Source organism: Pseudorasbora parva, chromosome 12 (genome assembly GCF_024679245.1).
Source record: "Pseudorasbora parva isolate DD20220531a chromosome 12, ASM2467924v1, whole genome shotgun sequence".
Lineage (NCBI taxonomy): Eukaryota > Metazoa > Chordata > Actinopteri > Cypriniformes > Gobionidae > Pseudorasbora > Pseudorasbora parva.
In genome coordinates, this window is record NC_090183.1 from 26,558,295 (window position 1) to 26,796,662 (window position 238,368).

Sequence of the window (238,368 nt, forward strand, 5' to 3'; positions counted from 1 at the left end):
CCATTTAGCAATCCAAGCCTTCCAGCATTTATTAACTTGATTTTGTAATATCGATCTAGCTTACTGAAGTGTGACACAAGGGTTGTAGAGCTAACACACAAGAATGACCGGAAGAAGCGGAAGCGACGACTGTGGCATTATAAAAGTTCTGCTCATCTCACATTAGCAATCGCATTAGCGACCTCATTCAGCTCCACAATGTTCAGGCCTGCTCTGCTTCATACTACAGTAACGTTAATAATCTCATCCATGAACATGATTTCTGCCTGAGTCCCATCCTGGTTCTTTTCCACCGGCTGTAGCGGTTAAGACGACAACTCTGAAGATTCCACACTCAATCTCACCATCATCAAGCTGCGCCCTTGTTTTGAATAGGTGACCTCTTGTGGTGAAAAACTACATAGTGTACCTTTAATTCATAGTTCACACTTACATCAAATTAAACAGAGTAAAGATTATGCGTATTTGGCGTGCTGTCCGGGGGAGGGCTCCGGGCTCCATCCCCCCAATTGATTCGATTGATTAGCTTAATGTGCTCCACTCGTGTTTAATTATCTGACGTGCTCCTCCCGGAATTTGTTAATAAAACATAACATATTGCATTTGACCTCATAAAAATTTTTTATGACTTGTTGAGACTAATTTACACAATCATGAGGTTCTGCATGAGTGCTTTCTATTTTCAAGAATTCCTTTTTGATTTTCAATATGCAGAACAAATTTTTTTTTTTACATCAAAAGGAACAGAAACAAACACCGTTAAAGAGGTGTATAGAACTCATAGTATGTATAAATGGTACGTTTAATGTATTTTTAAATAAATTAATTGGACAATGCATATGTTTTGCATTAATGCTTTATAACATTCTGATAATGACTGTTCAGAAAATTCATTATGTAACTTTTTGTGTGCAATGAAGAAAATAGTTTAATAAAAAGTAGTTGTTTATAACTATTCTCTTTTGTTTCTTTGTATTCAGGATCAGGATTCTGGTGGGGCCACTCCGCTTCATCTCGCTGCACGGTTCGGGAGGGTGGAAGCTGTCCACTGGCTGTTATCTTATGGCGATGGAACAGAAGTAGAAACAAACTGCGGTGCTCTTCCTGCCCACTATGCTGCAGCAAAGGGTGACCTCACCTGTTTAAAGCTGCTGATTGGTCAAGCTCCAGGGTACAGTGTTACACCTCACACACATACTAATGATAGAGATAAATCTCATGTGGCAGAGGTGGATAAAAAGAAGCATGTGACGAACAGAACAGTTTTGGTTCACTAGTCTTGTAGGTCACACGTTTTGAGTTCTTTGAGTACTATTGTCTTTTTAAAAACAGATCCAATTTCAGACTTTTTGTAAATACAGCTTAACATTTATCTCAAGTAGATTTCAAGTACATTTTTGGTACATTATGTTGATTGGATTGCAAAAAAGCAGCAGCAACCTATTATCATTTCTTTATATGATTACGGTCTGGTTTCACAGACAGGGCTTAGATGAAGTCATGGTTTGCCTTAGTTCAATTGGGACATTAGTTTTTATAAATGTGCCTTATAAAAAACATTGTGCATCTTGAGACAAAACAATGGTTTTCGTAGCTCAAATATGAATTTAAACCTTGTTTGTGAAACCGGGATATATTTATTATACTTTATTTATTTATTTATTTATTTATTTATTTATTTATTTATTTATTTATTTATTTATTTATTTATTTATTTATTTAATTCCATTCATTCATTCATTCATTCATTCATTCATTCATTCATTCATGTATTTATTTATTTATTTATTTATAATTGCTATTTTTATAATTCATATGTTTTATTCATATTTTTATTTATAAATAATTATAAAGGTTTTCAGATTATTGGAGTATGTTTTCCAAGACGATTAATATTACATTTACAAGTATTTACAAATCCTCAAACTATTAGTTTATAGACAGTTAATTAATAGTTTATAAACCGTAGTAATACATTAATGGATTATATACAGATATTGAGTTCTTCATTCATTGACACTGTAATTAAATTATTAAATTATATTATTAAATTAAATTATTATTGTTCAGTTAATTCAAAGAGTTAGAAAATGCCTTGTTACTTATTAAATAGTACTCACTTTAGATTAGTTAACGAAATAACAATGTTGGTTTAAAGCACTTAATTAATGAGATTTTCCGTAACATAATCTAAAGTGAGAACTATTTGTGGTTAACAAATTGCAAAGCATTATCTAAATCTTAACATATGAGCTAATTAACCAATAACACTTTAATTACATTGACAATGAAGAACTCACTATTTGTATATAGTCTTTTAATGTATTAACTACAGTTTATTAACTATTAAGTAAGGGATAATGTACATCCAGCTGGTTGTCGCAGAATAAACCCCTTCAGAGTGACTGATCCTGTCAGGCAATAACAACTGGCTGGATGTACATTATCCCACTTATTACACGGCTACTTGTCTCAAGTACATACGACAAAATATTGTCTTGAGTTTAAATATTTTCTTAGCTCTTCCTCAAAAAACCGTTCCAAACTGCTTTAAGCCTTTATCTATTGCTGAAAACATTTGTTTTGACCATATATGTTGAAATTAATAAAGGCCTTCTGAAGCGAATCTATGCATTTGTGTAACAAAAATATCCATATTTAAACCTTTATAGCGTTCCGGCTGATCACCTTTCACTGTCTTCCATTGTAACCCGTTCAGTCACAGATGGCGCCAGACAGTCAACAACAGCGGAGTGACACGTTAAGCATATAAGTAGTACTGGTCAAGATAACTCGTACCCGGATGAGTGGTGTGTTGTTCACTTTGGCGGTTGTTATCTGGAAATAAACAATGTTGCCACAGTTACTTTGAAAAAGTAATCTGATTACTGATTACTCCTTTAAAAAGCAACTTAGTTACTTTACAGATTACTTGATTTTAAAAGTAACTAAGTAAGATTACATGTTACTTTATTAGTTACATTCAGCAGTTGCCGACAGCACAGAAATGACAACTGTTTTTGCCAACACTGACTTTATTGGAAGTGCATTTTTAACAGTAACGTCAACAATGTATCTCCTGACATTTTAAGTTGAAATTAAAAAAATAAGTCCTGAAAAAATACTTGAGACGCAAGAAGAAAGCGCAATTTTATGTATTTATTTTTTACTAAGGAAAATGACTAAAATAGTAACTCACAGTGACTTGGATAAGTTACTTTAGTCTGATTACTGGTTTGGCAATAGTAATGCGTTAGATTACTTGTTACTGGAAAAAAGTAGTCAGATTAGAGTTACACGTTACTAAGTAACTAAATTACTGGCATCACTGGGAATAACATACCGCTGGCATCACTAGGAATAACATACCGCTGGAACGCGTGATCAACAAGTCAGGATCAAGCATTCCGCAGAGCTGTGCAATAATTTTTCACATTTAATTCAATGTGTAACTTGCCATTTCTTTGTAATTAATTGTGAAATTTACTAGCGATTTCACAGTGAAATTTGTTTCTACACAAATGTTGTGTGTGTGTGTGTGTGTGTGTGTGTGTGTGTGTGTGTGTGTGTGTGTGTGTGTGTGTGTGTGTGTGTGTGTGTGTGTGTGTGTGTGTGTGTGTGTGTGTGTGTGTGTGTGTGTGTGTGTGTGTGTGTGTGTGTGTGTGTGTGTGTGTGTGTGTGTGTGTGTGTGTGTGTGTACTAAATTAGACTTATGAATTCTTGTGAAAGTTATAATTCTGGTTATTCTGTCTTGTCCAGACCAAACTAGCTTTTGTCGAAACCACAGGACAATAAAAACAAAAACTGTATACAACCTATCATGTTATTCATCCATGTGTTTGGAAATCTGAGTATCATGCTCTGCTCAGGTGGTGAAACGGGAATTAAACATGTGACATGGAAGAATGACACGTCCTGATCTACTCAGCAGAATGAGGTCACACATAATGCACCCCTGATACCAAAGTAACTCGAAGGTGCTTCGTCAGTCTCATTTAGCTAGATATGGTTTCGAAGGCGATAATTGCTCAAACAACCAAAATGGAATTTTTTACATGCAAACTTGGTTTTCCTCTGTTTGTTCATTACTAGCCCGTTGTCCATTTGTGCTTAATGATAAGTGATGGAGGAAGAGAAACTGAGCTGAAATGATCCAGGGATCCCCAAACTAATTAAGTTCCGACCCCCAAGTTGATTGTTATCTTGCATTCTTTTCTCCCTTTTTCTCATGCATGTATAGATACTTGGTGCGTTGATCACTACTGATACACAGTGACATGGTCAGGACAAAATAGAAGCATTTTTGTGTATAGGATAAGGTAAACTTAACATATACAGCCAGGGTAATGCATATATTAGCCTCAGGGGTTAGAAAATCCCATATGAGAAGCCGTGAGCTGGTGTATAATGGATGTACCCCGTCGGTCACATGTCACAACATACTGGTGGTGAACTGTCTGAACTGCTTCTCACTGTTACTGAACCCAAAGTCCTGAGCGCTTTGTATAATAAGCAATGCAACTTCCAAATAGATGTGAATGTACATGCTTAGTGAATAGGACAACATTTTATTTATATGTTTATTTATTGGTTTAAATCAAGTTCCAAATTTCTTGATAGCGAGTCAATTGCTTCTGAAAGAGTGAAACCTTGTTTGTGAAACCGGAATATATTTATTATACTTTATTTATTTATTTATTTATTTAAAATAAAAGTGAAAGAGGTGTATTTTCTAAATGGCTTTAGGTGTTCTGCTGTTCTGGTGAAGGTTGAGAGTTTCTTCCATGGGGTGTGTGTGAAGGTTGTAAAATGACCTTGTACCACTCTGTGATGGTTAAACAGGCATTTGCTCATTGACTTACTGCAGGGTCAATTCAGGACACAACACTAACATTCCAAATTTTAGTAAATATAAATTTCCAAGATTTTTTTATTTTATTTCTTTTTTAAATGTGTTACTTTTATTTTGTAAGGCTACATTACATTGCCAGTAAAACATTAATAATGTTACAAAAGATTGTTATGTATCAAAAAAATGCTGTGCTTTCAAACTCTTTTCATTAAAGAAATCAAAAAAAAAAAAAAAAAAAAAAGGATTTATGTAGTATACCCAAAAATGTTAAAGGAATAGTTCACCCATAAATGAAAATTATATCAATAATTATTCACCCTCATGTTGTCACAGGACTTGCGTTCATATTTGAAACACAAATGAAATTTGATGAAATCTGATTTTATTAATCAACAAATCAGTTGTGGTAAAAAGAAACTCAAGCATGTTTGCTTATGTTCAAGAACCAATGAGGTTCAATCTCGTGTTACGCAGCACGTTTGAGCTTCCAAAAAAACAACGAGGTTCATTCTTGTTTTATGCAGCACGTTTGAGCTTCTGCAAGAACCAATGAGGTTCATTCTTGTGTAATGCAGCACGTTTGAGCTTCCACAAGAACCAATGAGGTTCATTCTCGTGTTACGCAGCACGTTTGAGCTTTCACAAGAACCAATGAGGTTCATTCTCGTGTTACGCAGCACGTTTGAGCTTTTGCAAGAACCAATGAGGTTCATTCTCGTGTTACGCAGCACGTTTGAGCTTTTGCAAGAACCAATGAGGTTCATTCTCATTTTACGCAGCACGTTTGAGCTTCCAAAAAAACAACGAAGTTCATTCTTGTTTTATGCAGCACGTTTGAGCTTCTGCAAGAACCATTGAGGTTCATTCTCTTGTGACGCAGCACGTTTTAGCTTAACGTGATCTTTAAACTAAAGCTATAAAGTGATCGAGTCTCTTCATAAAATTTGGACTAATCACTCAATTCATTTGGATTATTTTTACGATATCTTTATGAACTTTGTGAAGTGTCAAAGTTTTAGTTACGTAGCTGTTAATAGAGAGGTCAGAGAGCTTTTCAGATTTCAGATTTCAAAAAGATCTTCATGAAGATGAATGAAAGTCTTGTGGGTATGGAACAACATTTTATCCTATTCAACTATCCCTTTGAACAGTAAAAAATTATAAATATAAAACAGAAAGTAGTATATTTAGTAAGACATGTATCTTGAGCACTAAATAAGCAGATTCATCACCAAACACTGAAGTAATGATACTGAAATTTTTTCAAGGGATATTTATAAATGTCTCATTCAAATGTAATTTTAAAATAAAATTACACAAAAAATGGTTAATATAAGTTGTAATAATATTTCATGATATTACTGTTGCTACTGTATTTCGATCAAATAAATGCAGCCTTGGTGAGTAGAGACTTCTTTCAAAAACACTGTTTGCTAAAAAAAACGCTATTCTGAAAGAAAAACTAAATACTCCAGAGGGAACCTATGGTGAGTTATCATTCTGAGTTGGCCTACAAATTTGTTATGACTGAACAGCTCTATTGAACTTTGCATTTGAGTGATTAATATCCAGACTGTAATTGTTTTAACAGTGGTAGACATTAAATTCCTTCGCTCTATTTACCCTTAGCTTTAATAGTTGATTCACCAGAACACATAGAGATTTCCTTTGCACATGCTTGAATCCTGATTAAATCCAATGAGTGAATCTCAGGTCGTCGGCAACACAGGTCGAGATGACCAGTGACACAGAGGTGGATTGAAGGAGGAATGAATGTCATCCATTGATTAAGACACAGGAATATCAATAGTGGAGAGAGATTTTACCCAGAAATATCTTTTAGTGTGAGATTCACATCAGCCCTTAAAAACCCACTTGAAATATCGAATTATGCTTTGAATGAACATTTAAATTGACCTCTTTTCAGGTCTGTTAATCGACAGACTAATATGGGTGCCACGCCGCTGTACCTGGCCTGCCAGGAGGGACATCTGCATGTTGTGGAGTATCTTGTGAGAGACTGTGGAGCTGACGCACATCTAAGAGCCCAAGATGGCATGACGCCACTGCATGCTGCAGCTCACATGGGCCACCATGTACTGGTGGTATGGCTGGTGGGTTATACATTTACCTACACACATATACGCTTTGATATCATGTTGTAGTAAAGATCTACTACAAATGTACAATACTTGTTTGGTCTTTTGCAGGCGTCCTTCACAGACGTCAGTCTGTCTAGTCAAGATAATGAAGGGGCGACAGTTTTACACTTTGCTGCCAGTGGGGGGCATCATCGCATCTTGGAGACATTGTTACAGATGGGATCAAAGGTCAAGAAGGATTACTGGGGTGGCACTCCTCTTCATGATGCAGCAGAGAATGGGGAGATAGAGGTATATTTAAATTAGGGTATTGTGTATTGTGTGGTGTCTAAAATAGAACTGATGTTAATTACGCATTTTAAATTTGAATTACAGTTATAACATTGCTCTGTATGTATTAGTTATTAATTGTAATATTTTTCCAGTGCTGTCGAATCCTCCTGGGTCACCAGATCAGCCCAAAGGAAAGAGACATAGATGGATTTACGGCTGCTGATCTGGCTGAATACAACGGCCACTTTGAGTGTGCCAGATACCTTCGCTCTGTGGAGAGAAATGTAAGGGTTATTTCTTACTTCTGTTAATCAGATTAATCAGGTTTAGGAATTATTGTTTCAAATGTCTTTCTAAATCTGCATTATGCACACATGAGACACTGGCATTATTTGAAATTTCATGCTGCTCGTTTTAATTGTGGAAACACTGATATCAGTGACAAATCATGGATGGATGGATGAATGGATGAATGAATGAATGAATGGAATAGAAATGGATAGAAATGTCCATTGTCATTTCTACTGAACAAATATACGGTGTAAATTAATGTGGATGTATTTTCAGTTATTTATATAAAATATATTAATAATTGCACAATGAATCCTATTCTACTGAGTTTTTATCTGACTTAATTTGTTAAAACAAAAGGTATTCAAGTACCAATACAAAGAATATATACACTACCCTAAAGGATTATTAGGAACACCATACTAATATTGTGTTTCGCCTTCAGAACTGCCTTAATTCTACATGGCATTGATTCAACAAGGTGCTGAAAGCGTTCTTTAGAAATGTTGGCCCATATTGATAGGATAACGTCTTGCAGCTGATGGAGATTTGTGGGATGCACATCCAGGGCACGAAGCTCCCATTCCACCACAGCCCAAAGATGCTCTATTGGGTTGAGATCTGGTGACTATGGGGGCCATTTTAGTACAGGGAACTCACTGTCATGTTCAAGAAACCAATTTAAAAATTATTCAAGCTTTGTGACATGGTGCATTATCCTGCTGGAAGAAGCTATCAGAGAATGGGTACATGGTGGTCATAAAGAGATGAACATGGTCAGAAACAATGCCGTGGCATTTAAACGATGCCCGATTGGCACTAAGGGGCCTAAAGTGTGCCAAGAAAACATTCCCCACACCATTACACCACCACCACCAGCCTGCACAGTGGTAACAAGGCATGATGGATCCATGTTCTCATTCTGTTTATGCCAAATTCTGACTCTACAATCTGAATGTCTCAACAGAAATCGAGACTCATCAGACCAGGCAAAATTTTTCCAGTCTTCAACTGTCCAATTTTGGTGAGCTCAAGCAAATTTGAGCCTCTTTTTCCTATTTTTAGTGGAGATGAGTGGTACCCGGTGGGGTTTTCTGCTGTTGTAGCCCATCCACCTCAAGGTTGTGGATATTGCGGCTTCACAAATGCTTTGCTGCATACCTCGGTTTTAACGAGTGGTTATTTCAGTCAAAGTTGCTCTTCTATCAGCTTGAATCAGTCGGCCCATTCTCCTCTGACCTCTAGCATCAACAAGGCATTTTCGTCCACAGGACTGCCGCATACTGGATGTTTTTTCCTTTTCACACCATTCTTTGTAAACCCTAGAAATAGTTGTGAGTGAAAATCCACACTGCAAATGCTACGCTCAAAATTGCTTAAATCACCTTTCTTTCCCATTCTGAAATTCATGTTGGAGTTCAGGATAATTGGATTAATGAGATAATGTTCTTAATAATCCTTTAGTTGAGTGTATATGGTATATGCTATATGGTATATGTATATGCTATATGGTATATATATATATATATATATACGCACACACAGTTGCAAGAAAAAAAAAGTGCAGGAAATGTGAATAATTTTAACAAAATTAAAGAGATCATACTAAATGTTTTGCTTTTTATTTAGTACTGTCCTGAATAAGACATTTTACATAAAAAATGTTTAAATATAGTCCACAATTTATAAAAATGTCCCTGTTCAAAAAGTTTATGAATCTTTGATTCTTAATACTGTGTGTCATTCCCTGGATGATCCACAGCTTTTTTTTTTGTTTGTTTTTGTGATGGTTGTTCATGAGCCTTGTTTGTCCTGATCAGTTAAACTGCCCAATGTTCTTCAGAAAAATCCTCCGGTCCTGCACATTCTTCAGGTTTCCAGCATCTTTTGAATATTTGAACTCTCTCCAGCAGTGACTGTACGATTTTAAGATCCATCTTTTCACACTGAGAAAAATGTATGGACTCAAACACAACTATTTAAAAAAAAAAAAAAATACCTTCAAACATTCACTGATGCTCCAGAAGGAAACACGATGCATTAAGAGCCGGGTGTTAAAACTTTTGAACAGGATGAAGATGTCCACATTTTTTTTTATTTTGTTAAAATATTTTTTTTATTGAATTTTTTTAATATGGAACTTAAATTCATACAGTCATTGCTGGAGAGAGTTCTAAATATTAAAAAGATGCTGGAAAACTAAATGTGCAGGACCTGGAGGACTTTTTCTCAAGAACATTGGGCAGTTTAACTGATCAGGACAAACAAGGGAGTCAAGAACAACCACCACAAAAAAAAAAAAACAGCAGTGGATCATCCAGGGAATGACACACAGTATTAAGAATCAATGATTCATACATTTTTAAACAGGCTCGATATTTCAAATTCAAGATTTTTTTTTGTCTTGTGGACTATATGTAAAAAAAATATGTAAAATATCTTATTCAGGACAGCAATAAACAAAAAATAACATGCATTTTGTATTATCCTTCTTATTTAGTTAAAATCGTTCCCATTTTCACAGATTCTGCAAGCAGTTCACATACTTTTTCTTGCAACTGTATGTATTGCAGATGTCATGCTTCAGAGGATTAGAGATCTTTCATAAAGTGACATAAACTCAAAATGCAAAAGGATCATTAATTTAATTTGCCTTGTAAGGTCAGTTTGTTTTTTTGCATTGAGATTTTCTGATTTGTTCTGACTGACATATCCAATCACATCAAGAGTGTCTGTGAAAATAACTTTTGAGGTGTCATGTAGCGCCCACTTTCTAAGAAGAGGCTTTTGTGTCCGGTGTGCCTCAATGGCCTTTCAGCCTTCTTGTTTCACGGTGTAAATAAGATGCTGCTCAATTTAAGTCATAAATATTTCAACGGTGAACATAGTAGTGCTGTTGGGGCGGGCACAACGACTGAACCATATAGGAAAATAAATTAATTCCACATTTAGAGCACAAAGTTGATGGATCAGTCTATGGGGTATTCTGCTGTTCTGGTGATTTACTGTACTGTATCTCACAACTGTGCATTCTTTCTTTTCGGGGTTGAAAATGTCCATCTGCGTTAATGGTCGGTAGAAATAGCAGCTGTTTTTGCTGTTCCCATTCAAGTTTTTGTCTTGGATTTCCTCCAACATACCTTGCTTAGCTGATAAAACACGTTTAACGAGCTAATACTGAATGTTTGAGCTAAAATCCATATGAAAATTTTTAGAGAAGCTGAATATTAATTTTCGTTAGGTAAACATGTTGTATAGGGTATAGGCCATAAATTTATGTTATGTAAACCTCTATGGATTATATTGGTTACTCAGCTGTTGAACTGTAAGAATATAACTGACAAATGTATGACAATACAAGCTGATTTTCATGGAAGATTAGCTAGTTGAACCTACAAAAAAAACAAAAAACTTTTCATTCTTTTTCTTCTTACCATTTTCCAAGTTGGACTGGAGCTATAACGCAAGCTCTTTATTATAAATGTGAATGTTTAATATGAATTGTACTATAAGTATAAAAACAAAACAAAAACAAATCCATTTCTTAGACTTGAAGCCATGAAATGTGACCAGGTTAAAAATGAATTAAAGCCAATTAAGAATTCAATTAAGTTTCATTAAATTTTAATTACGGTATCTGAGATTTCACAGAATTAATGATATTGTCTCCAATCACCTTGCTCACACTCTTCCATAGCTCTAATGCAGAAATATAAGCTCCCTGTCAACATGGGCATGAATAAATCAGCAATTAATTGCTGCTACATCGATGTGAGGCTTGAGCCGCCACTAGACGTCAAAAATTAAGTTGACCTGTCCCAACAATAGAGATCTAATTAGTAAAGGGAGGCTGTTGAAGCATCAGATGCTGCAGTCTCTTCACGTGCTGGGGGTGTATCAGTTACCTTCTCACCAGCCGCCTAGCTCAGGTAGAGGGCCGGGGGCTGAGCTGGTTATGGGATCCACAGGGTTGGGTTTCAGGGTTTTTACCATTCTAATGCTTGGAAAGAGATACTTGATCTATCAAATCGGTTGGAGAACAGGATGTTTGTTGGCTTAAAATGTGCATCTGATTGTTTTTTCCTGTCACTCTCCTTCCACTGTAACCAAGGGTAACACATCTGTTCAAGCAGGTTCATCTGTTTTAAAAGACATAATTTTTGCAAAATAAAAACTTATATACAGTTTAACCAATATACTCTACTATTGAAAAGCTAAGGACCTATTAAAAAGATCACATGTTGCAGTAAAGACATTTAAAATATTCATCATAGAATATTGAATAGAATGTATCATTTACATTTTCCACAGAAATATTAAGCAGTGCAACTACAGGTCCTTCTAAAAAAATAGCATATGTGATAAAAGTTTTTAATAAAAATGTAATTTTCATATATTTTAGATTCATTTCACTCCAACTGAAATATTTTAGGTCTTTTATGGTGTTAATACTGATGATTTTGGCATGCAGCTCATGAAAACTCAAAATTTCTATCTAAAAAAAAATAGCAGATTTCATCTGACCAATAAAAGAAAAGAGTTTTTAATACAAAAAATTCAACCTTCAAATAATTATGTTCAGTTATGCACTCAATACTTGGTCGGGAATCCTTTTGCAGAAATGACTGCTTCAATGCGGCGTGGCATGGAGGCGATAAGCCTGTGGCACTGCTGAGGTGTTATGGAGGCCCAGGATGCTTCGATAGCGGCCTTAAGCTCATCCAGAGCGTTGGGTCTTGCGTCTCTCAACTTTCTCTTCACAATATCCCACAGATTCTCTATGGGGTTCAGGTCAGGAGAGTTGGCAGGCCAATTGAGCACAGTAATGCCATGGTCAGTAAATCATTTACCATTGGTTTTGGCACTCTGAGCAGGTGCCAGGTCATGCTAAAAAACGAAATCTTCATCTCCATAAAGCTTTTCAGCAGATGGAAGCATGAAGTGCTCCAAAATCTCCTGATAGCTGCATTGACCCTGCCCTTGATAAAACACAGTAGACCAACACCAGCAGCTGACATGGCACCCCAGACCATCACTGACTGTGGGTACTTGACACTGGACTTTAGGCATTTTGGCATTTCCTTCTCCCCAGTCTTCCTTCAGACTCTGGCACCTTGATTTCCGAATGACATGCAACATTTGCTTTCATCCGAAAAAAAAGTACTTTGGACCACTGAGCAACAGTCCAGTGCTGCTTCTCTGTAGCCCAAAAGTGGCTTGACCTGGGGAATGCGGCACCTGTAGCCCATTTCCTGCACACGCCTGTGCACGGAGGCTCTGGATGTTTCTACTCCAGACTCAGTCCACTGCTTCCGCAGGTCCCCCAAGGTCTGGAATCGGTCACCTCTTCTCGTTGTGCAGCGTTTTTTGCCACACTTTTTCCTTCCCACAGACTTCCCACTGAGGTGCCTTGATACAGCACTCTGGGAACAGCCTATTCGTTCAAAAATGTCTTTCTGTGTCTTACCCTCTCGCTTGAGGGTGTCAATGATGGCCTTCTGGACAGCAGTCAGTTCGGCAGTCTTACCCATGATTGCGGTTTTGAGTAATGAACCAAGCTGGGGTTTTTTAAAAGCCTCAGGAATCTTTTGCAGGTGTTTAGAGTTAATTTGTTGATTCAGATGATTAGGTTAATAGCTCGTTTAGAGAACCTTTTCATGATATGCTAATTTTTTTAGATACTTTTGAGAAACCTGAAATATTTTAGTTGGTGTGGAATAAATCTAAAATATATGAAAGTTTAATTTTTATCATTACATTATGGAAAATAATGAACTTTTATCACATATGCTATTTTTTGTGAAGGACCTGTATTTTCAACATAATAATAAGAAATGGTAGTAACACTTGTGCTATAAGGTTTCAGTAGTTTCAGTAGCTGGGTTGTTTTAACCCAATGTTGGGTCAAGTATGGACAAACCCAGCAATTGGGTTGTTTTAACCCTGCGGTTGGGTTAAATATTTGCTTAAGACAACCCAATTGCTGGGTTAAAACAACCCAATTGCTGGGTTAGTCCATATTTGACCCAACATTGGGTTGTTTTTTACCCAGAATCTTTTAGTGTGTATGCATGCATAAAGTATGTTTTTGGCATAAATCAGCAGATGAAAGTGTGTGTGTGAGACTGCTGATGTCTAACATCCCATAATAAATGTATAAGTAGGTGTCATTCCAAAGTGACAAGAGCAACAATGAGCAGAAAAAACAGCACAGCACACTAAAACTATGAGTAAAGTTAGTAGAAAAACTTTAAGTTGGCTTGAAAAAGCCTACACTCTAAAAAATGCTGGGTTGTTTTAACCTAATGTTGGGTCAAATATGGACTAACGCAGCGATTGGGTTGTTTTAACCCTGCAGTTGGGTTAAATATTTGCTTAAGACAACCCAATCGCTGGGTTAAAACAACCCAGTTGCTGGGTTAGTCCATATTTGACCCAGCATTGGGTTGTTTTTTATCCAGAATTTTTTAGAGTGTAACTAACATTCATAATTCTACAGTATTTATTAATCCTAATTTCAACATTTACTAATACATTGTTAAAATCAAAAGTATACAAAAGTATAACATTAGTTATTGCACGGTGAATGTCACAAACAAGCAATGAACAGCTGGACTTTTATAACATTAACACAGATGAATAAATACTGTAACAAATGTATTGCTCATTGTAAGTTAGGCTTCGAAGGGCTTCAGAGGCTCAGCGGAATCCCAGACGAGGAATAGGATCGTATCTAGTGAAACCATTGGTAATTAAATATATATATATATATTTTTAATTAATATTCATTTTAACCTAAATTGCTCATCTTGTGCTGCTTTATGGCTTGCCAGTCACAATAGACGTAGGCAGAAATCTGCCTCAGTGTTTACAAAGCGTACATGCAAAGACGTCCTTTAGTAACAACACAAAAAATCCATTTGAATGTTTGTTTTCTTCGTCTCTCTCGCTGACTGCGTGCATGCCTCGTCTCTTTGGGGAGGTGTTTACTCATAGACAGTAAAAGAAATGGACTGAGCGATCCCATTGACGTCAACGGCGAAATAATGAAGTCAACCTAGGGGCACTCACTTCCTGATGGCTGAGCGAACTGCGCAGGCTCAGACTGAGCTTGACGACGTAGATGTGACGCGAGCCTCCTGTCTGACAGCTGTAGGTCTTCTAGTAGTTGTGGAAAGTGAAAGCTGAATCACGTTGTTTAAATATTTTAGACCTGCGTCTCCTCAGGTCTATACGGTAATTTCTCAACTGTGCGACAGAGTCACGTTGGTTATGACGCAATCGTTAGCCTATTTTTACAAAAAACAGCTTCTGTGGGGCGATAGTGTAAGATACAAGGTAAAGGAGCCTTTTATGCATTGTTGTGTTTCTTTAGAAATAAACAATGGACAAATGGAGTCTTTAAACGTCTCAGATGTAAAGTTAGTCACTGTCAAAGTGACTCAAAAATGAATGGGAGTCAATGGGATGCTAATTGCAGGTGATGGCTTGGTTAGCAATGGCAGCCCCTAGGGGTGGAACGCTTTCTGAGCGCTAGATTACCCCCTTTTGTTTACTCGATGCGCAGACTGAGGCATGATGAAACGTCATGCTCGACCAGATTCGCCTGGAACTCGTGCCTCTTTGGTTGCGGAGCAGCACGCAAAGTTACAAAATTTGACGTCCACACCGGCAAGCGAAATGGGGTCTCACGCACTCCGCGTTGACGTAATTTTTGCCTCTCGCACCCTCGTGCTCACGCGGATGCATAAACAAGCTAACATTACACTGAAGCTGGCTTTGTGTGCTAAAAAGTTCCTGTAGAGATAGCAATATGCATTCTCCTTTTTTGCCAAATACATGAAAAGTATGTTATCGGTGTCTTCTCTTACTGTTTCAAAATCTCACCTAGCTTGGTCAGTAAATAATATATATAAATAATGTTCTTAGCGTGTTTATGGCAGGCTGGAACGTCGCTTCCTGACGCATAATGAGCTCAAGAGTTGAGAATCTGAAAAGATTGAGATGTAATCTTAACTTTTTATATAGGTTGCAGCATCCAGGATAAGCACAAGTACCACTTAGATAAACAATACAACACACAAGTCTTCCCTCTCTGTTGTATGTATAAAAAAAAACACTCATGTCATTATGTGACAGGAAGATCGTGCTGCACACTGCCCTGAATGCACTCAGGACCGTTTGCCCAAGCTGTGGTTTACAGGTAATAATGTTGTAGATGATGTTCAGTTTCTTGCACAGACCGATCGTTTCGCTTCAAAAGGCCTCCTTATGAATCGTCAGGAGCCACAGGTATTAATTTTGTTTTGCTTGGATATATTTTTGTGACCCTCGAAGTGACGTAACCATTGTCCTTGCATTTTATGAATCACCAAGGAGCACGATCAGTTAAAAATCTTCTTTAATGTTCTACTGAAGAAAAAAGACACCTACATATTTAATTTCCTGAGGATGAGAAGATTAACAGCAAATTTTCATTTTTGGGTGACCTATCCCTTTAAAGCACTCGAGTAGTGGCATCACAGGAATACGTTTGTTATATTTAGTTATAATTTGTTTTGATGATGAAATATGTTGACATAGAAAACAGTTATTTTATATTGTAATAATATTTCACAATTTTACTGATTTTACTGTATTTTTAATCGAATAAATGCAGCCTTAGTGAGCGTAATATTTTTTACCAACCCCAAACTGATATCATAATGAAAAACAAACAAACAGAAAAAACAAATAAATAAAATGATATCTACCCCTACAGACCCTCATAAGTCAAGGTCAACGAACTTCTTTATATGAAATAATTTGACTTTATTTACGACAAGGCAATGTTAGTCCAGGTTGTAAAATGCCATGTGACTCCTGAAAAACTCCTGAAAAGATTTAAAAACAAAAAACAAAATAAATAAAATAAAATGTATACATCTTGTGTGTATACTCACATGAATGAATTCACTGTTTAAGGAAAATATGTTATTACTTTTTACTTGACATTTTAGAGTTTTTAAATGGAACCTTTTATTGATTTTCTCTAAACCCCATGAAACCTGCAGGAATACAAAAAGTAAATGTCTAAGAACTTGGCATGTTGTTTAAACCAGACAAAAACATTTGCTTTTCTTTATCATGGACACTCTCTTAGGTAACACTTTACTTGAAGGGGTGTGCATAAGACTGACATGACACCTTCATAATCATGACAAGACACGTGTCATGAATATGAAGGAGTTTTTATGCATGTTTATGACAACTGTCATTAAGTGTCATTCGCTTAATTATGTCATTTTTAATGCAATGATGACATTTCGGAGTTGTCTTTGTTATGACAACTTGACATAAACCAATACATCATAACCTGTCAGTGTCTTTGTCATGACAACTTGACATTACCAAGACAACATAACCTGTCATAAACATGACATAACAGATTATCAAATTTAAGAAACTTACTTAGCTTATAGGGTTAACCTTCAACTGTCATGTGGTTGGTTTTGATGTTGACTGAGGCCATTATAATATCATAAATTTTTTTCAGTGGCAAAAGTTTAATTTGTCATTAAAATGTAATTAGTTGTTAATACACTGTCAAATAATTTTTTAATAACAGCATCATTAATATTTTTCAGGTCACAATGTTTTATTTTATTTTATTTTATTTTTAGTTTCCTCCACCAGCTTCAACAGAAGGTTAGATAATAGACAATTTCAAATGTCTTAAAAATATGAAAAGGAGTTAGAGAAATAAAATCAATCATTTAATTTTTAAGACCTGTCCTCTCACAGAATTGACTCTTAAAAACACAAGGCATGAATTTATACACAGGTGACCAGCACCAATTAACGCAAAAAGGGGAAAACACGTACACAAATAATGGCCATTACACAAAATAAACATATATATATATATATATATCAACATCATATACACACATAAACAAACACAGAAAATAACACTTTGTCAAATGACTTCACTTTATAAATTATCTTCCGATGTATAAAAATAAGAGAAATAGTCTTTAGAGCCCCACCCCAGGCTGAACAAGGAATGGATGCGGCTAGAGCCTAGGCCGGAACATTATATATAGGGCCAACGTTTCCGCCCGAACCCCTTTTGACGGTGCACCAGGACACGAGACTCCACCATAACAAACGGAATGGTAAGAATAAACTCAAACTATTCGTTAAAGAGTGAGCGAAAGTTTAAATAAAGTATATTAAACCCAAAATAACGTTGTTGTGAATTGTTTTTACTTGTTCATTGTTTTACTGCAAACTAAATTGACATTAAACACCTAAACAAACTAACCTGACTGAGGCTCTGTCAACAACTGTTACAGCGTACACATAACCAGTGGTGCCACCATAGACATCATCATATAGGTGTATATGTCTATGACACTCTATCATTTTGAGTTATATTAATAGTTTTTAATGACTCTGTACGATTTCCTCTATGATGCCATATTTCAGGTCAAGCTAAATATTGATGACACTGTTATAAAATAATTTGACAGAGTATTGACACTTAATGAAATGTTAATGACAAATTCAACTTGTACCACTGTAGTTCAGGTCAAGAAATATATTCATGACAATGTTTTGAAATAATTTGACACAGTATTGACACTTAATGACATGTTAATGACAAATTCAACTTGTACCACTGTAGTTTAGGTCAAGAAATATATTCATGACAATGTTATAAAATAATTTGACAGAGTATTGACACTTAATGACATGTAAATGACAAATTAAATTTATAAAAAAATCATGACATTATAATAGCCTAATGACAGCCAATGTCAAAACCAACCACATGACAGTTTAATAATAATAATAATAATAATAGATTTTATTTATAACGCACTTTTCATTCCGAAGAATCTCAAAGTGCAACAAAGGGAAAAAATAACAATACATGAATAACAAGTAAAAATTACATCTCAACATCATGCTGGACGCTGATGACGCTAGCCTGGTGCAAACTTCAGCCACCATGCAGTTCAAGCCCGAGGGAGACCACCAGTGAGCAGCCGACACCCAGAAGAGAGAGCAGCCGCAGCGAGCAACATCAAATGTCCTTCAAACCAAAACCAACCACAAATTCAAACAAAAACAGAAGAGAAGCGGTGAAAAAACGGCAAACAATGTCCTCTCAGTGGCTGCCAGCAATCAGCAACAGTCCCAATAGTAGCTCTGTTAGACTAGTCACAAACATAAGAAAATAAAATAAAATCTAAATTTAATAGTAAAGTTAACATGATTTGTGGGTGGAGAAGCGGCGAACAGACAACGCCAGCGTCCTCTCCCCCACGTTGCCTAGCAACTAATGTAATGTAAACCCAAAAAGCTAAGTAGTTTCTTAAATTTGATAATTAATCTGCTATGTCATTTCATGTCTGTTTATGACAGGTTATGTTGTCTTGGTAATGTCAAGTTGTCATGACAAAGACACTGACAGGTTATGATGTATTGGTTTATGTCAAGTTGTCATAACAAAGACAACTCCGAAATGTCATCATTGCATTAAAAATGACATAATTAAGCGAATGACACTTAATGACAGTTGTCATAAACATGCATAAAAACTCCTTCATATTCATGACACGTGTCATGTCATGATTATGAAGGTGTCATGTCAGTCTTATGCACACCCCTTCAAGTAAAGTGTTACCCTCTCTTATATTTCATAGACCCCAAAATGGTTCCCAGGCCTCCCTCTGGAAATGACTCTGTATGGTCCATATCAGCATTATTTCTCCTGGTCCGCTTACAGTATTGTAAGTTGCAATGTACTTCACAAGGTTTTATTCCACCTCAGAGTGCTCAGGACAGGCCATCTCATTTCCTAACGGTGCCTGTAATGGATTGTTTGGGCTGCTGGCCAGAGAGTTGCGTGCATGGTATTTCCTCATGTTTTGGTTTCATCCCAAAGAGGTCACCCTCCCTGAGCACGGCCCTCCGCTCAAAGTGTGAGTGCCTTCTCTGAGACAGCTGCAATCAAATAAACAGATCAAGGGTTTATTTTACAACACGCATGTATGCTTTCCTCCCATCCTATTCGGGCAGGGAATTAAGAGGCCAGCTGTATTAAATGTGTCTCTTCTGGTTTATTTCAGTACAACAACAAAAATTGTTCTAGATTGGGAAATGTTCTTAGTGTGATGTTCAGTGCAGCTCTGCGGTTTGTTTATTGCAGGTGCTTTCAAGCATTATAAAAATGTTTAGAGCGTTTGGATCAGCAGGAAGCCTTTATAGAAATGCCAGTGCTAAACGGCCACTAGGGGGTGATAAGGGAGCTATTATTTATGAGCTTACCCCCATGAGAAGGATCTTTCAACGTGTTTCTCATCAAAAGTTCAGTCATATCTCAAGAATGCTCTGATTGCTTTGACCTTTACTAGTCCGCTACACACGGAACAGCGTGTTTACCACTTAACTGAGAATGTGCACACACATAAACCTTGGTACATGCTTTTGGTGCACCTGCAGATTCAGTGTTTGCTATAAGAAAGCTTCTTTTCATAATTTCCTTCAGTTTTTGTCCTCAATGGTTGTTCTCAAGTCGTTTTGCTTTGGGAAGCAGTTTGTACATTGCAGATGTGCATCAACTGCCCCCAATACAGTACCATTTTTGTTTGTCCTCTGTAAAATCAAACACTGAAATATATTAATATCAGCATGAACTTTACACAAGTTGTTAATGCGTTTCACATAAGGACTTTGCATCTTGAATTCTTGTATTTTCATAAGCTCTGTATTTAATGTAGAATTTACTCGGCCATTAATGAATGCGCACAGAATGAACACTTTCTCTGGCAATTTTGCATCTGTCATCTTGCCATTGTTCTTTTTGACTTATGTTATTTTGACATACTAATGTTCTTGGCACTTATAACACTTAACATGCATGTTTATGGACTTTGAATCTAATGGCTTCTCAGCTCCTGTGGCCTTATGGGATAGTGAATTGTCCATTGGTTTCACACTCAGTAGATGCAGAAGGTCATCTGGTTATTGTTACCTACTATATCATATTCGAACATTTTCCTTATTTGACTTGCTGTTTTTTTGCATATTGTATGATTGCAAAGTAGCCTATATTTGGATGTAGGGCATGGTCTATTTTTACTAGCTTATGCCAACTCAAAAAATGTATTTGCTAAAAATGTGTTAGCAAAATAGCCTAGTTTAGGTTTAGGGTAACCCTAACATAAACCTAACCTTGACAAATCGCCTTTGATATCAACAACAAAATCTAAATCTGAAACATGATTTATTTCTGCTAAATACTATAGTATTTTACTGTGAGCAGTTATACTTACTGTATTTTTATAGGGTTAATTCTATTATATTATCACCATTGAAATTTCTAAAAAGCACATGGGTCAATGGCATATTTTTAAGGAACAGTCCACTGTTTTTAGAAAAAAAAAACACACCTTATTACTTCTTGTGGCCTATGTATTCACAACGAGTACAAATAGCGATGCAGATTAACACTAGGCGTTTTCCTAGGCAGATATTGAAGTGGGACTATGGGGAAGCACAGGCGAAGCACTGCTACTTGGGAGCAGAGATATCACGTCTGTCCTCTGGCTGTTGAGCTATGGCAATGTGTTGTGTGATCTCTCCGCCCAAGAAGCAAAACAATGCATGGACTAAGACAAATGCATTTGCCCACATATCTAAATGTAGGAAAGAAGTTGAATAAGCCCTATTTCTAAAAACAGTGTTCCTTTAAAATATTTTTTAAAACTCTGGTTTCAAAAACGTGCCCAATTCTTAAAAATCTACTCTTTGTATTTGTATTCCACATCATAAAAGCATGCAAATTGAACTGACTTTGCGTTTTCATAAAATGCTTATCTGACTTGTACTTGACACATAGCCTAGAAATCTAGACGCACCCTAGCGGCAACAAATTTAATTTGCCCGCAAGTGTGGTCTAGCAACTCTCAATTCCTATCTAATCTGTATTCCTCAGAATCTGGACGGCCCAATCACATCGTGTATAGAGTCGGCAGGCGGGCCATAATGACGACGGCCGAGTTGCGTTTGCGTGCTTCTAGTAACACAGAAACTGGCGAATGGCGGCGGTCTTTCGAATCAGCTCTGCCCGCGCCTCCGGAAGATTTGGAGTTAAGCTTTCCTCTGAGAAAAGAACAAAGAGCGGCACTGAAGTCATTCTTAAAAAGGGAACATGTGTTCGGAGTTTAGCCGACCGGATACGGCGAATGTTTAATCAGTCAGCGAGCTCCCCTTCACCGTCGTTGCTCCGGTTGGTGTAGCGCTATCCTATCGCGTGCAGAGGGAGTTTGAAAGACAACCGTTTATCCCGCCCCTCGGATTGAGCCCTGTCTATGGTGAGTTTCCAGACCAAACATCTTGATGTGGGTCTGGTTTGTCAGGCTACTTGACACATGGGCTGCGTCTGAAATCACATACTCTCTTGAGGAGGTACTTATATTTAAAAAAAGTAATGACTCCATGACTGCTATAAAAAGTATGTCCTATGTAGTATGAATATAATCTGGATGTACTGCATTTGTCGTGTTGGCATTATCATATGACAGCGTCACTTATGTTGCTTCACTGCCATTCACAAATCCTCTCCCGTGGTCTCAGGGGATAGTAAAGGGTCCATCATGCACAATTTAGATTCTTGCTGGAAGTAGTAGGTCATCTCTGTACTTTTTGCTCTTTTATGAATACTGTGGTTTGGCCTAGTATATACCGGTAGTAGGGAAGTTTGCAATTTCGGATGCAGTCACAGGTCAGTATACAGTCTGCCGGGGTCCTTTTTATAATATAATTTCCTGTTTTGTTTTAAGGGGTTTTATATGCATGTTTTTCATGTTGGTTGGACCACATGACCTTTTTAGCTCCCTTTGACTTTGATTTGGTGCACTTTTTTATATTTAAAACAGTGAAGCAGGTTTGTCAAAATATTTAACTTCATTAAAAAAAAAATCTAAGCAATATTAAGAAAAGATCATACCACGCTACTAAAGGTTTGCTTTTCAAGAAATGCATTCTTTAAAGGGGTGGTTCCGTGTTTTTTTTCTAGGCTTGGTTGTGTTTATGGGGCGCAGTATAACATAATACTTTTGAATACTTTTAAAAAGTAATAAGTTTTAATACTTTTTTTTTTTTACCACCGTATATTTTTCTTATATTTTAACTTTAATTCACACCGCTGTCTCCACTGTCGTTTGAACGGCTCGTTTGCTTCCTGCTTCTATAAAGCCCATCCCTCTGAAAAACGCAATGGTCTTAGATTGGTTAGATGGCCAAATGTAGTTTCCTGTATTTTTATTGGCTGAAAAGCCACACCCCTTACCATTACGGGTAGAAGTCACATCTGGGGCAGTGTTTATGTTCATAGGGTTAATGTTAAGGGTTTATGATGTCACTAACCCAGGTAGAAGCTTGTTGTAGTCCAAACTGGCATAACTTTAAAAGACAATATATTTGCATTGAACTTTTACACACTAAGTAAAGTTAAAAAAAATTGAAATTGCATGCAACGACCCCTTTAAAATTAAGCCTTTTTTATATTGCACTATGATATCAGGGCCATTGTATCACCCTGTCACTCTTGAATCTATAATGAATATTGAATTTGAATTCAGAAAATGTATTTTATTCTTGAATGCAATAATATGTAGGAAACCTGTATGTCATGCTGATTTTTATGACGCTTGAGTTAACTGACCTGAGTGCATTGTCATCTATTTTTCCAGGGCATACATTATTAAGCATATAATGGAAATGTTCTCCTCATGCAAAGCCTTTTTCATTGATTAGTGTTGATGTGTGAAAGGCCACGTCCCCAGTTTAATGCTATGGCAGAGCCCAAAAAACAACAACAATACCGGAATGAAAGAGATACAGTGTAGTGTCTCTGTCCGTTTCTTCTGATTTGACGGTCTCCTGCTTTCTTCCCGCTTGTGCCTATTGGTTTGTTCATTAGTGGCATTGCCGGCTACCCAATCCACTGTCTAAATTATTAAGTGCATTCTCCTATCAGAGTTTATTGTTTATTGTCCGTTGGGCCATGGCCAGTTGTTAGGATGGTGTGGATGGAGTCAAGACATCTCGGGGTTTGGTGTTCACACCGTGTGTCACTCTCTAGTGACATCGAGTGATTAGGCGCTGTCCGCAAGGATATCAGCTACAATTAAGAGGACGCTAGTTTGTAAGTAACTATTGTGTTTTCGTACATGTTGTTTATAATGCAACATGTACGTGGGTTTCTGTTTTGAACAATGCATGATTATTTTTGAATTCCAGACATATCTTTGCATGAATGGCTGTATTTGAGGACATGGTTTGTCTCCAAACCTTTGTAATGTGGCAAAATTGTTTTCAATTGATATGATCTAAATATTCTCATAATGCTGTTTTTTAATCACAGCATGGTTATTGTTCATTTTGTAGTTTTATCATCTTTCATTTAATTAAATATATTGTATTGTCTTTATTGTGCTTGTGTAACTTTTACAGTTTAGGGCTTTTAAACAATTTGAATAATTTTTTTTTAAAAATAATAATAATTGGTTGAAGAGTCACGCTGTAGATGTTTATTATTCACTAGTTCTAGTGTAAATTATTAGTGGTACATCTATATAACAATTCTGGCTGCTACAATAAGTATTTATTAGACTACTTTGTCAAAGTAAAAATTTCCCCAAACTTTCCCCCCAAAAATTCCCAGAATTGAGAATTAAAGCATCGCAACAATTTAATGTATAGTATGTAAAATGTGTGTTCAGGAGATTACATTTCAAAGTACAATTTAATAAATTATTACTATTTTTAAAGATAAACTTAGCATTAAATGTAAATGCCTGTAGGCAATATGGTACCAGTGCATTGTACACTCTTAGTATTACTATTTACAGTATGCTTGATTGAATTTGTATTTTAGCTTTAAACTGCAAAGCATGACAACTTGAGTTAACAGTTTACCTGAGCTTGCTTGCTTTCTCTTTGTAGTAACAGAATTCTATGTAAAACAGCTAACATAGAAAGAATGCATCTTCAGCTCATTCTTCATCCTTTCTCCATTTTAACATAAACTTTACAGCACACAGGATTTGCTGCTGTAGACACTTTAGACGGTTTTCACTCAGTCCTCTAAATTCAAGAACTGTCAAACATGTTCATCAGGTGTTTTAACTGAAGGTGTAAATGTGATTTAACATAGAATGTATTGCTTATGTGTCAACACAAGTGTGTGGTCTTGGATTCCTTTAGCAAGCAGAGATATATGTGGAGGGTTTAACCCTACACTGTAAAAAATCCTGTCGTCTATACAAAACACAATTAGCAGCTGCGGTGGCCAGAATAATATTTTTTTTAAATACAGTAAAAATGTAAACATATTTACAGAACAGTCTGTATATTTTACGGTATAAAATATATAGTTAAAAAAAAAAAGTAAATTCAACAATGCACTCTGCTACTAAAATCTGTTTTGTACCGTTAACATATACTGACAACCACTATAATCATGCAGGTGGTAAAAGAGAAAGCCACATGAATAATCATGAATAAGTTCATCACAAGTAGCTTTTCCACAGGAAGTACTAGTATGACTGAGTAATGCAAGAAACATTCATTAAACAAAAGATTCAATGTAAAACCCAAATGTGCATAGCTGATAACAAAAACTATTAAGAAACATGATTATTTAAATAAAAAACCTGTCCGTTTACAGTATGACTGTAAATTATGCATTGATTTGTTATTTTTTATTCTAAAAACTGTACAATCAACAGCATTTTACTGTAAAATTACATGAAATGCCCAGTTAGATCTTTTACACATTTTTCCTGTATATAGTACAGAAACCCGTAACCCGTGTTTTTACGCTCTCTGACATAGCCCACAAAACAACAATGGCAGCCCCTACGGATGCGGTGTTTATGAAAGTCAATGTAAAATAAAAGGTACAACAGCTTCTCTTGTCTTATGCGCCGTTTTTCTTCCTTTGTTTTCTCTTAAAATAAGCAAAGAGCAAGTACCTTTGGCGAAGGAAATGATTGTAAATAAATGAGCATAAGCCCCGTACGGTCTGCCATGCTTTGTTTACATCTAGCTATCATAATTCCTCACACTCAGGCAGTTTGGCGTGACTTAGCCTGGAACGCTACACTGTAAAAAATGAAAACAGAAAGTGTACTGGTAATTTTCTGCCAGTACATTATCCAGTAATTTTACAGAAATTTCCGTTAACCCTTAAAACACAAAGTAATGCAATGTGTAAATCAAAATACAAGTAAAACACCTGTAAAAAAAAAAAAAACAATACGGAAAATTCTTTCATATTTTTACAGTACATTGTGCCATATATTTACTGACTTTTTTTTTTTACAATGTACAAAGTCATGATTTGTGGTTTGAAGTCATAACTTACAGGCTCAAAAACCTGCCTGAAACGCAGCTTTACTATTAACATTCTATAGATAGATAGATAGATAGATAGATAGATAGATAGATAGATAGATAGATAGATAGATAGATAGATAGATAGATAGATAGATAGATAGATAGATAGATAGATAGATAGATAGATAGATAGATAGATAGATAGATAGATAGATAGATAGATAGATAGATAGATAGATAGATATTTTATATATATATATATATATATATATATATATATATATATATATATATATATATATATATATATATATATATGAGTGTTGTTTTAACTGTAAAATATTGTAAAAATGCTATATATAGATAGATTTTTACAATATTTTACAGTTAAAACAACACTCATTTTTTAATTTCATGTATTAGAACAGAACATTGAGAAATATTCCAATATTCCATTCTTTCTATTTGTTTAATTTTTTTATACAAATAGAATTTTTATCTTAACTATTTTTTTTTATCTTTGAGTATTCCACCCTCCCTAGTAACTGTCCAAAGCAACCAGTGGAAAGACCCTAAATTGCTTTTACGCTGGATTTCCAATATCTTACAACCAAATAGGATCTGTGGGTTTGGTGATTTTGCTGTAGTCTCACTCGCTCGATCAGCGTTTGTGTGACTCATGAGGCAGAGGAGAGGACGGGAGGACCGTGTTTCTCCAGCATCCACTGCCTATAAGCCACAGAATAGGATAGCTGATGGAAACCAAATGTGCTATGGTGTCCACTGGCTTTGATTAAACCTTCACGCAGAGACAGATGCGTCCTGATCGTGAGTGAGGAACTGAACTGCTGCTCAAAGGTCATGAAGGAAAGAGATTCCACTTCGCTAATGTAGTTTTGCCCCATATACCCACATTACCCCTCCCAAAGTGTATCTATTTATGAATTGTGCAACTTCTGGGAAATGTATTCCTGCCTTTGCCCAAGCCGTGTCACAGCACATTTCGTGCTGTTTGGACATCAAAGTGCCGTGCCAGAGGAAATTGGGAGGACCACCTTGCAGAGACAAAGCAAAATAGCATGCTGCGGCATATCAGTGTTCCCTTTGATGCTCCGTGCCTGTGTGTGTTTTACAGCGAGCCCTTTGAGAGCCACATTTGATATGCATTCTGCATGGAGTCCATTAGGATATTACAGTTTCATCAGTGGTGATCTAAATGTTTCCATATACTCTGCATTTTCCCTCTGGTAAAGTGGGATCTAGATGTTGGGCTCAGGTACAACTATTTTGCCCCCCAGCTAGGGCCCCTCTTACTGTAATGCTCACGTATAGCTATGCGGACCACAGCCATGCACAAAAGTCAGACCACAAATAGCTGTTTTTCATGTGTATGATTGGGATTTTCTTCTGTGCAATGTATCAGATTACAATAATTGGGCTTTTATTCCATTTCCTTACAGGTTTACGTGAAATAATGTTTTGATGGCACATTACCTGAATTCATAAACATTATATGATTTAAGTATTGTATTGTATTGTATTGCAGCTCTGTCCAGCTGCACAGCCTCTGGAAGAGAACTGTCCTATAGAGGAAGAGCTCAGAGAAAAAACAGCGGTGTCCCGGCAACTTAGCTCTGATTATTACAGACAGATCACTAATACACACAATAACATGGACAGTCTTAAGGTGAGCCTTGTAAGTGATGAATGATGAATGACAAAGCATGCCATTAGTTCTCTTCTAAAATTCAGTGAGCTGTTTCTCTGCTTAATTCCTACATGGGTAGCTGCCTCCTAAGGTAGCGGTTTAACCACGTAGCATCTCTTAAATGACTGATTTCAAAGGCTATACATTGAATCAACCAAACAAACAGAAAAAACATGTCTGTCAATTGATTTCAATGTAGTTTGACATAGCATGTTGCTAAGCTTTAAAATACACATTGCACAGAAATATTTAGTAAAATCCATCGATATAATAAAATCAATAACTTGTTTTGATACATTTCTGTACGGAAATGTATTGAATGATACTTTAGAATGTAACTTAAAGGGTTAGTTCACCCAAAAATGAAAATTATTTAATTAATTATTCACCCTCATGTCGTCGGACACCCGTAACACCTTCGTCCATCTTTGGAACACAAATGAAGATATTTTTGTTGAAAGCTGATGGCTGAGAAGGGCTTCAGATAGCAGATTCTCAGCCATCGGCTTTCAACAAAAAAATCTTCATTTTGTGTTCTGAAGATGAACAAAGGTGTTACGGTTGTCCAACAACATGAGGGTGAGTAATTAATTAAATAATTTTCATTTTTGGGTGAACTAACCCTTTAAACTGTCTCTATGGGCAGCTCACTAGACTTTGGAACAGAGCAATTATTTTCATGTTATTTTGCCTTTAATCAGAAAAGTGTGCTTTAAGGCATTAGTATCTGGCTGTAGTATCAACATTCAATTGAGTGCCTTTCCCTTTCTTTTCACCAGCACCCTGAGACAGAAGATTCGCCTCAAGCTCGTTACCCTGTTCCACCTCTTTCACCTCCTCCACCCCCTTCCATCGCAACTCCCTCGGTCACCTCACCTCCTTCTTCTGTCCCACATGGGAACATTTTACACAATGTCCATATGGCCACTACAGGTAAGAAAGCCCTAAGGGGACTGTTTAATACCACTAGTGCTTTTCTGAAAGTGTATGTTCTGCAATCCTGAGAGAATTTTGTGGGCATTGCTGTCACCATTGACTCATCCTTCCTTAATTTCACTTGATGACTTAATTCCAGTACAATGAGTAATGGTAATCAGCCTATGTGGATATGATCAGAACATAACTGGAAACAGATGAGAGTAACAAATGATGTTCTTGTTCTGATTGTTATTGCAGTGGTGAAGAACCTTAGCTCCACTGTGCCTGTGAATAAGCCAGCACCAGAGAAAGGGAAATTGCTAATGGGAGAAATGAAACTGGGAAATATGAAATCTATTGCCAGCCTTAAAAAATCTGGATTAACTGCAGATTTGTCCGTTTCGGTGAGTACATTTACAATACACAAAGTCCAAAGGCCAATTACACTGCAACAACAGAGGCAGACCAATGGCAACAGTCACCAGATTAGAACATGTCACTTCTCAGATGTTCCAAAACCGACAAACACTGATTCAGCATGTTCAGTCGGCAAAAAATAATCTCAGACAGACTCTTACAGGATAACCCAACAAAATATCTGTTGCCGTTTTGTCTGTGCAGTGGCCTTGAAGGGTTAGTTCACCCAAAAATGAAAATTATTTCATTAATCACTCACCCTCATGTCGTTGGACACCCGTAAGACCTTTGTTCATCTTCGGAACACAAATGAAGATATTTTTGTTGAAAGCTGATGGCTGAGAAAGGCTTCAAAAAGGCCTCCATTGGCATTCAGTACATTCCCACTGACCCACTCACAAGACCCATAAAAGGCACTAAAGACTTCGTTACAAAGTCCATCTCATTACAGTGGCTGTACAATAATTTGACCAAGTAACGAGAATAGTTTTTGTGCGCAAAAATAAATAAAAATAATGACTTAATCTGCCAAGATATTGTCTTCCGTGTAGGTCTCGGACGTAAGCTCGCCTGGAATTGACGCAATAACGGCGCTCCTCCTCTTCCGGGTCATGTATTCGCTATAATTCGAACGGCGGATCTGCGTCATATTCTCGCGCATGCGTCGAGTTCACGTCAATAACTTAGTGGATAAAGTTGTTATTTTGATTTTTGTGCACACAATAACTATTTTCGTCGCGTTGTAAAATTATTGTACAGCCACTGTTGTGAGATGGACTTTGTAATGTCGTCTTTAGTGCCTTTTATAGGTCTTGTGAGTGGGTCAGTGGGAATGTACTGAATGCTAATGGAGGTCTTTTTGAAGCCTTTCTCAGCCATCAGCTTTCAACAAAAGTATCTTCATTTGTGTTCCGAAGATGAACAAAGGTGTTACGGGTGTCCAACGACATGAGAGTGAGTAATTAATGCAATAATTTTCATTTTTGGGTAAACTTACCCTTTAAGGCTGTGTTCGCATTAGCAAAACACTGTTGTCAGTCCTTTATTATAATGCTAGTTACATGACATTTCCAGTAGTTAAGTAACATGACGTCACATTTCCAGATTCAAAGGCTCCATGAGATCCCAAAAACAAACACAAACAGTGCCTATAGACATTGACAGCACGCTGTAGTACTCCCAAAATATCATGGTCCTAACCCTTATTGCCATATGGAAATGGCCAGACAGTGATTCATCTCTTATGAATCCTTAAATATTGGTTTTCGAAATGCTTTGAGCCCGGAGGCTGTAGTGTACAAGTTTTTAAAAGGTTAACCTAAAGGTGTGCTCTAATTGAATAGTGCTTATAAATGACTGTTGAGATAGTATTCTCAATCGAATCAGAGTATAGGCACTGTATTTGGCACTTCAACACTAATAAATGTACCACGATTTAACAAACTGAATGATCACCCTTACATTTTAAGGACATACAACTGCATTTACTTGAGAACAGAACCACACTGAACACCTAGGGCCAGGTTTACTAACAGCTCGTGCCAGCACAAACCTTCTTTTGCCATTAAAAACAGGATTTACTAAATAAGTAGTGAAAAAATAGTTCTGAAAAGGTGTGGACAGGGTTATTTTTGCACCTGACCTTATTGCATATGCATTTGTAGGATTTTCCCTTTCAGCTGCAAAATCTATGGGAGCAGAGTATTTAAAGGAATCATGCGAGAGGATTAACTACGGTTTGCGCTCATCAATGTTCTTTAATTTGCATGTTGTCAGTAGATCACATCCAGAACTTTCCATTTCCATTGGTGCTTTTATGGGAATGCGCTCTCCCGCTGATTTGCCCTGGTTAGTAAATCTGGCCCTTAGTTGTTTAGTGAAAAAGCCTCTTTACACTGGACACAATTGGCTTGCATTTTTTTATATCCAAGATCCAGAGGTTTTAAATTTAGCTGTTGTCATCCACTGGAGTCGTTTAGATTAGTCACAAATGCCGTACTCTAGTCTCTACACTCAAAGCAAGATTTGCTGCATGAACTCGCGCCTCGGACTGGACCCTTTTATATTGTATAATTTGAGATTTTTTTTCTGGCATCCTGGAAGTCACAAAGTCAGCATATTGCGAAGTTAACTGCACAATACTCTAATAAACATAAAAATACTGTACACTGCACCATTGTTCAATTAAAAATAAATAGATGTAACTTTTATATTGATTATAAAGCAGTGTGTGAACAGATTACTTCAAGAGTTGTCTATTATTTTACAGAAAGGAACTGAATTTATTAAGTTTTTAGTTTCATATTAGTGCTGTGTTTGCCTTTTATGTACTAGACAGTTTAAGGGCACCACTATAGTACGTACCAATGCATTATTGTTTTGCCTTTTCTTTTTAGAATAAAATGGTTGTATTACCGACAGAGGAGGCTAATTTGTCTGATATTGATTACCTGGTACCCATGCATGATGAGAAGGGCAGACCTATAGCAGAATGGAAGAGACAGGTGATGGTACGACAGCTACAGGCCAGATTATTTGACCAGGAAACCCAGAGGATGAAGGTGAGCTACAAATAGTGCATTAAATGCCTTCAAAGCTTACATTTGAGATGATGTTCTGACTGCAACTTTCTGCAGGTTGGATTTTAACTGGATGTATTTTGTCTTATAAAACAGGAGAATGGTAATAGATTTACAAAGATGGAAAGTTGGCGGTTCTCCCAGGCTCACAATGCCATCCTGGGTCCATTTGGAGAACTTCTGACAGAGGATGACCTCATTTATCTAGAGAAGCAAATTAAGAGTGTCTCAATGCATAAGAACTGTGAGGGCTATGAAATGGAGCTCGCTCATCTGGCTGAAGAACTTCGAAACATTCTCCCGGCGCCCATAGTCAACATCACAGTCAACACCCAGTACAAGAACTCTACACCGACTCCCTTACCCGTTTGGTGCAACCGTATTTCAGGCATTGTGAAGAGTATGTCGCTGCTTATGACCAACCTAACAGACCATCCCAACTGCAAAATGCCAAACACAGAGCTTGTGAATGTCTTCTCTCAGACTTCTGAGAGGCAAGCCTCCAACAGAGGCAGGAGGGAGAAGATAGAAGACGAGATACACCAGTTTGGGGTTTCTGTGAGGAACCTGAAGTCCAACTTTGAGAATCAGAATGAATCCTCATTGGAGGATTCAAGGAGGACGGAATCATTGGGTGAACAAAAGCAAGAACTAGTAGAGAGGGGTTTGAATGAGGTATCTCAAAAACAGGAACAAATACCAGAGATTGACCAGAGTGATGATTCAGCGTTCGACTATTTAATCAGTGATACCATGGAAAGTACAACCCTGCGAAAAGAACGTATTGTGGTCTTGTTCCTTGGTCACTGGAAGAAGTCAGCTTATACTGTAACCGTGAGAAACGCTCAGAGGAAGCAAAGCGTTGATTCGCTGGATATGTCTAAGAAGCCGAAGTGTGAACGCAAAGCTAGCTTGGATATCTCTCAGAAGAGGACCATGGAAAATGGCAAACTGGGACACTTTTTCAAGCAGAGGAGTGGCATCAATAAGATGATTGGGAACTGGAGGAGCATGATCTCATTTGTACCGTCACGGCAGATCCGGAGACTCAACCGGCAGCAGGCAATTTACTCACCTGAGCAGTTCCTCCCCCGTGTGGATGGATCTCCTGTCGACTACGACACGCTGACACTCGACCTCTTCATGCTCGGCTACTTTCATATACTGGAGTTGGATTTGCCAGCAGATGAGAGAAAAATGAGACACCTGCTGTGCTTTGAAGTGTTTGACCATGTGGGGCGTTTCACCTGGGAAACTGTCCGGGATTTTCACAAGGCTGTAATTCAGGACATTGAGGCTGGAAACCGGGAATGGAAGGATGGATTTGAGGACATTAAGGTTAAGTTCTTTGGAGATGGATCAGGCCAACCAGAGCTTGAACAATTAGAGCAGACCGCAACGGTTGAGAAGAGACCTGTGCCTAAAGTCATCGTACAGACGCCCACCCCAGATGAGGGCGATGTCCTGAAAAATAATGCAGATATTAGTAGTCTGACTAATGATGAAATTTGCAAATATATTGACCGTAGTTTTGCTTTCTGGAAAGAAAAGGAGGCTGAGATATTTGATTTTGAGGAATGACAATAAGCCTTTTGGGGGGAGGGGGGATGTACATATAGATTTCTTAGAATCTTTAAGTATGTCTATTTATTTGTTTTGGATTTGATGTAGAATTGGTACCAATATTTATACAGTTGTGACAGTAAAGGCATACTTTTGCCATTTATTCTCCAATTTTCCAGGAGTGCAAGACGGAAGACTGCCATTGCTATTGACATTGCTATTCTTTGTCAGAATTTTTTGATTTAAATAATAATTTCATTGATTTTTGTTACTCCTTAATTGAGAATCTGACATTAAGAGAGATAGTGCTTTATTTTGCACCAGTATTGGAGACTGCTTACTCGAATGATTAAATAAACGATCTTCTGACTGTTTACTATTGGACAGAGTGTTGTGTGTATCTCTTTAAGAGCAGCTGGGAGCTTAAGTCTACTATTTAGACTCTGAGTATAGCCCCCCAGAATGACTGGCCTAAAAATAGCAATGTGAAAGACAAGCATGCGGTCCCAGTGACTCTGCAGAAGACAACGTGTCCCCCATTTCAGACAGCAGCAACAAAATAGACTGCCTTCTAAACAAGTGCTGTGAATAATGAATGATTTCTGCTTTCATTCGCAGGCAGGTACGTTTAATTCAGTGTATTTTTTTTTTGTCTCAAAGTTTTGTATAGTTCAAGTACTGTCAGTTAATACTTCGGACAACATACTTTGTATTTTAAGTAAATGGACCTAAACATTTGAAGTGTACGTAATTTCAAAGAAATGTTTTAACCGTTATATCTATTGCACATTATAGAAAATAATAAAATGTGTATATATAAATTTTTTTGTGGTACTTTTCAATTTATAAATTTTGTTCGGATTAAAGCAACATCATAAATGCAGATTAAGCTATTACGTCATTAGATTTGTTCAGTTCTTCGTAATCATAAACAACATTCATATTGGAACCATTTTTTTCTTGTTTTAACATCCTTGTTTCGCCAGTGACTATATTTTGTGTGCAAACTCTATAACATGCAAAGAAATTATTCTGTAATGATAGTAAGTTTAAATCTGTTAGTGCCTATCAGTATATTGTCTTTGGCAAGAATCTGTTAATTTGACTTATATTGATGCACTAACATGACTTCATTCTCTTTAAATTTGTTTCTGAAATGTTCTGTCCATTTAGTCCATTTAGTCCATTTGCAGTCCATTTCTGTTACCAAGCAGAAAGACTGAAAATTTGTCCTCAGGTCATAGGAGGCTCCACACTGCTATGATAATGAATGTCGCAATCGATTTCATCTGACTGATTATACCCATTTGTCTTGTCCGATGTAGGTAAACACTGAAAACATCTGTTGGTTGGCCCTGAATGCATTAAGGCCATAGGTCAGAGTCTCGTCATGGTGCGTAATGTAGACGACCTAGACTTCTGCCTCTCTTCCCATCCGCAGAGCATCTTAGAGGGCCTGCGTTCCCTCTGTTCTCAACCCAAACTTGTGGATGTCACCTTGAGCGCTGGGGGACGGGATTTCCCCTGTCACCGGTCGATCCTTGCACTCTGCAGTCATTACTTCCGTTCCATGTTCTCAGGAGATTTCGTGGAGAGCATTGCTGCCCGTGTCGAGCTTCAAGATGTAGATCCGAATGTATTGTCAACACTTTTGGACTTTGCTTATACAGGGAAACTCACCATCAACAAAAACAATGTAGAGGGACTCATCTGCACGTCCAGCCAGCTCCAGTTCCACACTGTCCGAACTGTATGTAGCCGATATTTGCAGCACCAGATAGATGCCACAAACTGCTTGGGAATCCATGAGTTTGGAGAGATCCATGGATGTCCTGAAGTGGTTGCCAAAGCTTGGGGTTTCCTTCTTGAAAACTTTGAGGCGGTGCAACAAAACGAGGAGTTTTTGCTGCTGGAGAAAGACAGGCTAGTGGCCTGCCTTAAGGATGAGGATCTGCACATAAGAGATGACCGGTCCTGTGCCAAGGCAGTTTTGGCCTGGGTCGGGCATTGCAGAGAAAATCGGATCTGCCACCTGAGAGAATTGTTGAGCTTGACTAAGCTTTCCCTCCTCCCGGAGTCCTATCTCACTGAGAACTTGCTTAAAGAGGCATTGGTGCAGAACTCGCTAGAATCCAAAGAGTTGGTGGAGAGAATATGTAAAGAGGTCAGACAAATCGATTTTATTGAGGTTTCTTAAACATCAATAAAATGTTAGTAGATGTAGTAGTAGATGTTCAAATCTACACAATGTAGATGTTCAAATCTACTAAATGCATTTTGTGTTGTTTTCTTCTTCAGAAACGAGAAATGACAGGAGGCTTGTCAGAGCAGAGAGTCGCTCAGAATGCCCTCAACCTACAGGAGGTTTTATTTGTGATGGGTGGGCGCTCGCTGGATGACTCGGAGGATGAAGATGAGGATGAAGATGAAGACAACGATAGAAGGTTGCACCCCAGAAATTGTGGTTTCTACAACCCAAAGCTTGGTAAGAAATTCTTCAGCTGACACATCAAATCCATTAGGGAGAATTACAGTAATGTGGAACACTTCAGATCTGATGTACTACCAGTCAAATCTGAATACACTTAAAGTGGTTATTCAGCATTCCCTTTTATCAAAACTGTAGGTAAACTACACAACACCTATACTTTGAGCAGAGGAAAAAAGCTGAAGTATGGTCTGTAGTTTTCACAAAAGACATAGAGCTGTCAAAAGCAAAAAGGACTGGAAAAAATAAACTGGTAGCATGGAGAAAGAGTACACATTGTTCCTTTACATATAATTTTTCTAGAAATCTTTTCTTCTACAAGATTATAATTAAATACTTGAAAATAGTTTTGGAGACAATTTGCTCATGTATGAATTTCTTTGCAATACTAAAATTTACATTTTTAAAAAGGTAAGTTGAATCATTTAGGAATAAGCAGTCAACAAACATGGGAATCCTTCATCCCAGGATGCTTCACCTCTTGATGCTGGTTGAAAGAATTTCATATTGTTTGATGACCTTGCTCCTATTCTATTGTTAAAAGCAGTAATAATAAAAAAGAGGATGTCCTGTACTGTATATCTAAACTTTTAACTGCCAGCTAATACTACACCCTTAAAAATAAAGGCGCCAGGAAGAACCAAAAATTGGGTTTCACAGTGATGCCATAGAAGAACCATTTTTGGTTCCCCAAAGAACCGTTTTGTGAAAGGTTCTTTAAAGAACCATTTATTTCTAATAATTTTATAGTCTAAAGAACTTCTTTGCACCACAAAGAACCTTTTGTGCAATGAAAAGGTTCTTTGGATATTAAAGATTCTTCATGGAACCATACACCCTGCCGAAGAACCATTTAAGAAACTTTATTTTTAAGAGTGTAGCTGGTTGTCATATTATGAGATCTCATTTACCCTATTTCATGCTATATATTATATACACTTGAATTTTAAGGAATATTTTTTAAGTATATTTTATTTTATTTCCCCTATAGGGCAGTGGTTTCAGCTACCTGATTTCCCCAACTACAATAAATGGGGTTATTCTGTCGTCTCTTTGAACAGTAATGTGTATGTCACAGGTGAGCCAAACTCTTTACATAAGATAAATGTAACTGATGCTAAAAGCTGTAATTCCCATATCAACCTGGAAACAAATGTTTTCTTCACAATATTTATAGTAGTATGCATAATTTCCTGATTGGTTGCTTTGGTCTGTTTGCCTCAAAACAAGGAAAGAAAAAGTGAAGAAAAGAGCAAATAAAAAGAGCAGAATACAACTTCTTTTTGTACAAAGAGAAAACAATCCACAGATTTCAGGGTATTTATAGAGCCTGTGCCCTTTGGGAAAGGATCAGTAAGATTTATAGTTTTATTACACACATGAATGGAACGTCATCTCCAATGAGGATTTGGAGATGCTGAGATAAAACAGTCCCGTGTCTTATAGACAATCCTGCTAAGACTCACATAAGACCTGAAACCACTTTAGAAATGTGGGGACTAGAGCACAAAGAAGCAGAACATTAACTTTTGGGATGGCCTGGGATACTTAGGGTATTATCGCCTAATGTTGCATGGTCAACAAACTTTCCAGTTGAGCTGAGAGGCTAAGCTTTTATGTGAATTTACACGAAATGGAGAAAAAAGGTCCATTTACAAGATTTTTATAACCTTCAGGAGGATCAAGAGGGTCTCAGTCCAACACCTGGTCCACCACAGAGACCTGGAAGTTCATCACTCGTGAGGGGAAGTGGGTCACAGTCGCCCCAATGTTGCGGCCCAGGACTAACCACTCTTCTGCAACTCTCAATGGAGAGGTTTATGTTATTGGTGGTAAGAAAACAAATCAGTTTTCAACTGGATGCTTTAGACAAAGGTTTTTAAGTAGAGTTCCCTGCAAAACTGGTAATTAAGTAACACAAGACATTGCATTGTATTTTCATTGACAGGAACTACAATGGATTTTGTCGAAGTTGAACATTATGACCCATACAGTAATTGCTGGGCTCTCACGGCGCCAGCACTGAAGTATGTGACTAACTTTGCAGCCACATCGTGTGAAGGAAAGCTGTACCTCATTGGTTCTTGTGCTGTTAAATATAATGCCCTAACTATGCAGTGCTACAACCCTGTCATAGGTAAGAGACAACATATGTCAATGTGGTTAGGATGTAGCTATTTAACGGTTATTAATAGACACCACACGTATCAGTAACCACATCCGTCATATTAGAGCCTCTAATTTCTTATTAAGAACAGTTTTGGAACTAGTAATTCAGAATAATTTTATGAGACACTTTGCAAGACAGAGTGTAAATTACAATGTTATTCACTCATGGGAGCCCTGCCAACATTGAACCAAAGTTCAATACTGTGTAGTTATACTTTTGTAAATAAGGTTTCTCTTCTTCAACAGATTGCTGGTGTATCATCTGCTCTCCATTCATTCCTAAATACCTCTCTTCTCCCCGCTCTGTCTCTATGGATGGAGTCATTTACCTTGTAGCAGATAACACCAAAAAAGTATATTTGTATGACCCAGAGGGTAATATGTGGGAAAAAGTGAGTTTTATATGATACTTTGTTTTATTTTATTTTTACAGAAAATCAAGCACATGAAGTTAGCCGAACCCTCATGTACTTTTTTACGTTTGGAATTTGTCTTCCCAGATTCAGTTTCTGCACACTCTTCATGAGAATGGAGATTTGGTGGTGCTAGGCAGGCAATTGTATGTGACTGGAGGGCACTGGAAGGGCATGGAGGGGGATTACAGTGTAGAAGTGGAAGTATACAACCGTGCCTCCAACACTTGGAAGGTGGAGAGCTTTCTTCCCAGACTCTGGACCTACAGTGGCAGCTGCTCCATCTTTCTGGACACTTCCCAGTGGACTGAATTATTTCCTGAGGAGACTTAATATCTATCATGTCCCCTGAATCCCGACTTAAAGGGATAGTTCACTCAAAGAGGAAAATTCTGTCAATATTTATTGTCTCACCATCAAATTGTTCCAAACCTGTATGAGTTTATCTCTTTCTTCTGAAGAAGATATTTAGAAGAATATGGGTAACCACGGTAGCCACTGACTGGTTACCCATTCTTTAATATTATATATAATAAGGTAATAAACCCATATTACCTTATTTTGTTTAAAGGGAAAAACTCATACAGGTTTGGAAAAAATTGAGGGCGAGTAAATAATGACAGAATTAATTTTTTAGGGTGAACTATAGGCCTACCTTCAAACTTTGGTGCAAAATGTCCCCTTTTCTTAGCATACACTTTTAGAAAATAAGAATTACATAATCAGTTTATAACATCATAATATAATGTGAAGCCACTATCGTTTATTTTACTCTAAAGATAAAATCAATGTTTGTTTTTATTTGTGTAAAATTGTGTATATTGAATTTTGCATATTTGATAAGGGGTATGTTTTTTTCTGCCTTGTGTGGTTAGTTTTTCTTTGCGTTCATGTGGCCAATAAAACTCTTTTAATTGCCTTTAGTTTGAGCATTTTTACCAGTTGTATCACATGCTACTTATTTTTTTCCTGTAATATGTAGGCCTACATTTCTCATTTGATTAGGGGCCAAGCACCGAAGGTGCGGAGGCACCTATTGAAATCGTTAGTGTTCCTATTATTATTATTCTGCTTCTTCTTCTTCTTCTTCTTCTTCTTCCGCCATAGGAGTCTCTGGCAGCCCATAGAACCGTATGGTAAAAAGTTGTGAAATTTGGCACACTCATAGAGGCCAGTCTGAGCTGTCACTATAGCAAATTTGGTGCCTCTAACTCAATCCCTCTAGCGCCACCACCTGTCCAAAGTTTCACTCATATTTATGCTTATAACTTTTGACCCCTAAGGGCTAGAAACAAAATTCTTTTTTCATCGGATTCCTTGGCTCAAGCCGATTCGATTTCACCCTATGATGTCATTTTCCGGTATGCAAATTTTCCCGCCATTTTGAATTTTCTGAAAAACCTACTTTTTCAAACTCCTCCTAGGCCGTTGCTCCGATTTTCACGAAAATTGAAACAGATCATCTTCAGAGCATGTTGACAAAAAGTTATGGAATTCAAGTTGATTCGTCCAATCGTTTTCAATAAACGCACAAACAAATTTTACGTGGAGGTTGCAAAAACACACTAAAGGCTATATCTCCGCAACGCTTTATCGTATTCAAACCAACCTTGGTACATGTCATCACAAGCATGACTTGAAGCAACATGCAGCGTTTCGGCGCAGCGCCACCTACCTGTCCGGAGATACGAAAAATGCCTATTTTGGCTTATAACTTCTGAACCGTTTATCCAAAAATCATAAAATTGGTCTCATTAGATTCAGGGCGTCATGCCGAGTCGACTGATATCCAATTTTACCATGTCGGCCATTTTGGATGTCGGCCATTTTGAATTATGTGCAAAAATGCTGTATTTTATGAACGCATGAACAGATTGTTATGAAACTTGGTATGGGTCATCACCACGATGCCCTGAAGTAGCCTGAGAAGTTTCGAAACAGCGCCACCTAGTGGAGAATTTTTTTTTTCAAACGCTTATAACTTTGGGTGTGGTTGACATATTTTGATGGGAGTGTGTTTTTTGGTCTCCTGAATCCTTGCCGACTCCAACGATACCAGACTTGCCAGGTTTCGGCATATGGTTTGCGCAGAGTTGTAATTTAGTGCTTAAAAAACATTTGCTGATATCTTCGAAACCGCTAGTCCGATCGAGACGAAACCAGCCTCAGAAGTTCGGAAACATAGGTCGATAGCTATACGCTAATGCCCAAATCTCAAAATATTGATAGTAAGGGGTAGTAAAATCCAATCAAAGTCAGGTGTCAGTCATTTTTTACGTGTTTTTTCATATAAATGTCTATAACTCCAAAACAAAATGAAATATTTTCACCAAACTTGACACACATATGTATGGGCTCACTACGAGGACACATAAAAAAATTGGTGGGATTGTGCCTCTTGGTGGCGCTATAATAAAACAAAACATGAAATTCCCATTGACTTCAATGCAGTATTACGGTTTAAAATGCTAATGCTATAATTTAAGAATGCACTAGTGTATCGTTACAAAACTCGGTATGTGTCTTCCGCTCTATGTCCCGAAGATATTCAAAAAGTTTCGGGGCAGCGCCACCTTGTGGTCAAAAGTTGTAATAAAATGTACAAAAATGCTAATAACTTTTGATTAAATTAGCCTATTGTAATGAGACTGGTCATAATACATTCATTGGCTCATGCCGAGAAGATAGATACCAATTTTGCCATATTTTGCAAACATATCTGTGCTCCATCTTGTTATTTGTTAAAAATCTACTTTTTCAAACTCATCCTAGACCGTTTGTCCGATTTTCACCAAAATTGATCCGTATCGTCTTCAGACCATGCTGACAAATACTTATGGATTTCGGATTGATAGACAAAACAGTTTTCATATACCACTGCAACAGAGTTGAGCCATGATGCAAAAATTACTCTTGAGGCTGTATCTCTGCAATGCTTTGACATATTGACACCAAACTTTGCATGTGTCATTGTCATCTCAATCTGACTAAACCACATCAGTTTCGTAACAGTGACACCTATTGGTCGAAAGTGATAAACCATTAAACCATTATTATTGACTGTATTTAAAATTTGACTGCTATTTTGCCTAAAATCAACTTAATAGGTCCTTAATGGCTCATTGTTGCAGTTGGCTTGAGACTTCCAGCCATGCTGGCATGTCTTGTCTTCTTCTTTGCGCTTGGCCCCGATAATGGCTGCTTGTTCTGCTTCTTCTTCTTCTTCTTCTTCTTCTTCTTCTTCTTCTTTTTCTTCTTCCGCCATAGGAGTCTCTGGCAGCCCATAGAACCGTATGGTAAAAAGTTGTGAAATTTGGCACACTCATAGAGGCCAGTCTGAGCTGTCACTATAGCAAATTTGGTGCCTCTAACTCAATCCCTCTAGCGCCACCACCTGTCCAAAGTTTCACTCATATTTATGCTTATAACTTTTGACCCCTAAGGGCTAGAAACAAAATTCTTTTTTCATCGGATTCCTTGGCTCAAGCCGATTCGATTTCACCCTATGATGTCATTTTCCGGTATGCAAATTTTCCCGCCATTTTGAATTTTCTGAAAAACCTACTTTTTCGAACTCCTCCTAGGCCGTTGCTCCGATTTTCACGAAAATTGAAACAGATCATCTTCAGAGCATGTTGACAAAAAGTTATGGAATTCAAGTTGATTCGTCCAATCGTTTTCAATAAACGCACAAACAAATTTTACGTGGAGGTTGCAAAAACACACTAAAGGCTATATCTCCGCAACGCTTTATCGTATTCAAACCAACCTTGGTACATGTCATCACAAGCATGACTTGAAGCAACATGCAGCGTTTCGGCGCAGCGCCACCTACCTGTCCGGAGATACGAAAAATGCCTATTTTGGCTTATAACTTCTGAACCGTTTATCCAAAAATCATAAAATTGGTCTCATTAGATTCAGGGCGTCATGCCGAGTCGACTGATATCCAATTTTACCATGTCGGCCATTTTGGATGTCGGCCATTTTGAATTATGTGCAAAAATGCTGTATTTTATGAACGCATGAACAGATTGTTATGAAACTTGGTATGGGTCATCACCACGATGCCCTGAAGTAGCCTGAGAAGTTTCGAAACAGCGCCACCTAGTGGAGAATTTTTTTTTTCAAACGCTTATAACTTTGGGTGTGGTTGACATATTTTGATGGGAGTGTGTTTTTTGGTCTCCTGAATCCTTGCCGACTCCAACGATACCAGACTTGCCAGGTTTCGGCATATGGTTTGCGCAGAGTTGTAATTTAGTGCTTAAAAAACATTTGCTGATATCTTCGAAACCGCTAGTCCGATCGAGACGAAACCAGCCTCAGAAGTTCGGAAACATAGGTCGATAGCTATACGCTAATGCCCAAATCTCAAAATATTGATAGTAAGGGGTAGTAAAATCCAATCAAAGTCAGGTGTCAGTCATTTTTTACGTGTTTTTTCATATAAATGTCTATAACTCCAAAACAAAATGAAATATTTTCACCAAACTTGACACACATATGTATGGGCTCACTACGAGGACACATAAAAAAATTGGTGGGATTGTGCCTCTTGGTGGCGCTATAATAAAACAAAACATGAAATTCCCATTGACTTCAATGCAGTATTACGGTTTAAAATGCTAATGCTATAATTTAAGAATGCACTAGTGTATCATTACAAAACTCGGTATGTGTCTTCCGCTCTATGTCCCGAAGATATTCAAAAAGTTTCGGGGCAGCGCCACCTTGTGGTCAAAAGTTGTAATAAAATGTACAAAAATGCTAATAACTTTTGATTAAATTAGCCTATTGTAATGAGACTGGTCATAATACATTCATTGGCTCATGCCGAGAAGATAGATACCAATTTTGCCATATTTTGCAAACATATCTGTGCTCCATCTTGTTATTTGTTAAAAATCTACTTTTTCAAACTCATCCTAGACCGTTTGTCCGATTTTCACCAAAATTGATCCGTATCGTCTTCAGACCATGCTGACAAATACTTATGGATTTCGGATTGATAGACAAAACAGTTTTCATATACCACTGCAACAGAGTTGAGCCATGATGCAAAAATTACTCTTGAGGCTGTATCTCTGCAATGCTTTGACATATTGACACCAAACTTTGCATGTGTCATTGTCATCTCAATCTGACTAAACCACATCAGTTTCGTAACAGTGACACCTATTGGTCGAAAGTGATAAACCATTAAACCATTATTATTGACTGTATTTAAAATTTGACTGCTATTTTGCCTAAAATCAACTTAATAGGTCCTTAATGGCTCATTGTTGCAGTTGGCTTGAGACTTCCAGCCATGCTGGCATGTCTTGTCTTCTTCTTTGCGCTTGGCCCCGATAATGGCTGCTTGCAGCTATATTTCTGATTGTTATCGTTTCTTTTGACTGCATTTATTTTCTAAAAATGGTGTTTAATCAGATTTCTTTTTTCTTTTTTTTCATATAATGTTTATTACAAAACCGTGCTGTTTAAAACCCGTGTTAGTTATCATCATCTCAAATGTATTTAAAAAAAAAAAGTTTCAACAGTGACTGGAATAACCAGTGTTGTATTTGTTCAGCCTTGACCTGCTGCGTTTGTAACTATGGAAGCCGGAAAGCTTGCGTTCTTATTCTCTTGACAACACGCTAGAGCGTTCGGTTTCCCTGACAACCATAGGCACCCACCTCGAGCTTGCGCTGTGATTGCAACTTTTACGCTTTTGGCTTCATACTAACACCACATAGTTTGCTTTTAATTTGCTTATGCGCGTTATTAAAGCATTTATATTGAAGTGCAAAGCACTCTGTAGCCTTTATTCCTATTGAGCAAAACTTTTAAGAGTTTATTAGCTTACATAGCAACTTGCTAAACCCAGTTTGAGCGTATAAAGGCACTCTCAAGTCTCATCAATTGGAAGGGGGAAAACGTAACGTTAGCTGTTCTGTTATTAAAGTGCATTTGGATCTTCAACAGTTTCCAGATGAGTTGTGAAGGGGATCAAGGACTGGAAGCTGTGATTCAGGTGCGTGTTTTCCAGCAGGAAAGCTGATATTCACCAGCTGTAACTTAAATAGGTTATTGCACCTATTCAAAACAGCATGTGTGAATGAAAGGGGAGAGAGCTTGATTTAATATTAACGAGCCTTGCAATGTTTCAACAAATTAAGGTCGATCAGTGGGGTCAGTTTCAGGTTCTTCTGTGAAACTTGAGGACAGGTGACTCATTTCCTTGTGCTGTTGTGATAACACATTGAAACAGATACAGACTTGACGAACTAGTTGCAATAATAAAATAATACATAACGGTTTATTAACAAACATCAAAGCTTTTTGAGGTTTTTAGATCTGCAGTAAGCCTAGGTCATCTAGTAGTGTGTGAGCCTCTCTCCTTGCACTAATATTGATAATGCAGAAGCTGGAGGAGTCACTGCTTAACCCAGATAGCAGTGCCGAGGAGAAAACTTACACTGTGCGAGGGGATGAGGAGTCCAACAACACGCCAGTTCCTGCCCGCATCCGTGAGATCATCACCAGAAACCTGGCTGATACACCCACAGGTACTCTACACTCTCAATGAGCTCATTGATGACAGGTCTGCTGGAGTATCAAGGTATAATTAGAACATGTATATCCTATCATTTCCTGCCATGTTATCCTCTGGTGCTGTATCAGGCGAGAGCAGCGAGCTGGAGGAGAGCCGGTTGCCGAAGGATCTGCCTTCTCAGATGTGCACAGACAGAGACCAGCTGCTCAACAGGCAGGCTGCTCTCACTAGCCGGGTAGGAGCGCATGCACAAACCTCACATATATGCCATTGGGTTTCTCTCTGGACTTTCAGTTCTTCTGGAAATCTGACTGATAAGCCATTAATGCATAGAGAAGCACACTTGATCACCTGGTGGTGAATCACTGTGTATTATGGACTGCATAAGACACATTTTGTATGTTCTTCTCAGCATTGCCCTAATAAAATGGCACAAGTATCTACCTTATTTATATTTTAAGAGCCATTTTTAACTTCTGGCGTCAGTCTATTATGCTACTTCATATTCCAGACTGATGTTATTTATCATATTTTATTTTTTTATTGTTAAAATCATTAACATAATGGTTTGTTTTAAACATTTTACCGTTTGCTCCTTATTCTAGTTTTACTTTATTGTAGTTGTTTACCTATCCACCTTTAAAATTAGCCTACTGCTTTTTAAATTATGCTTGGCACTTCCGATTTGGGGAACTTCCACACAAAATGACTGAAACATATCATTTCAAATAATAGGGTTGCGCTACAAATAATGCTCCATTTTTATCAGTCAGGAAAATAATGTAGGACTTGGTATTTGAATGTGATCGGCAAACACAAACAAAAATAAACTAGCAAAATAAATGTGGCTAATAAAATACGAAGAGCCCCCAATTTCATGTTACGCCAGTCTAGGGGAAAAGGGTAGCCTGACGTGGCCACACTCAATTCTAGTCAGAATATGAGTCTGATACTGCTCCATTGGGCTGTTGGAGGGTTTTATTGTGAAAACTTGGCAACCCTGTCTGCACGCGCGCTGGAATAAACAATCTTTGGTGGTGTTGTAAAAATTTTTTTAAGGATACACAGTTACTTACCAACATGGTCAACATTTCAGAGAGACATAGTGAATGAATGCATATACAAACAAGCTCTCCGTTTAAGATTTGAACAAATTCAATCCAAGGCCTTTGACGTGGATGATTACGTTAACTGTTTATCATCTGTCCATCACTGTCTAAAGTCCGCCCTGATGATTTCATTGGTCCGAACAGTTTCTGGTCGGGCATAATTACTCCTCTAGTGATCAAGTCCAGACCGAACTGCCCAAGCTCAAATGTTGTGGGCGGGGCTAAGTTTGGCTGAAAGACTCTGAAAAAAATCCAGTAAATTTGAACAATCCGTCTTCCGTTGATTGACTTAACTTGGGACTTTTGATTCAGGAACTGACAGGGCCAAAATAACAAGCAAAACTTTCTTGTTTTTAAACCCCTTTCCTAAACCCTAGCTCAAAAAAGAAAAGAAAAAATACAAACAAACCTAACTCCCTAACCAAAAACAGAAATCAAACAGTTTACAATAAACAAAAGTGCTTTCAGTCTTACCCTACTTTCCCAAATACTCAGTATTTACAATACAACCAGATAAACAAAACTGAAAAGATCCGTCCAAATCAGCATCAGAAAACGACATCGCCATTGACCAACTGAAACCATGGTCTAAAGTTAATGGCGTAATTTTTGTTTTGTTTGTTATTTAAAGAGCGCGTTAGTAACAGTGACCAGTGATATATAAAGTACTAGAGACCCGGTCTTGAGTAAAAGTACAAGTGCTCTATCAAAAAAGTGTATTGAGTAGAAGTTGATGTCCTCTTTAAGCACCACACTTAAGGAAAAGTACAAAAGGATTCAAAAAATGTTGTACTTAAGATTTGCAAGTAGTTTATTTAAAAATGTACTACTCAAGTACTGAAAATAAAAGTACTAGTATTGTGTTATGTAGTTATTAAAAAAAGAAGTCAAAAGTTTGAACATTATATTTCATTACCAAAAAGTTTATTTTGACTAATAGTCTAATTTTCTACCATATACTTTGAATAAAATGAACAGCTAGCTAGCAACTTGCTTAGCACTTTTTTCTGTTTTCACCTCACTCCAGTCGACACTAGGCTAAATAATTTTTAAGGTAACTTTTCTACACATTGTCATATAAATAACTTGAAAATACTGTAGTTCATTAAGATTAAATCTTACTAACCACTCTTACTAAAAACAAATATAAGCACACTTATATTCTTATTTCAAGAGGTGTTCTGAAATGATTTGTTTGTAACACTTTACAATATGGTTTGATTAGTTAACATTACATAGTTAATGTAGTAGACGAATAACTAACATTAACTAACCATGATCAATACATTTGTTAGTGTATTTATTAATCTTTGTTAATCTATAGTTAATGAAAATACAGCTTTTTATTGTTTGTATGTTACTTCACTGTGCGCATTAACTACTGTATGTAAACAAATAGAGAGCAATTTGAGCAATTTGAAGACAGTGCTCGTGTTGTTAGATGGTGAATACTCTCTCTCGCACGCTCTCTCTCTCATATGCGCCCTGACAAGCGCAGCAGTTATTCTATTCTACATCACTCACCAAACAAATAAGGCTTTGGCGGCTAAAAAAAAAGGCAGAACGAGAGCACGCGCAGAATAGCTTGATTCGCTCAATGATGTGCCACCTTCATCAAACCTGCCATCTACCGTTCTGGCAGTGGTAATGTGGGTTTGGAATGGAATGATTCGTAGCATTTTTATAAATGTAAATTATAAATCTTCTCTTCCGCGTTTGTTTTCAAACCTCAAATAAAGATTCAAACGGTTATGAATCAGCAGATTGATTCGTGATTAGTATCGCCAATGTCACGTGATTTCAGCAGTTTGCCAGTTTGACAAATCTTTATTTGAGGAACACGGAAGAGAAGACAATGCTGAATAAAGTCGTATTTTTTTGTTATTTTTGGACCAAAATGTATTGTTGAAGCTTCAAAAGAGTCTAACTAACCAACTGATGTCACATATGGACTACTTTGATGATGTTTTAGCTTCTGGACATGGACAGCAAGTGGGCATACACTTATATTCAAAGGAAAGAAAGGCCTCGGACTAAATCTAAAATATCTTAAACTGTGTTCTGAGGAGGAACAGAGGTCTTACAGGTGTGGAACGACATTGGGGTGAGTCATTAATAAAAGAAAGACATTTTTGGGTGAACTAACCATAGATATGTGTAGTGGCCCATAGAAACAGTCACTAATGAGGTATCTACTTATACATATCTATGGAACTAACCCTTTAATGACATACATTTCAGTTTTGGGTGAACTAACCCTTTAAAGGGTTACTTCAGCGATTAGCATATTGCTTTCTATAGCCCTGTTTCCACCACAGGAACTTTACCCAGGAACCAGGAACTTTGGGTGGTACTTGGTGTGTTTAGACCGCAGGAACCAGGGTCTAAATGAAGTTCCGGGTAAATATTTCCCCCTCCAAACGGCCCTGCTCGCGAGGTAGTACTTTTTCAAAGTTCAGGAACTTTCGAGGGCGGGACATGGGCGCTGAACATGCTGATTGGTTTAGCTCACGCAGCATTTTATTTCAACCAGCATTTTTAAAAGTCTTTTGCGAGGTTCCGTCTACGTTCAGTAAATATCAGTCTTGCTCTCTGTCTGATGGCGCGAGTTCGTCTCAGCCATCTCACGTGCAATGTCCGTAATAGCTGATAATAATAGACATTGTCATTTCAAATCTAGCTTTACAAGCTTTCTGAATATGCTGCATGCTGCTGAATCTGCATAAGTGCTCTTTTCTGTCGTTGTTAATTACCTCTTAGTAAACCTACATAACCAGCAAAAGCAGCACAGCTTGAATCTCTTCCATACTTGTTATTAATTTTTTTACAGTCTATATTTTTCACCATGTAAACGACCTGACCGATTACTTTTAAGTGTGCATCCTTACATGACGTGACAGCGCGCGCCGCGCTCATGTTGACAAGACAGGAAAGTTAATTTTTCTGTGGGGTAAACTTTTTATTTCGTAAGTTATGATACGCTGATGTTACAGCGTATATTGCCCGGGGCAGTTTTTACTTTAACTGCGCCTGACAGAAGATTTTTTTTTTTTTCTGAGATGATTATTACATTTTACAACAAATAAATAGCTTTTTATATAATACTGTATTAGTCCTGTTGGCCGTTAAGAGTTGCTATGGCTACAGTTAACACATTCCAGCGGCTGGAGAAAACAGCGTTGACATTTTTGATGCAGTAGACAAACTGTATGTGACAAAATGATTGTGATTGAAAGTCATCACATGTAAACACGATTGGTTTAGATAACATCTCATGTAAACAGTCCACTAAATCTTTCAATCGGTACACACAAAAATGATTTCTGTCCGTCACTGACTTGGAGGAGCAGTCACGCGCAGTCCTACATCACCGGACTAATTTGCGTAATCTTCACGGAACTTTATCGCGGTGGAAACGCAGACAGTTGCAGGTCTGGGGGGGAGAAAAGTTCCTGCAAAAAAGTTCCTGGTACAAAATGTTCTGGGTAATTTTGGTGGAAACCCTGGAGTATATTCGTGCTCCATCCCCCTTAGAAGAAAGATTTATGCATTTTATTTATGGAAAAATTAAGATATTTGCGTCATTGGTAAAAATTTTGGCCAGAGGCTAAAGACTACAGCCAGCAGAGGGAGCTATTTAATATAACCGCGAACCGTGCATCACTAACGCATGCACGCACGCACTTGCCTCACTGCAGAGTCAGACAAAACAGCATGATCAAAACTTCCAGAGTGAACAACGCACATCAAGAAAGTAATGTTATTTCACTATTTAAGATTCACCAGCCTGCCAGCAGGCTTATGTTTTGTTAGCCCATCTGGAAAACACATAAGTTAGCCCTGGGACGTTGGGCTTTGCGAGCCCTGGACCGTACATGTCCGAGTCTGATCACCAATAACACCTCAAATAAAGGATTCTCCAGCCTGTGACAGCATGGAAGTTATGTTCAGTTAGACACGAACACATAATCAATAGATATCAAATGATCTGTAACTTAAAGAAATACTATCGCATATTTTTTTTTAAATGACTCACATAAGTTTGTTGCTTCATTCATTCATGTAATCTCATCCTGTTTGCAAATCCAGTCTCTTGTTTACAAATGAATCCGCAGTGAAATTAAGGAACAAACGTGCACTGTATTACCCACGTGAGCTGGATATTCAATACAAAAAAAGTTCAACCACACCTTCCTAATATTAGAATCCAAAGGAAGCTTTTAGCACACGCCGACATCACGGGTAACCACATTCTGAGATCTCCCGTTTGCTGGGCTTGCTGTCAATAAAAGCTTTTATTTGACTAATAAGGAAGTTTTCAGCTCTGAAACTTACAGGATATGCTTATATCACAATGAACTTTTATACATCAAAGGCTTAATGAAAAGTTGATTTCTCAGTTCATGACCCCTTTAAAATAGGGCCCAATATCTCTCTCTGTAGAGGAAGTGATGATGGGCCTTTTAAAGTACTGTACACAAACATAGCATCAATAAGCCTGCAGGAACCAATCAGATGAGGTTCCTAAAGACACACACAGACACTCACAAAACAACAGATATATAACAAAACAAACCATAGGGTCGTAACGGTCTCACAAAGATATCTGTGACAAAAGTTCTTTTCTGTCCACTAGCTGAATTGTGTTCTTCCTTTCTCCGTTTTCTTTGTATTCCGCTGTATTCAAATTTAATACATTTTCCCTCAAAATCTTCACACGCATTTCTTTCAAGGTTTTTCACACGAGACTTTAAAATGTGGTTTTCTCCTTTTCAAATTCTCATCCCTATCAGCATTGTTTACTGTCAAAATGAGCACTTTGAAATATCCATCAATGTTCCAGTTAAAGAAAGAGCTTTTTTGATTAATGCAACTTATGTATTACTATAATAATAATAATAATAATAATAATAATAATAATAATAATAATAATAATTCATTACATTTATATAGAGCTTTTCTAGGCACACAAAGCGATTTACATAGAAGAGGGAATCTCCTCAAGCACCACCAGTGTGCAGCATCCACCTGGTTGATGCGACGGCAGCCATATTGCGGCAGAACTCTTACCACACATCAGCTGATTGGTGGAGAGGAGACCGAGTGATAAAGCCAATCAGGATATGGGTAGTACTATAGAGTAATATTGTCCATAATATTGCTGCTTCAAGACTCATCTGAGCTTTTGGGGTTATTCATGGTCTGCTGATAGTAATGTGTTATTACTTTTACACTTTTAAGTTTTCTTTTGATGTCTAATGGTTGATGGGTGAGGAGAACTCAGTTTTTGCAAATTATTATTAATTCTATATTCATAGAGCGAACTTAAGCAAGTGTATTGGCAGTCACTGATTGTTTACAGATTAACGGAAGTTGCTCCTATAATTCGCACAAAAGCATTATGAGGCTTAGGAAAAGGTGGATAGCGACTAATGAATAGGAAGTCCCTAAATTCGCAAGAAATAGCTTAAATTCCACGTACAAAAAAAAAGAAAGAAAGATGGATAACACTGTTCTATGATCTCATAACCTTCATTATTCACGGTTTCTCTCCTTTTCCCAGTCCTCCCTTGTCTATCAATCTTGTCAACCCCGCCCAAGTGCATTCCCAGAGGTGCATCAGAAATCAAACCGAAAACAACCCGATATTGATGGGAATGTGATCTTGTCCTCTGGCAGTATGGTGAATATCTCTAACACACAGTGCCTAATAAAAAACATAAGCCTCCATCTGGTGTAAGCATGTGATTGATGCAAAGTTTCTGAGACCTGCACATTTGCCTCCTTGTTTAGAAGTCAAAACATGCCGTTATAATGTAGATTATTGCCTTGAAACTCTCTCTAGGCTTTGCATAATGGGCACTAAGGGATTGTCGATCAGTAACCTGGTGGCAGGGGTTTCATGCACTCTGAACTAATGCAGTCGTGGTCCAGGAAAAGATTTTAAGTGAGTGTTTCCCTCCATCCAGCAGTTTTTAAGGGATTGAAAACAGAGGAGGGACCATCACTAATAACGTGAGAGGTTGATGGAGCACCTTTGGCCCCTGTTCCTATTTTCCTTAATTTTTTCTGCACATGTTGGTGGATAGACAGATGTGTGTGTAGGGAAGAGATCAAGAGAGGGAGTTACAGAGGCTCTTTGACAGAGAAAGAGGGAGCCACATGGCTTTGAAATGGAATATGTGCACAGCAAACATCAGAGCCGCAGTGCTCTTTCCAAGAGGGAAAACCCGTTTGGAGTTTTCGATAAACAAACGGTGGTAAAGGGCCATGTGAAAATCAACTGTGTCACATGGAACAAAATATATTTATTTCTGCTTTAAGCCGGACTTTGGCTTTGAAAAATGGAATGAGCACCCTAGCGTTTGTGAAGGGCTGATGTAAACTGAGCCGTAGTTTATTCTGCATCTACATTTCATTACATGAAGTGGCATCAAAGTGGCAGCTCTCTGAGGTCAACATTTTAGTATAAGAAATAAACACAATTAAGTTTCTCAAGGTTTTTTTGTTGTTGTTGTAGAGATTGGGGTGCACTTCATGAAGACCCTTTTGAATGGCAAACCCTAATTTTAGTTTAGTTTAATTAATTGGCATGACTGTTTCTGTTTTGGCAAAGAATGAACGAAAGAGTAAAATCTTTAAAAAAAAAAAAAAAAACATTCACATAAAGAACATAAATAAGATTGTAGAAAAGTTCCCTTTCACTTTCTTAAGTTTACAGCATCACTTTGGCTTGGCCACTGTCTTTCTCCACCAACCTTGCTGTTTGGGCGAAATAAAAAGGTCATTGGCCTTCTCTCATGGGACTGTAAAAGAAAAAGCTCATTTTTCATAGTACACAAAGCTGCCATTTGTGATAACAGTGCACTCTTTTTGCTGGGCCAGTTTAATGAATGCCAACTGTGCATATTGGCAGTTGAGCCTATTTTAAGATATGAGCTATAAATAAAACTTAATTAGTCTGGTTGGTATAAATAGTCTTTTTTAATCCACACATTTATATTTTTGGAGAAGAAAGGCCTATGTCACATGAACCCTAGGAGTCTCTCTCTCTCTCTCTCTCTCTCTCTCTCTCTCTCTCTCTCTCTCTCTCTCTCTCTCTCTCTCTCTCTCTCTCTCTCTCTCTCTCTCTCTCTCTCTCTCTCTCTCTCTCTCTCTCTCTCTCTCTCTCTCTCTCTCTCTCTCAAAACTCTCCTTTGGGAATGTGCTGACATTGTCAAATGACACCAGACATATGGATGTAAACTTTAAGATGTTATGGTAACATATCACAGTAACTATACACTGGGTGCCAGTATATTAACATGAGGTAATGAATCCAACATCCAAAGTCTATATTCAGCCTCAATCTGTCTTGATGTGGGAATGACATATTCTGGTGGAGTGTGATCTATTTAATCTGTCATTCTTAATTGAAGCATCTGTCATTATGTTTTCTGTGTGCGTACCACAAAGAGTGTGTTAGAACATGGATAAAGGCCTGTTCCCATCAAGAATGATAACTATAACAATATTTGTGTCTACACCAACGCACGATATTGTTCTGTTTATTATGAGCGCAAGCTACTTTTTAAGGGCAGTATATATATGTGCAATTCATTTGGTTTCATTTAGTCAAATTATTATGTAATTAACAGCCCTAATATAAATTCAATTTATGTTATATATTTTTTTATTTTTAACCACCAAATGATCTTGCAGAGTAGATCTGAGGCCAGCGTAGCTGCGAAACTGCTTAAAGAATGATACCTAACCATGCTCAAGATGGTTTTCCTACACTGTGTTGATTTGATTTAGACCTTAGGCTGTAAATCACAGAATTAAATTTAAATGGATTAATGTGTGCTAGTTTTTACTGTTAACCTCTTGGTTTATCCAGTTTATCTGACTCAGAATCTCTGCTAAAGTAGGTGATGAAATGAGAATTTATCTCTTTTTATCTCTTTAGAGTGTGTGGGTGTGTTGGTCGGTTAACTTTAGTTGTCCTTTGAGATGTTTCTGGTTCTTTAGTCTGGCAAATACCTTAAAGAAGTTGAGATGAAGTGACTTTAGTGGCTCTGATCTGGAAACGTTCCCTCTCTGTCTCTGCTGGGGAGGGTCCCAGCGCCGTTGTGGCGCAATAGACCCGCTGTGGCAGATCTTACGACACTAGTTAATTGAAAAGGAGCAGCAAACCCCATAAAGTCCTTCTCATGGCTCTCGGGACAGCTTGAGAGTGGCCTCCTAAACAAAAGTGGGAATGGAAATATTTGGGCAGGGAGCTAGGTTTTGCTCTTGAAAGCACACCTCTGTCTCTCGGTAAAATCGCAGCAATCTCTTGTGACCCTTGAAAATTACCCCTGAACCGGGATAAACCTTGACCCAGTTTGAAAAGCTGCATCGTCTCAGGAGGACGAAGAAAATGTTGATGTGAACTTTGACCTTTCTGTGTTGATATTGGATAACTTCCAGCTTGCAGTTTCTCAGGCACTGGGGCCATGTGTATTTGTGTGGGAGTGTGTACGTTTGTATGTGTGGGTGTGTGTCAGGGAATTGCGTGGGTATATGTTTTACAGCTTCAAGGCAGTTTTTGGACCAGGATAGTGTGAGACAGTCTCCCTGTGTGTTTTTGTAGGAGTTACCCAAATGTAGAGTTAGATGTATGATAAAACAGAAATGTTAACCTAATGGAACACTGTAGAAAAACAACAATCATCGGGCCACAAGCTTTTAAGCAGAGAGATAAATCACCAAACAAGTGAAAAAAAGGGTTTGTAGCTAAAACGTGATGCTATTTGTCAGAAAACCTTTCTCAATTGATCCAGACTTGCAGACTAGTTGGAGACTTTTTGACAAAGAGCATGGCAGCTTCCAACCTCTGCGTTTTTGACCTAATCCCCACTCCTATTTTCTTTAAAGGTCTTGTCAAACATGATTGCCACTGATATGCTTGTTTTGTTAGAGTGAAAATGGTGCAGTGTCTTTGGCTCAATTTTTAGAGTTTGTTTTTTCGCCTACATTAAGCTGCTAAGCCTAGCAGTGGCCGCAAGTGGAGCTGAGCCAATGAGGTTGGATCTGTCAGCTGTCTGTGAGTCGTAAAAATGATTGACGCTCCAGAGAATCATTCCTCAAAGTACGGATCATCCCAAAGTCCTCACTACATTTAATTAAGTGTCCTTTATCTTTTTCCATATTTCTTTCTCTTTTCCCTGTTTGACTGTTTTTTTTCCATCATCATCATCTTCTTCTTCTTTGACTGTGGGAACAGAAGAGCAAACTTCCTAGAAAGTATTTTAACATTTGCTTGCCATTTAATTAAGGCTTGACAATCAGCATAGTTGTACCTAAATAGCTATTGTTCCAAACGGAATAATTCAATCAAAAATGAAAATTATGTAATTTACTCATCCATTGTGTTTTGCAAATCTATATGTGTTTCTTCTAAAGAACACAAAAAAGTATTGGTTGCTCTTTTCCGTGAAATTAAAATGAATGAGTACTGGAACTTTTCAAGCTATTAAAAATAATGCAAAATTAGAAGTGTCACAAAAGTGTTCCAAAAAGGACAAATTACACTATATCCCTGTTCTGCATCCGAAATCATGATTTCATTCTATATCAAAAAAGTATGGTATAGAATGAATATTGCGAAACACTTTGGGGAACACACTATTAACTACGACTTTTGCCTCAATAAACTCCTAATTACTGCTTATTAATAGTTAATAAGGTAGTTTTTATAGCATCTAAAGGCCATTACATACTCCACAAGAATAGACAAAAAGTTCTCAGTCCTCAAAGGTTTGGGAGTTCTCGCAGCTCGTTCTCAACACATCATTTGAGCAGAACTTTTTTCTTGTGGGTGTCCGAGACCTATTGTGAATGGTCGGAAATTTAAATTGTTACTTCGGTGATTTAGCATATGGGTTTGTATCAGTAGAATCCCAGGAGTATATTCAAATGATTGTGCTTCCCCTCCCTTCATATCCCCCTGAGACGAGAGATTTATGCATTTTATTTCTGGAAAAAAAATCCTCAGATGACGCAAATATCATCATTTTGCGTCATCGGAGGATTTTTTTTGGCCAGAGGCTAAAGACTACAGCCAGGGGAATGCGCTATTTCCGCAAGTTTTCAACCCGTCTATGGGGGGTGGGATTGCACTTACAGCCCTCAGCTCGGCCAGCTGCGGGAATTCATGTAAATGGAGCGGTGCAGAGCAAAGTGAGTGTTTCAACTTTTCAAATTAATTCTTATGAAAGTTAAGCTTCCAAAGGCATGAATGGAAAACGCGCCAGACTGAACGCTGGCTGTGAATGTATGCAGCGGCCACACTTGCCTCAGCTCTTGTGAAGAATGTAATTTGACTCCTGCGTTTGTGCCGTGACACTCGTTTGGGTTACTCACATTATATTGAACAGACACACTCAGTTTTAATTGTAGTTTCTATTCTCTAACTGAACTGATTGTATAAAAATGAACGCAGTGGGCAAGTGATCCAGTGATCCTGTAGCGGTGGCTTTGGGAGTGCGAAGCAAATTAATTCTAGGAGTTGTTGTCTTTCATCCCCATAATGAGACAAAAAAATTCTGTCTTTTCTCAGTTTAGAAGGGACCAAATTGAAAAATAATTTCACATTTCTACTACATTAATGACCCAGTTTAAATACAAAGACATTATGCTAAATTACTGAAGTAACCCTTTATGGTGGCGGGGTTAATGCGGGGTTAGAAACGAAAGGTTCAACACCTGCTTTTCTCGTGAAGTATGGAATGCCCTGGCCATAACGAACATTGTTCATGCCACCTCGAGAAAACAAACAAATGTACCAAGTATGTACCAAGCGTAAGTTTAGTTATTGGGTATGATTAAGAGATGTAGAATAAGGCCATGCAATAATATGTGCTTTATAAGTACTAATAAACAGCCAATATCCTAGTAATATGCATGCTTATAAGCAAACAGTTAATAGCGAGAATTGAACCCTAATAAAAAAAAAAGTTTTACCAAATACTGTAGTATGAATGACATGCGGACATACAACACCCACCTTTCCTAAATCCCCTCCCATGGCCTCACGGGGTAGTAATTTGTTCATCAAATGCACACTTTAGAATCTCAGTGGAAGTATTAGGTCATCTGAGGAATTTTTGTCTACTGTTTTTCGAATGCTATGTATTCAGACATACTAATCTATTGGCGTACTGTTTTCCGCATACTGTAAATAGCAGGGAAGAATTCATTTTTTGGACGCAGCACAGGTCTTTAGCAACCCTTTGATAGCTTTTTCATGAAATAGATCCAAATTGAATTTGTGTATTGACTTGTACCCTAACTCCTCTTATATTAATGAGAAAAGGAATAAAGTCTCTTCTGAGATCTTTTCAATGAATCAGTTTATTAATTCATAAAACCAGTGCATATTTGTTTAGAAACTGATTCAATTCTCAAGTTCAACTGCAATTCAACCTACCAATGATCCAGTTGTAGCATTTAACTGCTCTTTGAACTTCCTTTTCAGTCTGTTGGCTAAACAAAGCTGTCATATGGCAGAGTACTTGTAATATAGTGCACAAGTCATATGGATCACTGTTGATAATTTGATGGTATGTTTGCATGCTTGAATATTTCAGTCAATATGGAAAAGAACAACTGGCAAACTCCAAAGATTTTCTCCATTTGTGTGGGAGAAAAAGAAAAAATCATATGGTTCTGGAATGACATGAAGGTAAATAAATAAATAAGATGATATCTATATGAGAATGAGATCTATTTAAGAGATTTATTGCTTTAAAAATAAATAAGAGATCTTTTAAGAGATCTATTGCTTTAAAGATCTTTAGTTGTGATTGTGTCACGCAGCAGTTTAGTTTTTCAGTGGGAACAGACATCGTTCCTGGTTAGGATGCCCACTTTTTTTATTAGCGCCCCATTCACGTGGCTTGTTTTCTTCTTTAAGTTTATAGTTTAATTTTGAAATTACAATGTGCATATGTTTTATACTTGTTCACTTGTATGTTTACGTCCCTTGCTGTTGAAGTTGATTGTAATCCCAAGCTCAATTGATGCAATATTGCGAATGTGAACATGTGTTTGTGTTTGTATTTCGCGTGTGGATACTGCCTGGGTCCCGTTTTTACCTCCCAGTAGGTCTTCTCCACAGCAGCTGTGACTGTGGTCAAACAGTGCTCCATGGTGATAGTTGTTGGTTTGTGCCTGGGGGCTGCAGTGGGGTCTCTGAGCCGGGGAGCTTCACAGCTCTCTGATTCCTGGCCAGCATTGTGTAATCACTCACAGTGGCGCTGCAAAAACAGCTTTCACAATCAGCTGGATGTCTCTCAGCGGGCCAGCACTCCAGCAGGGACCAGGAGAAGGGCATATTAGTAGAAAGAGGACAGGAAGGCACAAGGGACCGGTGTGTTGTGTTTATATGTTTGAGTTTGTATGGATGTTTGTGCAGGCATTAGTGAATTTGCACGTGTGTGAGATAGATAGAACTGAACTTAGCATGAGTAAGTGTGCTTAGGTGTGTGCGTGTGAGCGCGTGTATATATACGCAGAGGAACTGTACGTCCGCTCCAGCTGTGTTTAGGAATCTGACAGATTATTCACTACATTAATTCCCTTTATTAAGCCTCTGGGTCCAGGCCAAGCCAGTGAGAAGCGCTCACAACCGTAACCCTCTCCATGCCACAGGACTTGACTAACTTTATGAGTGATATTCGGGAGCAAGTCATTTTTTCCCCACTGTTTTTGTGCTCTGGAATTTGTCCACAGATGTATAGTTATGTGCTTGAGTGTATATAATTTACTGTATGTGTATTTCCTTGTGTCTCATGTATTTGTGTGCAGTATGTGCAGGTGTGATTCACCCACATCTGCTATACGCTACTCTGTAGTTCGTTTGTTTTCCTCATTAAAAAGTTTATTACATTAAACTTAAAATGGAACATAAACAAACGAATCACGGCTGAATGCTAATATAAAAAAAATACACATTTGATAACATATCCATAAATAATGGAAAGAAAAATCTGTACATCCATGCTAATAAGTATCATAAAGTCAAACATGCCAAACATCAGTGCGACATAATCCAAGCATTCTTGAATCTGGCAACTGCTGTTTTATTTGTTTGAATAGTAGATAAATGAGTGTCATCGGCAAGCATGGTCTTTCAGCCCGTAAACACAATTGCACCCTTCAAAATTACTTACTCACCATCATGTTTCTGGGGACACATAAGTATCATGTTTTGTGTTCCACAGAAGAAAGTTATACAGGTTATAATCTTATAAAGAAAGTCATAAAGAACAACATGAGGGTGAGTAAATAATGATGTGAGTAAACTCATCAGAATAGGGACAGTTCACCCATATTTAAAGGGTACAGTCCCTGACAAAAGTCTTGTCGCTTATCTATTTTCTAGAAATACCTGAGATTAACCTGACTTTTAATTAATTAATTGGTGTTAGAAATAGCTCATATGAAAAGCTAAAACCCTTCCAAATGATGTTTAATGCACTGAAATAAATAATTTTCACAGAAAAAATATTTATCATTTAATCAAGACAGAAAGGTCAAATTTTGGCAAGACAAAAGTTTTGTCGCCTATACAGAAATTGAACAAATTTACTGCAAATACAAAAATATGTCAGCAAATTAAGTTGTGGTGCTGTGAGATTCAAATTTAATATCTTGTATAACTTCCATGAGCTTGAAGGACTGCATCCATGCGGTTTGGCAAGGATTCATACAATTTATTGATGAAGTCATCAGGAATAGCTAAGAAAGCAGTCTTGCATGCCTCCCAGAGTTCATCAATATTCTTTGGTTTCGTCTTCCATGCGTCCTCTTTCATCCTACCCCACATATGCTCAATGATGTTCATGTCAGGTGACTGGGCTGGCCAATCCTGGAGCATCTTGATCTTCTTCGCCTTGAGGAACTTTGATGTGGAGATGGAAGTATGCGATGGAGCACCGTCCTGCTGCAGAATTTGGCCTCTTTTATGGTTGGGAATATAAGAGGTAGCTAAGATTTCTTGGTATTTTAGACTATTAATGTTAGCAGGCTGTGGGCCTTGGCAAATGCCACACGGTTTTTCAATTGTCTTTTGTTTAGTGCTGGCTTTCGGGCACTGATTCGACCATGGAGGCCATTTCGAGACAGAATCCGACAAACTGTTCTGGTTGACACAGGGACTTCAGGTGACCAGGTCTCGTGGAGCTCTGCTGCAGTGGAAAATGGGCTGGCCTTGGATTTTCGAGCCAACAAACGGTCCTCTCGAGCAGTTGTCTTAAGGGGTCTGCCTGACCTGGGCTTGTCAAAAACGTCTCCAGTCTCTTCAAATCTTTTTTTTTTATCCTCTGTACTTGACGCTGAGACACATTGAAGGTGTCTGCCACATCAGCAGTGGATCTGGTCTTCAGCCTCATGATAATCAAAACTTTAGTCTCAGGGTGAATCTTAGGCATGTTTGCAGAGGTCTAGTTGCAGTTGATGTGAAGGTCTAGCGTACTGGGGTTCTTTTTATACACACTTGAGACCTAATTGATCCATTATTAGTCACAGGTGAAGCTCATATGACAAGGTGACAAGACTTATGTCTTTGCAAAAATTGACTCAATGGGCTTTACCAAGCTGTGAATATTAGAATACTTTTTGAAAGTTTATTTGTACACAAGCGACAAGACTTTTTTCAGGGACTGTACATAATACACACAGTTTCTGACAATCTTATGTCAATCTTGAGTACTTATAGAGTAGCATTGCATCCTTCATATCTCTGAAGAGTCTTTAGTTTTATCATATGTATAAAAGACAGATACGTTGTACCGATTCTTTCCGAAAACAGCCAAGCTTGTGCAGGCGTGAGTCATAAGCGCACACATACAATACATCATGGCATTATCATTTCAGATAACTTATGATTCACTATACGTTCATGTTGTATACATTATATGCACTTACGTTCCAATTGCCAACAAAACACAGACATTTGATGCGGTTTCAAACAAACACACTTGCAGAACTCTGTTGCTGCTCCGGAAAAACAAACTGCATCCATTGTTTCCTTAACGATTATTTGGGAAGCTGAGCAAGATTATCTTTCCTACTCAACCAAAAACACACTTCTTTAGTGACATTGTTGATTTCATGGTCTAAAACAAACTGACAGCACTGCCCACAGCTTCTGTAACCCAAACGGAGATTGTTGATGGGCGCGCTCTTGCTCTCGCTCTGGTTGATGTGTGCACGGGCTCATCCAGGAGACGTGTCCATACAAGCAATTCTGGCCTTTATGAAGTCATACAGGGCCTTACAAACAAAAAAACTTTTATTTGGCACAGAAATACTAATTTTATTAAATTTTGGCCATGTTTAACATGAGAATCCAACTCTTTAACAGTGTAAATAAGTCAGAATACATGAAATAACATTAGAACCCCCTTTAAAGGGATACAAACCAAGTATTACCAAATATAACCAGTTAAACCAAATACCAGTTAAACCAAAAATAACAATTCTGTCATCATTTTGTTTTACCGTTATGTCTGTTGAACACATACGTCTCTTATTTTATGTTTTACAGAAGAAAGTAGGTCTTTCTGGTTTTGAATGATGTTATTATTGAATTTTCATTTTCAAATAACTTTCCAAACTTGTGAGTGCTTTAACCTTTAATCAATTTAAAGCAAATATAAGTAGCCCAAATCTTGTAAACCGACAAGCTGGAGGACTGAAAGCCGATTTATACTACTGTGTCGAACATAGCTTATGGCGTAGCCTGATGCACACTTCTACAAAAATGTAACAAAGCGTCAATTCTACATGGGCTGCAAGCACTGTGATTGGTCTGCTAAAACCCCTCCCTCAAATCAAAAAATAATCTGCGATAGCGTCGCATTTCCTCATATGCATTTTCAGCTTGCATATTATAAATGATCTGTTCTTCGATATTTAACAGCTCAAACTGCAACAAAAGTCGCTGTATATTTTCTGCCATCACCTCTGCTGCTTCTCAGACAAATGAGACCCTGTCCCGAAAGTCCCCTTGTGGACTTACAATGGCTGCTGTATACTCGTGTCCGTTAGGTCCATGAAAATCATAAGACTCGTAGGAAGACTCCAAGTGTTTAGGGTGCCATTTGGGACAAGGTCGTACACAACAAGCTGCTTCTTCTTCGGCTTTTGTCTTGATACTGTGGGTTACACCATCAACATGCCCATGCACACTGCCTACTAGCGGTCTGCATGTATTATTGCACATCAACGTGGACAACAACGCAAAAGTATAAATGAAAACCAATGCTTATAGCCCTTAGAAGTATAAATCAGCCTTGACAAAAATATTTGCATAGCATTTGCTTATGAATCACTAATTGTTGCACTGGTCTATAAAAATTGTTTTAACAATCCTCCTACCCCAAATAAGAAAATGTGTGAATGTTTTGATGTTCATTAAGAGTGGCTGACAGAATCCATTTTAGTGAATATTCTATGCAACGTTGCAACTCCAGGAAGCTTGATGGAAAATGAACATGATTCTAAATATGTTTTCTCTCATATTAGAGGATCAATCCACTCTTATGACCACATGGAGGGAGAAGCCGAATATTCTTGGCCCTTGTGCAAAGAGCTTTCAGTAGCCTTGAAAATGTTCTCTCGTTGGCAGATGAATCAAAGTGCTGCCGTTCCTTGATGTATTGTGAAATATTTATCAAACGAGACAATACAAGGAGTGGCACAAATCATAAATATTAAGTAATATAAAAAATGTTAACGCAAAACACATTTTAGAGAGGGCAGCGCGGGGCCTCTCTCTCCATAAAAAAAGATCCGGGGAATAGATATATTAAAAAACATGTGGCAATACAAACCGTGCATCCGGTATTTTGCAATATGTTGCATGTTGATCATTATTGTAAAATGTCAGTAGGTGACCTTAAATGAAAGACGAGCATTGAGGATGGGGCCCCTTCTACATTAGTGAGACTCAGAGGCCGTTCTGAATGGCTGTTCTGCTGAGGGCTGCCTTGGTCTACTTCTCTCTAACACAGATGTCATTCTAAAACATAAGTGAGGAGTTAACCGTTCTTGAAGAACTAGTGTGAGTAAATCTAAAAATGCTAAATCTCAGTGTTTACTCACCATAAAAGTTCTATACTGTTCTTTTTTCTCTGGGCCACAAAAGAACCTCATACTGTTTTTTTTCCAATCATCAGCAGTTTAGTGACTCTCTGTCAATCTCAAAAAAGGAAAAAGCATGATGAAATCGGTCCAAATGACTTTCTGAAGCCATAGATTCAAGGTTCCTCAAGCCGTACAATAGTTTTGAGTGAGGACACTTAAAATAAAATAAAATATGGTACCCATGGTGCAGATTAGAAGTCAGTGACTTCAAACATCACTGGTTTTCCTGAGTCTTGTCACCAAACTTCACCGTCAATAAATGTGTATGGGCACAATATTTGATTTGAGAGCAGTGTTAGGGGATGATTATCATGGAATAACAGCATACATTTAAGTCTCTTCTTTACATAAAGTGGTATGTTGTTGTATGGCTACTGAAGACTTGGAATATATTCCTTTTTGGAACTTGACAAGTGTGGTCAATATAAAACTGTCTTTTACAAAACTATTTGGAAACAGTCATTATTTTTGCTAATCTGTTTGGCGCCGCTATAGTGATGCAGAAATGACTCACTTGTCTGTATACATGGGTCACTGACTCGAAAACGCTTTCAAGAATGTGGGAATAATTCATTCACTAAACTCGGATGTGTGTTGTAACATGAAATATTATCGTCTTGTTTATTGAACTTTTGTGTAAAATCAGTATCACATCTGCCACTATGTTAATATTCAGGATCTTCTTGAATATCTTGTTCATGTGATATAGCTTAAAGGGATAGTTCACCCAAAAATGAAAATTCAGCCATCATTTACTCCGTCGAATTGTTCCAAACCTGTATGAATTTCTTTGTTCTGCTGAACACAAAAGAAGATATTTGGAAGAATGTTTGTGTAACCAAGCAGAGAGAACAACCATTGACTACCATAGAATTGTTTCCCCTAATATGGTAGTCAATGGTTGCTCTCTCTGCTTGGTTACACAAACATTCTTCCAAGTATCTTCTTCTGTGTTCAGCAGAACAAAGAAATTGTGTTCTGAAAAGAAAAGAAAAGAAAAGAAAAGAAAAGAAAAGAAAAGAAAAGAAAAGAAAAGAAAAGAGAAAAAACTAAGCAAAATAAAGAGATTCCCCTTGTTTACAGTAGGGACACTGTTCTAATGCACAGTGGTTGTTGATGAATGGATCTGTTAGTGTGTGGTGTGCTGTCTTGGTCACATCGCGGCACTACCCACTATAGGAACAAGACTGTTAAAACTTTTTTTGGGGGGGGGGTCTTGTTTGTGGTCTCATTTTCTGGAAGTCAGTTGTAGTTGTTTCTCTTTTGTTCTGTTCTTGTTTCCCTTTTCTTGGCCTTCTGACACTAAGATGGTGTTTTTGTCCTCCGAATACTGAGTTTTTTCAAAAATGTTTTCCCAAGTGGATACATTTGAAAACGCCGCTTTCTAATTGTAGTGTGGACAATGACGCATGTTTAGCCGTGACGCATATTAAACCGATTGATATGTATGTTTACCTTTTTCTCAGACTTGAGAGTTTATATTTCACAATTCTGACTTTGTCTTTAACACATGTATAACTTTATTACACACAACTGTGTTTTATAAAGTCAGAATTGTACGATTTAAACTCGCAATTCTGGGAAGTCTTTTTTTCCCCTCAGATTTGGACTTTATAAATCGCAATTGTGAGTTTGTCACAATTCCATGAAAATAAGTCATAATTGGGAGATGTGTTTGTATCTTGCAATTCTGGCTTTATAACATGTATTTGCGAATTTATATTCCAGAACTGTGAGATGTTAACTCTATGTCAACACAATTGTGAGATAAAAAAGTTGCAATATTTTAAAATGTTTTATTCTGTGGCGGAAACAATCTTCCATGCAGTTCTGCAAAGATGACAGATAATTTACTTGCAATGGTTGTTCTGCGGCAAAACATGAGCAGTTGTGTTTTAGACCAAACATATAATGGTGACTGAATGCTTCAGGACACATCAGTGAATAGTGAGATATTTAAAGTAAAATGCCAGAAGAATAGGGTGAGAACTTTATTGTGTCTGTTCCATTGGTATCATCTCAGTGAGCTTTTATGAGGTTTTAAGCATGCATAGTAAGGTGGATGCAAAACATTTGCCACCCCAGGCTTGGCTCTGGTCCATGGGGAGAGTGCTGTCACAGGTGTCTAGAGGCCACTCAGCTTTTGAAGTGTATGTATGTAAGTGATGCATTTTCAAACATGGGTGTTAGCCACATGCTTTTGTTCAGATTAAAGTTTTATACAATGTACTTTCATCAAAGGTAATTTTTAAATTCTTCAGAGCAAAATCCTCAGTGTTAAATTAAAACTGCTCAGTGTTCAAAACGCTTGAAATGCTATTGTGGACAGAGAGCGTTTTGAAATGAAACCGCTATTTTTTTCAAATGTATCTGGATTAATGTAAACATAGCCTCTGTTTGTTGTCAACAGCTGTATTCAATAAAGGTCAATCATCACTTAATTAATCACTTAATTATCTAATTTACTCCAACACTGCTTCAGTGTTATTTTAACACTGTAGTATGGAGTGGACACATATGAACACTGAGCAGTGTTATTTTAACACTGAGGATTGTGCTCTGAAGAATTTTAAAGGTCCCGTTCTTTGCGATTCCATCTTTCAAACTTTAGTTAGTGTGAAATGTTGCTGTTGGAGCATAAATAATACCTGTAAAATTATAAAGCTCAAAGTTCAATGCCAAGTGAGATATTTTATTTAACAGAGGTTCCCTTTCAAAGCCTACAGCGACCGGCCGGTTTGGACTACATCCCTGCACTTCCTTGCTTGAATGACATCACTAGAACCGTTTGTTGACTAACCCTCTGCCCACAAGAACACGCAAAATAGGGGGCGTGGTCTTGTTGCTCTCCCACGTGGAGAAGAGCGCACATTGAGCGCTTGCATCTCCCAGTTATGGTAAGAGGCGGGACCTTTCCGGGCAAAGTGCGCTAAGCTGCTGTCCAATCACAACACAGGAAGCGCTGGCCCAATCAGAACTCGTTACGTATTTCTGAAGGAGGGACTTCATAGAACAAGGAAATCATCAGGCCGTTTTTAGCATAGATATCCATAATAAGGACTAGATATCTTACGGCGGAGTCACCATCGGCATCACCGGCGGCCATCTTGTCACAGGCAAGCTTTCTGTTGGGCTCTGTGGAATCTGATGTAAGATGAGTGATCTGTACGAACATAAATACTCTTATCTCGCTGAAATCTTGACGGATTTACAAATGGTTTGGTTTCTTACAAACGTTATTAACATGGCTACAAATCTGGATGCTTTAACACGTTGAAATTGCAGCTTTTCGTTTCGATAAACGACTTAATCGTGCAGCTTGTGTGTCACGGCTAACTTACATGCACGTTATCAAGGCTGAGACCACAATCGAGCTGTTCAATTATATAGGTTTTATAAACCTATAACAAAAAACAAAATGACAAAAAAAAATGAATAACAAGTAAAAATATAGAATACTACAAACAATCAACCAACACAGAAAACAACAGAAACAGAGCTGATGGTGAACAGAAACAGAGCTGATGGTGAACAGAAACAGAGCTGATGGTGAACAGAAAACAGCTGATGGTGGAAGTCTCTGTTAGCTCCGCAGCACACTGTGGTCCACTCCATGTTTCAGATTTCTCCCAGCGGCAGTGTCTCGATGACATCGTTGAGGCACGACAGCTGAAGACCAGATGATGGGTCTTCATGACGATTCAAACGATGGGGATCGCCGCAGCACCATGCAGGAGGCAGAACATTTTTCCGGGTACTTCTGTGGACACACCGGGGTCGGCGCAGAAGTCCAAGCCGCTCCACGGCCGCAATGCAGGACGGAACAGCGGCGCAGCCGAGAAGCGGAACATCCCAACATCATGCCGGATGACGATGGCCCGGATGACGCTAGCCCGGTGCAAACTTCAGCCACCATGCAGCTCAAGCCCAAGGGAGACCACCAGTGAGCGGCGAGAAACATCAAATGTCCTCCAAACCAGAACCAACCGCAGCAATTCAAACATAAACATTAGAGAAGCGGTTTAAAACGGTGAAACAACGAACAACGTCCTCTCAGTGGCTGCCAGCAATCAGCAACAGTCCCAATTGTAGCTCTGACTGTTAGACTAGTCACAAACATAAGGAAATAAAATAAAATCTAAATCTAATAGTACATTAACATGATTTGTGGGTGGAGAAGCGGCGAACAGACAACGCCAGCGTCCTCTCCCCCACGTTGCCTAGCAACTGAATCCTATATATATAGAGAGCTAGCTCTGGAAAAAAAATTCAGAGCTGTATATGTGTATAAATATATATAATTTCTCATGTTGCCATTCGGTACACAGTTTTAGTAGCCTATATATTGATTTAACATAAATACCATCTCTGACATTTATAACAAACGAAACAGTTTGAAAATCGGTTGAAAATTGAGCAAGTTATGGTTATTTAAAAGTACATGCACCATTAAAACACACTGTTACGAGTGAGCGAGCTGCCTGTGACAAGATGGCCGCAAGTTGTGGAAGGCGACCTCTATTGGCCAACAGCGTGCACGAGACATCTAGCCTTTATTATGGATATCTATGGTTTTTAGGACAGAGAAAACAGCGCTGTACAGATAAGTAAATTGTGTGAAAAATACTGTTTTTTTACACGCGAAAGATGAACTCATGTTATATTGCACACTGTAAACACAATCAAAGCTTCGAAAACACGCGAAGAATGGGAACTTTAAAATTACCTTTGCTGAAAGTACATTGTATAAAACTTTGGTCTGAACAAAACCATGAGGCTTACACCCATGTTTGAAAATACATAATTTATACATACACTGCATAGCCTCTAGACATGTGACAGTGTTCTCCCCATGGACCAGAGCCAAGCCTGTGGCGGCAGATTGGCTGCAACACGAGAGAGGGACCAGCTCTTGAATTTAATACCATCATAATGCTGGGCTTGTTTAGTGCCGCTGGCAAGAAGGATCCAATATCGACACATGTCATTGCATCATCCATCAGCCCTGTTTCAAAAACCTCCTGTCTCTTTGATGCTGCTTGTAAACTTTAATTCAGTAGCATATCTGTGGTGATTTTTTTAACATGTGATGGTTCCTCTTAAAATGGATTGGAGAAGTTGGTTCTGGACAGCATTAAGAGGCAGGTTGATTCCATTCTCGATGTTTTTAAGAAAAATATGTTTTGTGAAAGGCAAGATGCTGCATAGCATATGCAGGATACCAAATACACCAAATCAATCAATGTTATAACCATGTGTTAATATGAAAATCGAATTAAGATTCTCACTTTCTAAAAAATTTAATCTGAAACAACCGCATTGATTTTGAGTATTTTAACGAGTGTCTTAATCATATGCTAGCCTGTTTCTGCTTGAATAAATGTGTAATTGCAATTTTATATTTCAAAATTGTGTCTTTAATTCTCATAATTCCAACTTTATATCTAATAAATAATTTGTGGCTTTGACTTTCCTTCTTATAACTGCAGTTGCGTCCCAAGTGACACACTATGCCTTTATACACTATGTAATCAACCATATAGTGTATGAATTTGATATGGTTATTTTGTCATTGAACAGTGCGATAGTGCCTCCCCCTCTGCTAAAGCAGCAATGGTCGAGTACAAGTGTCCAACATTCCACCCTTCATTTTTTTGTTTAATTGAGTGCATTATCCGAGTATTTAAAGTGCACTTTTTCGTTTTGGTATTTTCAGTGTAAACCATAGACTGTAAAAAAGATGGACGATGCACCTTCTCCCTCTTCCACTGTAGAAAAGGGAAGCCACCAATGTCCCATTATAGCACTGACCATACCCGTCAACATTTGGGTATCAAAATCTGTGAGGAGGGGGGGTGGGGGGTGGTTTGCACTTCATACCTTATGAATTATATATAGATTAATCCTTATTAAAGGTACTGAAGTTATTTAGTCAAGAGCAGAACATAATTAGTGCGCAATTACTTTTGTTCTTTACATTGTCATTTTAAGTGGTTACTTTAAAAGATCTTCCGCTGTCGCGCATGATGCGCATGTGAGATGCTGAAGTCACAGTTACAAAACGCGTGACTGTCCCCCGCCCTGCTCCTCTTCAGAAAATTAAATTCGCTGTCCCAATGATCATGGTATTTACACGAGGGTTATGGTGTTTTGGTAGGAGTGCCTTCCATCTCTATTGTTACGTCCATCATCCGTCTCTGTTTTGTTTTTGTTTTTTCCGCACGTTGTCACTCGTCATCTGACCGCACACACTAACCTCGCGACAACTGCCACCTACAGTACTGTAAGCTATTGCAGATGGCAGTTATCGAGAGGCTAGTTACAGAGCTCAGATTGGAAATGTTTTTGTTTTTTTTCCCTCCGGTATTATTATTTTTTTAATAACGCAGGTTAAAATACAGGATATTTACAGGAAAATACTAATATGGGAGGACGGCAGGAAAGAAGGGTAAAATACGGGACTTTCCCGGCCAAAACGGGATACCTGACAGGTATGGCACTGACATCTTGCACTGATTTGGAACCTGAGTCTGCACAGTAGTGACTAGTGAGAGTGAAGTGGAGCTGCAGTATCAAGGCCCCGCCCACATTCCCACATAATCAGTTAATACAGTACTGCGGAACAACTCATTATGTTGGTGTGAAATAAAAAGTTATGGAAAAGTTGAAGCTCCAATCTTCTCCCGAAAATCCAGAAAAAATCCTGTTGGCGCCTCAGTGAGTACTTTACTTTACTCAGAAAAGCAGTCAATCAAGACATCACCCCCCCCCCCCCCCTTTTAAAGCATCAAATAACTAACTTAAACCAAATGTTGTTGTTTTTTAATGAACACGTGAATCACTTACATCAGCATGATAAAAACTACCTAAAAAAACAGAAACTATCAAGTGTAATTGTATTGTTTAGTTTGTTTCATGTCCCATTCAATTACATGGAGAGGGTGCGGTTTATGACCTATACTGGGACCAACCACCAAAGGGCAATTGAAATGTTTTGGCTTCACATTTCAGGACTTGTGCGGCACACTTGGATTGAACACTACTCTCACCATTTATACTATAAAATAACAGAGAACAGTGCATACGTACGCAAATTGGGATGAATTTACGCAGATATGATTTTTGTTTCTTAAAACTGCGACTTTTCTCACAATATGACTTTTACATTTGACATTGTGTATATCTCACAGTTATGATTTTTCTTGCAATTTTGACTCTTATTGACTTTAAAAATTGGGACACAGCGTTATACTATCTTGACTTGTATATCGCTCTATCGTAACTTCATATCTCACGTTGTGGCTTTATATCTCACGTCAACTTCTTTTCTTCTTCTTTTGGAAGCAACTGTATTTTATGGCTTTACATAAAAAAAGGTACCTGCACTCTAGATGTGTGCTGTGCTGCACCACTGACCCCCATAAGCTTTTAAGGCAGAACAATATGCTTGTGTGTAAGTGCCATTTATTTCATGACTTTGCATCAAATGCTTTTTTGTGTTGTAGCAACAAATTGCCCCTAATTGTGCCAAAATAGTTGCAAAGATACATAATCAATAGAGTAGTGCAGCTGTTTCCAAAGGAGCCTTTAAACACAGCTGCTGCTGCACCCAACGTCCCCCCTCTCTCTTCTGACTCGTCCTCCACCCATGTTTTTCATTTTCTGTTCGCTTTCAAAAGCTGTCACCTTAACAACAGGCCATATAATAAGTCCCTGTTCCCTTATGAGCCCTGAACCCCAAAACCGCCCAGAGCCGGGTGCTGGTTTGCCCTTCTTTGTAGTATATGGAATTAAAGCTCTCCGAATGACTGTTTGAAAATGTTTTATTAAGGTTTGGGAAGCCCTTGGCTCCAGTTGGGAACAGGGGGACTATTGTCCCTGCATCTTGTAGGCTGCTGTTCAGCTTAGCAGTAGATTAATGTTTGCCTGTGATTTTCAGTATGACCTGTAGTTGTGTGTATTTCTGTTTCTTAATTCTTTGCAGAAAGGATGAAGTTGACTCTACATCTACCTTTTTTATCTCTCTCTGCCCTTCGCTCGCTGTTTTTCTTGCTTTGTGTGAATCAGCTGAAGCAGCATGTTGTTATGTTGAGAGGAAACATGTGGTTTTTGTTAGTAGGGACTGGGTGTCTGGCACCATGATATGCACTGGGGGTTAAAGGAAGATGGGAGGGGTTGGAGGGTTTGGAGGGGTAATGGGACATTGAGATTGAAGACCCTGTAGAAGGATGGGAATCAAGGGGAAAACACATTGCCATTGCAGACAACCTATCTATCTATCTATCTATCTATCTATCTATCTATCTATCTATCTATCTATCTATCTATCTATCTATCTATCTATCTATCTATCTATCTATCTATCTATCTATCTATCTATCTATCTATCTATCTATCTATCTATCTATCTATCTATCTATCTATCTATCTATCTATCTATCTATCTATCTATCTATCTATCTATCTATCTATCTATCTATCTATCTATCTATCTATCTATCTATCTATCTATCTATCTATCTATCTATCTATACACGTATATACATACATACAAACACACATTTATGTACATCTAACATGTACAGATGTACATAATGTGTTTAAGCATCTGTAATACCTAAAACCACACAAACCCACACACAGACAACTTGCCCTGGCCTGATATTCATGAAAAATACTTTTGTCATTAGCCTACAATTTACCTTCAAATCTACCTTCATTGTGTAGTTCACTCTTGCTTGAATGTATGCCAATGTGTGAATATATGAAGTTTGTGCCTATGTGACAACTAGCCATGAGGTTCACCTATATCTTGAATTAGGTTTATTTGTCATAAATAGTTTTTAGTTTTTTTCATCTTGTTTCAAGAATATCAAGTAAATCTCAAATCATGCATATAGAGTTGATTTTGCATAAATAAGAGAAGGTAATATTTGGATGTTGTAAGAACTAGATACTTAGTAGTAAATGTCTCTAAATCACACCAATACAAATTGTGAACAGCCATAAAGAGATTAAAGGTGATCAAATTGTATAATGTGTTCATATGTGTTTTTGCAGCTGGAACAGATGCTGTTGCAGCAGTCAGGAGATTCAGACCAGCAGAGTGTGTATGGCGCAGAGCAGGACTGGCTAAGAGAGGAAGGACGGTCTTATAGGCTGAAGCTCCAGGCCTTTCAGGAGAGTCAACGCAGACAGGCTCAGCTGGTGCAGAAACTACAGGCCAAGGTTCACTGTTAGATGTGGTCTCATTCAATTTAGTCAAAAATGGGAAGGATTCTTTTAGAGGGAAAAAAGATTGTTATTTCTGGAATATTTATTAGAAACCATGATGCTTTGGTACAACTGGGAATGTGGTTCATCTTAAGTTGCAGATTGAAGAGTGAAAGTATGTGTCTGTGTCTACAGTTGCTCCAGTATAAGAAGAGATGTGGAAATCTAGAGCAGCAGGTGCTGGAGAAAACCTCCGAGTCAGAGAAGCTGAGGCTCTCGGTACGACTCATTTTAGGGTTTACTGATGGAAGAACACTTTACTCCTTCAAACAAAAATCAATTTGGACCCTTTTATTACAATAATCTATCTTCTCTTGTGTGCTTTATCTATTGTCAGACGTTGCACTGTATTTTAGTGTGTTAGGTATAAACCTGCCTCTGTCCATGTATTTAGCTCCAGTCACACCTAGACTCCTCAGCACACCGTCTCCAGCGCTTTGAGCAGGAACACAGTCTGGATGTCCAAAGTAAACTTGCACTGCTGGAGGATGAGCAGAAACGGTGAGAACAAAATGATGTGCTTCATGGAAGGTGCAGAAAAACATGTTGGCGGGCAGAACAAGGTAAAAGAAAGGAGAATGAGTGGGTCAGCCAAAAAGTATGTTAAAAATTCCTGTTTGGAACCGATGGAGAATTACATTTTGGAAAACTGTAAAGAGATTTTCTGTTTTCTTTTAGTTATTTTTTCCCCTTTACCCTATTAAAAGCTTAAGATGGCAGTTATGTTTTGGAGCATGGTACCTGGTTTCCTGCTGCTCTTGATTATATTCCAAAAACCAGCTTGACCACCGCAAGCTAGTATGACCATCTTGTAGCTGATCCATTATGGTCCTGAAGGCGTGATGTCACACCAGCTGATGACCAGCTTAGGCCAGCTAATGAACAGCAGGAACTAGATGATGACCAGCTTGGGCAATTAATGAATAGCTTGGTCTAACTAATGACCAGTTTGGAACAGATAATGACCAGCTTTAACTATCTATTGAAGAGCAGGAACTAGCTGATGACCAGCTTGGACAGCCGATGAACAGTATGGAGCAGCTAATGACCAGTTTAGACCAGGTAGTAACCAACTGGAACCAGCTAATGTCCAACTTAGGCCGGTTAGTTATGAGCTTGGACTAATGACAAATCTGGACCAAACCAGCAAATGGAAAAAACAGGTTCCACAACAGAACTACCACCACTTAAAGGTGCCTTAGAATGAGTTGAAACAATAAGTTAAATTGTTCTCTGATATCTACATAGAAGGTATGAGAAAGGGGTGTTTAAGAGCAACAATTGTCCAGATACGGTTTTACAGGTCCATTTACAACCCTAGAAATTGTCCCTAGGATGTAATGCTCTGTTTTTGCCTTATTTGGAAAGGTCATGAATATTAATGTTGAGCTCTGCTCTGATTGGCTTATTTCAGCAGCTTACACAAGTTCAGTTGTTCAGCAAAGTGGTTTGTGAGTCCTGACCGTTCTGACAGAACACAGACCTACTGAATGACACTTTAAGCAGAACATTTCAAATAGAGATTGCTCAATCACATACACGTCGCACACCTATGTGTGATAGGTGCGTAGGAGAGCAGGACAAAAAAAGGTCCAATTATCAACAAATGAAAAGGGAAATCCCGCACACTATCAACTTGCAATTAAAAGTGATTTATTATTGCAACGTTTCGATCTTTCGATCTTCCTCAGGCATGAAAAAACATAAGAAACTTCCGTTTCTTTTAAAGGGTACCGTTGACCAATCACAATCTCGAGGTCAAGGTAAACCAATCACAATGAATGATTATTTATGATAGTGTTTTCTACCATTCATGGTGATGTGACGAGTTTATGATGATGATGTATTCTGCCATTCATTATGATGTGACGAACTTATGATGATGTGTTCTACTATTTATTGTGATGTGATGAGTTTATGATGGTGTCTTTTACCATTCATGGTGATGTGACGAGTTTATGATGATTGGTTTTTGCATTAATTGTGATATAACGAGTTTATGAGCATGTGCTCTACTATTCATTCATTGTAATGTGGTGATTTTAAGATGATTTCACGATTTATTGTGATGTGACGATTCTATGTTAATGTGTTCTATCATTCATTGTGATTGGTTTACCTTGACCTCGAGATTGTGATTGGTCAACGGTACCCTTTAAAAGAAACTGAAGTTTCTTATGTTTTTTCATGCCTGAGGAAGATCGAAAGATTGAAAACGTTGCAATAATAAATCACTTTTAACTGCAAATAGAGATTGCTAAAATGCAGCTTACTTGTTTATTGGTGTTTTCAGATCATCCGCGCGCGGGCGCAAGAGTGAGAGAGAGCTCGTGTGCATATGGTTGCCAGATTGCACATGTTTAGGTAAAGCACAGGATAGTATACTTGTTCTTTTCAGGGGGATTTAAATGACTGAAATCTGGCAACCGCTTCCACGAACACTCAAACGCTCTTCTCTCCATCCCCCCCAACCCCCCGACAAAACCAGTGCTTTTTGTTCAAGTTTTAATTTTTTTAACTAAATTTTAGACTCGTCTTTTTTTTTGTCAACAATATTGCATGCTTATATAACATTAGTCACAATGTAGGCTACGCAGTGACTGTGATTTACTCTGAAATACAAGCATGCAAAAAAATCATACTTCAGTTCAAAGTAAAATATAAATATTTTTTACAAAAAGAATATAAGCCTTGTCAAATGACGAAATCTTTTTAACTTACATGGTGGAGAAGCTGACGTTAGAAGGATCGAGTGAACAATCTGTAAGCAACTGAACTAATGTAGTATGACATACGTATCTACAGTTGTATTTTGTAATACAAAATAATATTAACCTTTGTCATTAGACACACTATTTAGTTTGCTGTTTCCTGTTTGTTGGAGTTTCCATTTGTTACTGTACTAGCATCTTGCGTCATCTAGACAATACTGTCTCTCTAAAAAAACTTTCAATTTAATCAGGAATAGTTTAAACAGTCAATAAGTGGATAAAATCGCTACTTACTGCTTGCAGGAATACAGTTGGAATTGCCCTTTTCTTCAGTTTTAGACACTGAGCGAAGCTTGCTTGAAATGGGCCGAGCAAGCAAACAATTTTTAATTAAAGGGATAGTTCACTTTGAAATTAAATTTTGATATGTTTTAGCTTACCTCATGGGCATCCGTGATGTAGGAGTATTTGTTTCCCCAGTAGTTTCAATTTTGATCATTTTAGGTCAAACTGTTCTTGTCTGTGCCTCACATAATGCAGGTCTATGGTCAGCACCTCAAAGAGCATACACAGAGAAGTCCAAATTAAAGAATCCCCCATCATAAGTACACACTGATGGCCTAAGACACGGAACGAGCGGTTTGTGTGAGAAAACGAACAGCATTTATATAGTTTTTACCTCTTGTACACCACAGGAAACACGCACAAGCGCCCTCGGATCAGTCGGACGTAGTGGTGTACAATGACTGTTGACATTTTTTATCTGTGGGAAGGGTTTGAAAAGTCCTCACATCCCCTGCACAGCCTGGAACATGACATTTGTGTCCATGAGAGCTGCCGTTTTTGCTATCCTCGAGTGTCGCTTGTTTACCTGCAGTCCCGATATTCGGCTCCATCAGTTCCGCCTGAAAATGAACATGTTCAGACATATGCAAATATTGGGGGCGTACATATTAATGACCCCAGAGATTGCGTCACAGTTGGCATTATGTTGAGAATCACTTATTTTTCCGTGGTGTTTTTCATGCATGAGATTTACATAAGATGTAGGAGGCAATGGTGTTTGAGACTCACAGTATGTGATGTCCATGTAGTGAACTCTTATTATTTAACTATGGCAAGGTTAATTCAATTTTTCATTCTAGGGCACCTTAAAGCTGAATTTTCCAGCAGGGTACTGCTCTTCACTGTTCTATTACTGAGAAATAAACCATTTATCAATAGGTAAGGAAGGCAATAGAATGTATTAAAATAAAATCTTCTAGCTGCCTACTTCAGTCCACACAAGCCCATGCTGGAAATGAATAGTTGTAGAAGGGGGTGTCAAAAACAAAAGAATCCAGTTTGTCAAACTTAATTATCACAACCTTGTTCACCATCTCAGCCAAACAGTTTTTACTGCACTTCATAAAAAGAGCTGGCCAACCTACTGTCCCAGATGCCAGCCTTTAAAAGAACATGATTTACTGTGCCACTCACCCCTTATTGAAACAGTTATGGCAAACTCTGGGTCGTCCCGGCTGCCAAGCTCTCATTCATTTTTTTTTAAACCTTTGTGCCTCTGTCAGAGAGAGCACACTGCAAAGTGCAGTTCATCCGATCATCTGGGACTCTGCAGTCTTGTAACACAATTTATTTTATTTTTTATGTCAGAAAAGTCAACTATGCCATGGCTCATGAGAGTTTCATTGCATGCCACAATTAACTGAGATTCAGCAGGGCAGAAATGTTACATTGTGAATAGATGCTAAGCTGTCTGCCTTGGCGTTACGTTTTCTCAGAGGGGCATGAGCTGCAGAATTTGGCCAAAACACAGAATCATAGAGCAAATCTACTTATTGCAAATGATTAAATGCATTCTCATAGCTTTTTTATCGTGTCTCTCTCTGTTCCTCACCCCTTTGATGATCGGTTTGTTCGTCGCCTCGCACCACCCTGGCGTCAATCTTTGTATGTAACTGGGCGGATTCTGCCATGAATGATGTAAATAACCCCGTAAACTATTTGACAAGCAAATCTGGTGGCAATTAGGCTGGAGCTGACATGGACTTTATAAAACTGTCACGCACATTCCCCTCTAAGCGTGGCTGGCAACGCAGAATGTGACGTGGGTCTTTATGAGCCTGTAAACATAGAAGCTGATAGAGGCCGTGTAATGGAGGGGGGTGAGATCATGTGCGAAGTTTAGAAAGAACACTTGGCTCGTGGCTTAACAGGTGGAGGTGCTGGGATGCAGTGCTCTGAAGTAGATCCATATATTTCACAGGTGTTCCAGTTTGAGCCAGGTCAACGCACTGCTCCGGGAACAACTTGAACAAGCCAATGAAGCCAACCAGACCCTGACAGAAAGCCTGCAGAAGGCTCAAGAGGAGGCCGAGCAGAGGGACACACGACTCAGGAGGGAACTTGAGGTGAGAGGGAGGAAAAAGAGACAGAAGGAAGGAAGGAGAGATCTGTAGTGTATGTTTTTATCCAAATCCACAGTTTAAGGAAAATCTTTCCTTAATCCAACCCAATGAAACTCAACTCTGGAACTTGTGGAATTCCACCCTGGTGCCTGTTTTGTCAGTCTGGACACTGTCTTTGTTTTAAATCATTGTTGTGATTTTCTCAGCTGTTGTTTCCTGTGAAAACATTCCAGTCGATTGGAAAAAAAAGAGCGAGAATTCATTGCTCGGTGCAAACATCTGGTGATATGAAGGAGGTCATGTATTTTACAGCCACATACAGTCGAGAAAAGTTTACTGTACCATTTGTGTATGTGAGTTTTTGAGTGTCTGTGCCTAGAAGTTCAAATCAAGCTGTGTGCTTGTATGTGTGGTTGCATTCATTATTTTTATGTGTGCGCATTAATAATGGAGACATCTTTAACCTCACACTCTTTGCCCCCCCCCCCCCCCCCCCCCATTACCAAACCTGCCGACCATATGTCCGTGTTGCTCTCCTGCAGATGAATACCTCCCGAAACGGCTGCGAGCAAGCCCGTGTGCGATCTCTGTGGCGCCAGGCTGCCTTCCTACGGAGCTCTTTCACTCAGCTACGGGCCTTTGCTGACAGGTGAGTGCAGCTTGTGGCCAGAACCTCTTTCCAATTCCATCACCATTTATCCCCACTTGGGATCAAAGCGCAATGGGTCAATGGGTCACCCCTCACCCATCCTGACCGCATCGTCCGAGGAAATGTGATGGTTAGATTGCCCTTCAGATTAGCCTTGAGCCATCCATCAGAGCCAAGCTTGATGAGGGCTCGGCCTGTGTAAATGCTGTGATCATTGTTGAGTAATTTGCTGTAATGTGGATTACTCAACACATGGACAGCGGAGAAAATGTTCACGACCCTTACTCAGACACGACACCGTTCAAAGAGTTTATTCCCAGATCACAATATAGTTTTGGCCATCTGGCTCTCGTCAGTGTGCGAACGATTTCCTTGGGAACGTAAGGAAATTTCATTGCTCCTGCTGGTTGTAATAGTTGTTTTGTGCTTTACAGGAGTCTATCGGACATGCGAGCCGAGTGTACGGTGACTGGCCACCGTCTTCATACGGCCTGTGTGAATTTGGAGGCTAGCATCAGCCAGCCTTTCCCCCCTGTTAGCAACGGAGTATCAGCACTAGAGAATCAACTAAGAGACAAGCTGAGAGAGGCTATGCAGCTGCAGGCCCGCTTTGATGCAGAGAAAGTAGAGCTCAACTCCAGGTACAACATGTCTGTCTGTTTACGCACACATCCCATTCATTTTTCACCAATAATATACAAGTGTCATCATGCTTGAGCAGCATGCTGTAATAAATATGTACGGTATTGACAGCTGGGGCTAAATTATCGTATTCAAAGGATTTTGCAGCGTCATAAATTTCAGCACCTATCCCAATGCTTTGAATTGAAGTATTGATGTCCTGAACTCACATCTCCTAGATGACTCATTGTGCATTGTCCTGAGTTCTGACACACAGGGAAGGTCAGCTTGGATTGCCTCATCTATCCAACTATGTGGAATGCCAAAACCAGAGAGAAAAAGTGTCTCTTTATTTGCTGTCGAGTATCCACTACATTCTTCAATTACTTGTATAATGTGTCAGTGGTTTATGACATTTTCGTTTGAGAGCGGATCCATGGTTCTGACAGAGCAGGGATGGGGTCTTCTGATGAATGGAGTCGTTGCAGCTTCTCTGTTCTACATCTTTTCATCAGTGACAGTTTTATAATGGAGAGAGCAGAGATCACTCTCCATTTTGAAATATGAACTTTTAGCTGAGCTTTATTACAGAGGGAAGAAAGGGCCATAGACAAATGAGGATCAAATAAGTGCACCATAGTGTTTGATCATTTTGCCTCAACCATGTTAATGTTACGCACATGCACAATTTTTTCATATTGTGATGATAGGCTAGCGTGTTCATTTTCAGAACCGCATGCTTAAAGTTATTACAGCTTGCAGAGTACAACATCGAATAAGGATGTGCTGTTTTTCAGAAAGGAACACACAAAGATGAAAATTCTGTCATCATTTACACATCCCCATTTCACTGCAAAGTGCAAACCTAGTGTATATGACATTGTCTATATTTTGAAACACAAAAGGAGAATTTTTTAAGACTTGTCATGGTCTTTATTTACCACACAGTTGCAATGAATGTGAGCTAATGTTTAAACCTTCAAACAGAAATTCAAAAGCATCAAAAATAACAAAAGTGATCCACACAGCTCCTAAGTCTTTTGAAGCTAACTAGGCAATACAGGCAAAATATTAATGGTTGTTCACTGATAATCTTCACTTAGAATGAGCTAAACAAAAGCAACCAGATCTTTGAGAAAGATAGTCTGATTTGTGAACTAATGTTTCAGGCCAGTTTTGTGAACCTGATTTCAGTATTAAATTGCTACTTCTCACATAAACAGGTCAAAGAGAGCTTTTATGGATGCCAAGATTTTTAGTGAGTGACGGCCTAATTTCAGTCTGTTCCTCACAAATCTTTCATATGGCTTCAGAAGATTTGGAACACACATTAAACAAGTCATTTGATCCACTTTTATGATACTTTAATATTATGATATGCAAAGTCTAACATGTGCATATCTGTGCAGAATCCTGGAATTGGGTGAAATGGTGAAACAGCTCCGAGCACAGAACAGTGACAAGGAGAGCAATCTGGCAGCACTGCGGAGCAGCTTGGACAGGATGGTGAGCAGTGAAACAGTGGTTGGGAACCTATGGCTCATGAGCCAAACCTGGCTCTTTGACAAAACACGTGGCTCGCCAAGTCTTTCACCCTTTACCAACAAATGATTGATACAAAATTAGACCTATCTCTAGAGATCAGCTTTCTGCAGAAAACTCTTGCCTATTACAATTCCTTTGTTGCACAGCCTACGGAAGTTCTGAAATCAGCTGCAAACCACTTATAACCTAGAGATCCTGCTCTCAGATTCAAGAAGCTATGCAGCCTGTTTGTGGGAATGGCAAAAAGAAAGATTTTTTGAGAACAGCAGCAAAAAAAATATTAAAAAGTGACTGGAAACTATCTTTGTGGGGACTCTCCATAGACGTACTGTACATACTGTATATTCTGTCCCCTTACATGAACCCTACCCCTAAATCTACCCATCACAGAAAAGTTTCTGCATTTTAACATTTTCATCAATTTATGTCCCCACTGTGTCAAGAGTCCCCATGAGTCTGTGTGCATACAGGTTGAAGCCCCCCCCCACACACACACACACACACAGAAGATAATTTATGCTCCTCACAGTGAAAGCTCTGCACAATAATTTCCATATTGCAACTTATTTGTTTGTTGCATATTTGTTTGTAACTAGTTGTCTAGGGCCCTAAAAAAGTTACTTTTATTGAAAAGTTATTGGGGAAAAAACTTTTTTTAATAATATAATATTTTTTTATGCATTGTCAAAAAAAATGCATTAACAAAAAAAATGTCTCTTTAGTCAAAAAAGGTTCCCAAACCCCTAAAATAATAATGTTGTTGCTACTAGAATTATTAATTGGGAAGGGTAGTCTTGTTAAACTCTATCACTTCCTTAATGACTTGTCTGGATGCAGTTGTCTTGCCTGGTGTGCATCATGGCTGTTCAAGAAGCTGCACTTTGACCTGAATGCTTTCCTGCACAGGAAATAAATCGGTCCGAAGACAGAAACGAGAGGGATGCCTTGCGCAGCGAGATCAGCAGTCTGCAACAGATACTTCACAACATTAATCAGGTTTACTGAATATGATTGATATTTTGGGCCATATGTACTTAACATGACAAGAGTTATTGACATAAGCATAAATCAAGATAAACATAATTCTGAGGGACTGCTTGAAATGAAGTCTGAAGCCAAATCAAATCTTGTGGTAACAGAATTCATTAATGATTGTAAAAAAATATTGTAATGTGATATTTCAACAAAAAAAAAAACATTTACCCATCTCTTGTTTCTCTGTTAGGTGGTATGTGGAGATGGTTCCTCAGAGTTATCAAGAGATGGAGATGTTTCAGCAGGATCTATTTCCTCTTCTCAACGAGACAGTATTCCGATAGCAGTGCAGAGAGCCCTCTTACAGCGACAGGCACAAATTAAGGTTTGCAAACCTCCTGTACACCATCCTTAAATTACCTTAAATGTAAACACTCCTAAATAATGTCTGAAGAGAATTTTTCATTGCTCTGTTTTTTTTTAGCAAACCGACTAGCCCAACATACACATATGGCTGCATTTACACTGCAGGTCTTGATGCACAATTCCGATTTGGTGACTGTATCCGTTTTTTTTGATGACCCGCTTACATCACCTTTCAAAAGCGACTCGTATCCGATATTTGCATTTACACTGTGCACTGGCGAAACAGCCCAAGACGTTCTTAACCGGTGAAAGGAAGTAAAACGAAAGGAAGTAAAAAGTAAAAGCGATGTGGACGCAGACAAAAAGATTGCACAATGTTTTGCTGTCTGCACAGTTCCAGATATTTTTAAAGGTCGGCAAAACTTTTCTCTCTTAAGGTGGAGAAAAAGAGGAGAGCCCTTGACGGGGTTGGCAGGTTTTCACAACAAAACCCCCCCAAATGCAACTCAAAACTGTGTTAAAGTAGCCCAATTCCACATGAAAACCGCGGACTTGGCAACACTGGATCGCAGTTTGTGTCCACCTGAGTTGACGTCATTCGCCTCCGTCCTTTTTTCAATGACGTACGACTCGCATTTACTGGTAAATATCCGATTTGACCGCTTACATGGCAGACGCAAATGCACGCATCCGAATCATATCGGATTTATTACCACATATGAGTGAGGCCTGAATCCGATCTGAGCATATCGGAATTCATGCGTTTTTTTACTGCTTACATGTTTACATGTTATATCCGATCTGTGCCACATGAGAGGAAAAAAATCGCAATTGGGTCACTTGAACCATGCAGTGTAAATGGGGCCTATATTGCTAAAAGTATTGGGACACCTCTCCAAATCATTGAATTCAGATGTTCCAATCACTTGGCCACAGGTGTATAAAATCAAGCACCTATGCAGACTGTTTCACAAACATTTGTGAAAGAATGGGTCGCTCAGTGAATTCAAGTATGGTACTGTGATAGGTCCTTTCGTGAAATTTCCTCACTACTAAATATTTCACTGTCAACTGTTAGTGGTATTTTAACAAAGTGGAAGCAGTTGAGAACTCTAGGCCACTTAAAACCACAATGCATGCTGTGGCATACAGTGTGCAGAAGTTGCCAACTTTCTGAGGAGTAAATAGCTGCAGTCCTCCAAACTTTGTGTGGCCTTTAGATTAGCTCATGAACAGTGCATAGAGAGCTTCATGGAATGGGTTTCCATGGCCAAGCAACTGCATTCAAGCCTTACTAACAAGTGTAGTGCAAAGCGTCGGATGCAGTCAAAGCACGGACTCTAGAGCAGTAGAGACATGTTTTCTGGTGTGATGAATCATGCTTCTCTGTCGGGCAATACAATGGACTAGTCTAGGTTTGTCGGTTGCCAGGAAAACGGTACTTGCCTGACTGCATTTGTAAAGTTTGGTGGAGGGTGTGGTGTGGGGTTTTTCAGGTGATGGGCTTTGCCCCATTGGTTCCAGTGAAAGGAACTCTTAATACTTCAGCATACCAATACATTTTGGACAATTTCATGCTCCCAACTTTGTGGGGACAGTTTGGGGATGGCCCCTTCCTGGTCCAACATGACTGCGCACCAGTGCTCAAAGCAAGGTCCATAAAGACATGGATGAGTGAGTTTGGTGTGGAGGAACTTGACTCGCCTGCAGTCTGAGTCCTGACCTCAACCCGATAGAACATCTTTGGGATGAATAAGAGTGGAGATTAAGAATATGTTTCTGGAGACATATTTTATTTAGTGCCACTAGTGGTACAGAAAAGACACTTTAAATGTGGAAACGGTTTTATAACATCATATTAAGTCCCTAATTGTGCCTCCCTAATAGTTTACTTTGCTATCACAAAGAGTATGTAATTTCAGTACATCTTTCCACCCAAAGGAGCTGCAAGCACGTCTAGAAGCTTCCCAAGAGCAGGTTGCCACCTTGCGAGATCAGCTGCATGTGGGGGAAGATGAAACCAGAAGCCTAGAACAAAGAATACGTGAAATACAGCAAGAGAACCAACGATTAGAGAGAGCTGAGGTGGAAAACACAAGAGATGCCCAGAGATACCACACCTCACTGGGCATAGTAGCCAGGTAGAGTCTACTACTGATTGAAACTGGCACTTTAATAAAAGATGCCATTGTTCAATGGCAAGGTAACTAGCACAAACTGAACATTTGTACAATACCCTCAGAAATTTTCTATAGAGCTTATTATTCATGATATAATTTTGTTGGCCAATTCAGAAGGCTAATTAATAAATGTCTGTGCTTAACATAAAGACTTTCCTGTTTTGCTATATAATGACTACCATATATACAGCATATTCTATTGTTGTGTTTTTTTGTTTTTTTATTTAACTTTTAATCAGGAAAGGTCTCATTGAGATAAATCCCTTATTGAAAAGAATCCCTTTTAAAAGAGCGTCCTGGCTCAGTTTTAGTTCTCTACTCTTAACCCCCCTAAGTCTTGAGTATATAAGGCCAATAAGGCTTAGCTGCACTTTAAATGGGTCATATAATTGAAATTACCTGAGAAGATATAGTAAAAAGTAAATATATATATATTTATTGCATGGATAGAGCAAAAACATAACTTGAGTTTAAAATGCACATGCACAGTTCAGTTGAAATATAAAGTTTTAATATTAATAATAATATTATTTTAAATATTAAGTCTTTAACTTAATGCTGTTAAGCTGAATGTACTGTATAAAGCAAACTGTTTGGTGAAATATCTAAACAATTAACAACATGGATGTGATGTACAGTGTCATTATGGCACTTAAGTCAATGTAGACTAAAAACCTGAATAGACTGCTATTATATACGCTCCAGTGTCAAAATCAAACCTAAAACCATGAACTTTTGCTTTTTATCTCTCTTTCAAGTGAAAAGGGAGAGCTTGAGAGGCAGCTCTTAGCCTTGAAGCAGCAACTGGAACACGCACAATCAGAACAGGAAGGTTTGCGAAGCTCCTCTCTGGATGTTCAGAGGCAGAGAGACCTCCTCAGGCAGCAGAGGGAGGACCTGGAGAGGCAGCTGGCCCGAGAACGCTCTGAATCTGAGAGGGGGTACGGCATTGCGAAACCTTAAACCCTTTGACTTCCTTCTTGGCCCTTGTTTATTTCCCTGTCCTATTGTTTACAGTCAGTATCCCTAGCACATGTTGTCCTTAAAGTAGTCTTGAATCAAGACAGAATAGTATTGTTTGCAAAATCCATTAAACATGAAAATGCATAATGCATTTATTTTTCTGGTTAGGTCAAAGGTAAAAACCCTGATTATGAGTTATTATGTACTGTATATGGATAAGAATGGGTTTGGATGTGCTCTTTAACCTCAAGTCTTTTTTCTGCTCAGATGAGGAAACATCTTTAAGGGGTGTGTTTATAGAAGGATATCTACTTACAGTTTGTGTACATGAGAATGTGCATATAGTATACCTATATGTTTACATTAATATTATGTTTTGTTTGTGTGTACAGTTTGTCATGTGGCTCATTTGGTTGCTCTGCAATAGGGTGCTTAGGTTTAATTTGTTTTTGTGCTTGTGTGCATTGTTTTCTACAGACGACAGACTCTGGAGCAGTTGGAGATGAGACACTCAGATGTGCTTAAAGAGCTGGTCACACTAAAGGAAGCTCTGAATCAGCTGACTTTACAGAAAGAGGTTCTGGAGGATGAAAAGAGCAGTCTCACACAGGCTCTCTCTAGGGTACCGCTCTACACATTCACACAAAATGCACATTCACTAACATCCCCACTTCACTCATTCATTTACTCACCCACTCATTCGTTCCATCACACTTACTTACCTGCTCGATAATTAATTCACTCACTCCATCACACAGTCATTTGTTCATACACTCACACATTTTGTTTTATTTTTTCAACAGTCACTCACTAACACATTCTCTCAAAACCCTCATTCACTCCATTTTTTCATTCAGTAACTCCATAAAACATTCCCTTCAACCAGTTCATTAACTCCCTTCCTCACTCATTCACTCATTTATACACCTACTGTATTTACCAACTCATTAATTCATTCTTTCATTCACACGTTCACTCATTTATTCATCTTAACCACACCTGTTGTCACCTACATGTTCCTACGGTGAATTACACCCAGTCATAAAATTGTTTACCCAGTTTTGCATTATTTATCCATTAAGTAAATACAGAGATTTTTTCCATGCCAAATGTCCAACTCACTTGTTGAATTACTGGAAACTCCGTTTACTTTGACCTTGGATGAGTTATGTAGTCCTGCTTATTTGTAGTGGTTTATATTTACCATGTAAAACTGCCTTTGTAAGATTTTTCATCACTTGCTCTGTCTAGCTTACAGTTTTTCCATGCACACTTCCTCAGTCTTGCCATAGGTCATTCTGGGGACAAAATGTAATGGTTGAACTCTAGTACTATAAAACAGTTCTGAAAACATATTTCACCCTGACCGCTGATTACAAAATAAATGCCTGTTACGTGAACTTGGTAGCTAATGATTGTATGTAGCCAAACTTCACACTGATGTTTGTACTGCCTCCCTATAGGCAGAGGCCCAGAATGCTGAGCAGGAACTGGCGTTCACTAAACTACGAAGTGAAGATGCAGGGCTACAGGACTCCCTGGCCAAGATGGGAGCACTGAGCGAGGGATTGGCTAAAGATAAAGTCGAATTGAACCGTCTTCTTCTGCAGGTCAGGGTCATGGAACTGGATAGTGTGCATAGTGTTGCTCATTATGTGTGTTTTTAAGGGCCAACTGTTGATTAAAGTATTCTATCTTGAGTAATATTATAGTTTTTTTTTTTGTAGTTAACTCATTCAGTTCCTTTTCCAGTAACAATTTTTCAATTATTTTCCCACTTGATCCTGGTGTTGTATGGCATGATTGCAAACTCTCGGTTCTTAGCACGTGCTGAACCATCCTGGTAAAATATGTGTAGTGATATCACAAACTTCACTTGTCTGTTACCAGTTTTTCTGGCTACCAAGGCAACGGCTGACGCATTTGTATTACCAGTCCATCCCAAGGAGCTCTGTTATCAGCCCCAAGGTGTAAAATGAATCAGCACGGAACAGTTAAGCAAAGAGAAGAGTTTGGTGCGATGGTGGAAAAGCAGCTTCTGTTCACTCTGCAGCCATATTTGCAATGCCTGGGGAAAGTTACTTTAAAAAAAGTAAAGCAATGCCCAGGCAGTGTTGGGGAAAGTTACTTTAAAAAAAGTAAAAACTTTACTTTGTTACTTTTTATTGAATGTAATGTGTTACTTTTGCATTACTTTTCCTCATCTGGACTGGGCTTGCTTGTTTGTTTGCTTATTTTTTAATAACAAAACATCCACAAAAAGTTATATTTTTGGCAAATGTAAATGCCCTTTCACACCAAAAGTTAAATGAATAAGCTCCAGGCTGAAGGAAATGCAAATTCACGCCTGTACAGTAGAGGGAGCAGAACGAACCTTTCAGCTGTGCTGCCATTCTGAACCGTAGGTGAATAGGATATAGGAGAAGAAGAAAGAAAGAAAGAAAGAAAGAAAGAAAGAAAGAAAGAAAGAAAGAAAGAAAGAAAGAAAGAAAGAAAGAAAGAAAGAAAGAAAGAAAGAAAAGTAACAAATGTTATATTTAATTAAAGTCATTTTTGCTTATTAGTATGGTTCATCGAAGGTTAGCAGCAGACATAAAGTATATGTGTCATTTAACATTTAATTATTACAGTTTTATATAATATTCTAAGTTAGCATTTTGCTGTTTTTAGTCATTTTGAGGAATGCTGAATCTGTTTTTGTACCAGTAAGATGAGTAAATGCCTGCTCACATTTAATCTAGAACTACAATAACTATCATGTTTAGTTTACACAGTGAAAGCGCACACAACGAACGCCTCTGCCCTTACTCCTGATTTCTCTCAATTTGGGGACAGAAGAGGCCTCATGCAATAAATGGGAAAACTTGCATTACTTATTTAAAAAGGAACTCAGATATTTTCGTGTAAATGTAAAAGTAATGTGTTGAAAAAATAATCTGATTACGTAACTTATCATTTGTTACCTCCAACATGGCCTCTGGGAAATCCTGAATTGCTTGCCATATTTACATTTAAAAAACATAATTCAAATCCGCAGCAAAATCTGACATTAACTGTCCCATAAATGACTACCAATCTGTGATTGTTCGCGTTGCACTTTTTTCACATTCAAAGTAATATTGCTTGAATGTTATATGCTGTTATAAACAATTTAATCAAACTAATACCAAATTAATAGCCTTAAATATATTTCATTAAATATATCAGTTAATTTGTTTATTTTGATAGCCCCGGATTTATATTTTACATTGGAATGAAAGCTTAATTTGTTTTTGCCGTGCATTATAAAACAAATGATACGATTTCCTGTTAAGCTGGTTGACAAAGAAAGAACCTGGACACTAACATAACAGAATCCACATTCTGCTTCCAGGTCGAGGCCGAAAAGTCAGAGCTTGGTGAACGCAGACGGGAGGCAGAGCAAGAGCGAGCGGCAGCCAGAGAGGAGCTAGCTCAACTTCAGCAGGAGCTATTAGACCTGACAGCAGAGAAGCGTGGTCTCGAGGCCTCACACATTCACCTCCAAGAGGCCCGAGTGACTCTAGATGTGGAGTACAACCTCCTGCAGAGAGAGAAAAGCTCAGTCCTGGAACAACACGCCCAGGTCAGCCGCTCTCATCCTCGCAAAATGAGTGGGCGTGTGCCCCATTACCCAGCATGATTCACAACTCTCAGCTGTGCTCTGACGGGTCTTGTTGTCACATTAAAAAGCCAAGGGAAGATATTGGACCCATCTGCCGTGGTACTCAACACCTTCCTCCAAGAGTTCCAAATATGAATCTTGGCCCAAGTGTGTGCTTTATGAGTGGCAAAGGAATTGAATGGGGGAGGCGAAGGGGATCTTGAGTATAAATGAAGGACAGGAAGCCTAGAGAGATAGATATTACAGACGGGCAAGATCACAGTGAGAGAGAATGAGTGAGAAAATCCATAAATCATAAGGTTGATCTGTCTGCTCGCAGCTTTGCAACAGACAGTGTGGAATTTGTCTGCTTTTTTGTCTACACCTACAGTCATGTTTTACAGAGGTGTCACTATATTAAAACTGTAGTGTTTTTAAGTTTTTATAAATCACTTGATCTTAATGCCACATCCATTTTTACACAGATATATTGTAAATTATTAGTACAGTATATTATTTGCAGCACATCCCTGTTTGTTTTACTTGCTGCTTTTTCAGTTGACCTGCTTGGCAGTAAAGTGAACTAAAATTTTCTTTGGTTTGCTAGTAAACGGTTTAGTGTAGGCTCAATGAGGAAAGTTTTGACATATCAGGAAAATATTTAGACTGCATGCTGTTCCTCAGTGGTCAGTTACTGGCATAATCCAGGATCTGACGTGAATGACAATCCACAAAATTATTAGATCATGTCTGAGTACTTGATTCATAATCATGACGTTGATCTACTATCAGCAAACAGTGAGTTTCCTGTCCATTTCTTCTGAATGGAAATGTCCTCGTCACAAACAAAAAAAGGCATATGTGACCATTCATTAAAATGCTTCCATGTACATCTGTGTGTTTTGTGTAGGTCAGTAAGCAGAAGCAAGCCATGCAGGAACAATTGAGTGCATGTCGCAGAGAAATGGAGCTGAGCGCTGCCTCGCTACAGAAGACATGCAAAGAAAGAGATGAACTGGCAAGAGACAAAGCCAGTCTAACAATGCAACTCACCTCAGAGCAACGTAAATGCAAGGCCCTGGCCCAGGACCTGGCCGCTCTGCGGTGAGTCAATGTGTGTTAGTGTTTTAGTGCAAGTAGGATTTGGTGTATTAATGTGTTTATATGGGCTAAGTGTTTGTATTTATGTTGGAGTTTGAGTTTGGCAGGCAAAGTAAAACACCTGTGTTTTTAGCTACGTTTTTTTTTTTTTTTTTTTTTTTGAGTAATTATCAATTGGGCCTTTTCAATCATGTAGCTCTTCCTAGCTTCACTAAGTCTCTTCGGTGAGAGTATCACTGTGAGGTTAAGCCTGTGTTTTGCTGTGTAAATCATCCCCAGAACATCTCATCTGTCTTAAAGGATGTTAGCTAAAGAAACAACCTTTTAAAGATGTTCATTAACTACACTATGCACAACCCATTATTATTAATAATAATATTATTATTTTTATTTTATATTTTTCACCATCTCTCTTGCTTTTTCCGTTGTTCAGGGTTGAGAGAGAGTCTCTAGAGTCAAGCCTGTTGGACAGGCAGGAACTGGCCTCATCGCTAGAGGCGGACCGGGATAGGCTAGAGGAAGAGAACGCTAGTCTACAGCAGGCTAACGAGAATTTGACGCGTGAGTGTCTCTCCAGGGAACCTCAATCCCTCTCTCATTGACTTGGCTGAGCTTACTGGCCATTGGGCCCCAGCTATAGTCCACAAGGGGCCCATATTTTAGCCCAGAACTGGAGAACAGCTGAGGGGTCAGTCGAGGTTCTCTCTAGAGCTTAACAAAGTCCCCTCACAGATAGCATCCACACTGTACTATTTATGTGTTGGTGCTGTCACCATATATTGTGTAATGATGATTCCGAAGAGCATTATAATTTCATGTATCCAGCATGTGAACTCAGCATGTCCCTAATGTATATTTTCATTACAAAGCATGTTTCTCCTCTGAGTATATACTTGTTCCTTTCTTTGCACAGGTGAGCTGTCTAGTGTTCACGGTGAACTAGAGCAACAAATGTCCCGGGCTTTGCAGGAGAAACAGGCTTTAGAGTTAAAGCTTGCTCTGGCCGAGAGAAACGCACAACAAACCCTCATAACAAAACAGCAAAGCCATCAGGAACAACTGCATATTGAGCGAAATCACAAGGTATCCCTGAAATTGAGATATAGGCACTGTCCCAAATGGCACAATTGATGTGAAATTGTGAGAGGTGAATTTTTGTTTTTTTACAGTGTATTAGTTCAATTTACAATTGATTTGAATTTCAAACAAATGATTCATGATTTAAATCAAATTTGCAGATTGATGCATAAAAAGTTTCTATGCATTAAGAAAACGTACTCGCCCACTTGTAATGGCTGTCACGTGAACATCCTTATATTCACAATACCATACGGTTTCCCATTTGACATTTTAGATTTCTAAACCCTATGCAGCTGTCTCAGAAGACTTCCAATACATTAGCCACTATACTGTATGATAACTAAAAGAATAATAAAGTGTTGTAAATTGTAAAACAATGTGTGCTACAAACTACAAACCCAATTCCAAAAAAGTTGGGAGACTGTACAAATTGTGAATAAAAACAGATTGCAATGATGTGGAAGTTTCAAATGTCAATATTTTATCCAGAATACAATAAAGATGACATATCAAATGTTTAAACTGAGAAAGTGTGTAATTTTAAGGGAAAAATAAGTTGATTTTAAATTTCATGGCATCAACACATCTCAAAAAAGTTGAGACAAGGCCATGTTTACCACTGTATGGCATCCCCTCTTCTTTTTTTAACAGTCTGCAAATGTCTGGGGACTGAGGAGACAAACTGCTCAAGTTTAGGAATAGGAATGTTGTCCCATTCTTGTCTAATACAGGCTTCTAGTTGCTCAACTGTCTTAGGTCTTCTTTGTCGCATCTTCCTCTTTATGATGCACTAAATGTTTTCTATGGGTGAAAGATCTGGACTGCAGGCTGGCCATTTCAGTATCTGGATCCTTCTTCTACGCAGCCATGATGTTGTAACTGATGTAGTATGTGGTCTGGCATTGTCATGTTGGAAAATACCAGGTCTTCCCTAAAATGGTCAACATATGGATGGGAGCATCTGTTGTTCTAGAACTTGGATATACCTTTTAGCATTATTGGTGCCTTTCCAGATGTATAAGCAACCCATGCCACACGCACTCATGCAACCCTTATACCATCAGAGATGCAGCTTCTGATCTGAGTGCTGATAACAACTTGAGTTGTCCTTGTCCTCTTTGGTCCGGATGACATGGCATCCCAGTTTTCCAAAAAGAATTTCAAATTTTGATTCGTCTGACCACAGAACAGTTTTCCACTTTGCCACACTTCATTTTAAATGAGCCTTGGCCCAGAGAAAACGCCTGCGCTTCTGGATCATGTTTAGATATGGCTTCTTTTTTGATCTGTTGAGTTTTAGCCGGCAATGGCGATTGGCACTGTGGATTGTGTTCAACGACAATGTTTTCTGGAATTATTCCTGAGCTCCATGTTGCGATTTCCATTACAGTGGCATTCCTGTATGTGATGCAGTGCCATCTAAGGGCCAGAAGATCACGGGCATCCAGTATGGTTTTCCGGCCTTGACCCTTACGCACAGAGATTATACACTGTAGATGATGATGACTCATTGCAATTTTTCTCTGAGAAACCCCTTTCTGATATTGCTCCACTATTTTTCGCCGCAACATTGGGGGAATTGGTGATCCTCTGCCCATCTTGACTTCTGAGAGACACTGCCACTCTGAGAGGCTCTTTGTATACCCAATGCCAATTTACCTAATAAGTTGCAAATTGGTCCTCCAGCTGTTCCTTATATGTACATTTAACTTTTCTGGCCTCTTATTGCTACCTGTTCCAACTTTTTTGGAATGTGTAGCTCTCATAAAATCCAACATGAGCCAATATTTGGCATGACATTTCAAAATGTCTCACTTTCAACATTTGATATGCCATCTATATTCTATTGTGAATAAAATATAAGTTTATGAGATTTGTAAATTATTGCATTACTTTTTTATTCACAATTTGCACAGTCCCAACTTTTTGAATCGGGTTTGTAGTATGTTTATGATTACAATATTAAATGCAATTCATTATTAACATTATTAAACTACATTAATTAACATGAACTAACAATTAAAAATACATTTTATTAATTTAATAATATTAGTTAAATGTTAATTTCAACATTTACTAATATGTTATTAAAATAAAAAGTTAACATTATTTAATGAACGTGCTAACATGAACTAACAATTAACAGTTGTATTTTCATTTAACTAACATTAAAAAAGATTCATAAATAATGATAAATTCATAAAATGTAACAAATGCATTGCTCATTGTTTGTATGCACTTGCTAGTGTTAACTAATGGGACTTTACTGTAAAGGTTTACCATGAACAGTTTGTAACCAAGCTGCTTACAGACTGTTTTTGTACAGGTAAAATAACTGGAAGTGGCTGATACCGAGGCTTTCTTGTTAAAATGTCTACACCCGCTCTTATGTTAAAAATTGAGGACTGAAAGGAGAACAGCTAGGGCTTAGGATGGCATTTTGGAAAGAGCTATGGAGTAAACTGCTGTACCCAGCAGGCAATACAGCTCAGCATGCATAGTGTGTTTATTTCAGACATGTAAAGTGATAACTGCTGTAGAAATAGAACTACAATTAAAAGTTTATTTTTTGTTGTTGTTTTACATTATGAATATAAAAAAAATTCTAATCAAGATACATTTACTTCAGAAGAAAAATGACTTCTGAAAAGAAAAATCTAAATGGAATTCATTCTTAAAACAAGAAAAAATATCTGCTAATTAAAAATAATAATAATAGTTTTCCCATTAAATGAAGTAGATTTATCTTAATTTAAGAATGTTTAGATATTTGTAATGGAAAACAAGACAAAATTACTAAGAAAGTGTATATCAGTCCATTAGAGAAATTCTGGCAGAGGAAGCAATTGAAATGCAATAACCCTAAACTGTTAAACTCTCCTGTGGATCAAGAGAGTATTTGGATGCTTATAACACAAGCACCTGTCTTGTGTGTTTCAGGAGCGCATGCGTGCGGAGTTGTGTGCACAGAGGGAGCAGGCAGAGTCGCAGCTGCGGGCTGAGTGTGAGGAGCTGCGCATGCAGAGTCGCAGAGTGCTGCAACAGCTGCAGGAAGAACTGGCCAAACTGCAGCAACACTGTACAGAGTCCCTGCTGCAGGCCGAGAGCCATAAACAGCAGGTGTGTGTGTATTTGTGTCTCAGTTGAAACCATTTGACATCTTCCTTTCAATCTGATCAAAAGACATGTCTGTAGCCCCAAATAGCCTTAAACCTATCTACAGCCAGAACATGGGGCAGATGGCATCACTGTAGTTTTGCTCCACTGCATTAACTCTGAGTTGCCTGTGCTTGATTGGTAGGTTCTCTCTGAGAAGGAGGCAGAGAAGGCTACTCTTGCCGAGCGCATTATCATCCTCGAGCGTGACATAGAGACAGCTGCTCTTGAAAAGGACCGTATGCGTAGAGACTTCCTGAGCAAACAGGAGCAGGACAAGGTATAATAAATTTAAATATGTCAGTCAGTTTCATAATTAATCACAAAGAAACTTCGAGCAACATTAATATATATATATATATATATATATATATATATATATATATATATATATATATATATATATATATATATATATATATATATATATATATAGCAAAATTATATAATTTTTTTAGACTATATATATATAGACTATATATATATATATATATATATATATATATATATATATATATATATATATAGCAAAATTATATAATTTTTTTTAGACTATATATATATATATATATATATATATATATATATATATATATATATATATATATATATATATATATATATATATATATATATATATATATATATATATATATATATATATTATGGAGGGACATGGTGATGGAAAAAATATGACACGGGAAGAAAAATGATGTGTGTTTTTGCATTCTCTTGCAAATGTTTTGCATTCCCCTGAGAAACTTTGCATTTGCTCTCGAAATCTTTGGTTTTCCTCAAGAAAGTTTGCTTGCTAAACTTTTGAGTTCCTTTGCGAGCGAACTCATAGTTTCTCGGGGGGAACTCAAAACTTTTGCAAGATAATGCAAAATAATTTAAATAGTCTCAGGTTAAAACTGTCCCATTGTAGTACTACCTGCGTCAAGTGCCAGTCTAGTTTGAATTCACAAGCACAACTAAGACATAAGCACCTGGGAACCTGGTGCAGACCCCAGGTCCACATCATAAAACCTTACAAATGGGAGCGGAGAGAATCAACCCTGCCGCATCACACACATCTTGAAAGGATACTCCTGACAATAAGGCTTTAGAAGCCAGCATACTTCTAGTCAAATTAGCTCTAACAACCATTGGTGAAGGTTGTCCAGAAGCCTTGTAAGCAAGTTTAATTGCCTTGACTATCCACTTGCTCAGCGTCTGCTTGGTTGCGGGAAAACCTTTCTTCAGCAAACCAAAGCATACAAATAACTGATCTGACTTTCTCCACAGGGTAACTCTGTGGACATAAGTATCAAGGGCTCTAACTGGACTTAACAAATTTAGCTTTTCCTGGTCCAAGTTTGAAAAGGGAGGATGACAGAAAGGCTGCAGTATGGCACATTAATTGGAACTTTAGGCACATAACCCTGTCTCAGGTGTGGTTCAAATTCTAATCACGACAAGGAAACAAAAGGGCCTGGAGGTCTCCTACTCTCCTCAGAGAAGTAATGGTTAAAACAAACACAATTTTCAGAGTCAGAAACTTAACTGGAACTGTTTCCAAGGGTTCAAAGGGAGCCAAAGAAACAGATCTTCCAATACAATTGCCAGATCTCATGCTGGTAAACTGGATTTCAGGCCTCAGCCGCAATGCACCACAAAGGAAACCTGTCACCAATGGATTCCTCCTCAAAGACCAAAGATGCGTGGTAAGCCGCTATTAACTTTTAAGGTAGAGGGAGATAACCCTGCAGAGAACCATTTCTGCAGGAACTCTAGCACTGTACCAACCGAGCAGTTATCTCCAGTTGACGATTCTCACACCACAGAGTGAATATTCTCCACTTCAGGGCATAAAGTTTCCTTGTGGAGGGAGCTCTGGAGTGAAGTGTGGTCTGCTCAACCTCAGTTGTATGATCTGAGTCTATTGGTTGGAAGCCAAACCCACAGCTTCCACAACTCTGGGTGGGAGTGAAATATTAAGATCCCCCCTGATCAGAATCTCCCAAGGGGAGCAGTCAAGGATGGACATAAGGTCCGAGAGCCAAACTCGCACCAGCCAGAACATGGGCTACTAGCAACAGACGCCCCCCAACAAGAAGCTTCCAGAACAGGGCCTTGGAACAAGGCTCTTTTCAGATCACGAAGATACGAAGACACTTATTCATAACCTTGATAATGTGAACTGGGTTGTCCCTCTGGAAAAAAAAAAACCCTTGGTCTCAGAGGCCTGACACCATGAGCGTCAGGACCTCTTTGCCGAAGCCTTCTTTGCGATAATTATGGTCCTCAGATCCATCTTGGGTGCTCTCCTCGAAGAGCTCCTGTTGGGAGTGGAGTCATGACGCCATCCCGCCTGTGACGTTCCAGCTATCCTTTGGACTAATTTTACACATGATTCAAGACACAACCACACAAAAGCATTCCCACAGCATCGCTAGTATGATGCAGTGCGAGTTCCCTTGAACAGGGGAATCTTTTTTCAATCACCATGTCCCTTTAGCGACTCCCTTTAGGGGCTCTGTATTGTACAGTGTAGTTTGTAGTGGGGCATGTACTTTTTCAGTAAATGGACAAAAATATTATTTACAGATCATTTATTTATTGTTCGTTTGCATTTTTGATTGGTGAATTATAATTCACACTGAAGAGTAAAATAAGAAGTAATGAGTTCATAAACTGCAGGGAAAGTTTTGATTATTTAATTAATGCCTATTTGAAATTGTGTTCAGACCTATCCTATTTTGATGAAGTTTGATAAATATATAGAAAATATAGAAGCAGGTAATCATTTTCATGTTATGGCCTGAAATTATAAATTGCAAATATTAAAAATGATTTTATAATTATATTTTATATAAATATAATGTATAAATATATAAAAAAATAAAAAAATGTACAAGTGAATTTAGGCATCACAACATTATAATGTACAATATAAAAATTTATATTTTAAAATTGTGATATTAAAGAGCCCCTATTATGGATTTTGGAATACAATAATGTCATAATGTACCTCAAACTGAGTAAAATCACTGAGAAATGTTCTGCTCAAGGTTCGGGTTGAAAAATTATTTCATCATTGATTTCAACTCGCGCTGGAATTTATGTACAATCAACGTCATTATTACTGTCTTTACAGTGTGTACAATTGCTGAGCTTTAGGAAGCCTTCCTTAACAGAGCTGGAGTTCAGTTATGGTAATGGTCGATTGTTTCCGAAATATATTTCACAGAGTAGACTAGTGGAAAGGAGCGATTCAGAGAGAGTGATTCATTTATTGAGTCAGTTGAATCATTGAACATTATGGTGATTTGCAATGTATATTATGAGAAGATGTAATTGTTTTTTTCACCTTTGATGTATGTTAACCTGTTGTTGGAGAAATGTAATTATACTTTAAAATAGCATAATAGGGTTTTTTAAAGAGTATGCGTTGTTAAATGTCTGTAAAGGTAATCTAAATAAAAAAATAGGATAAATAAAAATGCACAGTTAAATGTCCTATATTGTCATATACTGTAAATCCAATATCGACTGTTACCAATAAATTAAGTCTGTAATATACAGTAGCTGATAGCCAACATCATACCAATATATTTTTCACCTAAATCTACTTTTGTGCAAGGGAGATGATTAAAGTATTGTAGGAATACACCTCAAGTGTTATCATATAGAGATACACATATATTCCACAATGTACGTCATCCATATGTAACCGGTCCTACACGACCCTGTCCAAGCGGGATTCGAACCAATGTCTCTGTCTGTCGCTAGTATACCTCTCAAGGCCAGGGGAGTCAAGTTTACACAGCTTTCTCTGCTCTAAAGGAACTGAAAGGAACTTGTTGCCTACAGAAAAATGACCCAGAGTAAATATTTTAATCACCTGACAGTCCTAATCTAGATTTATCACATTATACATTCATTTTTCTCTCTCCTCCTCTCTCTGCAGGACACAGTTTTAGGGTTGCAGGCAGAGCTTCAGGACCTGCGGTCTCGTTTCGAGGAGTCTCTGAGTTCCCGTGAAGTTTCGGAGCGCAGCTTAAATGACCAGATCAGAGAGCTGTCTATGCAGAGGCAGGAGGCTCAGCAAGAGGTCACACAACCCGAGACTTTACATTCACATTCCAGTTGTTCAGTTACAGAATCACATTTATCATCCAGAACACAAGAAAGCTATAGCCCTGGAGAGCAGTAAAAATTCTTTTTGTGCCAGGGCCAAATATCCAACGTCATGTGAGTTAGGAGGTAAGTTAGTTTATGTTGGGCCGTGAGGCAACATAAGGCCTGTTGGAGTCCAACTTGTACCTACCAGTGGCAGTCTTGGGGAGAGTAATTTAGCTCACACTCTTGTTGAACTTGGCATTAGTTAATGTGTATTGAACTTTTTCCAGGTGTCATCAGTTTGGTTGGTCAGCACACATGTATCATGTGTACATGTCTAACTTCAGCCTTGAGAATGGACTTCTGCACAAACCTCAGGCCACACATTTAGACACCTAGTGTGAGATGTGGTGAGAAATTCATCTCTGGGTGAGGCTGTCTATTCACCAAGATGGATTCTCCCTTTCTGTTTGATTATTTACACTAAACCTCCTCCAGCTTGACCTGGTCAGACAATGACAAACCATTAGTAGTGAGAGGGAACGATAAAAGCTAGCAAGGGAGTGAAACACAAGATTCTCTCTGATATAAAAAAGGAAAAGTTGGGGTCACAAATAAGCAGGTGCTTAGGGGTTTATTTTTTCTTGTGCTGTAATGAAATTCTCCATGGAAACACCACCCCCAATTCTTAAACAGGGTTCATCGCTAACCCAACTGTATTTCACTGTCCTACTAACCCAACCCACTATCAATTAATTCAACCAATGTGAGTTTGCCACAGGCTGATTTCTTGTACATTAAGATTTATGAGAAGAAAACATCATGTGTGGCCCAGTGAACACACACACACACACATTTCTCTTCAACACACCAGCATCTACACACACTTATACACACTGCTGATGTTTCTCATCATTGCTGCTGTGTGTGGCAGCCTTTGGAGCCTGTCCTGTCTTTCTCTGTTTTTCTTCTCCCGCTTTCTCTCTGCATTCTGGCTACATTTTAGGGGGGGAAAATGCACCGTAAAATGATTAGCTGTAGCCAAGCAATTACCAGAATGTGGGTCATATTCCTGTGTGTTTACATGGGCGAGGAGTTTCACCCTGAGCATATCTGATGAAAGTGTTCGAAAATTTGAACCATTTCACATGCACTTAGAACACATTTTTAAGTGCAAACGAGAACGTGCCCTGAAATCCAGTGCTGAAGGGAGGCAGAACTCTTTGGATGAGTCTGATGCTCATGCTTTGAGAAGCTGAATGGAACAAGGCAGTGGAATTTTACTAATAGGCTGTGTTTCCATTTCATTCATGTCATGGAAAATGAAGTTGAACTGTCCTCAGCAAAACAGTGCCACGTATGGAGTACGAGTGTTAAACGTCTTCACTCCCTCTGGGTGTTATTTCACTGTACTTGTGTGATTTAAATGGCTTTAATTTTAGATAGATAAAGTTACACCATTGCACTCAAACCATGACCAATCGCTTATTTTGTATTTATTGAATCATTTGGATTCATTTTATCATTCTGTCTAATCTCTGTCTCTTTCAGGTGGAACGTTTGAGGAGGGAACTGAGTGAGGTGGAAGAAAGCAGGGACTCTGGTCGTAAGGAATTGATCGAGGCCCATAGAGAGCTGAGAGAGTGTTTGCAGGACAGGGACGCTCAGCGGCGTGAGGGCATGGAACTGAAGAGAGCTTTAGGGGATGCTGTGAGAGAGAAAGAGGCCATCCAGACTTCCAATCATGAACTCCGTACATCTGTGAAGAGAGCAGAGATTGAAAACAACAGGTTTAGCAGACATAGTCTTTAGTTTGTTCAATATATAACCATATAATTGTTGATATCTTTTGTATTATATGCCTGTTACTTATTTTCTTGGTTAGCAGAGTACTAAATATCAGATCATCACTGAGATGTGATTTTAATTAAACAAGAAAAAAACCAATATGATTTCTTAAAAAACATTAGTTTAAAATAGGGTTCTCTCTATGGAATAGCTTAAAGGGTTACTTCAGCGATTTAGCATATGGATTTGTATCAGTAGAAATGTGGGAGTATATTCAAATGATTGAATGTTTCAACTTTTGAAATTAATTCCTATGAAAGTTAAGCTTCCAAAGGCATGAACTGAAAACACACCAGACTGAACATGCACTGTGAATGTATGCTGCGGATGTGCTTACCTCAGTTTTTGTGATGAATTTAATCTGACTCCTGCTGCGTTTGTGCCGTGACACTCGCTCGGCTCACTCACATTATATTGAACAGACACGTTTAGTTTTTAACTGTAGTGTCTGTTCTCTAACTGAACTAAATGATTTTCTGAAAATGAACAGTAGGTGGTGGGCAAGGGATCCAGTAATCCAGTAGCGGTGGCTTTAGGAGTGGCCTCGTAGGGCAGCGAATCCACTCTTTCATCCACAAGAGACAAAAATAAATGTTCTGTCTTTTCTCAGTCTAGAAGGGACCAAATTCAAAAATAATTTCCCATTTCTACTACATTTAAGGGGTACTTCAGCGCTGGGAAGATGAATCTGTATTTAAACTGGGTCATTAATGTAGTAGAAATGTGAAATTATTTTTGAATTTGGTGCTTTCTAGAGATAAGACAGAAAATGTGTTTTTGTCTCATAGGGATGAAAGACTACAATTCCTAGAATGCTTCGCTGCCCTGTGAGGCCACTCCCAAAGCCACCGCTACTGAATCACTTTTACTTTCCCACCACTGCGTTCATCTTCATAAAATCAGTTCAGTTAGAGAACAGACACTACAATTAAAAACTGAACGTGTCCGTTCAATATATTGTGATTTAGCCACAGAGGAAGTGTCAGCACAGACGCAGCAGGAGTTTTACACGCATCGTGATGAGCTGAATGAGCTCTCGTGATGAGAGCTGAGGTAAACAGGTCCACGCTCGTGGCAGTAGTTCTCAGCGCGTGTTCAGTCTGGCACGTTTTCAGTTCATGGCTTAGGAAGATTAACTGTCATAGGAATTAACTTGAAAAGATAAAATACTCACTTTGCTCTGCCGGCCGCACCATTTCCATGAATGCCTGAGCCGAGCTGAGCTGTGAGTGCGACCCCATCCCCCATGTGCAAGTTGAAAACGTGGAAATTACTCACTCTGCTGGCTGTAGTCTTTAGCGTATGGCCAAGCATTTTACCAATGACACAAATTTACGATATTTGCGTCACCGGAGTAATTTTTCCAGAAATAAAAAGCATAAATCTCTCGTCTCAGGGGGATATGAGAGGGGGAGCACGATCATTCGAATATACTCCAGGGTTTCTACCAAGCGGCAACCTCCCGCGATCTCTCTTGAAGCCAATACGGAAGTAATGTAAACTGCAATTCCTCATCTGGCCACTAGGGACAGGCTCCAGAAGGGAGCAGAATCTCATTGAGCCCCATGTTAAAATTCTCAACTTTAAAGCAGAAAAAAACATGTTTACAGCCTGGTACAAATTGTAGTTTTGGCTTATAAGGCTAATTTTGATCTTCATGACAACTCTGAGGGGGGTGAATTTTTTTATAACTCATTCGTTTACGTTATATAAAGCCTTAAGGTTCTGCATAATTAAGGGCGTGGTTACAAGTGGATAGCCATTTATCCGCCGTCTATAGTTATTGCGTCACCTCAGCTCCGCGCACATCCCGCCTTTTTGCCCATTTTCTGTTATCCGGGAGTGACACGCGATGACTCGCTCACAAGATGGCAACGCCCAGCTCGGCCATACTTTAAGCTTCAGAACGGCTTATCGGAATCCTATGGGTGACGTCACGGACACTACGTCCATATTTTTTTACAGTCTATGGTTTCTACTAATAGAAAGCCATATGCTAATTGCTGAAGTAACCCTTTAATGAAGTAACCCTTTAAATATCAGCATAGGAGTAGACATATCTTTATGGGATATCACACATTTTCCTTGTAAGGCCCAATTTTGTTATTTCACACGTGTGTGTTTTTCTTTTCTTTAATCAGTTTGAAGCGAGTGGGAGAGGAGAAGGAACAGAGGCTGACAGTTTTAGAGGAGTGTAAATCCTCCCTCCAGCAGGAGGTGCTGAAGCTGAGAACCAACATGCGTGAGCTTGAGAGATCACGCTTGCAGGGGCGCAGAGAACTGCAGGAACTGCGCAGACAGGTCAGGGCCAAGCGGCAACCTCCCTCAGTTTCTGTTGAAGCCAATACGGAAGTGAATTAAACTGCAATTCCTCGACAAATCCTTGCAGGCTCCAGAAGGGAGCGGAATCTCATTGAGCTCCATGTTGAAATGCCTAACTTTACAGCGGAAAAAAACATGTTTACAGCCTGGTACAAATTGTGGTGTTGGTCTACTCTATACAGCTAATTTTACCCTTCATGACAACTGTGAGGGGGTGAATTTTTTTCTCATTCGTTTACATTATATAAAGCCTTAATGTTCTGCATAATTAAGAGCTTGGCCACTTTGTGGATAGCCATTTATCCGCTGTCTGTTAGTCATGACGTCACCTCAGCTCCGCCCACGTCCCACCTCTTTGCCCATTTTCTGTTATCTGGGTGTGACATGCGATGCCGCGTTGCCAAGATAGTGACGGTCAGCTCGTCTCTACTTTACCCTTCAAAACTGCACTTCAGAATCCTATGGGTGACGTCACAGACACTACGTCCATATATTTTTTTACACTCTATGGTCAGTGCCATATAAATCAAAGGTTTTATTTTGTAGTTAGTGCCTTTACATGATCCTAAACATATAGAAACTAAACCTAAACATTTATTGTTAGTCTAGCCATACGCATATACAGTGGAACAAAACTGTTTTTCCAGGTCTGCATTCTCTTCTTCATAAAATTCAGTTGTCTAGAGTTTTGTATACATTGCAACCATTTTGTAAAATACCTACATATAAAAGCATGTGTGTGAGCAGGTGAAGACATTAGAGGGTCAGTGCACTCAGCAAGGGCAAGAGTTGAGTGACATGCAGTCCAGACTGTCTCAGGAAGAGCAGAGAGAGGAGGAAATGAGAAAGGAGACCTTCACTCTCAGACAAAGAGTCCTGGAGAGTGACGCTGGCAGAGAGGCAGCACTGAAGGAGGTACAACACACAAAATGGCATGATTACAGCATCCACACACACGTACAGTAACATGCCTAAATTGTTAGAACTGGTCTGTGTGTGTGAAAAGGCTGCAGGTTTGCAGCGGCGTGTAGCAGAACTGGAAGAAGCGCATCGCCAGGAGAGAGAGATGCAGCAACAACGGGATTCCAATCTTCAGGAGAGCCAACTGAAGCAGCGTGAGGAGGCCGCTCGCTTGGAGGGGGCACTACAAGAAGCCCAGGCCCAGCTCAGGGAACTTGGGCTGAAGGTCAGTCTAGCAGAGGCCCAGGCCCAGGGGCTGGAAGAGCAGCTAGGACAGAATGATGCCATACGGAGAGATCTCGAGCACAGGTTGAATGTTCTCAGTTCTGCGCTGAAACGTACACTTGGAAGTGGGCGTGGAAGACGTTCACCTACACCTGGGGAACGTGGGCGGAGCCCCTCACCATGGAGAACTCGTTCACCTGTGAAAGGTAATGCGTTCTCAGTCTAATAATAAACCTGGACTTTTTAGCAAAGGTTACTTTAGGGTCAAGAAGAAGATCACCACTTATATTACAAAGGATTCTTTTCTTCAAGGCTGAAGATTATTAAACAATGGTCTGCTCTATCGTTGGCATTCTAAATTACATGTCAAAGGAATTAAATGGAAACTTGTGCATGTGCCCTCAGGTGAAGTCATGTCAGAGCAGCCTGGGGTGTGTGGGTTGACTGTGGGTTCTCTGTCCCCCTCCCACCGAGAGGACGGAGAGTTGGAACTGGACTCACTTCAGATGTTGCTGCGTAGCTTCCAGCAAGAGCTCAGGGACACACAGAAAGAGCGGGTACCTGACACCACTACATCACCACAAAGGACAAAGAGGCATCAAAAAAGCAATTCACATAAATATACTGTATAGTATAACTATGCCATTCTTCTGAATTCATCAAAATGAGAAAAAACTGTCTAAATCGTGAATGAGTCATGCAGACTGTTTCTATGAACTGTTTCGACCAATTTAAAAAAAAGATCCAACTTAAAAGAATGATTTGTTCACTAATTCAGCCAAGGATGGGTGGATGTCAAGATTTGACACACATGAATGAAGGATCACAAACAACACAATGTTTAACAAGAATAATGAACATATGAATAAAAAGAACATAAACATCCTTCTCTCTCTCTGATTGTGTGATTGTAGGATGAGTCCCAGGCACAGGCGCATAGTCTCAGCAAGCAGGTAGAAAACCTGCAGGCCTTTCAGGAGAGAAGCAACACACGTATACAGATGCTGAAACAATCTATTAGAGAGCTGGAGGAGGGTAAGATGAAACTCTTGCCCGACACTTGGGCATATGCTGCTAAGTGATGACCAGTTTGCAACTCTGTTTTTGATTATCATTGATGTGAATGTGTGGGTGTTTGTTTGCCAGGAAAGCGTGAGCTGGCCAAGCATTTAGAGGGGATGCAAGCATCACTTTCCTTACGGGATGAGGCAATTCAGCGTGGAGAAATACAGAATAGGATTCTGAGTGAAGAGTTGGCCAAAATGAATAACAGCCAACAGATAACTGAGGCAGAGGCCAAAGCACTGCAGGTTAAAGCATTCTACACTAACAAAAAAATGGTTTACAAAATTAAATGCAACAGTGATATCAGCCTCAAGGCTACACAGAAGTGAGGGTCTGCCAATAATAAAAAAACTCCAGGTCTATCTATGACAGATCATTTAACAAAAATATGTTTTACTTCACTATGGTGATGCACTTTATGGCTGCATTTACACTATAGGTCTTGATGCACAATTCCGATTTGGTGACTGTATCCGATTTTTTGATGGCCGTCTTGGAAGTGCGCAAGTACGTCTTTGGCCGAGGTTGATGGCCGTCTCCAGCGACGTGGGCCTGTGGCACTGGACCCACTCGGCGGTTCGCTTGGGGAGCCGAGGGATGAACTGCTCCAGCACCACCAGATCGATAATATGGTCCACGTCGCTTCCGCCGGCCAAAAGCCACTTGCGGCCGGAGTCCCGGAGCTGCTGGGCCATCGCGAAGGGCCGGCCGGCCTCGCCCCAGTCCAGGGAACGGAAACGTTGGCGATGTTGTTCGGGCGACCGGCCGACCCGCTGGATAATGGCCCTCTTCAGATCTTCGTAGACCAGGAGGTTCGCCACCGGTAGTTGTTGGGCGGCCGCCTGGGCTTCTCCAGATAGAAGGGGGATGAGGCGCACCGGCCACTGTGCACGTGGCCACCCGCAGGCCTCCGCCGTCCGTTGAAATAGATCCAGGAAGGCCTCGGGATCGTCCCGTGGCCCCATCTTGTGCATCGGCACGTGAACCGGTGCGCCGGTCTGCCCGGCGGCCTTGGCGCGAGCCCACCGGTCGAGCCAGCTCCGGAACCTCTCGCGATCCTCCTGCTGGCCTTGGACGATCGCCGCGAATCTTCGTTCCTGATCCGTCCTAAGGTCCAGCAGTGCCTGATGTTGCTCGTGGTGCAGGACCGCGAGGGACGAGATGATCTCCGCAAGTGGGGTGGAGGACGATGTTTGCATGGCGGCGGCTCGGTCCTACTTCCTTCCCGGGTTTCGGCACCAATGTAATACAGTTCGATGAGGAAGGAAGGAAGAGGACAAAGGGGTCGGCTTTGGACTGCTGACGTCTTTTATTTAAACTCAAACAACAACGCGCACACTTCAGTGTGACTCTTTTCTTCATTCACTCAATAACAGTTTCACTTCCGGGTCTCGGCACTTCTGGCTTCCGGGTCAACTCAGAGTCTCAGGGGGTGCGTCAGCAGTCCGTCTCTCTCTCCCATGCTTCCGATTCTGCCAGCGTTTTAAGCTCTCACCACGCCCATTACTGGAATAAGAGACAGGTGTTATCAATCTGCGTCCAACCCACTCACTTACCGCTCATCCCGCGGCTCTCTCTCCCGCTGCAGACCTCGCTGAACCACGCCCCCCTTGCCACAGTCAGCAAAACATTTATCTCGTAAGGCGGAGAAAAAGAGAAGAGCGCTTGGTCACAGTTCGTGTCTACCTGAGTTGACGTCATTCACATCCGTGTCTTTTTCAATTACGTATGACTCGCATTTACTGGGGAATATCTGATTTGACTACTTACATGGCAGACACCAATGCACGTATCCGATTCATATCGGATTTATTACCACATATGAGTGAGTGAGGCTTGAATCCGATATGAGGATATCAGAATTCATGCGTTTTTTTTCCTGCTTACACGTTCACGTGTTACATGTTTGATCTGTGTCTGTTGTGTTTTGCCCCTGTACTTCCTGGTTTGAGTTTAGGCACATGTTCCTTTCATGTTGTTTTCTCACAGCTTTCTTAGTTTCCCGCCACGGTTCAGTCCCCTCATTAGTTTAGTGCCTTCAGCTGTGTTCAGTTATTGTCACCTGTCCCCCTCTTTAGTTCTGTTGAGTGTGTGTATTTAGTTCCTCATGTTCAGTCTCTCCTTGTCCGTTCTCACGTTATATTCATTTGTGTTAGATGTTCTGTTTGAGTTCTGTTCTAAATAAAAACCCATTAAGTTTGGACGTCTTGGATCTCTCCTTCTCTGCCTCATCTAACAACCGTAACATCACGTCATATCCGATCTGTGCCACATGAGAGGAAAAAATTGGAATTGGGTCACTTGAACCATGCAGTGTAAATGGGGCCTATATCACCAGCTCAAATTCACTCAGATATTGTATAGCTTACTCTGCTTTATCACAGTCAGATGCAGCAAGCAGGAATTAGCCACTCATCAATAAAGACCTCTGATGAGTTGCTCCTCTGGTAGTCACATCATCTGTATAAATACACTGTTGTATTCAGGAGAAGCTGGAGCGCTCCCAGGCCTCTGAGGAAAGTCTGGAGGCCGAGCGACGGCGTATGAAGCAAATCTGTGAAGCCGCGGAAGCTCGAGCTGCCAGGCTGGAGCTTGCGCGGCGGGGTTTGGAGGGAGAGCTGCAGCGTGCCCAGCTCCGAGCCACAGAGACAGAGGCGGAGGTCAGCTCACTGCAGGAACGCCTCAACAACCTCCGCAGAGAGCTGGGAGGCAGCGAAGAGCGTGCTGCTCTCCTGAAGGTTTGTGTAGGTTTGCACCGTGTCTAAAAGGACATGTTTCATGTTTGAGCAATATAATGCAGTACTGTTGTCCCAATGTAGGCTGAGGGTGAGAGATTGGCAACTGCTTTGGCACATACAGAACTGCAGGAGAGCCAGTTGAGGGAGCAACTGCAGGCAATGACTGCATCCTTGACCGACAGCAATGCTGCTGCAGGATCAGCCCGAGATCAGGCCGCCCAACTGCAGCGAGCTCTCACAGCCAGCGAACATGACCGGAAGATGCTGCAGGTCAGTGTGGGTTTATAGCAGCCACAAGTTGATAAATGCCATTTATAAATGAAACAGAAGTCGCAATAGTATTTTCTTCCCTGTTTTGATGTTTAACCGAGTGAAATTACTTCTCGAAAAAGGAAAAAAATGTGGTGTGGGACTTCATTTTGTCCATCGGGAATCATTTAATTCATTGGATCATAGTGGTTTGCTATTGCTGCCATTTCATGTAAGTGACAGGTTGTTCTGCCCTTGAGCAATTAAACACGTCATCAGATAAGATATATCATTACAAGAGGGAGTGGAAGTTCTTTTGATTGAAGGCCACAAGGGTAAAAAATAATTAAATTATAATATGCACAAATAAATCATTTAATTGGCAATACTAGCAGCAATATACTAGCCCCAGAAGTCCTATAACTGCAAGACAGAAGGCAAGCTCAAACATCTCAACTTGATGGAACTTAGATAAAACAAGTTCAAGCAAATTCTCTATAATAGCTTTATTAGAAACTCTGCCAATCATTTTTCTTCGTCATGAACTCACAAACAACCTCATTAAGTTCATTGTGGTTCAGCCGCATACACAATTAGGACCGCTCCCATTTTGATCTCACTTCTCCTCAGTTCACGTACAGCTTTAATTGAAACACCACAGATCATCTTACTACCATGGCCACAATATGTAGTGATTTATGCTGTGGTTCCATAACTTTTCCAGATTTGGATTTTTTTTCTTCTTTCAAAGTATTTACCTTTGCTTCTGTCTGTTCCCTGAAGGTGCCTGATGACGGTGCAATAAAAAGCAGGACTGAACTCATTAATTTTCTCTGGCTCCTCTGGAGAGCTTTTAAGACTTAGTATGAGTCTGTGTTTTAAAGATGCTGTACAAACAAAAACACTGGGCCCTCAGTGTAAATCTTTTTCAGTTTGCTTGAGACCTGCCTGTTCTTGCCAATAAAAAGAGGTCCAGAGTAAAAAGAGAGTGGGGGGAAAGGATAAAGACAGGCAATTGGTAGTAGTGAGGAAAAGTACAGCTTCCTCATTAAAACTGTATGTGGGTGTCTGATTATGCATGTGTGGATTGATGCCCGTTCATACTTGTCTGTGTGTGTGTGTGTGTGCACGCAGGAGAGGTTGGATAAGACACGGGAGGCTCTGACAAATGGTAGGAAGCAAAATCATGGCTTGAGTGAGAGACTACAGAGCCTGCAGAGAAGCCAGGAAGAGTCTGAACTCAGGGTCTCCGAACTGGACAAACAGACACGTGGCCTGCAGGAGGTTGTGCATACACACATACTCTTACAGTTTACACTGTTCTAAAGGGTTAGATCAATAATTAAAATTCTGTGATCATTTACTTTCCCAGATTTCATTCCAAGACTTTCATACATCTAAGAAAGAAAGACCAAAGAGATTTCTCTCCCTCTGTTGAAAGTCCATTAAACCCAAACTTTGATGCTTCAAAAAGTTCATAAAGAGATCATAAAAGAAATCCTCAAGTCTTTTAAAGATAAATTTTAAAAAAATTATTATAATTGAGTTTTTTTATTCACAAATAAACATTGATCAATGCAAATACTTAAAGCACATCAAGTAAGTCAAATGGACGTGCTTGCTTGATGCGTGAAAACCAATGAGATTTGTTCCTGCGCATCAAAAAAGTATGGTTGAGCTTCTATTCACCATATTTAAGGTTTCATTAGAAATATCTTCATTTGTGTTTTGAAGATGGAATAAAAATGTTATGGGTTTGGAATGACATGAAGGTGAGTAATTGATGACAGAATTTCCATTTTTGGGTGTACTGTCCCTTTAATTTAATTTTGTACTTGTAGGCACATTTATCAAACAAATATTTAGACATTAAAATACATGTTGCATTCCAGGTGACAGTGGTTTGGCAGTGTTTAAAAAAAAATCTGTTTCAGTAAAAAACACAAAATAAAAATGTATAACAGCCAAAAAAAATTATACAACCAAGTACCATACCATCACCTTGATATACTGACAGTCCGTTTCATTTTTGGTTAAAAATTATTCAAAAGGATGTTTTGAGCAAGTACACAACAAGCCAGTATTCAAAACTTTCTCCTTACCTTAGCCCTATACACAATGGTAAGCTTACAATACGTAAGCTTATAATGATTTCTTATAATTTGAGTGGTACTGGTGGATTCCGCGGGAAATTCAAGCATGTCTTTGCATCATTACGTCACGTCTATACATAAAGAAGGAGTCCGGCTAGTAGGCTATCGCATGCAAGGAGCAGATCGCATGTTCTGCAGGGGATCATTTATAGCCTTTTCTCACAGCAGTTGGAATGATTAAACTTATTTGATGGCAGATTGTAATCCAGAAAGGCCCAAATGACATCATCAGTGACTGGAGATTCACCCGTGGTCAAATGCACGGATAGACTGTACAGAATTTACAGCTAACATTAATACACACTAAATACACGTAGTCACGCAATGCTAAGGATGTTAACATTAACAATTTGAGAACAAATTATAACAATAATAATTTGCACATTTTATGTTATATAATGAGTGATTGGTAGATTTAATCACCATTGGTAGCGCGGTTTATTGTATTTTCCGGTGTAAACTCTTATTGAGGTTATACTCCAATACGTAGAATATGTGATCCGAAGTACAGTATCCACACCGGTGACTGGACCGGACTGACAGCCAGCCACACAAACTCCTCAAAACATTAGATTCATCTGCGCTGAGGTGCCTCCGATGCACAAGTAGTTGCAGTTGAAAACTGCAATTGCAGGTTTCAAACAGTGATGGCGACAATGAGGAAAAATGTATGGACTGCATCTGTAATTCACTTGCACATTACACTGTTTGCGTCTTACCTAGACACAAACACACTCTACCTTTACCGTTTCCATGTTTCCATAGTTTTTGCCCCATACATGAAACATTCTAATCCAGGAATGTATGTTGAGCTACAATGAGTTCTGGTCTGGACAGCCATGTAGATGTCTATTCTATATATTTTGTTCTAATTCTCTAGGCTGTGAGACAGAGGAAACAGGCTGAGCAGGAGGTTCAAGAGAGGTGTGCGCTCCTGCAGGCAGAAAAGGATCAGCTTCAAGAGCAGGTGGCTACCCTGCAAACCACTGCACATCGGCTGCAAGGAGAGAAAGCTGAGTTGGAAAGGACACTGCTGCGTCTGGGAAAAGACAGATCCTCTCTAAAACGTACCCTGGAGAAGGTACATGTCACTCTATTATAAACAGCCTAGCATAATGTCTTTCAAATACAGTTTGTTGTGCATGTCATCATCTGTGATGTTTCTTGTGTCTTTTGTCTGCACCTTGAATTTGAAGTATTATTGGTTGAGGTAAGTTTTCATGAGAGCTTGTTTGCAGTTTTTGTGTGTATTTTCTGAGGGGTTTAGCTTGAGCTGGAAATTCTATACATGAATGAATAGCATGTGAGAGTATCTTACACCAGATTTCTATCCATGATACATTTGCATGCGTGTATTGTGTGCAGGTGGAACAGAGTCGCCAAAGGAAGGAAGTCGAGGCACTGCATGCTGAGCGAGAGCGAGAACATCAAGAACAGAAAATTCGAAATCTAGAGCTAGAGTTAAGCGAGACACAGTCCGAAATTCACACACTACAGGTGATCATTTAAGAGTGTTATGACATTTATAATTTATGGATCAGAATCTAGTCCGCTCAGCTTTTGAAATCTGATCTTAAAGGGGTCATGAACTACATTATTTTATGTGTCCTGAAATGCACGTATAATGTTTGTATGATTTTTACATCAAAAATAGTCATAAGGCATTTTTCCTACCCTGATTTTGTCCCTCTGATTTGAATGCTGTGTATGAAAGGGCGTGTCTGTTGTGAGACTTCACTGCTGTGATTGGCTAACATCTTTGCACATGAAATAGCTAAATATTACATGTGGAACTGTTAAAGTATTATAGTATTAAGCCCTATTCGGACGGTAATTGTTTGCCGTGTGGATGGCCGTGAAAATAAATTTCCATGCCACCTCAGTGATAAAACTTGTGCATTCGGATGGTGATGTATTCACGGTGGACGAGCGAGTTTTGCGATCCTGCGCACCTGGGAACACTGCTCACGTGGTCAGTCAAATGATTGTCTTCTGTAAAAATGTTGTATGCTTAATAAGAATAATAAGAATAAATGATATTTAATTTAATAATAGGAAATTATTAATTATTTTAATCTCCTGTTTAAAAATATGAAGATTTCATTTTAAAAATGTGAAAATGAGCGGAAATAAGTTAATACAATGCTGCAAATTTAACCTATATAATGTTAATTACTGCCGTAATAACGGCTAATTTCAAATGTTACGCGTTTTTCTCTTCTTTTTTTTCTTTTTTTAGCGGTGATGGAAGATTATTCTTGTAAACACTTTCCAGCATTTCAGTAATAAAAGTGTAGGCTAGATCTTTAAAATGCATCCAAATTACAGCGAAGCTCAATGATACGGCGCTCCGCAGTGGTCAAAAAGGATATAAACAGTTAACTTTGAAGAGATCTCTTCTTGAAAACTCAGAGATGTGGATTCAGGTGGCAATTAAATCACCACACGAGCTTAGTGTTTATCAAAAAATATGGCCGGGGATTTTTACATGGGTGGTGGGAGAAAAACACTGACATTCTGGATTTGGAAAGCAATAAAATCACAGACTAGCCCCTGTAAATAAGGAATATACCATATGACCCCACGAGAAACAATTACCGTCCGAATAGGGCTTTATATAGTATTATATTTAGATCATAGCATGAAAGGTTGCAGTGATGACCATTATAGCCGTTCACAGACATGCTGAGCGCATGAATGCAATGATCTCGTCATTACAACTGGATTTCTGTCCTCTTGTGGATGTTTACATCATAACTAACGCGATGTAAATAAGATACTCATTGATTATAACGGGAGTTTTGGCGGGAGTCCAGAGCTCAGTCACTGATGAACTTGCGCTGTTTCATTGACAACTCCAGCATTTGTAAAGGGAGCATTCTTTTTTATATATAAAGATTGCTTTATATACACTCACCTAAAGCATTATTAGTAACACCTGTTCAATTTCTCTCTAATGCAATTATCTAATCAACCAATCACATGGCAGTTGCTTCAATGCATTTAGGGGTGTGGTCCTGGTCAAGACAATCTCCTGAACTCCAAACTGAATGTCAGAATGGGAAAGAGAGGTGATTTAAGCTATTTTGAACGTGGCATGGTTGTTGGTGCCAGAAGGGCCGGTCTGAGTATTTCACAATCTGCTCAGTTACTGGGATTTTCACACACAACTCTGTTTCTAGGGTTTACAAAGAATGGTGTGAAAAGGGAAAAACATCCAGTAGGTGGCAGTCCTGTGGGCGAAAATGCCTTGTTGATGCTAGAGGTCAGAGGAGAATGGGACAACTGATTCAAGCTGATAAAAGAGCAACTTTGACTGAAATAACCACTTATTACAACCGAGGTATGCAGCATTTTTGAAGCGACTGTGTGAAGCGACACACATGCACATCTGAAGCGCATTTGTGAAGCGACAACATGCACAACCTTGAGGTGGATGGGCTACAACATCAGAAGACCCCACTGGGTACCACTCATCTCCACTACAAAATAGGAAAAAGAGGCTACAATTTGCACGAGTTCACCGAAAATTGGACAGTTAAAGACTGGAAAAATATTGCCTGGTCTGATGAGTCTCGATTTCGGTTGAGACATTCAGATGGTAGAGTCAGAATTTGGCGTAAACCGAATGAGAACATGGATCCATCAAGCCTTGTTACTACTGTGCAGGCTGGTGGTGGTGGTGTAATGGTCTGGGGGGTGTTTTCTTGGCACACTTTAGGCCCCTTAGTGCCAATTAGGCATTGTTTAAATGCCACGGCCTACCTGAGCATTGTTTTTGACCATGTCCATCCCTTTATGACCACCATGTACCTATCCTCTGATGGGTACTTCCAGCAGGATAATGCACCATGTCACAAAGCTTGAATTATTTCAAATTGGTTTCTTGAACATGACAATGAGTTCACTGTACTAAAATGGCCCCCACAGACACCAGATCTCAACCCAATAGAGCATCTTTGGGATGTGGTGGAACGGGAGCTTTGTGCCCTAGATGTGCATCCCACAAATCTCCATCAACTGCAAGATGCTATCCTATCAATATGGGCCAACATTTCTAAAGAACGCTTTCAGCACCTTGTTGAATCAATGCCACGTAGAACTAAGGCAGTTCTGAAGGCGAAAGGGGGTCAAACACAGTATTAGTATGGTGTTCCTAATAATTCTTTAGGTGAGTGTATATATAATTTGATCACAGTTTAAATAATAGATTATTTTAATCTTACTAAGTGAAACAATGTAAAATTGACCGTTTAGTGACTGGTTTTATGTACTGACACTTAAACAGAAACAAATGATTTTTGAGACAAAGAACTGTACATGTTTCGTTACATATTAGAAATCTGGTTAGACACATACACATTGTGTTTTTCCACAACCTGGCACTGCAAATCCCATTATAAGTCAGTGACGCTGTCTACACTGGATACTGTATATGCCCGTCAATTTCTGGCGTACTCCACATGCTTGAGTTTGCTGAAAACAGGACAAATGGATGAGTAAAAGAATGTTAGCTTTGACTCATCCTTTTTAAATGGCTCATTTGCATCTCTGGACAGCCTTGGATTGTTTTGTTTGTTTTATTCTTAAAGGTGCGGTGTATAATATTTATGAGGACCTTTTGACAGAAATGCAATATAATATAGATAACTGTTTTTAGTGGTGTATAAGACCTTACATAATAAACCGTCATGTTTGTATTACCTTAGAATGATCCATTTCTATCTACATACACAGCGGGTCCCCTTACATTGAATTTGCCATTTTGCTCCACCATGTTTCTACAGTAGCCCCAAATAAACAAACTACTCTACAGAGCACTAGCTTCTCTCTGCTGTCGCAGAAGACATCTTTGTCCTGTGTTGGTCACCGTAGTTTCTCTATGTGCTTTGAAAGGGAGGGGTGAGCGGTGGGCTGTTGCAATTCACAACCTCTCCGTTAGATGTCGCTAAAATTTACACAGTATACCATTAATGCGGTCCCGGATCACATCGGAGGATTTTATGTTTGTTCTGAATATTTGACTGCATACTGTTTTGCTTACGAAGGACAGTGTAATGGCTTGTCTGTAAATGTAATTTTATATGGATAATGCTCCCAAAATAGTCTTTGATACTTTTTCCTTTGCAATGATGTTAGCCAATCATAACAGTGGCCGTTTACTGACAATAAATGAACAAAGAAATGTAATGTACGCTAGCTAAAATTGCAGCTCCAAAAATGTATTTACAAAGAGCATAATCCTTGAAAACTGATAATTGTTTGATAGAGGGTCAGAATATAATAATTTTCCTGCATGTCATGAACCCTTTAATTATATTATTATATGAATCTGTGATGGACTGGCCATTCATCCAAGTACTTCCCAGCCTATGCCTGTGATAGGATGTTATGTGTTGTCTCTGCAGTCCCAAATCTCTATCCTGGAGCAGACTCACTCCCAGAGGCTCATGGAAGTGACGGCTCACCACAGGCAAGAGCTGGATCTGGAGTCAGAGCGGATGAGGGACTCCCAGCAGCAGACAGAGAAAGCACTGGAGGCTCGGGAGAAAGCTCACCGCCAGAGGGTCCACTGTTTGGAGGAACAGGTTTGAGATAGCTATAAAGATGTGACCACATGCATTATAAGAGTGTACATTTACATCACATTCAATAGCAAGAAGCCTCTGATGAATACTGTTTCTCAGGTTTGCACACTGAAAGAACAGTTGGAGCAGGAGATGAAGAGGAGGCAAGCATATATGAAGCAGATGCTAAGATTGGGACTCTGAAAAAAAACATACTGGCTTGGGAATTCAGCCCACGGTGACCAACTGAAAGCTTTTTGTCACTAAACATGTTTATAGTCTCTCAAAGGCCAATGAAATGGGGCCAGTGCTTACATAGATGGGCTTATGCATAATGAAATATTACACACGCATACTTCACACATACTTTACTTGTAAAAACACAAAATCACTGGTCTCAGGGAAAATTGTTGGACTACATTTGCACAAATACTTTAAGTAATCCTGATCCACTCCATAAGAACCCAATAACAACAAACAAAGAGATCACTGTTTCACCAAATGCTTCTCAATTGCCAAATTGTTTTAAGGATTTGTTCAGCAAACTGTTGAAACAGACCATAAATCTACCTAAGTCTATCCCTGTTCATCTTAGAGCATTAAGCACAGTCTCAATTCATCACCACACACGTGCACACAAATTGTGTTTTCATGTTTTATGGGGACTTTCCACAGAAATAATGATTTTTATTCTGTTCAGTTTGTATCTGCTATCCCCCTGCACTAACCCTGCCCCTAAACCTACCCATCACAGAAAACTTTCTGCATTTTACATTTTCAAAAAACATCACTTAGTGTGATTTATAAGCTGTTTTTCTCATCGGGACTAAAAAAAGGTCAAGGATTTTGGATAATGTCGTCTTTGTCAGGACATTTTGTCCCCATAACTTAGGGTTTACCTGAGCCTTCAAAACTGTGTATCAAACCACATAATTATTTTTATCTTTTTTTATAACTTGCTACTTTGTAACCTAAATAATTATTTAATCACAACCATTTAGAGAAAAAGAACATCTTGTTTTTCTTACCAATCAGCTAAATTACAGCTAGAAAAAAATGAATAATCTTACCTACAAATGTTGTTTTCATATTAATTTGTTTGCATATGGTGTTTCTCTATTGGGTGTTAAAACAATTCCTAATAACTAATTATACTGTTACAATTTACTCCATATAATCACTATTAGAAAACTGTTTTGTTTAATCACAAAGTAATTTTTGTCATGCAAACAAGAAAAATCACAACCAGTTAGATTGCTGTCAGTTGGTTTTGGCATATTTTGGATAATCACTGTAGTTTATGATGTGTACAAATAAACTATAACCACTTATAAAAGATCCTTCGTGATGTTCTGGCTCCATTTGATTTGTTTTTAGGAGAGTTGTTTCAGGCATATTTAAAATCTATTGTATTGTATGATTAATTTAGGGGAAAACTGATATTCAGAGAATAAGCAAGCCTTCAGCCCATCTTTAGTCTAAACCAAAGGGCTTTTACATATTTTACTCCTCTTGAGCACAATCTACAAGGAATGCACTATGCATCATACCACATGCCAGATTCTGGAACTCTTGCACTAACCTTGTGGTAGTTTATACCACACTGAGACATGTGCTTGTGAGTAAGGGTGTTTCTCAGCAAAGGTTAAGAGCAAAGGAGAGTGCCCTGTCAGAGTCTCTTTAAAGCAGTCCTTTGATTACCATAGCTCCACCCAGTGCTTATCCAGTTACCGGTCCCTCCTCAGCTATTGGATGAGTGTTCCTAATCATGCAAGGTAGTGAATCCCTGGGGGGGGTGGGGCTGAGTCTGAAAGAACTCCTTTGGCAGGCAGAATAGAGGTTTTATTGAGGATATTTCTAAACTAACCATCAGGGACCAAGTCACTGGATTGTAAAAAAAAAAAAAAAAAAAAAAAAATAGAGCCGAATCACTCTGCTCCCTCTCCTTCTTTCTCTCTCTCACTCTGTTCATTTCAGTGAGCGGCACGGAGCACGGCAGCTCTTGAGCACCCAGCAGCACAGAATGCAAGGAATCTACCCCCTTGTCTTAGACCAACAGCCCAAGTACCAGGGCTGAGAGAAGATCTGAGAGGAAACAAAGGGTGAAATTAGAAACCAAAAAGAGGAAAATTTACAGAAACAGGGAGAAGAAAGACAAGGGGAGTCTCATTTGGTGAGCATTTGGCACTGGTGTTTAGAGTTGTCTTGTTGCCCTCTCTGAGTATCCAGGATCCTAGTCCTCTCCTCTCCATCCCTGTGCAGACAAGGTCATGGGGTGGCTGAGGAGACCAGTGCCCTCTATGTGTATGCTTCTTATTTTGCTTCATGGCATGGAGGCGGCTGTACCTCTGGAGGAGTTCTACCCATTTGGGCTGGATGAAGGTGACTCCCAGACCATCGAGCAAGATGATGGGGGATCAGGACTAATAGAAATATCCGTGGCTTTCCCTTTCTTCGGAGAGCGGCACGCCGGACTCTATGTGAGTACAGATTGTCTGTTTGTATTTGTATATGTGTGAGTGTTGTGCAGGAGAACCAGGTCTTTCATTCAGTAGCTTAATTGGTTTGTGTATGTGTCTTTGAGGGAAACAGAGCCAGGTCTTATAACCTGAGATTGGATAATAAGCCTCTGGACCACAAAGTTTTTGCATGTTACGTATGGCCCTACACAGTGACTGAATTACTGGATTTTTTAGTGAAAGATGACAGTCTATATTGCGGCTCCAACACATCTGCATAAACTGTGGTTTGAGAGAGTGAGGGAGAGAGAAGAAACGGCAAGAAGGACTGTCATGAGGAGAACCAGCGAGGGAAAACGAATGTGGCGAGTGCTCTGACAGATTTGCGCTTTGATCATAGTTGAGTCCTGGTTTTTTTTTTGGGGGAAGAGGGGCTTTGATCTGTGTCATGTAAGCTTCTCAGCCTCCACAAGGGAAGCTCAATCCTTATAAATTAACACCATCTGTTTTGATGCAGCATCCCAGTCATTCTGCCTCCCAAAATACACTGCTCCACCCTGAGCACCCATCTTTACTACCATATTTCCATCCCCGACAACCGGCACAGCCTGGCCGAGGTACCACGGCAACAGAGGCTACGTTTCCAGACTGGTCTGCGAACAAATGGATGAATGAGATCACAATCCCAATGCAGAGGACAAGTGACACAGCATGCCACAGAAACGCTTTTCCACCCAGCCACTACATGTCATTCAAACAACTGTGGCCTCACAACTTTAAGGGGTAATATTGTGTTTCCTATTTTAAAGTCATGAAGTCACTTAGATTCATGTTCTGGCAAATGCACCTGAAATAGTGCAGGGTTGCCTACAGAACTTAGTTTAACTTGTGATGGATCTGTGCATCACCCTGAGAGGTATCTCATATCTCAGTGCAAAATGTAAATATTAATGTGAACTGGAGACAAGATAAGACCTGTTGTGGATAGCGGCGAAGATCTAAAATTAGATTAGCTCAATGTGATAGAGCAGAAGAGGACTGAAGGTACGATAATGGGAGGTAACTACAGAAAGGGTGCACTGAGTACAAACTGGGAGGTAACTGCAGGTCGGTCTGAATAAGATTTTGCAAGGCACCAGTGCATTGAGGCATGCGACAGCATTAAAATTGCGGTCAAGATTTCTGTAATGCACTCGAGCTGCTTGAACAGAATCAATTACACTTCAGCTTTATTGCACGCTATAGCCACATGTTGATCTCTTCCACAAGAGCTGCTTTTGAACAGGTGAGATTTCAGAGGGTACACGAGGGCAGATTGTCATGGTTAATTTCTTCAGGAAGGGCATTCCAAGCCTTCAGGGCTTGGAAAAACAGAAAAGCTCTTGAACCAAACAATTTGAGGTGGTTCATGAGAGTTGTCTCAGGGTATTACTGTAGGAGCTTTCCTAAAGCGAAAAGAAAGATCAGTACTGCCTGCTATTGCATGTTTCACCTTTTGACTCTCTCTGTCCACCCCCCCCCCCCCCCCAGTCATCTTTCTCACATTTTCTCATTCACTCCTACTTCACAATCATTTTAATTCCTTTTATAATACTGTGACTCAAAAATACTGATCTCTGCCTCAGCTTCAAGGCAGGTTTTTTTTAACTGACAGGGATAGCAGGGATTTATCCCTTTCTTGACAAATATATTCCTGTGTCCAACTTTACGTAGACATGACAATATGTTTGCAGAGCAGTTTGAATGAATGAATGAATGAATGAATGAATGAATGAATGAATGAATGAATGAATGAATGAATGAATGAATGAACTTCTAGGCTTTGAAACTAGACTTTTTTCTAGGTATTCTTAACTCTTTTGTTAGGTTGAGGAAATGTGTAAAAAATAGTTGTACTAATGCAATACAAGTGGACAGATGTTTTTCACGGTATGCTGTTTTACCACTATATATTACATAGCACATAAATATAAATAAATTTATAAATAAATAAATATATACTACTGTGTTACGTTTGAGCCTTATCGACAATAATTATGAAAGCAAGTTCTTTGCCCTCCAGGGCCTTCAAGGATGATCACAGTGCCTGGTCGAAATGTCCTCTCTGCATGACCATTTATCAGCTGAGAATTGCCTAGTTGTCCGGTTTCTTGTTCCACAATTATGTCTGTTTATTTGGGTCAGAGAGATTTCACATGTAGCTGTGACCTTTCCTCTCTCCCCTCATTTACCCTCACGCTTCCTCTTCCTCCTCTTCTTCAGCATCAGATAATAAGTTCAGGGGTCTTCCCACTGGACCTGTCCAGCTGCTCTAGTGAAGAAAGGAGAGATCCATTTAACAGAACCCAGATGCATCTGTAAAGTGTCTCAGGGATGCCAAACAACGCAGGCCCTCAATTAACTAACCTTATGAACAACTGGGATGAAGAGCAGAGAGGATGAGATCCAAGGCTAGAGAGAAACGAGCGATACATGGACTTCCACAACAAATGTAAAAAACAGAAAGCTTGAAATGATTGTGAATGAAAATGGTGTAAGTTTTGATGGGGAACAGAACACCATGGTATGGGACCTAAAGTAAAGAAACCGATACCTCCCAACAAGTTGTTTGTATGGGAAGCTATAAAATGAATGTTTGTCATTGTATTAGGCATAGAATTGTTCATCCAAATGTTGAGTCTAAACAGAAGAGGGAAAATGATGGGGACAGAAAGATTTGAGGTTTCACGGCACACTGAGAGCACATCTGCTAAAGCTCATCCTCAGCACTATAACACTTCATGTTTGCGCAACTACAGAGGCAATCTTCAACCTTTAGGGATTTTCTCTTTATCTATTTTTCTCTCTATGCTTTTTGCTCCTCCTTTTCATTTACGTAACACAAATATTAGCTAAGTATGTTTGGTCATATGTGCGATTTTGTTAGGAACTGGGTAGTTTAAGCTGTAATGCTTTATGTCAAGATAAGTCATGTTATGCTAAGCTTTGAGCTAATATTTGGACACAATTCAATAAGGACAGCCACTGAAATTCATTTTTCTATACTGAGCTTAAGTTATTTTTCCAAGAATAGTGAAAATCTTTGTATATTATTATAAGATATGAATGAGTCCAGTGCCATACAAAGGGTCATAGTTTGGCATTCTGTGGAATGCCAGTCATGATAAAGAAACCCACTATAGCCACACAAGGACATGGACCAAGTGGAGCCAATCATAAAAACATACCCACTTCAGCTTTCCCCTCAAATTACTAGGAAGTGCAAGTAAAAGTTTGTGTTTTAAGATTCCATGTTTTCTCAAGGTGATCTTAGGCCACCTTTTTATGGAGGGATTTTTTGGCAACATTTTACTCAGGTGATAATTTATTTTAGTGTTAAAATGACTTAGCTCCAAAGAAAACCACCCTATGAAAATTGGTGGTATAATATATCCAGTGAAGAATAAAGATGCAGGAGTTAAAAAATAAAATAAAAAGAGCAATAATAAATCAGTTTATATACTTTAAATCATTTTGTGATTGACGCCATGTTCACATAAATCTGATCCACCTGATCAAATGTTATATACAGCTACAATACAACTATATATACAGTTTTCCTGTTTGTATCTGTCAGAATTTTACATCCCAGATGGCTGGGAAGTTTGAACAAGATATGATTGCCTTTATTCACCTTTAGTCTGATGTGGTTGGATCCAACTTCATCCTACGGTACTTTAAAAAGATACTAAGACATGGAGGAAAAGCGTCTTTTTTAACCTCTTCCAGATGCTACAAAAAGATCAGAACAAATGCCAGCACATATTACAGCACCAGAGAATAATCGCTAATCTAGTGCTTACTGAGATTTCCGCTGCTAATTTAGCAGCAAGGTAAGCAATTTCCATTCATTACCTCCGCACAGTTGCTACTAATGCTTGCAGCGGTCAAAACACTGCTGTCCCTACTGGCTATACAACTCTCTTTTCCCAGTTTGCTGCTTATATCATTAGCATGCAACGGTTTAGTACTGCAGCCCATTCTCAAGTGTTTTGGTCATTTGTGAAACATTTACACTAAATCACACTTTGGTTCCTGTCAAGGGTTTGTATCTGTCAGTGAACTGTGCCTGCACTTTCCATTCCTCCGTCTTTTCCATCTCTTCTGCATCTCACTCTTTGTCTTTTCTTTCATTCTCCTTCTCTCTTAGGGCTCCTCTGAATGACCCCAGAGTTGTGGCCCTGCAGGCTTCACTCTGCTTCTCCATGTTAACCACACTCTTGCCACAGCAGGCTGATGCAGAAAGGGGAAGACTGCGGTCGGCCAATTAACCAAGCACCCGAGTCAGGCCAAACAAAACTTCCTCTACTGTTTTTACAGCAAAGGCCTCAGAATTATGGTTTCCATACGCATGGGGAGGGGAGAAGAAAGGCCATGTGTCTGACATTGCCTTTGTTGCTGTTGAGAGAGTTGGGTGCAGATGAGGGAAATTAAGGGACGGGTAGCTGGCATTAGGGGGCGAACACCTGGAGAGGGTTGCGACTAAGCAGGTGCAAACTGACTAGCATATGTTAGACAAGCTCACTGTAGCTTTGTGAAATTGCACAGAGAGGTGATTGATAATACCTGTATTTCTATAATAAACATCAGAGAACAGTTTAGATGAGTCGCAGTTCAGAAAGGACAAATTTCCAATCTTTCCACTGGAGCAAAAACGACACTTCAGTGGTGAATTAGGAAGCACTGGCACAATGTATTTCACAGACACTAATTTGCCTGTTCAGTTCATTTGTGAATGCTTTAGGGTTTCTTCTATGTCAGCCTAGCTGGACATTCATCACAGGAGTAGACTCCTGTGTAGGAAAGCCAGTGGTCAGCAAAACAAGTGTTGGGCTCTGTGGTTACTTTAGAGGCAGTTATAAGGGCCTCACCCTTTAAAACCACTTCTAGTAGACAGGAGCCAGGGCAGGTGTGTCAGAGTGTGTATGCGTGTCTGAACAGTGCTCCGGTTTTCTCAGCTGCAAGACGTGGATGTCTGGCAGAACAAGGCAGCTGTCTGTTCCCTGATGGGAAAAGGATACATCTGCCACAGTGGCTTGCCTCACTCTTTCATCCTAGAAATTCTACTGCTCACTCTCGAGTGTCAACACACTGCTGGACACCTCAGCTTGTCTCTGCTTATCCCCAGTCAGCATGTTCCATACATCATAGCCATAAAATTACTGTTCCAGGCCCTTCGCAATATCTACTCCAAGAGTCATTACAAGAAACTGAGTTTTTGATGGTTTGAAGTCCTATTTGAAAAAGTCCTTGTAAAATCATTCTTTCTGTTGCTCTACAATTTCTTGAATCTGCACTACTCTTGAGTGAACTAACTCAGTCTCTGTTGTCAGGTATACTTGGAAAGAATTTAATTGAGACGAAATATGTTATTTGTGCAACTCAGAAAGTAAATGTCCAAACATGCAGCTCATGGTGTGGTAAAGCTTCAGCAGTGGAATCTGGGAATGAGTGCCAGGAAGGTGAGCTGAAGGAAGCTTTGTGTGCCGGCTCTGCTAACCCAGAGCATGTACTTGCTCTTTTTTCCTGTCTTCTAGGTCAACAACAATGGCCTGGTGTCTTTTCTGAGGGAGGTCTCCCAGTTCACCCCTGTGGCATTCCCTATTGCTGGAGACCGTAGGGTGGTGGCTCCGTTCTGGGCAGATGTAGACAACCGGAGGGCAGGAAAAGTCTTTTATCGAGAAAGCAAAGATCCTGCTATCCTGAGAAGAGCCTCTGCAGATACTAACCATTACTTCCCTGAGTTCCCTATGTTTGTCACCACATGGGTGCTGATTGCTACCTGGCATCAAGTCACATTTTTTGGTGGCAACTCAATAACTCCGGTACGAAGTTTGTCCTTTAAACTAACAAAATCAACTCAGCATTAGTTTTCTCTAGAAGACTATAAAATGGATTTTAACAACTCTGGCCCTCAAGGTCCACTGTCCAGCAGAGTTTAGCTTCAACACTGGTCAAAACTGGACAGTGGAACTCGAGGGCCAGAGTTAAGAAACCCTGATCTAACATTAAAAAAATATTTTGTGCATACTGATTGTGGCAACTGACTTGCCCTCTGCTCTATTCTAAAGGTCAATACATTTCAAGTAGTTCTTATCACAGATGGTGAGCTCTCCTTCACCATCTTCCAATATCACAATATTACCTGGACAACAGGGATGCATGCTACCAGTGGTGGTGACCTGGCAGGATTGGGGGGCATAGCTGCACAGGTAAGATCTTTGCCTTTGCATTTCAGCACCGCCATGGAATTTAGTCTTGACAGAAATTACTATAGTGGAATTAAATTGTGAAAGAATCCATTCTAAGAGAACTCTCGTACACTTCCACTCTCTTCCTAGGCAGGTTTTAATGCTGGCGATGGGAGGCGCTATTTCAACATCCCAGGTTCTCGGACAGATGATATTGTTGAAGTTGAAACCACCACAAATGTGGGATATCCTGGTCGTTGGGTCTTTCGTATCGATGATTCTCAGGTGCAAGTGGGTGGCTGCAATGACTCAGGTACACATCCAAATGAAAGAAAAAGAAGAATCCAGCAAATTAGAAAATATTATGGCAGTACAAACAGGAAAATAAAAGTCTGATCAAACTCTTCTCTATTATCCTCCTCAGCTTTGGTTTGTGCTAACTTAAGGCCCTGTCGAAATGGTGGCCGTTGCATTGATGACTGCATCACTGGAAATCCCTCTTTCACTTGCTCATGTTTAGCTGGCTTTACTGGACGCAGGTGCCAGATAGGTAAACGAATGATGAAATCCTTCCATCCCTCACAACCTGTACTCATCCTTTGTGTTCATCCTTGCCAGGAAAGAGAAACTCAACTTGTAAAAGCAGAATTCCACCCTGCAAGCCAGGGGGACAACCTGAGGGAGAGAATTTCCCCTGGTCACATCTGTATGTAATATACATACAGTAGAGTCCGTCCAACGTTTTGCTGTGGTCAAATCATTACCTTTTCCTCCACCCGCTGCACTTTAGGATTCCCTAATGTTTTCATTCTTGTGTGCACATCTAATAAAAGTCACATGTCACATTTGTCGTTCTTTTCTGTGTTTTGATAGAGGTTGATGAGTGCTCCTCATACCCCTGTCAGAATGGAGGCACATGTGTGGACAAAATCAATCACTTCATCTGCCTGTGTCCACTGGGATTCATAGGGACAACATGTGAGATGGGTAAATACCTGATTCTTCAGTTATCTGACTCCAATTTTAATTATGCAATGCATGTTAAGTTCATCACAAGGAAACTTCATGGTATCGCTCCAATAATCAATAAGAAGCTTGCATTTCTCCAATGTCCAATGCAGGCTCTTCACAAAAAGCTTACCAGTGAGGTCTAAAATAGCGAGTGAAAATGGATAAGAGTTTTGAACTTAGAAAGCTCTTCTTTTTTGTGCTGTGGCCTCTCTTCTAACTGACTTTGTCCACCCCTCCTCCCTTAGCACTCTGCTGGCTTCAACCTCCTTCTCGTTCCCACAGTCCAGCCTGCAGAGATGTATCAAACCTCTAATACCTTTCACAGCCAGAAGTGCATAGTTTCAGAGTGAGGGGAACGGTGTGGAGGATATATTAATCAGCTGAATAAATATTCTGTGTGTGTGTGTGTGTGTGTGTGTGTGTGTGTGTGTGTGTGTGTGTGTGTGTGTGTGTGTGTGTGTGTGTGTGTGTGTGTGTGTGTGTGTGTGTGTGTGTGTGTGTGTGTGTGTGTGTGTGTGTGTGTGTGTGTGTGTGTGTGTGTGTGTGTTTATTGCCTGCAGACATAGACGAGTGCCAGGAGACCCCATGCCTCAATGGAGCACAGTGCATACAGGGTGTCGGCAACTTCACCTGCGTATGCCAAGCAGGTTACACTGGGTTCCTATGTGAGTCAGGTGAGTATGGATCTTGGGAGTGTCACTGAAAGGCCACAGCTTTCCCCAGGGAACATTTCCTTTTTTCCAAATTAGACCCGCACTTATTCTTTTGACAGATGGTTTTATCTAGACTGACTTCATGAAGACTGCTATAGTATTCTTTTAAGGGCAGCTAGTAAATAGAATTATATTATCAGTTACTTTGATTTCTTTCCCTGTGTTTTCATATCGGGTCAGGTTTTACGTTCCAAATATTCCAAGTTCTCTAAGCAGACCTTAATTTGACTTTTCAGGAAAAAGCACTGACATGATTCCCCTGCTTAACAAATTGGGCTTCTCACAATGGAGGTTATTGATGAAACACAAGCCCAGTTGGGAAGTACTTTGGAAACTAAACCACTGACCTTTGCATGTCTTCAACCCTTGTTTCTACACAAGACCAGATTATTGTTAATGCTAGACACCTGGTCAATGAATCATATACCTGCATGAACTTTCATACATACTCACATCTTGAGATATCGATACAGTTAAAACCAAACAGTTCCAATAATTGCCTTTCTCAAAGTGTCTGTACTGACAAATCATTCTTGTATTTTTAAATTCAGACATCAATGAATGCGCATCAATGCCATGTTTGAATGGAGGTATGTGTGAAGACCTGCTGAATAACTACACCTGCACCTGTACGGCAAATTTCACTGGAAGCCACTGTGAGATAGGTGTGCTTTTACTCTCTTGAGTGCAAACTACCATCTCACTTTATAAATGCCAGCCGCAACACATTATCCAGTATTTGTTTTTGTTTCTCTATGCGATGGGAAAAATCTTTAATGATAGAAAATGTTTACACAGCCAGGCACCTACTTTCCCCTTTATATTTGGCTTCCTGTAACATTTTCCACCTAGTATTGACACAAAATAAATTGAAAAAGAAAAATGAATAAAGAAAAGGGATTTATTTTCTAATAGTGTCAGCTTCATATCATAGTTATCAGATGCTTGGTTATGGTGCTTTTTGTCAACTCTTGTATCTTGATGAATCAGTAAGGATAAGTTTTTCCAATGTGGTTTGGTTGCTTTGCTTTAATTAAATGCAAGATATACATTTGGTCATTTATTAGATCACGCAGCCCTAATTATAAAAAATAAAATAAAATAAAAATAATAATATAACAATTTTTATTTCCCCTTAAAACAGAGTTAGTTGTCATGGAAAATTCCTCTACCACCGATGCTGCAAATCAGACAAGTAAGTAAATGTTCTTAAAGTTCCTGCAAAAGGCTGGTTCACACCAAGAATGATAACGATAAAGATAACAATAAAGATGTAGCTCTAAAAAGCATTCTAAATATAAAAGAAACCACAACTGTAACAATAACGGCACTGAGAAACTATACTGTTGGAATCACTTTCAGAAAAAATTTTTTCCAGCTGATGAGTGATAAAAACACAGACAGCCAACCATAATCCATTTTGCTTTAAGGAACTCGAGCATTTAAAATGGCAGACAACAAAACTGCAAAATTCTTAAAGGAGTACTTCAGCGCTGGGAAGATGAATCTGTATTTAAACTGGGTCATTAATGTAGTAGAAATGTGAAATTATTTTTTTTAATTTAGTGCTTTCTAGACTGAGAAAAGTCAGAAAACGTATTTTTGTCTCATGGGGATGAAAGACAACAATTCCCAGAATGCTTCGCTGCCCTACTAGGCCACTCCCAAAGCCACCGCTACTAGATTACTGAATCACGGATCACTTGCCCACTGCAACCGCATTCATTGTCATAAAATCAGTTCAGTTAGAGAACAGACACTACAATTAAAAAAAGAATGTACCTGTTCAATATGTGATTTAGCTGCTGAGGGAGTCTCAGCCCAAAACGCTGCAGGAATCAGATATATTGACAGTCATGGATGAGCTTGTGATGAGAGCTGAGGTAAACGCGTCCGCGGCATAGATTCGCAGCGCATGTTCAGTCTGGCGCGTTTTCAGTTCATGCCTTTGAAAGCTTAAAGGTGCACTATGCAGCTTTCGTCCACTGGAGGGCGCCTATTCAAAACAAATCGTAGTTTGATGACGCAAAGTGTGAGCGCAGCATCTTGGGAGATGTGGTCTTCTCATCACAGCCGGTGGAAAATAGGACTCGGGCAGAAATCACGTTCATGCATGCGGTTATTAACGTTACTGTAGTCTAAAGCAGAGCAGGACCGAGTGTTATGGACCTGAGCAAAGCTGCTGGAGCGATTGTTAAACAAATACCCGCCTCGCGAATACCGGGACTTTTATTATGACGGGACGGGACACATTCGCCGGGTGCCTGCACAGATCCGCTCTTCCGGTTATGATTTTGAGGTAATGTAGCTCTGTTTATCATATTAGATACATTTAAGTGTGTTCAAAACGATGTTATGACTTTACTCTGTGCGTTCACTTGTTCACACTGCTAAGAGTAAAGCGCTCCTGTCAAATAAAAGCCGAAACCGAGGGTAATGCAGATATGACGCAATTGACAGGCGACTACCTCAAATGCAATGCTGAAACGTCCCTGTCCTTAGTTAAAATAGCAATTTTCTCACAATTTACAAATAGTTGGAAACTTCTGGGATATTGTAGGTACTCAACTGAACAAAATATATAACACCGGCCTAGTGGTTTTTGGATATTTTACTGCAAAAATACTACATAGTTCACCTTTAACTTTCATAGTTTGAGAAGTTGAAAGACTTACTTTGCTCTGCTGGCCGCACCCTTTAAACATGAATGCCTGAGGCTGCAGCTGCGAGCTGAGTGCTGTGAGTGTGATCTCCCATCCCCCACGCACGAGTTGAAAACATGCGGAAATGGCTCCCTCTGCTGGCTGTAGTCTTTAGCCTCTGGCCAACAATTCCTCCGATGGCAGAGATAAAAAGCATAAATCTCTTGTCTCAGGGGGATATGAGGGGGGAAAGCACAATCATTCGAATATACTCCAGGGTTTCTACTGATACCAAGCCATATGCTAATTGCTGAAGTAACCCTTTAAACAGAACAATCTCATGCATTAGCGTGGATTCTTATATAGTTATACTTATTGTTCTTGGTGTGAACGTGCCTTTAATGTCTTTCATTAAAGATAACACATATGTAATATTTCAGTTCCCTGTGATGGAGAGAGTTGTGAAAAACGTCAAATCTGCGAGTACACTGGCTCTGGAGACTACAACTGCACCTGCATCCCCGGTTACTATGGTGATGATTGTGAAGGTACAGTAGTTTCAGACTTAAATGCACAGTAGGTACTCTCCTCAAACAATAGGGAAGGAACATGGCACAGAGGAAGAACAAGGCAGACGCCACTATCCCACAGGAATTTGAAGCCTGAGGAAGACTATGCAGCCGTGATGGATGAGCATAATTATCCAAACTTACACAGCCTCACACAGTTTACTGCTCAGACCTTGCAGCAAGTCGCTTGATGTTGTAAATAATTGCTTTATGGTACTTTTTACTACTTTACCAACAAGAGGAAGGGCTCTTGTCTAGACTTAAAAGGGCCTCTATTTTATGAGACAGTCCTAATGTTTGGAATTCACTTCCCTGCAATAATGCAGGTGAGATGTGTTTGGACGCTCTGACATCCAACCACAAAATATCAAAGGCTTGGGTTATGAAGATGATATGAGGTACAACATCCTCATCTTCTGCTTTTTCTCATTTAGTTGTACCTTATCAGTCAGCGTCCTTGCTCCCAGTGTCCACTGCACACTTTGTATCCCAAGATTTCAAAGCACTTTGTGAGCTGCAGCAAATTCACCCTATTCCCCTTGGAGCTGAAATAACTATTGATGCTTATATAGACTCTCCTAAATCTCCAGAATACCTTCCTGCCCGGCTCATTTGGAATGTGTAGTGGAAAAAGTTGTGCAGTCCGCTCAGAAAGAGAAGGCAGAAGCTCACAGGGAGAACCCGTGAGTGTCTAATGGGGCGCAGAGATCAAAGACACCGACCTTAGAGACAACAAATGAAAATGGCTCCGGCGAATTGACAACCTATTAATTGCCCCGAGGGTCATACATTTTGATCAAAAACATGTTACATATTATCAGAAAAATAACACCCACACGCAAGCCCCCTGGACTTCAAAAGGAAGCAATTTAACAGTGACACAGCAACTTACTTTGATCCACTGCTGCAATTTTCTAGAGGAAGAAGAAAATAAAAAGTCTTCCAGTATGGAAAAGCTTTACAGAATACAGTCATCCAGCAGACTATGAACTGTGAGGGAAAGGTTGTGGGAAAAACTGACCCAAGAAACAAGTATATCAAAGAACTGTACAACAAATCCCACCACAGAACACTATTCTTAACTACACACACACACACACACACACACACACACACACACACACACAATGTAACGTTCCCACACATGCTTCCACTGAATTTACACTTTGTGCCAATTTGACTGATGTGAAGAAAGAGCATCATATTTTAGAATGGTTAGAATGTTTACTTAACCAGAAAAGTGAAAACTATGCTGATCTCCTTCCAAAAGTCTCTTTCTCTTTACTTCACATTTAAATCCATACAGAGGAATGTCCCTGTCAGAACGGAGGAGTTTGTGTTGATGTGAATGGCACCTGTGAATGTCCGACAGGTTTCACTGGACTCTACTGTCAGTTTGGTATGTATTAACTGCAAACAAATGCAGAATAAGTTTCTCATTAAGGCATGGGAGTTCCATTTTATATATGCAGTGTGTTTGTTAGGACAATAATGCTAATAGTTGATCTACATTAAAGGTCCCATGGCATGACATTTTCATTTTATGAGGTTTTTCAACATTAATATGAGTTCCGCTAGCCTGAATATTGTCCCCAAGTGGCTAGCAATTTCGATCGGTGTAAATCTAGTTCTTAGACGGAGTAAACCCAGCCCAGCAACTCAGTCTGGAAAGCTGTAAATCCATTTCTACTGCTTCTGTTACACTTTTGCGGAAACCAATCACAGACTGGCTTATCCAGCTGGCACGCTATTGGCGGATTTAACACGATGACAGATAGAAAAACGATGGGTTATTCGAATAATGCCAGTTGATCATGCCTCTTGTGTAGTAGAAAACGCAGAGCAGACTCCCCAGACCAGTGTTCAATTTTAAATTGAGCTAGGTCTGGTGATAGTCAGCCAACTGAGTTCTAGCTGTCTTTCTCTGCCTTTGAGAAAATGAGCTCAGATCTTGAATTTTCCTGTTATGACATCATACCAGGAACGGTTACTTCCCTTTCTTCCACCCAGAGAATTTGGCACGCCTATGCCAGCGCTATATTTGTTTGCCCTAGAGAGAGAGAGTGAGCATGGCAGTGTCTGGATGTACAAATAAAATTTTTTTTTTTTTTTTTAGTTCCTTCACTGTAAAAAAATCAGGTCTACAATTGAAAGTTTTCTAGTGACTGATCACATCTAAATTTTTCAGTTGGCCAAATTGAATTTCTGTGAATTAAATTTCATAAATTCACAGAAATTCAGTTTGGCCAACTGAAAAATTTAGATGTAATCAGTCACTAGAAAATTTCCAATTGGAAAATGTATTTCTTTTTTGTACAGTGTTCATCTGAGCCTCAGAAGAACCAGTAGGTTAATTTTATTTTCTCTGGAATTTGCCTGATCTGTGATCAGTGATTTCTGATGTGTAGCTAATCATTCAAATTCACAAAGAATTTATTTCTAAATCGTGTAATGCTGTTTATGCATCAGTGAATCAAGCCAGTGACTAAACAACTTCATATAATTTCTGTTAGTAGCATGAAACAAATCTTTTTAAATGATTAAACTACATAGAGCGATCAACTCTTTATGAGGTCTGAAGCTGTCAATCACACCTCGTGAATGTCTCTGGACACTTGTCCAAACTGCCGTTATAATGAATGCCGCTGTTGTGCTCAACAGAAGCTCTTACTGTATTCATATTGATGTTGTGTTTGCTATTAGTTGTCATGAAAGCATTTTGTGAGAGAAATAGCATTGCAATGTTGAGATCACTGCATTCACACGATAAACAGGCTGCCTGTGTACTCAATGCTCAAAGGAGGAAGAAGACAGGGTCAGCGTGACTGTTACTCGTGTTTATTCATAACCCTCAGATATAAACAAAATAAACTCACACTCACAGCGCTCTCAACAACTCAGTAGATTAAAACTTTTTCAGCCATCTTTATCGTCTCTCTGGTCCACAAGTGCTCAGTCTGCCTCTCTCTGGCTGGCAGCGCTTGCATGCAGACCTCTCTAAACCACTCCCCCGCTGCAGGTTAACTAATACTCATTTAAAATGCAAAGATGTCAGCCAATCACAACAGTGGGCGTTTTCACTGAAGTCTCACAGCAGACACGCCCCTTGAAACAGAACATTCAAGCCGGAGAGCTAATATAAGGAAAGAAAAATGCCTTTTATTTCTAAATTATGACATTTTTATGATGTAAAAATCATAATAACAATATAAGTAAACCTCAGGAAAAATTATAAAATAATAAAAAAACATAAAATAAAAATACATACCATGTGACCTTTCAGAGGGAGTTTCTTAGCCTGACAAGCCAGACCCACATCAAGATGTTTGGTCTGGAAACTCCCCAAAGACAGGGCTCAATCCGAGGGGCGGGATAAACGGTTGTCTTTCAAACTCCCTCTGCCCGCGATAGGATAGCGCTACACCAACCAGAGCAACGAAGGTGAAACAGAGCTCGTTGATAGATTAAACTTTCGCCGTATCCGGTCGGCAAAACTCAGAACACATCTTCCCTTCTTAAGAATGACTTCAGTGCCGTTCTTTGTTCTTTTCTCAGAGAAAAACTTAACTCCAAGTCTTCCAGAGTCATGGTCAGAGCTGTTTCGAAAGACCGCCGTTTGCCAGTTTCTGTGTTTACTAGAAGCACGCAAACCCAACTCGGACATCGTCATTATGGCCCCGCCCACCGACTCTATACACGATGTGATTGGCCCGTCAAGAGTTAGGGGAATACGGCTCAGAAGGGTATTGAGAGTTGCTAGACGACACTCGCGGGCAGATTACATTTGCTGCCGCTAGGGTGCGTCTAGTTTTCTAGGCTAGGAGTTTCTGTGACTCGGGGAAAAAAAAGTTTCATTACCAGGCCAAACACTTACAAATATGTCAGTTGTATAGCCTAGAAATCTAGACGCACCCTAGTGGCAGCAAATTTAATCTGCCCGCAAGTGTCGTCTAGGAACTCTCAATACTCTTCTGAGCTGTATTCCTCTCACTCTGGACGGGCCAATCACATCGTGTATAGAGTCGGCGGGCGGGGCCATAATGATGACGGCCGAGTTGCGTTTGGGTGCTTCTAGTAAACACAGAAACTGGCGAACGGCGGCGGTCTTTCGAATCAGCTTTGATCACGACTCTGGAAGACTTGGAGTTAAGCTTTTCTCTGAGAAAAGAACAAAGAACAGCACTGAAGTCATTCTTAAAAAAGGAAGATGTGTTCAGAGTTTAGCCGACCGGATACGGTGAATGTTTAATCTATCAACGAGCTCTGTTTCACCTTCGTTGCTCTGGTTGGTGTAGCGCTATCCTATCACGTGCAGAGGGAGTTTGAAAGACAACCGTTTATCCCGCCCCTCGGATTGAGCCCTGTCTATGGTGAGTTTCCAGACCAAACATCTTGATGTGGGTCTGGCTTGTCAGGCTATCAGTTGTACGCTGTAACTGAAAAATGACAAATTTTAAATTGTTACATCGCTGTTCCATCTGCATGTTTCTTTTGCCCTGATTAAAGTTAGCTTACTATTGAATGGTTTGTACCTTAGTTACTTCAGACCGTGAAATTCATTACATTGAGAACCGTTCTGCATGATGATGATGAAAGGTACTAAAAGTGTCTGTCAATCATAAGCAACATGCTTTATTGATCAACAGAGAAAAGAGTTGTATTCTAACAAAATGATTTTAAAAGTGGTTTGTATAACAGTTAACTTTTGTGAATGTTTCACTCCTTAGAGGTAACACAAACACCCTGTAGTAACAACAGACCGTGTCCGGATGGAGGCCCATGCTTGGAGTATGGCGGCACGTACCTCTGCACCTGCCAAACCGGTGTCGACTTCGATCACAAAGACTTCTACCCATATGGTAAGAGCCCTGGAGAGCCTTAAAGCCATGCGCTGAGCATGTTCTCCATGACAAATTAACAAAAACTGTGCCAGGTTGTCAAGATGGCAAAGGTCCTCAAAGCAACAAAGGCGTTATGCTGAGTAAATGAAAAAAGAAAGATTAATTTGTATGTTGACATAATGTGGAGGTAAAGTTTCAAGTTGGCTTTTAAAATACACAGAGGATCTATGCTGTGGTGTGCATTTAAATGAAAACGTTCCAACACACACAAATAAAAATTACTAGTGAATTGTAAAAACGATCACCTGCTTTGAGGGAACGTGGTGAAGCCGGTGTGTGTGTTTTTCAGTACAGCCCCGATCAGCCTGCGACTCTTCACCGTGTCAGAATGGGGGGTATTGCTATGAGAGAGATGGAGGTTACATCTGTGAGTGCAAGCATGGCTACAGAGGCCAGCACTGCGAAAAAGGTATGTTACATCTGCCATAACACTGTTAAAGGAATATTTCACCCAAAAATGAAAATTTTAGGTTTATGTTAATATGTCAATGCGTATACCCCCTGGGCATCCAAGATGTAGGTGTGTTTGTTTCTTCAGTAGAGCGCAAACTAAATTTTTTGTTTGCATGTATAATGCATGTCAATGGAGTCTAATTAGAATTAGACCTGGTTTGTACTCCACATGTGAGCAGCCTGAACATATATAAAACATTTGCATATCCTGTGAACTACATGAGACACCCCTCGCTGCAGCCAGTAGCACGATGACGTTGCTGGATCAGATCCAATACGTACTGGATGGTGGATCGTTATGGCAATGTCATTCATACAGATCTCTGAGTTAATTTATAATGCGTATGCGCTAGTCATAATGTATGATCATTATTGTATATAGATGATGTTCTAAACTGTGTAGTTGTAGAACTGATAAATAGTATTAAGTAATTATTGCTTATTAAATCATCTTTTCATAAATGTGATGCTTAAATTATCCTAGCTTCGCTGTGCATGCATGCAAAACAGTTAATTTTTTATATATTCTGATCATACTTGCTGTTGAGTGGAAGGAAAAATGAGTCAAGTAATTGTCTCTGTAATTTTAATCCTCAATGCAACACGATCTGTAAAGAACTTTAAAATACCAGTAGCCTACACATTCAAGGAAAAATGCAAAACGCGTGTCCTGATGGCGTGAGCATGTTATTAATCATTATTTTTGCGCGAGCGGTTTGAGTATTTATCTATCCAGCAAAACTCTCCTGTGCATTCAATGATGTCCCCAAAACTCTTCTGCGCATGCGTATATGACGTCATCGAATTGTGAATGAAACCACCGCGCATGCGCGTCCAGTACGCGTTGGATCTGATCCAGTATGTCATCGTGCTACAGGCTGCAGCGAGGACTTCTTGAACTACATGCATAGCTAGTGTTAGGTTTCTCATACATTGACACTCAAGCATATTTACACACTTCTGAGTCAGTTTGCTGCATGAATGGGGTCTAATTAGAATTAGACCCCATTGACATGCATTATACAAGCAAAGGTTGGAGTTAAAAATCTTAGTTTGTGTTCTACTGAAGAAACAAACACCTACATCTTGGATGCCCTGGGGGTATAAGCAGATAAACATTAAATTGTCCTTTTTGGGTGAACTATCCCTTTAACATTTTGTCCTTGCATGCTTACACATTAAAAGGTCACCTCCTCAGTAATTCGATCATTGTGCATGATATTGTGCACTACACCACATATTCATTTTGCAGCAGTTCTTTTGCTTGCAGATACATAAGGCATTTAATTTCCTGTTTTTTTTCCTCAGTCAGATTAAGTACCTGTGCCTCTGGTCCCTGTCGTAATGGAGGCTCTTGCAAAGAAGAAGTTGACAGCTACCGGTGTGTCTGTCCCTACCGTTTCACAGGGAAACACTGTGAAGTGGGTACGTTTTAAGTGTCAAGACAGTTCTCTCACAATAAGTGGTTCTGCATGTAAAAGCAGAGAATGATGTTTTGATTGCTTAAAGAGTCTTGTTAGTTTTCTAAGCACAAAGGCCCTTTCACGCAAAATATGCCACACGTGAAATTTTTGAATAATAGATTCCTATGAAGCTATTCATCCCAGATGAATATTTTCCAGCACTAAAACAGTTTTTCTTCATCTAGCAATTAAACATGCCAGCAAATAAGATTTGAGCTCTGATCAAGTGTCCGACAGCACAGAAGCAACATTTGAGCATTTAGTAGTGCAACCACACACACTCAAAGCAGGGTGAAAGTTTGTCCTCCACATGTGAGCAGCCTGTGCATACATAATACATTTGCATACCCTGTGAACTACATGCATAGCTAGTGATTTGTTTCTCAAATGGCACTCAAGCACATTTACGCATTTCTGAGTCAGTTTGCTGCCTCAACACTTTTTCACTAGTTTTTATATTTACATTTTATTATTTTTGCATGAATGTATTTTTACATTTTATTACCTGGGTAATGATTGCAATATGATTGGTTTAATTTACATTCATTGTAAAATGCTCATTCATGTTGCAGCCTCTATAGGGGTGCAAATTATTGTTGTAGTCAAGACCGCCTAAACCGAGACCACCAAGACCTTCAAAAAATGGTCTTCAGAGTGGTCTCAAGTACTAAAACACTAGTGTGAATTTCCATTTCCTTCAGCCTGGTGCATACTTATTTCACTTTTGGTTTGAAAGGTCCATTTGTCTGAGCATTGTGTTTGCCGTAAAGTGTGTGCAAGTATGTTACTGTAAATTATCAGTCAGCAGTGAGCACCCAGGGGATGTCAGAGTTCTCATTCTCCCTTCCTCTTCTCTTTTCTGGTCAAATGGAATAAGAGTGTAATCTGCTTTTCTTCATGTTTGGAAAATGGCATTTCCACAAAGAGTGCCATAAAACTGCACAAAGATAAAAGCTCTTCTAAGCCAAGATGCTTTTCATCTCTAGATTTTCATTATCCCTATTTTGTCCCACGTTGGAGTTGTGCAACTGTTTGGCCTCGTGTAATGATCCAATTTGTTGGAGTTTGTTCAACACTTGGATTCCTCACATGTTGGAAAAACAACTTGCCCTGGCACATGCATGAAAAGCTGTTTCTCTTTCTCAGAGCTACTGTAATGATCAATGATTTCTCACACGTGTTGACCTCGTTTAGACGCACACATACCCGTGCTTTCTTTTCATAATAAAAATTGTGCAAATGCCCAGTTTATGCACACACGTGTTCACAGAACTGTCCAAGACGGTTTTAAACCATATGCTTTATTTTTTAGGAAAGCCGGATCCTTGTGCTTCCAGTCCCTGTCTGAATGGGGGAACATGTTTCCACTACATTGGTAAATACAAATGCGAGTGCTCCACATCCTTCATAGGAAGACACTGCGAGATCAACAGAGGATCCAATCCAGCTTTGGAGGGTAATCAAACTCTTTTTTTACCCTGCGAAATACACTGAGCTGTTTGCCAACACGACAGGAATCAAGAGCTCACACTGCTCTTTTGCGGTAGTCACTATTCATTCATTAAGGTGTAACTGATATGCATGTTAGAAGAACAGAAGTAGTCCATCTTCATTCAGATGATGCCAGGACGAAGCAGCAGGTGCCAGTTCCTGCAGTAAAGCTAGGTTGTGTGACGCCTCCCCGGAGACGGAGCTGGATAAAGTCCTCAGTGCATTTGATACTCTCTCTGAACAGGGGTTATAACTCTGCTGTTACAGGCCTCTGTGTTACTGTTGACTCTACAGGGTTTTCCACAAAGTGCGGTTGAATTTGTGTCCTGCTGTTCCATGATAGGATGAAATACCATCCCCTTGTCACCTAAAACATTTCACAAAAAGGATGTTTTTACAGCTTCTCCCTATTTATGGATCTGCTCGTGGCTGTAAATGTAGCCATGTGTTATTAGGTAAAGTGAGACAGGTTGGTTCTTTATGTTTTTGGGAAAAGCAATAATTTATTTTGTAGAATGAAACAAATATCTGCCTCTGCTCACAGTGTTTTGTTTTAGTGTTTCCAACAGTATTTTTTTCATTTTTTTTTTTTTTTCAAGTGCAACATGTTCCTGGATAGACACCTTTGTTGATCCTGGGACAACATTTCAATCAACCAATCAGATTTTAGGGACAAGTTTACAGTTTATGTCAAGTTTAGGCTTGCAGGGTTAGGTGCTTCTATATCAGTTTTATTCACCTATTATTTTTTCTCTGATTTTAAGGATAACTTACGGTTAGGTTTAGGGGAAGGGATATGGTTAGATTTCAATTTGCAGACTGTCTAACTCTCTAAATCAGGACGTGAGGTCTTGTCACTGCATTTGCTCTATAATAATAATTTTACATTTATAAGGATGCTTCACAAAAGTATCTACATTTTTTCTAATTAACTTAAACAACATAAGCTAATTATAAAATGCATTTATATTAGTATCTAATATTAATTAAATTTATAAATGTGATAATGAATAATTATTATATTATTTTTCATTTTTGTAATAATTATTATATTATTTTTATATTTTTGTAATAATTATTATATTATTTAAAAGTGTTTAACAAATCTGACTCATTGCAACCAGTCTATAACCGAATCATGTACACTTTGTATACTCTATGCAACCAGCAGGTCTGGACTGTGGCCCCCCTATGAAAGTCAAGCATGCAGAGGTGCAGTATTCCTCCACTACCCCAGGCTCCATGGCTCTGTATGCATGCCACCCAGGCTACACTCCCCTTCCCAGGGCCACCCAGAGCATCTGCAGCAGCCAGGGGTCCTGGAGCCAGCCTCCTGTCTGTGAAGGTTTGTGGAGACTTGCTGTTTATTCAAAACCCTTGTTGTTCAAAGTTTGCCCAAGACCTTCCCGCCCTGAAACCAACATTCCAAAATGGTTGGTTGGTTTGGAATGCTGGGAAGAAGAGCTGATGAGCCTACTAAATGTCAAACGAGTAGAAACACTCTTAAACAAATTGCAGTTTGAAACCAACATAAAGTTTGTGTAGCATGTCAGGGTGCTAACAGAAAGTAGTCAGGCCTTGGTATACAGTTCAGAGCTCTTAAAGACAAAACAATTCTGCGGTCTCTCTGTGGGACATAGAGCATGATGCTGCTTTGGCAACATGAGCTACTGCATCATCTGTATCACATCAAATAAATTGGCAAAGTACACAGTGAGACAAGGAGGAATCCAAATGCTTTGTTCGGCTTTCTTGCTGCAATGAATGTGGGAAAGAGCTTGTCACCTAACACCTGATTTATTTGTCTTTTCATCTTGAAAAGTGTTAATGATAGACTTTCATGCGATGTTTCTGCAATTATAAATGTGTGAATTCATCCGGATTCATACACCTAACCAAGAAGAGCTCAACAATAAGCTTTCCTTGAACACTAACATGTAGTTGTATGCCATGTGCACAAAATCTGTATAGAAAACATGTAAATATTTTTTTTGTGGTAAGGTCAGTGAAAATATTTCCAGGATGAATACAAATCTAATCTACAGAATTTTACCCAACAGAGACAAAACAAACAATTAAGAAGAAGAAGAAAGAAGTTAATACTAAATGGGTTAAATATGAGCTACATTTCTATGTGAATAACTATCACCATCTCTTTTTCTTCAGAGATAAACGAGTGTTTGTCTCAGCCGTGTATGAATGGGGGAACTTGTCGTGATAGGGTAGCCTCCTATCTGTGTGAATGTGAAGACGGTTTTACCGGCCAGCGATGTCAAACAGGTAACACATCGCTCTCGCTAAATTCTTAATTCATCTTATTATATATTAACATTTTCATATACATTTTGACATCTCGGTGTATAAACATGGCTTGAATTTAGATATCTGTGAATGTTTTGACAGATATTGATGAATGCCTTTCTGAGCCATGCAAGCACGGAGGTACATGTGAGCATCAGCCTGGCTCTTACTTCTGCCACTGCCAGCAGGGCTATGCTGGACAGGACTGTGAGATAGGTAACATCATCAGAAATGTATTAACCACCTTGGACCCTGTTTTGTTGTTTTAGGGTGTGTGTTCACATTTGGTGGGATTGGTTCGATTATAATTGATTCTTTGTTTAGTGCAGGTCATTTGATTGAGTGAGAACCATGCTAAAATCCTAGAATCTAAACCCTGGTGTACATCCAACAAGTGGACTGAGAAACCTGGAAAGGTATCTAGTGTGAACTCTGGTGTGGTTCGACTGAAATATGAACCCAACATGGTCCAAAACCATCTAAACAAATCAAAAACAAGACATGTCACAAGATGCGACCCTAAAAATGACAGATTGATGAAGCATACCTGTTTTTTTTCTCATCATAAAAGCTATTTCGACCGTTACATTTCGGTACATTCGTTAGAAGCGTTATGTACTTGTTTGCAGCAGATCTTTGTTTCAGTGCAATGGAGGAATTCCTGCCACTGTTTTGACTCCTTTACACCTTTTCTAAACTCTTCACTGGTCAAAATAACATCATACGCACACACATACAACCAGTGATTTTAGCCCAGAGCACAGCATTGTCTTGGATGTTCGTTAAGTTACATTGATATATATATATATAAATAAATATATATATATTTCACATAAGTTTGACAATCTTTTAATACGAACTAAATCACTTGGGCAGCCAACTGGTTTAAAAAGTCACATAAATGTTAATCAACTGAATGTAGCTAAGGTTTCAATTAAGTGTAATGTAAACACTTCTATTTGGAATGTCCTATTCCTTGTAAGTCAATGTTGTGATAGAACTTAAATTCTGATGGAAAAAAAACAACATTCCAAACAGCTCCCTCCAAGTGACTTGTGGAAGTGTGTGGAATAGATTATCAATGGCCTTCAAGGGACCAAAGATGGTTCCAAGCCCGGCTGCAAAAGGATGAGGGTGCTGGGTGACACAAGGGAAACTTGGCTCGAAACCATATGGAATATAGAGATCCAGAGAAGCCGGATGAGGTGGTTTAGTCATGTCTGTCGAATTTGCAGAGACTGTCGTATCAGGTTTTTTGGTGGCAACAACTGGCTGGCTAGTCGGTGCAAGATCTGCAGTGAAGAAGAAGTGGGCCAAACTCACTGAGGAAGATCTAAAAAATATGGTGCTCAAAATCATTGACACCAAGAGTATCGCCATTGATTGCCATCATGGGATGATGATATAAACAAAATTCGGAATCCTGCTGCACCCACAGCCGTGTATGCACTCCAGACACAGCTCCAGCACGGAGCCAGCTTGGGACTAAAGTGAAGTGAAGAAACCAATGACAACTCTGAAAGAGATACAAGATTTAGTGCCTAAACTTAGTGAGGCTGTGCATGTGTGAGACTTTCACCAGCAAGTTCACACTATGAAACACACCATCGCTTATGTGAACTTGTGTGAAACATAGTGGTGGCTGCAGCATCATGCAAGTGTGGGTATCTGCAGGTTGGAGTAATGGGCATGATGAATGCTTGGGGTGAGCCAAAAGGTAGAGGCGCGGAGAAAGGTCTTTATCATTGGTCGCAAAAGCTGTCTGTCAGTGTGTGTGAGGTAGGGTTAGGGGTAAGTTTCTGTTGTAGCAATTCCCCTTTCAGCATGCTCATTACTCTGACCTGCAGCTATCCCTGTCTCGCATCATGGTGTGTGGAGATCCTTCTCTGCAACATGCCTAAAAGGCTTGTGAGGGTAGAAGATGAAATAAATGTAGCAAAATATGGAAAAAAATCAAGAAGGAAAAGCTGATGGAGTCTGCGTGACACCTACCATGTTGACTTGGAAAAAGGCTGTACACTCAGTCTCCAGCGACCTGAATGGGGAAAAACTGCAGTGGCCAAATGTGCGAATCGGATTTTTATTCACACAGACTTAAGGCTGTTATTGCTGTCAAAGCTGCATTTGCTAAATATCAACCTAAATAATTATGCAAAACTTTAGTTTGTGTGTAATAACGGTAATGACCAATATGTAGACATTTTTTGTCACTTTGACATGATAGAATGTCTGTTGGAAGAAAAAAAAATTCTCTGTGTTGTTGTAGTTGTAAAACAGCAAATCCATGAATACTTTTGCATAGTATTATGTGATTATTTTGCAAGTATTTATGAAGCATCTTTAAGAAATCAGACAGGGCCTTTGTGGACACAACAAAATCATGCTTGTAGCTTGTAGGAGTATATATAAAGATGTGCTACTACAATAATAGAAAGGAAAAAAAGGCCAACTCATTTTACAGCTTGCATCTGCAACTGTTTTTGTCATTTTCCATTATTTGCTTTCCCCTTGATTCGGACTTGCAGTTTTGAGACACAACAGTTCACACCTACTTTATCTCCTACAAGCAGCACACATCTGAAAATGAAGGATTTGCATCTTATAATACAGATATGTGTTTGTTCTGCAGAACAGGATGGATGTGAGCCAAATCCCTGCTTGAATGGAGGTGTATGCCGAGGCTACAGGAGGAACAATCTGTGCGTGTGCAAAGAGGGTTATGTTGGAGACCGCTGCCAGACATGTATGTTAAACATTTATTAAATATTACTCCTGTCAATGTGCACAATAAATACAACACAATTTTGAGACTGAAAATTGAGAAAATAAGAAATATTGAGATTTAAACTGACTTTCAGTCGCTTCTGACAAAAATCCGCCTTCTACTTTACACTAATCCTCAAATTTAAAAGATAATGTTTCTTGATTTGAATACAATTGAAACTCTGAGTGAAATGTGTGTACTCTTCCACTTCCCAGAAGACTAAAACTCATCTCAGTTTTGCACCTTTGTCCGATAGAGTGCTTTAAATGTAAGGTCTCAAATGATTCTCTGTTGCCGTCTAGTGGAGAACCCATGTGTACTGCAGCCGTGCGGGAACCGAGGTGTCTGTTGGAGTGATAGGAGGGGGAACTACAGCTGTGCCTGCAGGGTGGGCCACACAGGGAGAGACTGTGAGAGAGGTCTGCTCCTGATCTTCCATTATTTAAAATCAACCAATATCCATTAATTTTATTTAAGCGGAACCTATTTAGAAAGAAACTAGATATTAAGGTAGAATGGAATTCAGTGTTTGTGTGTTTTTGCTGGCAATGTGATTTGTTAAAACGATTTGATATCTGTTGTAATGTTTTGTTTTTAACCATTTTTTTATTTAAAGAAACTAAGAATGTCCATAGATTATACTATAATAACTATAATAGTTCTAATTAAAATCAAAATAGATTTCAGAATTACAAAAGTTTACTTAGGATACCATTTTATTAACTAATGCATGTATATGACTTTTCCAGCCGTTTCATGATTTACTCGATAAAATATTTTAAAGCTCCTTATTGCTACACAAATGGCAATTCTTTATAAAAATGTAGTTTTAATATTTTATTAAAGGTAGGGTAGGCAATTTGTTCTATATATAGTTTATGTTAAACTGGTTGAAGCTCTCTTCACATCCTGATAGCAATCAATAATAGAAGTGGTCTTAATATTAAAACATATACATTTATCTTCTGTGGAAGTCTCAGGACCAAAGCATGTTTGTCCAATCATTGCATTTGGTCCTGTCAACATATGCATTTCCATACCTCCGCAGACCCTGCTCAAGCAGACATCACATGCCATCTGCGCGTTATGTAAGGCTATGCAGAGTTGTAGACAGACAGCCACCAAGCCCAAAAAAACTAATCAAAGAAAATTGGGACAATCTCTTTGTCCCAAGAGCTTGCAGAGAAAGCTCTTGGGACAAATTTGAGAAATCTATTTTTCATTCTTCGGTAGTTGATGAGCTGCTGAATCCGAATGTGTTATCGCTCATATCCTTTGATCTGGCAGCGAGTGCACTCCTGGCTTCAAGCCAAGAAGAGCAGGATGTGGCTGTTGAGAACGATGATGTCTCTGAAAAGCAATATCTATCCGAGCATAATCACCCAGCTCTCATAAGCCTTTCGATTCTTCCTGATCTGCATGCTGAGGTGGAAAGATTGTGGAAGAGACCATAATCTCCTCGTAATCATCCATTCCAGAATGCAAATTATGTGAGAGTGTAGGGGATGCATAAGCATGGATATGAGTCTATGCCACCAGTTGAAGAAACGCTGAGAAGCTATTTGTTGCTGGGGGAGGCATCGACATTAAAGGCTCTCACTCTGCCAACCAAACCGCTGTGACATCATGTTTTGAATGGCAGAGCGTACACAGCAGTGGATCAGGCCGTGGTTTCCCTGTATACAATGGCTGTTTTGCAAGCTTACCTTGCCGATCTGCTGAAAAACCTGGACCAGGGTCAGGGGCTTCTCCCTGAGGCAGTAGCAGAACTCACCACACCAAAGCAAACTGCTACCGAGATCAGGCCAATTAATGATGCCAATAGTGGCCATGGAGAGGCATCTCTAGTTACCTGGCAGACATCAGGGAGAAAGAGAGAAACTTTCTCCTCAGTGTGCCGGTTTCGCCCTCTGAGCTCTTTGGCACAATTGTTAAAGGACAACTCCGGTGAGAAATGAACCTAGGGGTAATTAACAGATGGTTACAGAGTTGATCGTTCTCTGGGATGCGTTTTCATGGAAATCGAATGTAAAGAGTTTTATCTTTAAAAACAGATTAGCTTATAACACTAGTCTATGGGGCACACAGTAGTGAAATTAAATCGCTAGTTAATACCACTAACAAGGCTCAAAATAGCCCCACACTAACACAGTAGCATAATGAGGGTCCCTACATGCAAACCGAAGCATTGAGAACTTTGTAAGAGTACAAACAGTTTAATAAAAAGACACTTTATAAACATAGTACATTACGCGTTCACGGACAGGCACCATCTTGGAAAACAGTCTCGACTCATCGAGCCACGAGCGCTCTGCTAAGTGATGAACTGTGACTTGGAATCTCATTTGGTCCATTGTTTCCGGAAGAAAACACTGAACACAACAGAGAAAATAAATAAATAAAACTAAATGTTATTACATTTCACAAACTTAATTCCTATCGACCAGCTCACTTAGAACAGCGCTCGTGGATCGATTAGTCGAGACTGTTTTCCAAGATGGTGCCTGTCCGTGAACGCGTAAGGGACTATGTTTATAAATTATCTTCTTATTAAATTGTTTGTACACTTACAAAGTTCTCAATGCTTCGGTTTGCATGTAGACCCTCATTATGCTACCCTGTTAGTGTGAGTCTATTTTGAGCCTTGTTAGTGGTATTAACTAGCGATTTAATTTTACCACTCTGTGTCTACCCTGTGCCCCATAGACTAGCATTATAAGCTAATCTGTTTTTAAAGATAAAACTCTTTACATTTGATTTTCATTAAAACGCATCCCAGAGAACGATCTACTCGGTAACCATCTGTTAATTACCCCTAGGTTAATTTCTCACCGGAGTTGTCCTTTAAGATGGTGGTCAGGTGGTCAAAGAGGAGGTTTGTGGCCTTCAAGACCTATATACCTTGCTGGTCCAGGTCCATGTTCCAAGATTCTAGGAGTCCTGGCACATCTTGGTCTGAGGACCAAAGACAGGGCCAGAGGGTAAGCTTTGCCACTCGTGCTCCTCCACTGAGTAGAAATCAGAGGAGTCGTCATGTAAGGAAAAACAGGATTTGAGGGAAGTATTTGAGAGTAGACATGCCCAGCATTTTCTGGATGTAGAGGCCAAATAACATCTGCCTCCTTCCTTCTTTTCCTCCAACCCCCACCAGTCTGACTGAGGTCAGGTGGGGTGTGTTAGAGGCTTCTATCATGGACTTACATCAGGCCCCGAGGCTGGATCTATGATGTTGTTTGACAGTGTTTTATTATTTATACTTATACTTCTGCCCTCTGGTTCGACACAGGATACTGATTGTGAGTGTTGTTGTTGGATATTGGGTTTTTAACTTAAGCATAGTCAGGCTGTCCAGGTTGGCACTATTGAGTTGACACTATTGACTCTTGTGTCTATGGCTCTATGAGCCTCCCTAGAGTGACTTTGAATGAAACTTTTGATTTACTCGATTGAGACCTAAGCTCTCCAGAGCTCCACTAGGATAGCAGTGTCAGGTGGTAGACTTCCCTTTGAGCCTCCTTGGTAAGCATTATTGACCTGTTTAGGCTGTCTCTTTTTTAGAGAGTTGTCACGTTGAAGCCTCTTCGTCTTGCTGAGGCCTCCACTCCATAAGGCTATGCCTGTATAGCAGTATTGAAGTATTGAGCTCTTTGTTGAGCCTCTTTGGTAAGTGGTCCTTAACGCGGAACATAGCCCCTCATTTGAGATAGACGATATGCTGAGGCCTATGTTAATAGAGCCCAGCCGTGGTGGTCACGCCAGGTTGTATGGTTCTCTGTGAGCCTCCTTGTTGGAACTAAGGGGAACATTGCTATGTTTCTTCTAGATTTAGAGTCATCATGCTGAGACCTCCACTCTACAGACCTCCACATTAGATAACATGTCCAAATTGTGTGACTCCCTGTGAGCCTCCTTGGTGAGATGGTCTTTAAGCGTAGAGGTTTCCTCTCGCTTTAAAGTGTCATTATGCTAAAGACTACATTCTGAGAGCTCCATGGAGGTACTGGAATTGGTCGTCTTCTTTTTTGAGCCTCCCTGGTTGTTTGTCTTCAAAGTGAGCATTGATAGGCTTCCTCTTGTTTTAGAGAGTCATCCTGCTGTGGCCTCCACCCCCAGAGCTCTACCTGGATAGAAGTTGCCTATAGAGTTGTCACAATCCTTTTTGAGCCTCCTCTGAAAGAAGTAAGTCCTTAGTGTAGAATGTAACAAAGCCTCTTCTCACTTTAAAGTGTTATATTTCTAAGGCCTCTGTTCTTAGAGCTTAATTGTGGTGGCTACACTGGGTTGTATGGCTATCTGTGAGCCTCCCTAGTATAACAATCCTTAAGAAAGAGTTGTTAGGTTTCCTCTCAATTTAAAGAGTCGTCAGCTGACCTCTGCTCAGAGACCTCTGCTCCCCAGAGCTCCACATTAGATGACAGGTCCAAGTTTTGTGACTCTTTATGTACCTCCTTGGTTAGATGTTCTTTTAACCTAGAGCATAGTTAGGTTTCCTCTCACTATAGAGCAGGGGTCCCCAGACGCGGTCCTGGAGGGCCACTGTCCTGCAGAGTTTAGCTCCAACTCCAATCAAACACACCTGAACCAGCTAATCAATGTCTTACTAGGTCCTATAAAGGCATTGATTAGCAGGTTCAGGTGTGTTTGATTGGGGTTGGCACTAAACTCTGTAGGACAGCTGCCCTCCAGGACCGAGTTTGGGAACCCCTGCTATAGAGGGTAGTAATGCTGAAGCCTCTGCTCTGAGAGCTCCGTGGAGGCAGTGGATTGGGTTGTAGTCTCTTTTTTGGATCCTCCCTGGTTAACTGTCTTCAAGGTGGCATTACTAAGCTTGCTTTAAAGAGTCATCTTGCTTTCCCCTTGTGATACCGCCACTTGTGAGGGGTGTGTCTCCCTGTGGAGACTGGCAGGATATATTTTTTAATCCTTGGCCATATTCCCTTTAAGGTATTCTTTGAATACCAGGCCCTGAGCTAAGCTGCCCGATGTAACCGGGGTTTTTGGCCCTAGGGAATAGAGTATCGACGTTCAATGGTACATACCCCTAAGAAGGAAAACACTGCGTCTCATTGCAATGCTTCAGACATGCATGTCCACGTCTCCTTCAGAAAAGAAGATTAGGATGTTCACTACAGTCGCCGGATTATGGTTTATATTATGTGTTTTGACCAAGCGGCAACCTCCCGTGATCTTTCTTGAAGCCAATACGGAAGTAATGTAAACTGCAATTCCTCAACTGGCCCTAGAGACAGGCTCCAGAAGGGAGCAGAATCTCATTGAGCCCCATGTTAAAATGCCCAACTTTACAGCAGAAAAAAAATGTTTATAGCCTGGTACAAATTGTGGTTTTGGCCTATAAGGCTAATTTTGACCTTCATGACAACTGTGAGGGGGGTGATTTGTTTTTAAACTCATTCGTTTACGTTATATAAAGCCTTAAAGTTCTGCATAATTAAGGCCGTGGTTACAGGTGGATAGCCATTTATCTGCCGTCTATAGTCATTGCGTCACCTAATTTCCGCCCACATTCCGCCTTTTTGCCCATTTTCTGTTATTCGGGAGTGACAGGCGATGACCCGCTCACAAGATGGCAACGCCCAGGTCGCCCATACTTTAAGCTTCAGAACGGCTTATCGGAATTCTATGGGTGACGTCACAGACACTACGTCTATATTTTTTTCCAGTTTATGGTTTTGACACGTGCTTTAGACACTCGTCATGACAGAGGCATTCCCCATTAGCGCCCTAGGACTCAGTGTCTCGTCTCCTTTCACAGGGAACCAAGGTTACATTTGTAACCCGAGACGTTCTGTCAACACTATCAATGCCGAAATTAATCTGCAGCAGTCATGTGGTACAAGTTACAGCTCTGCAAGTTGTATACGTTTATTTTTGTTTTAACGTTATGTGGTTTGAGACATGAGGGGTCATTTAACAGCGTCTCTGATGATGCTTTACAGAATCTGCTGTATGCGTTTATGTTTTTTGAAGGAAGCATGGCTTTGGAGAGCACTGTGAAGGGAGGATGTGATCTCACTCTTTCAAAGCTAACTTGCTATTGCTAGCCTTTCTGCAATTGCCTACCTTACTTTTAATTTACATGACTTTTCCACAGCTAGAATTCACCTTTAAAACTATGCTACCCCATACCTGAAAGAAAAAAGTACAGTTGTCGATAGGGTGTTAAAATAAGAAATATCTTGATTTGACTGTAGTTTTAGCTTATTTAAATGCATGTTTTATCATCTTGAGGCACCAATGGAAGTCTGCTGAGGCCCCCTAGTGGGCCACAGCCCCCTGGTTAAAAATCACTGGCTTAGAGAGTATTTGAGTTATTTAAAATACTTTCACTGTCCTCAGACCTGTTGCCTCCATCTGGCCTGCATGTGTTGCGGGTAGAAGAAAATGAAGTTGAGTTACGCTGGGATCAGTCAGATGCCACTCAGAATTTGATCAGCGGCTTTGCAGTTGCCTTTGCTCCTATTGGTCGTGGACCAAGGAAGACAGAATTCCTGGAGAAGCAGCATTCTACCTATGTGCTGCAGGGTCTGAACCCCGGACAGCTTTATAACATCTCCACCTTCTCTGTCAAACGCAACACCAACAGCAATGACATAAGCCAGCCAGCTTTCGCTCTCATCCGCACTAGTGAGAGCTCCCACTTTTTTCTTCTGTACCTATATGGTGATTATATCCCGTCCTGTTTCCTTAGCTTAATGTGACAGCAGGATTGCAATATCTGTTTTTATATGACTTAATATTAAGTGTCTTTAAACTACATTGTACTAACATTTAAATTGTATAATTTGATACAATGCACCCTTAAACTTAACGATACCATAATACTGGTACCTGTTCCTAACTTTATCCATATCCCACCTCAATAGCAGCAGAAGTGGTTTGCAATAGGCTACAACATGAACACAATAAGTATTTTGTACCTAACATTTTGTTTTGTCTTCTGTGTACAGTACATAGTACCTAAATACTTTTTGTTTAATGTGTTCTTGTTATGGCCTTTAAATGAATATTATGTAATGCTATTTGTGCATTTGTGCAAATTTTTTATACACTAATAGTTCTAATCTAACATATACAAGTAGAGTATTCACTCACAGGCTCTTCTTCTCTTGTTCTGTCTCAGGGCCACGTAAGGTGGAACAGCTGGAGGTAGTGAATGTGTCGTCTTCTCAGGTATGGCTGCGGTGGCTGGTGCATGTTGGCCGCCATGCTGCGATCAGTCAGGTTCGAGTGTCCCTGGTGCCTGCAGATGGTAGTGGACCTCGCACAGCCGTTCTCAATAGCAGCATCACAGAGTACACCTTCAGGTCAGTCATGACAATGAACAAGGTCAGCACATACATAAAGAAAGAAAAACACTGCTAAAGCAACAAATTACTTCTCAAGAAAAGTGCACATTGCAAGACTGAAGCTTGTCACCCCTCATGTTTTAAGTTATTAATAGTCTGCAAATAATCTGCATAGTCTGTGGGGAAGAAATCTTGTATTTGGCCCATATGTTGCAGCCTTCAAGTGCAGAAAGAAATGTTGTGTTCTCTACACATGAATGGCTATTGTTTTGTTTTCCCTAACCTTACTTTCATATAATGTCGTAATAATGAAACTTCAAGCTTCCGAGGTGCACTTGAAGGCAGCACGTGATTAATTGTGTAACGTGCTCACAACACACATAAAACAAAAAACTGCAAGGTGACAATCTTCTGTTTTGCTGTTAGAACGTTTGCCTGCAATACAAGTTTGAGCCACTAGATGTCCATAATTTCATTCTTACGTTAAACTGGAAAAATAATATTTTCACACAGAAACAATTCAATCCGTTTAGCTGTGGCGCGAGTTCCGTGCACATCATTGGCGTCTTCATGTGGCTGGTGTAGGCATAATATATATCTTTTTTAAGATTCATAGATTTAAAAAAACTTAATTAAGTTGTATACTGTAACACTATTTCATTGTAAAATGTTGACAATGTTCTCTTCATGTTCAACCCTGTGGTAAGAAATCTACAATTTAAAGTAGCCCAAGCTTAATCTTGTTAATGTAATAGTTCACCCAAAAACACACACATCTACATGTGACTAATAAGAGAAATATGATTTTCTTTATTTTTTCCTTTATTTTTAGGTAGGCTACATAACCCCAGATGAACACAGAAAAAGTATAATGCAGTTTAAAAAATAAAAATGGGGGAAAGGAAACAAGAAATTTGATTTAATGCACCAAATTGATTTTGTTATTCAAGTTTTCATTTTAAATGAAACCCAAAACTGAAAATAAAGTTTTTAGAAAATAAAGAAAAAATAAATATAATTTATTATATTTGGGTAATTAAAAATGTTATTCTCAGTGTTTGTGTTCTCAGGTGATATACTAAACCATACTAAAAGTTCTTAGGAGTTCTTATTTCAGCTGAATAAATTATAAAATAAATAAATAAATAAAAACTTAATTTGTGACCATAGTTAAATATTCACACTGCTGACATGTTTACCTTTTGTAGCCTTTCCACGTTGAGGACACAAAATGGGCACTGAATCAATTCAAACGTGTAGTCGGGTTTTGGTTTTTGGCTGTGTCGGCAAATGTTTCCGGTGTACAAAATGTAGGCCTACATATTTATACATTTGATATAAATAATGTGCTGAGGTCGATCATATAAATGTTTAAAATATGAAAAACACATATTTTACTGATTAGTTGTGTGTAACCCACAGCACATTGCTCCCAGGTCAGATGTATACAGTAGACGTAGTCACGCAGAGTGGTTTGCGCCCTGAAGACTTGCCATCAACCAGCAAATCTGCTGGGCCACTGAACTTCTGGACCAGTGAGTATCTCTGCAGCTCTGTTTTACAAACAGTGCCGGGTGAAGCTACTTTTAAAAGTAATGCACTACAATATTTCGTAATTCCCTTAAATGGTAACTAATTACGGTATTTACGTCGCTAATTACGTTACTTTTAATGGAAAGTTAATGCGTTATATTACTTTTTCTCACCTGGCTGTGGCTTGCTGTCTGTCACGTTACAGATACAGGAAAATAGGTGCGAGGACTCAAGTGCAGGAGAAGATGATTATTTATTAACAAAAAGAAAGCTAACTAATAAACTCAAAACCAAAAACACATAATCAGACTGTAACATAAAACTCAAAACATAGCAAACAGAATCACAGGGGAAACCAGGAGACAGAGACAGAACAACAATCCGACCAAGACTGACAAAGACAAGGAGCTTATAAAGGGAAGAAATCAAGAGGGAATCAGGGAACACAGGTGGGACAATTAAAACACTAATCAGGTAACAAGGGGGAGGGATCAGACAATGACAGAGCACATGCCCAAAATAACAAAAACCCACAAGTGCACACAAGACAGAACAGGCATGTGACACATTCTTCCAGGCTTTGCAGGTGTTTTTATTTCATTTTAAATATAGCTAGTATAATGCATTCACCAGCAACAGCCTATTTAGCATTGTTACACTTTATTTTAGCAGTATTGTACTTAGCCTACTCCAGTAAGTACTGATTAATATTAATTACTTACATGCACTTACTTTAGAGTTATGGTTAGGGTTTGGTTTAGGGTTATAATTATGGGTAACACTGGTAACACTTTAGTATGGGGAACACAAATTTACTATTAACTATGACTTTTGCCTCAATAAACTCCTAATTTACTTCTTATTAATAGTTAGTAAGGTAGTTTTTGTAGCATTTAAGTTTAGGTATTAGGTAGGATTAAGGGATGTAGAATAAGGTCATGCAGAATAAGTCATTAATATGTGCTTTATAAATACTACTAAACAGCCAATATCCCATAATATGCATGCTAATAAGCAACTAGTTAATAGTTAATAACTGAACCTTAAAATAAAGTGCTACCATATTACTCAGGACTTAAATATATAGTTACACTGTAATAAAGACACTTTAAAATAAAGTGTAACTTAATTATGCAAAGTTGACTGTTATAGTAAGTACATGTAATAATGCCAACTTAAAATAAAATGTTTCCTAACACACCATCATTTAAAAAAAAAAACCCACACATTTAGAATATTTTGTTATGACCGATTAGAATATTTCCTGACCCCTTCAGCTATGTATGCCAACTAAAGATCTCTTCAGATTTACGTGTTTAATGACCTTCTGTACAAATCTTCTTTTTTTTGAACGCTGAAAGTAGTGTTTTGTTATTTTTGTACTTTTTGTCTGTTCCCATGCATGCATGAGTACCCATAAATTTTAATTCAATTTAAAAAATAAAAAATAAAACTTTTAAAGCTGCTGTCCGTAACCTTTTTTGTGTTCAAGATTTACAAAAATGATATAATGAGAATGTACAACATGAATCCATTTTCCAAACTGTGTTTTTGTCATTATGGTACACTTATAATAAGTATTTATATTGGGACTATTTTAGGCCAGACTGGTAGGTACCGCTGCGGAGGAGCACAGTCCCTGCGTGATCCGCCATAGACATAAACACCATAGAGAAGTAGCTCCGGCTGCAATGTTCTTCCGCAAGATGCATGCAGTTCTGTTTAGTAACCACTAGAGTGCAAAAAGTTAAGCAAATTAATTGAAAAGTATCATCAAACATTAAAGGAACTGTATGTACGAAATGTATTTAAATTTATCGTAAAATGGCCCTGTAATGTCACTAGACATTAAGAAATCATGTTAATTTCAAATACTTATATCACTGACAACAGTAGTCCGGCCAGGATATTGCCATTCAAAAGTTGTTGTCGCAGCCCTCAACTGATGTTAATGTTGACATGTTGTGTTTTGGCCTGAAGCTCCACCCTCCACCTATCTCCCAATCACGAAGTCAGTAGTGTGTCGGCATCCGGGTTGCCAGTTCTGCTCTAGTTACCACAGCTGTAGCTACAAAAGTTCCTGCTGACCCTGCAGCCTATCTGGCAACCTTGAGTCGGGGAGAGGGGGAGAGGGGGAGAGGGGAGAGTGATTACAGTACCAGTTTTGGCCACAATCTTACACTTCCTTTAATATGTAGATGTATAAATAAATGTATTACTTTACTCATTACATCAAAAAAGTAATCTGATTACAGAGGCTGCAATCCTGTGGGTGCTTGGGGGCTCAAGCATCCATGGAAAAACATGAGCTATTCCCCATTAATTAGCAGATGAGATTTACATTTTTTGGAGGATTGAATGGTGGGCACCCACTGGCAAAAACATAAATCAGTGCCTATGACATAATGCATGTTAGTAGTCCGCTACCTCCAACAGTGGTTTCAAACACATGCACCTCTGTCATAACAGTGCATTATACTATCCTCTCCATCAGGGCCGCTTCCACCTCAAAATCTTTCACTCTCCCATATCACCACCACCTCTGCTCGGGTCACATGGGACCATCATGCTCGGAGTCTTCCAGACGGTTTTGTAGTTAATATTACTCGAGGCCTGAGCACCCGTAGCCGCTATATACCTGATGGAAATCTGGGGACGTACACTCTACGAGACCTCATTCCAGGACAGCATTACCGACTTGCCCTCACTGCTGTACGCAGAACAGGCCAGGACAACATTCAGAGCATCCCTCAACACCTAGCCTTCACCACACGTGAGTCAACGATATTTAAGATCACGGCTTGTCTGCAGATTGTCAAGTTTTCGTCATCATGGTGACCAATCTGTGTGTCCTGTAATGCACAGTACCAAATCTAAAGGACCAAAGCAGAGGTGACAGACCTCAGGGAGGACAGGACCACCAAATGGGACAGACCTTGACACAAATTCAAGATGGAGTCAGAGATGAGCAAACAGAACTCCTTGAAGAGCCACTAAGGTAAAGTACTTTACAAATGCAACGCCGTATTTATGGATGCAATGTCGGGACAATAATAAGTTCTCTGTATTTATTTTCTCTTTCAGATATACAGAACTTATTGATGGAAGAGGGAGAATAACAGCTAAATTTTCCAAACCTCCACATAAAACGATCAGACACCGCACAAGTCAGTAATTGTTTAATACAAGATTGCTTAACTTGTAATGCATTGTTTTTAAAATCAATTTTTTAAAACACGTTTTTGATTAACAAATCTGCTAACCTTGTTTTATTCAAGAGGTTTTCAGACTGGGAAATTTGACATAAAACCTTTTTATTCATTCTCAAGATTTGACTAAATGTTTAAAGCGATGTCAAAGTTTACATCTGAGGATATTAATAATTGCAATCATTTCTAGCACATTTTTCTCATTTTAGTATTTTAGGTATTACTAGTACTTTTCATTACTCACATTATTGCTTTCACCCTTCTTTTTAAAGACAGAACTTGTGAGATTAAATGTGATTATTTTTTACTAGTTCTTAATAGTAAGAGAAAAAAAAAACAAATGTGAATAGGTTTTATGCGGTGGACATGCATTCATGGAATGGTTTGGGTTATTGCTGTGTCTTTCTACTGAGTTCTCATGTCATGACCATTGTTGCCTTTAGCTTGGGCTCATAAAATCAATATTTTCTGTAAATTGCTTTGGAATTATATTATGAAACCACTAAATATTTTCTTATAGATGCATGAAAATACACTCACCTAAAGGATTATTAGGAACACCATACTAATACTGTGTTTGACCCCCTTTTGCCTTCAGAACTGCCTTAATTCTACATGGCATTGATTCAACAAGGTGCTGAAAGCGTTCTTTAGAAATGTTGGCGCATATTGATAGGATAGCATCTTGCAGTTGATGGAGATTTTGTGGGATGCACATCCAGGGCACGAAGCTCTCATTCCACCACATCCCAAAGATGCTCTATTGGGTTGAGATCTGGTGACTGTGGGGGCCATTTTAGTACAGTGAACTCATTGTCATGTTAAAGAAACCAATTCGAAATGATTCGAGCTTTGTGACATGGTGCATTATCCTGCTGGAAGTAGCCATCAGAGGATGGGTAAATGATGGTCATAAAGGGATGGACATGGTCAGAAACAATGCTCAGGTAGGTCATGGCATTTAAACAATCCCCAATTGGCACTAAGGGGCCTAAAGTATGCCAAGAAAACATCCCCCACACCATTACACCACCACCACCAGCCTGCACAGTGGTAACAAGGCATGATGGATCCATGTTCTCATTCTATTTACGCCAAATTCTGACTCTACCATCTGAATGTCTCAACCGAAACCGAGACTCACCAGACCAGGCAACATTTTTCCAGTCTGTCTAAAACTGTCCAATTTTGGTGAACTCGTGCAAATTGTAGCCTCTTTTTCCTATTTGTAGTGGAGGTGAGTGGTACCCAGTGGGGTCTTCTGCTGTTGTAGCCCATCCGCCTCAAGGTGTTGTGGTTTTACAAATGCTTTGCTGCATACCTCAATTGTAATGGTTATTTCAGTCAAAGTTGCTCTTTTATCAGCTTGAATCAGTTGGCCCATTCTCCTCTGACCTCTAGCAAGGCATTTTCACCCACAGGACTTCCACATACTGGATGATTTACCCCATTCACACCATTCTTTGTAAACCCTAGAAATGGTTGTGCGTGAAAAACCCAGTAACTGAGCAAATTGTGAAATACTCAGACTGGCCTGTCAACACCAACAACCATGCCATGCTCAAAATTGCTTAAATCACCTTTCTTTTCCATTCTGACATTCAGTTAGGAGTTCAGGACCACACCCCTAAATGCATTGAAACAACTGCCATGTGATTGGTTGATTAGATAATTGCATTGAAGGAGTACTTCAGTGCTGGGAATATGAATCTGTATTTAAACTGGGTTATTAATGAAGTAGAAATTTGAAATAATTTTTTTTATTTAGTGCTTTCTAGACTGAGAAAAGACAAAAAAAAAAGTATTTTTGTCTCATGGGGATGAAAGACAACAATTCCCAGAATGCTTCAATGCCCTGCAAGGCCACTCCCAAAGCCACCGCTACTAGATTACTGAATCACTTTCACTTACTCACAGCAATGTAATAACATTACATTGTTCATTTTCATAAAATCAGTTAATTTAGAGAACAGACACAACAATTAAAAACTGAATGTGTCTGTTCAATATAATATGATTTAGCCGCTGAGGGAGTGTCAACACCCAAACGCAGCAGCAGTCAGATTACATTGACAGTCATGGATGAGCTCGTGATGAGAGCGGAGCACAATCATTAGAATATACTCCAGGATTTCTACTGATAAAAAGCCATATGCTAATTGCTGAAGTAACCCTTTAATGAGAACTTGAACAGGTGTTCCTAATAATCCTTTAGGTGAGTGTATATAGCTGCTTTTTAAGTTTTTGCTCTTAGTTTTTGAAAACCTCTGTTTATATTTGACTTTATTTTTAAATGGCTGCCATTATAATTTCTTAAACAGAGCCTGATCCTCCAATCAAATTAGAAAAGATGGAAGAAACCACCAATAAGATCAGTCTAGCTTTGGAAATTCCTCAAGAAGTGCCAAAGAGTAAACCTGGTAGGTGATCTGTCAATAACTCTTTAAAGATTATTATTAGAAAGACAAGTGAAATTAGTTGATTCACTTGAGGCAGGGAGATCTTGGTCCTTAAAACAGGAGAGTGTTTTAACAGTTGGTGGTATTCAAACTCTCTAATTGGTCCCAGCTGACTGAGGCAAAATACCACTGCATGTATTCTGAATAATTTGCAGCATGACAGTCACCATAAACACCCACATCTGTCAGCAATCTATTATGGTTTAAGGTCCCAAAAAATTGACTTATGGTTGTTTAAATGTGCATATTTATGTGCATGTGATTGTGTATTTAAAAGAACAGCTAAATAAACCCAAAACATGGAAAGCTGCAAGCTTACCGGAGTTTAAAGTATTCATGTAGCAAAGCATTGTGTACATGTGTTTGCATCCAAAAACATTTTTCTTTTTCTTTCTTTTTTCCCTTTTTTTATTTTTAGTTTCATCCCAAGACTGCAGAACTCAGCCCTGCCAGAATGGTGGAACATGTGCGCAGATCAACGAGTCGTTCAGCTGCAACTGTGCCACTGGTTTTAAAGGCAGACGGTGTGAGCTATGTTAGTATGACTGCATATTTTAATTCACAATCCTACAAACACACACTGATGAATCAATAATAAATGCCCAATTAAAGTCACTATGAAATAAAAATGGAATATTCTTATTTTTATGGTATATTGCAGTATTTATAGAAATGATTTATCTGCGCACATCATTATTATTTTACAAATGAATGTGTCCTCTTAATCTTTAATCAAAATATCATACCCGCCCACTTGCAATGACATCTCTTTTTTTCTCTGATGACATATTTACTGGCGAGAGGCGGGGAAACCTGTCACTCCCAGGAATAGCATATAGCATGATGATCCAAACAATTCCAGATGGACAAAATCAAGCCCTTCCCTGCATGTTTTTTTCGTGTTTGAAGAGACATTTCAGTCACAATAGTGAAGAAAAGACTATTGCACCTTCTGTTTCATGCCTATTTTAAACTTGAGTTTATTTCTTTTGTTATTTGAGCTTATTTCATTATTATTAACCCCTTAATTTTATTATATTGCCAAAAGTATTGGGTCACCCCTCCAAATCATTAAATTCATGTGTTCCAGTCACTTCCATGACCAAAGGTGTATAAAATCAAGCATCTAGGCATGCAGACTGCTTCTACAAACATTTGTGAAAGAACTGGTCGCTCTTTGTCTGGCTATCACTCATCTCCAATATAAGATTGAACATTGGTCTGAGGAGTCTGCTCTGTATTTTCTACTGGACAAGAGGCGTGATAAACGAGCATTATTAAAATGACTCTGTACACAATTGGATAGTCCTTCAACCAATCAGACCGCAAGAAGCGTGATCAACGGGAACAACCCATTGCTTCTCTGTCCGTCATCGTATTAAACCCGCCAATAGTGCGCTAGGTGAATAAGCCAGTCTGCGATTGGTTCCTGCTAAAGTGTAACAGAAGCAGTAAAAAAGAATGTTCAGGTTTCCAGACTGAGTTGCAGGGAGAAATCAAATCGCTGGCAGATTAGGCTGGGTTTACCCAGTCTAGGTTGTTCTCAAAAGCTAAGTGATGACAAGTATACTGTGATAGGTTGCCACATGTGCAAAAAGTCAATTTGTGAAATTTTCTTACTACTAAATATTCTAACGTCAACTGTTAGTTGTATTATAACAAAGTGGAAGCAATTGGGAACAACTTCAACTCAGCCACGAAGTGGTAGGCCCCGTAAAAGCCATGGTTGCCAGGAGAATGGTACTTGCCCGACTGCATTGTGCCAAGTTTAAAGTTTGGTGGAGGGGGGAATATGGTGTGGGGTTGTTTTTCAGGGGTTGGGCTTGGCCCCTTAGTTCCAGTGAAAGGAACTTGTAATGCTTCAGCATGTCAAGACATTTTGGACAATTTCATGCTCCCAACTTTATGGGATTGGGAACGGTTTGGGGATGGCCCCTTCCTGTTCCAACATGACTGCGCAAGGTCCATAAAGACATGGATGAGCGAGTTTGGTGTGGGGGAACTTGACTAGTCTGCACAGCGTCCTGACCTCAACACAATAGAACACCTTAGGGATGACTTAGAGTGGAGACTGCAAGCCAGGTCTCCTCGTCCAACATCAGTGCCTGACCTCACAAATGTGCTTCTACAAGAATGGTCAAAAATTCCCATAAACTGACTCTGAAACCTTGTGGAAAGCCTTCCCAGAATATTTGAAGCTCTAATAACTGCAAAAGGTGGGCCAACTCCATATTAAACCCTACGGATTAAGAATGGGATGTCATTAAAGTTCATGCGCACGTAAAGGCAGGCATCCCAAAACTTTTGGCAATATCTCATATTATTATTATTATCCCACAAACTACCACAATTTGTATTTCACCAAAGTAATTTGAAAAAGTATCAATATCACAAAATCTATATAATCTTTAATATAATAATAAATATATATTTTTTATAAAATAATAAAATATTTAGCATCTTTGCCTGAAATAAAAAGGTAATCTCCACTTTTTCTATATTTATTTTCTCTGCCTTTTTTATACAGATTGCCAGAGAGTGCCTCACCCATGTACTCGCCTTTACTCCGAAACAAAGAGTGTACCTGTGTGGGAGGATGGTGTTTGCCATTATTTGTAAGTGACTCCTGTCAGGATATGTCTGTTGTCCTGTTTTGCTCCAGTCTAATCCAATAGCTGTATCTAATTTTACTGAGTGCTTGTTTTCACCCTCAGGTACAAAAGGACATATAAAGTTCAGCAGGATGTTTGTTTTAAAGAGATCTGTGAGCCTTTGCTGCCTAAGAAAAGTCCAAGTATGTACAAAAAAGTACATTTTACATCCTCCTATGTAAAATGTGGTGAAAAAATATTTTGTTATTAAAATCATATAGCTGATACATTGCTGTTTTAATGCTATAGATATAAATATCATTTTTTTACCCCTTCTCATTAGACAGAAGAACTCAAAAACAGCAATAATGGTGGTGAGTATATTTTCAATCCTTGATAAATGGGAAAATAATGTATCTGTCACATACTGAATGTGTTATTTTCTGTTTTAGGACGCTGACTCAATGACAAAGTTGTGGAGTTGTTGTGGAGTAATTGCTTCTCTCAGTCTCAGTTCAAATGAGGATGCATTAACATCATTGTTGACCCTTTCTTGCATCACTGGTCACCTTTCATTGGCCACGCTGTCCTATGGATGCATTCGGTCATTTACAGTTCCAGATCTATAGATGACCTTCGACCATATGCTTTAGGAGTTACCTGCATCAATTAGCATACCTCAAATGTAAATATTATTAGATATTGACATGTAGTTGCCGTCAAGTCCCTCAGGGAATTTTTTTTTGAATTTCTGCCTGTTCAATCTCCAAAACCTTCCAGAATTTTCATTCAGTCATTCATACAAGCCTAGTTCTCTCCTACAGCAAGAATGGACAAAATACTGGAAAAACTGTCACACCATTGTTTCTGTTTGTGTAAAGCAAAACTGTCTGCTAGCTACCGTGTAAATAGTGTTTATAATATGTTTTTTTTTTTGTAGTTGAATATTTTAATAATAAAAATGTTAAAACTTCCTGCTTTCTCCAAATTCTTGTGTTGGGAGGAGGTGATCTGAAACATATAGTGTTTTTCAATTATTTGTGGGCATTCTAATCCGGACAACAGATTTTGAGATTTAGCCAGGGTAGATGAAACTATGAATTACCACAAGATGTCACTATTCTGTGAAAATTTCTCTGAGACTGTTTGTCTAGATTTGTGAAATATGTAGTGGTTATGGACTTTGCAATCTAAACTTCAAGGCTACAGTCCCAAGCAAATAAGTAGTGACATGAAATAGATGGTTACGGTCGGATATCAAATTCCCACTCTATCGTCATTGTGCCTTTTAGGAAAGCACACCACAGTTTGGACTGCAGTTAATGCATTTATGCCATTAGATAAGATTAGGTTAAACATTATTGTCATTGTACAAAGTACAAGTAAAGGGCCAATGGAATGTTATTAGCTTTTAACTAGAAGTGCAAATAACAATAGCCCTATGTCTACATATAAATATACAAAATATTATGTTCTATGAAAAAGTACATAGGGATGAGGTAGAGAAAGTAGAGACCAAGACCAGCGCATGACAAGGAATACAAATATAGAATTAAAAAAAGTATAAATTGCAAATCAGATAAAACAATTGATGATGATGATTCATGTGTATATTACAAATAAAATGTGCACTTTTTTTTGCAAAAAAACTGATATGAATATGAATGCACATCCATTCACCAAAGACTTGTTGTTGATATCATTGGAGAAAAATGCATAAAAGTCATACTCAATAAAGTTGTATGTGTGATAGGCTATATTAATAATTTCAGCTAATATAGGGGTTTTCAGTCTTTTTCAGGCAACAGATTCCATGGATTCCCATTACAGTAGGCTATTGGCTATTGTATGCAAAACTTGTATTTTAAGTCTAGCCTAAAATAACAAATGTAATAGTATGATATCCTAGTATCCTGCCATCTAAATACTATTTAAATAATATTTACATTTATTTATACATGTATTTTTTTTGCACAACATTTTATTTTAATACATTTTAATTTAGAGGGGAAGGACAATGAAGCTGAACTGTAACTTTGGTTTAGGTTATTGCATTCTTGTTTACTTTTACTTTAACGCATATTTTCAGTTTCCACAAAAATAAATTTGAGCTCAAACAGATTCAACATGTAGTGATGTGGCTGTCACCAATTAATAATGTCACCTGTCTCTGTTACATTAAACACACACCACCCCAGGAACGCGCCCGTAAACGTCCCTGCGTGCGCGCACTAGTTGTAAATGACACCCCCCCCCGCCCCCCTTCTTCAATGAAAACTGAGTTTGCGGGTGGAAAAGACCATGAAAGGACAGAGCTGCAGGACACTTTTAAGGACTGTTTGTTTGGGATAGTATTTGTGGCTTGTCCGTCGACTCGACTTTTTCTATTTTTATAAATAAAAGCTAAGGACTTTCTCCCAGGAGAAAGACAGCACTTTAACACCGTCCAACTGGCCCCGCTCGCGCCTGTGCGCTCACTGTGATTGAGCGCGAGCTAACATAAGTTAGCTGGACGGCTATCAGCGGCTGGTAAGGGGGACAATACGGAGAAGAGAGGGGTCGACAGAGAGCGTCGTCATCAAACCTAGTAGTATGTCGCCCTCGGGAAGAAGTAATTCCAGCTTTGGATGAGGTTCCGTGGCGCAGTTCGATTGCAAAGACTTTTTGACGCGACGGTGGGCTGTGATGTTTCTGCCAGCGCGGGGCTCCGGTGGAGGCGCGGCGTCGTCGGTGTCCCGGGGTTGGCCGCATACGGTACTATGGAGACTAGGGGGTTTCTTTCTCCTCCTGCTCCTCGAAGGGGCCCGATGCCTCGCCAGCCCGAGCAATGCGCCGGGCATAAACAATAACAATAGGCCGAATGTAAACGTCTTCATGAGCGAGGAAGAGGTCAAGAAACTCCTGGGTGTGTATAACGTTACTTTATTTTCCCGTCTGCTCCACTTTATTTCTGCTCTGACCAAAGTTTTGCTTAGAACAAGAACTTTTTGCCGCTCTGTCAAATAAACTTAATTTCTTCTCAATAGCTTATTTAAACTCCAACTCATGTATTTTCGGCGTCCAAAAGTTCACACGAGTTGTTTTAAACATGCTCATAAACTGCAGAAACTTTGTTACAGTCTGTTAGCTCTCCATATGTTAGCTTTGATAGGCCAAACAATCTGCGGCGTCCTTGCAATCTCTCAATAGACAACTTATGCTTAAGCAAAGTGCTAAAATCTGCCAAGAAATCCACAATTGAAAGTAGTTTCTGTGCGGTTACACGTCAGTATTCTATTTAAGAATGAAAGGCGTTTTGGTTTGTCAAATCGTGACTGGTTGCAAGAAAATGTTCCCAGTGTATCCCAATGCGTTTTATGCTTTTGTTATTAGAGCCTTAATTATGTGGTGATTTATAAGGTTTATAATACACGCATGCACAAGAGCAGAGGTGGATGAGCTGATTTGAGTCATTCAATCTCGCTGATGCATCTCAGAATTAGTTTGACAGAAAAGATGAAAGTGGATTTTTTTCTCTCAGAAGTTATTTGCTTTGTGTCAGGCCACTTCAGTAAACATTGCAAATGCAATGCACATTTAACCCTGTAAAGCCTGAAACAATAGACACACACAATATATATATATATATATATATATATATATATATATTAGTGTGTGTGTGTGTATGTATGTAAAGGAATAGCTTATTGAGCTTTTAAATAAATCTTAAACATGGTTTGTAAATGTTCTGTTTCAATACAGCAGGCTTTTATGGCCCATATTACATAATAGAATAAGTATACACAACTTTAGGAGAAAACATAAATTCCACTGCCCCAAAAACGCTTGTAATGTAAATCAATGTTTACAAATAAACATGAATCAAAAGGTTGTTATATTGTAATATATATGGCATTTTTAAAACTGTATATGGCTAAAGTAAACCTAGTTGCCTCAGTTCATTAACAGTTCATATTGAGACATTAATAACAATACAAGTTATTACATTTACTTTTTAAAAAGAGTGGCTGTTGCATTTTTATACTTGTCTCATGCTTAATGTATTCAGAAAGCATGAATCAGGGACTAGGTGTCTGAAATTATTATATGGTTGTTTATGTATTGGTTTATGACTTAATGGCTCTGCCTAAAATATAAATGTTAAATTTGTGAAGAATACTTAAAGTTCTCTTTCTAGGCTAAGGGGTCAATCCCAGTGTTTTGTATTCTGAATAATTGAATGGTTCTTGGAGATAAAAGGCTTTGTGATGTCTGCGATGTTTGTAATTCAGAGTAGGTTTTTGATTCAGCACCACTAGAATAAATGCAGTGAGAATTGATTAGTGGTTGTTAATTGCTGGGTATTTGTGACTGGGCCTATAAGCAGTCATTATCATTGCTAATGTCACAGCGTAGTTAATGAAAGGGTTGGGGGCTGGAGCATCAATTTCCTGCTGGAAAGAGGAAGCAGAGAGACAAGGGCATTTTGGTGCAGCCTTGTTTGAACTTGTTTTCTGGGCTTACCCTTTCAGCTCAAATTGAGAGCAGTTTCTATAATCAGACTGAAAATAAAACAGAAATTATATGTGACATTTAATGTAATGTAAATGCTATAGCATTAAGCTAACTCTGAATGTTTCTCTATGGAGTAAAAGGTTTCAATTGAGGCAGCACTTAAACTTTTTACAATTGCAAAAGATGTTTAACCAAATGTTCAGGACATATGGTGGGTTACATTTGGTGTTCCACCAGTGTGGGTATTTTAATGGCTGATGCTAATGTCTAAAAACAGCAGGATAGTCGATATCATTTAGAGACATGCATTAGGTTGGAATGGTTGTCGGTATAACATTGAATCATACCGTTCTCAACCCATGGTTCAGCACGTGGTTAATCTAATATCTGATGAGGCATCTATAATAATGTGTAAAACAGACAGACAGAGTTCCGCTAATGTATGTTTCTGTCGATAGATAAGCTATGCATGTTTCACTTGACTAGCGATCCAATCAATTTAGTATTAGTGTTGTTACGGTACTACAAATTTTATATATATAGAGAGAGAGAGAGAGAGAGAGAGAGAGAGAGAGAGAGAGAGAGAGAGAGAAATTCTAGTATCGCCTGAATTCTAGTATTATTTATTATCTCCTATACGGTTACACATGTGTTACCTTTTTCAACTATTTACATTCCTGTCTTTACCTGAATACAGTGCAATATAAGCATTTTGACATATTGTAATTGTAAATGATCAAATACACACAACATTAAGACACGCAATACATAGTCAGATATTTTCTTAAATGAAAGTAAACAGTAAAAAAAGGCAATGCATGTGTATCAGTAAATTAGATCCATGCATTGTCTTGGTGACAACAGTTTAATAATCCTGCTTCCATTTTTGTTTTTAATGCTAATCAAACAACAAAGGGAAATCATTCTCTCCCCTTGACTGAATTACTTTGTACCTTTAATAAGAATGTATTATACCGTGAAGATTATATGCAGTGTCATTTTACATTTTACATTTTATTACTTTATTCAATTTCTATTCCTGAAAACTGTTAGACCTACCTGAAAAGCACTGTTTATTTTATTTGTATCTTTGCTCTATTGCATTTTTGTGCTATTCCTTGTATTTATTTAGCTTAATTATTTATTTAATTTAAAAATTTAGTTATTTCTTTTCTGAACATACCGAAACCATGACTGTGATTAAAAACCTAACCATGGGTAATTTGAACTTTTACACCCCTAATGCATATGATGTATAAATTGAAGCAAATTAAATAGGATTTTTTTTAAAAGACGTATTGTAAATGTTTCATCAAAATGTTAAAAAGGAATTAAAATGTGATGGTGCTGCTGAGTGGGTTTATTTTAGCTTTTGTGAAATGTGAACAGGTTTGAAAGATGATTGTCCCCCTCTGGTCTCATACCTCTGTTATCCTCTCTAAAGCAGACCTGCATATTTTTGTCACGACTGGCTTTGAAAACAGAACTCAAGGCTGTGAGCGCCTCTTTCTGGGCACTGTGCATTTCTGTCTCGTCAGTGATTGATGAACTTTATGGTGAGCTTTTACACTCATTTTTGTTCATATCAGATTATTAAAATCAACATGTTGCCTGTAGTTTTAATGTGGGGCGCTCTGCCATTTGTCTTGTAATGGAGGCTGGAATGGAGCTCTTTAAAATTCTTTTTGAGGAAAGTGGAATGGAGCTGCTCTTTCAAAACGTGTTTCTTAAAAGGCCATATGCCCCTTTAGCCCTCCTGTTGCTGAGTCACTTACCTCTGAGGGCATTCTGGGATACCTAAAACAAGGTATTAAGTAATGTTCTATATCCCAAGGCTTTTTTCTAAAAAATAATCACTAATAATCACTTTCTGTTTCTCTTTTAACAATAACTTTTTGCTCATTTTTTTTTCTTTTCTGGTTTGACAATGGATGCTTCTGCCCATCTTGGAATCAAAACCACCTTGCTGCACAAAAGTAGACTGAATGCTATTGTGAGCAGTGGGGTTATGCGTAGGAGTCCCTGAATGCATTTATCACAGGGACATCAGCAGTCTGTAGTTTTGCACCGCCAGTGCCTCAGAGAATCAGGTGTCTGCTGCTCTGCACAGGAGTCTGGTTACCACTGATGTGGTTCAGAGATCCTGTTCTATGACTCACATGAATCATTGACTTAAAAGTTTATGGTTGTGGTTAAATGAATGCCTTATTTTTGGTGCTTTGAATGAATGTAGGTTTTAATTTTTCTCCTTGAAGGTGATTTGGATTTATATTATTTTTTGTGTGTGAAATGGATGTAAGAAGTTGTGGCAACGCTTGAACTTCTTCCACAATGTCATTAATGGAGTTGTTCCGATTCTGATACTAGTATCGGAAATATACCACAACAAATTCTGGCATCGGTATCGGCGAGTACTTGAACCCATGTACTGATCAGATACCATTTTCTTAAACAAGACCTAGTTATTATGACTGCTAGCTTTGGCTATCCGCTGCACGGTTCTTCTTTGCTGAAATGAATGCGTTAGCAGTATGTCCGCTGTTTAGCAGTATTTCAGACTGGACCAACCAGCCAGTAATACGGCACCTGTCACAATTACAGGTGCTTCGATACCAAGTCGGTACTGAAATTTAAAAAAAATGTGGTGATACCATTACCAGCATTTTTGTAGTACTGGTAGTACCGACTCCCGAGTATATCCGGTACCCGCAGCTGAGCTCAGTCGCTTCCGTGTTAATCTAAGATAGGGCTGCCTCTAAACACTATTTTTATATAATTTAGTCTATTGATTTATCGAAAAATCAATGAATCTATCGCTTATTTATCACAAGAATTTTCAACAATTTTACTTGAAAACATAATTTAACTTGTAACTTTGGCATTCAGTAGTGTACTATAAAAATATAAATGTAAACAAGCCCTTGACAAAATGTAAAACTAAAATGTACAAATTTGTAAACAAACATAACAATAAAAAGAGACCTCCTAAAACTACTAGTGTCACGGAGTGGCATGTTACGGATACATGGTGTTATAGATGTGGCACGCAGTAGACGGTTGTTTGTTTAGGTGCATAGAGTGAGAAATCACAAGAGTGCACATAAATGTGTTAAATAAATATAAACAACATTTATTTGCACCGTACACAACTATTTACAAGACAACAGAGGAGAATTTGCATGAGTTGTTTTAAGGGGGGAAAAAACTGTTTATGATTGACCTTCTCCGTTCTACATGGAGCTAATGTGTCCATTGTTTTTTTATTTTATTTAATGTAAGTATATTTATATACAACTAATCAAATTAATAGCACAGCAACGAGCAGAATAAACATACAAATGAAATATGTAGGTCTAAACTAGATTTTCAGGTACAAAAATAGCAGATGTAAAGTATCACTGCATATATTCAAGATATGAAGTGATACTTTACATTAAATTCTGCATTAAATTATACATGATTGCAAAGAAATATAGATGAACCCTTTTTAAAAGTTATTCAGTCAAGAGTCATGAGTGTTTTTTTTTTGTTTTTTTCCTTCTGTCTATTGTTATTTTTAAGATATTTTCCTCTTTCCGTGTTATACACAAGGGGGTGCTCTTACGCATTTTCCTAATCAAAACGAGAAGAAGCGTCAGAAATGACCGATCTTGCATGTAAACATGCACATGAAAAATAACGCGATCATCAACATTAAACTGCATATAAATCAAACTTGCCTAATGTTACTGAGTGAAATGTTGACCCAGGATGAGCTTGAGGACTATGAAGCTTTGGGGGTGTTGATCTACTCCATCTGTTTTGATCTGAATCACATCTGGGCATATAAGTTAGTCTTTTACAAAAATGCGATTTTTATCAGCTCAGAATGTTGCTTTTTCATTAAACTTGAAAAAATTGTGTATGAAGTGAGACTAAAACAGAGGCTCTGTTCTTTCTTTTGATATATTGCATGTTCTGATATTCATACAAGATGTCTTGTGGGCCAAGAAACTGACAAACTTGTGAAAATGACAAACCCGCTGTTACCAAAAAAGCATGTAAAAGACATAACCGACATAATGTTTACGATGATACTCGACAAGACAGGCTTTGTGAGAATTTTGTGGGAATATTCGCTGTGAGACCACATGTGAGGCGTGTTTGTTGGCGTATGTGTGTGTTGCTGCGCTTGACGAGTATCAAACTGAGAGACACTCTAAACCAGCCTTTCTCAAAGTGGGTGCCGTGGCACACTGGGGTGCCCCCTGACTGTGTCGGGGGGCCGCCAAAAAATTACGTAGGCTAAAAAAAAAATAATAATCTGAAATTTCATATATAAATTATATTTGAATTTATATAAATACATTCTTCTTCTTTGTATCCCTTTCGCATGTACGATCACACATTCACACATGTGATTAGAACGGTCAGTGCATCACGTTCATTCAAATGTAAATTCAAATGTGCTTTCGCGTTGGCTTGCACTGAGCCAGAGACAGGCGCGCTCAGAGCTGTCATATATCACAACTTTTCAGTGTTTTCAGCCACATAATGTTTATTTTGGGTTTCATACATATACGTACTAAAAAAAAACAATACATTTAGAGTTTGTAAAATACACAATGATGAAAAATGAAGAGGCAATAATAATCCTTTCCATTATAATTAGTTTTATTATCAGATACACATTGTGTCAGTAACTTTAAAGTTTACTCTATTCTTCTCCCAGTTCACCTGCCACTTACTTTTATGTATTTTGGGAGAAGTGGATGAATTCACGTCTTGTAAATCCAACAGATCCGATTTTCTGAACTGCGCCTGCGGCGGTGATGGCGGCGCCCATCGTGCATACAGCTCAACTAACGCGATCGTTAAGGTGTTTAAACAACAAAACACTTCCACTTGTATATATTTGACAATCGGAATATCAGATATTTCATGCCATATCTAACAAATTTGTGAATGTTTTGAATAAAAAAGGAAAAATGACATAAAAGCAGATCATCATTCCTTCAGCTCTGTTGTTGCTGCAGTGTGTCACATGACAAGCAATGATGCGTCACCATGGAAACCATAAAGTGACACATTAATAACGGTCGCTTTGAAAAACCCACGCTGGGGGGTCAGCCAGAATGTTTTACATTTACGTGTGAAAGAGTTAAACATATGAGCGGATTAATTGTAAATTAATTTTAGATAAATATATATATAAAATTAACCATAAAAATCCGTCTCACATCAGTAACTGTCATGACGTCCTCACCGGGGTCGTGTGACTGTGCAGTAGGGATGGCTCGATACCACAATTTTGGCTTCGGTACGGTACCACAATCTAATACCGAAGTACCGATATTAAATCGATACCACACGGTCTGATATTAGCGCGGGTATATTGCACGCGAATGAGAACAATTATGCAAGTTTTGAGTTTATAAAGTGGGAAATTACCACAAATGTTTATTAGTAAATTAATCAGCAAAGCTTATCACATCAAATCAGTCATTTGAAAACTTTCTTGTGAGAAATAATTGCAGCAAAAATCTCTCAAAATTAGCAAATTGCTTCTGGTTTCAAAAGACATCGCACTACACTAAAGCAATCTGCATAATCCGATTCAACATTTCACGCTCGTCTCGGGATTGAGAACGGAAATCATTTGAACACGCAAGAGATTTTATAGAATTTCTTAATAACAGTTACAGGAGATATGAGCTCATACGAAACACACGCCTCTCACTTAGTCACGCTCGCACATTACACATTAAGTTTCCTTAAACAGTCAAATACACAGAATTATGTACAAATGTCCGTCTTTAGTGAGTATTCACATAAACGCAGTCGGGTGTGTCTAACGTGAATGTAAATAGTGCAATAGTACGCGTGCAAACATAATGAGATCTAAATGTCATTGGTTGAAACGAACGCTGGAGATTGTGATATTCGATCTTATGTTAGGCTGTGTGTGTGCGTTGATCAGTGTAAAAAGAAAATAAATGTCTAAATGAGATGGTTTGAACTATTCACTGACCTGTCGATCTCTTAAGAAGTCTTAAAGTCAGGATAGTGACAGATGCTTCTTGGCTAGGTTTGATGGTTCTTCATCAGTTTTATAAGCAAAGTCATTACAACTGTCACTTCTACTCCTCTCTTTATTAATTCGTTTTGGGTATCTTGAGTGAGATTCGACAGCTTTATCCATTTTGTTCGTCTATGTTGTTGTCACATTTGCCGGTTGTTTCGGGTCAGTTTGGGTAGAGCGCTGCCATCTAGCGGTGAACTTCGGAAAAGCAGCATATACCGAAATGTGCCAAATCATGATATCGTACCGTTTTAAATAAAATATATACCGGTATTTTTCCAGTACCGGTATACCGCGCATCCCTACTGTGCAGTTGGCTACATTGTTTTATAATTTAACCGTGAAAATACATTTGATTTCACAAAGAGCAAGAAACAAGCAACAGCAGCATGGATCATTTTAAAAAAAGAAAAGCCCCACAAGAACCGGACAGTTTTTACTTTGAAATGGAGTATTATGCTCTGTTCATTACTGTCCGGTCTAAATAAACAGGACATTTGAATTAAAGTTGGGTTATGCAGTGTTTTTAAAATATATTTTAAACTGGGGTGCCTTGAAATTTTATGCACTTATAAAGGTGCCCTGACTGAAAAAAGTTTCAGAGGCTGCTCTAAACAATGGTAGGGGAAGCACTGCGATGTTGCGATCTGTCTGTGTAAAAGGCGTGTGCGTTCAGGCCCGAGTTCGGCAGCGCAAGCATGTCCCGGCCAAGCGGCAACCTCCCGCAGTTTCTCTTGAAGCCAATACTGCAGTAACTTAAGCTGCAAATCCTCGCCTAGCCACTAGGGGCAGGCTTCAGAAGGGTGCAAAATCTCATTGAGCCCCATGTTAAAATTCTCAACTTTTTTCATCGCGTCACCTCACCTCAGCTCCGCCCACGTCCCACCTCTTTGAACATTTTCTGTTATCCGGGTGTGATGTGCGATGACGCACTGCCAAGATGGCAACGGGCAGCTCGTCTCTACTTTGCTCTTTAAAACTGCACTTCAGAATCCTATGGGTGATGTCACTGATACTACGCCCATATATTTTTACAGTCTATGGTCCACGCCCCGCCACACTTTTTCTAAAGCGTTTCTGTTGTTTTTAGTGAACGGTGGAAGGGCAGCAAAAGAAGAAATACTGCTCTTATTAGAGTGCTTTAATTTTTAAAGTAATTAATACAATTTTATATCATACCGAACTTGCAGTCGACTAAAAATATTAGCGTCGACGCAGACGATTGTATCGACCAATCGTAACTAGGGTAAATACCGGTATATATTTTATTTAAAACGGTACGATGATATGATTTTGCTGTTCCGAAGTTCACCGCTAGATGGCAGCGAGCTACCCGCAGCGGCAAATGTGACAACAACATAGACAAACAAGATGGATAAAGCAGTTGAATCTCACTCAAGATACCCAAAACGAATTAATAAAGAGAGGGGTAGAAGTTAAATTTGTAATGACTTTGCTTATAAAACTGATAAAGAACCATCAAACCTAGCCAAGAAGCATCTGTCACTATCCTGACTTCTTAAGAGATCGACAGGTCAGTGAATCATTCAAACCATCTCATTTAGACATTTATTTTCTTTTTACACTGATCAACGCACACACACAGCCTAACATAAGATTGAATATAACAATCTCCAGCTTTGAATTCAACCAATGACATTTAGATCTCATTATATTTGCATGTGTATTATTGCACTGACTAACATTATTTACATTCGCGTTAGACACAACCGACTGTGTTTATGTGAATACTCACTAATTCTCACATTTTTACATAATTTTGTGTATTGGACTGTTGAAGGAAACAATTTGTAATGTGCGAGCTCTAAGTTACAGGCGTGTGTGTGTGTGTGTGTGTGTGTGTGTCGTTGTTATGAGCTCATATCTCCTGTAACTGTTATTAAGAAATGCTATAAAATCTCTTGCGTGTTCAAATGATTTCCGTTCTCCATCCCGAGACGAGCGTGAAATGTTGAATCGGATTATGCAGATTGCTTTAGTGTAGTGCGATGTCTTTTGAAACCAGAAGCAATTTGTTAATTTTGAGAGATTTTTGCTGCAATTATTTCTCACAAGAAAGTTTTCAAATGACTGATTTGATGTGATAAGCTTTGCTGATTAATTTACTAATAAACATTTGTGGTAGTTTTCCACTTTATAAACTCAAAACTTGCATAATTGTACTCATTCTCGTGCAATATACCCGCGCCAATATCCGGCCGTGTGGTATCGATTTAATATCGGTACTTCGGTATTAAATTGTGGTACCGTACCGAAGCCAAAATTGTGGTATCGAGCCATCCCTAATCGTAACAGGCCTAAGGCCATCCTTAAAAATATTTTGGTTTGCAGTAACAGTAAAAAAAAAAAAAAAAAAAGGGTCGGTAGGTAGGTCGATATTTTTTTCTTCAAATTTTAATACCAAAAAAAAAGTTAATTTTTGGTGATGGTGATTACGTAGGTATGAATTTAAACAAATTGGCATATCGTGACATCACTGACTGGGTCTTCAAGCCGTGCCTTCGGGCGCATATGCTAATTGCAGGCTATATAGGCCACAAAAAATTGAAATATTTGTCAAAAACATGTTTATTGCATAAATTTCAGGTGCATTCTTTAAGAAAAAGGTCCAACCACCAGCTAGCTGTCATTGACTCAAAGCTGTCAACCCTCCCTTTTTTTCCGGGTTTCTCACGTATTTTAGCTCTTTTCCCGCTGTCTTCCCGTTTTAGTATTTTCCCGTGATATGTTTCTTATTTTTACGCTCGATTGTGTTAACTCAGAACACGCAACTATCTGTGTCTCTGAAGTGGCTTGCACTTCTTGCCAGACCAACGCATCTGGTGATTTAGACTAGTGCATTTGAATATTAAAAAGCAAAAAGTTAATTAAGAAGCTATAACCAACTCTTTACTGGTAAATATTACAGTAAACAAACATCGCAGACAATGGCAGACCATTTTTTTTTCAGACGTTATTTTATTTTTGTAATATTATGTATTGTCTTTCAGTTTTTTTGAAGAGACACTGCCCCTCTTTCCTCCTTCTTGGCAGCCTACATTTAGAATAATAGATTTGATTAACGTTAATGATGAAAGGTTTAAAAATCGTGATTGTTTGGATTGTTTTTCCTGCCTTCGAGCCAGAGCCGTTCACTAAATCAGTGTTTCCCAATCTTTTTTCAGTCATGGCGCCCTTTGAAAATGTTCTAATTTTGTGGCCCCCCCATACACACGTTATGCTAGGGGTGTAGAGTACAGATTGCTCACGGTTCGGTTTGTATCATGGTTTTAGGTTCACGGTTTCAGTACGGTTTGGTATTTGCCATGCTCAGGGACAGAAAGAACTACTGTCAAATAAAAATAAAGAAAATAAGAACAAAAAACTTAAATACAAGCAGCAGCACAAATAAATACTATTGAGCAAAGATACTAATAAAATAAACAATGCTTTTCAGATTTTTCAGGTAGGTCTAACATTAGTTATTAGGTAGAGAAATTGAATAAATTAACCAAATGTAAAATAACTGCACATTTTACTGTTTAAATTAAAAATTAATCCTTATTAAACTTACAAAAGCTATTCAATCAAGAGCAGTGAGTGATATCCTTATCTTTTGTTTGACAGACAGCAGTAAAGGCTACTGCCCCTTTAAGACCTAATACAGAGATATGCTCGTCTTTCTTAACTGTATAAAGTTCTCTTAAGGCATATACAGACTGTCTGATGGATACTCATCAAGATCGACATGTTGACATACTTTTTGTGTGAGTTTGTCCGTTCAAACGCAAGACTTGAAAGAACTCAATGTTTGCGCTCTGAGACGTGCGCGCGCTGCGCAAAGAGCCAGATCTTCTCTCACTGCAGAGGGTTCTCATTCGCGTCTTCTGGCGAATATACTGAGTGATGATGGCGAAAATGACTGGTCATACGCCAGCACTCGCATGCATTGAACACAGTTTACAAAGATAGACCGTTTTGCCCACGTTCTTCTTTTATTATCGCTGTTGTAGTGCACGTGTATCCATCGACAGAACCATACATAAAGCATTATTTTTCAAGTTACAACCAGTGCCGCCGCTCCCACCACGCGCAGTTGAGAAAAACGCACGCTACCCATAGCAAAGCGTTATGACGACATTTCAGACTGACAGGGACAAGATAAACGGCTTTTCCGCCATTTGTTATTGTTTTGTACACGTTGTTATATTAATTATAATTTAAATTCTGTTTTATTCGCCACAATATAGTAACGATAAATGTTGAGCGGGGCACTTTTGATTAATTTTCAAAAAGGGCAGGGGCTCAAAGCCCTCCCCTCTGCAGTGCACTTGCCTGGTGTGTGTAACGTGTCCATGGTCCTGACTCCTGTCACACAATGCGGCGAAATCTCCGACAGGGCTTTAACAGTCTAATGTTACAGTGAATGAGAGTATGAGCCGAAACGAACGCACAGGCCATAGTGTGACATCAGTTAACTATAGTGTAAACATAGATGACGTCACGGGTTTTTCTATAAAAGAAAGAACGTAGCCTTCGTTTGTATGGCCCAGGCAATTTATACATTTATAATACTTACTAAAATATAATTCATATTATTTTATTACTGTTGTATTAGTTGTTTGAAGAGTAAAAAAAGAAATTGGTCGGTCTTAAAGCCAATTTACAACCGGCAAGTCGGTCGGACTAAAAGGAAAAATAAATAAATAATTGAGTCGGCCCTAAATTGACAGGGTCGGTCGGGTTACGGCAAACAAGAATATTTTTAAGGATGGCCTAATCTAAGAGCAGGGCTCCAGACTGTAGTCGAATATAGTGTCTGTAAATATTAAACTGCAAATCGGAATCTCTAGTCATTGAATGCAATCATCTATCTGATTTCTGAAGTTCAGATTACTGGTGAGGGTAACATAATTTGTACATAAATATAATATAATAAATATAATATAATATAATATTTATTTTATATAAAATACAATTTATTAAATATAAATTGTACCCAAAATCTTGTCTTCGATCTTGACCCAGACATTGATATAATAGCATAGTCCCTGCCAATTCTGTCCCCTTTTTGGGATAGTGTGATTTACTTATGAATCAATATTTGTACTGCAACAGATTGTCTGTTGTAAACTTCATTTGCAATGTTCTGGCAAAATTGGAGATGACTCACTAACATGGGAAGTTATTGTTATATTACTATGTTAGAATTACAGATTCTTTCTCAATCTTTACTTTCTTTCTTTCCTCTTGTTTGCTTTCTCTGTCATTTCCTGTCGTTCTCTGTCTGAGCTTTCTGGAGTTCTGTAATTCCGTTCACAGATCTTAATCTTGTTTCCCTCCCCTCTCTTTTTTCTTCTTGAGAGCTGTCACTGGAAATAACCTAATTCTTTACATCTTCTATAGTGACTTTAGGTGCAAATCTGATGCACTACATGTAAAAGGAGATCTAATTTCTGATTTATCATAAATGCTGCAAATGATGAAAGGTGATGTTTGATGTCCATATTTACTTTCATATCACGATCTGCCCTCTCAGTATAGAATAAAGGTAAATGTGGCTTCTTATGGAGGCTGGTGGTGACAGCTGTCTTTTGATGGTGGTTTGCTGCAATGGTTGTTTTCTAGAGCCTGTGTCTTCTCAGTTTATTTATTTTTTGTTTTTGACAGTCATGTGCTGCATAAAGATAGAATTTAAATCATATTATTGGTCTCATGACCATAATTAAATTTGAGAAGTATTCAGTGTTTGTCAAAGTCAGAGGTTGTGGAGATCATTATATAAAATCAGAACAGATGAGCTGGATGTATGTTAAGCACTGTCATAGGGCTGTTAAAATGGCAGAAAAACTAAATTAGAATCTTTTACTTAAAGGGGCGGTTCCGTGGTTTTTTTCTAGGCTTGGTTGTGTTTATGGGGCGCATTATAACATCTTTTTTTTTAATATTTAAATATTTGACCTTTATTCCACACCGCTGTCTCCACTGTCCTTTGAACGGCTTGTTTGATTCCTGTTTCTATGAAGCCCATCCATCCAAAAAACGCAATGGTCTTAGATTGGTTAGATGGCCAAATGTAGTTTCCTGTATTTTTATTGGCTGAAGTGCCAAGCACAGGTTGTCTGGAAACGCCACACCCCTTACCTTTACGGGCAGAAGTCACATCTGTGGTGACTAGCAAGGTTTTATAATGTCCCCAACCCGGAAAGAAGCTTGTTGTAGTCCAAACCGGCCGTTTTTGTATAAACTGCCTTAACTTTAAAAGACTATCTCCGTTTGCATTGAACGTTCAGCGCTGTAACTTTGCAGCTGTTTATGCTCAAGCAGTAACGTTACACACTAACGAATCTTAAAAATGTGAAATCGCATGCAGCCACCCCTTTAAAAATCACTAATATTCGAATTATATTCACGTTTAAAAGGCATATTTACAGGCTTGTCTCCTGAGGCCGCATTAAACTGTTTATTCAAAATGAAATAATATGACTGTCTGTTTAAACTAATGTTTATAAGTCAAATATTTCGTTAATTGCTTAAAATTATGAACAAAATATCACATTTTTAATATACGGTATATGTATCAGTATTTTCTACGTTTTTCTATTTGGATGCAACAAAAACTATTTATTTAAAAAAAAAAAAAAAAAAATCACATCCTGCCCAATGATGTCTTACAAAGAATTTTGACATTGAAGTCTATGAAAACAAAGATAGTGAATGTAATGTAGGCTATGTGCAATTTTGTCAGAGCATCTGACAGGGCAAACTGCTTTAAACTTGCGTATTAACTATATCTTACCTGTTATTTTGAAGCCCTTAATATAAAGAATGTGTCATGTTTAGGACAAATTGGATTATGCATTTTCCTTGCATCAGTTCACTCTGTCCTCTGCTATTTTTACATTTGTATCAATCTACTGTGTGTATATTGATATAAACAGTATTGCCTCATTCCATTTTGTTTCTAAAAAAATATATAACATGCAAACTTGATATACTGCTCTGCCCTAGCATGAAGATGTGAACTTTTGAATATTTCTCCCTTGTAAGGATCTATGGCTTCCCCTGTGACATCACTGCACCGTGCATCCAGCCTCATGCTGATATAGTTAAGAGAGAAAGCTTTCACTCTCTCCTTCAGAGAACCAACACCACAGGGATGAAAAATCTCAACTATCCAGCTCTTCATTGCTAACAGACAGCATCAGCCCTCTTGTGTCTGAGTTATTTTGGGGTATCATTAGATGGCCTTGCACATAGCAGTACATGGAATGTTTAGGTCACAAAACGCATCCCCTCTGATTTACGATGTTAACTTGCTGCCTATGGAACATTTTTCTCTGTAAAAAGTGGAAGTACCACAAACAGATGCAACAGACAGATGGTTGCAGGTCTTTTATGTCGTTTAGCTGAGTTTACTGGTTCAGTTAATGTAGTCACAGTCATTTTGTCTTCTGTAATGTGACTTATTTCAGAGTAAAATAAGATGAAGAAAAAGGGCAGGACTGATCTTTAATTCTTTGGAAATCGACTGGATCATGTAAAGTGGGTATTTGCATATTTGCAGTTCTTTGTGTACAACACCACTGATACATGTCGATTTGAAACTTGCATTATTTTGGTCACATCAGCCATAAAGAATATAATAAATCATCAGATTTTTTAAAATGTATTTATTTATTTGTATAAAAGATTACTAGTATTTTTTTTTTATTATTGGAAATAGCAAGCTTTCCTGTAGCTCAAACAGTAGCATGGTGCTAACAAATCCTGTCATTGGTTCAAAGCAAGTTGCATGTGAAGTTTCTTTGAATAAAAGTTTCTGATAAATGCATACATGCACACTCATAAATCATGCACAAGAATGAAAACTTGTATTGACCCTTTAAAGGTGTGCTATGTAGGATTTTTGCAGTAAAATATCCAAAAACCACTAGGCCAGTGTTGTATGTTCAGTTGAGTTCTTACAATATTCCAAATGTTTCCAACTATTTGTAAATTGTGAGAAAATTGCTATTTTAACCAAGGAGCCGGGACGTCTGAGGGAGTCGCATGTCAATTGCGTCGTATCTGCGTTACCGTCGGTTTCCGGTTTTATTTGGCAGAAATGCTTTACTCTTAGCAGTGTGAACAAGTGTCACAGCAGCCACCAAGTGAACGCACAGAGTAACGTCTTAACATAATTTTAAACACACTGATAAACATAGCTGCATTACCTCATACTCATGACCGGAAAAGCGGAAATGTCGCCGGCGACTGTCCTGTCATAATAAAAGTCCCGCTGCTCGCGAGCCATGTTGCTTAACAATTGCTCCAGTGGCCTTGCTCAGCTCCTCAACCTTCGGTCCTGCTCTACTTCATACTACAGTAACGTTAATAATCACATTCATGAACTTGATTTGTGATTCTTCAACAGCGGCTGTGGGGTGAGAACCACATGTCCCAAGATTCTGAGATCAAACATGGCGTCATCAAACTATGCCTTTGTTTTGAATAGGCGCCATCTAGCGGATGGAAAAGTTACATAGTGTAGCTTTGTCCCGAAGGCATTTTTAGAGTTATTTTGTCTAAATGACATGCACACATTTAAAGACTCACAACTCCAAAACTATAGCAAGGAGAGTCAAAAGGTATGTATCATTTGTTAGAAGACTTTTGATATTCTTTGAAAATATTAATTATTTATTAATAGAGGTGTTGAAATTAATATTTTCTTTGATGCATCGTGATGCAGACGAGGACAATTTTGTATCTGTTCAGTAATAGACCATAACCGGTTTCAATGTTGCTGACGTCACGTATAATGTTATTTGTCCTGCATGTGCTTTGTCACGGTAGCAAACAATGGCAGAGGGAGGCGAGAAATGTGCGAAAAAGTGAGTAAAAATGCACCTAATACTTTAAAAGCTGACATCCAGGCACATTTCGGCTTTTATGAACAACCTGGTAAGCACAACCTGGAGAACGTGCGCTGTGTGTAAATCAAAGCAATGATTCATCAAAACAATTTAATTTACATTTGGGCACATAAATGTGTCTCTGCAAAGCATATATAAATCCTATCTTTAATTCCTGGACTATATGCAGATTTAATGGAGTTCACGTCACATCAGAACAACAGATATGAGCTGCATTTTGTTAAACAGCTCGTTTCAAATTCAAAGATCGCAATATGAGCGAACGCGGCAACAGCACTAGCAATATCATTCCGTTTCTTTACTTTTAAAGAGGTTTATTGTATGTTGAGCACCTAGACTTTACTTTCGGTTTAAATCGGGTAGTTTGTGTGTTGGCTTGATGAATAGAGAACTCTGTCTCCGTCCCAGTCTGTGGCAATGTATATCAGGCTATAACATGACAAATAGTCTATAACACGCTCTCATACGTTTATTTTTTAGCATTATTGGAATGAGTAAAATTGACATATGTGGTTTAAATAACTAGATGTATTTAGACTTTAGTTTTGACTGTATAGAGACCCAGACTAGCTCCTGAAGTGGCTTTTAGTATTTTGTGTATTTGTTCTAAATACTCCTTTAGTCTTCTGTGCCCAGACTTGAGTTTTGTTTGATACATTTTTTAGAAGCATGTTTTCTTTCAGCAGGTAAAATTAAAGCTACACTGTGTGATATTTTCCCCCATCTAGTGGTGAAAAGGTATATGACCATCCAGTGAATAATAGTTTCTGTTCCTCTCAATTCTGATTTTGTTTGAACTCCTTCGCTGGCTGATTTAGTCCAAGATTAACAAGGCAATCCCCCTCTTTACATTCGACACGGTGCCATTGAGTGTTAAAACGCGAAAGGCGAAGCTTGAATTTACGGGTATGTTCCTCTTTGGCTAATGTACTTTCAGGATGGAAGGACAACATGGCGACCGGCATTCAAACCCCTCACCCGTATGTATTTTCAATGGCATATTATAAACTTACGAGAATACTTTATTACTTCAAAGAAGTAAATATGCATTAATGAGTACATATGTTTTTGAAAGAACTAAGTGTTTTTAGCTAAGAATAAACTAAAAAAGTTTCACAGTGTGGCTTTAAAGGTTCAGTTCATATAACTGACTGACAAAATTGGATGCAGGGAATCGTCAATGCATCGTGATATCAAATTGAAACAAATTGATGACAGGATAATCGTAATTAAACGTGAGACCAGTCTAGGTTCACACCCCGATTTATTACAAATTATTATTACATTTTGGACATTCTAATGCTGAGAAACTGCTGATAAAAGACAAAAAACACAGGGGGTACACTCTGGGTTTAAGGGGTTAAACATTTTTTTTTGGGTCAATTTAAAAAAAAAAAAAAAATCAATAAAAGCTTTTAGGTTCATAGTTTTAAGAGAAACTGTTTGTTGTAAAGCAAATATTTTGGGAGGTTCTGATCACTTGACATGTTCAGCCTGTCCACAAGAATCTTGAGAAATCTAGCACTCAATTTTTTTACTATTTCTTGTATAGTTCCACTGGTCAAGTGAGTTTCTGTCTTGAATCAAAGATCTGAGCTGGTTCCTCATACAACCCTTCAGAGAACCGTTAACTGCAGAGCTGCTCTTTTTGGGCTATTTGACATGTTCTTTTTGGTGATTTTCCTGCTCAGTCTTCATCTACCTGACCTTGCAGTGTAAGTTTTGTTTGTAGAGTGTTCTCCACTCATCAGAGTTCAATATTAGTGCCTTACTCTTGTCAAAAAGAAGGTTACATCACTCTGAGATGTTGGCCTTTGTCAGCAGGCTTTCTCCTTCGATTCCATATTAGGAGAGACCTCAAGAGGTTGAGGTATTTGGCCTGCCCAGTCTTTTATCAGTAGTTTCCATGGCAGCATGAAAGGGAGGTTAGTGAGTTGCTGATTTAAATCAGCGTGTTTGTTTGAGGTTGATCCTTACACTCAGGAAAAAAAAGCAAGAATGAACATGAGACTTTCACCCACTTCATGGAGGTATGAGGAGATCTCATAATGAAGAGTGTCAGCTGACTCACCTCAGAACGTTTAACTTAAGGGCCAGTTTGAAAGTATGTTTAGTAGGGCTGGGCAGTATATTGAGTTAATAAAAGATTTAGGAAAATGTGTGAGTTTGGGAAAACAGTGATGTCATGCGCGCATGCATATTACATGTTCAGTCTAGGTAGGTGGTGTTTCTTTACAAAGTGATATCACCAACTACTACTCGCCGGGAATGCAAAATTCAGGCTTTTTAATAGTGTTCGCAAATCCATGTGACTGGGATCATTTTGACGATGTTGTAATCTGTAAAATGAATAAAGCAAAGAAAAAAAGTTTCAGTTTTTAGTGCATCGTTGTCATGTAAAATTTACTCTCAATTTTCCTCAAAAATACAGTAACAAATAACCACATGTACACAAACATTCTCTGGGTGGCCTTATGTCATGTTCAGGTTCATCTGACATTTTAGTCAAATACAATGAAAAAGTAAGAAAAGCTGAGTTATAGCTCATTTTGCAAGGTTAAAAGGCGTTACGAGCAGATTAATGTGTGTGCGCGCACGTTATGAACCAGGCAGGCTTTTTTTTTTTTTTGTGAGAAGTTGTCCTTTTGTGTACAAATGATCAATGCAGTTATCAGTGAATGAGACCTAGTGTATAAGGATTGTTAAGAGTCCTTTGTGGACTTACCTTTTCATCATGAGTGCGCTGACCTAGTCTCTACAAAGGGCTAGGCTCCTCACAATGTCTTTAGTCCTAAACTCCTTTGTACTGTGTTGCAGTTACAAACCAGCTTGTCCTTCCTCTCATATGAGTAAGCGAGCCCTCCCTTGTTTTTATCATACCCATAGAAGTTTGTTTACTTAAGCAGCAGCTGTACTGCCATGTTGTTCCAGTGAAGGCGGGAGTTTTGATGATACCTCTTATGGGACAAGCTCTGTTTGCTTGACTGCGGTGGCAGCTGTAGTAGGACTGGCTCATGTGGTTGTAATTAATAACTGCCGCTGACTCCTTTTGAGCACCAGGCAAGATTCATTACCAAGCTGCCACAACTCAGCCATCACAATCTGGAGCCTGTCTCTTCAAAACAATGCACTTTCCACAGACTCGAGCCTAGCCGTTCAAGGGATCCCTTAGACCCTGCCCTCAGGAAAAGCAGACCTGCAGGAAACTAATGTTCATTAATGAGCTGAGAGCTAAACTCAGTGATGGGGCACTGAAAGAAAGGATTGTCACTGCTTTAAAACTGATCAAAGTAGCTGAAGTAAAGTCCAGCCGTCTATGTGAGTGGACTTCAAATGAAGTTAAACATTTTATAGTTGTAGAGCTTTGATGGAATGCTAATTCTGGTGGTTCTGTGCATTTGGGGCTCACATTGACCCTCAGACTATTAACTGAAGTGTTTTGAATGCAAATGAAGCATTTTCAAGGTTAGTTTACTCTTAAGGACTACATGTTCTACAGCTATTTGAATCTTAGTATTCATAGAATCCACAATATTCCATGTTTAGCAGAAATAAAGTTTCCCTGTATAATAACCCAAGTACAGGAAAATGTATTTAACAGTTTACATTAGTTTCACTCCACTATATTAATAGTTACCATTTAAATATCCTTGCAAAAAGTGCTATTTATAAGGCACAAATTGAATAGACATTTAAAATAATAACAAATAGAATAAAAGGGCAGTTTGTTGAGCTCGACATTATGAACTTATGAAATATCTGCATCACTGTATTTTTTAGATACTGGCAGTTTCACTGTAGATCTGGGTTTTTTAATCATGAGAGGACCTTTGAATAAAATGTTATATTGTCAGAAGTACATACAAATATGTCAATTGTATTTTCAAATATTGAGGTAAAATAAAATCAATTTAAAAACTTTTTTTTTTTACCTTTTAAAATGTAATCAAATAAGAATTATAACCGAGAATAAAAATAATTTATTTGAATAATTTTATAAATTAATTTTTATAATAATAGTATTATAATTATTATTATTACTACTACTACGACTTCTGCTACTACTTAAAGTACACTATTGTGCAATGGTAACATATTTCTAAGTTTTTCAAGTTAAACCAAACTTTGCGTTTTTCTATGAGTTTTTCTAGAATGAAAACAGCACAAGTGTCAACTGCGGCATTCATTTACAGACACAGAACATGCAGACTTCAGATTCAATATCAGTCTTTTTGAGGGTCTGTATTTAATAGTTTTGACTGTACATTCACAAACAAATTCACAAACGGGCCATTTTATAAATGAGTGAGTAAAATTCCTTTATTATTTTGCGTCGTTGACACACACTCTGTGTTTGAGTATGTTCGCAGCGGATCGCGGGTTAGGCGGACCCAATAACAAAATATAACATTGTAATTAATTGCGGGTGGATTAGAGAGCAATAATTAATGGGTTGATTTTAGTGCTGGGCAGTATGACCTAACATTTATATCACTGTAATTTTCTGGATTATATCAGTTTTACAGTATATAATGGTAGTTTTTTCCTCTATGCATGACCAGGTGTTAACCACATTTTCTACTAATTGAGAGAGGAAATAATGCAGTAGATTGACTAGAATGTACCATTTTACTTCTCATGAGTGAATATTGTAGAAGAATTCCACACTAGAGTTAATACAGGTTTGCAAAGCACCACAAAAAACATGCTGTGGGGAGACAACCAATTAAACACAGACCTGCAACACACTCATTACAGACATATGAATATATTTAAATATGACCATGGAGAGAAAAAAAAGTTGAGTTGAGGGCACCTTAATCATTTAAAAAATCTAAGCATATAACAAACTGCCAAAGTGAGGGAGAAATGCAGAAGAACATTTAAAAGGTCTAAGGATATTTTAAATACATTTAAGAGCACTACAGTCTCCGATCAAACGACACACGTCAGTTTAACACAGAAAGAATAAAACAGTTACTTTTTTTACATCATTGCCTTCCTTGTAGCAGAATAATCTATGGTGTCATTGCTGTTGTGAACAGACGTACTGTTGTGTGTCATTTGCATACATTTCATTTGAAGAAGACATGATGAAATGTGCGCATACACGCTGCTAGTTCATGTTTAAAACACTAGAGTCTATGTAATATGTCCATAAAAACTTAAATGCACTCGCGCTGCTCTGAATCTGATCTTTGTGGTGAGTGTTGTTGATCTCATGACGGTGTTCCGCGCAGAAACCGCTCTGATGAGCGCACCACGTGAAGTCTAAATTCTCAAATAGGGCATTATTTGAAGGGACAGCCATTTGCATTGGTGTCCAAAACCCATAGTGGACGTTATTGAGTGCACTCATTCCGTCTCACATTGCATCGCAATAGCGAGTGTACAGCCGATGTACACACAATGGCTGTCCAACTTCATGCACTCTTTTCATTCACGCCTTCAAGTGAACTACATCTCTGAAAAAAATGAAGAGACCACTTAACTTTGAGAAGACAATGTTAAGTGGTCTTTACATTTTTTTCCAGAGCTGTATATCAGTGGATAACGTAGGGAATGATGTTTCAGAGGGTGATTTTCGTATTCAGTCTTGCGATCTCAGTTGTGTTCTCATAAGTGCAAAAGTGAAACAGGACCCCTCTCAAGCAGTGGCACACTATGGCGCGTTCCGAATGTTGTTTAATTAATTAATGTCATAACAAAAATAAATACCGGTATTCTTTATGAACCGGTATACCGCCCAGCACCTTTAATATCCACAGACGCACACTAGTGAATATATTGATTTGAATCATTGTCTACAGCCCTACTTTTGATTTGTATTCATATTTTATGAAATTCAGCTTCATACAGTAAGTTCATTTGTGACTGGATTCTGTGAAGGTATTTTTTATTTTTATTTTTTGGAGTTTGAACTGGAATACCATCTACCTCTAATAGTTTGTATAAATTATTCTCGTAGTGGTAGTTTATAATAAATGTCCCTTTGTTAGCACATTGAAGTGACTGTTTTTTAAAGGTTAATAAGGTCTCAGTGAACTGAATTGCTTCTGAACAAAGTTCATCCATAAATTGTACATCTAAAAAGGTAAATTGACTCTTAAAGGTTTCTGTATAGGAGCCAAACAAGTCGGAAGGCCTTATGATGTGGCGCCTATGGACATGTTCAAAAACTAATATATTATGCGTACCTTTGCATGTTCCATTACTTCGAAGAGAGGTTGTGTCTGAATTTGAGATTAGCCTTAGGATTTGTCTTTGTATCCTTGTTTGATGTTATGCATCACCGTTGCTTTTATGTCCTACCTCTGAGCGTTTGAAATGCAGGGCTCAGCACGTGTCCGAGTAAAACATTTGCTTGTCCAGAAAAGTTAGATTTTTGTATGTGTGTGTGACTGTGTGTTATAAATATAACTTATTCTGAAGCAATATTTTCACCAGTATTCAATCAGCTCTGTCATATTTTAAATCTGCATTTGTGATATTTTTACCTTTTATAAAGGGCATTTTCACCCTAATCTCATTAAATATAGGCTATGCTTCAGGTTTCATATTCACATTTACATTTTTATTCTTAAATTTGAAATAGCACATTTGGTTGTGTGATGTTGTTTAACTGTATCATATGTTATAAAAATAAAAAAATTCTCAGTGTGAGCGGCGCTCATTTTTGATTTCTCCTCAAGTGGGTGCACAAGTGTCAACATTGTGCTGCTATCGTCAGTTCATTATATACATTCACCTAAAGGATTATTAGGAACACCTGTTCAATTTCTCATTAATGCAATTATTTAATCAACCAATCACATGTTGCTTCGATGCATTTAGTTGTGTGTTCCTGGTCAAGACAATCTTCTGAACTGCAAACTGAATGTCAGAATAGGAAAGAAAGGTGATTTAAGCAATTTTGAGCGTGGCATGGTTGTTGGTGCCAGACAGGCCAGTCTGAGTATTGTACAATCTGCTCCGTTACTGGGATTTTTACACACAACCATTTCTAGTGTTTACAAAGAATGGTGTGAAAAGGGAAAAACATCCAGTATGCAGCAGTCCTGTTGGCGGGAATGCCTTGTTAATGCTAGAGGTCAGAGGAGAATGGGCAGACTGATTCATGCTGATAGAAGAGCAACTTTGACTGAAATAACCACTCGTTAAAACCGAGGTATGCAGCAAAGCATTTGTGAAGCCACAACATGCACAACCTTGAGGCGGATGTGCTACAACAGCAGAAGACCCCACCGGGTACCACTCATCTCCACTACAAATAGGAAAAAGAGGCTACAGTTTGCACAGGCTCATAAAAATTTGACAGTTGAAGACTGGAAAAATGTTTCCTGGTCTGATGAGTCTCGATTTCTGTTGAGACATTCAGATGGTCAGAATTTGGCATAAACAGAATGAGAACATGGATCCATTATGCCTTGTTACTACTGTGCAGGCTGTTAGTGGTGGTGTAATGGTGTGGGGGATGTTTTCTTGGCACACTTTAGGCCCCTTAGTGCCAATTGGGCATCGCTTAAATGCCACGGCCTACCTGAGCATTGTTTCTGACCATGTCCATCCCTTTTTGACCACCATGTACCCATCCTCTGATGGCTACTTCCATCACAAAGCTTGAATCATTTCGAATTGGTTTCTTGAACACGACAATAAGTTCACTGTACTAAAATGGCCCCACAGTCACCAGGGGTCTTATTAATAAAGCTTGCGTACGCACACAACGGGGCTGTAAACATACGTACGACAGTTCCCACGCAAAGCTTGTGAACTATAAAAAACAAACTTGACGGGAGAATGTGTGCACCTTTTAACCCTTAAATGCATGACTGTTTCGCCAAACATTCTTACATATTCGGGTCGTTAGCGACCCGGATCTATATTTAACATGGATAGAACTCTACCTGTTGTGATAATATATAAAACTACTGATATTAGAGTAACACTTACAGAAGAATAAAATAAAACCTATTTCGTTACCTTTTGGAGCTTGGAAGGATTCAGTTTGAGCAGATGTAATACCATCATCTGTCCTTGTCAGAGCTCGTTTGCCAGTATGTTCAGCATCTGCTCATAATCGCGATCTCCAGCATATTCTCCAAACTCATTTTCAACGTCTTCAAAATCAATATTATGATCACTGACAGCTTCTTGACCACATCCATTATCAAGAGACAATGACACTAATATTTGATTCTGTTTAGTACTTGCTCTCTGCTGTAAATCACTGAGCCATTTCAAGTTTTGCAGATTATAATTATTATTGTTTCGTTTTCTGTCAGAGGTAACTGAGTGAAACATCACTTCATCATTGGGTATCAGACATTGCCACCTTGTGGAATAAAGGTGAATTGTGCCCTATTTCGTCATTATAGATTAATTTATCATTGTGTAAAAAAATTATACGTACAATCCTACACACCTCGGGTCGTTAGCGACCCTATACAATTTTGACAAAAAATAGTGAAAAAACAGGCATTCAATTATAATTCTATTATTTTTTTTCTTGTTATATTGTTTAAAATGGATTGATTGAGGAATACTAAGAAGGTTGATGTCTAACTTTAAAAAATGAATAAGGAGCAGGGTAGTGAATGACGTCTCGGGTCGCTAACGACCGGAGGTATGCATTTAAGGGTTAAGCAAACTTTAAGCTGTGCGTACGCACATTCTGGAGACAGGGGATTGGCGACACAGATGGTGAAGTCGTGAACTGAAGTTAGAACTGTAGAAAATACATACAGAATGATTATAAGAATTAATGACATTTAATTTTCACTCCATTTCATACGTTATAACCACATTATCATGAAGATTAAATCCAAAAGTGTTATTTGTGCCGATTGTTTTAGGCTATATACATCTAGTAAAATCCAAACGGAATTCAAAATGTATTTAAAAATATATATTATAATAATAATAATCAGCGCTACCTTACAGTCACATGTCCACAACGGGAGCGCAGAAAGAGATGGCGCGACTACATGTGGTACAGAATAGCATGAAATACACTTTTATTAGAGAACTGCACAACACAGTGTAAAAACAAAATATTTACTTTAATGTACATATATCATAAAATGTCAAAGTCTGCAAATACAGTCATGAAGCACAAGCGCTTATCGGTCCTAACTATTACTTTGTTCATTACAGAACCGTCGTGAAGAAACGTGTTCACTATAACATTTTCGTCTGAAATTTTCGCCTACAAATTAATTCTGTGATTTTGTCAAAGTGTTAATGATCAGTCTATTTGTTAGAAACGTATAAATCCTCCAGTGACCCGGGTATGGAATGCTTCAAGATGGCACTGTTGGAGGATTATGCCAATGGCAGAATAAGGAGAGAACGAGTTTTCATTAAGGGACATTATCAGCAAAACTGCATGAATTTTATTTGATTTGAAGTGTTTAAAATTAATGATTTTTTTTGTAATTAAAATAACATTGGATATAAATAAATAAAAATACCTGAGTATTTTATACAATTTTGTACAATTTACTCCACAACATAAAAAGGATATTGAATGATTTTCAGCAATGTAATGTGTAAGGCACAAATGGCATTTATAGTCCGTATCTAAACATGTTCAATGTTGTTTTTTTTTTTTTACCTTTGACAGTTTTAAACATGGTGTCATGTGGATGGGAATATGCATGCAAATAATATGCAGATGAGGTCATGCATATTAAAACTAGGCTTTTGAAACTCCATATATGGTGATTTCGGGGAGGAGACCAGGTGCAGAGTATGCACAATCTGCTGCTGGCTGTGATTTATAAAGGGATTTTTGCGCAGGTTCTGGCGTAATCTAGCTTTTGTACGTACGTACACTTTTAGGATGAAATCTACGTTTTATAAATGAGACCCCAGATCTCATCCCAATAGAGCATCTTTGGGATGTGGTGGAATGAGAGCTTCGTGTCCTGGATGTGCATCCCACAAATCTCCATCAACTGCAAGATGCTATCCTATCAATATGGGCCAACATTTCTAAAGAATGCTTTCAGCATCTTGTTGAATCAATGCCGTGTAGAATTAAGGCAGTTCTGAAGGCAAAAGGGGGTCAAGTAAAATTCAGGCTCTTGTCCGTTGGGCAAGTAAAATTCTTTCACTTGTCCCTTCAAGAAATCCACTTGTCCCGGACAAGCGTTAATATCGAGGCCGGAAATGGAAGAATGGTCATTCTTAGATGATGATATTTTCTACAGTTTTTCATGGGGTGTGTGATGATGTTTGGAGATACTATATAGAATCTCAAAAAACATTATATCAATATTAATTTATTTGTTTACATCCAAGATTTGTGGCAGTGGATGTGTTCGGTTAACCCGGCCATGCTTGCAGTATCACAATAAATATATTTAATATTTAATAATATTGTAACCCCTGTATCGTGATGTGTATCACATTGGCAGATTCTTGGCGAAACACAAGCCTAGTATTTTAACTGTAAAGAATGTAAGTGACTTTAAACATGTGACTAATATTTCAATGTTGACCAATGTTTCAATATTTATTGTGATTACATGGTGTACTGTAACGAAATGGGCAAAAGGCTAAAACTGACGAAGGATAGTTCCAGTCGGAATACTTTCTGTATCGTTATCTTTTACTGCCCTCTGAAGCAAATCTGTCTGTGTTTATAGTATGACTTTTTTCAGATGTGAACTCTGTATGTCTGAGGCCAAAAGTGAGTTTGTTCCTAGAATTTTGCGAACATTGGGCTCAAAACGGGAACCTATAAAAAAAGTGAATGTCAGTGGAAAAATATGACCGTTACACCAAATGTATTCAACATGGCAACAACTATTGACTATCTTATTTTTTCTTTTTTCAAACAACTTCTTTTTACAGTTAGGTAAAAGCTATCAGATGAAAGTCAACATTAAACAATGTGCACAACAATTTTTGATTGACGTTGAAAGCTAAAGTCCTTGATGACATCAAAGAATGTTGTTTCTGTAGAAGATCCTTTGGAATATTCTTTGGAATAGTGTGTACATGAATTCTGTGCTGAAAACTCATTTATTAAGGAAAGGACACCCTTATTTTCCCAGTAGTGCCCATGTGGGGTAGTCATTTACTGAGATGTTTTCTGGCAGTGTCAGTAATTATTTCTCCAAATGTGACTGCCTCTGACCAAGCCTATAAATCGTTCACCATTACACACATACACTTGGACACACCGTACACCCCTGTGGAGGCACCTAGGGCTTTCCGTGCCCCCCACACATTTTGCTCATCTGTGGTTGGCCTTTAACTGAATTGGGATTAAAATATAAGGCTATAGTTTACATAGAAATAACAAGTTACTAAATATATTGCACATGGGTTTACTGGTCAATCCAAGTAATAATTCCAAAGCTTGTTTCACTTAATTCATCAATGCCGTGTCAGTCCCTGTACCTCTGTTTTTGCCTCTGGTTCATGGAAGATCCATTAGTGATCCATAGAGAGCATCACATTTACTGAAGTAGTGGAAAATGGCCGCTATATTATAGGTTGTTTCTGCCCTTTGCTCAGCATACCATATCAAATTTTCACTCATGTTGGTAGAAGAGATAATGGTCGACTGGAATGCCACCAAGCCTGAAACCACGTTAGTTAGTATCAAGTAAAATCGTTCTCCATTAAAGATGCCTTACAGCTGCTTCTAAAATAACAGGGCAAAGTATTGCTTCATTGAAAGGTTCTTGTGCTTTGCCTGCATAGTCGCTTGACTTGAACATGTGCCCAAAGCTAGAAAAGAGGACGAAGAAAGCTTTCAAGACGAGCTGAAAGACGAGCAGGGAGCTATTACAAAAGAAGTCCATGAATAGAATGGGGATGACTGGCAGTAGTGTTCGCATTTGTATGCTTGTCTATTGGAACTGGCACACTGATGGGGGGGTAGGCCCCCTGTTAATTTTTTTTTTTTTTTTCATGCACTCAACCTATTATTTAGTTGTACACTACACTACCTCTCGCCACGTTTTTTTTTTTTTTTTTTTTTTTAAATGTTAGGGCTGTTTGAAGTGTAAAAAATTATACCTATTCCGTTTATAATGCAGTCAGTTGCAGTGGTTAAGATGGTGCTTGAAATCTGGAAAGTTAAATATTTATATGAAATGTGCCAATTTTTCTTTTTAGGGTCTTAATAAATACAGGAAATTGTTTGTGTACCAATATAACAAGAAGTTGTTTACCTTGGTCTTACCCAGCTCTGAAGGAAACTGTTAGACCAGTTGAAATATTGAGCAGAGAAGATAATCTCTGATAAAAAATGTCACCTTTTTCTCAACTCTTTTTTTTAAACCTCTTCAAGGGATTATCATGTTGCTTTATCACACCAACACAAAATAGTACAAAAAATTAAAACTTAGAATCTTGGCTTTTCAGTGTTTCTAGGGAAAATTACCATTATAGGGAACATTTTAACAAGTGCTTTTAAATTTCCTGACACATTAGAAGAAAAAAATAATGCTTTACATGAAAATGTGATCTGTAAAATCATGGTACATAACAGATTGACTTGATATCTTTTAAAAATGTCCCAACTAGCAGAATCATTTAGAGTTTGTTCATATTCGAGTGTTTGTAATAAAATCAAAGCCGACGCACGTGTAAATGCTCCCAATAGTCCAAGTCCATTCTTCTAAAAAAATAAAAATAAAAAATAAAAAGTAAGCTCTAAAACAAAAAAGTCATAAAGGCATCTTAAAAATATCCAGTCAAGTGGTCTAATCCAAATTAGGGATGTGACGGTTAGGAAATTTTCCCACCGGTTACACGACATGTGACAATACAGATAAAACCAGCGTCACCGGCTGTGGCTTTTCAAATCACTAATTTTAAACTGAAAGTAAAATGTGCACGACTGCTCTGGCATTCATGACGGAGCGGTGCCGAGAAAAGCAAGTGGTTTCAATGAATTCCTATGAACGTTAAGCTTCCATAGGCATGAGCTGAAAACGTGCCAGACTGGACACACACCGTGAATGACACTGTGAATGACAGTGCAGCCATGAATGTATGCGTACTGCGCCTGTGAATGAATGACAGTGCAGCTGTGCTCATTTTCGGAATTACCGCCAATCTGGGGTTGTGCTGCTTGAATTGTGAGATTGTTAGCCTGTTATTCTTAATGAAAAACACAACAACACCACATTACAATGACAAACTTACTTAATTGGGCGCCCGTTACATTTCGCTTTGAAACCAAATGTTCCGCGATCATGTCTGTCAGCTCTTTGCTCTTGTGATGTTTGTGCTGCGACTCTCATTCGGCTCACACTGTTTTGAGCAGACACATTCAGTTTATATTTGTGGTGTCTGTTCTCTAACTGAACTAAATTATTGTATTACTATAAAAATCGAAACGATTTGTCGTGTCATGCTAGCACATTTAAGCTTCCACAAGATCCAATGAGGTACATTCTCATGAGTCAAGCAAGTACGGTTGACCATATTTATTGTTTTTTGATCGATGTTCATGTGAACTAGGGATGCTAACAATTAATTGTCGACTTATTCTCAACAATAATTTTAGCGATGGTCGATAAAGCAAAGTCATCATTAGAGTAAGTAGTATTGAGGTAAAATGATGCTGTACATCTTTGGATGAAGTCTCATGCTTCCGTTAGCTCGCTTTCTGACTAGGTATATTTTCTATTCACACGAGTCTACAGAGTGCAAGGGGTTCCCCCACACAATAGGATTCCGATCATAAATATTTAATATGTAGGATATTTGATATGACGTTCTTCCAAGCAGATTCAGTCTCTCGTAACATGCCTCACATCACAGGAAAATCTGAGAAGATAATCTGTAGACCATAATGATAATTGGGACTTTACCTAGTATTGTCAAATGAGGGAATTGGGCACAAAATCATCCTGCTTATCTTGTAGTGTGTGCCCAACTTAAGTGATCAGACTCATGATTCTCACCTGGCAGACTGACTAAAAGCAAAGAAATCCCATAGAGTTGTATTGAAAGAGTGACCCAATCCATATCTAGAGACCAAAATATCATAGAAGCTCAGGGGTGGACATTTTAAAATGAGTCAGCAATACATGGCAACACACCAAAAAGCATTCAGAACATTCAGAACTCTTTTTAATAGAAAATGTAACAAAAAAAAGTGTGTGTATATAGGTATTGTCATCACACAAATTTCTAGTATCTGTGTTAATCTGTTTCTTTCAGTTGCTTGAAAGGAATCTGGTCTATAGAATTCACTGTTGATGTATTTGTATTTTAGAAGAATTCTTACTTGGTTGAATAAAAATGTATGGACTCAGACCTTGGTTTCATCTTAAAATAGACATGCACTCTCTTAGAAAACTGAAATTACTTTAAAAAAAACTGTGAAATCAATTCTCTTTTATTTATTATGCACACAGAACCTTAGAATATGCTAAGATCCAGAACCAGTAAGACCCTCTTGGAATTTTCTATGTTTTTGCAGAGAAGAATGTGTGTGTGGTAATTGCAGTTGATCCCACACTGGGCTGTGGTCCTCCAGAGGTCAGACCTCTGCTGGGAGACATTTTTCTTCCTACGCTTCACCATAGTTTGGGTTATTTTCACCAGCCGTCCAAGCTGTGACACCACTGCCATTTCCGCTGGGCCTGCTGCCGTCCTGTCACGCCAGTTCAGTGTACTACAAACAACGTGTTGATGTCAGGTCTATTAAAGGTGGCCTGGAAGTGCAACAATCACATCTGAAAGTGGTTTTCTGTCCATTGCAGCAATGCACTCTAGGTCTGCCTGCTTGCAAGTTTGTCATTTATTTTTAAGCCCACACCTGTTTGGTATTACACTGATTACCCTCCTGACCATCTGTGCTGAACTCTTTACATTCGAGGGACTCCAATGTAGCCGCCATGCTGAAGTTCTTGATGATAATGAGACTCCAGATCTCCTTGTATTGCATATTCAGCCACTCTCTTTAGATTTGATCCCTCTGCCCTTTTGGCTTCCACACCACTGTGTGAACACTTCATCCCATGAACCTCGAACTAGGTGCATACGTATGTGTGTGTAACGAGAATTGTGTCCTGCTGGCTCAGAAATGTGTGTGGCAACAAACCTGTTGTAGTTGCATTGTGTTGTAGATATCCTGGTCAGTTTATTTAACTTTTTATTAAATAGACGATAAATATTTTTGAAAAGTACTTTATTTTTATAGTCATTCGTATTTTAACTAAAGGCGAACTCCTCATTTTGTGATTGTTTACAGTTTGTAATAGGCCACTATGTTATTTATTCATTCCTAATTTTGATGCCAATATCTTTGAGAGCAGGGAAAGTGAGCAACATATAGATGCCAATATAAAGTACCATTCAAAAGTCTGGGGTCTGTGAGGTTTTTTTTAAATGTTTTTTTTAAAGTCTCTTATGCTCACCAAGGCTGCATTTATTTGATCAGAAGTACAGTACAAAACAGTAGTATTGTATTTTAGCATATATTAAAATGTCATTTTATTCCTGTTATGGCTATTAGCCGGTGTATTCGCGTACAAGAAGACTCCTCTCAGGCATTTCCATCCTGCGCGTAATACCGATTTTAGTTCTCTTCCCCAGCTTATATGGCCAAATAAACACACAATGTTATTGTTAAAGCTACACTGTGTAACTTTTTTAGTTTATTCTTAGCTAAAAACAGTTCTTTCAAGTGAGTTAACACTTTTTTAGTCAGTTCTTTCAAAAACATATGTGCTCATTAATGTATATTTACTTCTTTCAAGTAATAAAGTATTTTCATAAGTTTATAATATGCCATTGAAAATACATACGGGTGAGGGGTTTGAATGCCGGTCGCCATGTTGCCCCATCATCTTGAAAGTACATTAGCCAAAGAGGGACATACTCATAAATTGAAGCTTCGCCTTTCGCTTTTTAACACTTGATGGCACCGTGTCGAATGTGAAGAGGGGGATTGCCATGTTAATCTTAGACTAAATCAGCCACCGTAGGAGTTCAAACGAAATCAGAATTGAGAGGAACAGAAACTAATATTCACTGGATGGTCATATACCTTTTCACCGCTAGATGGGGGAAAATATCACAGTGTAACTTTAATATTATGACGATAATAGTTTTTGTGCGCAAAAAAAATCTAAATAACGACTTGTATAGGTAGGGATTGGTAGATTATAAAACAAAGCTTCGAACTGTTATGAATCAGTATATCGATTCCTGTTTCGGATCTCCAAAGTCACGTGATTTCAGCAGTTTGGCGGTTTGACACGCGATCATAATCATAATCGATACGCTGTTTCATAACGGTTTGAAGGTTTGTTTTGTAATCTGCCCATCACTATATAAGTCATTATTTCATTTTTCTTTTTTTTGCACAAAAACTATTTTCGTCACTTTATACAAGTGTTGAACCACTATAGTGAGATGGTCTTTGTAACGTCGTCTTTAGTGCCTTTTATGGGTCTTGAGAGAGGAAATGACATTGGTGTCAATAGAGGCCTTTCTGAGCCATCAGATTTCAACAAAATATCTTCATTTGTGTTCCAAAGATGAACAAAGGTCTTACGGGTGTCGAACGACATGAGGGTGAGTAAATAATGACAGCATTTTTATTTTTGGGTGAACTAACCCTTTAATCAAACAACAATCATTTTTCTTGACTGAATAACTTTGTAGCTTTAATACGAATCAGTGTATATTTAATTAATTCAGTTGAAAAGGCATTGTTTTATTTTTACATTTGATTATTTCATGTCTGCTGTTAAAAAAACAAACTAATGTAGGCCTACCTGATACCCTAAACCCAATTTTAACGTAATTGTAACTGACGTTAAAACGACACTTACTTATTTAATGCTGCAGTAAAAAGCTGCTGTTCACTTTCAGTAATTGTTGGCAAGTTTCCTTTTCTCTTTACTATTTTCTCACAAAAAGAATGAGAAACATGTATGCTGGTTATAATTTTTAGTTTTTAAATATATTTAAATATAATAAAACAAATATTTTATACACTTTAAGATTCAGTGTGTAGTATTTATGAGAATCTATTAACAGAAGTTAAATAAACATAACTGTTTTCAGTGGTGTATAAAGACCTTTATACCGTTTTGTTTTTATTACCTTAGAATGAGCCATTTCTATCTACATACACCGTGGGTCCCCTTACAGTGCAGTCGTCCTTTTGTACTGTCATGTTTCTACAGTAACCTTAAACAGACAAACTGCTCTACAGTTTGAGACGACAATATTTTTGTCTCGTGTCTGCCACCGTAGCTTCGAAAGGGAGGGGTGAGCGGTGGGATTTGCAATTCACAACCTCACTGCTAGATGCTGCTAAAATGTACACAGTGCACCTTTAAAGCATTATCGTATCACATATCGTATTTTTCTTTAATATCTTGCAGCCCTAATCAATGCATAAGAGCCCCTCTCCCCTTCCACTTTCTCTTTGAGCTTGGCTGCTGCTTGTGTCCTGTGCAGGGAATGAGGATGAATCGGACCCCGACTACAAGAGACTCTTTGTTCTACCTGTGCTTACCTCTTCTGGCTTTAACATTTTTGTTGTACCTTTCTGAAGACAGAAATGTGATCTCCAGAGGCCAAGAAATCCAAAACCGCATGTCTATACCTTTGGCTGTGGGGAACGACATGGATGTAAATCATTGCCTTTCATTCATTGCATTGTCTGTGGCATCAGTTGTATTCTTTGTATTGAGTGTATGAAACAAAAAAAGTCTTGTTTTGAGTCCTCGTATGATTTTTATGATTTTTTTTTAAATATATATGTTTTAGTTATTGACGCATCACTGATTTATCTAAACATTTAAATGAAGACTCAAAAACTGTTTTTGAGAATTGCTTTATTTCCCCTACATTGGCAAGCTTGAAGATGACTAGCATACAGAGTTAAAGCTTTGTCAAACTTTTTTTTTTTTTTTTTTTTAACAAGATTGACCAACATTATGGTGTATCGAAGTCTCACCCTGTGGGCATGTTTTCCCCCTGGTCTTTGCTTTTTCAGAAGGGAAGCAATTCAACCATGAAAGGGGTTTTGAAGCAACATAAAAAGACATTACAGAGTACTGCCGTGAGGGGGATGCAAAGATTGCGTTTTGCAGCAAGCGGAAACCACTTTTTTTTTTTCAAGCCGTATGGTTAACCACAGCTCTTTTGAAACAAACTTGTTACTTGAGCATAAAGAAAAGAGGTTAAAAATGGTCCCCACAGAGTCACAAATAAACAAGCCTGGAAAACACAGACTGCACATGTGCTATAATAAACTCGCTCTCCTAATCATCCTGTTGTGAAGTTGCTCTTCAAGGGTGGGAGCCCTTTTTGCCACACCGGAAACTGTTTTCAAAGAACCTCCTGCTTTCTTTTTGGAACCTTTGGTCAGATGGTTGTGCGCACTTGACCCATGAACTTCAACAACAGTCTTCATCCACTGTTTTGTGGGCTATGACTGTTGAGCTAAGTCTTGTTTCTTCTTCAAATGATTTTCTCAGTATATCATTTTAGTGCCTGAGCTTAAGAAAGAAGGAATTTAAATTTGTGAAATTGTCTCTGCTTATAGTTTACACAGATGGTGCAGACCATCCGCAGTTTGTTCACTGACCGTTTGTTGCACATTGCATACAACAAATGGATGCAACTTTTTGAATGTAGGAGTCTTTTTTTTTTTCCATATACAAAATGTAATACATTTGCTCGATTTTATAATTTATTTGATTTATTATTAGATTTTTTTTTAGTTGCTGTTGGATAATCTATTTCAGAATAAACTTCAACTTGTGGTTGTTTACTTTACATCAGTCAGATGGCCTCTTCCTGTCTAAGCGGCCGATTCAAGCACCAGACCATATGCTGTTAGTCAGTGGCCTGTTTATGTGAGACCACTACTCGCATGGCTGTAAGGGGTATCAAAGCAGTGTGGACAAAAGTAGACCAGACAGGTCACATGCTGCAAGACATGGGAACGTTAATTAGTCTCAAGTCTGTGGGTATGTGTCTAGTATAACTCACGCCTCAGTAGTCTCACAGCTGGCTGATTTTCTTTTCCTCTATGCTCTGAGGATTATGTCAGACTGGCTGTCTGTCTGAACTTTGAGGACTCCTGCATCTTGAGTGTGTCTGTTTTGGGGGCCACACAGCCTATTTGCTCCATAGGTGGGCAGCCTTATATCGCTGTAGGCCTGCTGTCTGGTAACGCTTGCTATTCTGTAATGCTGGCAGCTGGTGCGGAATGTCTAGAGTACTGGCTGCTGAAAATTTAGCTTTGCCATCACTTAAAAAAAATAATAATAATAAATAAATATATATATATATATATATATATATATATATATATATGTATATATATATATATATATATATATATATATATATATATATATATATATATATATATATATATGTATATATATATGTATGTATGTGTGTGTATTAAACTAGAATTAATTTAGAGGTTTTTTTTTACGGAGCTCTTAAAGGGACCTTTGTAAAAATAATATATATATGTATGTTATTTGTGTGCTCACGCTGGGCAAGTGATTTAACCGTTGTTGCGACTGAACTCTGTGTAGCACCACTAACACCGACTATCGCAGCAATATAGCGCACAGAATCTTTTTGTGCTTTCTCGCGTTACAATTTCCAGTTTATGTATACTGTCTATAACCTCTGGTTTTCTTTTGTGCTTCACTGCCATTTCACTATGAAGAAAACGAGTGTATAGATGCACACAAACTCTCTAAAAAAAATGCTGGGTTAAAACAACTCAAGTTGTGTTGAAAATGGACAAACCCAGAAATTGGGTTGTTTGAATAGGTCGAATAGGACTGGGTTCAAACAACCCAATTTCTGGGTTTGTCCATTTTCAACCTAACTTGGGTTGTTTTTAACCCAGCATTTTTTAGAGTGAATTAATAGAGATATATTTGCTCAATTTTGCTTTCGTTAGGGCAGTTTACTCTATGATAGCAGCCTTACACTGTAAATAAACTGAAGTGTTCAATTTGGCTTCTGTTAGGACAGTGTCATATTTCAAGGCCTTGCCCGCTTCAACAAATTTAACTCTGTGATAGCCGAGAAACCTTGCCAAACTGGGCACATGGTGCAATAGTTAGCTCAGTGTACATTGTCTTTTATGCTAAATTGAATGTTTCATAAAAAACATTGCTACAGTAAAAAGTTTTCAAAATGTGGGTTTCGTTATGGGCAGTATATTTATATTATGCTATATAAAACTTTAACGGCCAGTTGCAAAAATATTGGTTCAGTCGAATATAAAATTTCGCAAGATCAAAACACCCTTTATTAAACCACTTTGTCGGATTTGATGCATCCTTATAGCTCACAGAGAAATGTTACTTTATTAAATTCTAAATATTATTGCAAGCAGAGCCATAGACATAAAGGACTTTAGGAAGTGGTGTGTTATGTAAAAGGAAGGCTCGTGTTTAAAAAACAATAACAACAAAACAAATGAATTAGTAGCTGGATTTAACCAAGTATTAGACAAACTGCTCTAATGGAATCCAAAATTTAAGCCGTATTGAGGCATGCCCACTGCTGCCACAGAGGATCTGTTAAAGTGGAGATAAGGCTGTGATATTAGAGAGAACCTACACTGCCCTAGCCATGTTTTGGGCAAGTAGATGTTTAATAAATAATGTGACTCCATACTCTCATTTTCTTCATAGTCAAATGGGAGTAATCCAGTTTAAAGGTTATGAGCCTGGAAATTGTAACGCGAGCATGCAAAAAAATGGTTTCTCGTGTGCACACAAAAGTCTGTATATTATGTATTTTTGATTGAATCATTTTAGCTTCGTGAGGACAAGAGACTTCTATCAAAAACAGAACGAAAAAATCTTACAGGCCACAAACTTTAGAACAATAGTGTATGTTGTCTTGGTGTACAGCTAACTTGTCTAAAATGTTAGCAAAAAATAAATTCCCTATTGTTTCATAGATATGCTCTAGAAAGGGTTTGTGTACTCCCATCCCCCTTACATTTGAGCAGACCCCGTGACAGACAGATACACACAGGCTCCAGTCAGCTGCAGCGGAGCCTTTCAGTCATGATAAGGTTTGCTCCAAGGCATGGCAGGCCGCAGGAGATTCCAGCTGTCAATCAATTTCACACATTTCTGCGTCTCTTTTGTGTGCTGGGACTCAATCTCCGCTTTAGACCTCGCTTTCTTGTTCATCATCATTGCCTCTCTCTCCGGTCCAGTTGTTAATTGGGGGCTGGATGCAGTATAACTGGGATCGCAGGTGTGAAGAAATGCTTTTCAGGTCGAGTCTCCCAGGAATGTAGACGGGAAGGAAACTGTTTAGATTATAGCGTGGTTAGAAAAAGGAGGCCAGGCAGGGGAGAGTAAAGATGTTTTGCTTTGACGATAGAGAGGGGTGAAGTCCTTAAACATAAACATACTAAACTTGAGTGTTTTTTCTTCACTGTATGGTGGAGGGGGTGGCTAAGGATATTGTTCTTGGTATAAAGGATGAAAACCGTTCTATGTGGTATTAAATGGACAGGCTGGAGAGAGAGGAATGAACTGTGGTCAAAACTTGGGCGGCAGCCTTGGGTTGTTTCATAGATCCCATCAGCTTAATGGGAAGCATTCCAGAATCTCAGCATGAACACTTGAGCCTGTTATAACTCATATCCTCCTGATCGGAAATTGTAATCATATTTCAGTGGCTGTCATACCTGCCCTCTATGATACAATAGATCCAGAATTCCAGATTTTGCCGTTTGCTGCAAGGAAGTGGAACTATGTCAGACAGTGGTTGGTCACCGCGCTGAAAAAATGTATTTTATGTATTGTTGCCATGGATTCCTCCTGCAACATATACTTGCAGGCGCTGTGGAATACATTAAGCCTAAATGAGCACATATTATGTTTTGGTGGTGAAATGCAGAGTTCATATGAAAGCAGGATCTGGCAGTATGAAACTATATTTTACTCCTCTCTTGAGGCAGGGTGGTTGTAGGGATGTGAAATGATTTTAACTGTTTCATTTCTGTCAGCCCTGATCAGTTTGATCATGTCTCGCTCTCTTTCTCTCTGCAGGCCTTGATGCTGAGTTGTACTATGTGAGGGATGATGTGGTAAATCATTATGCGCTTTCTTTCATCCTGCCTGTGCCCAGTGATACCAACAGCCTACATTTCACATGGCACTCCAGCAGCAAGGTTGGCACTGTTCATAAGTACACACACTACCATTCAAAGGTTTGAGTCTAGTATTATTTATTTATTTAAAGAAATTACATTTATTCAGCAAGGATGCATTAAATTAGTCAGAAGTAACAGCATTTATTTGAAACCGAAATATGGTGTTACAATATAAAAGTCTTTACTGTTCTTCTGAACTTTCATTCATTAAACAATCCTGAAAAACAAAAGCATCCCAACCATTTTCATCTGTGATTAAAAATAAGTGTTTGAGCACCAAATCAGCATTGTGTGACAACAAAATCAATAATACATTTTTTTTTTATCATCATCACATACTTTGTGACTCATCTACACTAATATCTTTTTTATTTCCCCTGCTTACTGTCTCCATAACAGGTGGATTACAGGTTAGGGTTTCAAGTGGAAAACACTTCAGCCATGGATCAACCTCAGAGCAACATCTCTGCCCAGGGGGAGGTCCCGCGCACTCGTTCTGGTAAGCCAAACATATCCGGTTGTATTTTCAAGGGGAAAATATGCTGTTGATATCCTAAGAACATTTTGTTTAAAAAAAATAAAAAGTGGCTCTACTTTTTAAAAATTAAAAGTGTCTCTACTTTTAGAGCTCTAATGTTTAAAGATCGTCGCAAAAAATGGTAAAAGAGTTCTTAAAAGACTGAAAAGGTCAAATGGCAAGACATAAGATCCCAGTTTTTTGTTGTTTATTAGGTTTTATCTACTCCTTAATTACTGTAAGGGCTGTTCACACGAGGCAAATTCAGTGCAATAAGCATTTTAATTTGAATAAACGGCTGTTAATTCAGTTTTTTTAGGTAGGTCTAACATTAGATTTTAGGTACAGAAATTGAATAAAGTAATCAAATGTAAAATAACTGTAGGGCTGCAGCTATCGATTCTTTTTGTAATCGATTAATCTACCACTTAATCGATCGATTAATCGATTAATCGGATAATAATTACTTTTTCTTTATTAAAGAGCAATAAGAGACAATAAGACGGGTATCTTAAAATTAACATCTAATTTGTCTTCTTTTTAGAAAAATTAAGTTTTATTGCTGAAATTGCATACATTAATAACTGTGAAACTAAACAATTTTAATGCATACAATTGCCATATTATATTAAATAAAAATCTATTTCAAATTACTTTAAAAAGGTAAACATAGTTCAATCTAAAACTAAACCTACAACCAATAAATCTAAATAGTAGTAATATAAATAACAATAATGCCAATATAAATAATATAAATATTCTATAAATTCTATATAATATAAATATTCTAATATTCTATAAATATTCTATAAATAATATAAATAACTAAACATTGTATTTATGTTGTGCAACTTAACTTTCATGTATCAGCTTCAGCTCAGGCATGACATAAGCATTTACTGTCTTATTTACTCCTTTACTGAAGCAAAACATATTGGACAGGTTAACTTGGAACAAGAGATGTGCGGATCAGCTCTATCGTCACCGAATCAGCTGTTAGAAGCAAACCATGCACCCGCGCCCGGCAGTCACAACTTCAAATCCTCCGTGTTAAGCGCGATGCTATCGTCACAAATTAGTTACACTGAAGTAGGTTGCTAAACAAAACAAAAAAACTTATTTGGCAAAATTACATTTACATAATGCAGGGTTGACATTGACAACCTATACATCACACGGAGGAATAACCGCTAGAATGTGATCAAACGCGAGATATGTTTAATTCAGTTAAAGTACATCACGCATGCTGATCTTTTGAGCTAATCATTCATCATTGTAACACAGCTTGCTTTAAGTTAGTAGCTATAAATATGATTAAAGTGTGATATTTAAATTACACAAATCAATGAAAGCACGCAGCTCTGAGCTCTGAAAGCACGAGCGCTGCTAATCACACACACACACACGCACACGCGCGCGTTACAGCTTGTTCTGATATTTGTTGCGCCTAGTATTGAGAACATCTAATGGTGCATTTCGAAGATATTATCAAGTAGGATATATAAAGTCTCATTAAAGATTCCACACACATCACAATGACGGTGATCCATGAGCAAAGCTGCAAACTCCATCGAGTTCATGTGTTTGGAGTTGCTCGTATCTCCTCAGCTGACGCGTGAACTGCCGCAAATGAAACTTAAATGTTCAGCGTCGCATCCTGAAGCTCAACACACAGTTTTCTTCATTTAAAAACAGCGATATTAAATGATATTACCAGTGCTGATGCCCGCCCGCTCTCTCTCTCTCGCATTGCGGTCTTTGATCTCGACATGAGCTGAAAACGAAAGTTAAAGAACGACACGCATTCATTGCGTTTTAGCGTGATATGAGAGTTCCGCGTCTTTATTAAAATCAACATATTAACGATTTCTCTCATCCACCTGCAATGTTTGGGATGTTTACGCACCTGAACCGCGGATATAACCGCAATCCGCTCATACTCCGAGTCCTTACACAGAAAACGTCTTTCTCCAATATCTGTGTGTAGTTAAATGGACTAAGCGAAGCGTCGAGGCAGATGATTTTGCCTCGAGGATTTTTTTGATTCGATTAACTCGAGTTACTCGATGAATCGTTGCAGCCCTAAATAACTGCTTATTTAACTGTTTAAATTACAGATTAATCCTTATTAAACTTAAAAAAGCTATTCAATCAAGAGCAGTGAGTGATGTCCTTATCTTTTGTTTGACATTAAACAGACGGCAGTAAAGGCCACTGCCCCTTTAAGACCTAATGCACGGATATGTGTCGTCTATCTCGAATGTATAAAGTTCACTTAAGGCATATTCAGACTATGTCTGCTTAGATACTCATCAAGATGGACATGTTGACGTACTTTTTGTTTAAGTTTGTCCATTTCACTTGAAAAATAACTCGATATTTGTACGCTGTGAGACGTGTGCGCGCTTTCGGATGAGTGCACAGAGATAAATCTTCTCACAGCGTGCTTGAGTTCTCACTCGTGTTTTCTGCTCTACACCTGGGTGATGACGGCGAAAACGACTGTTCATATTCAAAAAACATACAGCCGCACTGGCATGCATTGAACAAAGTTTACAAAGAAAGACCGCTTTGCCCACGTTATTATAGATGAGTGTAATGTATCACTGAGGAGCCAGCACATGTATCCATTAACGGAAACTTTACAGTCCATATTATAGATGCGTCATCAGATGTGAGATTAACCGCGGAGCAAGCAGGGATGGGCAGTATTTCAGATACTTGTATTTAAAATACGTATTTGAAATACAAAATACTATTTTGTATTTTAAGGCCTTTGGAAAATCTAATGTAATTTGTATTTAAATACATTTAAAGTACTATTTGCACGGAATTAATTTTATCTAAGGACCTCTGTGATTTAGAAATGACTCCCCCACATCTGAGTTTTGCTTGGCACATTCGCACAGGATAAGCAAAGCCTGTGATTTAACACAAATTTACTGACTTCTCCCGGATATGTCAAGACTTAAATGTTTTTTCGTAATAGATATAGCAGTATGAAATCAAATCAAAGCTAAATATAAAAACGCCCATTTAAACGAGCTTGTCATTGTACTGTACTATGTTTTTCATTAAAGAGATACTTCACCGCTTTTTCATATTAAACTGTTATTCTCTTAAATAATATGATTTGATACATATCTCTGTCGTCTGAGTGCGTGCACTTAATCTCTCTGACGCGTGGTGACGATCTGAAAGAATTTAGCTTTGTTTAAAAAGGAGAACTATAATGTATGGCGGAATAGCACTTCTGGGAGTACTTTGATTTGGTGCAGTAGTCGAAGTACTCTCAGAAGTGCTATTCCACCATACATTATAGTTCTCCTTTTTAATCCGCTTAGAAAAGCGCCACGTTTTATTTTATATCACCATACTAGGTCGTTCAACTATTCATGTAACTGTATTTTATATAGGGGAAACGTGGAGGTGTTTGGTCGCTTCTAACTTGATCTCTGTTTGGTACCAAAGTGAATGAACTGGGCTTAGTGGGCTAAGCTAAATGCTATCAGATTGTCACCGCGCGTCAGAGAGATTAAGTGCACGCACTCAGACGAGAGAGATATGTATCAAATCATATTATTTAAGAGAATAACTATTTAAGTGAAAAAGCGGTAAAGTATCCCTTTAATGAAAAACATGACAGTACTTTGTATAAACAATATATTATCAGTAGCTGTAGTGAGCACTTGTGATGGCGCCTCACAAGCTCAGCTTTTTGTGCATCTTTTCACTGGAACACAGCCGCGCATTCACAGTAGCAGCTTGAAACGGAACTTCTTTGTCGGGCTTGTTCAGACAGTGCAAAGTCAATAGACTAAAAAAGAAAGATTTGGTGGAATTAGCTTTAGGTGCTCTGCCTTTATTAAGTGACACTGAACACCCTTCAAGCACTTAAACGCCATTGCAGTGGCAATTTTCTGTTCTTTTTCTGCTGATCTTTGTGCACCTCTGGACTGGACAGACAAATTGCATGCAGAATTTTTATTTATTTTTTACAGTTTTGGTATGAAAAGGTCTTTAAAATGTCATCTCATGAAGTTTGGTAGGATTTGGGCATAAAGTAATGTGCCAATACAATGGAAGAGCAGCCCCTTACTCTTTCAAAAAGTTCAAAATAAGGCCCTGAATTCATTGTTTACAGCTAGCATATTTAATATAATCAAATTTGGGCCTCCAGTAAGTATACTTTTTGTGTGTCTCTCTCTGTGTGTAGTGTTCAGAGTGGACCTCTTCTGCTCTGGAAAGGCTGATGGAGAGGCTGTGTTAACCGTGCAGCTCAACCTGACTACACCAGCCAACAACTTCACAGTGCTCAATTTCAAACGCAGGAAAATGTGTTACCGAAGTAAGATCTCTTCATACACTTTAACCTTATTATTTCCTCCAAAAAAAAAAGATATTTTTTTCTAAAGATCTGAGTGTGTTTTTGGTTTTACTCCATTATATGCATCCTGTGAGTTTTGTGTATTTGGTAAATTGTAGTCTGGCAATGTGAAACTTGACACACAAAAATGATAATAGCACAAGCTCTGTCATATGCTTCCCCAGAGGAAATAGCTAGTGGATTTATTCCCTGCTTATTTGAAGCACATGAGCCAAATTAGCTTCGAAAAAAGTTTGTGTATGCCCCAATTTCCTCTCTCTTGTGGAATAACTGGGTCAGTGTGTATGTGATTCTCAAGAAGATATTGCCCGTCTTACTCTGTGTGGAAGGAGAGAGATTAAAAGAAAAATATGCATTATGGAGCATTACTTTGATGTCAGAGTAAACATGAATTATTGTATTATGGTATCTTTTTGTCTGATACAAATGAAAAAAGAATTGTGTACCTTAGCATTGCTCTTTGCTGATCCTTCCCCTTCCTTGCTTGTACTTTACAGGAATTGAGCAACCAGAACCCCCCAAAATTCTGCCATTCCCAAACGCAACCATTCAGAGAATAGATCGTGAGTATTTGTGATTTGTTATTTGGCATTTGAACTGAATGGGGTTCTACAATGAGACCATCTTCACTCTGCTCTTGTAACCTCTCTCTCCTCTCTTTTGTTTTTAGCAAGCAGTCCAAATGCCCCCACCACATCCACACGAGTTTTTTACATCAGCGTGTGTGTGTGCTGCATCGTCATCTTCCTAGTAGCCATCATCCTTGCTGTGTTACATCTACACAGTATGAAGAGAGTGGAAATGGATGACAGGTGTGTGTGTGTGTGTGTGTGTGTGTGTGTGTGTGTGTGTGTGTGTGTGTGTGTGTGTGTGTGTGTGTGTGTGTGTGTGTGTGTGTGTGTGTGTGTGTGTGTGTGTGTGTGTGTGCGCGCGTGCGCGTGCATTTTTGTGTTTGATTGGTTGGCACGGTTCAGACCACCGAAACCATGTGCTTTTCAGTTCATGATTTTATTTTCTGTCTGTCTTCAGTTTTTTTTCCTAATTAGTGAAAAATGTGGGTTTGTCTGAAGGAGACAGGACAAAAAAAATCTTATCTACTAATTTCAGACAAGAGCACGGAGTAGCTTAATTGCATTTTTCTGAAATTGAATTAGGCATCAGTACAAAGAGTTGTCTTTTCAGGATTATATAAGGGTGGTAGATTAGATTTTATCTGCTGCTATTCACAAGAAGAGGTACAGAGCTCCATTTATCTACTAAAGCATACCATCAGATCCAGGATGTGATGTCGTTTTTCTACTGGAATAGGATTTTTTTTGCTTCATGGCTCAAATAGTAGACCAGAAAAAACAGAACTGTTTAATAATGATGATGATGAGTCGGTGACATTAGATCATGATTAGGTTCAATGAGTTTCAGGAGGCAGGTTAAACCTGTAGCAATTTAGGTCTTTTTCCAGAGGCCTCAGTGTTTAACCTTTAGAGTTGGAGTCTAATGGCTTTAATTAGGACAATTACACAGCACTTAGTTTCTAAATGCGCTGGGGTCCAGGGCCAGGTAAAATCCTACACCCTTTGAGAGAACAGATTTCATCATAGAAGAGGCTGTGCAACCATTTAAAACTTAAAGGTCTGTTTCAAATACATTTAGTTGGTGCATTTCAATTCCTGAAGTAATTAAAGTTTTCTCTATATCCTTTTTTTTTTTTTTTAGCGTTAGTGACAGTGGAAGCTCTCAAGGTCTCTCTCAGCCCTCCACCCAGACCACCCAGTACCTGAGGGCAGACACCCCCAACAACGCTACACCTGTCACCAGTAAGACTACGACCACACCATGCCCCTCACCCCTGACCTCAGATCAGCGACTCTCTCAAACATCTCAACCATCTGCCTTAACCATCTGCATTCCTCTTCCATGATTTAAAATGTCAGAACCCGTCTCTCGACCAGGAGACATAAGAAACGCAAAGAGCAGCAGGATGTTTCGCTCCTTACGGCTTACAGGCCAGCATGTTAAATTGTTCTAAATTTCACACCTGTGGAGGCATCTTTTCTTGTCCTGTTCACACTAAATGTGCATTCCTTTATAAACTAGAAAATTGGAAAGGAATGATCAAATTAGCTAAACTGGAATCAGAAGGTTGGAATAAATAGGCGTACACATTCCCATTTTCCCATCCACACTTTTGTCCTTGCATTTATTGCAGCAGTGACTCCAACATTGATTGTTTTTGTGCGGTAGTAGTTGTACTAGTTGTTTTTGCGTTTCTGTGTGCATGGCTTAAAAACTCTCACAAAAGAACAAAAGTCTTATGTCAGTCACCTAGTATTTACTCAATCCTTTACTGTCAGTTGCTAGTGCCATCTCAGTAGCATTTCTTCACACTTAGGTTGTTGTCTTTTTTTTTCCCACCATGAGAGGCAAACCACATTTGGAGAGTCGCCTCAACCCCCTTTCCAAATTAGGGTGCAAATAAGACTAAATCAGCAGTACTTTTCTGCTCTTTTACATAGTAACTGTTTTCATAGTGGATGAGTTTCTCCCTTCCCTCAAACGACCAGGTTAGGCAAAAATTAGAGCTTTTTAGGCAGAACAGAGTTGATGAACTTAATCTTCCCGTTAGTGGAAGTTTGATTCCCAGATGATCCCATGAGTCTTTATATTCACAGTGTTTGGACACTTAAGTAATAATATAAATGTCTGATGTCAATAAATTGTATAAGGAAAAGTAAACGTCAAATTATTACAATATTTTCATAACACACACACACATACACAGACACACACATATTGAAAAGCTATTTAAAACTAATGTATAAAGCATGACAAACATGCATACATACACGCGCATAGGAAATGAAACCGCATCAGTGTTGCAATATTCCTCAATTATGAATTAAAATGGCTCTGCATAACACAATATAGTGTTAACCAAGTGTGGTTAAATACATAAAACTAGTATAATTTACTGAATGTGAATATAAATTGTTTTTTAAGCTCCGAAATATATATACTACTTTATTATTTAAAAATTACAATGTTATATTTACTTTAACGTATTTCAGTTTTTCACTTGATTTTTATTTTTTATTAAGTGACATTCAGACAATTAAGTGTCTAAATGAATGTGTTTTGGGGCCACTTCGTGTAGTATAGAATATTTAAGCTAAGCCTTAGAAAATATTCTCACTCAATGATGAACCAGCTTTGTAATATTTTTTTATAAATGATTGGACAGTTGATGGTGGAGATGGCTGCTTCATTTTGTCCAGGCAATGAACATGCATTGTGTGTAGCACCTCCTAGTGGTCTTACATGCTTTGTGCCCTGTTTCATGCTTATACCATGTGTTTTCATGTCTCTCTTGTTCTTGTGTGTGAAATAGCTCAGGCACCATCTACCTGCTATGAAAATCCATCCTTCATTTACCCCTCTCCATCTTTTTTCCCCTTTTTTCATCCCCTCACTCTGCCCTCCCTCCACCCCTTCCTTCCTCTATCAGATGCTCAAACTGGCTCTGCACCCATGCTCCAGCTTGCAGGCGCCTCCTTCCCTCACCCTGGTGCCCCCTCACACGAAATCAAAAGTAAGTTCTGCTGCTATGTAGCAGATAGAGAGAGCAACAGGGAATCATGACTAAACCATGTTCACTAACCTTCAACCTTTTACCTGGTTTCTTCTTCACCATCCCCATGGTTGTGTTCTTATTGGTCTTCATTGAGATTTTTGATTGGTTCCTACTGTATTACTCTAGTGCACAGACATCCTCATTTGCATGACGAGGAGAACCATAACCATAGTCAATTATTACTTTATACAGGGTTTTTTTCTTTTTCTTTTTTAATTGGAAATGTGTATTTATTAAAATGACAAATAAGGTTTGTATAAATTGTTAAAAATTATAGATTTTTTTAAAACTCAGTTTTTAAGTCCTCATGGTATGCTTTGACATATATTTGTTTGTTTAGATACATATCAGGCATAACATTATGACAGGTGAAGTGAAAAACACTGATTAACTCTCTATCACATCACCTGTGAGTGGGTGGGATATATTAGGCAGCCAGTGAACTTTTTGACCCTCAAAGCTGTGTTAGAAGCAGGAAAAATGAGCAAGTGTAAGGATTTGAGCAAATATGACAAGGGCCAAATTGTGATGGATCTCCAAAACTGCAGCTCTTGTGGGGCATTTCCGGTCTGCAGTCCTCAGTATCTATCAAAAGTGGTCCAAGGAAGAAACAGTTGTGACCCGGCGACCAGGTCATGGGCAGCCAAGGCTCATCGATGCACGTGGGGAAAGAATGTGGCCCGTGTGGTCAGATCGAACAGACGAGCTACTGTAGCTCAAATTTCTCAAGAAGTTAATTAATTCTGGTTCTGATAGAAAGGTGTCAGAATACACAGTGCATAGCAGTTTGTTGTGAATGGGGCTACATAGCCACAGACCAGTCAGGGTGCCCCTGCTGACCCCTGTCCCTTTCCGAAAGCACTAACAGTGGGCACGTGAGCATTAGAGCTGGAAAACAGAGCAATAGAAGAAGGTGGCCTGGGCTCTTGTTTTCTTTTTTCATGTGGATGGCCGGGTGTGTTTGCGATGCTTACCCAGGGAACACATTGCACCAGGATGCATTATGTGAAGTCTAAGGTGGAGGCAGTGTGATGCTTTGGGCAATGTTCGGCTGGGAATCCTTGGGTCCTGCCATCCATGTGGATGTTACTTTGACATGTACCACCTATTTAAGCATTGTTGCAGACCATGTACAACCTTTCATGAAAAAATATTTCCTGGTGGCTGTGGCCTCTTTCAGCAGGATAATACGCCTTGCCACAAAGCAAAAGTTGTTCAGGAATGGTTTGAGGAGCACAAGAAGTTGTTTGAGGTGTTGACTTGTCCTCTAAATTCCCCAAGATCTCAATCCAATCGAGCATCTGTGGGATGTGCTGATTTAACAAGTCTGATCCATGGAGGCACACCTTGCAACTTGCAGGACTTAAAGGATCTGCTGCTAACATTTTGGTGCCAGACACCAGAGCACACCTACAGGGGTCTAGTGGAGTCCATGGGGTCAGGGCTGTTTTGGCAGTATTGTGGCTGTCATAAATGCTATGCCTAATCAGTGTGTATTTTTCTATCAAAACCAGAAGTTTAGGCAGTTCTTAACATTGTAGCAATGTTTATGTAACTTGAAGTAATTTCTGCACCATTGGCAGCACGAAACAGTCATTGAAGATAATTATTTTTAGAGGTGTGTCCTAAGCATTCCTGTTGACTTTCCTGTTTAGCCAAACAGAGAGTCCCACTCCACACTCAATTAATTTTATTGAATTGATGATGGTGTGTCAAATTCTTTGTGATGCACAAACATAATTGTTTTGATAGCTGGCAAATTAACCTAATAGTTTACGGTTTGTAAGATCTCTTTAATGTTTTAGAAAGAAGTTTCTTATTGTCACCAAGACTAGTTTTACTGTATTTTTTTGTCAAACAAATGCAATGTGAAATATTTTTACAATTCTCTATTTTTATATAAACTATTTATATATAAAAAATGTATAAAAATCAAATTATTATCTTATATAAAATGTAATTCATTCCTGTGAATGCAATGTTAAATCTTTTTTACATGGTCCTTCAGAAATCATTCTTATATGATAATTTGGTGTTTAAGAAAGTTTTCTTATTATCATCAATGATAAAAACTATTGTGCTGCTTAATTAATATTTGTAAACCACAATATATGTGTATTATTTATTTACAGACTATTGGATGTGTGTACTACAGGGATTGTTGGCAGTCTTACATCCATACCCCACTTGGGGGCAGCAACATAAAGATTTAGTATGACTGGAGAAGTTTAGTCTAAATGACTTTGGGGAACACTGGCTAGTTGTATTAGGGAAAAGTGAATGTATTTGCATTTTTTTCTGTTTTCATAATCAACTGTATTTATATAATCATTACAATAATGTTTACAACAAGGCAAAGTGAAGTATTGATTATAAAAATGGAAATTCCTCAGAGTTCTCAGTCAGAAACATACACCTCATAAACAACACATTCATGAGTATACACGTTATACTGGTGTTTATGCACTCAGTACATTTTGACATTGTCTGCTGGAGCTGTTTGTGTATTTTAAAGTACGCTGCATCTAAATAACAGAATTAAACACCCAGTTTTCTGTAAACATCTAATACAATTGGCTCTGTATAACTGTGAGATATAATCAGTTAGACACCAAAACATGTTGTGCAAGAGTGACACTGCAGTGTTTGCATTTGGCAAAACTGCGGTTTTACTCCATTGATGATGTGTCTAAATACTTCCACTTGTTTAAATAACACTGCAAACCTCTGTCATGCCCTGAATCGTTTTGATTTGTCTGTCATTAGACAGGCTTTTTATTAGTTCTAATGTAAATTGTCAACACTTATTGAAATGCTGTTTGTGTGTGTGTGTGTGTGATTTCAGGTTATCCCTCGCTGCGGATAGAGAAAAATGACTTGAGAAGTGTAACTCTCCTTGAGGCTAAGGCAAAGGTCAAAGACATCGCCATCTCCAGAGAGAGAGTCACACTTAGAGATGTCTTACATGAAGGTAATAATCCTACAAGTCATTCTGCAGAGATGTAAAGAGTACCTGAAAACGTACTTGAGTAAGAGTACTGATACCTTACAGTGAAAAGTAGTCCATTACAATTCTGTAGTTTTACAACTTGAATATCTGATTTTAAAAAGTACTTAAGTATTTTACTCATACTGTGAATGTAGGCTCAAAGATGCACTAGTCCTTGACACCTAAGAGACACGCCAGTGAAAATAAGAAACAAATGATTTGTAAGATGAGAAATCCAGTTTAATACCAAAAATCGAAATAAAACCGAACACCTCAATATTGCAGTTAATCAAGGTCGACACAACAGCCTACTAAATGCCTACAAACTCTCAATTTTTAGTTAAGCTCAAGTGCACAAAAAGGGCTTAAGTAAACCAACATCCTTTAAAAAGTTCTTGTCAATATAGTGGATAACTAAAATAATGTCAAGTAAAATTAAATAATCAAAGTCCACTTGCACTGGATGTGCTGGCTTCTGCCTCATCACCGGCCTCATCATTTAGTAACTTGCACACTCAATCACAAAGTAGCCTTGTTGACAAGTTTGGGTGGGTAAAGGCAAAACGCAAAAGATATATAGTACCTGCGTCGTACGTCACATGTGCGCACGTACGAGATGTCAGGGAGGATTTTTCAGCCGGGACTTTTTACTGCGTCGAGTCGAAGTACTCTCATTCTGGCTATTCCGCCATACATTATAGTTCTCCTTTTTAATCCACTTAGAAAAGCGCCACGTTTTATTTTATGTCACCACATTAGGTCGTTCAACTATTCATGTAACTGTATTTAAATAAGGGAAAGGTGGAGGTGTTTGGTCGCTTCTAATTTGATCTCTGTTTGGTACCATAGTGAATGAACTGGGCTTAGTGGGCTAAGCTAAATTCTATCAGATCGTCACCGCGCGTCAGAGAGATTAAGTGCACGCACTCAGACGAGAGTGGTATGTATATCAACTCGTTTTAGTTAAGGGAATAACATGGTTTAATATGAAAAAGCGGTGAAGTATCCCTTTAAAAAAGTCACGTCAATCAGCACAGACCCTACCCCTCACAATCACGCACATGCAGGGTGTGTATGCTTCTCAGTGAAGGGCACTAATCTGTGGAGTTTTCTGCAGAATTCTGTGGGCGCAGATTTTCATGTGGGCCTACGTCATCACAAATGTATTGGAGTAAATGTACATTTACTTGTTAAAAAATATAGTTGAGAGTGAGATTAAACGTTGCTTTTATCTTTGATACTCAGCAAGACTACAAAGTTGTCAAAAAGTACAGTGACTAATTAAATTTACTCCAATACTTAAATTACACCACTGGCATTCTGCCCCATAGACGCACATGGAAACCATAACAAGTAAGTGTGCTTTTGAAAGACTCAATTCTTAGAATTCTGTCCTTATCAGTGCCATTGAAACATTTATTTCTTATAGTAAATCTTTCGAGCACCTTGTTCAACTGAATTTTGCATCTTGGCAAACAATCACATCAAATCACACATCAGCCACTCAGTCTGAGGTTCGACCCTGCAAAATCATTTTGTTGGATCACTCAAGAGCTCTGCTTCAGCGGGAAATCTGTACTCAAGCACTAAATTGGAGCCCAAACAGAAAAGCTCTCTGCTGGGCCTTGTGCCAGCACAGCTCGGGCCTGCACAGATGATGTTGACACAAATGTCATTATTAGTCACATAGGTTATAAAACATACACAAAACTGTGTGTCAGCAGCCTGCCTTATTTAACATGCATTCTTGCAAAATCTTAATAGAGTATTTCCCCTCTGTAGCATCCTTCTTCCGTCAGTTAATCGTGTACATGTGGCCACAAGCTTGATGAAGCTGATTTATTATTTATAGGGGGTTATTGTTGTTTTAAGTGCTAACTTGGCAATGGAACGAACTTAATCTGATGAAACCAGTTTCATTGGACTTTTGGGAGGAATGTGAAATTAATCCTTTTTGAAGTGCCATTTGCTTTGTGTTTTTAATGACCAGTTCAGTACTTTTATTTGAATGGCCTAAGTATAAATTTCAAAGTTATTTTACTCATTAAATATTTGCTGCAATTGCTTTATGTAGTTGTACCAAGGCCAACAACACGAATGCTGGGCCAAAGTGATACAAGTTTGTGGCTCCTTCTATACAAAAATGAAAAATTTGAAAATAGTTTGCCCTCTTGTTGTCCCGAATTGAAATCCCTTTTCTTCTGTGGAACGCGAGTGAATTTTTGAAGATTTATTCTGCCATTTTCCATATTAAGGTAGATGAGGAATGAGGGTTGTCAAGCAAAATGAGCATGTTTAAAAGTGATTCAAATGTGTTGTGAAGACACATAAGGCACTGACCAAAATTAAAGTGTTAACTGTTGTTGTCATCTTATCACAATAATGCATAGCATGTTTATTACTAATTGAAGTAGCAACAATAATATGGACAATAGGCAAAACTAAAAATGCTTGTTTTCAAATTGAGAATAAATAAATAACAAGACTCTCAACTTCATATAAAATCATTAGTTTTGAACTACAGTTTTAAAAGGTTTAGGATTTGTTCATTAGTCTAGAGAGTAAAGACTTTTTTTTTTAAATAAAATTAATTATTAGTTAGGATTAATTATATATTCAAACGGAGCAAAACACAAAATTCCATTCCAAAGTCCATTTTGAATAGCATTTTATTAGTTATTGTTTTGTCTCAGTCTATAACAGATCATGAACACCTGATTTAAATACATTTATTGTCCAGTAATGTGTATTTTGCCCCATGAATTACTCAAATAGTATCATAATCACTAGAGGTGGAGATAAATACATTTTAGATAGAACTGTATGGAGTACAATCTCTATTTGTAGTGATTGCATATCATTGACTCGGATCTGAATTTACTGATTGATAGAAAACATTTGCATGTTTCAAATTTACCACAAAACATGTCCCCAAAACTTTACGTCTTTGGACATTCAGTGCTTTGTTTCTTGGAAAAGAATTAAGCAAGCATTGAATGCATCTTCCTACCAAGAAGTTCCCCCCAATGTCCTGAATGATGGTGACCATGCTCAGTTCTCACTCCTACATAAAGCGACAGAAAGCTGTAACGGAAACCCAGCCGGTTGCAAAATATATAATGCAATGTGTATAACTTTTTGGAAGGTTAGATGCAATTTTTGCAAGTTCTGCATTGCAACCAAGAAACACAGTCCATTGAACGCATCGTTCTGTACTTTTGTCATTTACCAGTACATTTTCTATGAATTCACTATTTAAAATTCAAATGACCTTTTTTACTTTGAGTAAAGTATAAAAGTACATCTTGCCCAAGTACATCTTGCTTCATACCCTACCAGTGAAATGTCTCTCTTTATTTATTTTGTTCGTGTTCGAAATGCTACCAAGTCATCAAGCATGTCAAATTTACACAAATGGAAGAACAGATATTCTTGGGGGATCAAGAAATGTATGATAACATAAATGTCTCTGTTTAAGGAGGACACTCATCAGATTATCGCCAAAAAAAAAAAAGCAAATGTACTGTACTCAGCATTTTTATTGTATACAATATATATATTTTACTAAGTAATTTAGTCTAAACTAAAATTGCTATAAAATCAAAGCCATGTCTGACCAAGTCTTGTTACAAATTATCAAATCAAATTCAGGATGAATTTTTGGTGTTTAAGATTTCGAATGATACCTAATTTATGATGATTTGTTAAATATGTGATAGAAAAAAAGCAATAAAAAATTAGCATAGTCCTGTTAGCGGGAGATGGGTTAAGCGAATCAACTTGTTGGAGCCAATAGCCTCGTGGGCAGCACTCTGACGAGTTGCACTTTAGTTTGACCCGAGGTTATGTTATGATTTGGGTACTTTTCCCGATTCCTTCCCCCTCTTCCCATCTCAATAAAGGCCAAAAAAAGAAAAGAAAAAACCTTATCTGAATTTTGGATTTGAGCATTTTCAAAGTAGCCACTCTTCGCCTAGATTGTAGTTTGCACACATTAAGCTTTTTCAACTATACTAAATTTGACACAACTGATTTCAAGTGCGAGGTTTTAAAGGTCATGGTTAACATATAGATATACAATAAAGAACCTCACTTACCTTTTATGTCCTAAAATGTAGGGAATTTTCCCCAAAGCTTTTGAATATATATTGATATACTTTTTGAATTTATATTGAATATATCGTTTTTGTTTCTATGTAAATCGAGGACATGCAGGGGTTAAAGCATCTACGTCAGCAAGCTGGCTTGAGATAAGGTGGCATGTTATAACAAGCATATATAGGCCAGAGAGGAAAAAAGGATCCGATAAGAGGGAAAACTACTAGGTGATGCGGTGCTGGCCTCTAGCATTAGTAACCCTACCCAAAGTCAGCCTACTCTGAGCTCTACTGCCCTGCAAGATGCATTGATCCACTACATTCTCAAGTGTCAGCTGAGCTTATGGGAACTGCAGTTATGTCTAAGAGGCTGTAGAACAGCAGTGGAAAGGTGAGAGATTGTCTTGCGACTTCTCTTCTAGTAAATCCATGTTGCTTTTATTTTCTGAGGTCATCAAGGATACCCGTTCAGACCTGCTCATATATTTACCATGCAAAAATTGGCATGCTCTTTTATTTCAAAGATGCCATGAAACTAGAAACGTTTCTGTGTTTGAATGAAAATATTGTACAGAGACGTGAACATTTCTGAATGATAATGCAATCCTCTAATCCTAACACTGTTCATTTAAAGTTGTGAATTAATCCATTGAATCAGATTCTTAGAACTGATTCACAAAAATGAATCAAATGTTTTTGCCACTGAAATTTGTAATAGGGAGGCTATTACAAAAAAGTAAAAAATGTAAAAAATGTAAAAAAGGGCGTGTGTCTCTTTTCTTGCCAAAAAAAGTGCGTGCGTGCGTGTGTGCGAGAATCTGTTCAGTCATTTTTGTGCGTCTCTGTCCAAAGATAATATGATCAGATTTTGGACAAAATGTGAAGGAAAAATTGTGAAAAAATGGAATACTGTACTTTTCAAAAGGCCACTACTGTAATGGTGGTCTTAATGTAAGATGTTGCATGTGATCAGCATGATGAGAGGAATCAGGAATAATACTATGTTCTTCTAAAACAAAGAGTTTAAAAGTTAAAATCATTTGAATCATTTGTATTTTAAAACTTGTGGTGGCACTATAGAGTTGGTCCTAGAGACCACAAAATTGGTCAGATTACTATTCATTACCACCACTACAAGTGTGCCTATTTTCATCATTTTCCTACTTGAGAACTGGTTCATAGGACTAATGTAGTATAATAAAGGGCAAGTATAATAAAGTTTAAGAAGCCCAGCCTTATGTGAGACACTCCTATTTGAATGTGTCTATATTTCTATAAAGACACAGAGATTGCATAATATTATATTTCATAATATATTTCATATATTTTCAGAAATTTCATATTTCAACTTTATTTTGATCCTCAGGGACATTTGGGCGCATATTTCATGGAGTCTTGCTTGACGAGAAGGACCCAAGCAAAGAGAAACAAGTCTTTGTGAAAGCAGTGAAAGGTAAGTCATCTTTTTAATTGTCCCTTGAGTCAAATATTCTAAAATGAACCTTTTAAAATTGCCTTGAAATCCAGGAAATCATACGAGGTATAGTTTTTGGTAGTGCGCTTCTTTATTTATCGAAGTTCTAAAGTTCATAATATAGGAATGATGCTGATGTATTTTTTGGTTATGAGCTCAGTTTCTGTAGAAAATGCAAATGCCATGAGAAACTTTAGCTCTTCCCATCACACTGGTCACCCCTTAATTTGCCCTTGTGCCCTGTTTACCCAGCACAGCACAGGACTGGTGCCAACCATCAGACAATGCCTTTATACCAGCCTCTGCTGTGCCAAGCTGTTCAGTTTCCCCTCCCGGCCCTTGCCCAAGGGACAGGAAACAATACACTTTACCCATACTCTCCAAGCATCCGTCAAAAGCTGTGCTCCAAGATAAAACCAGACCTCTGTGAACCCATTCTCAATGTGTTCACTCAGCCAGCAATCTGTGAGACTGGCTGAAAGGAATTAGACTGCTTTTAGAGTAACCCGACTTTCTTAAGCAAAAGGTGAAGGCTTGTTTAGGACATACATGCCTCTTTTAATAATGAAGCACCAAAAATTCACGTTCATCTTCATTTCATCCCAAATTTGTCACATACTTTCTTCTGTAGAACACAAAAGGTAAATCTAAGAATGTCCTGGCCACGTTTTTCTTTTTTATAAGGATTATAAGGAATCTGTATGAGTACTGGGGCTGTCAAGCTCTAAAAAAGGATGACAATGCATCGAAAAGGTAGTCCATATATCAACTTTTCCAAAGGCAGTAAGATAGCTTTGTGTGACCATATTCTGAAACTTGAGGTACTTTTTTTTTTTTTTTTTTAAAGTTTTAGTTCCTATTCATTGTAATTGTTTGGAAAAATGCAACCACCATATTCATAATGACTTTGACAAAATGTATTGCCTCTATCCTTAGGTGTTACTTGCCTTTTTCCACATGTTTAGGGTTCACCTAACATTTTGATTGGTGTGCTGAAAAGGCTTTGACAGCTGTTTGAGGCAGGTTTGCCTACGTTCGGGTTTTCCATGGTTGCATCAAATCGCTTGACTCTGTTCTTGTATTTGACTCTGCAGATCACGCCTCGGAGGTACAGGTGACAATGATGCTTACAGAAAGCTGTAAACTACGAGGTCTTCATCACAGGTGAGTCACAGACCGCTCATATGCTGCTTTCTTGATGCCTGAAGAATTTGACCTATTTGACTTATGTTCTTGAAAAAAAGCTCCCCTTCTTTTAGTCCCAAATAGAGTTTTGTACAGAATCATTTGTATACATGCTCATGTTAATTGTTGTAATTCTGATGCTATTGATGCATGCCTCAACTTTAAACAAATCATTTCATATATGAACAAAGCTTGCCATAGTTTGATCAGAGGGACCTTATGCAAGGATCACTGCTCTCTACAAACTGAGCAGGAGTATCTATAGTTCAAACCACTTAACAAAAAAAAGCCCAGCAATGTTATCCAGCACACAAGCAAATTAGAGGTTTTGAGAATGTTGACATAATATGCTTGTGTAAATGAATATAAATGATCATACTTTCATGATGGGTAAATTACCCTGTCCACAATAGAAGCATGTTTTGTAATGTTTGAGTGTTGTGACAGTGATATGATGACCGCAGTCGCAGCTATGACACTTCTCTGACTACTAATCTACACACTTCCTCTGCTGTGTGCATTGCTGTTTGTCTTCCTCTGCATTCTTTCTTCATTAGTGCAGTCTCGTTCACCACGTTTCCTTCAGAAATGGAGAACTAATTTCTATGATTAAATGTTCTCATAAATCACTTTCTGCCTCATTCAAGGAAGGCAAGGTTATCATCGTTGACCAGAAATATTAAGACACAGCTGTAGGGTGTTTTGTTTTTCTGAGTGAATATATATATATATATATATATATATATATATATATATATATATATATATATATATATATATGTATGTATGTAATGTATATATGTATGTATGTATGTGTGTGTAATATAGTGTGTGTGTGTATATATATGTATGTATAGGTGTATGTATAGGTGTGTGTGTGTGTTAAACATATAACCACACACACACACACACACATACATACATATATATATATATATATATATATATATATATATATATATATATATATATATATTGCTTATCTTCTGATATTAGAAATATATCTGCATCAGTTGTGATTGGATAAATATCCAATACTGAATGTTTAATTACATGCTGAATTATCTTAATTAATATTATGTATTTACTACAGTTGCCTAATGTCAGCCATTTATTGGCTATTGTTTATCTTTTTTATTGGTTAAAACCACTGACACAAAAAAAAAAAAACTAAAAATATTGGAAATAAATGAGCTGTTATAATTCACATTGACACAAATTGGATTTTTGAAATCCTGGTGCTCATCTATCAGCAACTTTATTTAGTATGACTTCATATAATATTAAATATCACTTCATCTTCATTCAGAATATTTTCCTGATATTAATGTAGCAGCAGTACCACAGCCCTGAGGTTGAACATTCTGTTTAGATTTTTCTGTTTCCCGCTTGGTTGCCTTTTGGGATGGGCTCAGACCCATATCCTGTCCCGAGCACTCTGAGTTTTGCAGTCACGCAGACCCGTGTCTGGGGTTAAACGGTCAGCGCAGCCATGACTTTAATTTTTCCTGGTCAGAAATGAATCACTGATTAAAGTAGTCTTATTCAGGCCAAGGATCCTTAGGGTAGCATGTCACTTCCTGTCTATGCCTACAACTGCTAGCGAAAATCGAAGTCATTTACAGTAAGTCATTTCTCTAGTTCATGGTGTGGGCTGTTAATGGCACATGAGCAAAAGCGAGAGAGGTGTATGTATTTTATTCAGATAAAGTACCTCCCACCTGCATACAGATCTACATTTTAAGGTAATCATTATAAATACTATTAAAGTATGAGAATTAAAGAATGCACAACTTAATGAAAGCGCACAGCTCTGACAAACCTTTAACGCGACCACTGCGCATTACACACACAAGTTACTTTTAAACAGGTATCCTTATTAGGCTTACCACACACATCAAAATGACTGGTTCATGTGACATAGTGGTCACTTCGTGTGTTTTCTCTGATCAGATAGCTATCCATTTGTGAAAAGAATTAGGTTGTGGCACTTTTTTTGTTAGTTGTCGACCCCTGCTCTAGTTGTGTTCATTGTATTCCCACATTTAAATATGTGGTTATGTCTTTTCCTGAAGAAATATGTTTTAAAATTTGGCCTTTTCCTGCCATTTGTCCTTTTACCTACACCAACAATCTATAATCAGTGTTTCCCTGGTCTGTTGACTCTTAGGAACCTGTTACCCATCAGCCATGTGTGTATAGAAGATGGTGAGAAGCCTATGGTCCTGTTGCCTTTTATGAACTGGGGAAATCTTAAGCTTTTCCTTCGCCAGTGTAAGCTTGCTGAGGCCAACAACCCACAGGTGAGATTAGTACTACTACATACACCTAAAGGATTATTAGGAACACCTGTTCAATTTCTCAATAATGCATTTATCTAATCAACCAATCACATGGTAGTTGCTTCAATGCATTTAGGGATGTGGTCCTGGACAAGACAATCTCCTGAACTCCAAAGCAATTTTGAGCATGGCATGGTTGTTGGTGCCAGACCGGCCGATCTGAGTATTTCACAATCTGCTCAGTTACTGGGATTTTCACACAACCATTTCTAGGGTTTACATAGAATGGTGTGTAAAGGGAAAAACATCCAGTATGCGGCAGTCCTGGGGAAAATGCCTTGTTGATGCTAGAGGTCAGAGGAGAATGGGCCGACTGATTCAAGCTGATAGAAGAGCAACTTTGACTGAAATAACTACTCATTACAACTGAGGTATGCAGCAAAGCATTTGTGAAGCCACAACACGCACAACCTTGAGGTGGATGGGCTACAACAGCAGAAGACCTCACCGGGTTCCACTCATCTCCACTACAAATAGGAAATAGAGGCTACAGTTTGCAAGAGCTCACCAAAATTGGACGGTTGAAGACTGGAAAAATGTTGCCTGGTCTGATGAGTCTCGATTTCGGTTGATGCATTCAGATTGTAGAGTCATAAATTTGGCATAAACAGAATGAGAACATGGATCCATCATGCCTTGTTACTACTGTGCAGGCTGTTAGTGGTGGTGTAATGGTGTGGGGGATGTTTTCTTGGCACACTTTAGGACCCTTAGTGCCATTGTTTTGGGCATTGTTTAAATTCCACTGCCTACCTGAGCATTGTTTCTGACCATGTTCATCCCTTTATGACCACCATGTACCCATCCTCTGATGGCTTCTTCCAGCAGGTTAATGCACCATGTCACAAAGCTCGAATCATTTCAAATTGGTTTCTTGAACATGACAATGAGTTCACTGTACTAAAATGGCCCCACAGTCACCAGATCTCAACCCAATAGAGCATCTTTGGGATGTGGTGGAATGGGAGCTTCGTGCCCTGGATGTGCATCCCACAAATCTCCATCAACTGCATTATTATGGTGTTCCTAATAATCCTGTGCGTGTGTGTATGTGTATATGTATATATGTGTGTAAACTAATTTTGCAGGTTGGGTTATGTAACATGCAACATTTAAACTGCATCCACACATACGTAAAAAGTGTATTTTGACCTGTGTGAATTCAGCGAACAAGTAGTGCAATGATACTCCTGCTGTTAGCCATAAATCTTAGACAGGTGTTTATATTAGAGACCCTCCAGCAGAACACCTGGAGTGTTCAGATTATCCTGATTTAATTGCTTTCTTCAGAACAATGAGTTTATTGTGCCGATTCTCTGTCAACATCGAGCAAATATTCTATGATAGGTGCTTTACAGTAGTGTTCTGTGCACAATCGAGCCTTTGTGAGGTTAACCCAGGGCGGTCTTTTATTTAGCTCCTACTGAACCCTGTTCAAAGACAAGATTACATAAATCGGTCATTCAGACAGATGTACTCTTTAAATGGTTGAATAAGTACTTCAAACTATCAGTGTTTTACTTCAGGACCAAGCTTGTTGTGGCAGTGTTAGTTATGTGCAATTGCCTTTTTCTTTTCTTTTTTTGAAAAACATAAATCATGTGAGCTATCCATTATTTAGATAATACCCTGCATTTTGGCATTGAAGATGGATGGTTGCTTTTTGTTTTTACTGCCAAGATTTTACCTCTCGCCTGATCTGATTTTAAGATGGATGTCTGTTTGCCACCTTCTAGGTGTGTGCGAAACTACATACTTTTAAAATGCCTCCGTCTGAATGAGTAGTCAGGGTTAAGGAAGCACTGTATCATTAGGCTGGTTTAGGGTTTTGTACCCTGTCTGCCAGATGCTGATCAAACAGCTGGGTTGAGCCAGACGGAATGGAACAGTATGCAAGGATCTGTGAGGCACAACATAGTGACTGAAGATGATTGTCTGACATAGAAATATTAATGCATACATAAATGTTCTGTATAGCAGAAACTATGGATGCATGGGGTCTTGAATTGGTCTGTATTGCACACAAATGCTCAAAAGTTTGGGGTCTGTATTTTTTTTTTTTTTTACATTTTTTAAACAAATGTAATACTTTTATTCAGCAAAGATGCATTAAATTGCTAGAGATAATGAGGCTTTTCCGTTGTTACAAAAACTATATTTAAAAAAACCTTTTTATTTTGAACTTCATGTTGATTAAAGAATCCTGAAAAAGAATGAATCACCATTTCCACAAAAATATTCTGCAGCTCAACAGTTTTCAACATTGATTATAAAAATATTTCTTCATTTAATAATTTTTTTATGCTTTCCACTGAAGACCGGAAAATTCAGCTGAGCCATTACTGGAATAAATTAAATTGTAAAATATATTTTAAATTTTTTTTTGATTATATTTCACAATATAACAGGGTATTTTTTGCTGTATTTCTGATCAAATTGATCAGTTACAAGTTAAAATAATTATCATACCAATATTTTCTTAATATCTGTGCATTTTAACTAAAACACACAAGGGATTTGCAAAGGGGACTGTTTGCGTTACAGTTGCTGTTAGACTGTTGGCATTTTAAAGCACACCCTCTCAGTCAAGTTGTGTCTCTAAATTGATCCCTTTTAAGACTCCCCAGCTAAAAAAAATTTGATTTACTAGTCAACTCTCATTGACCCATCCCTATGTTCTACACGTACTACATTCTCTCTTGAGTAAACGTTTCAGTCTAAATCACTCCAACCAAATTCACATGGAACAAACAGGAACGAGCATGCACCATCAAACTCATCTGACCCCCGAGTTTGTCATATGCTGCAATTATTTTGTTCTAAAGCCTTGTGCATAGTTGTATGTATAGTGTACAGTTTTCATTTAGAGAGGATTAAGTTATGACCCTATCTGTTAGCACCTATGGCTTCTTGTTGTGTCTGACTCAGGATAGATTATACAAGAGTGCCTGACATTGAGCCACTCCCTCGAAAGAGTTAAAGCATTAGTGTTTGGCTTTGCCTCTAGGTGCAAAGGATGTTTATGTTTAGTGAGGTAACTATCATTTTACATGCGACGTCAAACTCTTCCTACTAACTGAGATTCGACAGAGGAACTTGTTGCTCCATCAAGTCTGGTTTCCTAAGAGGTGAAGCTTAACCACGAGTGTCTGCATGTCTTTCAGTTTCTCTTGCTGGATCTCTCTTAGTGTAATTTTTTTAAAATATCACACTTCCAGTGACCTTTAAAATGTCTGTCTTGACCACTATAATAATTTTGTCCACTGTCTCTTATTACACATACAGGCCATCTCGCAGCAAGACCTGGTCCACATGGCAATACAGATTTCATGTGGAATGAGCTACCTGGCACGCAGAGAGGTCATTCACAAAGACCTGGCTTCCAGAAACTGTGTGTAAGTGCCATCTGACCTCATGATCTCACGCTACTTACCATCTTATACCTTCTGCTGTCTTTGCAGGAGTATACAGCTGTTACATTTTGCTGTTGGCTATTAAAAATAGCCAAAAATCGATGCACCTCTTGGTGGAAATAAATGTTGTGATTGTCATTTCCATCAGGTGGCGCATCAATTTTCGCTCATCATCTTGTATTGACAATGCAAGAGTCTAGCACTCTGTGATGTCTACAGCACATATCAAAGACTTTCAATGAGTTTAAGGTCTGGATTCAGCGGTGCCAATTCACGTGTGAAAAAAGATTCTGCATGCTCCTACCAACCATCATTGTTATCCTAGAATATGGCCATAATGTGCCTTCCTACATGGTTGTTTAAGAAAGCTACACAATTAATTAGGTTTAGAATAACTGTTGCCAAACTTATAACATGATAGAAGCAATAATTACTGCAATAATGACCTAATCGTTAACACTTAAAGGTGCGCTATGTAGGTTTTTTGCAGTAAAATATAAAAAAACACTAGGCCAGTGTTATATATTTTGTTCAGTTAAGTTCTTACAATATTCTAAATGTTTCCAACTATTTGAAAATTGTGAGAAAATTGCTATTTTAACCAAGGAACCGGGATGTCTGAGGGAGTCGCCTGTCAATTGCATCATATCTGCATTACCGTCGTTTTGATTTATTTTTATTTTGCAGAAATGCTTTACTCTTAGCAGTATGCAACAAGTGTCACAGCAGCCGCTGAGCGAATGCACAATAACGTTATACTCTGAATAACGATCAGAGTAAAATGATCATAACATAATTTTGAAGCACACTTAAATATATCTAATATGATGAACTGAGCTGTGTTACCTCATACTCATGACCGGAAAAGTGAAAATGGAGCTGGCGACTGTCCCATCACAGTAAAAGTCCCCCTGCTTGCGAGCAGTGTTGTGCAACAATCCCACCGGCGGCCTTGCTCAGCTCCTCAACATTCGGTCCTGCTCTGCTTCATACTACAGTAACGTTAAAAATCACATTCATGAACATGGTCTCCTTCCGAGTCCTATCCCTAATCTTTCCCACTGGCTGTGAGGTGAAAACCACATGTCCCAAGATTCTAAACTCAAACTTGGCGCCATCAAACTAAGCCTTTGTTTTGAATAGAGCCCTCTAGCAGATGGAAAAAGTACATAGTGCAGCTTTTAGGCATTTGCCTTTTTAAATCCAAACAGCAACTTTTTTGGGGGGCCGAGCAGTAGGACACCCTTTCAGCTTATTAGTACAGTTGCATTAACAATTAAAATTTTTGTTTAGATGTCTTTGTTTTTTTATTTGTTTGTTTTTTGTAGAATTGATAACAGCATGCAAGTGAAGATCACAGATAATGCGCTGGCCCGTGATCTCTTCCCAATGGACTATCACTGCCTCGGGGACAATGAGAACCGACCCGTTCGTTGGATGGCTTTGGAGAGTTTGCTCAACAATGACTTTTCTAGCGCCAGTGATGTGGTAAGAGTTGCTGAACCTTTGACATTTTCTGCAACAAACTTTAACACAAACTCGCATAATATTTTGTTGCATGGAAGCAGCAGGGTGTCTCTAATGTATTGTTTTTCTCTTCCTATGGATCTTTTGCCTGTAAAAGAATATTGTATCCTGGTATCCTGTTTGACTTCCAAAAGTCAGTTGCTGCTTTAGCTAGTTAGGCAGTGGTGAAATTGAGTACTTGCACACTCATGCATGGGCTTTCAGATTGTGTCCCAAATCCTGGTAATTTAAAATTGTGTAACAACTTTGACGTCATACTATCTGCTCCATCATGCTTTGTTACTGCTGCCAATTACAGTAATCATGCTTCAAATGCCCATGAACACGTTGAGGCCTGTGTCATCGGCTACATGTAGGATTACAGCAGTTAACATACTTTTGAATTTCCCTAATATGTTTATATTCATGATAATAGTCCTGTAATGGGTGTTAGGGGTTAGCAGATCGTAGTTGATCCGTGATCCAAACGGACCAGACTTCACGGTTTGGCACGCATGTGATGGAGTTAAAGGTTATCATTTGCATATGTTTTGTCTTGCTAGTTTACACATGCAATAGATTTTAAATCTTTCCAGTGCTGGAAGAGGAGGCCGAGGTGAATTTAATTCGGTACTTGCACGCTATTATATGCGCGCGCACACAGAGAGAGGCGCGTTTCACTCCGAATAGATCCCTCTTTCATGTCTCCATGCACTTGGATGGACACACAAACACACAATTATGTCAAAATATCCATCTCTGCTCTTATTCTCATTGTAACAGTCGGTTGTCTCTAAAGTGAACGTGGAGATTTGAAAAAGAAATGGATCGTTATATTGAATCTGTGCGTAAAGTAGTGACAGCAGTCCATAAATATCTGCTGTTGTCTGTCATTAATGTTAATCAAACAACAAAACACAGCTTTAACAAATATTAATGGCACATTATGTAAGATTAAAATATCCAAAAACCACTAGAACGATGTTATAGATTTTGTTGACTTGTGTACTTTCCAAGAATGTTTAAAGGGTTTGTTCACTTAAAAATGAAAATTCTGTCATTAATTACTTACCCTCATGTCGTTCGACACCCATAAGACCTCCGTTCATTTTCAGAACACAAATTAAGATATGTTTTTGAAATCCGATGGCTCTGACTTTACAGTCTATGCTCAGAAAGGCCTTAATTCACACCGATGTCGTTTTCTCTCTCAAGAGAATTTCTCTTCTTTATGAAGCTACGAGAATAGTTTTTGTGGGCAAAAAACAAAATAATGACTTGTATAGTGATGGGCCGATTTCAAAACAAAGCTTCGAATCGCTATGAATCAGCGTATCGATTCATGGTTCGTAATGGTTCAAATCTTTGTTTTGAATTTGGCCCATCAAGTCATTATTTAGTTGTTTTTTTTGCGAACAAAAACTATTCTCATTGCTTCATAAAATTATTGTAGAGCCACTGTAGTGAGATGGTCTTTGTAACGACGTCTTTAGTGCCTTTTATGGGTCTTTTATGAGAGAGGAAATGACACTGGTGTCAATGAAGGCCTTTCTGAGCCATCGGATTTCAACAAAAATATCTTCATTTGTGTTCCGAAGATGAACGGTCTTACGGGTGTCAAGTGACATAAGGGTAAGTAATTAATGACAGAATTTTTATTTTGGGGTGAACTAACCCTTTAAATCCAGAGAAATAAGCTATTTTAACCAGGACACAGACCATGTCTGTGGACCTATCAATGACATCATATTCGCGTTACCCTCGATTTCAATTTTTTTTATTTTGTAGAAACCATGAAAACACCAGACTCTTTAATATATTATTTGTTCTATTGAACAGATAAGCAACTGTTTGGAGGCATTTATCGACAGAAAACAAATCATTGTTATATAACTCCACATGTTAAGTCTTATTGTTTCAATCTCGTTTTCTTGATTTACCGTGAGGACCACGTTTTACAATGCCTAATATTGGTCGCTCTTACTGCAGTGTGCAAATAGTCTGTCATAGTAGCCAGTGAGCGAACACACAGAGTAACAATATAATATATCTTTCGACACAGTCAGAGAATTTTGCAAGTCTACATGTAGCACAAGTTAAAAGGATAGAAGACCCAAAAATGAAATGTTATTTACTGATCATCATGCTGTTCCAAACTCAATACTTTAATTCATCTGTGAAACACAAATTAATATTTTTCAATAAAAACCTGAAAGACTTCTGTCCCAAAATGTAAAGTCCTATCCACCAAAACTTTGACGCTTCACTTCATAAAGAAATTAAATTTAGGCTTTTATTCATATTTAAACATTGATCAACGCACATGTGTAAAGCACATCTAATATGGTAAAGGACGTACAAATAAGCTTGCTTGATGCCCGAGACTCAATGAGGTTTGTACTTGTTAGAACTTTGAACCAATCTGGATTAAACCCCTCAGTTCTAACTAAGTGTCTAGGTTGATTGGACTTTCTATGGAGGGACAGAAATCTCTCAGATTTCATTAAAAAATATCAAGCAAAAGACCTATGGGTTTAGAATGACATGAGTAACTAAATGATGACAAAATAGTTGTTCACCCCCCAATAAAAATTATTCTAAGAAAACTTAGACTTAGGAAATGGCAAAGCAATTCTCTGTCACATTTGTATCTTTCTGAGAGGTGAATTAGGGGGAATAATTGGTGTGTTTGTCTGGAACGGTGTTTTTGTGGCAACACTCTACTTTCCTGTCCGCCTCACTCAAAGTGCCAAGGAAACAACCCACCCTAGACAGCCAGGAAGAACTGAACGCCGCCTGGCCGTCTCATAAATGTCACACCGGGCCAAAACCTGTCAGCGATTTGACCTCCGCATCCCTTCAGACTAACAGAACAATAGTGGATGGTGCTTCCCTAATGCCAGGAACAATTATTAAGGTTCTGTTTATCATAATACAATAGGAGCTGGTGATGAGCAGTGGCCTGGTATGGAAATTTACTCTTGTTTACTTGGATACGTTGGGAGATTAATTTACCGCAAGGAGCTCTAGTGCAGGATACCACACACCCAGTGAAGACATAAGAAAAAATGCCAAATCACCAGTGGATGTGAACTTTGATCTGTGCCCAGTTCCCCTCTCATAGCTTCTCAGCAAACACATCAGTGCAGGAGACAACATCCTTTTGTATGTAAAGAATGCTGTCTGTTTTTAAATGTCAAGAAAAAAAAAGATGGTCAGGATTGTCTTTAAATGAATGGGGAAGACTCTTCCTCTTGACACTTCTGCAGTCAAGTAGCACAAACATGATTTTACAGTTCGTTTACTGCTTGGCATTTTCCAACACATCTCCCTGTAGGGCAGACACATAGAGAACGGTTTATAAAGTCACCTTACCACACCGAGAGTAATGCAGCTTTTTATAGTCATGTTATTTTTTTATATCCAAAACTGACTGATGTCTAACAAACTTGATTGCCTTGAACTTTTTTTAATAACAAGCTGTAATTAATTTGCATATCAGTTTGTTTCAAAGTTAATGATGTAGAAAAAACATCTTGATGCATGTTGAATGGGCTTATTTATTTGATTTGAAGCCTCTTAAATTTCTCTGTGAACAAGCTGTGATTGTGTCCAAAATCAATGGAATAAATCCAAATTTCCTTCTTTTGTTTTAATGGAATGCTTTGTTTCCAAGATGCTGCTGAATGCTGATGTCCCTAAAATGCCCTAAAGGGGACCTCCATGACTCAAACAGATCCAGATAGGGGTGCATTTTGCTGAAACAGTCTCATTTATATGCTTTGCTAAAGTTTTTACAGCAGTTTTACAACTAAATTAAGGCATGCACTTTTTAAATATATATATATCACATAATATTTAATCACGATTAATTGCATGATAGTTGTGAGCTAACTTGCGCTTAATAGCAACTTCATTGCACATTTTTGTCAGTTCTAAATGTACCTTAAATTAATATTTTTCAAGTTTTTAATACCCTAATCAACATGGGTATGGACAAATATGCAGTTAGGAGCGAGAGCGAGCTTGCAGTGTATTTGCGCATCGCGCATGCAATCTCCTCAGTCCCTTCATATTTGTGATTATGTAAGATACACGCAAATGCACCAGGGTTCAACAGAATCAAGTTGACCAGTGACTCGGGAGAACTATTGTGCTCAGAATTTGACTGCAGGAAAAAGCTCTTTAAACCCTTTTCTTTTATTTCGACCTACAGTCTAATAAAATGTACGCAGAAAAAATTGGAGCTTATGTAGGCTATATAATGTCACTTGTTTCAGAATAGTAATGTTACTTTAGCGCTGGAAAGATTAATCTGTATTTAAACTGGGTCATTAATGTAGTAGAAATGTGAAATTATTTTAGAATTTGGTGCCTTCTAGACTGAGAAAAGACAGAAAATGAATTTTTGTCTCATGGGGATGAAAGACTACAATTCCCAGAATGCATTGCTGCCCTGCGAAGCTGTTCCCGAAGCCACCGCTACTAGATTACTGTGACTGAGTTGGAGAACAGACACTACAATTAAATACTGAACGTGTCTGTTCAATATAACGATCGAGTCGCTGCGTGAGTCTCACAGCACTAACACAGATTAAGGAGTCCGATTACATTTAACGTCATAAATGAGCTGATGAGCTCTCGTGATGAGAGCTGAGGTAATCGCGACCACACTCGCAGCATACATTCACAGCGCGTGTTCAGTCTGGCGCATTTTCAGTTCATGCCTTTGGAAGCTTAACTTTCATAGAAATTAATTTGAGAAGTTAAAACACTTAGGCCGGAGACACTGCAAGCATGACGTGAGCGTGGCGTTTCTGTTGCGTGTCAGGCGCGAGGCGGATGCGTGGTGTTTTCTCTTTCTTTGCACACCAGTAGCGTGTCTGACGCGGCGCTGCTGGTGGTATTAATGTACAGGGAAGCCCTATACTTCATGTTAAATATAAATTAGCTGAGCGTGTCACGCAGGCAGTGTGCAAGCTCTAACTGGTTACATGTGAGCCGAAATAAAAACGGACACGCCACGCAGCCGAAACACTCACGGCACGCTTGCAGTGTGTCCCCGGCCTTACATTGCTCAGCATAGGTCCGTTTAAATAAATCCCTGCAGCTGCGAGGTGAGCTCTGAGTGTAATCTCCCATCCCCCATGTGTGGGTTGAAAACATGTGGAAATAGCTCCCTCTGCTGGCTGTAGTCTTTTAGCCTTTGGCCAAACATTCCAAAGATGATGCAAATATCGTCAATTTGCGTCACCAGTGTAATTTTTCCAGAAATAAAATGCATAAATCTCTTGTCTGAGGGGGATATGAGGGGAGGAAGCACAATCATTTGAATATACTCCAGGGTTTCTACTGATACAAAGCCATATGCTAATCGCTGTAGTAACCCTTTAATGTTAACCCTTTTCTTTCCCTATTTTTGTTTGCTGCTGCATCCTTTACGTCTATGGCTACTCTTGATTTCTCCAACTACGTGCTAGGCTACGGATCGAAAAGAAAATGTGCACTGCGTTAATTGCACATTAATAAAATTAGTGCCGTTAAAATGAATTTGTGTTAACGCAGGTTGGACCCCCTTTTGCCTTCAAAATCGCCTTAATTCTTCGTGGCATAGATTCACCAAGGTGCTGGAAGCATTCCTCAGAGATTTTGGTCCATATTGACATGATGGCATCACACATTTGCTGCAGATTTGTCAGCTTCACATTCATGATGCAAATCTCCTGTTCCACCGCATTCCAAAGTTTCTCAATTGGATTGAGATCCGCTGAATGTGGAGGCCATTTGAGAATAATGAACTCATTGTCACATTCAAGAAACCAGTTTGAGATGATGTGATCTTTGTGACATGGCGCATATACTGCTGGAAGTAGCATCAGAAGATGGGGAAACTGTGGTCATAAAGAGATGGACGCGGTCAGCAGCAATGCTCAAACGCTCAAGCGGCCCAAAGTGTGCCAAAAAATATCGCTCATACTATTACACCACCAGCAGTCTGAACCGTTGACGCAAGGCAGGATAGATCCATCCGTCTGAATTTCTCTCAACAGAAATTAAAACCCTTCAGACCAGGCAATGTTTTTTTAATCTTGTGTACTTCAATTATTATTCAGCTTTTGTGAATTGTAGCCTCAGTTTCCTGTTCTTAGCTGACTACAGAACCAGAAGATGAGTACCACACCAGGTCTCATCTTCTGCTTCTGTAGCCCATTTGCTTCAAGGTTTGACATGTTATGCGTTGAGGGATGCTCTTCTGCATTCCTCAGTGGTTGTTTGAGTTATTGTTTACTTTCTTTAATCAGCTCAAACCACTCTGGCCATTCTTCTTTTACCTCTGGCATCAACAAGGCATTTTCGCCCACAGAACTGCTGCTCACTGGATATTTTCTTTTATTTGAAAAATAAATTCTGTCTGGCACAAACAACCATGCCATGTTCAAAGTCACTTAAATCACTGTTCTTACCCATTCCCAGTTTGAACTTCAGCAGAAACGCACATTCTGCTGCCAGTCTATTAGGCGGCGATGAAATGCTATAATATGTAATAGGACATGTAATACGCATGTGCCGTCATCGTTCTCACTTATGCTGATTTATGTTTTTGTTGTTACACCGAGACCGTTTTTACTTTGAAACCCGTTTGTTTTCAGGCACCCAAAACAGTGTTATCTTGACTCGTAGTGTAAATGATCGGCCAAAACGCATGAAAAGTTTTACATTTATTGTTGAAAATGGTGTTGTGTTAACGGCTCTTGTTTATAAATAATGTCAGCCTCAAGTTATGTCACGTGTTGAAAAGGAAATCATCTTTTTGTGTAAGTCATTGTGCCTCACTCGGCCTGGTCTGAGCTATTGTGTGTTGTTTCCCTACAGTGGGCATTTGGGGTAACTCTGTGGGAGCTGATGACCCTGGGACAGACTCCTTACGTTGACATCGACCCCTTCGAGATGGCCGCCTATTTGAAGGATGGCTACAGAATAGCACAACCCATCAACTGCCCTGATGAATTGTGAGTTTTATATTTGAATATGTATTTCAATGAATGTGAGTATATAACTTCATTTTCATGTACCGAGTTAATGTTGCAAATTACGTTCAAAATAAACAATTGTGAACTTGGGTTCCTGAATGATTGGCAAGGCTCCCAAAGTGTCAGTAACAACAACTTTCTTAAATCTTGATTATTTTGTCAGGAAACTAACTGAACCTTTAGAAAACGAAATGAGCAGTTTTATCCGAGCCCAACAACTGCTGGTTTTCGCACAATCTGACCCTTATCGGCATCCTGCAATAGCTAGGGAAACCAGAGCATGGTGATGAAACCAGCCAGGAATTACAAAGAAACGTGCGCTGTTGACTGTGTCAGTGACCCAAACGCAGCAAAATTAATTGTCTTGCACGCAGTCGCCGGAACACAGTTTAGAGAATTCAGGAAAGGCTAATCAGCGTTGGATCATAGCTTAGTACTCTTTCCCTCCAGAGAATAAGTGATGAATTACAGTTCTGTGGCTTGCCTTGTGTATTTAAATTCTTGAATGAGAATAGGGCGATAAAGTGATCTCAACTTTCTCTCAAGCCTATTCCAATAGTTGCTTTCCAAATGTAATCAAGACCAATACATCTCGTCCACCCAGCATTTTCTTCTTTGATAAACCTCCTATTGCTTCATCAGCCACCTCACAGATCTGATAAAAGTAAATGCTTTGTTTATATGAGGATATTCTCCGTTTCAGATTTGCAGTGATGGCTTGTTGCTGGGCCTTGGATCCAGAAGAGAGACCAAAATTCCAACAGCTCGTCCAATGCCTCACTGAGTTCCATGCAGCTTTGGGGGCCTACGTCTAAACTCGCTCAAACCAGCCAGAGATGTTGAACAGCTATTCCAGAGAATAAAAGATATTGCAGTGCCTTACTTTATAAGAAAACTATCCATTTTGTAAAGTGATTTTATTTCATGCGATATGAAATGTGGCTTTGTTTGGAAGGTGTGGCTTTGGGGGTAAGTATCTATTTTTTTATATCACAGCTGCGTGAAATATCAAGGACTCTTTCTGATTCTCAAGAATATCATCCACATTGGTTTGGGATGCTGGTATAGGATGTCCACAGGAAGCTGCTGTTCTCTGTTTCACAAAGGAGCTTCTTTTTTTTCCTTTTCACAACAATAGAAACGAGAAGAAACTGTTCTGGACATTTTAAATATTGCTTGGAGTAATCTGTACATATATTTTCAAAGTCTTCAGTGAGAGAAGCCTAATCTCCACTGCATTATGTCCTGCATTATTGGTTTTTAAAATAATTTGTTGAGAGAGCCGATCTCCACTACATTTAAATGTACAGAAAAACGCCTCAGCCCGGACACGGCAATTGGTATGTAAACTAGATGTAAAAAAAAAAGAAAGAAAAAAGTTTCCTTTTGGGACTAAAGATGGCGGAGCCCTTCAGCTGACCATAAGCTTTACCTCCTTAAATTATGAGATGGCCGTGGAAGTGTAAAATCAGCGTGTTGGGATCCTGCAAGTCGAACTGGACTTTGATACAGGGTTTTTTCAAATTCCTAAAGCTTTTGATGTTTGACTGTTCTGTGTCAGAACAATGCCTTCCTTGTATGTTTAAAACTGTATAAATACATGGACAAGAAAAGAAAACATGAGTCACTGTGAATATTTGAAGTGTACGGCCTAAACACCATTTTCAAATCTTTTGTTCTGAATCTATAGGCTCTTCTTTCTATCCTTGTGATCGCTGCATGTTGACTTTTTTTAAAGGGTTTTTGTGTAAACTGAATTCATACCTATCCATTAAATGAGGCCTCTAAATAAAATGGGATCTCAGTGTTGAGTGTTGGTGTTTGTTGCTTTTGACTCGTGGTTTAGTACTGCAGGTTGGTTTTAACCTAACCTCCAACCACCTCTTGGTTCTTGATACAATGGAAGCATCACATTTAATGATCAACGCTGTTCAGAACCGTTCTGAATGGCACAATTTTGCAACATGTATGGTTTTAATACGTAAAATATTGTGCAAATGTTTAAGAGGCCAGCCAAAAGGCCTTCAGTCATTTGTGGGGTGGCTGACTACATCTTTGTGTAATCCTTATTCACTGTAACTTTTGACAGTTATTTCTATCAATGCACTATATTTTTGAATGGTGGGAGGGGGAGGTTATGGAGTGTATGGAAGTGCTTACATTTCGGATGTCATTCATGCTGTAAAAAGAGGTGCACATTGAATAATTAATCATTTGTTTGCATTATTTTAGCTTTTTATACATCACTTTGAAATGTAACTAATCTACTTTTTTTTTAAAAGTCATACATTTTAAGGAAAAAGCCCATCTAATTTCTTCATTCATAGTGTTTTTATTATGGTAATTGTGAAGAGACATCAGCATTGCTAAAGCTATGACATAACTTACATTTTTTTCATTGTTTGTGTTATGCAGGGAAATAACATCTATTGTTTTGTTGCACCCACAAAGAGGATAAAGCCTCAAAGTTTTCAGTCTTATGTGATGCTGTAATGGAAAGTTGTCTTTTTTCTCTCTCTTTTTTTTTAGGCTGAATGGGCTTGGTGTTAAATTGGAGCAGTGGTTTAGAAAGACTATCACCCTCTTTAGAGATCTTATTCTTGTTTCCCTGGTTCTGACATGCTTTATTCTTTATAATACGGTTTAACTGCAGCAAATGTCAGAAGTACATACTGATGATCTTGACAAGCACCGCATGCTGGAACAGCACTCGCTGACATAATCTGTGACCTGCTCTTGGTAACCTCCGGATATTGAATTTGAAAAATCTCTTTGTATACCGACCTGTAAAAGCACCTGAACCTCTTTGTTCAGGTACTGTCTTACAAAAAACAAAAAAAATGAAAGTAGATCTCTCTTTTTCACAGCTTTTCCCATGTGTTCTATATTATTTACCAGTTTAAGAGTTGTGCAGTCAAAGTATTATTGCTTAGTATTATGTATTATGTAGTGTTTCATTTTAATGGAGCGCTATAATGACACCTCTAGTTTGCTTTCACTGTTAAATGCATTTAAACGGATTGTTAAAAATTTGACATTCATCCCATAAGCTTCTGTTTACCATTTGGTGTTTTCTATGTGTGTTGATCAATAAGGTGCGAGAGGCTGTGCTGTGAAATAGCGGCTGAAGGGTGTTGTTAAACAAGATGCAAAGCCGTGACTTATTCAGCATATACAGCACTAGCCTTGAGTACCTTATTGCTTTTATTAAACGGTTACCACAAAATACAAATATTAAAGACAAAAATAAACAGACCCGGCAGAACATTGACATGTAGTCCTGACCTGTCGAGGCTTGGACTCCACTAGACCCCTGAAGGTGTGCTGTGGTATCTGGCCCCAAGATGTTAGCAGCAGATCATTTAAGTCCTGTAAATTGCGAGGTGGGGCCTCCATGGATCAGACTTGTGCAGCACATCCCACAGATGCTGAATTGGATTGATATCTGGGGAATTTGGAGGCCAAGTAAACATCTCAAACTCGTTGTGCTCCTCAAACCATTCCTGAGCCATTTTTGCTTTGTGGTAGGGCGCATTATCTTGCTGAAAGAGGCCACAGCCACCAGGGAATACAGTTTCCATGAAAGGTTGTACATGGTCTGCAACAAAGCTTAGATAGGTGGTACGCGTCAGAGTAACATCCACATGGATGGCAGGACCCAAGTTTCCCAGCAGAACATTGCCCAAAGCATCACACTGCCTCCACTGGCTTACCTTCTTCCCATAGTGCATCCTGGTGCCATTTGTTCCCCAGGTAAGTGATGCACCACACCCGGCCATCCACGTAATGTAAAAGAAAACATGATTCATCAAACCAGGCCACCTTTTTCCATTGCTCTGTGGTCCAGTTCTGATGCTCATATGATTTGTGGCAGGGCCACAAGAATGTTGGCTCTTTTGGCAGAGGACAGGGCACCCTGACTGGTCTGCAGCTATGCAGCCCCATACACAACAAACTGATGTATTCTGACACCTTTATCAGAACCAGAATTAACTTCTTGAGCAATTTGAGTTACAGTAGCTTGTCTGTTTAATCAGATCACACAGGCCAGCCTTGGTGCATCACTGAGCCCTGGCCGCCCATGACTCTGTCACCAGTTCACCACTGTTCCTTCCTTGGACCACTTTTGATAGATACTGCCCACTGCAGACCAGGAAACATGCCACAAGAGCTGCAGTTTTGAAGATGCTCTGACCCAGTTGTCTATCCATCAAAATTCGGCTCTTGTCAAACTCATCCAAATCCTTATACTTGCCCATTTTTCCTAGCCTGACAAGCCACATCAAGATGTTTGGTCTGGAAACTCACCATTGACAGCTCAATCCGAGGGGCGGGATAAACGGTTGTCTTTCAAACTCCCTCTGCACGCGATAGGCTAGCGCTACAACCAACCAGAGCAACAAAGGTAAAACAGAGCTTGTTGATAGAGAAAACATTCGCCGTATCCGGTCAGCTAAACTCCGAACACATCTTCCCTTTTTAAGAATGAATTCAGTGCCATTCTTTGTTCTTTTCTCAGAGAAAAGCTTAAGTCTTCCAGAGTCGCAGTCAAAGCTGATTCGAAAGACCGCCGCCGTTCGCCTGTTTCTGTGTTTACTAGAAGCACGCAAACGCAACTCCGCCGTCGTCAATATGGCTCTGCCCACCGACTCTATACACGATGTGATTGGCCCGGCAAGAGTTTGGGGTTTACAGCTCAGAAGGGTATTGAGAGTTGCTAGACGACACTCGCGGGCAGATTAGATTTGCTTGGGTGCGTCTAGATTTCTAGGCTACATTTTTCCTGCTTCTAACACATTAACTTTGAGGGCTGCCTAATATATCCCACCCATGCAGGTACCTTGATGAAGAAATAATCAGTGTTTTTCACTTCACCTGTCAGTGAATAATGATCGTGTTTGTATATGTTACTTTCATGAAGTAAAATCACTAAATTGATTTTGAATTAAAATTTTCCACTGGAAAAAAAATCTGAGCAGGTCCACGTCATTTTATAAATGTGAATAAAAGCCTAAAATAAATCTGTTTGGATTTTAAGCAGTCGAATCTTGCAGATTTCATTAAAAATATCTTCAATTATGTTTCGAAAGATAACAAAAGTCTTCTGTGTTTAGAACGTCATGGGGACAGTGATCACAGAATTTTCAATTTTGGAGTGGACTAGACTTTTAAAGAAAAAAAATAACTCAAATCCTCATA

The 238,368-nt window shown here is 38.6% G+C and overlaps 5 protein-coding genes across 14 annotated transcripts in view; all 5 read left to right on the plus strand.

Moving 5' to 3' along the window:
* Positions 1-1,117, plus strand: part of scly (selenocysteine lyase) — an 18,830-nt gene extending 17,713 nt beyond the window's left edge. Inside the window, exon 14 of the mRNA XM_067459603.1 lies at positions 981-1,117. The gene's annotated coding sequence lies outside the window, so the exon portion shown is untranslated. The remainder of the gene's footprint in view (positions 1-980) is intronic.
* A 5,289-nt stretch (positions 1,118-6,406) lies between these two features.
* Positions 6,407-39,164, plus strand: LOC137094220 (kelch-like protein 30). 5 transcript variants are annotated; one of them, XM_067459596.1, is made up of 8 exons: positions 6,407-6,966; positions 7,063-7,245; positions 7,380-7,511; positions 27,461-27,601; positions 28,402-28,555; positions 28,799-28,944; positions 31,354-31,518; positions 31,633-33,410. In XM_067459596.1, exons 1-8 carry the CDS (start codon positions 6,802-6,804, stop codon positions 33,115-33,117), a joined length of 2,571 nt encoding a protein of 856 aa, XP_067315697.1. In that variant the 5' UTR covers positions 6,407-6,801; the 3' UTR covers positions 33,118-33,410. The 5 variants fall into 5 exon arrangements, with proteins under 5 accessions (XP_067315697.1, XP_067315698.1, XP_067315702.1 ...); XM_067459601.1 differs by lacking the exons at positions 6,407-6,966; positions 7,063-7,245; positions 7,380-7,511; ... (2 more) ...; positions 31,354-31,518; positions 31,633-33,410 and adding exons at positions 34,425-35,263; positions 35,398-35,584; positions 36,579-36,665; ... (2 more) ...; positions 38,003-38,148; positions 38,257-39,164 and having other exon boundaries at positions 28,838-28,944; XM_067459600.1 differs by lacking the exons at positions 6,407-6,966; positions 7,063-7,245; positions 7,380-7,511; ... (3 more) ...; positions 31,354-31,518; positions 31,633-33,410 and adding exons at positions 33,593-33,717; positions 34,425-35,263; positions 35,398-35,584; ... (3 more) ...; positions 38,003-38,148; positions 38,257-39,164.
* Positions 39,165-43,682: 4,518 nt separating this feature from the next.
* Positions 43,683-116,188, plus strand: crocc2 (ciliary rootlet coiled-coil, rootletin family member 2). Of its 2 annotated transcripts, XM_067459604.1 has the most exons (38): positions 43,683-44,188; positions 44,579-44,723; positions 44,839-44,945; positions 51,383-51,502; positions 72,055-72,222; positions 72,403-72,486; positions 72,662-72,768; positions 77,245-77,389; positions 77,929-78,035; positions 78,470-78,676; positions 80,066-80,162; positions 81,108-81,197; positions 81,427-81,561; positions 83,484-83,683; positions 84,481-84,663; positions 85,163-85,307; positions 86,149-86,295; positions 88,059-88,289; positions 89,218-89,411; positions 89,842-89,969; positions 90,322-90,491; positions 93,429-93,608; positions 93,790-93,924; positions 97,597-97,740; positions 99,300-99,538; positions 101,738-101,897; positions 102,666-102,833; positions 102,925-103,309; positions 103,509-103,660; positions 104,018-104,138; positions 104,250-104,413; positions 106,655-106,906; positions 106,988-107,176; positions 108,290-108,439; positions 110,189-110,389; positions 110,674-110,805; positions 114,717-114,896; positions 114,996-116,188. In XM_067459604.1, exons 1-38 carry the CDS (start codon positions 44,147-44,149, stop codon positions 115,077-115,079), a joined length of 5,988 nt encoding a protein of 1,995 aa, XP_067315705.1. In that variant the 5' UTR covers positions 43,683-44,146; the 3' UTR covers positions 115,080-116,188. The 2 variants fall into 2 exon arrangements, with proteins under 2 accessions (XP_067315705.1, XP_067315706.1); XM_067459605.1 differs by lacking the exon at positions 51,383-51,502.
* A 653-nt stretch (positions 116,189-116,841) lies between these two features.
* On the plus strand, positions 116,842-159,944 carry sned1 (sushi, nidogen and EGF-like domains 1). Of its 4 annotated transcripts, XM_067459606.1 has the most exons (33): positions 116,842-117,048; positions 117,138-117,355; positions 122,911-123,198; positions 123,445-123,585; positions 123,715-123,877; positions 123,989-124,114; positions 124,438-124,551; positions 125,136-125,249; positions 125,840-125,953; positions 126,433-126,483; positions 128,371-128,478; positions 129,806-129,898; positions 133,227-133,358; positions 133,690-133,809; positions 135,162-135,278; positions 136,629-136,772; positions 137,976-138,152; positions 138,974-139,087; positions 139,211-139,324; positions 141,738-141,851; positions 142,175-142,291; positions 148,230-148,517; positions 149,014-149,197; positions 150,602-150,714; positions 153,207-153,485; positions 153,578-153,710; positions 153,797-153,879; positions 156,243-156,341; positions 156,799-156,915; positions 158,908-158,995; positions 159,095-159,174; positions 159,315-159,345; positions 159,424-159,944. In XM_067459606.1, the coding sequence occupies exons 2-32, from the start codon at positions 117,146-117,148 to the stop codon at positions 159,338-159,340; spliced, it is 4,161 nt and encodes a 1,386-aa protein (XP_067315707.1). In that variant the 5' UTR covers positions 116,842-117,048; positions 117,138-117,145; the 3' UTR covers positions 159,341-159,345; positions 159,424-159,944. The 4 variants fall into 4 exon arrangements, 3 of the variants coding, with proteins under 3 accessions (XP_067315707.1, XP_067315708.1, XP_067315710.1); XR_010908625.1 differs by having other exon boundaries at positions 116,842-117,355; positions 156,799-156,904; XM_067459607.1 differs by having other exon boundaries at positions 116,842-117,355; positions 137,979-138,152.
* Positions 159,945-161,233: 1,289 nt separating this feature from the next.
* ryk (receptor like tyrosine kinase) lies at positions 161,234-234,980 on the plus strand. 2 transcript variants are annotated; one of them, XM_067459610.1, is made up of 16 exons: positions 161,234-161,876; positions 200,497-200,618; positions 201,000-201,099; positions 205,334-205,465; positions 206,002-206,067; positions 206,175-206,316; positions 207,218-207,318; positions 209,007-209,090; positions 211,978-212,103; positions 217,585-217,671; positions 218,787-218,856; positions 221,048-221,180; positions 224,505-224,614; positions 225,961-226,120; positions 233,012-233,148; positions 233,873-234,980. In XM_067459610.1, the coding sequence occupies exons 1-16, from the start codon at positions 161,657-161,659 to the stop codon at positions 233,982-233,984; spliced, it is 1,902 nt and encodes a 633-aa protein (XP_067315711.1). In that variant the 5' UTR covers positions 161,234-161,656; the 3' UTR covers positions 233,985-234,980. The 2 variants fall into 2 exon arrangements, with proteins under 2 accessions (XP_067315711.1, XP_067315712.1); XM_067459611.1 differs by lacking the exon at positions 209,007-209,090.
* Positions 234,981-238,368: the final 3,388 nt, after the last annotated feature.

Excerpts from the sequence above, each read along its gene's own strand:
- LOC137094220 (XM_067459596.1), top strand. The coding sequence starts at position 6,802 with ATGGGTGCCACGCCGCTGTACCTGGCCTGCCAGGAGGGACATCTGCAT. Across the intron at positions 7,512-27,460 it reads TTCGCTCTGTGGAGAGAAAT|CTCTGTCCAGCTGCACAGCC; the intron begins GTAAGGGTTATT and ends ATTGTATTGCAG. Across the intron at positions 28,556-28,798 it reads TGTCCATATGGCCACTACAG|TGGTGAAGAACCTTAGCTCC; the intron begins GTAAGAAAGCCC and ends TTGTTATTGCAG.
- crocc2 (XM_067459604.1), top strand. The coding sequence starts at position 44,147 with ATGAGTTGTGAAGGGGATCAAGGACTGGAAGCTGTGATTCAG. Across the intron at positions 72,487-72,661 it reads CAGAGAAGCTGAGGCTCTCG|CTCCAGTCACACCTAGACTC; the intron begins GTACGACTCATT and ends CCATGTATTTAG. Across the intron at positions 103,310-103,508 it reads AACTCGTTCACCTGTGAAAG|GTGAAGTCATGTCAGAGCAG; the intron begins GTAATGCGTTCT and ends ATGTGCCCTCAG.
- sned1 (XM_067459606.1), top strand. The coding sequence starts at position 117,146 with ATGGGGTGGCTGAGGAGACCAGTGCCCTCTATGTGTATGCTTCTTATT. Across the intron at positions 125,954-126,432 it reads TGGAAGCCACTGTGAGATAG|AGTTAGTTGTCATGGAAAAT; the intron begins GTGTGCTTTTAC and ends CCCTTAAAACAG. Across the intron at positions 149,198-150,601 it reads ATCACAGAGTACACCTTCAG|CACATTGCTCCCAGGTCAGA; the intron begins GTCAGTCATGAC and ends TGTAACCCACAG.
- ryk (XM_067459610.1), top strand. The coding sequence starts at position 161,657 with ATGTTTCTGCCAGCGCGGGGCTCCGGTGGAGGCGCGGCGTCGTCGGTG. Across the intron at positions 207,319-209,006 it reads CAACGCTACACCTGTCACCA|ATGCTCAAACTGGCTCTGCA; the intron begins GTAAGACTACGA and ends TTCCTCTATCAG. Across the intron at positions 224,615-225,960 it reads CTGGCTTCCAGAAACTGTGT|AATTGATAACAGCATGCAAG; the intron begins GTAAGTGCCATC and ends TGTTTTTTGTAG.